This window comes from Euprymna scolopes, chromosome 19 (assembly GCF_053919585.1).
Source record: "Euprymna scolopes isolate OS-2025 chromosome 19, ASM5391958v1, whole genome shotgun sequence".
Lineage (NCBI taxonomy): Eukaryota > Metazoa > Mollusca > Cephalopoda > Sepiida > Sepiolidae > Euprymna > Euprymna scolopes.
This window is the reverse complement of record NC_136500.1, coordinates 20,129,976-20,418,333: the sequence shown is the minus strand read 5'-3', so window position 1 is coordinate 20,418,333 and position 288,358 is coordinate 20,129,976. Positions and strand designations below refer to the sequence as shown.

At 33.0% G+C, this 288,358-nt stretch overlaps 4 protein-coding genes and 1 pseudogene across 9 annotated transcripts in view; 2 read left to right on the top strand and 3 right to left on the bottom strand.

The window, feature by feature from the left end:
- Positions 1-5,819, bottom strand: part of LOC145303478 (uncharacterized) — a 96,252-nt gene extending 90,433 nt beyond the window's left edge. The window contains exon 1 of the mRNA XM_080144833.1: positions 5,727-5,819. Coding sequence (XP_080000959.1) covers positions 5,727-5,758 — 32 coding nt within the window. The 5' untranslated portion in view covers positions 5,759-5,819. The remainder of the gene's footprint in view (positions 1-5,726) is intronic.
- Positions 5,820-5,889: 70 nt separating this feature from the next.
- Positions 5,890-25,836, top strand: LOC145303476 (uncharacterized). Of its 4 annotated transcripts, none has more exons than XM_080144832.1 (4): positions 5,929-6,018; positions 9,475-9,504; positions 23,389-24,121; positions 25,733-25,836. In XM_080144832.1, exons 3-4 carry the CDS (start codon positions 23,390-23,392, stop codon positions 25,754-25,756), a joined length of 756 nt encoding a protein of 251 aa, XP_080000958.1. In that variant the 5' UTR covers positions 5,929-6,018; positions 9,475-9,504; position 23,389; the 3' UTR covers positions 25,757-25,836. The 4 variants fall into 4 exon arrangements, with proteins under 4 accessions (XP_080000957.1, XP_080000958.1, XP_080000955.1 ...); XM_080144829.1 differs by lacking the exon at positions 9,475-9,504 and adding an exon at positions 18,978-19,042 and having other exon boundaries at positions 5,939-6,018; XM_080144830.1 differs by lacking the exon at positions 9,475-9,504 and adding an exon at positions 18,959-19,042 and having other exon boundaries at positions 5,960-6,018.
- Positions 25,837-63,491: 37,655 nt separating this feature from the next.
- On the top strand, positions 63,492-244,001 carry LOC145303475 (cerebellar degeneration-related protein 2-like). Its single transcript, XM_080144828.1, has 6 exons — positions 63,492-64,731; positions 179,647-179,759; positions 200,218-200,366; positions 215,668-215,980; positions 237,461-237,685; positions 243,248-244,001. The coding sequence occupies exons 1-6, from the start codon at positions 64,668-64,670 to the stop codon at positions 243,776-243,778; spliced, it is 1,395 nt and encodes a 464-aa protein (XP_080000954.1). The 5' UTR covers positions 63,492-64,667; the 3' UTR covers positions 243,779-244,001.
- Positions 235,316-235,453, bottom strand: LOC145240479 (U2 spliceosomal RNA; annotated as a pseudogene).
- Positions 244,002-276,183: 32,182 nt separating the features above from the next.
- The window catches only part of LOC145303474 (uncharacterized), a 266,228-nt gene continuing 254,053 nt past the window's right edge, over positions 276,184-288,358 (bottom strand). For all 3 annotated transcript variants that reach the window (XM_080144825.1, XM_080144826.1, XM_080144827.1), the window contains 2 exons: positions 280,975-281,071; positions 276,184-277,030 (listed from right to left, as the gene is read on the bottom strand). In XM_080144825.1, the coding sequence (XP_080000951.1) occupies positions 276,282-277,030; positions 280,975-281,071 (846 nt within the window). In that variant the 3' untranslated portion in view covers positions 276,184-276,281. The remainder of the gene's footprint in view (positions 277,031-280,974; positions 281,072-288,358) is intronic.

The following is a 288,358-nucleotide window of genomic DNA, read 5'->3' as shown; positions in this document are numbered from 1 at the left end:
TCAGGTAACAAGGATCGTCGCACACGCTAAGCCACATTTCTGCTATAACCACCCCACACCCAACCAAACTCAAAGAAACTTTGATTGTTGACGAGTTTATCTCAACGCTTGGCCAGCCATCCTAATGATGACGCCTTTAATCTCTGATTTGGTGAGAAATAAAATAAATATATATTTAACCTTACTCGGTCATCTGTATTTTTCTTGCAACCATACGCATGTTTATTTCAATCATTTCATCTTTATTTCAAGATTTCCTCTGGATGAATGAAATTAATAAAACAAGACACCAGTACAAATATTTCTGTCTATCTAGCTAATTTTTTTTTAGTGTTTATTTACTTTGAAACACAAGTAATGCTAAATCTTAAGTTAGGACAAGAAAAATAAAATAACTGACATTAGACGGCCATCTGGGATGCCTCGATAATCGCTCCAAAATCAAAAATTAAACAAGCTATTGGTAGAAACTCACCCAATAAATGTCACTGTTATGGAAATTATTTAGAGTGACGTGGGTTTCTGCAAAATTTCAGCATTATCTCCCAATAACTTATTTTTACTTAAATCATGTTTTAACTTTTAAAATAACATGAAAAATAGGGACCTCCAATTTTCTGCGTAAAATCAGATACATCACCATTTTGTGCATACATTAAATATTGACGGATGGTCAAAAGTGTTGAATATGAATAATGCAATGTAGTTTGTATTATTCCGTCGGTTATTGACACAGCTGAGCTGGAGCTCCACTGCACCCAGGCTGTCCACTTCTTACAAAGGTTCAGTCCACTAGACTATTGAGGTTGGGACTAGGGTAGCCTGGTGTTGGTGGCTGGTTGGGTATCTTTTTCAGCCAGATGTTCAGTTGTTTTTTTTAAAATGTCGGGGGACACTCTCCTTATATTTCTTATTGTGGCTGAAATACAGTTGAATGTTCTTGTACCACTGTAGGTGAAGCTGTGGTAGATGAGGGAATTCATCCTGTTGTAATAGAGAGAGGAGAGGTGCGAATGTACTGGAAATCCGGGCCATCAAAAATGGAACCTGGAATTGGATGACCTGGTCCTATGACGCAAGTCGGTTTATTGGTCAGACCGTTGAATGGAGCAAAGTTTGGTTGAACTTAAACCCTGACCAACAAAAATGAAACCCGGGAATAAGATGACGTAATTCGGCCGCAAGTAAGACCAAAAGCAAACATCGACAGAGTCAGAATGTGGGTTGATGACGTAAATCGGTTAACGGATTAGGAGGTCGAAAATTCATAAAAAGAAATGATAAAGTCAGTCAGAGTGTGACAGCAGAAAGGGGAGGACAGACAACGCTTAACTGTCTGTCACGGTCGCAACCACACCCTCTCCACCTACACAATCTCCACCACCACCTCCACCGCCGTATTATGTGTATATGAATGTTTATTAAATAAACCGGGTTGTTTTATAACAACGTGTCTCGTTATTCATTGATAAATGAACAGCGATCATTCCATTCACTAGATGACTTACAACAAACATATATGCATAAATGTCAAACGAACTATCTCTATATCTATTGAGATATTCAAAAATCTCGGATAGTTAAAATACAGGCTTTGTGCTAATAAAATAGACGTCACCGCCATACCACCAGTATATAACACTGTGTGTAGTCCAAGGTGTGGTCTTTATATAGCAGAGCATTCCTCGTCGCTGGTGGGTTCTTTCTACTATTGTTGTATTTGGGACCCTTTCTTCCAAGAGTTAGATGATAAAATATTGTTCTCTTCAGCATTGTAGTGAATACAGTTGCAGCTCCTTCAGCCTCTCCATTTGGTCTACTCCACATATTTTGCTGGTAAATGTTATATGGGCTGCTTCTATTTGGCAGATTTCTTTTACTTTTTGTGGCGACCACAGCTGACAGCAGTATTCCAGCCTTGGAAGAACAAGGGATTTCCATAGTGTGAGCATGCACTTTCTGTTCCTACTCCTGAAGGAAGTAAATGTCTTTTTACTCTTGTTTTGTTATTTTTTATATTTACACAAATATTATATTTATTAAAAACTTGTAGTTGCTCGAGCCCTATGTACTGCTCATAACTTGCTCTACGTGTGAATACACTTTATGTAAGATTTCAAATGTTCAGACCAAAATTTGTCTGAGTAATTTTGTAGAGACTGCAGAGATCAATTCATTTTAACTTTGACCCCAGTTTTGACCCTTAACATTTATTATTTAGGTCTCAAATCAAAATACAAAGTTTTACCCATGTCCAAGTTACCTACATCTAAAATTTAAAATCTTTAGACCGAAAATTGGCGGAGGAATTTGGTAGAATCTGCAAAGGTCAATTCTTTCAACTTTGACCTTTCGACAGCCAAATTTTCTCCCTAAAACTGATTAAATGCTTGCCACATGTCTGAATACCTGTTATGCATAAATTTCAAATGCTTAGCCTCAAAATTGGCTGAGCAGTTGTCTAGATACTGCAAAGGTCAAATCTTTTGAACGTTGACCTCTTGCCAGCTCAAATTTTTGATCCAAATCGAATAAAAGGCTTGCCCTATTTCTGAATACCCTTTATGTAAAATTTCAAATGTTTAAACCAGAAATTAGCTGAGTAATTTGGTAGAGATCGCAGAGGTCAATTTTTTTAAAACTTTGACGCCAATTTTGACACTATAACATTTATATTTTGGGGCTCAAATCAAATTATAAAGTTTGATCCATGTCCAAGTAATCTACATTTAAAATTTCAAGTGTTTAGACCCCAAATTGGTGGAGAAGTTTGGTAGAGTTTTCAAAGGTCAAATCGTTGAACTTTGACCTCTTGACAGCCAAATTTCTGGCTGAAAACCGATTAAAAAGATTTTCCCACATCACAATACTCCTTATGTCAAATCTTGAGTTTCTAGAATAAAAATTGAGTTATTTGGTAGGGAAATGCACACACACACACACACACACACACACACACACACACACACATTTTCACTTTTATGAATATATAGATTATGAATATATTATTTTAAAATATTTATGTATTTATTTGTCTAACGAACTAATATTTGTCCATTACAATAAATATATGAATTTAAACAGGTAATGTATTAATAAGTTATACGTTTGTAACAAAGCGGTATGCTTGTATGGTAATATAGTGCATATGGGTGCCTTTGAGAAAATCAGTAGCAGGTTTAGAATAGCTAATTAGCGAAAATATTAGCAGCAGCCGTCTTAGCACATATGCAAATTAAGCAAGTGTGCGTGCGTTGATGTCATGGGAAGAAGAAGGAGAGAAAAAGAAAAAGAAAAACGGACAGCAAGTGATCGAAAAAGAGAAGCAAATTGCATACCAGGGAAGATGGCTAAGGCCAGCATCAGGTGGCGAGGAGAGAGACTTTTAAAAAGCACATGGTATATGGCAGAGCATTGTGAAACGTGTGTGTAAAAGGACTTTTGAAAGATTATAAAATGTGTTATTGTTGAAAGAATCATAAATAAATGCATTTCAGTTGCGCTCCTTTGAAATTCTTCGGGACAAATTTCAATCTAGTAGTACGCTTTGGATAAGTCAATTGTACTAAATATACGATATTGGGCTATTTGGTTCACGAGATGTTCAATCAAAGGCAAAGGGTATGCATCAAGTAAAGTGAAACGGTTAATAGTTTGGGAGAAATCAACTACTAATCGTTTCTTTTTATCAGGCAACGAAGTCACAACAATCTGAGCACGCCATGGGGAATAACTTGTTTCAATTTCATCATCCTCAAGCAGTTATAGAATTTCATTTTCAATGAATCGAGCATCCTCCGCACGGTAATTTCAAGATTTAGTAGCAATAGGTTTGCAATCGGGTCAAGTTTCGAAACAATTTCACAGGAGCACTGCTGATCTTGGTTAGGGTGCAGATTTTTAGAATATCCTGAGGTCCACCAAAAGAAATAGTGATACCCTGATGTAGTTTTAAAAAGGCACTCCGAGTATAATATCCATACAGGAATCAGGAAGCTCTGTAAAGTCAATTTCTTTATACTCGCAATCATTGAAGAAAATGTTCTCCGTGCAATATTCGGATAGTTTGAGGAAAATGGCGGATGATGCCATGGAAATTACGGAATTATGTTTTGAAGTAGACAGCTTCATGGTTTTAACAATACAAGTAATGATAAAGTTATCAGAACTGCTGGTGTCTATGAGGGCAGTTAATTTTTTTCCTTTTAATTCAACAATTTTAGTAATGGGATGGCACCTATCACCACCTTTAGCATGGGCTACCATAATAGCAGAAGTAGAACATGAAGGTGTCGGCATAGTAGAACGGCAAACTTTGGAGAAATGACCGAATTTACCACAGTTTCGAGATACCTTATCATGGGCAGGACAATGACAGCGATCATCCTTAAAGTGATGTCTCCCTCCACAGTTGTAACAATTGCCATGAGCAGGAAGGGCAGCAGAAAATTGTACAAAGTCACACTGCATACGAGAACCAATAGAATCAGAAATTCTAGTAATAGTAGTGGCCTCCTTGGCAGGATCAGTAGACACATTGTTAGTTTTAGTAGTAGTAGCAGCAGCTGTTCCAATCGGGGAAGCGTATGATTCAGCACGAAAGTGAGCTTATTCTAAAGCTCTAGCACATTGAGTAGCCTCTTTGCGAGTTAGTGTATCAGTTTCAAGTAGTCTTGCACGTATTACTAAGGACCAGAGACCACGTATAAATGCATCACGGACAGATTCATCCCGGTACGTAGTAGCAGTAACGTCTTTAAAGTAACAGTCAGCGGCAAGTCGATTCAAGACCTGAAGATATTGGTCGACAGATTCGTTTTCTTGTTGCAGACGCGTGGAAAGCAGATGTCTAGCATGAATAACGCTTGGAGACTTGTCGTAAACACCTTTCAGTAATTCGACAGCATGTTCAAATCCTGAACAACCCTCGATAACGTCAGTAACGGTGGGACCGATGTTTTAATAAAGAACTTCGAGTTTATCTGTGTTTAATGAAGCAATAGTTGATAAATAGTAATTAAAGTTACAATACCACAATCTCCAAAGCTTGCTAGCCTGAGGGTCTGCTGAGGATACATCAAATTTGTCCAGATGAATGATCTTCTCCATGAGGGAAATAAAATTTTGTTCGATAAATTGTAGAGTTGTAAATAAATGAAGACGTAAAACAAAACTTTTTTCCAAGACTTTATTGAACAAAATTCACAACTACTAAAGCGAGAGAGAAAGAACTCAGTCTTTTAAAGAAAAAGGAACGTGTGCAAAATCATGTGGCAAGAAACTGAATTTGCATGTCTATTTTTTTAAACAGTAAGAACAAAACAATTTGCATTAGCGTTTCCTTTAAATGAAAATGTAACACCTTCCTTGTTGGACAAACTGTGTCTCGCTCTGCCATATTTAAAATTCATCCCTGCTTACCTCTTCCTTAACAACTTCTCCAGAAATAGAGATCAAAACAAGCCTTTTAATGGTTACAATTTGCTATTAAAAAAAAAATACTTTTAAAATAATTTTCTATATATATAAAACAAAAATTATATGACTTTTGCAATATGACATTTTCATTCGTACATCATAAAGATTTTCCTATATTTTTGTATTTTTAATTAGGTTGAATTCTAGACTGTCACTCCTGTTTTTTACATGGAACCACTGAACCAGTTGCGGGAGGAAGGGGAAGTCAGAGAAAGAGAGAGGGGGAGTAACAGAAAGATGGTACACACTGTTTCTTGAGTCTTCTACTTTGTACCGACATCTTTTGGCAACGCTGGGTAGCTTTGTTACTGCTTTATAGTGTTCCGACTTCGATTATTGTTATAAAAACGATCATTAAATTTGCAAGAGTTATCTTTCCTTCAATGAAACTCTTTGACATCAGAAGAGAGAAAAGGTCGATTTTGGTTGCTATGAAACGATATTTACATTAAAAAGCGGTCTGCTATTTATACGGAAAATCGCTTGACCATGAATTAAGCAATACATTTGAGAATGTTTTCAGAATTTCACGAAAGAAAAGTAAGTCAATGAAAAAAAAAAAAAAAAGATTTCATTTAATAATGTCTTTATTTTTACAATCTTAATAATAAGTATGGTTTTGATTAAAAAAAATGATAATAACGACTTTTTATACATATGATGATTGATGATGAGTGTATCCGGCTTATTTTTCATTTCGGCATTTTACACTCTTACAATGAAAATTGCTTACAAGCTATACTTTTTAACATTTTCTTCTATTTGTTTATTTATTTGTTTACTCATAGTGTAGTAAAATGGATCGTTTTGAAAAAAATATGCTAAGGCCTATTTCACTTTAAATAATTGTTCTTTTTTTTTTTTACATAGGCATCATCACTTATCAAGGTCAAGAGGCCACTCGAGGATAAGGTTAAAGAGTATACAGTAGAAATTGGAAAATATAGTAATCGTTAGTAAAGGAAATTCGGTAAATTTGTTAACTTATATGGAACGGCTCATCAAAAACTTGCTTACGTTAGACTTGAACACAACCATATTGTAGCCAGCTGAAAAGCAGGAAAACGGAAGACAATTCCACAGGCGCGCAATTCTAAGAAAGAAGCTTTGCTCATGGAATCTATGTTTAGGTTTAGGCACAGATAAAGCGTGGGGAAATTAGTGATAGTGTTTTCTGCTAGACGGGTGTTTCTTGTGAAAGTTTGGCGAGGGGGGACCAGAGATTGGAGCTCAGCCGAGCACTTGCCATGAAAATAACGATAAAACAGAGACAAACTCGCAACATCTCTTCTGTGAGAAAGAGGTTGCAGGGAAGAGAAAAGGACATCCCCTATGAAGCTACGAAGTCTATTTTGAACCCTATCAAGGCAGGATAAGCGCTTTCTAGCAGCTCCTGCCCATATGTGGCAACAGTACTCCATCCTTGGACGTACCTGGCTCTTATATAGATAGAGAATTGCATCAGCAGTGAGATATCTACTGGATTGATAGAAGGATCCCACCATTTTTCCAGCAGCCTTGGCAACAGATTTAATGTATGTGTTCCATTTAAGATCAGGAGTAAAGGGCAAGCCCAGAAGCTTGTCAAAACATGAGGCCTCCCCCAGACGAGAGCCATTCATTTCAATTGATGCCAGATGGGGAACAGAGCGTTGATGATGTACAGATAAAAGCTTTGTTTTAGATGCATTAAAAGTAACCAGCCACCTCTTTCCCCATTGAACCACTTGCTCAAGATCAAAGGAGAGAGAATCAGAGAGAACTTGGTCGTTTACGGTCTTTGGGTGACTGAAATAGGAATTACTGACACATATATCCATTTCATATAGATTTGTGTGTGTGTGTGTGTGTGTGTGTGTGTGTGTGTGTGTTTAATTTGAACTAATTTTATTTAAGTTAATTTTATCTTATCGTCATAAATTAATTTTAAAATTTAAACCATTTTATTTTAATTCTGTGGTAGATTTGAAATTAATGTACAAGACAAACGGGCATAGGAACGTTATCAGTTTTTTTTTTTTTCTTTGTTCATCTACCTTACTCTTCCTTCTTTCCTTGTTACTTCTTCCGTGGCAGTTTGGTGTTGGATTTTTACATTGAGATGCAATTCGGTCACATGCTAAAAAGAAAAGGATTAAAATAACTACCCATTTTCTTTCTCCGCTTCACTGGAATTCGTTCTCCTCGTCACTTCCAAAAAAATGAAGTTAGTTTTCACAGGAACATGTTAACACAAAATATTTTCAACCATTAAAAGCCGGTTTTAAATCGAAAAGTAACAATTCTGTGTCAAATTAACCAAGCAAATTTTCTTTCTTTCTTTTCTTTCGGATTCAACCACCTCAGCAGGAATAACCTTCTTAGTGACACACAATATGGTTTCCGCTCTGCAAGATCTACCGCAGATGTGCTGACGGTTATATCCCACAGGATTAGTGAATCTCTTGACAAAGGCTTCCTTTCTAGGGCAATTGCTCTTGGCATATCAAAGGCCTTCGACAAGGTATGGCATAAGGGTCTACTTCACAAGATTTCCAGCTACGGTATAACTGGAAATGTTTTCTCAATCATTAAATCATTTCTATCCGATAGGCTCATAAGAGTAGTGGTTGATGGACAAAAATCGGAGGCCTGCAATATAAATGCTGGAGTCCCTCAGGGGTCAATCCTGGGCCCAACTCTCTTCCTGATCTACATCAATGACCTCCCTAAACACATACTTAAATCATTCGTTGACATCTATGCTGATGACACGACCATCTACGGCAACACATCAAAGGCTGTAAATGACAAAGTTCTCTCTGATTCTCTCTCCTCTGATCTCGAGCGCGTGGTTCAGTGGGGGAAGATGTGGCTGGTTACCTTTAATGCATCCAAAACCAAACTCCTATCCTTACATCATCAACGCTCTGATCCCCATCTGGCATCAATTGTGATGGACGGCTCTCGTCTGGGTGAGGCCCCGTGTTTTGACAAGCTTCTGGGTTTGACCTTTACTCCTGATCTGAAATGGAACACGTACATCAAGTCTGTTGCCAAGGTCGCTGGAAAGATGGTGGGATCCTCTACCGCTCCAGAAAATATCTCACTACTGATGCAATTCTCTATCTATATAAAAGCCAAGTACGTCCAAGGATGGAATACTGTTGCCATATCTGGGCAGGAGCTGCTAAAAACAGCCTATCCTGCCTTGACAGAGTACAAAATAGACTCCGTGGCTTAGTGGGGGATGCCCTTTTCTCTTCCCTGCAACCTCTCTCCCACAGAAGAGACATTGCGAGCCTATCCTTGTTTTATCGTTATTTCCATGGCAAATGCTCGTCTGAACTCCAATCTCTGGTCCCCCCTCGTCAATCTTTCACGAAAAACACCCGTCTAGCTGAATCCACTGTGAAAAATTTCCCCCACTCTATACCTGTGCCTAAATCAAAACGCGGATTCCATGAACAAAGCTTCTTTCTTAGAACTGCACGCCTGTGGAACTCTGTTCCGTCTGCCTGCTTCCCTCCGGACTACAACTTGGATGTCTTCAAGTCCAATGTTAACAAATTCCTAATGAACCGCCCCCTTAAGTAAACACTTCCTCAAATCTCCACACTAAGGTAATGTACTTGCAATAACCCTTATCCCTGAGTGGCTTCCGGGCCTTGATAAGTGGTGATCACTGTGTAAAAAAAAAAAAAAAAAAAATTCGCTCTCCTTGACACTTTCAAAAGCAATTTAGTTATCACAGGAACGTGTTAACTCAAAATATTTTCAAAAGATGAAAATCGTTTTAAACTCAAAATGTAACACTCCTCTGTTAAATTTACCAAGCAAATTTTCTTTCGCTTTGTTGGTATTCACTCTCCTCGCCACATCCAAAAACAAATTAGTTTTCACATGAACGTGTTAACTCAAAATATTTTCAAAAGATGAAAATCGTTTTAAACTCAAAATGTAACAATCCTCTATCAAATTAACCAAGTAAATTTTCTTTTTTTTCTTTTCTTTCAGATTCGCTCTCCTTGCCACTTTCAAAAGCAAGTTAGTTTTCACAAGAACGTGTTAACTTAAAATATTTTCAAAAGATGAAAATCGTTTTAAACTGAAAATGTAACGCTCCTCTGTCAAATTAACCAAGCAAATTTTCTTTCTTTTTTTCGCTTTGTTGGCATTCACTCTCCTTGCCACTTTCAAAAGCAAGTTAGTTTTCACAGGAACATGTTAACTCAAAGTATTTTCAAAAACATGAAAATCGTTTTAAACCCCCAAAAGTAACAATCTTGTGTAAAACTAAGCAGCCCTATAAAACAATGACTTGCTAAACCGAAACCAGAGTTCTGTGGTGAAATTTGTGATGTGCATCGACTCGTAGCATCAACAGCACCCATCGTAGAAACTTTGAGTGACTCATTCATAACATTCATGCTTTTATCTATCTTTATCATTTATATTGATTGTTAGCGCTACTCTTGGCACCTTTTAAAGATGTTAGTGTCGTGAATATGCAATATCTGAAGCCAAGAGTGACACTACAAGGCTTTGTCTGTTGGTTATCTGTTATGCTTCATTTTAAAATAACTCCAGACGTAACCGTGACTCATATGGCCGCAACCATTATCATTATTTTTATTCCCCTTTGATTTCATTCTTTAAAAAAATTCATAAACTATGACACAGCATGATTAAAAATAATACATACGTTTCTTTACTTCTTTACTATCAACTCTCTACAAATTTTCACACGCGTCATGATAAGTGATTGTGTCATTCTGGCATATTTCTGGAGGCATTTCATAGTTGCATTACTTCCCCTGTTTTCTAGATGGTGATAGCTGATTTGGTGTCCCCGATAAAACATTTCCCTACGGATATTTTAACTGAAAAAATTTATCACATTTTTAAACGAATCATTAATATTATTATGCTTATTATTATGAAACACATTTTCATTGAATGAATTTATAGTGGACTGGTGGATATATTATATATATCCCCCAGTCGTACAAAATATGAAAAATTAATTGCTTTGAGGAAGAAACGAACAACGCATTTATTTGAAGTAAACGAACTAGAATTTATTTCATTAAGAAACACATGAAAGAAAAGGGTACAGCACACGTTTAGTTTGGCGTGCGTCTCTCGCTGTTTACTAGTGAGAAGGAAAGTTTATTGTCATAGAGAGAGAAAGAGAGAAAGTCAATCCAGTTTGGTGTGCATCTCTCGCGATTAGCTGGTTAAAATTCGGTATGAAGTTGACAGCTCCGTGTTTATTTTTCTGCCGAGTCTGACGAGGGGTTTCGTCATTGTAGTTCGTTGAGGTTCTTGTCGGTAGTAGGTCACTTGTTTTTCTTTGTTGAAATGTTCGGTTTTTTTTTTGTTAATCAAACAAAATGCGCGTCTCGCTCAAAACAATCAATTTCAAAAAGGTAGGGTCACCATGCGTGTTCGTTTCACGTCAGTCGGTCGGCAGTTTGTTGCGGGACTTGTGGATTAGAAGGAAATGTATGTTCGTCTAACGTTCGGATGTCACCAATTTGTTGTGGTCTACTGGTATAGAAGGAAATGCGTGTTCCTCTCGCGTTCGGGTCACCAATTTATAGTGGACTGGTGGATATATTATATATATATCCCCCAGTCGTACAAAATATGAAAAATTAACTGCTTTGAGGAAGAAACGAACAACGCATTTATTTGAAGTAAACGAACTAGAATTTATTTTCTGAAGAAACACATGAAAGAAAAGGGTACAGCACGCATTTAGTTTGGCATGTGTCTATCATTGTTTACTGGTGAAGAGGAAAGTCTATTGTCGTAGAGAGAGAAAGAGAGAAAGTTAATCCAGTTTGGTGTGCGTCTCTCACGGTTAGCTGGTGAGAAGGAAAGTCTATTGTAGTATAGAGAGAGAGAGAAAATGAGAAAAAGTCAATCCGAGCCATGGAGATAGAAAACGTGTAAAGTGTACATACTGTCTGTTAGCTCGTGCCCTATACATAGTAGCAGGGGATGTGATGCGCGCGGGCGCTCCAAAAGGGGGGGGGTAAATGGTCCAAAGACTGCTCAGCTCGAGAGCTAAGTCGAAAAGAGGAGGAAGCAGCTTATTGTTCTTGCTTTTATTGTTGTTTCGTGGTCTTTTGCACATGTGTGGATTTCCTACAAAGGGGAAGTGACGTTGCCCATGTGTGTGTACGTGTGCACACATGTGTGTACGTTAGCGCGTATGTGTATGCACATGAATGTGAGTGTATGTACGTGAAAGTGAATATGTGTACATGTGTGTACGTACACGTATGTTTGTGTGCGTGTATGTATATGACAAGAAAAGTGGCTTCAAATGTGAACGCGTGTTTTTGTGTGAGATTAGGAAAGGCTCCCACAAATTTATGCTTAGTACTGTTAAAAATTCTTCGGCATTATGATGTACTGGAGATTATTACTTATGATGTGTATAATAATATATAATATGTAATATTATGATGTATATAATAATATATAATATGTAATATTATGATGTATATAATAATATATAATATGTAATATTATGATGTATATAATAATATATAATATGTAATATTATGATGCATATAATAATATATAATATGTAATATTATGATGTATATAATAATATATAATATGTAATATTATGATGTATATAATAATATATAATATGTAATATTATGATGTATATAATAATATATAATATGTAATATTATGATGTATATAATAATATATAATATGTAATATTATGATGCATATAATAATATATAATATGTAATATTATGATGCATATAATAATATATAATATGTAATATTATGATGTATATAATAATATATAATATGTAATATTATGATGTATATAATAATATATAATATGTAATATTATGATGTATATAATAATATATAATATGTAATATTATGATGTATATAATAATATATAATATGTAATATTATGATGTATATAATAATATATAATATGTAATGTTATGATGTATATAATAATATATAATATGTAATATTATGATGCATATAATAATATATAATATGTAATATTATGATGCATATAATAATATATAATATGTAATATTATGATGCATATAATAATATATAATATGTAATGTTATGATGCATATAATAATATATAATATGTAATATTATGATGTATATAATAATATATAATATGTAATATTATGATGTATATAATAATATATAATATGTAATATTATGATGTATATAATAATATATAATATGTAATATTATGATGTATATAATAATATATAATATGTAATATTATGATGTATATAATAATATATAATATGTAATATTATGATGTATATAATAATATATAATATGTAATATTATGATGTATATAATAATATATAATATGTAATATTATGATGTATATAATAATATATAATATGTAATATTATGATGTATATAATAATATATAATATGTAATATTATGATGTATATAATAATATATAATATGTAATATTATGATGTATATAATAATATATAATATGTAATATTATGATGTATATAATAATATATAATATGTAATATTATGATGTATATAATAATATATAATATGTAATGTTATGATGCATATAATAATATATAATATGTAATATTATGATGCATATAATAATATATAATATGTAATATTATGATGTATATAATAATATATAATATGTAATATTATGATGTATATAATAATATATAATATGTAATATTATGATGTATATAATAATATATAATATGTAATATTATGATGTATATAATAATATATAATATGTAATATTATGATGTATATAATAATATATAATATGTAATATTATGATGTATATAATAATATATAATATGTAATATTATGATGTATATAATAATATATAATATGTAATATTATGATGTATATAATAATATATAATATGTAATATTATGATGTATATAATAATATATAATATGTAATATTATGATGTATATAATAATATATAATATGTAATATTATGATGTATATAATAATATATAATATGTAATATTATGATGTATATAATAATATATAATATGTAATGTTATGATGCATATAATAATATATAATATGTAATATTATGATGTATATAATAATATATAATATGTAATATTATGATGTATATAATAATATATAATATGTAATATTATGATGTATATAATAATATATAATATGTAATATTATGATGTATATAATAATATATAATATGTAATATTATGATGTATATAATAATATATAATATGTAATATTATGATGTATATAATAATATATAATATGTAATATTATGATGTATATAATAATATATAATATGTAATATTATGATGTATATAATAATATATAATATGTAATATTATGATGTATATAATAATATATAATATGTAATATTATGATGTATATAATAATATATAATATGTAATATTATGATGTATATAATAATATATAATATGTAATATTATGATGTATATAATAATATATAATATGTAATATTATGATGTATATAATAATATATAATATGTAATATTATGATGTATATAATAATATATAATATGTAATATTATGATGTATATAATAATATATAATATGTAATGTTATGATGCATATAATAATATATAATATGTAATATTATGATGCATATAATAATATATAATATGTAATGTTATGATGTATATAATAATATATAATATTATGATGTATATAATAATATATAATATGTAATATTATGATGCATATAATAATATATAATATGTAATATTATGATGTATATAATAATATATAATATGTAATGTTATGATGTATATAATAATATATAATATGTAATGTTATGATGTATATAATAATATATAATATGTAATGTTATGATGTATATAATAATATATAATATGTAATATTATGATGTATATAATAATATATAATATGTAATGTTATGATGTATATAATAATATATAATATGTAATATTATGATGTATATAATAATATATAATATGTAATGTTATGATGCATATAATAATATATAATATGTAATATTATGATGCATATAATAATATATAATATGTAATGTTATGATGTATATAATGATATATAATATTATGATGTATATAATAATATATAATATGTAATATTATGATGCATATAATAATATATAATATGTAATATTATGATGTATATAATAATATATAATATGTAATGTTATGATGTATATAATAATATATAATATGTAATGTTATGATGTATATAATAATATATAATATGTAATGTTATGATGTATATAATAATATATAATATGTAATATTATGATGTATATAATAATATATAATATGTAATGTTATGATGTATATAATAATATATAATATGTAATATTATGATGTATATAATAATATATAATATGTAATGTTATGATGCATATAATAATATATAATATGTAATATTATGATGTATATAATAATATATAATATGTAATATTATGATGTATATAATAATATATAATATGTAATGTTATGATGTATATAATAATATATAATATGTAATGTTATGATGTATATAATAATATATAATATGTAATGTTATGATGCATATAATAATATATAATATGTAATATTATGATGTATATAATAATATATAATATGTAATGTTATGATGTATATAATAATATATAATATGTAATATTATGATGTATATAATAATATATAATATGTAATATTATGATGTATATAATAATATATAATATGTAATATTATGATGTATATAATAATATATAATATGTAATGTTATGATGTATATAATAATATATAATATGTAATGTTATGATGTATATAATAATATATAATATGTAATGTTATGATGTATATAATAATATATAATATGTAATATTATGATGTATATAATAATATATAATATGTAATGTTATGATGTATATAATAATATATAATATGTTATATTATAATATTATTGTTTTATTATTTATTATTGACATTTTATATGAAAATAAGTGGAACAATGTGAACAATTCTTACTTTTATTTAATAAATGTGTAATATTTTTTTTTGTAACTGTTAACTTTCTTTTTTTAATGTGAAATATTCTTAAAAGTAAATGAACATTTTCTTTTACAGGAAAGTGTCCTTTTTACGATAAACTACTTATAATATTACAAATACTACTACTACTACTAATAATAATAATAATAATAATAATAATAATAATAAACACAATAATAATCAACAGCAGCATAATAATAATAATAAATATTAATAATAATAATAATAATGATGATGATGATGATTCGTCTAAGAAAATGATAAATTCCTTCAGTTAAAATATCTGTTGGAACATGTTTTGTCAAGAACATCAAATAAGCCATCACCAAATAAGCCATCACCATCTAGCAAACAGCGGAAGTAATGCAACAATGAAATGCCTCGAGAAATATGCCGGAATGCTGGGATAGCCCACTGACAATAACTCATGTGTTCCCTGGAGTCCGTATGACAACAAATCTCCCTATATTTCCAGTACTCTCTACCACTTTTGAAACCTACCCCCCAAATTTATGTTTTGCTGGTGTTTGCCCGAATATTCATGTTCATATTTATATGAAATAATATCTAAAGTTAAAAAAAAAGAAAGAAAAGAAAAGAGAAATTAAAAATTGGAAAGTTTTATAAAAACAAAAAAATATATAAATCGGTGTAGAAAACAGAAAGGAAAATGGAAATAGATCTTAAATACTTAAAATTGATTCTTTTATCAGGTTTTTATTCACTAACTTCAGGCCAAGATCACAGTGTAGTATCTGTTCTGATGCTACACTTCATCTTTTCTTTCCTCAGTCAGTGGAATAATAATCCTTCATGACTGAGACAATTTTTATGTTTGTTCCTATCCAGAGTGCCCCTTTTTGCAGAGATAGATTTTCCCCACATTAAAAACCATCAACATTGTGTCTAATTTTGCCCTCATGGGGAGGAAAATAAATAGGAACTTTTGTATGACACACATACACACATATATATATATATATATATGTGAGTATGTATTATGTGTGTAAGTGTATAAGAAGGCTGTTAGCAATGTAGAATGCTGGAGTGTCGAAGTGAACAAAAATAAACGAACAAAGATTATCAATCTTCACATGTCTATTTATTTTTGAAAATCATTCCCGTAAATAAATCAGTAAATATGGACTCACTGTTTAATATGACCAGGATGGAAAATTGTAACCCAATGGGAGTGCTTGTACACACAGGTAAGAAGTTTTGGTGCTAGACCCCTAAAAAATGTAACCAGACACTCACTGGTCACTGGAATTTACCACTTTAATGCCCTAAGTCTGTGTCACAACCTCTTTAACATGCTAGCTGGTCTGTGATGGGTCTCTTGGCTGGCCGTTTGACATCAGACGTTGTGGTTGAACTCTTCCTTCATAAATGCTCCGGTGTTGGTTGATATGCTGCTTCTCTCTGCTCCAGCCTGTACATTGAATATCAAACAGGTCTGAAAGCAACTGATAAAAAGGCAATCAATGACGAAACATCGGAGATCATGCTCTTATAAAAACAAAATGATTATTTGCATAAAATAACTCAATATACAATTTGTACAAAAAAAGGTTTAGATCAGTTGGGGCTTCACTGAATTAAAGCAAAACAAAATTGCTTTCTGGATGCAGAAGTTTTAACAATCAAATACTTTCAAATAGATTTCTTCCTCTTAGCAAGTTTGAAGCTAGATTCCTTTTTTTATTTTAATAGCTTACAGGGTGGAGACCTGTATCCTTCAGTCGGACAGAGAGAAAAAGACCTTGATCTGGCTGGTGTTTTTTATGAAGTCGGCTATTTGTCTTTCTATTTCTCTGAGAGCACCATTTTCTCCTCTCTTCCATTTTCTTTTTCCCCCTCTTACTTTTGAAATTTCTTTCTCTTTGAATTCTCTCTGTTCCATCTACTAGACCTTCCCCCTTTTTTTCTTTGTTTTCTTTTTCCCTCTACCCCTCCCCCATCAAAAAAAAAAAAATAGTTATCGGCTATCTTGTATTTCTACAGTCCTTTTCTAGCATCATTTAAATTAATTCTTGTTGTCATGTCAACTCTCTGGGAGGTCTCCTAATAATATGTGGCTACAATTTCTTTATCATTTGAGATATTCATTTTTCTAATAACTTCAAAAAGAAAATATCTCATCATTCATTAGGGCATTTGGGATTTTTGACAAAGTGTCAACTCATATTTAACTCCCTGAGCTTGCTTAGCAAGGCAATCTAACGTCTCTCAGTGGTAAAAATAGTGTTACAAAATGTCTTTGATTATTTCGAGAATATACTTCTCTTTTTTAAAGAAAAAGCAAACTAAAAGAATGCAGTAGAAAGAAATCTTGTAAAAATGGATCAGGAATACAAAATCAGGTTTTTCTGCCAAATAGAAAAAGCAGGAGGGCAGTAAATTTATAAGTGTTGTAATATCTATCATTAATATTATTTTTATTTTATTTTATACTAGCAGGGTTATCCGGCGTTGCCCAGGCCCATAAAAGTAAACAAAAAAACGTGTATATTTGTAAATGAAGTAAGTGGATAATATGGTAAATATTTAAGAAACACTTCCACCTCTTTCTCATAATACTAAGGAAAAGTAATTATAGATTATATTTAGACGTCCCCGCTGCACCAAGAAGCTGTGCTCCACAAATGATAATTATTGGTCAATTATTTTTGGTGTGAATTTTATTCAAACAAATATAAAACATTTAATGCTGAAATTTACCATGGCTTAATTTAAGATCCCATTCAATTGCATGCTGACGAATCAAGCTGCAATAATTACATTATTATTTGAGAGGGAGGCTTTGTTAACTATTTTGTACTTACATATGTTATGGGGACTTATGCAGAAGATGGACCATTACAGATTATGCAGGGTATAGGTCACAGTCGGGGATATTACGTATAATTTAAAAATAGACTAATGGCTAGCATCCAAACAACATAATTTACTAAAAGAATAAAAATTATATCTTAAAAACCCCGACAATAAAATTGTGTAAGAAAGAATAAAAGAAGAAAACAAAACAGAAATTAATTGATAATTAAAAAACAGAAAGTTAAAAATAATAAGAAGAAAAAATGTTATCGCATTGTCAGGGGCATGATCAACCAAACACAGGCATACAAACACATTCATGCACAAACTATAATAAGAACCATTAGCGAAGGAAAATACATGCAGTGAGAAAGAGAGAGAAAGTCAGACAGAGAAAGAGAGGGGAAAGTAACCTCCTTACACACAGGCTGTGGACGCCATAGAAAAATAGAGAACAGCAGTCTGACAGTTACAAAGCCACTAATAGAGTGATTTGTATTGTATGCACACACACACACACACACACACACACACGCACATGACTGTAATGACCTATGCATTAAATGAAATTGAAGCTGAGTGAAATAATATGTCTCCTAATGACGCCATATTTTAATTTTAGTAACTATTTGTTTATAAAGCAAAGAACTGGATTCCAGACTATGAGAATTTTCAGAGCTCAACCAATCAGAATGGATGGACTTAGGTGAGGAGCCTTTATTATTTCTGAATCGAAAATTGGAAAGATTATATTAGATCTATGTATGTATGAGCCAGTTATTGTCGGTGTAATCACAGAATAAGTAGAATGTGTAGAATTTGTCCTGATGACAATTGGTAGCAATGGCAGGACTAAATATTTAGAGAGAAAAATAAGGACTCCTTCCTCTAAAGATGTTGCGATTGTGATGGTGTTGCTCGTAGGATGCAATGTAGTATTTTATTATCACAACTGAATGTGTATAAAATGGGGTTCAAAAGCTACATAAGATAGTGGCTAATAGCCTAGGTGTATTGATTTGTATGTGACATCTGTTGTTGCAAACCTATGATACTTTGGTCCAGAGGGGAATTTCCGTGGCTACTTTATTAATATAGAGATATAAGGCCCCCAGCACCATTTTCTCCTCTCTAAGTACTAAGTGTCACTTTTGAAAAATGTTAGAAAATGAGTTGAAAATGTTGCGACTTTGTAACACGCATATCTCAGAAACTGATAAAGATATTCATTTGAGATTTATTTTAAAATGAACTGTAACACTTAGGCTATCATATCGTGTCCCTGTCATTTCAATAATGATCATAGTTGTAATTTAATGATGATTATTGTGAGAACAGTGACAATAATATGTGTTATTATTGTCTGTAAACATAGTCATAAAGTTTACTGCAGTTAAAGAAACAAGACAAAGTTTTACTGCACTTAGAGTTGTTCTTAGTCATTCTACACTAATGTTGGTGTAAAAATAACCCACAAATGCATTGATCAAATGCGGATCATCAGCGTCATCAGATTCCTCACTGATAGCTGCAGTTTCCTGTGAGGTCGGGTTTTCTTCTATGTCTTGATGAAGAATATTTTGCTTATCTAGAACACAATATAGATGAGAGGCATGTCCTGATGATGCAAAGGTGAGCAGAGCAGTGGGATGTAGAGACGAAAGTCGCCTTCATAACCATTGAATTTTGACAGGTGCATTTTGTACCTTTTTGTACCTCCAACCTGCTCTCCATGTAAAGGAGGGTTTTCAGGAACACACTGATATGCATAACTTGTTTTCCCTATATATATATATATATATATATATCAGTACTGTATGATTCTGGGGACCTCAACTATATCAATTTAGTTCTCTCTCGCTGAAAGAACTGTGTCGGAAAGTGGGATTGAGAAGTCATCACCCCCCCCCCCACACACACACACACACACACACGAGAAGGAACTCTGACCTGTAAAAAGTGCCTGGGTAGCTCCGTGTGTATTACCCGGTGAGGGCGCCTCAGGCGATTAACGGTAAACTAACTCCTTCTCAAAGAGAAAAAGCAAAGCCTGGGAGAGTGGACTTCCTAGAACTGCACAGAACTTTGCACCCACTGTAAAATCAACAGGGATCAGGTCATTACAGGTATAGTCTAATCTCTGCTGATTTCAGGGACCGACTGGCCGTATATATTGCTCTTTATTACAGAGTGGATGATAGAAGTAAAGGGACTTATTATTTTGCCATCTAATTTACATATGTGTTCGTCATGTGTACAGATACTCGTATATAAATAAGATAAAAAGTCACTCTTTCTCTAAATCCTCACAGAGATATTAATAAATATTCAACGTATTGAATCAAAATAGGAGATGGAGGTGAGATAAATATCTAAGAGAGAGAGAGACAGACAGACAGACAGACAGACAGACAGAGTTCGAGTTCAGTAAATTGTAAATTACAGATAATTAGAAGAATTATTGTATCATTCAGAAAACTAACATCTACGATGATGATACCCCCTTCATTCTGGTGTTGCTTCGTGCCCACTTCCATTGGATCAGAGAATTTTGAATCGCTGTGTCTGAAGAAGTGAGCTGATAAAAATTGAACTTGTTTTTGTGGGTCAAGGTGAACCGATGTGGGCGTCGGGGACAGCTGCAATTTTTTGTGATGATTAAGCCAACTGGATGTTGTCAATGCCAAAATAATTGAAGCTCCTTATAAGAAGAATAATGAGAAAGCATGTAATGATGACTACGGATTAAGAGAAGCTCATTATAAAAAGGATAAACGGATGCAACACGGCATAATTACATTGATATACCAGTTCTCGTTAGATCACCAAAGTTAAACAACATTGAGCTTGGTGAGTATCAGATGGGTGACCATTTAGGAATACCCAGGCACTGTATGTAGGAGGACATCAACACCTGCCTGCAAGAGTTGCAAAAACCTAACTTTGTCATCTCCTCTAATGGGGATATACATGCGACTGGTGACCGCTTGTGAATTTCGTACTCACATGAAAAAAGGCATACAGAGTCAGTTCTAAGCATGAATTGAATAAATCATTAGGTTGAGGAGTTAAAGGGTCGTTTCTGGAGTCCATCATGAAAAGTAAAGAGTGACAGACAATAGTAGAGATATCTAATATATAAAAGTAGATGACTGATCAAAAAGAATGTTAAATGGAGATTCCTGTTTTTGTCCAGGTTTTTATCTATAGAGTGGAATGTTGATGTGGAAAATATCTCCCTTGAAGGTATTTTAATGGAAATTAAAGCGAGATGTGTTAGATAGTGAACAGGATGCCTGGATGGAAGGGTTAGATTGGTGCCCTAAGACAAGGTTGGGAGACCCACAAGCTGAAGTTGAGAAAAACCAGGTGACTTTCGTCAGAAAGGGTCTCATTCTCTTTTTTTTTTTCTGCTGACAAGTGGACAAGTAAGTGGACACAAAACGTTGCTGCTCCTACAAGGGCGTTTGTATGTAATTAACAGTAATGAGGCAGGCAATTTGCCTGTCACCTTCTCTCCCTGTCTTTCATGTACAAAGGGTTCAGTTTTGTTTTAGATAAAATATTCAAATCCAAACTACATGGTTTTTATCAAGGGCCTGGCTTACAACGATGACAATCGTAGCAACAACCACATCTGTGATAGGGAGGTAACAGTGACTTAATGGGTTAATGACATGGACTGACAACTGTGGTGTGTCAAGTTCGAATCCAGTCTGTTCCATAGAATCACTTTCGCTTAGAGATGTTGGTAAACTTCATGTGGTCCCTCCTGTAAGTATCCAATGTCTTCTAGAAAGAATTCTAACTAGAAAGATATTGAGGAAACGAATGCCAACATAATCATCTGATTCATATTGCTACATACTCTTGCATAATAATTATAATTTCCATTAAATTTATTGATTTTCGTTTAGATTACAGCATATTAACTCTTTATTTTTCATGCATTCATGTAGTCACTTAAACACACATGCATTTTCAGTAACGCAGTTCAAAGACAGTACATTTAACTTTTGGCTTGTGATCGTTTTTCTTTTATACATGCATATAGATGTCGACGGGTAATGTCACATCAACCCTTGTTGACCCCTTAAGCATTTAACACAACAGTTCATCTAGCCATTTAGTACAAACTTTTGTCTCTCTTTGTTCCTCACTGGCCAACTGTCTGTTGGAATTGACTTGACGTCTGCCTGCTGTTCTTTCTCCTGATTTTTCTCTGCAAGGGAATCTTGTTTTTCATAATGCACAAGAATGGAAGTAGAAATTCGTTTCTGTTTCTTTGATACAGTATAGTTCATCGGACTTCAACACAGGTTTGGAAATGCGTCATCAAATTTTTTCCCTATCCCTTCATCTTAGGGATGGAAAGTCTTGCAATGCAATGACTACATCTAAAATCACGTATGTGTTCTCTTGCTCTTAAGAACAAAAACTCTAAACTATTTTTCAAATCTCACCTTAAAACTTAACTCTCATTACCACGAATTGGGGCCCAGCACTGCAGGTGTCAGCACTCATTAACATTTTAATGTGACCTCATAACCTGGGCCTGTCAGCACTGGCTATCTGTTCTTAGCGACCTGTTAGTTAAAGCTTATTAGAAAATATATTGGAATATCTATGTATATACTAGCTAATTTTTGCTCGCTTGCTATTGTAGGGCTCCATTATATAATAGTACAAAATGAATGGTTGACGCTCAATAACAAAGGAACAACAGTGGGAGGATCAGCCCACGTGCGTTTGTCAACAATCTGTGTTATAACAAAATGGACTCAGGAGTTTAACAGTTTATATACCCAATGATAAGGTATACTGTTATATTGTGATATACAGCCTCTGCACATACATTTCAGGTGAATGAACTGATACTGAAAATAAGTAAGATATATAAAATAAAAATAAATAAAAAGTTGAAAATTGTCTGTATATATAAATTACGCACAATGCTTTAAGCAAACTACATCATCATTTATGTTTGTGTTTTTGCCAATTTTTCCTAATACGTTTTTTTGTTGTTGTTTTTTTATATCTTTCCATTTTAAGAATGAATCTTCAGGAAGCTGAGAATTATGTAAGACAAGTCATGAAAATTAACGATCCTGTCCTCAATCTGAGCCATCGTTCACTGGTCATCATACCCAGGAATATAGAAGGCATAAAAGGAATCCGTACGCTAATGTTGAATAACAATTGCTTGATCCTCCCTCCCGACGAAATCAACACCTTAACAGAACTCGAAGAACTGAATTTGGGCTACAACAAACTCACTCTCTTGCCTTCTGGGCTTCAAAACTTGCAGAGACTCAAACGACTGATCTGTTCTAATAACCCACTGGGGACACTCCTGCCTGAAATCGGTTCTTTAATTCAACTGCAAGAACTCTGGCTCGACCATTGTCAACTCAGTTGTTTGCCCACCGGAATCTGTAACTTGAAGAATCTTTGCAGGTTTAGCATCAAAGGGAATCGATTGTCTTCCTTACCCGAGACGATAGGTCAGTTGAAGACTCTATGCTGGTTGAATGTGTCGAATAATAAACTGAGTGACCTTCCTCAAAGCTTTGAATGTCTGCATTTGCTAACTCATCTTGATCTCGGTTTCAACCAGTTTGATTCCATTCCCAACTGCTTACTTTGTCTTCCACAACTGATAACATTGAACCTGAGAAATAATCAAGTGTTTGCAGTTTCTGAGGAAGTAATCGTTTGTCTAAAGAATTTGCAACATTTGGATTTGCAAAATAATATGATGGATAAGATACCCAAACATTGGAAAGTAAGTTTATTTTTCATTTTATATTTAATTTTTACGTTATACATGTGCCTATTATAAACGGGCAAAAGTTTGAGCCCATTGGCTTAAAATGTGTGCTTTATGCCAAATTGATGGTTGAATCTGTGCTCATTGTTGCATTAAATACTAATCTCTATTAATCACTAACTGTTCATCGAGCGGATACCATATTATTTAGTTCACTGCATCTTGTTATAATATAGTATCATACAAAATTTCAATCAGATCGGCCCAGTAGTTTCTGAGAAAACTTCTAGAGTAAATGTGGTATTGTGGTGATTAATCCCTAACTGTGCATAGAACGGCCACCGTAATATTTGGAATTGCTTTTGAATTTAAATAATATCATATAAGAAAGCTTGCTTCATTGTTTTTTCTTCTTTTTTATTATATACTAGCAGTTCAGCCCAGCTTTGCTCGGGCCCTATGTATTGTTCATAACTTGTCCTACGTGTGAATACACTTTCTGTAAGATTTCAAATGTTTAGACCAAAAATTGTCTGAGTAATTTGGTAGAGGTCAATTTATTTTAATTTGACCCCAATTTTACCCCCTTAACATTTATTATTTTGGTCTCAAATCAAGATACAAAGTTTTACCCATGTCCAAGTTACCTACATCTAAAATTTCAAGTTCTCAGACAAAAAATTGGCGGAGGAATTTGGTAGAATCTGCAAAGGTCAGCTGTTTCAATTTTGACCTTTTGGCAGCCAAATTTTCTCCCCCAAAACTGATGAAAATGCTTGCCGCATGTCTGAATATCTGTTATGTATAAATTTCAAATGTTTAGACCCAAAATTGGCTAAGTAGTTTGCTAGACACTGCAAAGGTCAAATTTTTTTAACTTTGACCCTTTGACAGCCCAAATTTTCGACCTAAACAGATTAAAAGCTTGCCCTCTCTCTGAAGACTCTTTATGTAAAATTTCAAATGTTTAGACGAGAAATTCGCTGAGTAATTTGGTAGAGACCGCAGAGGTCAATTTTTTTTTATTTTGACTCCTTAACATTTTTGGGGGCTTTGAGATTTGACATAAGGAGTATTGAGATTTGGGAAAATCTTTTCAATCGGTTTTCGGCCAGAAATTTGGCTGTCAAGGAGTCAACATTCAATGATTTGACCTTTGAGAACTCTACCAAACTCCTCCACCAATTTTGGGTCTAAACATTTGAAATTTTAAATGTAGGTTACTTAGACATGGATCTAACTTTATAATTTGATTTGAGCCCCAAAAAATAAATATTAAGGGGGCAAAATTGGGGTCAAAGTTAAAAAAAAATTACCTCTGCGATCTCTACCAATTTACTCAGCCAATTTCTCGTCTAAACCTTTGAAATTTTACATAAAAGGTATTCAGAGATAGGGCAAGCTTTTAATCGGTTTAGGTCGAAAATTTGAGTTACCAAGGGGTCAAAGTTCAAAAGATTTTACCTTTGCAGTGTCTAGCAAACTACTCAACCAATTTGGGGTCTAAACATTTGAAATTTATACATAACAGGTATTCAAACTGAATTTTTAGACATAGTCAAATGTTATTGTCAGTTAACATTTTTCAGTTTAAAAATGATTTTTTTTTTTTTTACTTTTTTACAGGATTTGAATTACGTTGTTACCTGATGATAAAAAACAGACGATTTTCAGGATTAAAAGTCGACATCAGATGTGACTTAGTGCAATAAACAAGCTATATAAACAAATCATGTGAATTCAATGTGTTTTTATTTAATAACTAGCAAGGGACACCCAGCCTTGCCCGTTCATTAAATATGTTTATATATATTTTAATTCATGCAAATTTTGTATTTATTATTACAGAGCCAATTCTCTATTGAATATTATATTGTACCCAATATATTGTACTAGTTTCAAAAGTTAAAAAAAATGACTTGGGTGCTATTAGTTGGAATTAAAAACCAAACATTTAGCACTCCAACTGCATTAAGATTTAAAATAAAACCTCTTCAAGTTGTGAATGAATTTGAAAATGCACGAAAGTAATAGAAATATGTCTGCAAGTTGAAATGAATATTTTGCATTTCAACTTGCCAATATATGTTTGTACACGTTATTCATTCATCCAAACAAAGATTTTACTCGTTATAAACCATTCTTGGTGTATGATTACTATTTCCTGTTAATTTCAGTGTTATGTGACGAGTAGTTTAAGAGTTTATCGGTTAAATATTTACATATGCACACACACACACATACATTTACTGTTTTATATATATCTACTATTATATCTTTGTGTGTGCGCATGTGTGTGTTCCTCATAGGTTTTGAAACGGCTAAGCCTTTCTTTTGCAAATTTCCCACAAAGCTGATTTAGATGTCTGGGAGTGTTCTTAGATATGCTTTGTACAAAAATTCATCCGATGATGATAGTCTTAAAAAGAATTTTTAGAGAGGAATCTTTTACATTACACCATCCAAGGGAGATAATAAAATCTTAGCAAATCGTTTCTTCTTAGTAAAACAGAATTATTGACATCTGGAAATATAGCTTATATGTTTGAATACAGATTGAATGATTTCCTGTTCAGGCCCGGGTGTACCTTACCATTTTATTTTCATTTTTTTTCTTATTAATGAGTTCAATTTGTGATAAAAAAAATTATAAATTGTTAAAATCGCCGCAAATCATTTCTCTGTTTGCATATTTAAAAACTAGACATTAATCATTTTTCTAGGGCATTCATCGTTAAGCCTAAGTATCAGCTGACATGATATTGTAAACAAACACAGATGGAATTTGCGTGAATTACGTCCAGATAAATTATCATTTTCATTACTTTTCATTCAGTTTGTATTTGACTACATTTACACCGATTTTGTGTTTTCTTACTTTCTTTGTATGTCAAATAATTTACACTGCTAAAGTACAAATTTCCCCTTTATTGCATTGCCTACGGATACACTTATTTGTTATATATTGGTTTTTGTTTTTTTTTTTGTTTTTAATATAGTTGCTTTTTGTTTAGTTCTCTTTTCAGGAATCATTTTCTACACTGCTCAGACATTAACTTTTTTTAGGTACTTTTTTACCTTAGCACTAACTACACAATTTCTTTTAAACTGACGACTTCTATAGGTTTTAGATTCTGTTGAACAAGACAATCTATTTTAACTTTGGTGGAGACAAGTAGTTATCAAGATATAATGACATAAAAAAGTGTACTTCTTTCCACACGACGCTGCCACCCACCTCCACTTTCTGGGGGGTTTATAGTCTTTGCAGGTGGGTATGCTGACAACATGTATAAAGGTTGAACTTGAGGCAAATACTTTGACAGTCCCCCCCCCACTCATAAAATTGGGTGTCTATTCCAAAGCCGTTCTTACCATTGTGAATTTGGTCGTGTCTATTCCATACAATGTTCTTAATATGAGGAGGTTAGGGGTGTCTATTCCGAAACCCATTCTTAATATTGGGACATTGGGGATTGGCCATCAACACCAACCATAGTTTATTTTTTTTACAAGAAGGTGGCATGCTTCCACTGGGCAACGCTGGTTAATGGGTTCTGTTAGTATATAATAATCAATACAGGATTGATTCTATAATAATACATATGCAATCTGCATAAATTAAAATATCATGTTTAAACGTATTGTATGACCAGACAATGCCGCACGTCCAACTAGTATATAAATAAAGTATTTTGATCTATTGTTCTCACCATTCAGAAATATTGTTACCTTCATGATACTATCGGAGCACAGGGAGGAGTAGGTGCTAGCATGATTACAAGAGTTAGGAGTGGATGGTAGAAACCGAGAGGACTTCTGCCATTACTAACCAGCAAAGCATTGCGACTGTCAACTAAGGGAAGAGCCAATCAGGCATGTGTACACAGTATGATGATAAATGGAAGTGAAACTTGGCCAGTGAGAGTTGAAGATAAGCGTTGCATAAGAAGAAATGATATGAGAATGGTACGATGGATATGTAATGCAAGTCTTGGGGAGAGACGTAAATCTACTGAGTTTAGAGAAAGATTAAATCTGGACAGTATAGGAAGATGTGTGTAGAACAGGAGACTTTGTTGGTTTAGTGATGTTCCTTCCAACGGGGTAGGATAAGGTGTAAAACCTGAGAGAAGGTGACAAAGATGGTTGGTTGGTTGTTTTTGTTTTACAGCATATCCACCCTTTTCAGGTTATTTAATACCAAATCCAGTTATTTTGAAGAAAATTTTTTTAATAGAATATCTTTTTTTTTCCAAGTCGGTTTCTATTTAACCTATAGTTTGAACCCTCCGGGTCAGAGTGGACCTGGAAGCAATGGCAATTAAAGGGTGGCTCCATACTCCCCAAAACCCACAAGCTGGGGCCTCACCATCGGATATAGTTTAAGGTCATATCCAGGACCAGACAAGGATGGATTTGAGAGAAAGGATTTTTTTTTGGGGGGGGGGGGCACCACTTATCAAGGCTCAGAAGCCACTCGAGGATAATGGTTAATGGTTACTTATTGTGATTTTAGCGTAGTAAACATTAGTGGCAATTTTATAACTTGAATTACTTAAAGGGACGGTTCAGTAAGAACGTGTTCACATTGGACTTGAAGACAATCAGATTGTAATCAGCTGGAAAAGGGGCAAACAGAATAGAGTTCCACAGGCGAGCAGTTCTAAGAAAGAAGCCCTGTTCATGGAATCTACGTTTAGATGTAGGCACAGATAAAGAGTGTGGGAAATTGTTGATAGTGGTTCTGGCTAGACAAGTGTTTTTCGTGAAAGTTTGGCAAGGGAGGGGCATAGATTGAAGTTCAGATGAGCACTTGCCATGAAAATAACAGACTCACTACATCTCTTCTGTGGGAAAGAGGTTGCAGGGAAGAGAAAAGGGCATCTTCCACAAGGTTACAAAGTCTATTTTGAACTCTGTCAAGACAGGATAAGTTGCTTTTAGCAGGATTTTAGCGGATTCTAGGATTTGACTAAAGATAGGTTAGTTTAGCAGTCAGTTCCTAAAAGTCGTCCAATGTATGCCAACATACTACTACTGATAGTTTTCTTCTTCGTCTTTGCAGAAACCACTCTAACGCAATGGTATAATATACTAAAATAAATGTGTGATACTACTATTTAAAAAAAAACTTTTTAATTCCATTTTCACCCCAAACAAGGCACAGTGCCACTTTGATGTAGGGGACTACTATCACGGACATATGTTGCAGGGATACTATGTAGGGAGTTAAGCAGCAAGATATCTGTTCACATTACCTTTGAACTTCTGCATGTCAGTACAGTTGGGAAAGCAGGAACCCGGAAGAGAGTTCCAAAGTCTAGCAGTTCTGGGAGATGAAATTATTAGAGTAGAAGACTTTCTTACATCTAGGGATCTCTACCGTGTAGGGGGAGATTTTACTGCTTGTCGGGTTTGTCGGAGGTATTTATGTCGAGTGGGTACACAGGCTTGTAGTTCATTGGAGCATCCATCATAAAAATACTTGTAGAACAGGCAGGGGGATGCAACATTTTGTCGATGGGACAGAGGTTGAAGCTTAGACAGTTCAGGACCTATCAGATTAGTGACTCTTTTTTTAACCCTGTCCAGGAGCGAGAGACTAGTAGCAGATGTACCAGCCCAAATGTGACAACAATACTCCATACATGGGCGAATGGTGGCTTTGTAGAGGTACAGGATACTTTCAGGCATAAGTAACTTTCTAACATGGTAGAGAGAGCCCATCTTCCTAGCAGCAGCCCTGGCAATGCTCTCAATGTATGTTTTCCAATGTTAAGCCAAGGAGTTTGAACGATGTACTTTTAGGTAATGTATCATTAGCCATAACTATTAGTGGTTGAGAATGTTTCTTGTAATTATTGAAGGAAACACGTTTAGTCTTTGCGGCATTGAATATGACCTTCCATTTTTGTCCCCATACTACTACAGATTGGAGGTTTTCCTCTAGTGTTTTTGCTATTTCCTTAGATATGTGTTCATTTGTTTTCCACTGTTACTACTGATGGGCTTTTTTGCAGAAACCCACTCTAACTCAATGGTACAATATACTAAAATAAATGTGCAGTGCATTATTAATTAACTATATATATACTAGCATGGGTGCCCAGCAATGCCCGGGTATTTGGAGATGTATGTTGAGCAAAAAAAACAACAAAAAAGTGGTCAATTTTTTTAACTTTTACCCCTATTATGACCCCTTAACCTTTATTGTTTTGGGCTCAAATCAAGTTATTAAGTTAGATCCATGTCCAATGAACCGATATACCTATATCTAAAATTTCAAGTGTTTAGACCGAAAATTGTCCGAAGAGTTTGGTAGAGTTCTCAAAGATCAAATCGTTGAACTTTGACCCCTTAATCGCTAAATTTCTGGCCGAACACCGATCACATTGATTTTCCCAAATCTCAGTACCCTGTATATCAAATTTCGAGTCTGTAGACTTAAAATTGACAGAGTTATTGCGTAGTGACATGTACACACACAGACAAATATCGAGTCTGTAGACTAAAATTGACAGAGTTATTTTGTATGGAAATGTACACACACACAGACACACACACACACACAGACACACACACACACACACACAGACACGTTTATAGACAAATATATATATATATATATATATATATATGAAATAAAATGTTCCTTATGTAAATTAGATGTCATATATACATATATATATATACATTTTATGAGAGAAAAAATTAAATTAGAGTAAACTAATGTAGTGGATTACGTCTAAAAGTTAAAATATCATAGAGATTTAAAAAAAAATTGCGTTTGGAAATATAGCGGTGATAGATTAAGTAAATAAAATGACACGAGATTATGAAAGAATTTTTTTTTTTTTAATTAGAAATAATTGAATTGGAATAAAATAGCGTAGTAACTTAAAAGATGGTGTCTAAAAATAAGAATAGAAGGTGATAAAATGGAGTCTAAAAATAGATAATGATAAAATAAAATACAGTAAATAAGTAAAATAAAAATAATAAAATTAAGTGAAATTACGAATTTTGTTTTTTTTATATCGCGTTTAACTGGCGTCTAAGTTGTTCTCTTTAATAATTATTTTCGACAGAAAGGGAGCAACGTGGAAAAAACCTTTTCTTTGCTTAATTATATTGCTGGAATGGGAGATTATAGCCGACTCAATTAAACGTCGTGTGGATCTGTTATGTATGTGTTTAAGGAAAGTTGCTTTGTTAAAATCAAAATGGTGGTCGTTCTCCATGATGTGACAAAATATGGCATTGAGTGTATTGTTGTTTTTTACATCTCTTTTGTGTTCATATATTCTTTTATTTAAATTACGTTGAGTTTCTCCTACGTATATTCTTCCACAATCAAGGCAGGGTATGGAATATATTCCGGCTTTGGTGTTAATGTTGGTATTAGTCATAATTTTACGTGTTAGATCCCTAATTGTTAAAGAGTTTAGTTTTGTTATTTGAATGCCTGTCTTATTTAGGTTCTTATAGATTGTGTTGTTGTTTTTATTAGTTGGTAATGTTGATTGTCTGTTGTGTGTCTGGCTATTTAGGGAATGGTCTCGGTTTCGGTTATGGTAAATTTTTAGTGCTTTTCTTTTTGTATTTGCCAAAAAATGTTGAGGGTATTGCAAGTTCATAAATGTACGTTCGATATACTCAAATTCTTCCACGATGTATTCTTCACTGCATATTCTCAGGGCCCCAAGAAAAAATCCTATTAGAATACCTCTTTTTACTTTATCATCGTGATGAGAGTAAAAGTGTATGTGATCATTTTTATTTGTGACTTTCCGATGGACTTTAAAACTTAGATGATCATTGTTATTTATGATATTGATGTCCAGAAAAGGTATGGAGTTGTTATTTTCTCTTTCATACGCATAGTTAATAGTGGGTTCGATCTTGTTTAATTTATCAGTGATATTCTCTATTTTGGAAGATATAGGGAGAAAAATTAAAATATCATCAATATATCTATAGTAGGAAGTGCCCTTGGGCAATTTATATTTCATGGGTCCGGTTTCTATGAATTCTAAAAATAGACATGCCAAAACCCCACTTATAGGGTTACCCATGGGCAGTCCAAATTTTTGTTTGTAGCACAGTCCATAAAAAAAAAAAAAATTCGTAATTTCACTTAATTTTATTATTTTTATTTTACTTATTTACTGTATTTTATTTTATCATTATCTATTTTTAGACTCCATTTTATCACCTCCTATTCTTATTTTTAGACACCATCTTTTAAGTTACTACGCTATTTTATCCCAATTTCTAATTTAAAAAAAAAAAAAAAAAAATTCTTTCGTAATCTCATGTCATTTTATTTACTTAATCTATCACCGCTATATTTCCAAACACAATTTTTTTTTTTAATCTCTACGATATTTTATCTTTTAGACGTAATCCACTACACTAGTTTACTCTAATTTATTTTTTTCTCTCATAAAATGTATATACATGTATATATGACATCTAATTTACATAAGGAAAACATGCTGCTCTCCCCCATCATTATATATAGCCCCAATCCTCCGACTCTCTCATCAATGACCATCCCTCTTGAAGAAGCCTGCATAAATCGGGCGAAACGTTGAGTATCCAGGTCCTTCCACCTGCATTTTATTTCATATCATCGGATTTAATCCAGCTCAACAATCATATATATATATATATATATATATATATACTAGCAAAAGTAAAAGTACCCGTCGTTGACTGGGTTCAAAAACAGCCTACAGAAAATGGATTTATGAAAGTATGATAGGTTATGAAAAGAAAGGGTTGTAAAGAGATAGCTTCGAATTTGGGGGTATCAAAACCAAAGCAAAATAAGATGAAAGTAAAAATAAAATAGATAAACCTCATAATTTATTATACCATACCTGTTCACACTGAAACACTTATCACAATATTCTGTAGATCTATATTAAAAAACCGTGTTAAACTTTGTGACATATTTCCATTCTATGGAGGTCAGGTGCGAACGAACACCCCATAATTTTATTATACCATATTTCTTCAAACTGAAACATACTTATCAAAGTATACTTACACAGATAGATATGAAAAGTCTTTATTAAAGTTTGTGCCTATTTCCATCCCATGGAGGCCAGGCGCAAATGCAGACCCCACAATTTTATTATACCATCCCTATTTAAGTTAAAACATACTTATCGAAGTATTCTTATGTACATCTATATCAAAAACACTTGTAAACGTTTTTTTAATTTTGAAATTTTTTATTTCCATACTTTGTGGACCAGGCGCATACACAGACCCCACAATTTTAATGAACCACCGTTCTGCCAGATCAAACATACCCATTCCTGTGTCTCGATACATCTTTTATCATTATATGCAATCAGTTTTTTTAAAATAGTCAACCATATAGGAGCCTATTCGTGACCAGACACACACACACACACACATTCAGCTTTATATATATATATATATATATATATATATATATATATATAAAATAAAATAAAAATTACAATTATCATTGGATACTTTACCTTTCACCAGACTATCCATTCACGTGAAATCACCTTTTTCTTTACCATATTCCCTCTGCTTCACTTTTTGTTATCAAGTAAGATCTTTGACTTACTTGCAGTTTCATCAAATACTTTTGTACGCAAGATCCGATCCCGCATTTTGCTAATTCCTACCCTCTGATGAGAAGAAAAGTATTTCTTTGAAACTCCGCGGATTAAGAACTATCCACTTATTAAGGGTTTCCTTTTCAGATTAAATATGTTTTTAACTCTTTTTCAAATTTTTCAAAGTGTTTTTTAACATGATTTATTAACTCTTTGCTCTTATATATATATATATATATATATATATATATAGAGAGAGAGAGAGAGAGAGAGAGAGAGAGAGAGAGAAAGAGAGAAGACGTAACTACTGAGGCTGTCAAGGAGTTTTGTTAACTTGGTGATACCATTGGAGCACAGGGTGGAGTAGGTGCTGTTGTCATTGCAAAAATTAGGAGAGTATGGAGTAAGTCTAGGGAATTTCTATCATTACTAACCAGCAGTGCATTACAACTGTCGACTAAGGCAAGAGTCTATCAGACATGTGTACACTGTGTGATGATGTATGTAAGTAAGAGTTGAAGATAAGCGTTGCATGAAAAGAAGTTATATGAGAATGATATGGTGGATATATAATGCGAGTCTTGTGGAGAGATGTAGATTTACTAAGCTCAGAGAAAGGTTAAATCTGGACAGTATAGAAAGATGTGTACAGGAGACTTTGTTGGTTTGGTCATGTTGAAAGAATGGATGAGAGTTCTAAGACTAGTAGATGTAGAAAAATTTAGATAGTAGGGTAACTTTGCAGCGAGAGGAGGGGGAGTAAAATTAGTAAAAGTGGTTGTGCCGTATAACAATATATTATTTGAAACGATTTCTAAAATAAATTTGCTATAGGTTTGCATTTTCTGTAAAAACACAGAAGAGTCAATGCATTACTTTTACCATTGCTAACCAGCAGAGCATTACCGCTGTCGACCAAGGGAAGAGTCTATCAGGCATGTGTACACCGTGTGATGATGTATGGAAGTGAGAGTTGAAGATATTCGTTGCATGATAAGAAGTGATATGAGAATGATGGATATTTAAAGCGAGTCTTGGAGAGAAACATAGATCTACCAAGCCCAGAGGAAGGTTAAATCTGGGCAGTATATGAAGATGTGTATGGAACAGGAGACTTTGTTAGTTTGGTCATGTTGAAAGAATTGATGAGAGAGTATAAACTGAGGGAATCTCTGCCATTATTAACCAGCAGAGCATTACCATTGTCGATTAAGGGAAGAGTCTATCAAGCATGTGTACACTGTGTGATGACGTATGGAAGTGAAATATGGTCAATGAGGGTTGAGGATATGGACTGAACGTTAGATTCGAAAAAAAATACATTAATTCAGCATAGGCAATGATGAAAGGTGTTTTGTGTATGAAGCAACATTGAATACAAATATTCATTTTGGTCATCAGTCGTCACCTTGTGTGTTTACCTGTGCATAAATGTAATAGCTGTGGGGACGTATGTGTATATCAGCATGTCTGCTTTTGTTAGTGAGAAAATGTATATATATATACGGTGTACATGCCTTCATGGAACAGTGTGTATATGTTGTTGCTGTGTTTTGTAGTTTGTACATTCTCCAGTTGCGCCTATGTGGCAACCAAAAGTAGTGAAGTTAGGCAAAGATTGAGAGTAGAAAGGATCCGAGTGAAAGAAATTCTTTCATCTGTAAGGAGAAATTTAGTACACATGTTCATTTCGGCTATCGCCATGTGCGTTTATGTGTATATAGTGTATAAATCGGATAGACATGAAGGTATGTGCATGTATATCTTAGCATGGCTTTGTTTCATTCAGGAGAGAATATATATAGACTTATTTATACATTTATTTGGTGATGTGGTGCATTGCTGGGGGTATAGTAGTCTATGAATATCTTTCATTATATGTGTGCTATTTGGCAAGAACCTTGTGGCCCAAAAAGATTATAGCTTATGACATATGCATGTATATTGTCCCTAGAGAAAAAACACTGTGTTTGGCCTTTTAAACTGTGCGCACCATTTGGAAATGGATATCTTTTGCATTTTGATTTGTTGAAAAATCTGTGGATTTAAGTTTTTTTTGTTCAGTTAAAAGTCATTATGTAACAATAACATTCACTGCCACTGCTACTTCTAACATTCATACTGTACCACAGCATGAAAAAAAAATTGAAAACTTTACACATTTATAAAATTATGCATATATTCGACTTTTAGCATCGTAAGAACACTTTAAGCTTGTTGTAGGGGCCAATTACGGGGGGGGGAGTTTTATCCAACATTTGTGCACCACCAGTACAATACTTGCGCAATGCTACTGGCAAGATCATTCTTACAACTATAAAAGCAGACACAGGCAAAACAAAAAAATACAGCAAATAACAAAGAAGGAAGGACGAACATAGATGAACATCATAAAATGAGGTTGTATTTACTGTGTCATAGATACAAGAGAAAAATAAGAGAAGAATTGAAAAACTATGGTTTGATCCTCAGTGGCAGGAAAGTTTGAAGGACAGGAATGGGATCTCTGGAATCCAGGTAGCAGAAACGCAGGATCGACAAGAAGAACAATTCCAGAACATAAACAACAGGAAAGAGGTGGCTGTAAAAGAATGGAAAGACTAGAATCTGGACAACGTGGGATGACATCACACGGTGATTGAAGATGCCGTCCCCTGTAACAGTAGCATAATATAAAGCTTGTAGAATACAATTTATGGATTTCTTTTTGAATAATTTTTTATGGTGTCAGGAATGAAAAAGTTCACGTTCAATGTTGATTAATGTTAACTTATATAGTTTACAAGCTGTACCCAGCCTGTGTTGCCTGGGATTCATCAGTTGCATATTTATGAATTAATTCAGATTAAAAGTAAAAAGTTTAAAAAGAAAACTAGGCAAGGCACAAAATAAAATGTAAAAAAAAAAATAATAATAATATGTAAGTCACATATAGACGAGAAATACATACACAGAAATGGTATAGAGAAGAGATAAGAAGTAATTTTAACAAAATTATTTAATAACTAGGGCTATGACAACAGAATATTCTTTTCATTGTTTTGACTCTCGAGTGTATATCCGACACAATTAGACACTGTTAATCAATCACAAACCACATCACTCTATGTAAAAGCATATAAGATATTAACTGATATATACTTGAGAGTCAAAATAATGAAAAGAATGTTCTCTTGGCACAGCCCTATTAATAACTCAAATAATGTAAGGGAGATAAGTCATATTGTAAACTGCAAAGACTTGTCTCCCTTGCATTATTTGATTCATTAAGCTTGTTACTTTTGTAATAAACCTCCTACTCAAAATAATGTTCTGTTTTTTCACATAAAGTAAAGCCAAAGACATTCTGATAGTTAAAAAAAAAAAAAAAAACATGCTTGAAAAATTAAAAAAGACATGTTTAAGCCAAATTAGATATCAATGTGCCAGATGTGGTGGGTCTAAATTTTAAAATCTGACAAGATGACTTCACATGTTAAATGCCTTATCTAATTGTGATTCTTTGTTCAGTCTTAATTCATAAATACAGTTTGAATAATTTAGTAGTTTAAAGATATTAAAATTATTTAGAGATATTTTTTAAACTAACAGGTGGTAGTTATCTCCCTTGTCTGCAGTACTTTAGTGAATATTTTTATCGGCTATATTGTTGTTGTTTTTTTTTTTTTTTTTTTTTTTCCAAAATGGCTAGAATTTAATTAGCATTTTTAGTTAAAAATGAAGACTACGAAAAGAAGTCTCATTTTTTTTGTCATCTTCATTAGTAGCGTGTACAAGAAAGAAACGGGTTAGTAGCTGGAAGTGTTCTTATATAAAGATAGATTTAATATATTGCCAGCTTGTTGAGGAGAAAACAGCTCAGTCCACATATGCATGCAACCAGCAGTCGTCAGGATGAAGGAGGCCGATTAAAGTAGAAAGAAAGAGCAAAGTTTTCAGTATTTACGTGTTGTTGTGGGTGTGGGGGGGGTATCAACAAGAGCAGTTCTGTAGCATGATAAAGAATGTTCATGTGGGTACCGCACATGGAAATAAGTGGGAGTTCGAAGAGAGCCATGTTGACTTGTTGTACTCATGTTCGGCTTGGGGCCAAAGGCCCAAGTGAAGTCTGCTACCCAGCAGGGCCAGGAGGAAAGAGAAGGAGTGTTGCTGGTTTAATATACTCGGTCACGTGATTGAAAGCTGGCTTGTGATTGGACAAGGCAGGGAGAAAATGGATTTTAAATCTCGAGCCATGAGAATTAGCTCCTGCCTGTGATTGCAGAAAGTTTCAGCTGCTACACATTTCTTATACATGATTCAACTTGCTATAACTAATTTATCTAATGTTTTTCTTTTATTATTATTAAGGCATGATTTTAAGTTAGAAAAATATAACTGAGAGTAATGGCGAAATCCATTTCACTGTAAATTGATTATGTTTTTAAACTAGTAATTTACCTAATTGCTAATAATATTTAAAGATAAAATAAGAGATGACAATGGCATAATATAAAACTTATAAATTATAACTGTTTCTGTATCCTGAAGTTTTTATTCTCTTTTGATATTTTGCCATGTTTCCAATTTCCTGACAACCTAGGTTTGGAGGATGGTTATTTAAGACACAGCAACAGGCATTTGCAACATCAATTTTGATGGCGTAGGCTAACATCAAGCCACCCTCCACATCTTTTTCAACACTTTCGGACTGCAATAGACAACCAAGATTGTATTGCCGGTTTACACCTCCTCCATCTGTGCCAGTCAGGATCTATATAGATATATATCCAAATCTATTCTCAACTACCTGATCCACTTGAAGAAGGGATTCATCATTCTGGAGCAGACGGAAAGACTGAAGAGCTAGGGCACAATCAGGATGAAGACCAGACTTGAATGTTTAAAATAATCCTGTCACCAACATGATCTGGCTTGTGGCCATTGAGAATTTAGTCAATGACATATGTGTCAGATTCGCTAGTGACCTGCACACAGGTTTGAGAATCAATTGGTTCATGCATATGGTTTCCATACTGAATGGCTGTTGATCAGCTGTCCAATTTAAGTGAATAGAACTCATGTATAGAAACAATGAAGACTTGTTGCGATTTCAAAGGTTTTATTGGGGAGAAAGGTTTTTACACAAGGAGAGAGACCAAAACGAGGTTAAAAGTAATTTCTCCTTCTTACTTAATTTTCTCACTTAGCCTTGTTCAACAAATTGACAGTCTCGAGAAAATGTTCACTTTGATTTCTACATTGTTGGGCATGTTTGTCTGTCTGCTTTCCCAACTTGAACTGTTAGAAACTCTGTCCTATGCCCCAAGCATCTCAGGCAATTTCTATCTAATAACTTGCCACTTGACTTCTAGTATGACTTGTCTAGGAAGCTAACCCTTGACATGCCTTGCCTCACTCATGCTAGGTGAACTGTGTCTACAGGGTGGAATGATAAATTTGTCGCCATAAAGAAAATTTATTTTAAAACTTTCATTAAAAAAATCAATTCAGACAACTTGATTATGTAGTAAAATTGACATCTAATCAATGTAGCCACCTCAGCCCCAATCAGCGCCTCGATACATGTCCGGAATTGGGAGCATGCCTTTTCCACAAGTGCCGGCAGGTGCTTGGCGAATACTCAACAGATGGCAGCGATCAGGCTGGCTTTGGTGTTGTAGGAGGTCATGTTGGTGATGTTTTCGACATATGATCAAACGAAGTAGTTCAGCAGGAGGAGGGGGTGCCAGAAAGGGAAAGGTACAAATTCATAGTACTCCTTCTAAAGCGAAGCCTGGGTCTCTTTGGACTTGTGGGCCAGAGCAGAATCCTGCTGTCACACCCAGGTTCTGCCAGTGGTCATCTGATTGCACCAGGGGATCAACATACTCTTCAGCACATCCAGGTATACTTTAATGTTAACTTTCAAGCCGACTTTGTAGATTGAGGTGGCATGATGTAGCCCTCACTTCAAACCACACCAAAGACCATAACAGTAGCCAGAAACTTCATTGAGCTGTGACCTCAAGTGTTGAACCATCCAGATTTGCATTGTGAGAGTGCTGGCAATTGTCATAATTTAGATCAGTAGAGAGCATCAGTTGTATAGTGGTGCATCTCCGATCTTGCTTGTTGAACATTGTGTCACTTTCAGACATGATAAACAGCTCCTATCACTCTTGAGATTTGTAAACAACTGCCCAACTAGTAAATTGTTTGCAACAAAAAAAGAAAACCGCTTTTCATCAAACAGAAATGGAATCATGTCGTCTTTTCTAGGGAGACAGCTTAGGGGAGAATGTTTTGTAACTATTCTCTACTTTCACCTAACAATTTAATAAAAAAGATATTGTGAAACTTCAATTTACTTTGAAAATACTATGTTTTAAAAAAGTAACACGGTAAAATAAGTGCATAAGTACTGTTCTTTTTTTGATTAAAAAAAAACATATAAAAATATATCTCATTGTTGACCATCGAGTGTTGTCTGTTTTTGTGTTGTGTTTTAACAAACACGGTTTGAAGTTTTTCATATTTATTGTACAGGGTGTTTCAAAAGTCTTGGGAACATTACAAGTTATTAAAAATCGTTATGTTCCCAAGACTTTTGAAACACCCTGTATTTTAAGGCATAATTATATTTTTCAAAACTTCTTTTGATTTTTTAAGAAAAATAATATGAAAATATAATCTTGTGTTGACGACTGAGTGCTTGTTTTTTCTTGTGTTTTGAATAACATGGTTATTTTAAAGTTCTTTTTTTTTTTTATCAAATTCAATCAGATTGGCCAAGTCGAAACGTACCAAACCTGGTTTAATGCTGTAAGGACCCGAGTTAAGGGACTAGAGTTATCTCCCTTTGAGAAGAAATTATTTGTCGCATCAGTGTTTTATGTCTCTTGTGTCTGGTATTTCTTGGTGACAAAAGAATAATTTTCAAATCTCATTGACAGAACAAAATTTTGTAATAGCTCTCAAATGACTACGTGATTGAGAATTAAGACCAGAATTCTATCTTTCTTAGATGTGCCATGGTGACATATTATGATCAAAGTAGATAGCACAAGGAAATGTAAGTGCATGCCTTTTTTGCTTAGCATATACATTTTATTTTCACAGGAATAACCTTGTACATTCCAAACGCAAGTTAAGTGCTCTTTAGTCTTGGTGGACAATCACTTAGAAATAGCATCTTGTTAAAAACACTGGTCTCCATTACCTCACTTGGTTGACATCAGGAAGGGCATCCAACCTGTAAAAATCTTGCTTTAATCAAGGAAATGACATCCAAACAAACATTGCCAGCAGATTTGAAGTACATTTCTAAAAACCGTCCAACACATGCCAGCATTTTTCTGAATTTTTTAGATGACGATTGATAATTTGTATTTGCACTGCTATTTTCATGGAAGGACCTGTGACGTAATAGATAAAGTATTTTGAAAAAGTTCAGTTGTAAGTGACATTCTTTCTGAAGGTTGAAGGTTTAATCTTGTAGTGGGGGTCAGAAATTTAAGTGAGATTAAATTTCTTCGCCCCAAACAAATAATAAAAAAAAAAGAATGAAACAAACGGCACCTCCTTCTGATTCAAATGCACAGCATTTATTTTTTAAACAACAATAAAACAAAAAAAAAAGCAAAAACAAAAAACAACAATAAGGTGATCACAAAAGGTCCAACGGGTGAGAGTCCTTTCGACGTCATAGTAATTAGAAATGTTAGGTGAAAGTCCTGCGTGAAAGTAATAAAAGAAAAAGGAATTCAAAGTTTGTGTATCTGGCGAAGTTTGCTTTGCTTAAAAAAAGTCCCATAAGGAAAGAAATTCAAGAAGTGAGTGATTTTGTTGTTATTAGCTTTAGTAAATGTCCGGGATGAATGCGTGTGTGCACAAGTAGATTTTGTGTCCGTATGGCGTATGCGTGTGATGTTTATGACGTTGATGGCGGCGAAGTCATGAACAAGAGAAACATTCCCTCGTGGTGTCCTGAAGTGAGCTGAGATGGAGAGAAAGCTGAAATGTCTCCGTCGATGGCTATTTTATACCTTTTTGGCCGGCTCCAGGAAGGGACCATTCCTGCTGCTATCTCCGCTTTTCGAAATTTGTAAAAAAGATTATATTCTTGATATTTTTCATTGGCTAGTTGTCTCACGTGACCTGCTTTCAACTACGTCCGCCAAACATATGCTATTTTTACTTTTGTTGTTTTGAAAAAAGTGTGTGGGCGTATTTAAATATGAACCATTGCTGAACGAACATATTTTTTTTTAAAAACACTCGGAGAAAATCAAAATGAATAATGGTTTGTTATTTGCACGTGAGTGTGTGTGTGCGACTGTACAATCTTTAATGTTGGTAATACTCAGAATAAAATTGTGAATTTGTAGCATCAGTGCCTCCCCTGACTGTGCGATATGGCACATACTGACCAATCAGAGACATAGCGCAGGGATCTTCCTTACCCCCTTAAGGAACTATAACTGCTTCTGTCCCGGATGAGAAAAACTCTTCCTTTCCCAGCGAGTCGTTAAAGAGAGCAGACCTGTTTCCTCACTCTCTCTGCCTACACCAGTATCAACGGTTCCCACTTGGGAATAACTACCGGGCAAAGGCAGACGAGTTCTATCCTAGCTATATCTTGTTGGCATCTTGCCCTTGCTTCAATAAACCTTTTCCTTGTACGTTTTACGAAGTCATTTGTTCGTTTATTCAGTAGCTTGTGTTGAAATATTTATTTTATTAGGGAGTGCCCAAAAAACATTAACTCAACTCCCTAAAAATTACTTAGGACTTCTACTTGGTCATGATTGACAAAATGAGGGCATGTTACTCTTGTGGATTAGAAAAGGGTTCTGGTTGAAATTCTGTACAAATTCCCACATTCGAAAGAAAGATTTTCAAGTATGACAAGATACACCTGAAGAAAAGCGGAAGTTACATTCGCCTAAACATTGTAAAAATAATACTTAAGATGAAAATAGTAGTCTGAATAATCCAAATAATATGAATATGTCAGTATGTAAAAAGGAAGTTAAGCTGAATATGTTAATGTGTCCATTTGTTAATTGTAAGTTTAATCTATGCATTTATTGTTATTAAAGCTTGTTGTAGGCAAACTGTTAATAAATGAAACGTCTTTTTTCACTACAGTTTTTTACCATCTTTTATTTTCCAACACATTCATCGCTATCAAAGTAATGCCTGGCTATTCTTTTTTTTTTTTTTACATGGGGGTCACCACTTATCAAGGCCCGAAGGCCACTCAGGGATAAGGGTTATTGCATGTACAGTAATAAATGGGATAGTATTGTAGTAATCATTAGTATTGGGGTTTTTGATAGAGTGTCTTACTTAAGGAGGCGGTTTGTTAGGAGTTTGTTTATGTTGGACTTGATGTGCTAATCTTGATGAATTAGAATATCAAATATTTTTATTTTGCAATGCCGTATTCAGGAAAGAAATTTGCATTTTCTAAAGTTTGAAATGACACCTTTAGATGTGTTTATACCTACCTCTGTCCATATCTATTTGCCTTCATCATGAGGGTAGAGTTAAACATAAAGTCGATTTTGAATGTGGAGAAAATCTACCCCTTCCAATAAAAGGAGACACTCTTTAGTTTAGAAATATCTCTTTCGCTGACCGAGGACGGAAGAAATGAAGTGTAGTATCAGAGGAGATATTACACTTTGCCCCATTTATTTACAAAAAAAATGTTAGATACCAAAGGAGAGGCCTGGAAGGAAGACACCCTACAAGGAGAAGGAGCCTAACAGTGGAAGTCAAGAATTACATCATTTATATCAGAGAGCAGTTTTGCCTTTTTCGGTCTGTTAACACAGACAAGAACAGACACAGGGCACAGCAGTCTCAGCTAGCCCAGCAGTACAGGAGTGAGAAGAGTGGGCACAAGTGGTCAAACATCGCCTTCTTAGTATGTGTAACTGGTTTATCTTTCTCCAATTCATTCCTCCTCTCTGTCTCTGTCTTTGTCTCTCTCTCTCTCTCTCTCTTGCTCTCTCTCTCTCACACACACACACACACACACACACACACACACACACACACACACACACACACACACACACACACAAACACACACATGCATTTGATTTCTGTCTCTCTTGTTCTATTAAATAAATTATTTAAAAACCAAACTGGCATCTGTGTTGTTCTCGATCAACAAGTGGGGGACAGAAAGCAACAGCACAAATTGCAACAAAGATGTATGATGTTGTTCATTTACTCCCTTCCAAGAAGGTCAGATGCAAGGGGAAGGCCTGAAAAGAAGCGAGTGTGATGATAAAAGTGTTTCTGTGGAACGAGCTGGATTCAAACTTGGCACACCCAGGTTGTCAGTTCGTGTCATTAACCACTTAGCCACTTTCATGCTCCTGCAATGTTTAGAGTATACAACAAATATAAAATATACATTTTCGACAAATTAGGCATAAGACCATCAAAAATGGAGGTCGTTAGCCATCCTTTGTCTATCCTACTTACTTTAAGGTATACAAAGTTGTTTACTAAGCTATACAAAAGAAGATTAGGATTGTTAATCAAGGTGTGGCTGCAACATAGTACACACATGACTCACACATGACTCACACATTGTAATAGTCTATGACGCAAGAAAGACCAATACAAAGAAAAACTCCAACTCACATTTTTTGTTGTACCACATCATTTATTTCCTCATTCTCTCATTACTTGTGACTTCTCGTTATGTGACTCGTGACTGTGATGTCTCTCACATGATCGACTTCCTTCTCTCCTTTTTATAGTCTTTTTCCTTACAGTGACGTCATTTGCATACGTGTATCTGTGCTCTGTTACATGGTAAACAAAGGACCAAATATTGGTCAATATAATTTAGAGTTGGTTTGAAAAGTAGCGATCAGTTTTGTGACAGTTTACAAACAGTCTTGAGTTTGCAACAGTTGAGGACAGTTGTGAATTAAAGGTAGATTGTGGCTTGAACCAGATCAATAGAGCTTAAGTAGATCAAGATGAGCTGACATCAAATGACAAACACAGCCACGACAGAAGCTAGATGTGGATCTTAGTACGTAAAGAGTCCATGGTGTCATACACACGCAGAATTCAACGGATATTTGCAGAATATGTTGACGTCTATGGGTTTTTTTTTTTCATACTTGTTAACTCGTGCATGCTTCCTCAGCAGCTGCCAATATGAAAGGCAGCAACACAGCCAGGAAAGAAGATAAAAGAGAAGACCACAGAAACGACATTAGGGTTGATGTTTGTTATTGAGTGGATGAGCATATCGTTTTATAATAATTGTTCTCCCAACACTCATCTCAAGAATATTTATTTGTATTCGTTTTATAAAAAACTTTTCAGGATATGAATTTTATTTGTTGCAATATAATCACACAATTATGAAATAGGTCTTAAATTACATATGCAACTATTAAATTACACTTTTAATTAATACAAACATTAGTTTTAATTAATACAAACATTAGTTTTATTTAATACAAACATTAGTTTTATTTAATACAAACATTAGTTTTAATTGATACAAACATTAGTTTTAATTAATACAAACATCAGTTTTAATTAATACAAACATCAGTTTTAATTAATACAAACATTAGTTTTATTTAATACAAACATTAGTTTTATTTAATACAAACATTAGTTTTAATTAATACAAACATTAGTTTTAATTAATACAAACATTAGTTTTAATTAATACAAACATTAGTTTTAATTGATACAAACATTAGTTTTAATTAATACAAACATTAGTTTTAATTAATATAAACATTAGTTTTATTTAATACAAACAGTTTTAATTAATACAAACATTAGTTTTAATTAATACAAACATTAGTTTTAATTGATACAAACATTAGTTTTAATTGATACAAACATTAGTTTTAATTAATACAAACATTAGTTTTAATTGATACAAACATTAGTTTTAATTGATACAAACATTAGTTTTAATTGATACAAACATTAGTTTTAATTAATACAAACATTAGTTTTAATTGATACAAACATTAGTTTTAATTAATACAAACATTAGTTTTAATTGATACAAACATTAGTTTTAATTAATACAAACATTAGTTTTAATTAATACAAACATTAGTTTTAATTGATACAAACATTAGTTTTAATTAATACAAACATTAGTTTTAATTAATACAAACATTAGTTTTAATTAATACAAACAAATGTGGCAAAACCAAGAAAAGGGTACCATAAAGATAGACTACAACATAATTAAAGAGAATTATACTAATTTAACATTTTAAGTGATTGAACACTATGTATTCCATATAGAAATCAAATGGTAGCTCCAAGGAAGTAATTCTGAAAACTTACACTGTTGTTCATTGTGTCATTAATTCAACTTTTTTTTTTTACTGCTTTTTTCACCCGAAACAAGACACAGTGCCACTTGGATGTAAGAGGCTTCTATTTAGGACAAAATTTGTAGTGATACTATGTAGGGAGTTGAGCAGTAAGATATCAGTACAGTCACAGAAGCAGGGGCTTGGGAGGGAATTCCAAAGTCTAGCAGTTCGAGGGAAGAAACTATTAGAGTAGAAAACTGTTCAGCATCTAGGGATCTCTACTGCATAGGGGTGGGATTTTGCTGCTTATCGAGTTAGTCAGGGGTATTTACGGAGTATAAGGGCTTGGAGTTCGTCAGAGCAACTTCCATTAAAATGCTTGTAGAATAGGCACAGGGATGCAACATTTCATCAATGGAAGAAACAGGTTGACAGTGACAGACCTATTAGGTCAGTGACTCTTTTTTGAACCCTGGCTAGGAGTGAGAATGTGGCAACAATACTCTATGCATGAGCGAATGCTGGCCTTGTAAAGCTACAGGATACTCTCAAGCATAAGTATTTGAGAATCTTAATTGAACACTTGAATACATATGCATCCCATATGATATTTGCCCACTATTGTGAAGATGGCGGTGATCCTGTAGTTGTTTTGTGGGTGTGGAGATAGCTAATTAGCTTGATCCAAGCTCTGAAGTATCTCTTGTATGTAACAAAGATGCTGGCTGCTATATCTTTGATAATAGTATGTTTCCTCTCGTATTCCTCAATATGTACAGATCCAGTAATCATGGCCCATTTGAGACTTGCAGTAAGCCAGGAACATTTGTTTTGGGGCTAAGCTTTCTCATGAATCGAAATACAAATCAGATTGTTTTAGGGACATCTTCAAGCTGTCCTTGAACCATTTCCACTGTTCTTCTACATTTTTTTTTTCTTTTTTTTTTTTTTGTTGCCTTTCACGAGCTCACTGTAAAGAGGCTGTTTTGGAAATCTTGAATATCACATGCAGCATATACGATGAATCTGACCTTGTTGTAGAATGGTGTATGCTGATGGGACTCTTGATTGTCATCAAGAGACAGGGCACATGGAAATGGTATAGTTTCTTGATCTGTCTGGCATATTTGGTTCAAGACTTGCAGACATACATACCGATGGTAACAATCACAGCTCTGTATAACTGGAGTTTGGTCTGCAGCCAAATTTCTCTCCACTCCTGCATAGCTTTGCTTTCCTGCAGTTGATTTCATCACCTATGTGTACTGCTGCTGACAGTGTACTGTCCAAGTGAACCTGTCCATAGGTTTTATGGTTGATTCCACACACACACACACACACACACACACACACACACACACACACACACACACACATATATCATACAGAAATCAAGTGTTAGGGCGCACTGATTTCTGAGATTTCTGAAGTAGAATGTAATTGTAAATTGCACTTTTAATTCATTTTAGTTTAATACAAATCATTATCCTACAAATCGCTTTTTGTTACATGGCCTTATGCCATTGTCAGTGTTTGTTGCCACCAAGTTTTGATCTATATACCTACAAGTTTTTTTTTTTCGCTATGACATTAATATTAAAAGATTTATTCTATTTAAAAATTATTACATACTTTGTTATGGATATGTGAGCGACTTCATGAAGGTTAACTAATTTGTATATTCCTTTGAAAAACAAGGCTTATTTAATTACTTATTTTTTATGGTTTCTTATTAGATGATTGGTTTCATTTCATTATTATGCTGAATCCTATTTATGCATAGTTTCTACATTCTGCATAATTGTGTAGAATTTAAGATGAAAACGTTCTAGTACATGGAAATAGTTTATATATATATATATATATATATATATATATAAACTCCTCTCTGAATATGAGGTTTACAGAGTTGAAATTTGGACCTGTAGTACACTTTCGATTTGGTTTTTAGCCAGTAAAATTTGTTGTTAAGAGGTCAAAATTGAACGCAAAATAGTTGACCTTGGCAGGGTAAGTCGAATAAAACATCACTCCTGCTGTTACTTTTGCGCATGCACAAAATAAACATTCATAGTTCAAAGTCGCTTAATTTGTAACCTTTCATATTCATCTGTCAGCAGCTCAATAACTACAAATAATGGAGAAATAAATAATGACTAAGTGGTTAACATTCTGGTTTCGATTCTAGGGGATGACACCAAAGTCATATTTTTTAAATAACTTTTGAAATTATTATTATACTAGCTGTACACGCCAAATCACGCATTGCTGTGGCGTAGTTTGGTTGACGCAACACACACACACACACACACACACACACACACATACAAACACGCAAACATACACAAACATGCAAAGACACACATGCATGTAAACACATGCAAAGACACACATGCAAACACACACACACACATGCAAACACACGCACACAAACTTGCAAACACACAAACAAACACGCACACATATATGCACCCCTACATACACAAACATTGCAAATAGTCAGGAATAGACAGTTTATAGGTTTCCAAATCACACATAAGGAGATTTTTAAGTATATAAACTGTAAATTGCTGGTTATATATATATATATATTTATTTATATATATATATATATATTTATTTATATATATTTATTTATTTAGAGAGAGAGAGAGAGAGAAATCAAGAGAGAGATGAACGAATGGAGAATGTAAACGTTTACTAAAATAAGTTTATTTTTATTTTTGTATCAGCCATAAAAGAAATGTAAATAAATTATGTAGCTGATTCATATGTATGTTTTTAGAGAGAGAGAGAGAGAGAGAGAGAGAGAGAGAGAGAGAGAGAGAGATGTAGAACGCAGCAATGTAATCGGAACAGTGTAAAGGATATTATTGAGACGCCATGTTTAAAAGGTAGTTTATCAATTGATGAGAACTACATATTCCGGTTTGTAAGGATGGTAAGAGTTCAACCAATCAGAATAGTTGGAGTCAGTGTAGGGAGACGTTATTATTTTCGTATTTAAAAAATGTAAAGATCATAGTCTGTTTATGTATCTACTAACAAGTTAATAAAACCAGAATATGAGTGGAAAATGGTGAATTGTACCCGGTGTCAACTGGTAGCAGTGGTAGTAGTAAATATATAGTGGGAAAAATCGTAACTACTTCCTCAGATGTTGTGATTTTGTGATGGTGGTGCTCCTAGGATTTAATGCAGCAGTTTAATATCACGAATGGACGTGTATGTACTGGTGGTCGATAGTTGCCTAAGATAGTGACTAAAAGGCTGAATTTGTGTTTAGCATCTGTGGTGGCAATCTTAAGATACTTTAGTCCAGAATGGAATTTCTGCAGTCAAAATATTATATAGGAGATATTGAATAATAATCAATAGAGAATTGGCTTTACATTAATAAATACGAAATCTGTATGAATTAAAATATAATAATTATGCATATTTTACGACCGGACATCAGTGGGCAGCCTGCTAGTTTGATTATTAAAGTGAAGTTGGTTGTGATCCTATCCATTTTTTTATTTTTAAGGATTTAGCTTTTTTTTTTTTATAAAAAGCTGAACACAACCTTTGATCTCTAAAGATACCAGCATCTTTTTTTCTGTTGGCTGAGGTATGGTCCGTATGGTTTTGTGCAGTTGTATGCGGTCCATTCTCTAAGGTTTTGCCTTCTCCCTTTAAGAAAGGGATTAGTTTATTGCTAATTGCTTTAAGCGCCCCTACATTTGTTTTTTTTTTGTTTTTTTTTTTTGTAAGCAAGCGTGCTTTTCTGCTAAGATACTGGCTTTTCAAATCCCACTTTCCCAACACTTGTGTGATATCTTTCTGCTGTGAGAAGGAAATGAACACTCTCAGGACAATCTTTGAATTTTTGACCAGGAGCAAAGCGTAGTATCTGTTCTGATACTGCACTCAATTTTCCTATCTTCAGTCGGTGAAATAACAGTCCATTTAGATGAGGACATTTTTCTTTTTCTTTCAGGAAGCTGGATTTTCCGTACAGTAAAAACTGACCTTGTGTCGTACATTACTTTCACAGGAGGAGACAAATAAATAGGAATGAAGCCCTTTATAAAAATTGGTAAAAATGAATACCGTCCAGTTGATTGTTTGGTATGATTACATTGAACTCTGATCTAATTAGCACAAAACTAAAAACGTGCTTATGGCTTGGTTATTCATAATGCATAGCAGTTGAATATATTTCAGAATATAAATTTTATTTCTTGCAATAAAATCCGGTTTTTAATTACGTATAAATAATTTTTATGTAAGTATTAAATTCCATTTTTACCTCATATTAGTTTAATGCAAACGTTTGTTTTAATTATTTAATACCTTTATGAGCTTTCTATGATATTGTGTCACTTAGAAATTGCATTCTGTTTTAAAATAGAATGCGGTTTTCAGTCTTAGAAATCGTCAAGGAATTAACTTTTACTTTTCTTTAATATGATATGGTGAAATAAGTTGTCTTTATTTTATCTTGTGTTAAATATCTAGGTTGTGTGTACCAAGAAATCGTTTTGACAAAAGCATGCATTTGACAACAAATGCTAAAACAATAAAAAATAAAATAATTATCAAAGGTACCAAAAGGTCATCTGAATAAAAATTATGGGCCTGATATCAGGCACCTGCATGGGAAGAAACAGCAAATTTGATCAGTTAGCTAAAAGAAAAGATAAGTTATATGTATGATATATAAAAGGTCATTTTCAGCAAAAGGTTACACAGGTGTAATCAAGTTCCACCAAAGTCAGGTCAATTCAGTGAAACAACAATGACCAAATAAAATGCAGTTGAGGTGTAGCTACCATGACAGTGTAATTTCAGATGGACACAAATGTTTATATAACAGCAACTGAAAAGGATATCATGGTTAGTTGATGATTTGGGCCCAATAAGAACGAACCTCTTGAATTCCTGTGTGTGCATCTCCTTCCTAACAACCAACCATCCATAACTATAACTGACAATAAATGTATATTTTCATCGCCTTTTAAATACTGTTAGGAATTCACCCAATATATGTTATCGTGCCATATATTGGGTTTCTAACAGAATTTTGTATAATTTTTTTTGTTTACTTATTTCCAAACTTCATATATTTAGGGGTCAGCTCGTCGGCATTTTCCTTGTTCACACCTATCGCTAAACACTATATATTTTTCGAACTGAGTAAACGTTTTAAAATGAGTAAAATCACTAACATCTTTTCCAGATAGGTAGGAGAGAAACTTATCTTATTTGTCATATTTCTGAATTTTTCATATCTCTGTGGATTGTAAAACAAACCTGGTTTTTCTATATAATAAATAAGAATATTTGTAAACTGATTTTTTTTTAATAAATGTTTGTATGTTTGTGTTTATTTTCATGAATATTTTTACAGAAATAATGAATATTGAATGTAACATATTATGAATAATTCAATTCACGTATAGATTTGTTACATTAACGTTTATATGTGGATGACAATGGATAAAAGACAACAGAACACGTTCAGAGTGTCTGATCGCATGGTTTCTTTATTTAGCGGACAAATACAGCAACACTACTAAATGCGGTGTAAAACCTAATTTAGTCCCTTATGAAACAAGATTAAGTAGTAACTTTGATCTATAGAGTTGAATGGCTGTAGATGGGTCATGTGACTCGTGTTTATGTAAAACTCGAACTAACAAACTAACTGAAACGAAATAAATACATGTGGATCAGAAAGAAAGATGCGACTACTTTTTTCTTTTTAATAAATAAAAGGAAGTTGATACATCAACATTAAAGCAAAATGCAGGAAATATTAAAACGTTTTTTTTTTTTACAAAGGAGGCACCACTTATCAAAGCCCAGAGGCCACTCGAGGATAAGGGTTAATAAGTGTACAGTGGTCAATGGGATAGTGACGTAGTAATTGTTTGTAGTGAAAATTTGGTAAATTGGATTACTTAAGGGGAATGGCTCATCAAGAACTTGTTTACGTTGGACTTGAAGATGACTATATTATAGTCAGCCGGAAAGCAGGCAAATGGAAGAGAGTTTCACAGGCGAGCAGTTCTAAGAAAAACTTTGTTCATGGAATCTCTGTTTGTGTTTAGGCATGGATAAAGAGTGGGGGAAATTATTGATACTTTTTTTAGTTAGACGAGTGTTTCTTGTGAAAGTTTGGCGAGGGGGGGGGCCATAGATTGGAGCTCAAACGAGCACTTGCCATGAAAATAACAATAAAGTAGAGGCAGGCTCACGATGTCTCTTCTGTGAAAAAGGTTGCAGGGAAGAGAAAATGGCATCCCCCCACTAAGCTACAAAGTTTATTTTGACCTCTGTCAAGGCAGGATAAGAACTTTCCAACAGCTCCTGGCCAGATGTGGCAACAGTACTCTAGGGAGATATCTACTGTAGTGGTAGAACGATTCTATCATTTTCCCAGCAGACCTGGCAACGGATTTGATATTCGTGTTCCATCTCAGATCAGGAGTAAAGGTCAGACCTACAAGTTTGTCAAAACATGGAGCCTCTTATTGATCTTCCCTTGTTAACTGGAGATACGACTCTAAGGCGTCACCTTCCAAGAACAAGGACATAAAGCTTGCAATGTCATGAATCTTTTGCCGTTTTGCCAGCAGTTTCACTTTTTCCAACCAGGCCATTAGATCTCTTTTTCCACTGAAAGTTTTCAGAATGTCACTACTTACTTTCAACATGTACTTTATTACTGTCGTCTGCAAACCAGTCGTTGGCCAAAATAGCTTGTGATACAAATCAAGAGGTGACAATGCCTCACTTTCAACACTCAATGTTCTGCTATCAAGAACCTCCCAACTGCAAAACACAATGCACTGCTAACACAACTAATCAAGTCCAGAATCCAACTGCAAAATAGACATTGAAACAAGACGCAAAAAGTGGTACTTCTTCGTTATTGCAGCAAAAATGGACAGCTGAAAAATTGTGTTTTCATTAAAAGAAACAATGATAACTACCGATAGTTTTTTTTCTGCTTTTTTTTTCAATTTCAACAATAAGCAATGTCATCTACCTAATAATTGTCATGTCATGATCAGTTAAATATTTCTGGAATATTACGCAAAACACATATTTTCATTATTAAAAAAAATTATTTTAGCCATGTTTTTTTTTTGTCCCACGTGACATGTTGTAGTGAACTACTACTATGATGCTGCTATGGTATGCTTCCCTTATTTCTCTCTTTCTCCCTACTCTTCAACTTTTCCCTTCCTTTCTTCTCTCAACATCACCAGAGGTTTCAGCCAATCGGAATAGAGGACTGTCCTGGAGGGAGATACAAAGGAGAAATCTGTCTCAGATATGTGGAAACGATAGAAGTATCAACACGCGATGGACCAGTTTCCCTGGGTAAAGACTTTTATCAAAGAAATGTACCATCCTCTTTGTACCCTATATCTTGGAAACTTTTATAAAACATCATCAATCCTAAAGTCTCGTTGCACTTAATTATAATCTGATGTTTTCTTTTCCACAACCGTTCTTTTTTGTTCTCTCTCTAATTTCGGAGGTGACCCTTTTTCAAACGTCATTAAAATCTATGGTAACCGCCATAATTTGGTGAACGCCCGACATGTGTATATATACGCAATCTTCAATGAACAACGAAAAAAAAAACGAAAACGATGAGAACGTGACAGAGTAAAATAAAAAGAAAAAGAAGAAAAGGCTTTTCTAAAACGACAGTAGAACCTTACAAAAAAGTATATATAAATCCGCTTTCCAAGAAATGCCGATAATATATATATTTTTGCTATTTTTGTAAAACAGTTTACGCTAAATAAGGCAAAAACAAACAAACAAGAAAAATAAGCAGAAAAAAAAAAGAAAAACTTTTTTTTTACATGATTCTCACCAGATAAATGACTAAAATAAAATCTGGTCTAAAAAATATTCTGTAACAACAAAAAACGTGACTTTAAGAATCAATACAGAATCCCAAATTTCATTCTGAAACACACACACACCCGCACACAGAAAAAGGAACCTTCCAGACGCACGCATGTGAAGCCAATTTTGGAACATGTGTGTGCATTGACAAACTGTTTTTTTTTCCTTTAAGAACATTGACTATATATTCACACACACACACACACACACACACACACACACATATTTATATATATATATATATATATATATATATATTTATATATATAAAAAAAAAAATTTTAACTGACGCTATTTCTCCAAGCACCTGCTGAAATTAACCTCTGGTGAGTACTCGCTTTTCTCTCTTCTTGCTTATCACACCCCAGCCATTTCCTTTAGTCACAGCTAAAAATAAAAAAAAAATAATAATAATAGTAACTAATGATAATTAGTAATAATAATAATGGACGCACAACAGGTGAATGTAAAACCCCCACAATTTATGGAGATGAGTGTCGAGGGATGGTTTTCGATAATAGAAGCTCAATTCCATCTCAGACATATTACGAGCGATGATACTAAATTCTATACGGTTATCAGCGCATTGCCGCCTGACGTGGTAACAAATATACCTCCAGCAATTCTGCAGTCGCTAAACTATGCGAAGTTAAAGGAGTCTGTGTTGTCTGCATATGAAAAAACCAGACCTGAACTCCTGGAGAAATTTATGAGGACCACTACGTTAGCTGGTCGTCCATCATTATACCTCCAGGAGGTGGTAACATAGAATAGGGGCAAGCGATGATAGTGAGCCATAAATTCATACATACACTTCCGAAGCAAATTGCCCCAGCAATAGTAGCCCACACTGAAATGCCGTTAACGGAGTTGGGTCGACTATCCGACAACTTGACGCCGTTAATAAAAATATGTCAGTATTTCAGGCGGTTGAGAGTCGAGCTCGAAAAAACGACTATATTACCACCAGACAGTCTAGTGAAACCATTCCAGCCAGCCTATGTCCATATAGAAGGAAACAGCGGCCGGAGATATGTAGAGCCCATATATATTTCGCGGAGGAGGCTCGTACATGTAAGCCATGGTGTAAGTGGCCAAAGAAAAAGAGTAGCTTACAAACTCTGCTTAACTCGCGCCCTTCCTCTCCCGCCCCTAGTGATTCGGAAAACTAGAAAGCCAGACTGCGTTTGCTCCAGTAGTGTCACCATTATTAGAAGTTTCTACTAAAATAGGAGCGTCTCAAGTCAATTTTATCATAGATACAGGAGCCAGTGTTTCCATTTTACCACATTCCATAGTAAATGGAATTACTCTGGAGCCAACTCCTGTTCATATCTCTACTGCTAACAGTGAAAGCATAAAATGCTATGGTCAGACAAACCTCGAAGTTAAGATACCCCATTTGAGAAGATCTTTTCAATGGAGTTTCGTGATCGCAGATGACACTAACCCTTTGTTAGGATTTGACTTCTTAAACAAATTTAACATTATAGTGGATTGTAAAAATAGATCCATCCGTGATAACGTAACAGAGCGTGAAATTTTTGAATCTATGTGATACAAACCTCAGAATTTTTTTATTACATGATTTTTATTAAATACAGAAACATGTCCAAATAAACATAATAGAAATGATATTGTTCTCAGATACATATTAATATGTAGCAGTTAACAAACTATTTACTATAAGCGGATCAATGCCCGGTGCCAATGTGATTCGGCCACACTGACCAATCGGTTAGCAGAGCACATTGATTTGAGCTGTCCCCTTAAGGACTATTTTTAGCCCTTTGGGATCTGAGCTGCGATCGCCAGAGAGACGCCAGCAAGCGACCTATACAGAGCTCTCTCACTCACACCTCCCACTGCTACTTGTTGACGACTGCAGTCTGATGGCAGTTTGAGATACAATTTTGCCTTTTTTAAATACTCCGGATGCAAAGCCACAGTGAAGCTGATTACAGCTAGATTTTTCTGGCCTAATATGAGCCGTGACATCACTGCCTGGACACGTTCCTGTATTTCCTGTCAGAAGTCAAAGGTGCACAACCATATCCGTGCACCCCTGGAAACATTCAGCACCCCAGATGTTCGGTTCAGCCATGTTCACATCGATCTGGTTGGACCATGGCCAGTCAACCAGAGATTTACTTATCTCCTGACCTGCATAGACCGTTTCACACGGTGGCCTGAAGCTATTCCCCTAAAGGACATTTCAGCTGAATCTGTAGCGCGAGCTCTTATATCGGGCTGGATATCGTGCTATGGAGACCCCACAACAATTACCACAGACTGTGGAGCACAGTTTGAATCCCACCTGTTCCAGGAACTTTCCAGGATTTTAGGGATCAAACGTATTCGAACAACAAGCTATCACCCAGCTTCGAACAGGATGATAGAATGCTTCCATCGACAATTGAAAGCTGCCTTACGTGCTTACCCTGACCAACAGCGATGGAGCGAATACATACCTGTTGTCCTTCTTGGCTGTCGTGCAGCTATCAAAGAGGACCTGGGATACTCTCCAGCCGAGCTTGTCTATGGAGTACCTCTATTGCTGCCAGGTCAGATGCTGATCCCGATAGAACTAGGATTGTCAGATCCAGCTCTGTTTATAAACAGACTGCAAGCTTACTTTAGTAAGCTCCCATCCATGAAACCTAGGGAACAGACCATAAAATCTTCGGTCCCCAAAGACATTTCTTCATGGACACACATGTTTCTTAGAAAAGACTGTGTGAAAGCCCCTCTAACACCACCTTATACTGGTCCTTATCATGCGTTATCACGCACTTCTAAACTTTTCACCCTGGATATTAGGGGCAAAAAAGAAACAGTATCTGTTGACAGAGTGAAAAGAACTTTTCTTGACTCAGAAACACAAGACACACATATCCCACCTACATTCACACAGCAAACACCTGAAGTGAATACTGAAAATGACAACTATGTCACTACTACATATAGTGGCCGCCGTGTACATTGGCCTAAAAAATTATGCAAAACTTTGTATATTTAAACTCCTGTAAATTCGGTTTATTTAAAGAAAAAAAAAAAAAAGAAATTTTAGCTGGAACTTTCTATTCTCATTACCCCTTTATATATTTTTTCTTTGACAACATAAACTTCCAGACATTACGTTGCCTCATGTTCTGTATTTTTCTAAAGACTGCTACCTTTTTATTTTTCTTCATCAGCTTTTCGCCTAAGCAGGGGGTGATGTAGCAGTTAACAAACTATTTATTATAAGTGGATAAATGCCCGGTGCCAAAGTGATTCGGCCACACTGACCAATCGGTTAGCAGGGCACATTGATTTGAGCTGTCCCCTTAAGGACTATTTTTAGCCTTTTGGGATCTGAGCTGCGATCGCCAGAGAGATGCCAACAAGCGACCTATACAGACCTCTCTTACTCACACCTCCCACTGCTACTTGTTGACGACTGCAGTCTGATGGCAGACGACACCTTCAAACAGACATTTACACTTTCTTTCTTTCTCTCCAGTTTGAGATACAATCTTGCCTTTTTTAAATAAACCATTTATTATTGTTTTGTTAAAAGCAATGTCGTTTGGCCTTGTGTTTATTTAAGTAAATATTAGGAGAGAAATTCACATTTCCCTCCTATAAATACAGGGTGACCAAAAAAAAACGGGCCCCAACTCTAATTAGACACCGTTTCTTAGTGTTTTGTCCTAATGAAATGAAAGTTTGGTCATAACTAGTATATTACATTCCAAAAATCACATCAAAACACAAGGGCCTTTGGCATTTTTTTCTCTGTTCTATATCATATGTTCTAGATGTGTCCATTTAGCTTTTGTTTTTTTGGAGTCACCCTGTATACGAGGAAATAACGTACTCGATTTTTTCCCAACTACAGAAAAATATTTGTAAACCAAAACATTTATTATATTAAAATGTATCAATATATAATCGTAAAAACATTTATTTAAAATTATAACAAAAAAATTTTGTAAGGAAAACAAATTTAAATTTTTATTAGTAAAATTGTTGTTTTTATTTTTATTTATTCATTTATTTTTTTCGAACAAATAAACACTTTAAATGAAACATTTTTCCAATTAAAGGAACTTTGGATTTTTTTTCCGAAACTTTTTTGGAATTGAAGTAAAATTGTAAAAGAAATGTCTACGTTAGTTCTTTGACCGAGAAGCGCCACTTTTACAATATTTATCATTTCTAATAATTATTAAGTAATTGATAATTAAACAATGATTAAATTCTTTAACAATAATTCAATTTAAAATTAAAAATTTGGTGCTTTTGCAGATTTTGTAGTCGATAAATGGAGTTTTCCGATAAAAAACAACCCAATGATTTCTCTTGCGAGTTGCGTTTCAATGAAAAGAGAAAAGGAACTGGAACGAAGATTTGAAGGAGGACATGAACACATGTGTGACGGGTATAAAGAGAAGTATAGTTTTTTATTTTGGGGACAGGAAGAGGAAGTGGGGAGTAAAAAGGGATTATGGGATTACAATGTAAAAGGGAGGTAATCATAAAAGGGTCCATGATAAGAGTTATCGTACTTACTTTCAACACCCTCTCTTGCTCTCAGCATATTATTTATTTTTATTTATTTATTTTTTAACCAAAGATATGTGAGAGGAGATTAGTGTCAGTTTAGGGTCCAAATAGAAACTTCTTAAACTCGTCCAGTTTCGTCCGGGTTGGAGGTTTTATCATGATGTTGGCGTTCATGTCTGCTGTTAGGCATTAAATTAATTGTATTAAAAAATTTTTTTTTTATTCAGAGCTTCTCTGATAAAATGGTACTTAATGCCGATGAATGGAGTCCTTAGAAAGCGCTATAGCGCTTTGACTGTCTCCGAATATTTGGATGGGGACATGTTCTCGGTGTGGATCCATTTCCTTTGTTTGAGTATACCCTTTTGCGACGAACCTGGCCTTGTATTTACGGGACCCGTCAGCGTTTCCCTGGATTTTATACACCCATCTATCGCTTACTGTCATTCTACCTTTGGGTAAAGGTGTTAAATGGTATATATTGTTTTCCTTTAGGGAGTCAATTTCTTCCCTCATCGCTTGGATCCAGTGGTGTGTCACTGGGGAAGTCACAGCTTCTCTGTAAGTGCGGGGTATGCCGTGTGCAGCCTTGTAACAGTAGTCAGTGTCGACTAACGCGTGGCCGCTCCCATCCTGGACTACCGTCACACAGTCTTCTAGATAGCTAAGCATTTTGTGCTCACGCATCGGGTATCTTTGTGTACAGCTAGTTTCTACTGTAGACTCCGTTTGTTTGTCGGTATTGGACTGTTCAGGGGTTTTCTGTGACTTTAAATTTTTTATTAAATTTCTTGGGGGATAATTTGCATCATCGTCACTTGATGAGTGGGCTTGTGTTTGAGTATCTTGGTTGTTGATGTTGTTAGTGAATTTTACCAGTCTGTGTTGACACACTTTTCCTGTTTTCTGGGTGGTAGATAAGATGTGCCGAGCTGTTTCTGTCGTATCCGATGAAGATTTCCCTCTGGCACCTTGGGTATAGCTTTCTTTTTATGTTGGAGTAGGCATAACAAGGTGAACCGAAAATGTGCATCCTTTCTCCCGGTCATCTTGTAGTAGGGCATCTGTTTTAGACAGTTATTGAAGCATCTTTTCCGTATAGCTGCAGATGCCATAACTGCATAGCTCCACAGTGCTTTCTATAAGGCATCTTGCCATTTCAAATAGAGTTCGCCAGTTTCTTTCAGCCGTTCCATTTTGATGAGGCGAGTATGGTGCTGAAGTCTTGTGCTTTATGTTGTTAAGTCGTTTGAATTGAACTTCGAACCATTATCCGACTTCAGTATTTTTATTTTGCCGTATGGGGAAATATCTGCAAGGAATTTTTTGATGGCAAGTGTGGCGTCACTTTTATTTTTAATAAAATATACAAATACAGCGCCAGAAAAGTCGGCAGTAAATGAGATGGCATATTTGTTACCGTTTAAATCCGCTGGTTCTATGAGGCCAGCTAGGTCTGAATGTACTAAATGCAGAATATTTGTTGCTCTTTTATCGGGAGATTTATTTCTTTTTTGGGAAAATTTTCCTTGAATGCAGACGTTGCAGTTTTTGTTGTTTGCAGTCTTATTTTTTATTTTCATCCCTTCGACCACATTGGATAGTTTTGTTATGTCATCGTAATTGCAATGGCTGAATATTTTATGGCACATGTGGATATCGTGGCGTTGATGGCAACTGTCTTCTGCATTTCCTTCCTCCACAGTTTTTAGGAAGTATCGTCTGTTACGCAAGTGTATTTTGAATTTCATTCTGTTTATATGTTTTAGTATATTCCTGTCTTCGAAAATAACTGTCGCTCAGTTTTGGGTTAGAGTTTACATAGAAAATATATCCTGTGGATATGAAGGTATGAGTAGTGCCCCTATTAGGGCAGTTGTAATGGAGTCTCCGTTAATGTCTAAAAGGCAGACCAGCATCTCCTCTTCTTAAGGCTAAGCCACTGGTTTTAGTTCCGTCTGCCAACTCCATGTAGTGGTTCTCAGAACGGAATGTTGGGTCGAAATTCTTAAATTTTTTTGCGTCTGTTATAATGTGCGAAGTGGCCCCTGTGTCGATTAGTAGGTTCATATGCGGTATTAAGTTCCGGGTATAGTAGTAGTAGTCCTCTGTTTTGAATGTGAAGGAGTTTTCATTGGTGTCAGCTGCCTTTTTCATTGAATCTTTTCGCTTATAACGGCAGAACTTCCTTTTATGGGTGTTACTTTTACAGTAACTACACCACTGTTTTAACTGTTTGTGTTTGTTGTTGGGACATTCTTTTGATAAATGTCTTTTTCCACCATATGTGAAGCACAATATTTCACATTCGTCATGGTGGTGACGGCTCTCCATCATATTCTCTGAAAAAGACGATGTCAATTTCATCACTCTGTCACTGTTTGACTGGATTTTATGTTTCAATGTTTCGTCGAAATCATGGAGTTCTGTTTTAAATTTCAGGAATGTTATTTCTTTGTTGCTGTGTATCACATAAATCGAAAAAGGGTCGTGGCAGCTTGGTAGTCCTTTTAATATCATGGCGATAATTAGGGCATCGTCAACTGTTTGCCCAGCATTTCTCAGAGTTGTTAAAATTGTCTCAGTTCTTATCACGTATTCTGTGACGCTTTCGTCTCCTTTCTTTTTGAGAGACGTGAGTTGGGTTTACAAGGAGATTACCCTTGGTTTTCGCGTAATATTTTGAGAGCTTTTCTCCCATTATCTGTAGCTTCTCATTATTAAGGATAAACTTTTGTCGTCCAAAAACTGTGCAAGTTTGGCGTAAGCTTCTTCATTTCTCTCAGTGTCACTTCCGTCTCTATTAGGGTGTGTACCTAAAATGGTGCCTTTTAGGCCAAGCGTGCATAAATGACATAAAAATTTTGTCTCCCAAATTTCGTACTTGGTTTCATCTCCATCAAATAAAAGTCTGTTCCATCGGCTTCCCTTATCTCTCCTGGCCACATAACCTGTTGCGAGTTGCATTTCAATGAAAAGAGAAAAGGAACTGGAACGAAGATTTGAAGGAGGATACGAACACATGCGTGACGGGTATAAAGAGAAGTATATTTTATTTGAGACAGAAAGAGGAAGCAGGGAGTGAAATAAAAAGGGATTATGGGATTACAACATAAAAGGGAGGTAATCGTAAAAGGGTCCATGATAAGAGTTATCGTACTTACTTTCAACAATTTTATCTGATGTTTTTTGTCAATTCTAATTAATTACAATGGTAGCTTCCAAATTATGCAGTCGAAATTACCTGAATATTATTGAATTATTAAACAAAACAACTTTAATCATGTTAGCAGGTGAAAAATTGTCGCCATCTTGTTTTAATCAACGCCGAAAAACACCTCCCTTTTGAACTTTCCTGTATCTTACGATCGTTTTCATCAAATTCTATTTTTTATTTTCTTTAATAAATAATTTTCTATCTCATCGATTTTTTTTTTACACAGGCATCTCCACATTATCAAGGCCAAGAGGCCACTCAAGGATAAGGGTTAAAGAGAGTACAGTAGAAATTGGTCAATATAGTAATCATTAGTAAAGAAAATTCGGTAAATTTGATAACTTATATGGAACGGCTCATCAAGAACTTATTTACATTAGACTTGAACACAACCATATTGTAGTCAGCCGGAAAGCAGGCAAACGGAAGACAATTCCACAGGCGTGCAGTTCTAAGAAAGAAGCTTTGTTCAAAGAATCTATGTTTAGGTTTAGGCACAGATAAACAGTGGGGGGGGGATTATTGATAGTGTTTTCAGCTAGACGAGTGTCTCTTGTGAAAGTTTGGCGAGGGGGGACCATAGACTGAAGCTCAGTCAAACACTGAAAATAACGATGCATCAGAGACAAACTCGCAACATCTCTTCTGTGAGATAGAGGTTGCAGGGAAGAGAAAAGGGCATCTCCTACGATTTTCGTAATTTTGGGATATAGTCATCTTTAAAATACGAGGAATACGTAGATGCCATTGTTTTCATGTGGAATTCAGTATTACGATTTCCGAAATAGTGCAAAAGCGCCAAAAATTCTTTTACAATAATTACATCATTTTCAATAGCCAATCAAATGACATTATTACAAGCGGTGTGCCGTGAACTATGTCCCTGTATATTTTCTACATATTTTGGTTTATCTCAACTGTAAGAGGGCCACCATCGCAACACACCACCACGGACCCTGCGTTGTGAAACCGAAAGTAAAATAGAATGGCAAATGTGTATTTCAATGGCGTAAATTATCTGACCGACAAAAATTTATAAAAATTATTTATTTTTATATAAAACCCATTATTAGACCCTAAGACTGAAATAAAACCTGAAAAAAAATTTAATTTTTATTATTTTTTTCAACATTTTTTTTTTTTTTTTTAACTAAATATACAACAACGGAGGCCGTCCACGTTTTAAAAATTTGACCTTTGTAAGGATTGCCAGATTGGCTTTTTTGAGACCAAATTTGACCTTTTTTACGCTCTTGCATGAACTATGGTTCCACGCAAAAGCGTAATAAAGGCCAAATTTGGCATCAGAAAGGCCAAACTGGCAAGCCTTAGAAAAGCCAAAATTTCCAAACAAGATGGCGGCCTCCGTTATTGTACATTCAGTCTAATAAAAAATGTTGAAAAAACAATAAAAATTAAATTTTTTCGGTTTTTATTTCAGCCCTAGGGGCTAATAATGTGTTTTATATAAAAAATAAATAATTTTTATAAATTTTTGTCTGTCAAATAATTTACGCCGCTGAAATACACATTTGCCAATAAAATAAAATAAGGCGAAGATATACACGTTTACGATTTATTTATTTATTTATTTTATTAACTATTTTTATTTATTAACTATTTTTTTTTATATTTTAAATAATTTTTTTTATTTATTAAAAACAAAAATTCTGGGTTGACTTATTTCCCGCTGAATTTTCAGCTGTTTTGTGGCCAGCTTTAAACACGGACCAATGAAAATGCAGCATTTGCTATCATGTGACACCTCCTCCCTCCTTGAATGAAACCGACTAGATTTCTCTTCACATGTCGCAACGTTTTCTTCTTCTTCCTCCACGCGTTAAAAACCAACACGACTTTTTAAGAGATGGAGATGTTTCCTTCGGTGCGCTACTACTATTACAGCTTCTATCGCCAGTGCTTGTTGAACAACAAGCAACACGTTAATATTTATCATCCGCTCTGTTAGCAAAACGAAACGTTTTTAACAATTACAACTGATTCCCAAGAATTTGTATATTTGCATTAACTAAAAAAAAAAAAAAAAAAAAAAAAAATTTTAAACAAAATTTTCCAGAGATCGTCTCTCAAATCAAAATTTTTTAAAAAGTACAAAAAAAAAAACAACAACAAACAAACTAAAAACGACCTTCAACAAGAAAATAATAAAAACATGTTTTTTTAACAACACAAATTAATATCATTTGTTTATTTTTAGATTGATAAATATTATTACTAGGAAATAAACAAGCAAAAGTATTTATCTCACTTAACAAATTTTATCTACATTTTTTTTTTTTTAAGCGTTTGTTGTCTGTGTGCGTAAAGTTGCAGCCTCAATTGTTTGATAAAATAATTGTTGTTTGATATTTACGTTCTTCGTTTTTAAAAGTTAAAGATTTTATTTTTAATCCAACCCAATCCAGGGGATTAATTGCAAACAGTAATTGAATTATTTTACACGTTATAAATAAATGAATAAATAAAATTTACGAACAAACTGGATTTAAATCAGTTCATCTGACCAGCTTACAGCAATTAATTCGCACAGCATATCGCCATATTTCTCTCACACCTGTTGTTTATAATACCGGCAATTTATTACTTTGATTTCATATAAAAAGAAAGCAAAGAATAAAATATCGTGTGATTTATCCGCAAGACGTACTACTACGATTGCTACCACTAATAATGCATTATATACCAAAGAAAATTATGATGAAAATATATTAAACGCAAACGGAATGATCTCTCCTTCCCTTGTCTAAATGAAATGAACGAACGCACATTTGTTTATAAATTAAAACTTCTGAATGATGGACATTTTGTTCCATTTTTAAAAAAATTACAATTTCAACAGAACTTATTTTGTAGATATATAAAATTTTACATATAAATATTTCCAGATTTTTTAATTTTTACCATCTTGTTACGGATTTCTTTACTTTAAAAATATGGAATTTTTATCCCGAGGAAAGTCCGAAGAATTGGAAGGCGATGAGCATTCTTATGAAGATGGTGAGTAAATTATCGATATTTATGCAGAGAATACAGATCGTGCTATTTTTTAAAAACAGGATTTTCAGATTAAATTCATTTATTTATTATTATTATTATTATTTATTTATTTTTTATTTTTTTACGGTATTTTTGTTAAAAGAAACACAAAACGCCTCCCCTCCCGATGACAAGAATGGGTTTCCAAAATTATTCCGTTATAATTATTTCAGCACTGTCCGCATTTTGGATAAGTGCGGAATTATCAATCATTTGATTTAGAAATCAAGCATTTAATTTTTAATCGATACATATTTCATAATTCAAGTACAAGAATTATCTTTGTAAAATTCGCATCGCACGTATTTTAATTTCAGCTGGCGGTTATCTTTGCGATTACTGCTTCCACTTCAATTCCGGTTGCCCTCCCATGTTAAGAATGGTTTTATTCTAATAACGTTATTATTTAGATTATTTAGAAAATCCCTTAACATAAGGGGGGGGGGCTTCCTTTACCTCTTCTGTACTCTCCACTAACAATTTAACAAGCCAGAGCGTAAAATATTAATTTAAAAAAAACGGTGTTAATGCAGAGTGATCCGGATCCGCGCTATTTTTAAAATCGAATTTCCACGTTTAATTAAAGTTTTATGATTTTTTTTTATTCAATTGTAAGGTTAAAGTACAGAATAGGTACAAAACACCCTCCCCATGTTAAGAATGGCTTTTTAAATAACGTTATTTCAGAACGGGTCACTCTCTGCATGAGTACCAAAACAAACAAAAAAAAGGAGCAACCAGAAGTGAAATGGAAACCGTATTCGTAAAGATAAGTCAACTGACATTAAGTACGCCTTTTAAATGAAACCATTTTTATTGTTCAGTTTTATATCTTACAGCATCCATAATTTCAACTATAGAGAAAATATTTAACGTAATGATTATTGATTCAAAATCAATTTTACTCTAGATAATTTACGTAACATAAAATATGAATGAAAATATCTATTTTTTTAGTAGGGGGAGGTCAATCTACACTACACTAAGTATTGTATCGATTGTGGTGCTTATTCAGATTGGTGCTTATGGCAACAATGAACAACAGACAACAGAACACCGACCACTCTAATTTGTTTTTCTAGGTAATTGAGGTCGCTGACAACGAATCTGATAGTCAAACTTGGGGCAAGTTTACGGTTTGCATGGTATTAACCCCTGAACCCACGAACTACTTTCCACCATTTTGCAGCTTCGGTTTACGCTACGCACGCGCGCTGCAGCATAAACGACGGCTTGCTTCACCTAGCAAACTGCCTTCTCACATCAAAAAATTACGGACTGACATTTTTTAATGACTTACAATTAAAGAAAAGTACAACAAATTTGGGGGCCTCTTTTTTTGTCTCACGTAGTTTTAATGCGGTTTACAAAAACAGCACCAAACATTTTTGTTTTTCGTTCCTTTTTTTTTTGTGGGAGGGATGTGGCTTAATAGGTGCTTCTGTAGTTTAGTTAACCGTTTTTTCCGTAAGTAACGCACCGACATTTACCAATTAGAACACCATTTAACATTTTTCGAAGATTTTACTGTTTACATTGGGGGCGCGAGCGGGGAGGGGGGTGTTGGGACAATACAGAAAATACGTACTCGTTACAGAACGAGGATGTCATATTCTAAAAATTACGTAAACTGGTTTTACCCCACATTAAAAACGGCCTTGTGCCTAATTTGCTTCGGTGGGGAAGCAAATAAATACAGTAAACCGCTCAAGTACTTTTTTTTATTCAAGAAAATAAAATTTTACGACAAAGCGTCAGGCATGGTGAAATCCAATGAAATAAATAAAGGGAAACAACTCGAAGTGTCGAGGTCAAAAATCAACCTTATGTTCAATACAGTTAGTAAAATCGTACATTTTGATTTTCTTTGTTTAACTATAGTACTTGTCTATTTTTTCAGCAGAAAAAAAAAACACTTTAAAAAATTTCATTAACCTAGGTCTGAAGTGACAAACTGAAAGAAATTTCTTTCTTACACGCAATTTCCTCCCTGCAGAAGCAAATGAATTGCACAAACAAAAGCCATACCTTTAAACTCAAAATTTATTCACAAATAACAGCAATGAAAGTTCTTCGGTTCTGGTATAGTCCCTTTGCAAAATGGTGGCCCGATTTGCTCCCCATACGCATGGAGCCTTTAGTTTGAATTCCTATTGTTGGAATGTTAGTTGTTCCTTTGGAAGGATCCATGATGATCATGGAGAACATGATGACGTCTAGCTCCTTGGGACTCAAGAGGAAATGAGATAAGATCCAATATTTGGATAATAACATGCCGAACAGTTTTAGAATGTCCTCCTTGATTTGAATAGGTTCAGCAATATAAATTGTCTCTGCTTGTAGAGAAGTGTCCTTCGTTCACCGACTGTTTGGTGTCCATACAGGAATTGTCCTGGCTCCCTAGAGAGAGAACCGCTGTAGTTTGTGTCTATCTCGTTCCCGTGTTTTTCTTGGACTGAAAAATAAACGCATGAATACAAAAAAGGCGCCAAGTCAAATCACCTGACACATTCAAATTTAAACCAATCACAGACCGGCTACTAGAGCTGTATGGCCGGCCTAAAAAAGGCGGTTGTATATGGAATTTCTCACAAAACATGTTTGGGTTTGTATTACTATACAGATTCGAAAAAGTTGTAAACAAGAAAAAATATGTAACAAATGTTATCAAGGGCAAGATAAGTTACTTTTCTACCTAAGTGGCTAATTTTTTAGTGTTTTTATTTAATGTAAAATGCTTATTCGGCTCGAAAAACAGTGTTCACCAATGTATTTGAAAAATACAAATGGCGGCAGACTGTGTTGAACACGTTAAGTTAGAGAAAATGAGTTAAAAATAAAAACAAAACAAAATACTATTAAAAACCCTACGAATTTATGTCCGACTATGTCACACTAACATATATTGAGTGAGTTCCTAACGGTGTTTTGTATAGTTTTTTATTTTTAACTCATTTTCCCAAACTTAACGTGTTCAACACAGTCTGCCGCCATTTGTATTTTGCAAATACATCAGTGAACACTGTTTTTTTAGCCGAATAAACATTTTACATTAAATAAAAACACTAAAAAGATTAGCAAGTATCAATGCTGACGTTCCTCAGGGTTTGATTTTCAACGATCTCCCAAATCACATTCTTAGATCATTTGTAGACATTTATGTAGATGGTGCTACCATCTATGGCAACACTTCAAAGGCCGGAAATGGCCAAGATCTCACTGATTCTCTCTCCTTTGATCTTAGGCATGTGGTGCAATCGGGGGGAAAAGTGACTGGTTAATTTTAATGCATCTTAAACCAAGATCCTCTCTTTGCATCATCAATGCTCTGACCTACATCTGGCCCCTATTGTAAGGAACAGCTCTCACCTTGAGGGCATTTCATGTTTAAACAAGTTTCTTGGTATGACCTTCACTCCTGATCTGAAATAGAACACGTACATCAAATCTGTTGCCAAGGCTGCTGGAAAAATGGTTGGATCATTCTACTGCTCCAGTAGATATCTCATTGCTGATGCAATTCTCTACCTGTATAAGAACCAAGTACGTTCTAGGATGGAGTATTGTTGCCATATCTGGGCAAGAGCTTCTCTGAGTGTCCTATCCTGCCTTGACAGAGTTCAAAACTGACTTCGTAATCTAATAAGTTTTCTCTTTCCTGCAACTTTTTCCTACAGAAGAGATGTTACCTGAGGTAATCTCATCAGCATTAAACAAAGCCAAACTCTTAGCCAAGAACTTTGCAGTAAATTCTATCCTATGCGATCAGGGCTGCCAGTGTCTATCATTATTTTCATGGCAACTGTTCGACTGAGCGTTAATCTATGATCTCCCCTCGCTAATCTTGCACAAAAAACACGTTTCTAGCTAAAATCACTGTCAATAAATTACCCCACTCTCTATCTAGGCCTAAACCTAAACATGGATTCCATAAACAAAGCTTCTTTACTAGAACTGCCTGCCTGTGAAACTCTGCTCCGCTGGTCTGCTTTCCAGCTGACTACAATATTGTCGTCTTTAAATCAAATGTAAACAGGTTCTTATTGAACCGTCCTCATAAATAATCTAATTATACGAAATTTCCACGATTACTACGCTTCGGCCTCGATGATTACACTACACACATTAACATTTATTCTTGAGTGGATTCCGGGTCTTTATAAATAAAAAAAAAAATAAAAAAATAGAAGCTTGTTTCATAACTTCCTTCCTAAGCATGTTTTCAAAGTGCGAATACATTTCTTACCTTTTCTTTTATTTATACGATGTTTTAGCAAGAAAATAAAAATACTATTAAAAACAATAACTACAAGAGATAGAAAAAATATAGTCGAGAACCGATAAAGAGTCTAGCTAAGGGTGTTTATTTGCTCCCCCACCGAGCAAATTAGGCACAAGGCCGATTTTTTAAGTGAGGAGTGAAGGGGAAATGGGGACCAACTCCCCGGGGAGTAGGGGAGCTGGATAGTGATAATTGGTATGAAGGGTTGCCCCTACATTGACCAAGGTCTGTGCTGGTTTTTGCTTGACACTTGTTGCCCCGGCCCCAAAGGACCGAAGGCTAGCTAAGGATGAACGATAACCCATGTTTATAATTTTGTAGGTATTAAAGGACGGGGCTATAAACTTGAGTCAATAGTCATTATCGTTTTTCCTTAGCCGTTTTCTCGACTTTGTTTATAAAGATGAATAAATGTTGACCTATTCCTTACCATGTGTGTGATTTCGGCCCAAGGAAATAGTTTGTCTCGAATTCAAATTAAGACAGCAAAAAATCGAACAGGAAATGAAAATATGAAACGATGTAAACAGAAAAAGGTGCTTCTGCAGTTTAATTAAACGTTTTTTCGTAAGTAACGCGCCGACATTTACCGATTAGAACACCATTTAACATTTTTAGGTTTTACCGTTTACATTGGGGGGAAATAGTCACTGGGTTCAGGGGTTAATACCATGCAAACGGTAAATTTGCGACGGGTTTGATTCTCAGATTCGTTGTTAGCGACCTCAATTACGCCTAAAAAAAACAAAAAAACAAATTAGAGTGGTCGGTGTTCTGTTGCAGCCGTATCCCTATATTTACCGGGGTTTTTTTTTTTTTTTTTTTTTTTTTTGTGTTTTTTATTGTAATTGAAATGAAACGAAACAGCTTTTTTTTAAAATTTTTATTTGTTTTGGGTTTTCTTTTTATTTGTGTTTATTTGTTTTTATTTTTTATTTGTTTTTGTTTTATTTCTTTTTCCTTTTTTGTTTTTTATTTGTTTTTGTTATCTTTTTATTTGTTTTTATTTTTCATTTGTTTTTGTTTTTTTAGTTGTTTGTTTTTTCACCTCAAAAAAACGCTTTAAAATTACTGCGGTAGGTTTTCGAGGGTGCTGAAAACGAAAATAACGTTTAAAATTCCAGAAAACAAATAGTTTCTGAGATATGAAGAAATTGTATTACGTGAATTCATTCCAAATTGTGAAATAAAGCAAAATAGTATTTTTAAGTAATTACACATGAATTCATAGTTATTTTTTATTTTTTATTTTTTTTATATAAAACGGGAATTTTTAAAATAATTACATAACACTTTAAAAGCGTGCATTGCGCAAACTAACATGGCGACCAGTGAAAACAGTAAGGATTACATTAGATAATAAAGGCCTTAATATCAAGAAAATTATTTTTCTTTTCCTGTTCTAAACGTGTTTTCATCAGACTAGAAAACCTCCAAAACTGGTCATTTTAAAAGCTAGTGTTGAGTTGAAATTAAAGTGCAAATTGATCTTAATTTTAAATGATTGTTAATTTATTAAAAATTGAAGAATAAGAAATATTTGTATTCAAATTTCAGACTCCATAACAAGTGCTTGTATGATGCGTTATTTTTTCTCATTTGACACCATAATCACATGATTAAAATTTTCTAAGACAAAACCAAGGTTAGAAACACGGAGGCAAACGGACCATGAGAACCCATTTTTAAATATAGACAACAAAACAAAAAAGTGAAAGCAGATCTTTACTTTACATGTGACTGCTACATCACCCCTGCTTAAGCAGAAAAAAAAAAAAAAAAACAGCAGTAGTAAAAAAAAAAAAACTCCAAAAAAAACAAATACCAAATGAAAATGTCAATTCAGTTTATAATGCTTTTTTTTTTTTTTTTTTTTTTTTTTTTTTTTTTACATATCAAAAAATATTCTTACTTTTCAGTGAAAAATTTTGTTCCTTACTGATGAAGAAGAAATGTTTTTCAGTGAAAAATATAGAGGAAAATGTTTATATTTTGGGGGTAATATGTATCTCCTCTGAATTTCTTTTTTGGAAAAAAAAAAAACAAGCAGAACTTGTACAAAAGAGTACCAAGACTCAGAAAAGTTCATTTTATATATATATATATATATATATATATATATATATATATAGTCTTACATAGTTTTTTGGCCAATGTACTCATCGACCACGATGTGTGGTGGTAATTGTTTTTTGGTGGTGTATTCACTTCTGATGTATGAGTATTTTGATGCTGCCTATGTAGGGGAATGTATGTTTCTTGTGTTTTTAGAGTCAAGAGTGTTTCTCTTCATCCTGTCAATAGAAAATCTATTTCTTGTCACTAATGTATAAGGTGAAAAATTTGTCAATTCATGAAAGCACCATAAGGTGAAGTTAACAATGTCCTTTCTCAGAAAAACGTGTGCACATGTGGAAATGTCTTTTGGGTGGTTTGATGGTCTGTTCCTTAGGCTGCATGGGTGGGAGTTTACTAAAATAAGCATTCAGTCTGTCTGTATACAAAGCTGTATCAGTTGCCGTTAAATCTATCGGGGTCAACATCTGATCTGGCAACGTTAGAGGTACTCCATAGACAAGTTCGACTGGAGAGTATCCTAGGTCCTCTTTGATAGCTGCACAAGAGCCAAGGAGGACAACAGGCATATATTCACTCCATCGCTGTTAGTCAAGATAATCAAGTAATGCGGCTTTTAATTAGCTATGGAAACATTCTACCATTCTGTTGAAAGCTGGGTGATAGCTCATTGTGTAAATACATTCGATCCCTAAAATCATGGATGGTTCCTGGGATTCAAAATATCTGCCATGATCAGTGGTAATGTGCGAATTCCGTTATGTGATACCCAACCTGATATAAGTGCTCGTGCTACAGATTCAGCCGAAATATCATTTAGGCCACGGTGTGAAACAGTCTATGCAGGTCAGGAGATAAGTAAATCCCTGACTAATTGGCCCTGGTGCAACGAAATGAATATGGATGAACCATGTTTCAAGAGGTGCATGGATATACTTGTACACTTTTGACTTTTGGCAAGAAACACAAGAACGTGTCCAGGCAGTGATAATGATGTCACACCATATACTTGTCCAGAATCACTTTTCTCATTATACACTGAAAAAACTATGAAGCCAACTATGGATTAACTAGTAGGGCAGACTGGGGAAATAATATTGGATAAACTTATAAAAATAAAATAAAGGACATGTTGTTGTTATTGTTGTTGAGTATCATTCATTAATTTTGTATGAATCAGATAATTGTTGTTGGCATTTATTTCCTTGATATCTTTCCAATTAGAATTCTTACGATAGGGACCACATGAAAATTGTGAACATCCCTCAGTGAAAGTGTGTCTGTGGGACAAACTGGATTCGAATTTGGCACTTCCAGCTTGTCAGTCCATGCCGTTAACCACTTAATCACTGACATCTTCCTGGAACAGTCAATGGAAGACTTCTAACTCCACATTGTCTTTCAATTGAAAATATCACTATGCTGTATATAATGTTGGTCAATATTGATCATATAGAATTTCCTGTTATTTTTGATTCACAACATATTTGTATTCCTTGTTGCACAGATCTTTTTAATGGGTATAGCACCCAGTTCATTGCCTATAGATGTCGCATGTTGAAGCTGTGTACACATGCACGCACACACACACACACACATGACAGTCGATAGCCAAACCGCACTAAATGATTTGGGGTGAAGCTGTCAAAACTGATGTCACTGGCAGTGAAAAGTCAAGTACTTGACCCTCACAGCTGCCAGTGTTAGAACACCTGTCAGAGAAATGGTCGCACACATATATATATATATATATATATATATATATATATATATATATATCCCAGAAGGGAAACTGAGAGACAGAAAGCAGACAGTCAGCAGGAGAAAGCAACATTAGACGAGCTCACTATTCCCCCCCCCACTTCTGCCCACCCTCTCCGTTTCTAGTTTGTCACACGTTCATGAGAAAAATAATAAAGTAATATTTTTATAAAAAAACAAACTTTGCGCTACAAGTTTTTTCTGGCTGATGAAAAATCAACCAGCATGCCTGCGACTACACCACAGAGAGGGGGATTAATTTGCACCATGATCCTCTCTGCCTCGATGGTGCGTGTGAATCAGTGGGCTGCTGAGGACATAAACAACATCCATCATTGGTTAAGCTCTCTGGTCCACAACTAGTCAGTCTCTAACGGTGGAATATCTTTCACAAACTTGCATATGGGTGCCGTGCATGAGTTGCCATTGATCGAGATGTTGTGCAGGTCAGAGAAGTCCTCTCAACCTAATTCAAGTGAACACTGTTGCAAAAACGATATTTGTCTCCCTCAGATTTCAAGAGATTACCACAGACAATGCACACAAATAAATAAGTCTATTTCTTAAATAAAAACACAAAAATATTAGCTGCATGTAAGTTTTCTTATTCTAATTATTGATTAGAAATATTGTTTTTCTTTCTAAGAATAAAACTAAAACATATCTGCATTTTTTTTTAGTATTATTTTCACATTTAGTGAAATTTGTTTACCTTTTCCTCATGTGGGAGTATATTTCTTCTTGCTCATAACTTGACTACCATCTAACATAATTTGTATTTTCTTTCGAGCTCAAAATATTTTTCTTCTGCAGTTATTAAACTAACAACTCTTTTTAGACTTTACTAAACTCTGCATCTCTGCTATGTCTTCATTTTGTAAAATAAAAAGAAGTCTTATCCATTTATTTAACATGTCTATATCCTCAACTAGCTCACCACGCACAAATGATGTCTCTTCGATAAATAAAAATGAAATATTAGCTGTACACAAGTTTTATTTTATTTTTTTGTATCAGTGCAGTAATTTATTGTTTTTATCTATTTTCTGTACATTTTATTGGATGTTTGTTGGGTCATTAATGGTTAACTAATAAAGCTAAAATGTTATAAAGATGGTGTTCAGTTATAAGTATAGATGTAGTTTGGTATAAATTTACATGATATCCTCGAGTGTCTAAGATATGTGTACACGGGTTTGCCAAGACAACCTGACAGCAGAATGTTTTCCCTTAAAGTGAACTCCGACTAAATAGTCACAATAACATCGCATTCGCAGCCCAAATAAGATCTCCTTGGTATGGATAACCTACACTGGCTTTTCCAAGTGATTTTACCTCAAGTAACAACACTAAACTGGATACTTCACCAGATTAGACCATAAAAAAGATATGCTATAACATATTTTAATGGTCAATTGAGTAGAGGAAAATTATGCTGTCAACTTTTTACTAAATCAGTGATTATGAGGTAAAGGAGAACGTTAATTGAAATATTCGAATATCTATGTATCTCATATAGAGATGAAGTGTTAGCTTCAGGAAAGGGTGTCCCACCCCTTGATTTCTGAGAACTTTGATTGAGGTAAAGTGAAACAGAGCCAGCTCTGATCTTTCTCTGACAAACTTTATAATAACAACAAGCAATGACATTAACATGACTGGACAAAACTGATATGACGGAAAATTGTAACATAATTTTATCATGCATTTAATATAAGCATTAAGTACGTCACCATTTAATTTGGAATATGAAGCCAAGGAAGTATTATATAAGATTCTGTTATATGGAAGAATAATGAAGAGTCGGGCAGGAAAGAAACGTGAGCCTCGTCCAATGAAACCAGCACCCCATTATGTGAAGTATTATAAATAACCCCTATCTCAAAGTAATGTTACCTCAAGTAGCAACACAAAGCTGGATACTCCACCAGACTAGATCATTTTTTTGTCCTAGAATCCACTAAGACCAAGAGACCACAAAAAAGATATGCTATAACATATTTTGATGGTCAGTTGAGTAGAGGAAATTATGTTCTCAACATTTTACTAAATCAGTGATTATGAGGTAAAGGAGAACGTTAATTGAAATATTTGAATATCTATGTATCTCATATAGAGATGAAGTGTTAGCTCCAGGAAAGGTGCCCCCCCCCCTTAATTTCTGAGAACTTCGATTGAGGTAAAGTGAAACATACATGTTACAGCTGAGGAAGCTGGACTTAGAATAAAAGTCACAGCTGAAACATGTATGCATATATGTAAGCAAAAAAAATGTTTGTATAAATAAAAATTTGATCTATGTAAGCTAATAGCGAATATATTATTTAATATCGATACATCTATATCCATCCCAACACAGGAAAGTATACTAATATCAATTTAATGTTAGCTGCGGCTTGAAGAAGTAGGACTGTACGTGTGTGTGTGTGTGTGTGTGTTTATAAATTTTTTACTCATGCAAACATTCAAAGTCCAGCTTCTTCAGGCCACAGCTCACATTATATTGATATTAGGCAACTTTCCTGTGCTGGGATGGATATATATTATATTGATATTAAATAATATATTTGATATTAGCTTGTATAGATTAAATTTGTGCTTATATATATAATAAATTCCACAGCCAAGCAACATCGCAGCCCGCAAGGGCCATGAGAGTCAACGAACCGGAAGTCCAAGATTCTAGTTTCGCTCTCATTTGGGCTCATCAGTTAGACACATCCGAACTCAGGATTCAAAATCCGAGCCTCTTGCACGCGAGGCAAGCACTCTACCAACTGAGCAAATGCCCCGCACACAAGAATTTCTATTAACCAATGCAGATCAAGCAAACCGCACCAAAATCAGACTGTGAAATGAACCTACTCCGTCTCGACAAGGGACGCGGTCATCTAACCAGCTAATAACCCCAAGCCGATGTCTCACAAGTAGGAGTTTTAACTCAAAAGGACGATGCCATCCAGCAATGCTAACCAAACGAGTAACTTATGATAGGATTTTCAGACTGTGAGAGATTATATATAATGAATTCCACAGGCAAACAACGGTGCGGTTTGCTTGATCTGTGTTGGTTAATAGAAATTCTTGTGTGCGGAGCGTTTGCTCAGTTGGTAGAGTGCTTGCCTCGCATGCAAGAGCTCGGGTTTCGAATTCTGAGTTCGGATGTGTCTAACTGATGAGCCCAAATGAGGGCGAAACTCGAGTCTTGTACTACTTCCAGTTCGTTGACTCTCATGGCTCTTGTGGGCTGCGATGTTGTTTGGCTGTGGAATTTATTATATATAATCTCTCACATTCTGAAAATCATATATATATATATATATATATATATATATATATATATATATAGGGTGTTTTTTGGGGTTTTTTTGTCTTTTGAAAATGGTGAACTTTTAAATGAATCACAGAAACATTATTATTCATTACACAATTGTCCGGTTTATTGCCAAGATTAACTTTTGGCATTTATAATTTAAATACAATTTCGGGCATACGGCCTCATGGTTTTCACATATATGGCGTAATCTAGAGGTCAAATTTTCACAAACTTTCCGCATTAAATTCAGATTTTGGTAATGACATGTCGAATGTTGTCTCCAATTAGTCTAGTGTGTCTGGTTTATCTGGTAAACATGGGACTTTATATACCCCCCCCCAAAAAAAAAAATAATCTAATGGGGTTAAATCGCATGAATGAGGTGGTCACTTGATAGGTCTATTTCATGAAATTATTTGTTCATCAAAAGTTTCTCTCAGTAAATTGATTGTATCACTTGCAATTTGCAAACTCTGTGTGTCGATCTCTTCGTGATGAATTGACAAATCTACAATTAAAGAAAACAGTTGTCAATTTAAAGGTCACCACTTCTAAAAAGGACCCCATATCTGTGTATGCATTGTACACACAAACAAGTGTATTTTGATTGGAGGCTTCGAACATCACATGAGAATCTTGAACAATAAGGCAATGCCCTTTACAAGGTGTCTGCATACTTGTCATATTTGTGCGAGTGAATATAAGTCAAGACTGAAAAGCAAGACTTAAGACGCATTAACTCTTCACATGGTTAATAAATATTATCAGGTGATAACGGTTCTCTAGCAGGAGTTTTAGTCATCATGTATCTGCTATAATTATTGCATCAGCTTGCAGCTGGAAGTGCATCAACACTTCACTTCCCTTGCCCAACATGTAGGCGTGTTTGTGGCTCGTGTACTGGAATCCATTATAGAGCTAGCATCGTCGTTGAACACGTCTGACAGTTGAGAAAGAACAGCACAAATAATTATGTAGTTTTTACTTTATTGCAATTGTTATTTTTTTCTTCAAACTCTTGAATGTTTTGGTATTAAGATGGCTTAGAAAATGAACCCATTTTCAATGAGAGAACATTTAGCAACCTCTCTTCTTAAATGCACACACACACACACACATGCACACACGCAAAAAAAAAAAAAAAGAAAGAAAATCAGCAAGTTTTATAAGAATCTCCAGGGACTGATTGTGATCAGAAAAAAAAACAACTGATTTTAAAGTCTGGTTTAAAATAAATTAAAAAAAAAAAAAAAAAAAGCAAACCTGTTCTTGCCAAAAATGTCAGACTCTCGATTTTGACTAAACCAAAATTTTTGTTAGTAGTGAGCATCCTTGCTTTTATGCGTCTGAATCGATTGCTGCCGTGGTTGTGTTTTTTACAGCAATGCATCAAACGATCACTTGCCAAAACGATTGCAATGACGTTTAAAGATTTTTTTTCCTCTAGTTTTTGGATTGTTCACAAAAATAATGAATCTATTTGGATGACCAATGAACAGTTTTTTTTTTTGTTTTTTTTTTTTACAAGGGAGTTACCACTTATCAAGGCTCGAAGGCCACTTGAGGATAAAGGTTAATGAATGTAAGGTGGTAGTTTAGTGATCGTTAATGGTGTAGATTGGATAGAATTTCGATTATTTAAAGCGACGGCTCCACAAGAACTTGTTTGCATTGGACTTGAAGGCTGCCATATTTTAATCAGCTGGGAAACAGGCCAACGGAACAGTGTTCAACATGCAGGCAGTTTTAGGAAAGAAGCTTTGTTCATGGAATCTGTGTTTAGATTTAGGCACAGATAGAGAGTGGCGGGATTCTTAATAGTGGTTTTAGCTAGACGAGTATTTTTTTTTGTGAAAGTTTAGCAAGGGGTGACCATAGATTGGAGCTCAGACGAGCACTTGCCATGAGAATAACGATAGAGCAAAGAAAGACACGCAACGTCCATTCTATGGGAACGAAGAAACGTTGCAATCATGTCACATTTAATTGGTTTAATAAATAATTTATTCCTAAACAAACTAATTTGGATATTGTCAAGAATTTGTCATCAACAGAACCTAATAATTTGATAATGTCTTGCCACTCACCAAATATTGGCCAACATCACACTGATAATTTAAAAATAATCTCTTGGCAGTCTTGAGGGTTGATTCTGTTCAAATTCCACTAAGACCTTTGTTGATGGTTTGTATTCAAAGCATAAATACAAACCATCTTTTTTTTTTTTTTTTTTTTTAAGGTGGTGAACTTTTTGGGGTCATCCAACCTTCCTTTGATCTTTCACTCTTTACGTTTTCTTCTCCAAGAATTAATTTTCTCGACATTACCAAATCAACATAGCCAACTGATCGTCATAAGTTCATAGTATCTTCAACACCATTTAACTCAAGAATGACACTTCTTTTCCCTTTCTAAAACAAGCAAAAGAAGAAAAAAAAGAAACTTTTATGATTGTTATTTCAAGGAAAGATTACATTTGTAATGAAGGTAGCTATCCTCCGACTATTTATCTTTTTTCGGACCACTAAAAAATAAAAGGTTATTCTGTGATTCTGTACTTAATTTTGATTTGAAGCATAAATTATTATGGTACTTCTGCAATTATCAACCTACACTCTCCACAAAGTTACTCGGGTGTGTCTGGTGGATGATGGGAAGAACCGGAAACGGTCGACAAGTAGTTTTCTGGATATTAAAATATTATTTTCCAATGGTCATCGCCATTCTTAACATGAGGATAGGAGTGTAACTATTTGTTTTTTGTAATAAGGCTCGCCTGGCCGTTTCCAGTTCTTCCCATCATCTGCCTGATACACCCGAGTAACTTCGTGGAAATCGCAGGTTCTTAAATGGAAAAGTACCATTATTATTTCTATTTTCTTTGAAATGTGATGCCTACTTATTTTGGCCTCAATCTCACCAAATACCTAACATCAGAAACATAATATTTTTACTGCACAATTCTAAACACACACACAATAACAAAAGGGCTGTACAAACATATACTTATTTTACAGTAGTTATACCTGCTCTGGATGCGGTCCTGATGCTACCAGATCAGGCTGTCTGAAGATATTGGGTTTCTGATTTAAATGCACCAAACATTGATATCATTGTTTTTTTTTCTTTTCCCTCTCCAAACTCAATCATGTTTTCACAAAGCCAAAAAACAAAAAGTTTTTTTCTCTATAAAACAACCAAACTAAATGCCATGAATAAATATTTGAGCATAAAAACATTTACCAAAATAGTTGAAGCTGAAAATGGTTAATACGCTGTAAAACATGGCAACCAAACCGGGTTGTAGGGAAGTATTTTAGATTTTTAAATTTAATTGATATTGTCATAAGTATCAATTTACCATCTCTTTTTAATTTAATCAATTTAGTATCTTTTTTTTTTTTTACATAGAAAAAGCAATAAAATGTTAGTTGTAAAGTAGAAACTATTATATTTTTCATTTTATGAGTTAGCCTCTTTACTCTTTTTCTTAATTTTCAGATGATTATTTAAAAACGTATTATTAATTGTCCAAGCCAGACTAAGTGGTTTTAAAAATGTAGTGAATTACATTATAATATTAATAACATGGTACAACAATAACAAATGAAAATTTGCTGGTCAGAAGGAAAGTTTGATTTGTCAGCTTAAATGCTATTTAGGCTCAATTTTAAAAATTCGGTTGACTTTACTTTATATATCAGATAGAATATAAACAAACTTTTTCGAAGCATTTGAACTAATCTTGTATGAGCAATTTTTGCATTTACTTAAGATGTGAACAGTCAGATATTTTTAATTTGCTTATTTTGAACCTTTCCCAATTAAACCAAGGGCCCTAACTACTACTGGAATTATTGGATTTTCACATGTCACATTTTATGAAATTTCTACTTCAAGATCTTATGTTTTTATATTTTTCTTTGTCGATCTTGGAAGCTGCATTAGTCTTCAGAAACTGCCCTGTCTATAAGAACGCATTTTCTGTTTCAGTATGCCATTCATTAGTTTTTATTAATTTGACTGTGCGTAAAGTTAGGTAAAAAAAAAATGGTTACTTGTTCTGTGTGTAACAAGATTCATACTAACTGTAGATTTGTTGGCATTAATTCATCCATACAGTCCAACCATGGTAACAAATCAAAGTTGGTGACGTGGTCAATGTGACTAGAAGATACAGATATAAAGTCACTAATGTGATATGACCATGCTGAAAGAATGGGTAAGAGTTCTTGAGTTAGATGTAGAACAGTTGAGGTAGCAGGTTCAGTTCACAGGGGAAGAGCAAGGAAAAGTGATAAAAATGAACTTGAAGGATAAAGACCTGGCCAGAGGTAGCTTAGTTTGTTAGCAAATTTCTTAAAGCCATCCAACTGTTTTACAGCTACTAACCCAAAAACTATCATCCATTCTTTCAACATAACTATACAATCGAAGTCTATTTTTCTGCACACATCTCCCAATATTATCCAGATTTAATCTTCCTCTGAGGTCATCAGATCTAAACCTGTCTTTAAGACTAGCATTACATATTTATCGTATTATTTCTCTTCATGCAACACATGTCCTCAACTCTCACTGATCAGGTTTCATTCCATACATCATCACACTGCATACACGTGCCTGATGGTTCCTTTAGTTGACAATGATAAAAATAATTGTACATTTATAGAGAGCAGTTAAATTTTGTTTATATCTAAGTTTCAACAAAAAGAATCCAAATAAATATAAACAATTACTTTTTTTTTTTTTTTTACCCGATAAACTAGGCTGGTTTTTTGATACTATATGAAACTGATGTGACATACAAATTTTGTAGAACTGCTATTCTTTTTTTTTTTTTTAAAAGAATACTAGAACTACTATTCTCTTTCCTTTTTTTTGAGTAAATTTGTTTAATGAAAGGAGAAACAAAAAATAACCAATAAAGCAGAAATGCTGGTGCTTGTTCAGAATTCTCCCTATATTAAAAACAAAAAATAAAGAAAACTGTATGGTGTATATACCCGTAATAGAAAGAAAATATTGTTCCGAAAATCACATAAATTGATCAAATAGTTTTCTGTTTAAATAAGAAAATCAAATCTATTCGACGAGTGACCATTTTACTATGCCATTTTGAAAGCAGTCTCAAACAAAGGAGATAATTCAAATAATTTAAACTTACAAGATTTTTGTTGTAATGCCTATGAATTCCCATTGTTTCCAAATTATTTTTATCTATAAAAATAAAACTACTTGATCAATAGACATAATCTATTGAAGACAATATTTTCTCGTCATTAAAAGTACGTACATCATACAGATTTTTTTTTTTATTATTGATTTTCATATGGAGGAAATACTGTACAAGCACGGAAATAGTAAATGTAGTTGAAATATTTACCAAAAACTTGAAAATTAGTTGAAGCGAAAAATTTCAAATGATCACCCCCTCAAGAAAACAAAGCAAAAAAATAGAAAAAAGAAATTGAGTGTTTATCACATAATTCTGAACACTATAATAATCCTTTTCTTCAATAAGACCTATGGTATTCATTAAAAATTCCCATAATGCAGCTGTCAGTTTATCTTAAATGAATTATGAATTCATCAAATAACTCCCATAAAGTCATTCCACTACAACTAAAACACCTCCAATAACATCTGGATAAAGAGGGATTTTATTTATTCATTTATTGCGAACTATTACCCTCATCTTTTAGTTGTTGCTTCACAACGTTTCGGCCAGCTATTCCTCTGGTAACCACAATGGGATAGGAATTCCTAATCTCCTAACTGCATCCTCAGCAATTACTGCCTTCCATAGTTGTCATTTCACCACGTTTTGACCAACTAAACCTCTGATCGGCTTAAGGTAGGATTGAAACCGCTATCTTCAGACAATGCTTACCTGGAATCATAGAGATGCAACGTCTCTATCCACTGCACCACCTGATGAAGGCCAGAGGAATAGTTAGCCGAAACGTTGTGGAACAACCAAAAGATGAGGATAATAGTCCACAATGAACAAATAATACAAATTACTCATCTCAAAAATGAATTCCAATTGATTAAATAAAGAGGGATTTATTTTATTTTTTTAAATGTGTAAACTATTAACATTTCTGTATCAAAACCTAGGCCACAGATGAAACCAAATTACAGACGTATCACCTGCAAAAGCTTAAATAGATGATTAATACAAGATTTAATCTGGTTCATTTAAAAAAATAAATTTAAGAAAACTAATAAAATATTAATGTGGATTTAAAAAAAAAAAAAAAAAGATGAAGTCTAACAGATAAGACTGGAAATATAAGAGAAGTTAACCATCATATGGAACAAATTTACACTAAGATAATACAGTCTATTTATTACATAAAGAATGGCAGGCTGACGATAGTCAGAGGCTCTGATTGGTTGTGCTAGATCACGTCATAGGAGAGATGGGATATTTGTAGAAGTTAAGGTTAAATAATTGGTGTTTCGCAACGGGTGCCTCTGTCCTCATAACCAACTTGGAAGAGAGATGTTAATGGAGGCTTCCTTAGGAGTCTATTTTACGTTTATTAAAGAATTTTTTTTTTCTATTATGCACGGTCATTTTTTTTTTTTTTTTGTCATATAATCGCCTCTCAATGTAACCTATTAAGACTATTAACCACACAAAAAATTGCACATACATAAAAAGAAAGTTCATTTTTGTTAGATAACCCCCCCCCCCGGTCACACATACACAGAAAAAAAAAATGAGATCACCAGTTGAAATTAACGACTATATTTACTAGTGTTCATGTTTGTAACCCCTTTATTTAAGTTTTTATATATGCGTATGAACTTGGTTTAAGTAGTAAGAAATAATGCCAGTTATGTTTTGATTTCGATTCTAACTGATGGCACCTAGGTCATATTTTTATTTATTTTTTCAACTTTTTAAATCACTACTATATACTGGATACACTATAATCTCTAATATTATAGAAAAAGAACTTTGAGTTTGTTCCCTATGAACTCGAAAACGGCTGAGTCAACTAGAGCAAGCAATCGATTGAAAAATGGACGATTTCACCGATTTCAATGACAATAAAAATATGGGAGTGTGAAACATTTGTCGATCATCATTCAATCTCTGGAAATCCATCTTGGCTCAGTAGATGGCTCAGTAGATGGTTTAATATTCTTGTTTTTTGCATCGTGCTTTTGTATGTGTCAACCAAAAATTTTTTTTGCACATGCAAAATCATGGCAAAAAACAAAACAAAAATAACTCCAAGAATACGAAACCATCTACGAAGCCAGTAACTTTTCTCCTTTCTTTTCCAAGATGGCGACCAGCATGCCTGACGAAGGTCGGAGACTAAACTGACTGAAACGTTGCACAAATAATGCTCTGTTAATTACTTGATATGTTATCGATCAAAATACATCAATAGAAATAATTGCGACACTGTTTAAATAAGTGGATAATATCGAATTGATTTCAATTCTCAAAAAACAAAAATGCATGCAATTTTAGAAAGATTAGAAAGTGGTGCGTGTGGTTAATTTTCGGTGCCCTCGTAACTTATGTTTTCCCCTTCTTTGTTCTTTAGACTTCATATTTCATAAGTGATATTTCTAAAAAAACTGGAAGAATTACTGTTTTTTATCCTCAGCTATTGTTTTGAGTTTGAAGTGGTAAGGTGGAAGTTTTGAAAACTTTCATAGTATTCATTATCATCCAATTATTAAATGATAAATAACACCTGAGAGTTCATCCTTCAAAAATTATAAAACTTCTGTCAACTAAGAAAAGTATGCAATAAACGTTTATTTAAAGTATTAAAAATATAATACACAATTTTTAAGAAGGTGAATTTTTATTTTTAATTACTAAAATAAAATTCTCCTTTAGTCTTCCTCTCGGCCTCTACTTGTCTGTCTTTCAATTATTCTTACCTGTCATTACTACTACCACTGATTACTAAATTTTAGCAGCAGATGGTTTTCTTTTTTTTTTTTTTTGACATTTATTAACGATGTGTCCAATTGTTTTTACTTTAGAAAAAAAAAAAAAATTTTTTTTTATTATTTGATTTTTAATTCTATTCATCAAATATTAAAAATTTCTAAAATCTAGTATAGTACAAGTTTAAAAAAATTTGTGCAAATAAACAGTGATTTAACAGTAATCATACCTATGAAAGAAATAATCTGGTGTATGTAAGTGGGAGGAGTTAATTGTAAGAGTGAAATTGTTTTCTGCCTTTGTGGGAGTATATATTTGAGAAAAGCAGTTTAGTGGGAATAAATCTAATTTGTAAATGGTGGATAAAATGTAAGCATATTTTTTTTTGTGAAACGCTTTGGAAAGTATTGTAAGTGGTGAGCTTTAAAGATTTACAAGGGAAGTGTTTGGTTATTTTTCTTTTTTTCTTTTTCCTTTTTTTACTGAAAGTGGATGAGGGAGTCATCACTTAAAATCCAGGTGCCACTCAAGAATAAGGGTTAATGAGTGTCAGGTGATTGGTGAGACAACACCACAATGTTCGGTAATTATGGAACTTTGGTAGAATTTGATTATTTAAGAGGAGTGCTTAACATTATCTTGTTTCCATTAGATGTGAAAACGACCATGTAATAGTCATCTGGGAAGCAGCCTCATGATATTATGTTCCACAGACGAGTAGTTCTAGTAAAGAAACTTTGCTCATGAAATTTTCGTTTAGTTTAAAGCAGGGATAGAGAGTAAGGAAAATTGTTGATAGTGGTTGTAGCTAGACGAGTTTTTGTTATGAATGTTTTATAGGAGGAGACAGTGGCCATAGAGAAAAACTCAGTCGATCACCAATGAAAATATCAATTGAGCAGATATAAACTTGCAATGTCTCTTCTATGAGAACTGTAGTTTCAGGGAAAAATCGAGATTACTTGATCATATTAATATAGATGTGCCCAAAAATTACTTTTGTGTGTTCTACTTAATCAAAAAAAGAAATCTTTTTATTGTTTGAGGTTTAATTTTATTTTGTTACAGAATTATTGGTAAGATCTCCTTCTGATTTATTAATCTCATTAAAAGATTAGATCTGATTTCTAATTCTATTATCAAAACACAAACAATAAGGATTATCAAATTATAACTATTGCTACTACTTGTATCCAAACAATCTTATAACAAGATTTCTTTGTCATTCAACAGATTCTTACTGTTTTATCTGAAAATAATTGATTTAATATAGTAATCGGTTTTTTTTTCTTTTTTTTTTTTTTTTTTCAAAGGAGTCACCACTTATCAAGCCCCGGAGGCCACTCTAGGATAAGGATTAATGAGTGTACAGTAGTCAATGGGAAAATTTTGTAGTAATTGTTAGTAATAGAAGTTGGGTAAATTTGATTACTTAAGGGTAGGCTCATCAAGAACTTGTTGATGTTGGTTGGACTTGAAGACAACCTTATTGTAGTCGGTTGAAAAACAGGAAAATGGAACAGTTCCACAGGCGTGCAGATCTAAGAAAGAAGCTTCGTTTATAGAATCTACCTTTAGGTTAAGGCATAGATAAAGAGTGGGGGAAATTATTGATAGTGGTTTCAAATAGACGAATGTTTTTTGTCAGTCCAGTTGGGGAGAGGGGGAACCATAGATTGGAACTCAGATGAGCACTTGCCATGAAAATAACAATAAAGCAGAGACAGGCTCGCAACGTCTCTTCTGTGAGACATAGGTTGCAGGGAAGAGAAAAGAGCATCTCTCACTAGGTTACAAAATCTATTTTGTACTCTGTCAAGGCAGGATAAGCTGCTTCTAGGAGCTCTTGCCCATATGTGGCAACAGTACTCCATCCTTGAACATACTTGGCTCTTATACAGGTAGAGAATTGCATCAGCAGTGAGATATCTACTGCGGTAGAACGATCCCACCATTTTATTCAGCAGCTTCAACAATGGATTTGATGTATATGTTCCATCTCAGATCAGGAGTAAAGGTCAGACCTAGAAGCTTGTCAGAACATGGAGCCTCCCCAAGGTGAAAGCCATTCATTTCAATTAATGACAGGGGAATCAGAGCGTTGATGATGGAAAGATAGAAGCTTGGTTTTAGATGCATTAAAATTAACCAACCACCTCTTTCCCCATTGCATCACATGTTCAAGATCAGAGGAGAGAGAATCAAAGAGCTTGGTCATTTATAGCCTTTAAAGTGTTGCCATAGATGGTAGTGTCGTCAGCATAAATGTCTAGGAATGATCTTAGGATGTGATTTGGGAGATCATTGATGTAGATCAGGAAGAGAGTTGGGCCTAAGATGAACCCTTGAGAGACTCCAGTATTAATACTGAGCTTTTGATTTTTGCCCATCAACTACTACTCTTATGAACCTATCAGGGAGAAATGATATAATAATTGAAAAGATATTTCCAGCTATACTGTAGCTGGAGATTTTGTGGAGTAGACCTTTATGCTATACCTTATCAAAGGCCTTTGATATGTCAAGGGTAATTGCCCTAGAAGGTAAGCCTCTATTGAGATATTCGCTAATCCTATGAGATATAATTGTTAGATCATCCTATGTTTGCCTATTTCTTTCTTGTTACTATATGCTTATTAGTAATATAACAAATAGGAAGTGTTTGGTTATTTTCCTGTTGTGACTGTAGTTGCAGGGGAAATTATCGAGATTACTTTATTATATAAACTAGTCTGGGTGCCCGGCGTTGCTCGGGTGTTTGGAGGTGTGTGTTGAGCCAAAAAAAAAAAAAAAAACAGTTGTAGTAGCAGGCAGGCTCAAACAGCAAAAGACGAAAAGAATGTGAAAAAAAAATGTGACGTATTTGCTGTTGCATCCATCGCCAAACCAGGGGTGACGTAGGTTTAAATTAAGGCTAGACAATCGAAAAGAGGGGATGACTTTTGAAAATATTGGCGAAAAAAGAAACCCCTCCCTGTAGAAAAGTGCGCTGTTGAGGGTGAAGGAATTAATGTTTTTGGCCAATTATTCGATATTGGTTGTCTGAAAGGTTGAGCTTCAAAACAATACCAATCCCGTGAAAATCCGTTGCCTTTGTCGAAAGTTTTAGGCAAACATACATGCATATATTTAAACAGTCAGGTGAGATTTATATTATAGATGTATCCAAAAATATTTGTGTTTTCTGCTTTAGAAAAAAAAACAGTTTAATTCTATTCACCAAAGACTAAAATTAAGTAAAATCCTAATAATCTCTACTATTTTTATAATATAGAAGGAGCTTTGTGTGTTCCCTATGAATTCTAAAATGCCTGGGCTAATTTTTATGAAATTTCTCACGAAGGTACTTTATGTGCCAGGGAGTGTTCTTAGATAGATTTTGTATAATAATGTCTTAAGTATCGATAATCCAAAGAATCTATTGACAGAAGGAACAGGCGATTTTAACCAAAGTTAACACCTTACACAACCTAACATCAAGTGTATTTGAGAAGTTTTATTGTCACATAAGTCGAAAGGCTCAACATCTAAAATCAACAGGGGCGTATTACAAATGAATGTTTCTGTTTTAAAGCACAATTGCACCATGAAACTTGACTTTTTCATTTTAAACTTTAATTCGAGCCATTATATATATATATATATATATATATATATATATATATATATATATAAAATAATTTTATAAAATCAACAGTAGGTTCTCTACATTGCAATGTAGACTATACTGTATTGTGGATTGTCACTGCAGGGAGGCTTGTGAAGCTTTCTCCCAGTGCACCACAATGGGTCCCTAAATAGAATCAATTTGATTGAAAAATAGTTGTTTTTACAGATTTCAATTCTGCACAATGCCGAGTCTCTTTGCTAGTGTATATATATATATATATATATATATATATATATATATATATATATATATATATATATAACGGTTAGTTTGAATTGCTTTAGAAGAACAGTTGGAATGTTAGTTTTGACTGTTTATTGTTTGTATTTTGATCCAGCCTTGCAAGACTGGGAATCCTTGATTGTCAGCATTTCTGCTGATTCTATTGTGAAATCTAATCGCCTGGCATTCAAGAGTATCTTGCATTCTTTCTTTAATGTTACTTTGTTGATTAAAGGTGAGAAATTGAACAAATAAAACTAGTTCCATGGGGGGAAAAGACAATCTGAAACGAGAATTAAAATTTATTTATTTATTTATTTATTTTAGTTTTTATCCTCATAAATAACAGTTCGTGACATTTCTGAATTTTTGAGATGAGGATTTGTAATTCGCATTATTTTGATTATTCGGACTACTGTTCTCCTCTCGAATGCTATTTTTACAACGTTTCAGCTGATGTAACCTCCGACCTTCATGTGTATCTTGTCAAATTCAAGAATTTTTCTCTCAAACTCTGGGATCCTCACAAAATTTCCAACAAAATTGTTTAATCCACGGAGGTAGCATGCTTTTGTTCCATCAGTTATGACTGGATAGAAGTCTTAAGTAACTCGCAATTGTATTCTTAGTATCGCCTGCACTGAGGATTAAACCTTAAATCTCCAGAAGAGTGTCACTTACAACTGAATTTCATGTGACATAACATATGTTATGCCACATGATCTTGCAGACAATTCTTGCATGAATTTTGTGAACCTTAAAGAAGGTCAGAGGTTGCAGTGGCCAGAACATTGTAAAAATAAGAATCAAGATGAGAACAGTAGTCCAAACAATCCAAATATCATAATAAAACTTAACGTATAAGGCAGTGGTTCTCAACCTTTTTTTTAACTCATGGACCCCTTTTCCCTTCTTTTTATCTTGGTGGACTCCTTCATAACTATTGGTCATAAGACAACCTTCTATTTTTCATTCATATAAATTTTGAGGTTTTAATAATCTAAGAAATATTAAATAATTAAGCTTTATTTTTAAATGAAAACTAATTTAATGCAAATAAAGTATTCTACATCAACTATAATAATTATGATAATTATGATAAGTTTTGTTATGTTTTGCCTGGGGACCCCCAGAAATATTCTATGGACCCTTAGGGTCCATGTGAACCCCGGTTGAGAACCCCTGGTATAAGGGCTTTACATTGTAAGTAAAATAGAATTTTATTCACTTAAGGCAGTGTTCTATCTTTAGTTAGGTACATGTATATGTTTATATATCCCTATGTACCGGATTCGCTCCTAAAATAATTAACTGGAACACAGATGCAAGCCATAAGGGGTTATAATGTGGACTTTTAGTTTAATTTAGTTTCATATAAAGAGGGGATGCAAACAGAAATAAGTATGTGATAGCTTAGCCAAATAAAACTTTGTAACGACCTACCCATACCTTAAAATTCTACCCAGTAATTCATATCTACTCAATTTTGCGTTTTTTTTTTTTTTTTTTCTTTTTTTTTGCGAATTAGTCCATGGGGCAAATTATACGTCGTAATATATAACCAATAGGGGATTGATTATATAATACATATGCTATCTGGATGAATTAAAATATCTTTAAGCCTATTGTACAACCGGGCAATACCGAGCATCCAGCTGGTGTGTATATATATAATATATATATATTTACTAGCAGTTCAGCCCAGCTTTGCTTGGGCCCTATGTACTGTTAATAACTTTATGTGCATATGTATATTAGCATTATAAGTTGATTTTTTTTTTCTTTTTAGATAATTGTTATTTTATCAACTTGCATGAAAATAGCTATGTAAAAGATGCTTAAAACCGTTTCAAGAAATTTGGTAATTTCGCCAGCATTTATTTATTTTTCAAGCTATTCTCATGAAATTTGGCACTCTTATGTAAAATTGTGTGCTCTTTCTGATTATGCAGTCAAATCTCATGTATCTCTTTACCATAAGCCATGAATTATAAATTAAGATGTACAAATTTCAATTTTTTTTAAACTGGCGCATGGTATCATACAGGGGGTGTCTATTCATGAACAAAACTAAGTATTATAGTGGTATTTAAATATAGCTTTATTGAGAGCAGATATTTTTCTGCCTCCTCACCAAAGGAGAGCTTAATCTTGGGTATAACCATTGAATGCCTAAAGAGCATTCATGGCCGGTATTTACTACTTTCCTCAAAAAAAAAAAAAAAAAAAAAAAAAGAAACATTGAGTAGATATGAATTAATCTCAGAAATAAATCGAAGAATTTTTCATATAGATTTTGGATTTCTGTAAAAGATGAAAATTCCCATAGTCAACCAGAACTTATGCATTTTGGGACCAGTTCAATTTTCAATTTTTTAAATCCTCTCTATCTGGCCCAAAATATACCCCTATTTTCTGAGATGCAACCATAAATCGTTCTCTACATGAATCCTTGATGTAGCTTTCACGGTATCAGGATAACAGGAATCCTGATAAGCAACAACTATATATTCACCAGTTGATGGTAGTTTTTGTCATTTCTATTCTGTTTTACTGAAAATTCAACTATGTAAACAAAGAAATAAAACGGTAATTTTTTACCTTGTTTCCACCTTGCAAGCGTGCAAATGTAACCCCAAGGAACTATGCACAAACGCACGTACCAAAATGGCCACCAGCAATAACATAAGAAATGAAATTGCTTAATATCCGGAAAGCTACTTATTTGCAGAAAATTTAAATGCGATATTCGTTTTCAGCATACCCGAAAACCTTAAAAGGTAGTCATTTTAAAGAAAAATATGAAGGTGGAAACAAGGTAAAAATTTACAAAATGCATCACAATGAAACTCTTTATCGAACCACCTAATTATTATTATTTAGATATCCTCAGTTAAAAAAAAACGGGTTTGTTTTACAGATTCGAAAAAATGGTCTTGACAATGAGTTAAAAATATATTCAAGTTTCAGGATATATTTTATTTAATTGTTAAGTGAAAGTACAGAATAGTTAACAAAACACCCTTCCTTCCTCATGTTAAGAATGGGTTTCTAAATAATAACGTTATTATTTGAGCATGGTAGCATAAGTGCACTAGTACCTTTTCTTTGCTATATATTTGTTTGTTTTTTTTACCCCTAAAAAACACAATTCAACCATAAGTACAAGTAAGAAGTTATAAATACAATGATAACAGTTTAGTACATGTGTAGTAAAACCGTTAAAAACAACAAAATAGTATTGTTTGGAATCAAATTTGAAAAACTTGAAAATAATTTTTTTTTAAATTGACAAACTCATAAAAAATGAAACTGATTTTTCTGTTTTCGTTTTGAAAGCAGAAAAAAGTTTTTTTTATTTTTAAGAGAATTATAAACGAAACTCGTTAATGCGCTGACTTTAGTCAGCAGAGTATATAGCGAGCCGTTTTTCCTCGTTAAGCGAATTTGAATTTCTATAAAAGATAACATTTTAAAGAAATTTCCACAAAGTAATTATCAAATATTTACATATTATGCATGAAAATAATTCTGAAACTATTATCTATATGAAAATGGATGATATATACCGATTTATCTTATCAATTTTGAAATATTCTTCAACTTTGTTCAGTAGTAACTTTACTTCCTGTGATAGTAAAAATATATATACTTGTAATGCTATGTATATATATATATATATATATATATATATATATATATATATATATTTATTTAAAAGTTTGACTCATGTCCAGGTAACCTACATCTAAAATTGGCAGAGGAGTTTGTTAGAATCTGCAAAGGTGAAGTCTTTCAACTTTGACCTCTTGGCAACCAAATTTTTGCCCGAGAACTGATTAAAAAGCTTGCTGCATGTCTGAATATCCTTTATGTAAAATTTCAAATGTTTAGACCCAAAATTAGCTGAATAGTTTGCTAGAGACAGCAAAGGTCAAATCTTTTGACCTTTGACCCCTTGGCAACCAAATTTTCGGCCAAAAAACAGATTAAAAATCTTACTCTGTCTGAATACACTTTATGTAAAATTTCAAATGTTTAGACCAAAAATTGGCTGATTAATTTGGTAGAGACTGCAGAAGTTAATGTTTTTAAACTTTCACCCCAGTTTTGACTCCTTAACATTTATTGTTTTGGGCTCAAATCAAATTAAAAAGTTTGATCCATGTCCAAGTAATCCCCATCTAAAATTTCAAGTGTTTAGACTCAAAATTGGCGGAGGAGTTTGGTAGAGTTTTCAAAGGTTAAATCGTTGAACTTTGACCCCTTGACAGCCAATTTTCTGGCCAAAATCTGGTTAAAAAGATTTTCCCGAATCTCAATGCCCCTTATGTCAAATCTCGAGTCTGTAGACTGAAAATTGACAGAGTAGTTTGGTAGGGAAATGTACACACACACACACACACAATTTCACTTATATATATATATATATGTATATATATATATATATAACTAGCATGGGTGCCTGGCGTTGTCCAGGTGTTCGTAGGTGTGTGTATAGGAAAAAAAATGTTTTGGTAGGCATTTGCTCTGTGTTCAGTTTTGCTTTTTTATACGGAAAAGCCAAACAAACATGCAGAGACCAGGAAATACCGCGAAAATAGCGTGTTAAAGACACTCAAATAAAAGATATACATAACCGCCTTCCGTAAATCATAGATATTATAATCTAGCAAGTATATAAAAAGTTCTAAGAAACATTAACGCCCCGGGCGCCCCCCCCTCCAAAAGCCTTTGCCAGACATACAAAAAATGTGCACACACTAACACATTTTGCCTTTTATATATATAGATGTCCATTACACTTTTTCTTGGAAACTACTGAGTCGATCTGTCTGAAATTTTGTATGGACTTTTTTTATAAGGTGCAGCAAACAGTATTATAGTATCTGCAGTTGAGGGTCACATTTAATGCAAAACTGAGAACAAATTTAACAATATTCATCTGTCAATTTGGCATGATGCACTCTGTCTAAATCAACGGTATTTAACTTTTGTTCGTTATTAACAAGCTAAAAATATATAAATAAATGAATATTGTATTTAAGTCAATGAAGCATAAGATAGTTTATGTGTGACATGGTAAGAGGATGTTATATGGAGTTCAATGATGGAACAAAAAAGCCTTCTAATACAAACTGTAAAAGAAAATAAGTACACACTGTGACACGCATAAGTATTATCTACATGTTATTTTCTGTCATGGCTCAAGTTTATGTTCGCCATTTTGCCTGATATTTGGTTAATAATATTTCGTAATTTTGCTTTTTCCCAAAACTACATGCCTTTCTTTTCGTAAATTTTGACAAACTTTAATCGGTTTTTGACATGTTTGCTTTTTAGCAAAGGCACTTTTCCTGATGATCTTGAATGAAAGTCTCGTCGGTATAGGGCTCCATTAGTCGTATCCTTACTTACAGCACTCTCAAGATTAATTTTAATTTTCATAACGAGTAATAAAGGTTCAATTTATTTATTTATTTTTATTTTGTTTTATTTTTCCCACATTTTTGCTGATTTACCTTGAAATACTAATTTATTTTTCTCAGCCATTCATTTCTTAGAAGGTTTGCTGTACCATCACCATACTTCTTATACTTTCTGACATTTCATTAATACTAGATTTATTTCTGTGCTGATTTTTCGATAACCTTGTCCTTTTTTTTGTGACGTTTAATGATTCTATCTCACATATCTCTGTATAATTTAGGGTTTTTTTTTTTCCATTTTTAATCCTTGAATTGCAGAATGCACATGAAAGAATCAGATGCTTAGTAACACTATCTTATAAACAATTGTTTGCTTCTCTGATTGGTCAGAGATAACGTTCCAATACTATCGAAAATTTGATTATTTAAAGTCTTTTAAAATACAAAGTTTCAATCGAATATTTAAAAAAAAAAAAGTGATATGTATTCAATATTTTTGAATAGGATAATTTTGAAGTTTGATAAAAAAAATGGATTAAACCAGGAGTTTTTAATTTTCCTTTCACATACAACTCAAACAACTTTACAAGATATTACTTACCAAATATCAGGCTAAATTGCAAACATAAACTAGAGAAAATAATATGTATGAGCTCCAATATTTACGCATGTCACTGTATGTGATGAACTTTATATCTTAATATGGGCTAAATCGCTTGCTCTAATCTATAATATAAATCTCGCCTGTCTGTTAGTGTGTGTGTGTGAATGTATGTTTGTATGTCTCACTAAAATGTTTGGCAGCTACATCGAATCGGGTCAAAAGCGATCCCTCAGATGCGTAATATCTGAAAATTAGAAAAAAAAAAAAGATTAATTCTGTAGTGGTATTATGAACAACATTATCATTATTTTTTTGCAAGGAGGAATCACTTTTTGGGCCGAGATTTTTGCAAGTCACGTATGCATAGCAAATTGGATGTATTTTTAAAAAACGTAATTTTGAAGTCATGACATCATAAGTGGCATTGACAGCTAGCACATTAGCTTTTTTCCTTTGCCGGAATATCTGCTCCTTCCATTTTTTTCTGGGGGTTGCTCAATATCCTTGGTATAGCAGCTCTGTCCAAACCGAATTTCATGTTCAACCAGGTAACGCTGGGTACCCATGCTAATGAATAATAAAGGATGATTTCATAATGAGTTTTGTTCCAAATATTCAAAGGAGTTAACATAATAAAAAAAGAGTATATATTTATTACTTGTATGGTTGTTACCTAGCTGTTAATCCAATGAAACTCTGGAGTTTATAAGATGGTGCCCAATAACAAAAAGCTGTATTATAGTATATATATATATTTTTTTTTTTTTGTGTGCATAGGAGAGTGGACTCCTAGAACGGTGCAGAACAATGCCTCAGCCCGGGAGATGCAAGGTCATCACCTAATCAAAAATGACCCAGCCTATGGTATGGCTATGTTGAAAAAAAAAATGGATGAGATTTTTGTAGAACACATTGCTTTCTTGTTGACTGCAACATGGTCATCTGCAAATTTAATGATGTTAACAAATACTTATCATGAACCGTTCTTTAAAGTAATTAAATTTTATTCAACTCATTCATCGTTTTCACGATTCAACCGTCATTAATCCTCGTCTTCAAGTTTAACCTTTAACCTTTAAGTAGTGACTCTTAAGAAAAAAAAAATGACTTATTCCTTCCACGTCATGAATTCTGTACAGATTTTTCCTCTGCAATTTTTTCTTATTTCCTGAGGACAATGCCACAACCACTTCAAAGAATCGTGTGTTGTTACTTTAGTGGTAAATGAGTTTCCTTTTGTAGCAGATTTAGAATTCTCTTTTGGCAGAATTGTCCTCCTAATAAAAAAATGATGCAACAATTGACACTGGCAAAATGCTTATTTGACATTCTATTCTGTTATGACAATCTGTCATTTTCAGCCATTGCCGTCTGTCATTAGTTCTGCTGCCTTTACAAGCCTTTCACAATTTCTTAGTCATTTTTACTTGACATTTTTACATCCACATTTCTAATTCAATAATAAAAACAAACAAAAAAATAATGGTTGGTAATCGCTACTATTATATAAGTCAATTTGTGTGTGTGAGTTTCCTCCTCATAGGCTCAGCCGTTTCCGAACCTATCTGTTGCAAATTTCACACAAAGCTAATTCATATGTCTGGCAGTGTTCTTAGATATGTTCTGTACAGAAATTCATCCAATAAGTATCGAAAAAATCTGATCCTAAAATTAGTCTTTCTTTTTTATAAATAAAAAAGAATTTTACAGGGGAATATTTTGTTTCATTGGCCAAGGGAGATAGTAAAATCTCAGCAAATCATTTCTTCTTAACACCCCCCCCCCAGATTTTTTGTCATCTGAAGATATAGATGAGTGGTAGAGCATTTGATTACAGATCGAATGATCCCTTGTTCCTCACCATTTTATTTTAATTTTTTTTTTATTAACGAATTCAATTTACCATAAAAGGAGAGGTACCATTTAAAACCGGTGCAAATCATTTCTTTATTTGCATATTTTAAAACTTAACATTAATCAGAAGTGACTTTTCCAGGGCATTTATTTTCAAGCCCAAATATCAGCCGACATGATATTATAAACAATCACAGACGGAATTTGATGAACAACATTATCATTATTTTTTTTGTAAATTAGTCCACGTAATTTTTTAGATTAGGATTGATTATTCGTATTATTTGGATTAATCGGACTACTGTTCTCACCTTGAGGGTTATTTTCACTTTTAATAATTAAAAACCTATATATATATATATATATATATATATAGTAATAATTATTAGGCTGGTGCAAAAATGTTGTTTCTGATGCTCAACTTCATGTCAAAAAACGACTTTATTTTTGCACCAACCTAATAGTATTAAATAATGATATTTACAACTAGAAATAAAACACTCCTAAAATTCGTACCTGAATTGTCTGCAAGGATCCGTGGTGCAATGTTTAGAGTATTTGGAAAAATCAATTGTAATAAATGACCTTCTCCTGAAGGTTGAAGGTTCAATTGCGAATTACTTAGGACTTACCCCCATGAAGTAAATAAAGAGTTCTGCTCGAAATTCTGTCCAAATTCCCGAGTTCAACAGAAACATTCGCGAGTTTGACAAGATACACCTGAAGAAGGTCAGAGGTTACATGGACCGAAACGTGAAGAAAAGAACAGTACTCCAGTTAATCCAAATAATACAAATACTCCTCTATAATCTATATATATATATATATAAGCAAAAATGTATGTATGTATATTTGTGTGTCTGCTAAAAACTTTTGACCGACGGAACAAAAATTCACAAACTTGGTCTCGTATGAAAGCCCCTCCCTCTGGACGACAAATATCGAAAAATTGGCCCAAAAGTACCATCAGAAGTGCGTCAACTGATCTATTTTCTGTAGGGGGGGGGGCAAAAAAGTGATATTTTAATGTTGAACATTACATATTTTTAAATCGATTTATAACTGCCCCCAAAAATACGGGCACCAACTCTTCTACGTAAAGTATACACGGGGCTGTTTATTTTGGGTCAACTTGTATTTAAAACCCGCTGAGTCATGTCACGTGATCTTGACGTCAGCAAGCTCTAATGGCAGTCTGAATTTAAAAAACATTGTTATCGGTAAAAAAATATTTAACCCTCACACAAGCTAAACTATGAACTTCTACGCTATGACAACGTTATCAAAGTTATTAGCACATTAAAAATAGTTAGATACGATAGTTAAACGAAAAATAACAAGCCAAAAATGTGAAGTAAAAAAAAAAAAATACTCTTACAAAAAATATTAACGATCGAAGTTTTTACAAAAAAACAAACCCAGACGCCATTTTCTTTTTTAGTAACACTCTTTGGGGGGGCAATAAAACCGGCCCTCTTCACCGCTTCTACGCATGCGTCAGATGACGTCATGACCTGATTTACTTTAAATAGTTGAAAAACTGAACAAATTTCATGTACGTCGCGTTAGCTCAGTTGATTAGCGCGTTGTTTCATTATCTAAATGTTTTGGGTTCGAATCGTGGTGTGAGATGTTTTCTTTTTTTTTTTTTCTTTTTTTTTTTTAATTTTTTTTTAAATTTAAATATTGAACCAGTGTTATTTAAGCGATTTTTCACGTAACGTTCGTTTTTCTGGTTTTATTTTTACTTCGCTTATCCACCCCCGACCACACACCCAAAAACACCCGGGTACCTACCGATTTTTTTAATTTTAATATCGAAACAGGCTTATTTAAGCCATTTTTCACGTGTTCGTTTTCTGTTTTCATTGTTCATTTGCCTTACGTTAGTTTTTTTTTTTTCCCCCCCGCTTAAGTGTTAACGTTGTTTTCTTTTTTACTTCGTTTATAAAAAACAAACCTGGTCATTGACGTCGTAGTCGTAACGCTCGACGACTTCCGGGCGCGCACCTGTCCATTTGGTTCTTTTTTTTTTCTGCCTTCACCTCAAGATTTCGGGTTCGAGCCTACCTGCCTATCAAAACTTTTTTCCTACACACACCTACAAACACCCAGGCAATGCCGGGCACCCAAGCTAGTCTAATATATAAAAGGCAAAATGAGCAGAGTGTTTGTGTATGTCCACGAAAGGCTTTTTGTGTCGGGGTTCTCGCATCTGTTAGATTCCGTGAGAAGTATTTGCACATTTTCCAGATCGTAATATCTCAGATTTGCAAACAGATATTGTCTGTCTTTTTTTTTTTGATTGAGTTTTAAAAAAATTCATGCTGTCCCGTTGTGTTGGCTGTTTGTTTGTCTTTTTTGTATAAATAAAGCAAAACTATTTGAACGCAAATGCCTGGCCCTTGAGCTGAGCTGGGTAGCCTGTTCTGGAATTGGTTCTTGGTCAATGTAGGGGAAATTCTTCGTACTGAGACAATTACTATTTATTTGGATACTGCCAAAGTTCCCCCTTTTTTTTGCGGGGGGGGGGCAGCTTCCCCCCCCCCGCACACACACACATTAAAAACGACCTTCGTTGGAAGTTTAAAAGCAACACCATTTCTGCAAGTCATCTTTTTGATTGACATTAAATTGGAATGCTTTACACTTCCGGTCACGTCATGGAGTAGGGTAAGGCGTCAGATTTTCTTTCACTTTCTTTGCGTAATAGGTTTCAGCCTGTTTGCCTACTACCACTTTTTTTTTTACACCTTCAAACACTCAGGCAACGCCGGGCACCGAGGCTACTATTTAATAGAGGATTGATTCTGTAACCTGCATAAATTAAAATATCATGTTTAAGTGTATTATATGACCAGGCAATGCCGAGCATCCAGCTAGTATTGAATAAATATAACATTCTGCACAATAAATACTAAATTTTGTATGATAATTAGCATGAGCAACTGACGTTGCCCGGGATTGAATGAGTATCACTACTATATACTTTTCCACTATATTCAAAGCATCATATCGCTTTGTTTTTACTGTCCTCCCCCACTTTTTGGTCCATAGTTGAAAGAAGTTAAAATATTTGAAAATTGTCTGAATCAATACCTCATACATATGATTTAAAATTTCATTAAATCAAATATGCGTATTTGCTGCTCAGCACTCGTTTTTGGTTTGACAAAGTAAAAAAAAAATCGCCTTCACAATCTAGTGGGAGATGATCTATTGTAAATAGTCTTTTTCCAAGAAGAGACGTTAGTCTTTCTCTACTCTATCCTTATTTCTCTTAAAGATGCTTCACTGGACTCTAATCTCTACTTCCTTCATGTAAAACTTTTTTTGCTCCCACTAGTTGTCTTATTACCACCACTTTTTTTTCCATCGCTTCGGAACACTATCCCAGTTTAATAAATCCCTGATTTATGAAAATAAGACTTTTGTAGTTATATTGTATGTCTCAAATAACCTATATTTTTTCTCCATCTCTCCTAAACAGTAAGCCAATCTAATAATGGTAAACCAATAGTGACAATGGGGATATAGACATAGAATATAAAATATAAGTGACTCAAAGATGACCACCCATAAATTCATTAGTCGAAGAAAGAACAACCAGAAAAGGATAGGTTAAAAATTGCTTGCATAGGACATTGAGAGTACTTATATTTTTCTCTATCTCTCTTAAACACTAGCTTAGTCTAATAAAATTAAGTCGGCTGTAACAAGGGTATTGGTGTAAGATATTAAATATAGATTTAAATGTGACACAAAGGCAAACGTTTGTAAATGCGTTGGAAAGCAAACACACCCGATGAGTGTTGGAAAGAAATTAGCAAGAAATGGAATGAGGAAAAATTAGTAAAAGGAGAAAAGTTGAAATAAAAAAAAAAGAAAAAAATTCCTTGGCTAATATTTAGGAGAGTTGGAGAAGCATATAAGAATAAAAACGATTACAGCTTGTCATGAAAAGAAAAAAAAATAAATACATAGTCTGTGTTCGAGAGTAATTAGCTTTTTATTTATTAATTGAATTCGTTAGATTTGTTTTTAACTGAATTCGTTAGATTTGTTTTTAACTGAATTCGTTAGATTTGTTTTTACTTTAGATTTTTCTATCTCTGATTATGAATAACTTTAAATCCTAAAAACACACAAAAATTATATTGATTCTAAAAAAACATATTCCTCAAATCCTAATCGTATCATTAACTTCACAAAATAAAACCTCTATGTTCATAACTTCAGTTGTTTGATCTTTATATTCACAGATTTAAAAAAAATATTTGGAAGTCTGACCTCTTGAACTTAACTTATTAAAAGGGTCTTATTATGGGCATGATCCGGGACATATATTTCAGCTAGTCTTCTATTATAAAAAGGGCAGTTGTCTCTTTGTGTGTATCAACCTTAGTCAAAAACTACAAAAGACACTCGCAAATTTATTATTTTTCATCATTGCTTCGAATAGGATAAGGTCACATTCTTTTTGTAATATTCATTCCTTATTGATCACCAGGAACAAAATTAGTTGGGAGGGGTCGACATTTAGAGCAATGCCCCATTGCCCCACCACCTCTATCCACCTTTTACCTTTTAATGGGAAATGCATACGAAACTAACTCTCTTGGCTTTTGGGCTACAGTAGTGTGAAAGAGTTACCTCCTCCTGGTAATAAAAATTCCCCAACAGCCCACTCCTCGCTTTCAGTGTTTTATACTCGGCCTCATTAAAACAGGTTGTATTTAATTCTGTAGTAAGACATCAGATTTGGAAATACTATACACATAAACTTCTGCTACCAATAGTCAGTTTTCAACTTAATTTGCATAGTTACTAAATAAACATCTAATAAATTAATTGCATTTATCGTGGAAGGGCACCATCCATTCTCTAAGTTCCACCTTTTCTCCCACTTTAGATTCCACTCTCATTTAGAGATTGATCTGCTTGTTTTCGGTTCTGAACAAACTGGAAAAACAGCAGGTGATCTATTTTGAAAAAGTTTGGAGGATCATGCTATCCAATTTTTTTCCCACCACTCTGTATTATTCCAATGAAATCTTCAAACAAAAAATGTCTTTTTTTTTTTTTTTTTTTTTTTTTTTTTTAACAACTTAGAAATATATGTTCTTTCTGGTTGTATATTTTTTGCTAGCTAAGAATGATGGCATCATGGTGAATTAGCGACATATGCTACACTGATCTACAATTGAGGGAGTAATGACTTAGAGCCTGGCATTATGACCCCCCCCCAAAAAAAAATGTCGAGAGGGTGATATGATGACAGAACAGATAGTACAGTAAACCCTTTTGCCCTCCACTAAGACAGCTGGAGAAGATTATCATCGGATAATGGTATCATGAGGAACAAACATATACTATACTGCCCCTCCCAAGGAGACTGTAATACCTAGGAAGATTTTCCCATAAAAGGAAAAGGGAATTCTCATGAGCACAGTATAATGACAGCAAAACTGATACTGCATTACTTCTGTAAGGATGTATAGCAATAAATTAAAAGGTGGATATATGAAATAAATATGCAAAATAAAAATGTAAAACTGGTTATTAATACCGGAAGTGTGTTGTATTTCAAAATCTAATGTCTTATCATAGAATTAAATGAACACCACCTGTTTGGATGTTAATATAGTTAAATGAGGGAAAGAAAAAACTTTATTTATTTAGATAAAAACAAATTTTCCAACAAATTTTAGGCCATTTCAAATAGGATGGCCCCTTAGTGTAGTGTAAATGTGGTATTGTGGTGACAGATGATTCTAGCTAAGAATAGGATAGACATTATTAACACCATAAACACAAGATGACCGACAACACCCAATTTCCCAATACCTTTGATGGCTTTGTGCGTAATGTATTTTAAGATTTAATTTTTTAATGTTTTCTGGAAATAATTAATGCAAAGTCTAATATCTGTTCCATCTTTGGTTGAAAGAGCAGAAATCCTTCTTGACTGAGAAAGGTGGAGAGAGATAGAAAAAGATATTACACATACTAACATTTTTTTTTTTCTTGTCATGCCCCCCTCCCCATCCCTTAGCAACCATGCTTGTTCATAAATAATTCATATTTTGGAATAAATAGTGTGACATTTTCTAACAATGGCATTAATGTGTGTGTCCTTCTGGTTAATACCAGTTCTCCCCCCCCCTCTCTAACTCTCTCTCCATCTCTCTGTAATGTTACTTAAAAAAAAAAAAAGCTTGGTTCCTGTAATTATGTATACCTTGTGATACATAACATTTATGTGTTATCAGAAATTATTACTTCATAGTTGTACTTACCCGGCATTGCTCGGGAGGAGGAGGGGGGGGGCTAAATTATTTTTTAATTGGGTTTTTATTGAAAGGTTAAATTTTATTATTTTTTTAAATGAAAATCGCTCCAGACATAGCATGAAGCCACTTGATGCAAGGAGCTAAAAATACTATTTCAAGGTTAAAAAAGAAAAAAATACTATTTCAAGGTTAAAAAAATACTATTTCAACGTTTAAAAGAAAAAAAAATACTATTTCAAGGTTAAAAAAAATACTATTTCAAGGTTTTTTTTTTTTTTTAAATTACTATTTCAACGTTTAAAAGAAAATAACTTCTATTTAAAATTTAAAAAAAAAAAAAACTTACTATTTCAAGGTTAAAAATTACTATTTCAACGTTTAAAAAAAATTACTATTTCAACGTTTAAAAAAATTACTATTTCAAGGTTAAAAATTACTATTTCAACGTTTAAAAAAATTACTATTTCAACGTTTAAAAGAATTACTATTTCAACATTTAAAAAAATTACTATTTCAACGTTTAAAAAAATTACTATTTCAACGTTTAAAAGAATTACTATTCCAACGCTTAAAAGAATTACTATTCCAACGCTTAAAAGAATTACTATTTCAACGTTTAAAAGAATTACTATTTCAACGTTTAAAAGAATTACTATTTCAACGTTTAAAAGAATTACTATTTCAACGTTTAAAAGAATTACTATTTCAACGTTTAAAAAAATTACTATTTCAACGTTTAAAAAAAATTACTATTTCAACGTTTAAAAAGAATTACTATTTCAACGTTTAAAAAAAATTACTATTTCAACGTTTAAAAAAAATTACTATTTCAATGTTTAAAAAAAATTACTATTTCAATGTTTAAAAAAAATTACTATTTCAATGTTTAAAAAAAATTACTATTTCAACGTTTAAAAAAAATTACTATTTCAACGTTTAAAAAAAATTACTATTTCAACGTTTAAAAAAAATTACTATTTCAACGTTTAAAAAAAATTACTATTTCAACGTTTAAAAAAAATTACTATTTCAACGTTTAAAAAAAATTACTATTTCAACGTTTAAAAGAAATTACTATTTCAATATTTAAAAGAAAATAACTACTATTTCAAGGTTTAAAAGAAAATAACTACTATTTCAAGGTTTAAAAAAAAAAAAAAATTATCAAATCTAAAAGGTCCCGCATTATGAACCAATCTCCAATACCTGCAATGTCATCCCAATGTTTATTCTACAAGTGTTTTAATGGAATGTGCTCTGAACTCGTATCACTGGTGAACCTTCAACATAAATACCCCTAACTAACCTGACTGGCAGCAAAATCTCCTCTTCCTTGTAGATACTTCTAGATGCTGGAAAGTCTTCTACTCTAATAGTTTCTTCTCTCAAACTGCTAGACTTAGAAATTACCTCCCGATTTCCTGTTTCTCTGACTGTATTACCATGTTTAAATTGCAAATATTCTCAGCTCCCCATACAGTGACTCTGTAGTCATGGTCTCAAGTAGTCGCCCCTTACGTCCAAGTGGCAATGTGGCTTATTTGGGGGTGAATAAGAGTTAAAAAAAAAAAAAAAAAAGTATTCTATGGATAGATGCCGACCTAGAAAACAGCAATTCTTTCCCCTTTGTCAGAAACATTTATTCATGAAATGTAAGGACAAACTAAGGGAAGTGAGTTACGAAAGTAAACCTAAGATCCACTTTTTGCTCGCCTTAAAATTAACATTAAAAAAAAAAGAGAAAAATCTTTGGAATTTCTGCATTTGTCGTCTCAACGTATGAAATGGTATCAGTTAAACATGTTCGATGCCATGACAAGTAGGTCATTAGTAACACATGCTTTTTCAGTTTATAGTATAATTACTGCTGCGTTTGCCAATTGCAAGAAAAAATATATTTATAGCAAGTTAGCAGCACAGAAACGTTCGGATTTCATTCCCAAAGTGAATATCAGATAATTAGACTGATGATTTCTCTCAGGAATGAAACGCAAATGTTTCTGCCTAGCCTACTTGCCATAAATATATTTTTATACTCCTAAGCTCTGCTAATGTATTGAGCACTGTTGAAGTAAATCTGAAAAAAGAATACATGCATAATGTCATTTTATCGTCCAACACATGGCAGCGTGTAAAACAAATGTCGAACCGAACATAAGAATGAGAAATAGTAATATGTGCATAGAGTGAGAAAGCAAAACTTTATTTTCAGGATTGAAAAATGTGTTTGACCAATTATGAGGGTCATTTCAAAATCAAAACCTTCTTTTTTATTTATTTATTTATTTATTTTTTTAAAGTCGAACAGCTACAAAGACGTGAGTGGTACCATTAAAACGAGTGACCGTTTGTGCTCCAGAGTTCATTTTCCTACATAGCTACAACCATTCTCAATGCACTTTTGCTTGGAATTCAATGACGCATCTCTGCTTCTGATGCACGTCCATGACAAGCGTTTCTTTTTTAGTCTCACACCATCAATATCGGCAACAGAGAGAGGAAACTTTCAGGTCATGCATAAGTTCAGTCATCATAACAATGCAATTTTCAATCTTCTCTGATCCATTCGGACGAAATTAAAAATATGAGGCATTACTTTTGGAACGCCTCTCGTATGTTATTGAAATTCACAAGAAAATTTAGATAATAGAAAATGTGTCCTCTGTTTTTTTGTTTTTTTTTGTTTTTTTTTTTGTTTTTTTTTTAACATCAGACAACTAGCCTGATGCTTTCTCTTGGGAATAACTGCTTTCACACACTTTCCGAAACTTATGCAGATGTTTCTCAAATATTTGGGAGAGAATTTTTCCCACTCTTCTTTAATAGTATCTTAAAAAGTGTCAACATTGTGTGATGTTCTATTGATAGTATGTTCCAGCAGGTTTAGATCTCGAATAGAAGGCTTCCATAAACATGATTCCCTCAAATTTCTAAAGTTGGATTTGGAGAAATCTTGCTTTTTTTTTTTTTTCTAACTGTGTGAGCTTGATCACCATTCAGTGTCCATGTATAATTACTAGGGCTATAACGGGAGAATATTCTTTTATTTTCACTCTCGCGTATGTATAGGTTAATATATTACGTTTTTAAATAGTGATGTGGTTCTCGATTGATTAACTGTGTCTGACCGTGTCGTAGATATACTCGAGAGTCAAAACAATGAAAAGAATGTTTTCTTGTCATAACCCTAATAATTACTAGGGCTAGGACAACAGCATATTCTTTTCATTGTTTTAACTCTCGAGTTTGTATATGCTTTTATATAGTGATGTGGTTCTTGGTTGATTAACTGTGTCTTACTGTATCGGATATATACTCGAAAGTACAAAACTATGAAAAGAATATTCTGTTGTCATGGCCCTAATAATTACCATCTGAGTAGTTTGATTTGAGCCATGATATTGTATCTCAGTCTTATAGCAAATATTAACATTCACATCTTTTCATCAGCGTTATAGAATGTTATAGATATTTTCTTTTCATCAAAACCACTACACTAAAAGCCTTAACTTGAGCAGGACGTTTTGTTCTGAATGCCATCTTAACCTAAGTTGTTAATTTTGCGATAGATCTTTAATTTCTGCAGATCAAAATTACATCGATAGTATATTTTCACCTAAAAAGATCTTGAAAATAGAAGACGTTTTCATAAACTATTATGTTTTTCTAATCTCATTTCCTTCATAGCTGTTGTCAACAAGTGTTTTACTGTTCTTGGGCAAAATTTTAACTTCAAATCATATTTGCTGCATTTCTAACGATGCCCCATGTTCAATTCCTATTTTTCGTATTGAGTTGATTGGATTCTTTAGGATTTTTGATTTGAAGGCTTTATTTAATAAAAGCTTTTGGACAGTTTTTGTTGATTCTTCTACTTCCAGACATCCTGATAATAGTTTTAATTAATTCCCGATTCCAATACAATTACAGACTATTCCTTACATTACATATAGTTTTTATGGACACTTCAACTACTCTTGAAATCTCTTTTTGCATGATGCATGCATTCAGGAAATCATTTTAGCAACACCAAATTTTGCTTATTCTAGCAATGCAAAATGTTATTTATTTATTTTTTATTAGCCCCCCCCCCCACGCACACTCTATCACTCAGGCGAATTGATTTCTTTTTAATTTTCATTTCTTTAGTCTTGTTTAAAAGATAATGTTATATCAAACTTACCCAAATGTTAATACATATGTATTTATGATAAATGTAAAAGATTTAGTCTTGTATTTACAAGGAATTTATGGATGAAATGTTTATTTAAAATTAACTTTGCCAATTGATAATGAGACCCGTCGTTGACTGGGTTCAAAAACAGCCTACAGAAAATGGACTTTGAATTTACTTGATTCCTCCAGCCTTGACAGACGTGTTTTAAATATTCTCTCGAGTGCTTTTTCTTTTAATGATTTGGAATTCATTCCATTTGCGATTTTTTTCCAAGGAACTCTGTCTTTTGGATCATTTTGGACCATTTGGAATTTACCCATTGGATTGGAAATTTTTAATTCGACCGTTTTGGATTTTACCATTCTTGGATTTTTTACCCTTCACCGGACTATCCATTCATGTGAAATCTTTTTATCATTTTTCTTTTACCTCCTATTCCCCTTACCTCACCCTTTTTTTTTTTTTTTTTTTTTTTTTTAACCAAGTAAGATCTGTGACTTACTTGTAGTTTCATTAAATACTTTTATATGCAAAATCCGATCCCGCATTTTGCTAATTCCTTCCCTCTGATGAGAAGGAGAGTATTTCTTCGAAACTCCGTGGATTAAGGACTATCCACTTATCTTGTGCTTCCTTTTTTAAACTTAAATATGTTTTTAACTCTTTTTCAAGATGTCTTTTAACATGTTTTATTAATCATTTGTTCATATTATAAGCTCTATTTCCTTTTCGGTTTTATTGAGCTTTTACATCTGGTTGAGATTACTTGTAAATATTAACTCTTTAATATTTATAATATATTTTAAGTTTACCATTTAGATTACCTTGGTAAACTTATTTTTATTTTTATATATATATATATATATATATATATATATATATATATATATATATATATATATATATATATATATATATGAGAGAGAAAGAGATAGCATTTTAACTACTGTTTTAGCATTAAATTATAATAATGTTCAGGAAAGCTTGAAAAAGATACAATATTATGGTATTAGAGCCTTCCATATCTAAAAACAAATTAATCGTCATAGATAAATACCTCTACTGTGTTTCTGGAGCACGTCTGTTGAGTTTGTATTTGGTGTGAACGCATCTGAAATTATCATAAAACCACTTCATACAAATGGCGCCATTAAATTCCTTGTGAATGATAAAAGGTTATGATGAAGCTATTTTTAACTTAAGTGATTACTGTCTTAGAGAAGATAAATATTCATTTTAACTTGTGTGTGTGTGTATATATATATATATTGAAATAGCTATGTTTAGGCAGCATTTTTTCATTCAACTAGACATTATTAAATACAAACGAGATACTTTGATTTATGATTCTTTTTTTTTATCCGATTTTCCGTATAATCATTTTATATGAAAATCAAAATTATTAATGAAAGTTCCATGGTTATCACAAGCGCTTTAGATTCAACTGTGAATCATCTTCAGGTGTTGATGAGGTGAAAGTGCATGGGAGTGAAAAAAATGGAAATTAAAAAAAAAATAAAAGGAAAAAGTGAAATATACAATATATTATATCGAGTGATGGAACGTTAAAAGTATATCAAAATTTAACAGTAATCAGTTTGTATATACTCATTATAATGGATTAAAAAAGCTTTTTTTTTTTTAAATATAGAAAATTTTCTTATATAAAATTAGAAAAAGTCCAAGCTCGATGAATATCTTTTCTTGATTCCAGAGCATATGTAGTGTAGCATAATAGTTCTGAGAGTTGCTAAGATCAACTTTTCTCAGTTGGTAATTTATTTCTTTTCAAAAGGTAACCATTACAATATTGTTTCTCTTGCGACTAATAAATCAGCAAAATTATGTCTTTACGCTTTAATTACTTACTCATGTCTTACACAAAATAACATAATTAACCTAAACATAATAATTAATAAATATAATATATAATAAAAATATTTATTAATATAATTAAATATTATAATAAAATAATAATACTTTAAATATTATATAATAAAATGAAATATGAAATATAATACAAAAATAAATATTAATAATATATAAATTAAAATAATATATAAGATAACATAAATAATATTACTTTAATATTAGAAAGTGAAAATATCCTTTTAAGCGTTTCTAGAGACTTTTAAAATATAACTGAAAAAAGTATTCCTTTTTCGTTTGTTCCAGAAGGTTCCAAAAAACTAAGTGTTCTATATTATTGATACTGGAACATTCTCCAGTGATTACTATCAATAGACGTATATGCGTTTGTAAAACCAGTTATTGATTTGTACACCAAATGAAAGGGATGCAAACTTGGGGCGATCTTCTTGCTAAGATCATTTAACTCAAGCCACTAACGAGAACTGAAAGAAAGCTTGGTCGTCAATAACCATATTGAATGTCAAGCTGAAAAAAACATTTTTCAAACAAACCACAATGGACAACATATTAGAAAGTATAGATTTTCCTGAATTTTGATATTGACCAAAAAATTGTATCTGTGAATGTTATTTAAGTAATTTTTAGTTGGGTAATTGCTAGAACCAAAGCGTTTATTATCTCCCTTAGATCGTTTTGTTTACTGTAAAATAGTTTTCGTTACTTTTATTTACAATAAATATATTTTCTTTTTAACTCCATTCTGTTTTTGTTTTGTTTTTTTCACTTTTCTTTTTATTAATGTGTTGCTGTGAATACCTCTTGACACACAAAAACGTAACACTCATTAGATGTTCACCTTAAAAGCCTAGAAAAAACATTATTTGAACAACTTAGATGGTTCATACAACCGACAAACTCTGCCATTTTTTCTCATTAGTAAGATTATGATCATACTGTATTTATCTTTACTAATTTCTATTATTTTCATATATTTGTGAATTATTATTGTTAGAATTATTTTTATTTTAAAGTTTTTTGATATTTCTATATCATTTTATTGGATTTTACCATTTTTAAGTTATATTACTATATTTATAATTTACTAGCGGGACCTGTGGAAATTCCACTAGGAACTCATTCATATGTAATATATTGATGTTGGCATTCTGTAGATATTCAGTGTAAATGCAGACACTCTGATATTATTGTAGCTTTTTGTTAAGACTGCAAAAGTATTTTTTAACTAAACTAGCATGAACGCCCGGCAAAGCCCGGTCATAAAGTATGCTTAAATATGATATTTTAATTCTTGCAGATTTTGTATATATTATTATAGAGTTAATGTTCTATCGAGTGTTATCTATATATATAAAAGGCAAAATGTGTGTGAGCATTTCGTGTATGTCTCGCAAAGGCTTCTTTCGCACATACTCCCAGGGTCGTTACGATCGCTTACAACTGTTTATATAGGTCCTATATAATAATATCTAGGATTTAGGAAAGCACGTAGCGTATAGATTTATTTACATCGACTTTTACAAAATTATTGCTATTTTGGCTTCTCGCGTGTTGATTGGGCTTTTTCATATAAAAAGCAAAACTAGTTCAAACTTAACCACGAACAACGTTCTTGGCATCGCGCCGGGAAACGTCCAGAAGCAATCAGCTTTGATCAGTCCTCTTATATCAGACAGTTGCTAATCAGTCTGGAAAATGGGGAGCTGGTTTCCCCCTCCTCAACATATGTTGGGGAAAAAACCAGTCAAACCCAAGTTAACTGTTCTATTTGACCTCAATAATTAGGTCAAATAGAAGCAGCAGAGTTAACTTTTATTGCTGCCACCTGTCAATTGTTAAATAAATAAATTCAAACATGCTCCTTTGTATGTCGCTGTAGCCCAGTGGTTAGCGTTGCACTTTTTTTTTTTAACACTTTAATTTCCAACTTTGCTTCAAGGGTTCAATCCTCATACTCATCTACCAAAACTTTTTTTTTATTTTAACCCCCCCCCCCCGGGAGTTTGGATTTACCCCAAACCATACACACCTCAAAACACTCGGGCATCGCCGGGTACCCCCCACTAGTACATTATAAAGTTCCGATTTAAAAAAAAAAAAAAAAAAAAAAAAAATGTATATATCCGTACGACTTGGATGCATTAGCTTGAATTGAAACCGAAATAAAAACTTTTGAAAAAAATATATGTGTGTAATATATATATATATATATATATATATATATATATATATATATATATATATTACACACATATAGCTTGAATTGAAACCGAAATAAAAACTTTTGAAAAAAATATATGTGTGTAATATATATATAAACTTCAGTTCCTTCAGCCATAATCGAAACCAAAACTTATGAAGAAATCTTGATAAAATTATTACTCCTCCTAAATTTATGTATATATCCTCATATTAATAGAAGTCAAATTATTGAAGTTAAGCATTCAAATCCTTCAAATATTCTATGATAGTTATTAGTTAATTTTTTGGGTTTGTTGTACTGTACACATAGATTCGAAAAAGTTGTCAAAAAATTAAAATATATAACAAATAAATGTTATCAAAGGCAAGATAAGTTACTCTTCTACCTATCTGAAAAAGATCTTAGTGGTTTTACTCATGTTAAAATGTGTAATCGGTTCGAAAATCATACAGCGTTTATCGATATATTTGAAAAAGACAAATGGTGGCGAGCTCTTAGTTGAATACGTTAAGTTTGAGAAAATGAGTTCAAACAAAAAGATTATACACAATACTGTTAAAAACTTACCGAATATATCAGCCTATGTCACGGTAACATATACGGAGTGAATTTCTAAAAGTAGTTTGTATAATTTTTTAGTTTGAATTCATTTTCCCAAACTTAATGCATTTAAAAGAAAGCTTGCTGCCATTTTTCTTTTTAAAATATATCGATAAACATTGTATGATTTTCGAACCGATTACACGTTTTAAAGTGAGTAAAAGCACTAAAAACTTTTCCAAATAGGTAGAAGAGTAACTTATCTTGCCTTTGATAACATTTATTTGGTATATATTTGTTTTTTGACAACTTTTTCGAATCTATGCGTATAGTAAAACAAACTCGATTTTTTTCTTCTTCCACACCAGAAATATTTTCTATTTACTTTCTGTTATCTTATAAATTCCTATTTACTAACATCTATATATATAAAAGCGAAAATGTATGTATGTATGCTTTTCCTCGCTAGTCTATATATATATAAAAGCGAAAATGTATGTATGTATGTGTGTTCGCATTTTCTGTATGTCTACAAAAGGCTTTTTTCAGAGAAGCGGTTGGTCGGTTCACAACTTTTTAAAACTTTTTATATCACATATAAATCGTAATATCTCACAGTTAACAACGAAGCTTGCCTGTCTATTTAATTTTTTTCACACTTTAATTTACAACTTTGCCTCAACGGTTCGGGTTCGATCCTCATACTTACTTTTTTTTTTTTGTTTGCTCAACACACGCCTCCAAACATCCGGGCAATGCCGGGCACCCAAGCTGGTTTTAAATAAACCTGTTGACACTAACTGTTGGTATGATTAATTGTAACGTTTTGTTCTTAGTCGATAAGTATTTATTCTTGTTACATTTAATTTTTGTGGTTATAATTTCTGGCTGAAATTATATTCACAGTAGTATCTTTCGAAAATGCATCAGATATGTGTACTCGAAATATTTAATACATATTTATCAAGTTAACATATGCTTAAGTGTGTTCTCCTAAATTTTAGTTATCTCATGATGACTCAATTTACAATTAAAAACTAAAAATGTTCAGTTTATGTTGAATTTTATCAATTTTTATTAATTATCCGTATCAACTCCTAATTACTATTTCACGGTTGAAAATGTACATCTTAAACCACAGTTCCATTATATCGATTTTATCTACTTATTCATGATTTTCCGATTAAGATGTTCAGCTTAACGTACAGTTACACTGGATCAAGTTAACCTATTTTTATATAGTACCTTTAATGTATCAGCATCTTTCAATTTATAGAGTCATCTATCCCTTGTAAATTATGGTTTTTGGGATCGTACATGTTTGTAATAATTTTTAATGATCTTGATGTTATTAATATTATATTTCTTCAATCTTATTCCGCTGTTCCACAAACATCATATCTTTAGAGTATTTTGTACTTAACATTATATGTCTAAGTTAAGGATTTAAATACTAGGTTGCCATAATTTACTTATATTTTAGTTATGAATTGAGTTTAAGTTATAATTCAACACCGATTAATCTCCCCACCATCACTAATTAACTCAAGTTCTTGTACTTAATCCGGTTTAAGGCAATACATCGTGTGTGTGTGTGTGTATATATATATATATATATATATATAAAATGAAAATTACAATTGAATTTACCAAAATGATCAAAGATGGTAAAATAGTTCTCATACAGACATTGTCCCACCATTTGTTGAACACTATGAACAAAATTCAAACTATTTAACTAATACAAACGAGCAAATTAATATTAATACCAGACCTCGAGCTTTTAATAAAGTACATACATATATCGGCGCTACTTCAACATTAATTAAGAAAAGAATATCAAACCACATTTCTTCTTTTAACAACCATAATTCTAATAATAACCAAGGAACTTCTCTAACCACTTTAATTAAAAAACTTAACTCTAACAATACTCCCTTCTCAATCAAATGGACTATTATAAAAAAAAAAGTTGTCTTATACTCCAGGCTCTAAGTCATATCGCCTCTGTACAACCGAAGCTATAACTATAATTACTTCCCCTCAAAGTAACAATATAATAAATTCTAAAAATGAACTGATCTCTTTCTGTAAACATAAGTTCAAATTTAATTATGGCAATTTTGAAATTACATAGTTATTACTTTTACCTTTTATATAGATATAAAATATTTTTCTTTAACTTTTTCGTTTTTCGACATACTTCTTAATACTTCATAATTTAATAATCCTTCATTTTAATTCTTTATCTCTTCTTTGCATGGCCGGTTTGTTATCTGCATTTTCTGTTTTATTCTTTAAACTTTCCTATCTATCTAATATATCAATTTACCCACACTTTCATATCTTGTATGTATATTTACTTAAATTTTACTTTATGAATTTACTTACTTTTTTTTTTCCTGAAATTGCAGATGCCGGCCTTCTTCTCCCCTTAAATAATTTTTATTTTTTATCTTTATTCTTTTCTTATTCTTATTTTATTTTGTTGTTTTATTTTATATTATATATTATATTTTATATTTTATTTTCATTATATTTTATTTTTTTATTTTTTATTTATTCTTTATTTTCTATTTATTTATCTTATTTTCCTTTTTTATTTTTTATTTTCCTTTTTTATTTTTTATTTTCCTTTTAGTGTCGTTTAATAACTCTTGCTGACATTTTTTTTAAGTGATAACCTGTACATTTCAGTTGACCTATATTATTTTGCCCTATATATATTTTTGCGCCTTTAACATTTCCTGTCTGGGTCGTTTTGACTTTTGTTTCCCTTTATTTTATATATAACTTTATCATTTTTTTTCTCTCTCTCTCTTTTTTTTTTGTCTCTCTCTCTCTCTCTCTCTCTCCTTTTTCTTCCTAGATCTTTTTTATTTATAGTTATGTCTCGGAAGTAGAGTGAAAAGCACATCCTATTTTTCTTTTATTAATATTATTTTTTTTCCTTGTACACATGTTTGTGAATTATTCCATGGATTTCTGCCTTTGGATTATTATGGACCATCTTCTTCCAATTACAGGATTTCTTTGGATTTTACTTGTACAAATGGAAATTCTTTTAACTTTCTTGAAGTTTTACATTTGGATTTTACCGTCACTGGATTTTTTATCTTCCACCAGACTATCCATTCATGTGTAATCACCTTTTTCTTTACCATATTCCCTCTGCTTAACTTATTTTGTTTTCAAGTAAGATCTTTGACTTATTTGTTTCATCAAATACTTCTGCATGCAAAATCCGATCCCGCATTTTGCTAATTCCTACCCTCTGATGAGAAGGAGAGTATTTCTTCGAAACTCTGTGGATTAAGGACTATCCATTTATCTAGTGTTTCCTTTCCAGATTAAATATGTTTTTAACTCATTTCAAAGTGTTTTTTTAACATATTTTATTAACTATTTGCTCATATATATATATGCATGTGTGTTTATAATATTTAAAGAAAAGTTTAAAACACCAAAACAATTGCAGTATCAGGTCCATTCATCTAGACTCTTTTTTTTTTTTAAGTGATTGCAAATGTACCCACTGGAAGCTATCTAAAACTTTTTGAACTTTGAAATCTTTGAATTTGGGAGCCTAAACAGAATTTCAAGCCGTTTCATTAGCTATGAGCAGTAACTTTAGTTATTATAGATAGCCTGTAGCGGAAATTGAACCTTCAATCTCAAGAAGACTGTCACTTAGAACTAATAAGATTAGAGTAGATGCGTAAAATAATGTTAAAAATGGAAAGTGGTATTTTGGATTAGAAAACTTAGAATGTCAAGATATCGAGTTGTAGACATGAAATTGTCATTGACATTTAATGTAAAAGCTGGAAGCAATTGCACTTTAGAACAGCTGAGATGAATTGAGGATATTATACATGTACTAGACATTTTAGCCTGTTAAAAATGGGGGAAAAGTTATAGTCTGTTGTCTTGGAATGAGTGCTTTATGCCAAATTGTTAAATTTGTGCTTATCTTTGCATTAAATACTAATCCCTATTAACCCTCATTAATCCCTAACTTTGTATCGAACGAATACCATGACAGTTTGCTATATTTTATAACAAAGACCCATATAAATTTTCAGACAGATCAGCCAAGAAGTTTTCGAGAAAAAGCGGAACAGACAAAAAGCAAACATGACGGTGGAGATCAATTATTTTTGGATTTGGATGCACTCTAAAGTTCACATGTGGTTGGCCTTTAATGATGGATTTGTGATTGGTTTATCATCGTATACGACCTTGCTCAGGACTGGGTTGCAATGATTCAGGATGCAGGCCAGAGAAAAAGCCAACTCAAACTGTACAGGGTGCAACAACGTACTGGAAAAGAAAAATAAGACCCTTAAAAGCATTATTAAATTTTAAATTAAAATAACTTTTACAACCACTATTATGAAGGAGTTGACCTCAACAAGAAGAAAGGAGAGAAGGAACAAACATCATTTCATTGCGCAACAATTTGACATATCCACAAAGCAAGACTTCAGCTGTAGACAAGATATTAGCCAGACATATTTTGGTACAGTTTGGAATTAAAGAATTTGTTCACCATAGTGCTACATTTGAGCATTACTTATTTTAATCAATAACCTGGGAGTTGGCAGTGTTGAAGTGGATACTGACACCTACTGATAACTTGTGTTTGAGTCCTTTGATTGTGATGTGATGAATGAGTACATCCGGGTTCTTCCTCCTCAAAAGAATATGATTGGCTGGTTAAGTTATAAATACTGACTGGTGGGACTGCCTAGGCGGGATGCTGAAAAGGTATGCCACAAGTTTCATGCAAAAGAATACTATCTCCAACGATGAGCACTCGTTCAGTAAGTTGATTACTCAAAACTGTAGCAGGGCCCACTCAGCTACTTCAAATGATATATATCTCTTTTATAGGACATATATGTATATTAATAGATTAATTATGTTCAAGTATATTGTTAAAATGTACTAAAAACGAATTTTTTTTTTTTTTTTTTTTTAGAAGTACTCAGTTCATGCTTAGAACTTATAAAGTCATTTTCTGACTGTGAGATTCATTCTTTTTTTACTTGGGCATCACCACTTCTCAAGGCCTGAAGGTCACTCGAGGATAAGGGTTAATGAATGTAAGCTGGTAATGTAGTAATCTTTAATGGTGTAAATTGGGTAGAATTTGTTTATTTATGGGGACAGCGCAACAAGAACTTGTTTACATTGGACTTGAAGGCTACCATGTTGTATTCAACCGGGAAGCAGATTTAGTAAGCAACTTGCCAGATTATTAATTCAAACGAATACATCCTTATTTGACAGGACAGATCATGTTGCTTATGAACCGAGTTTTTGAACCAGAACAAAACTACTCCATAAGTGGAAAACAAGATATAATCTTTTTGTACTTCACCCCCCACCCCGCTTCCATTTAGGTCGCACGATTGGATAAACAACTTTAATCTATTTGCACGTTTTTTTTTTCTTGTTTTTTTTTTTATTGTAAATAAGCAATTTAAATTAAGCTGAATATGTATTTATCTATTTTCAAATTGTGTGAAGAGTACTGTTGATATGACCTAATTCGTTACGACAAAGGTGAATTTTGTATTGATGAAACTCACAATGATGAGCATTGAACTATTAAATATCAATTTTACAGTGCAATCTGTGATTTATAAACATCTGGTTATATACGTTTGTATTGTTTTGATTTTAATATTTTACATTAATATATATATATAGAGAGAGAGAGAGAAAATAAAAAGGAACAAACCGTATTATGTATTCATCAACGTTTCGTCTTTATTTCGAGACTTCCTCTGGATGAATGAGATTAAGAAACCAAAAAATATACCAGTACAAAATATTTGAAAATGTTTCACGTGCACAGTGTGACGCAGTTCTATTTCAAAGAAACGGAAAATTGATGTTGGAAATTCAAAAAGGAGGGGCGGGGGGCTGGCGCTGTTAAAGAGAAGGAAATTTTAGTGACGTCATATAGTCTTGGTTTTAAATTAAATTAACGTGTAGGGGGTAATCTATAAATTTTAATTTTACTAAATGTTTAAATTAATAAATATTGATTATTTTATTATTAGTATCAGCAGTTGAATATTTTTTAAACAAAATTAAGTAAAAAGAAAATAATTAAAGGAATCGGTTTCGGCATCGGAAAATAGGCACAAATTTTTCCGATACCAATACCCCGAAAAGTTCTGATTTTTCCGATTTCGATTAACTATCCCAACACTAATATATGCATATATATATTTACTAATATACAGCATAATCACGTTGACACTCCAGTTTTCATCAGATCACCGAAGTTAAGCAATGATGAGCCTGGTCAGTTCCAGATGGGTGACCATTTGGGAATAGCAGGCGCTGTATGTGCTGTCATCTTATCTCAGCATTGTTTCCAGTCATTTCCAGAAATTTCTACTTGCCACTGGTATTAAACAGTGCCGACGAAGGAGCGATATGTGTGGTGATTTCTCAACTCTTGCCGCAAAAATTTCACACAAGTCATAGCATCATCAGTGATGTTTTGTAGTGCTCATCAAAATCAATTTAACAGGCCACCTGGTATTACCCGGTCATAAAATATACTTAAATATAATATTTAAATTTATACAGATCTCGTTTTTATTATTATAGAGCCGAATCTTTATTAATTTTTATATTGTATTGGATATATAGTAATAATTTCAAAAGTTTAAAAAAAAAAATGACTTGAGTGCCATCAGCTAGAGTTGAAACCAAAGCATTTATCGCTCCAGCCTTATTTGTTACCGTCTGAGCTAACTGATGGATATGAAGCCATGAAAACTTAAAAAATTAACCGACTTTAACGTATGAATGTATATTTGTGCCTGCGTAGAAATAACATGTTTAGTCCACTTACACTTGCCAAGTTCCATTTTATTTTTTCAATTTTGACCCCTTAGCAGTTATTTTTACCAGCTAAAACGTAATTGAATTTGTTTCATAGGTCCAACTCCCCTATAAATTAATTTTCAAGTCTGTAAACCAAAAATTGACAGAGTAGTTTAGTAGAGACGATTGTGCACACGCAGACAAGCTCACTTGTATATATTTATTTATTTATAAACATTTTGTGTAATATAAGTAGTATACTAGAAAGAGTTATGAATGAATGGTGTTAAGTTCAGGGAACTTTTGTTATTACTAATCAGCAGAGTATTACCATTGTCAACCAAAAGAAAATTCTATAAGACATATGTATGCTATCGGATGATGTATAGAAATAAAAGCTGGCCTGTGTGGGTTGAGTATATGTGTTGCATGGAAAGAAATCATAGGAGAATATGATGGATGTGTTATGCAAGTCTTTAAAGATAGGCTTAGATCTGATGACCTCGGAGGAAAACTAAATCTGGACAGTATAAGGAGATGTGTGCAGAATAGAACCTTTAATTGTTTTGGTTACATTGAAAGAACAGATTAGAGTGCTTAGATTAGGAGATATAGAAAAGTGGAAGTAGCAGGATTAGTTGGGAGGGGAAAGTTAAGATATAAGAGGAATAAAGACCTGTTAAGAGATGGGTTGGTTTGAAAGTCAGTTTCTAAAAGCCGTCCAACACATGCCAACATGTAAAACTACTGATAATATTATTTTTTACTTTTTTCCCCCAGTATTTGACTCATTTGGAAATATTTAAAGAATCTCCATCCTACTGTTTGCCATTTTGTTTATTTAAAGAGAAAAAAAAAATGTTTTCTGTGGTAGTAAAATTTCTTGGCACCGAAATGATTTAAGTATTTGAAAATAGATCCATTCGTACGCTGCATTATTTCAATATTCACAGAAAAATGTAAACAAACTTAAACATCACAGACAAACGAATAGCCGGCACCAATCCGAGCTTGAAATAATCTCTGCTCCAAAACCAAAGGAGTACGAGCCATTTTTGAAATAGCATTTTCCTGTTGACTGAGGAACAGCTGATGCCCTGTGCAGTTCTAGGAGGTCCACCATCCCAGGCTGTTGTCACCCATCTTTCCAGTGGAATAATTTATTACTTACTGCTTGAAGCACTCCTACCAAGGAATGCCAATAGGACTGCCCAGGCGATTTTTATTAGTCCAGAGTGCGCCTCCTTCCAACCTTGTGTCACATCTTCCTGCAGTGGGAAGGAAGCAGATAATGTTATGAAGAAACATGGATGTATCTAAACAAAATTTAGACATTTATTGTTATCGAAGTGGCACTCATCCTAGATGAATTGCACAGGTTTCCTCGAAAGGAAAGTTTCATGGGAATATCAAATATGTAAGTGGTCCCCAGCCGTACGGGGAGCTGACAATATTAGTTTCTATTGCAGGACAGTGTCGACGTCCTCCAACACACAACGCCTGGTATTCTGAAATTGGTCACCCATCTGCTGCTGACAAAGCTCAACATAGTTTAACGTTGATGATCTAGTGAGAATGCCACTAACAATATGCTTAAGATATGCATAAGCCTATTTTACGACCACTTTTTTTTTTTTTTTTACATAGACGTCACCACCTATCAAGGCCCCAGAGGCCACTCGAGGATAAGGATTAATAAGTATACAGTAGTCAATGGGACAATATCATAGTAATCGTTAGTAGTGGAAATTTGGTAAATTGGATTACGTAAGGGGACTACTATATATTGGGTACAATATAATAATCAATAGACAATTGGCTCTATAATAATAAATACAAACTCTTCATAAATTGTATCATATTTAAGCATATTTTACACCTGGGCAATGCCTGGTGGCCTGCTAATATAAATATAATAATATGAAAAAAAAAAACAAAAGAAAAACAAATTAAAGACAGGAATAAATTATCAAAAAACGAGTTTTATTAGTTTCAATCAGATCAATTTTTTTCTTTTTCTCAAAACATTTGTTGATAAATGAAACCGGCAAAGCTCTCATTTTTGATAATTTATTTGTCTTTAATTAATTTTCTTCTTTTTTTTTTTTTTTTTTTAACTTTTGTCTGTTTTTACGCATTCTGTCTCCACAGCATTTCATTTTGATATATCATGTTGTAGTCAGCTGGGAAGTAGTCCTATTGCATTGTGTTTTATAAACTGTTAGTTCTTGAAAGAGAAACTTTATTAATGAAAGTTCTGTTCTTTTGTGTAGTGTGTGTCCTAAATGGATTCTGAAAGTAAATAGATATTTTAACAGCGCACTTTTCTTAATAAGTCACCACTTATGAAGTTTAAAAGGCTCTCAAGGATAAAGGTTAATGAATGGATTGTCAGTTGAATGATGAAAAATACTATGGGATCATTGACAATGATGATTGTAATAAACAAAGTTTGAGTACTTATGAGGACAGCTTATGACAATCGTTTGATGATCATGTTGTAGCCTGCAAAGAGACAGTCTTGTGGTAGTGTGTTCGACAAATGGGAAGTTCTTGGAAAGAAACTCTGTTCATGGAAATTCTGTTCAGATGAAGAAAGGAAAGATCTTTGTAGTTGTTGTTACACCAAAGGTCACTATTTAGCTGGAAGCACTCATCACTGGAAAGGTTTGGTTTGAAAATGTCTACGAAAAAACTGAATCACTTCAAAACAAACAACAAAGAAGAAATGACTAACAAGTAACTGATAATCGTTTTCTTATAAAAAAAAAAAAAAAAACATAATTATTCGATTAAATATTCCAGTAGTGTGTGTATGTATATATATATATATATATATACTTCATATTCTATGACATATTCTTAAAGTTATACCATGGAAGCATTGATTACTTAAAAACTATTTATTTGATCAGATGGAAATTTTGCATGGTGACCCCTGTTATCAAAGAGCATCACATCCATACATCGAATTTACAAAAACCGGAAGTTGAAATTGCGTCCAAATTTCGACTGTGACTGAATTTTCAAGATCAAGATTTCATTGGTTACGCTATGGATCAAGTCGTGAGTTTCTATAATGAACAGAATGAAAGTTATCACCAAATGTATATGATGTTCACTTTTTCTATGACCTTGACTTTGACTTGGATAATTAAAAATTAAGTCAGTTCAAAGTAAGACCATAATTGATATTTTGACCAAGTTTGGTAACGATTGGTCAAGTGATGTGGTTGATAATCTGTATACAGACTCCACAAAAGACATAACCTCTGTCTTGGTGGAGTTAATAAATAATGATAGTGATTATGACCCAACAAGTTATGAGTACATCTAGTTTGCAAATAACATCAGCCAGTGTCATCAAAGTGTTTGAAAAGTTCATTTTATACAATATAAATGAGTTTAACCGAGTTTTTTCTGATTGTAAATCTCTTAAGTAAACTCTGTTGTGCTTTTTTAGGCAATACAGAAAGGACAATGGTTTGTAAACACTATCTAACCGGTCTGACTTGTTTGAAAGATGAGACAAACTGAGTCTGCAAATATAATACAGTAATATCACATTTATTGTTTCAACTTAAAGTACTACTGAAACCACATTAAAGATGCCTCTAGACCACTATTAAAACCGCTCTTTTCAAATTCCTCCCTAGTCCAAAGATTAGTTGAAGAAATGTTAAATAATTTTGAAAGAAAATGCCGGGTCATTTCCGGAAAGAATATATTGAAATTAGTGTTTTTCAAATTATTGGCTTACTCAAGCCCCTCAAAAATCTGCTCCATCGCCTCCTTAGATGTGCACTCAGAGATTCGGAAATACTTTATCTCCCCCTCGTTAATTTAAATTTTAGATTTTATATCTCCCCCTCGTTAATTTTAATTTTAGATTTTATATCTCCCCCTCGTTAATTTTAATTTTAGATTTTATATCTCCCCCTCGTTAATTTTACATTTTAGATTTTATATCTCCCCCTCGTTAATTTTACATTTTAGATTTTATATCTCCCCCTCGTTAATTTTAATTTTAGATTTTATATCTCCCCTTCGTTAATTTTAATTTTAGATGTTATATCTCCCCCTCGTTAATTTTAATTTTAGATTTTATATCTCCCCCTCGTTAATTTTAATTTTAGATTTTATATCTCCCCCTCGTTAATTTTAATTTTAGATTTTATATCTCCCCTTCGTTAATTTTAATTTTAGATTTTATATCTCCCCCTCGTTAATTTTCGATTTTATATCTCCCCCTCATTAATTTTAATTTTAGATTTTATATCTCCCCCTCGTTAATTTTAATTTTAGATTTTATATCTCCCCCTCGTTAATTTTAATTTTAGATTTTATATCTCCCCCTCGTTAATTTTAATTTTAGATTTTATATCTCCCCCTCGTTAATTTTAATTTTAGATTTTATATCTCCCCCTCGTTAATTTTAATTTTAGATTTTATATCTCCACCTCATTAATTTTAATTTTAGATTTTATATCTCCCCTTCGTTAATTTTAATTTTAGATTTTATATCTCCCCTTCGTTAATTTTAATTTTAGATTTTATATCTCCCCCTCGTTAATTTTAATTTTAGATTTTATATCTCCACCTCGTTAATTTTAATTTTAGATTTTATATCTCCCCCTCGTTAATTTTAATTTTAGATTTTATATCTCCCCCTCGTTAATTTTAATTTTAGATTTTATATCTCCCCCTCGTTAATTTTAATTTTAGATTTTATATCTCCCCCTCGTTAATTTTAATTTTAGATTTTATATCTCCCCCTCGTTAATTTTAATTTTAGATTTTATATCTCCCCCTCGTTAATTTTAATTTTAGATTTTATATCTCCCCCTCGTTAATTTTAATTTTAGATTTTATATCTCCCCCTCGTTAATTTTAATTTTAGATTTTATATCTCCCCCTCGTTAATTTTAATTTTAGATTTTATATCTCCCCCTCGTTAATTTTAATTTTAGATTTTATATCTCCCCCTCGTTAATTTTAATTTTAGATTTTATATCTCCCCCTCGTTAATTTTAATTTTAGATTTTATATCTCCCCCTCGTTAATTTTAATTTTAGATTTTATATCTCCCCCTCGTTAATTTTAATTTTAGATTTTATATCTCCCCCTCGTTAATTTTAATTTTAGATTGTATATCTCCCCCTCGTTAATTTTAATTTTAGATTTTATATCTCCCCCTCGTTAATTTTAATTTTAGATTTTATATCTCCCCCTCGTTAATTTTAATTTAAGATTTTATATCTCCCCCTCGTTAATTTTTATTTAAGATTTTATATCTCCCCCTCGTTAATTTTAATTTTAGATTTTATATCTCCCCCTCGTTAATTTTCGATTTTATATCTCCCCCTCGTTAATTTTCGATTTTATATCTCCCCCTCGTTAATTTTAATTTTAGATTTTATATCTCCCCCTCGTTAATTTTAATTTTAGATTTTATATCTCCCCCTCGTTAATTTTAATTTTAGATTTTATATCTCCCCCTCGTTAATTTTAATTTAAGATTTTATATCTCCCCCTCGTTAATTTTAATTTTAGATTTTATATCTCCCCCTCATTAATTTTAATTTTAGATTTTATATCTCCCCCTCGTTAATTTTCGATTTTATATCTCCCCCTCATTAATTTTAATTTTAGATTTTATATCTCCCCCTCGTTAATTTTAATTTTAGATTTTATATCTCCCCCTCGTTAATTTTAATTTTAGATTTTATATCTCCCCCTCGTTAATTTTAATTTTAGATTTTATATCTCCCCCTCGTTAATTTTAATTTTAGATTTTATATCTCCCCCTCGTTAATTTTAATTTTAGATTTTATATCTCCCCCTCGTTAATTTTAATTTTAGATTTTATATCTCCCCCTCGTTAATTTTAATTTTAGATTTTATATCTCCCCCTCGTTAATTTTCGATTTTATATCTCCACCTCATTAATTTTAATTTTAGATTTTATATCTCCCCCTCGTTAATTTTAATTTTAGATTTTATATCTCCCCTTCGTTAATTTTAATTTTAGATTTTATATCTCCCCTTCGTTAATTTTAATTTTAGATTTTATATCTCCCCCTCGTTAATTTTAATTTTAGATTTTATATCTCCACCTCGTTAATTTTAATTTTAGATTTTAGATCTCCACCTCGTTAATTTTACATTTTAGATTTTATATCTCCCCCTCGTTAATTTTAATTTTAGATTTTATATCTCCCCCTCGTTAATTTTAATTTTAGATTTTATATCTCCCCCTCGTTAATTTTAATTTTAGATTTTATATCTCCCCCTCGTTAATTTTAATTTTAGATTTTATATCTCCCCCTCGTTAATTTTAATTTTAGATTTTATATCTCCCCCTCGTTAATTTTAATTTTAGATTTTATATCTCCCCCTCGTTAATTTTAATTTTAGATTTTATATCTCCCCCTCGTTAATTTTAATTTTAGATTTTATATCTCCCCCTCGTTAATTTTAATTTTAGATTTTATATCTCCCCCTCGTTAATTTTAATTTTAGATTTTATATCTCCCCCTCGTTAATTTTAATTTTAGATTTTATATCTCCCCCTCGTTAATTTTAATTTTAGATTTTATATCTCCCCCTCGTTAATTTTAATTTTAGATTTTATATCTCCCCCTCGTTAATTTTAATTTTAGATTTTATATCTCCCCCTCGTTAATTTTAATTTTAGATTTTATATCTCCCCCTCGTTAATTTTAATTTAAGATTTTATATCTCCCCCTCGTTAATTTTAATTTTAGATTTTATATCTCCCCCTCGTTAATTTTAATTTTAGATTTTATATCTCCCCCTCATTAATTTTAATTTTAGATTTTATATCTCCCCCTCGTTAATTTTCGATTTTATATCTCCCCCTCGTTAATTTTAATTTTAGATTTTATATCTCCCCCTCGTTAATTTTCGATTTTATATCTCCCCCTCGTTAATTTTAATTTTAGATTTTATATCTCCCCCTCGTTAATTTTCGATTTTATATCTCCCCCTCGTTAATTTTAATTTTAGATTTTATATCTCCCCCTCGTTAATTTTCGATTTTATATCTCCCCCTCGTTAATTTTAATTTTAGATTTTATATCTCCCCCTCGTTAATTTTAATTTTAGATTTTATATCTCCCCCTCGTTAATTTTAATTTTAGATTTTATATCTCCCCCTCGCTAATTTTCGATTTTATATCTCCCCTTCGTTAATTTTAATTTTAGATTTTATATCTCCCCCTCGTTAATTTTAAGTTTAGATTTTATATCTCCCCCTCATTAATTTTACATGTAAGGTTTTATACCTCCCCCTCGTAAATTTTACATTTTAAATTTTATATCTCCCCCTCGTAAACTTTAGATTTTATATCTCCCCCTCGTTAATTTTACATGTTAGATTTTATATCTCCCCCTCATTAATTTTAATTTTAGATTTTATATCTCCCCCTGGTTAATTTTACATGTTAGATGTTATATCTCCCCCTCATTAATTTTACATGTTAGATGTTATATCTCCCCCTCATTAATTTTACATTTTAGATTTTATATCTCCCCCTCATTAATTTTAATTTTAAATTTTATATCTCCCCCTCGTTTATGTTACATTTTAGATTTTATATCTCCCCCTCGTTAATGTTACATTTTAGATTTTATATCTCCCCCTCGTTAATTTTAATTTTAAATTTTATATCTCCCCCTCGTTTATGTTACATTTTAGATTTTATATCTCCCCCTCGTTAATGTTACATTTTAGATTTTATATCTCCCCCTCATTAATTTTAATTTTAAATTTTATATCTCCCCCTCGTTTATGTTACATTTTAGATTTTATATCTCCCCCTCGTTAATGTTACATTTTAGATTTTATATCTCCCCCTCGTTAATTTTAATTTTAGATTTCATATCTCCCCCTCATTAATTTTAATTTTAGATTTTATATCTCCCCCTCGTAAATTTTACATGTTAGATTTTATATCTCCCCCTCATTAATTTTAATTTTAGATTTTATATCTCCCCCTCGTTAATGTTACATTTTAGATTTTATATCTCCCCCTCGTTAATTTTACATGTTAGATTTTATATCTCCCCCTGATTAATTTTAATTTTAGATTTTATACCTCCCCCTCGTAAATTTTACATTTTAGATTGTATTTCTCCCCCTCATTAATTTTACATGTTAGATTTTATATCTCCCCTCGTTAATTTTACATTTTAGATTTTATATCTCCCCTTCATTAATTTTAATTTTAGATTTTATATCTCCCCCTCATTAATTTTAATTTTAGATTTTATATCTCCCCCTCGTTAATTTTAATTTTAGATTTTATACCTCCCCCTCGTAAATTTTTCATTTTAAATTTTATATCTCCCCCTCGTAAACTTTAGATTTTATATCTCCTCCTCGTAAATTTTAATTTTAGATTTTATATCTCCCCCTCGTTAATTTTAATTTTAGATTTTATATCTCCCCCTCGTTAATTTTACATTTTAGATTTTATATCTCCCCCTAATTAATTTTACATTTTAGATTTTATATCTCCCCCTCATTAATTTTAATTTTAGATTTTATACCTCCCCCTCGTAAATTTTACATGTTAGATTTTATATCTCCCTCTCATTAATTTTACATTTTAGATGTTATATCTCCCCCACATTAATTTTACATTTTAGATTTTATATCTCCCCCTCATTAATTTTAATTTTAGATTTTATACCTCCCCCTCGTAAATTTTACATTTTAGATTTTATATCTCCCCCTCATTAATTTTACATGTTAGATGTTATATCTCCCCCTCATTAATTTTACATTTTAGATTTTATATCTCCCCCTCATTAATTTTAATTTTAGATTTTATACCTCCCCCTCGTAAATTTTACATTTTAGATTTTATATCTCCCCCTCATTAATTTTACATGTTAGATGTTATATCTCCCCCTCATTAATTTTACATTTTAGATTTTATATCTCCCCCTCGTAAATTTTACATTTTAGATTTTATATCTCCCCCTCATTTTATATCTCCCCCTCATTAATTTTACATTTTAGATTTTATATCTCCCCCTCGTTAATTTTACATTTTAGATTTTATATCTCCCCCTCATTTTATATCTCCCCCTCATTAATTTTACATTTTAGATTTTATATCTCCCCCTCGTTAATTTTACATGTTAGATTTTATATCTCCCCCTCATTAATTTTACATTTTAGATTTTATATCTCCCCCTCGTAAATTTTACATGTTAGATGTTATATCTCCCCCTCATTTTATACCTCCCCCTCATTAATTTTACATTTTAGATTTTATATCTCCCCCTCATTAATTTTACATGTTAGATGTTATATCTCCCCCTCATTAATTTTACATTTTAGATTTTATATCTCCCCCTCGTAAATTTTACATTTTAGATTTTATATCTCCCCCTCATTTTATACCTCCCCCTCATTAATTTTACATTTTAGATTTTATATCTCCCCCTCATTAATTTTACATGTTAGATGTTATATCTCCCCCTCATTAATTTTACATTTTAGATTTTATATCTCCCCCCTCGTAAATTTTACATTTTAGATTTTATATCTCCCCCTCATTTTATATCTCCCCCTCATTAATTTTACATTTTAGATTTTATATCTCCCCCTCGTAAATTTTACATTTTAGATTTTATATCTCCCCCTCATTTTATATCTCCCCCTCATTAATTTTACATTTTAGATTTTATATCTCCCCCTCGTTAATTTTACATGTTAGATTTTATATCTCCCCCTCATTAATTTTAATTTTAGATTTTATATCTCCCCCTCGTAAATTTTACATTTTAGATTTTATATCTCCCCCTCATTAATTTTACATGTTAGATTTTATATCTCCCCCTCGTTAATTTTACATTTTAGATTTTATATCTCCCCTTCATTAATTTTAATTTTAGATTTTATATCTCCCCTTCATTAATTTTAATTTTAGATTTTATATCTCCCCCTCGTAAATTTTACATTTTAGATTTTATACCTCCACCTCGTTAATTTTAATTTTAGATTTTATACCTCCACCTCGTTAATTTTACATTTTAGATTTTATACCTCCACCTCGTTAATTTTAATTTTAGATTTTATATCTCCCCCTCATTAATTTTAATTTTAGATTTTATATCTCCCCCTCATTAATTTTAATTTTAGATTTTATATCTCCCCCTCATTAATTTTAATTTTAGATTTTATACCTCCACCTCGTTAATTTTAATTTTAGATTTTATACCTCCACCTCGTTAATTTTACATTTTAGATTTTATATCTCCCCTTCATTAATTTTAATTTTAGATTTTATATCTCCCCCTCATTAATTTTAATTTTAGATTTTATATCTCCCCCTCGTTAATTTTAATTTTAGATTTTATATCTCCCCCTCGTTAATTTTACATTTTAGATTTTATATCTCCCCCTCATTAATTTTACATGTTAGATTTTATATCTCCCCCTCATTAATTTTAATTTTAGATTTCATATCTCCCCCTCGTTAATTTTAATTTTAGATTTCATATCTCCCCCTCGTTAATTTTAATTTTAGATTTTATACCTCCACCTCGTTAATTTTAATTTTAGATTTTATATCTCCCCCTCGTTAATTTTAATTTTAGATTTTATATCTCCACCTCGTTAATTTTAATTTTAGATTTTATATCTCCCCCTCGTTTGTCCTGGATATGACCTTAAACTATATCCGATGGTGAGGCCCCAGCTTGCGGGCTCTGGGGAGTGTGGAGCCACCCTTTAATTGCCATTGCTCCCAGGTCCACTCTGACCCGGAGTGGTAGTACCTGTTAGGGTCCCAACTATGGGTTAAATAGAAACTGACTTGCAAAAAATAAATATATTCTATTTAAAAAATTTTCTTCCGAATCACCGGATTCGCCATTAAATAACCTGAAAAGGGTTGATATGCCGTAAAGCAAAGATAACCAACCAACCAACCCCCTCGTTAATTTTACATTTTAGATCTTATATCGATTCTCTAACTTATTTTTCTACAGGGCACACACTCACACACGTTGAGTTACATATAGTATCTGTGCGCATATACTAGTGATGGCACGAGTAGGCTAATGGATACAATTATACAGACGTTGGAATCAGTTGAACAGGGTTCAAATCCAATCTGATTATATAGCATTAATTTTTACTTCAAAAGAAAACGAGGTTAGAGAAAATTCATGAATTTGGTGCATAACCTAAAAAAATATTTGGAATTTGGTTTATCGTTATCTTCAGCTATTAACTTCCAGTTAACTTTCTTCCAACGAGTAAATTATCTTCTAACATTGAATAAGCAAAAAAATAAATAAATAAATAAAAATCTTGGAATACGAACAAATGATAAAACCCTAATGGTGCAATTTCTCGAAAGGATCAATCAGTGAAAAAAAATTCTGAACCAAACGAAAACGAGGTCACCATTTTCTTCAAAAGAAAACGAGGTTAGAGAAAATTCATGAATTTGGTGCATAACCTAAAAAAATATTTGGAATTTGGTTTATCGTTGTTTGCAGGAGAGTTTGAGTTAAGACGTAGATGAAAACGAGACTTACTTACCTTTGGTATTTTAAGCAGCAGACGAGAAAGATATATAAGATGTAAGAATTTGATATATATTTTTTTCTTTTATATGAGTTGAAACAATTATTTCATTTATATCTCACCTTAGTCTGCATTCACAGAAATAAATATTGCAACATATTTTTTCTCATTTTCTCTTTGCTTTTTCTTTCTCTTTTTCACTTTTTTTCTCGTCCTTCTCTTTTTCTTTCTCTTGGACTAGTTTTTGTGAATCTCTTAGCAGGAGGAACTAGTATTTGGAGCTCAGTCGAATATCTTCCATGGAAATAATACTAGAGCAAGGAAAGACTGCCAATGTATTTTCTTTGAGAAAGGGGGTTTAGAGAACATGTGATTATCCTTCCATTAAATTGTAAAGTTGTTTGTTTTTTTTTTTTGTTTTTTTCTTTTACTCAATAAAAAAAATAAAAAGAGTGCTTTAAGTGGCACCTAGAGATATGGCAGCAGTATTTCATCTTTAGATGGACGTATCTGACTCTTATAGTTAGAAGATTGCATCAGAAGTCAAGTACTTCACTGTGCTATATCTAAGTTAATTCGTGAGCTAACAAGTGGGAATAAATGTTTGCATGCAAAATGACGTTTTTGTCTTAAAAAAAATAAACTTTATCATATCTTAATCAACACAGTGGATCCATACCTTAAAAAAAAATAGAATAATCTTAAAACCTTAGGTTTTTTTTTTTTCATTCAGTTGCATTCAGCTCTTAGCTGGTACACCAACCACTAATCTCTTTCTCTTAGACAGTATCCAAAAAAGGAGCCTCTAATCTAATAGGTCCCATGCTGTTTACCATTTTTCAACCGCTGTTCCATCGTAGCAATATGGCATCCCTATGCTTGTTTTACAAATACTTCCATGGAATGTGCTTCATCAAACTGGCTGTGCGCCCTCAACGTAAATACATCCAACTATTTTGACAATCAGCAAAATCCCACCCTTCACAGCAGAGACCCCCCAAATGTCAGAAGTCTTTTTACTTTAATAGTTTGGATCCCCACCCCCTTGGTCCTTCCTGGCTATGCCCTTGGACTAATTCTTATTGTGAATCCATTAGGAGGAGGGAATGACTACCAATGTCTTTTCTTTGTGAAATGGGGCTTTAGAGAATCGGAGAGATCATCCTTCATTAGACTGCTAAACCAAGCACTTTCATCCATGCTTTCAATGTGACAAAACCAAATCTTTTTTTTTTCTGGACACATCTTATATTGTCCCGATTTAAGTTTTCTCTGAGGTCATCAGATTTCAGCTTTTTCTGAGATCATCAGATTTAAGCTGCTGTTGAAGATTTTATTGTATAATTTTCATATCATTTCTCTCCAAGCAACACATGATCCTCAGCCCTCACTTACCAAGTTTCACTACCATATCTTATCACACTTCGTACACGTGCGATAGACTCTTTCCTTAATTGACAACACTCTGCTAGTTAGTAATGGCAAAAGTTCTATGAACTTGCTCCATCCACTCCTAATTCTGGCTTTCATACTAGCTCCGCCTCCTCCCTGTGCTCCAATGGTATCGCTATGCATTATAGTGAGTGCTGATAGCACTAAAGAGAATATATGAAATTGAGGCACCCCAAAATGGATAACCACCAAAAGGACATATTTTGTTTTAAGACTAATCTTTTTCTTTCTTTTTTTTTTTTACTTCCGGTTTTATCGCTAATGATCAATTAAAAATGTTTACAGCGAGAAGTCTAACATTAAAGACAATTTTTTTTTTTAATACAATCCGATATATATTTTTTTTTAATACCTTTCTAGATTGCGTGACACCCTCTCTGTCTTTTTACTGAAATGTTTTTTTTTAATTTGTCTGTTTCGTTTATTGATGTATTTTGCTTGAATAAAAAAAAACATTGGAAATACAAGTACATGTTTTTTAATTCATATAAATCTCCAAAGTTTACAAACTGTATAAAAACTGGGGGGGGGGGATTTACCCGGTCGTAAAATACACTTAAATATGATATTTTAATTTGTCCAAATTTCGTATCTTTTATTATAGAGCCGTAATTTCAAAAGTAAAAAAAAAAAAATGTATTTGAGTACCATCAGCTAGAATTGAAACCAAAAGCAAAACTGTAGCATTCAAAGCTGGTGACGTTACCACTGTACCAACGTGGCACGCATATGAACTGATTACAAATTAAAAATAAACTAAGATGAATGTACAAAATGTATAACGATTTGTTAAAACTTTGACGCATTTTTGATGTCTTAAAAACTATTTAAATCGGCTAAAGATCTATAAAAGAACAATCCATAAAAAAATCCAATCATTTGAGGCCTTAGCGCCGCTCTGCGATTTTTAGTTTCGGAGGAGATAGTTTGAAAATATGGAGACAGACTAACATATAGCCTTTTATATATTAGATGTGCATATGAATCTATCTACCATCCATCTAACACTTATATTGTTAGCTGGTTTTTGACCTTGAAGTATTTTTTTAAGCTCAATACATCAAGTGGCTTCATGCTCTGTTTGAAGCGATTTCCATTAAAAATAAATAATTTTTTTCAGGTAATTAGTAAAATTTTTTGGAAAAAAAAAAAAAAAAAAAGTATGGCATCTTGTTTTGTTTATAATTCATCTGAAAGTAAAGAAAAAATAAATAAAATAAAAAGAGGGATGGTGTTATTGCAAAATGTGTCCTATTGATTTTTGAGGGGGCCTCCAATCTATTTGATTCCACTAAAATATACGATGGTCTTTCCAAAAGTAAGGCCTATTTTTTTAAACTCAGAAATTAAAACGTTAAAGAGCCACAAAGACTGGAGTGGTAACATTAAAACGAGCAACCTTTTGTGCTTCAGAATTTATTTTTCTACATATTCACCAGCATTCTTAATTCACGTTTGCCTTTTTGATGCCTCAATCATAAAAGTCTGCTTTGTCACTCATATCTCACCACGCTGAAATCGATGAACCCATCTAACATTCAACAGGAGCCGGTGAATGTTGATCGATCTAATTTTTTTCTGCATGGAGGAATTCAATGATGCATCTCTGCTTCTGACACATGTTTATGATTGGAGTTGCCTTAGAGTATCACACTGTCAATATCTGCAACAGAGATGAAACTTTCAGGTCATAATAATGATGCAATCCCTTCTGACCCATTCAGGCAGAATAAAAAGAAAAAAAAATAGGCATTATTTTTGGAACGTCACTGATAGGTTAATTGAAAGTATATTTTTTAAGTTATTAAATTCGATTTTTTATGCTTTTCCTCAAATAATTAGATGTATTTCAACTTATGTAGGTTATTCGGTCACTGAACTTTTTGGTCACTAATCAATTTTGACTTTTTTCACTTTACTTCATCTCTTGTTTTATTGAATTTCTTGCTACTTTATTAATATTTAAAACAATTTTGAATGATGGTGGTGGCTGCAAATGTACTTTCGCTGTTAACTGTTGTTGCTGCGGGAAGCTTCATGAAATCCTTACCTCCAGACACATTTCCTTCATGATCTCTTCAGTCTGTGTTCACTCTACCATCTTGTGTGGCAGTCAGACCTGGACCATAAAAGCTTCCGTCCTAACCTAAAATATACATTGATGTTATTGTTTTTTTTTTTTTTTTTTTTTTTTTTTGAGGGGGGGGGGGTCCCTTCCATTTACAAACTGCAAAGCCAAAAACACATTTCCTTTACAAAACCAAACCAAACAATGTGAATAAATATTTAGATATAAAGAATTTGAAGCATCAAAAACTATTTAAAAAAAAAAAAAAAAAAAAAAAAAAAGATTGGATTTAACATTCAATAATCTAAAAAGGGTTGATATGCCGTAAGACAAAACAACCAAACTAACCCGAACGCTTCTGATATGAAATGAATTTGGCGTAATTATCAAGTGAATGTATGGCTGCAAACTCTCTTCGATAGTGTTTCATCAGAAACTTTGCGTTGATTGGATTACATAATCCGCATATCATGTGAATAATCGGCTATTTACAGCACGCCACCTTTTACATAAGCTTCATAACATGCTTATATATCCCAGGCACTAGGAAGCATGTTAGACAGAGGATTTGGTTTGGTTTTACGGCATATCAAGCTTTTTTTTTTTTCTTTTTTATGTGGGTTGGCTATTTTGACTTATTCAGTAAATCAAGTCAGCCTTTTTAGATTATTAATTAATGTGGGATTTTTTTTTCTTTTGTCAGTCAAGTTGGATTGAATTAAAATTATATTTTCTTGTATAAGTTTACTTTTTTCAGAAACGTTAATATTTTGTTAGGATCTATTTTTTCAAGTAGTTCTTTTATCTTGTTAACGTTGTAAACATGTTGACGGATATATGTGAGATCGCTACAATCTAAAAGAAAGTTTTGTTGTAAAGGGTTCTTTGCGTGTCAAACAGTCTGGAGGGTCTTCTTTTTTAGAAAGGAGTCGGGTTATGTGTGTGGGTACCCTATGCGAATGCAGAACAAAACCACTTCCTCCCTGCGTGATTTTCAGGATTTTAGTAACCATTTTTTTTAGTTTGCGTTTGATTTTGAAGAGTTTGTTATTCTGAAAGGTGGTCCATTGTTCTTGTCATTTCTTCATAATGAAATTTTTAATTAGTTGTTTGTAGTCTGTCTGTGAAATTTTCATATTACTTGTATTAACTCCAATCTCTGGTCCCCCCCCTCGCCAATCTTTCACGAAAAACACCCGTCTAGTTGAATTCACTGTCAAAAATTTTCCCCACTCTTTATCTGTGACTAAATCAAAACGTAGATTCCATGAACAAAGCTTCTTTCTTAGAACTGCACACCTGTAGAACTCTGTTCTGTCTGCCTGCTTCCCACCTGACTACAACCTGGATGTCTTCAAGTCCAGCATAAACAAATTCCTAATGAACTGCCACCTCAAATAAACACTTCAATAAATCTCCACACTAACGTACTGTAATTGCAATAACCCTTATCCCTGAGTGGCTTCCGGGCCTTGATAAGTGGTGACCACCGTGTAAAAAAAAAAAAAAAAAAAAAAAAGTAATATAGACCGAAAAGAGAAACTTGAAATGCTACTTCAGTAAATAATATTCTTCAGTAATAATATAAGTTAGTAATATTTAACAAAAATCAACAACTTAAATAAACAATCTTTAATGTCCATACTATGTTCTTTTCTAATTTTGAACTTTAAACTTTATCCAGAATTCTGTTCAAATGTTTGCCTGAAGAACGAGCTGTACATTCCTAACTATTACCTCCTCCTTTTATGGTAGGTTCTGGTGGGTGTCCTATTTTTAGCAGGAAGGAGTTATTAATTAGTTGTTTGTAGTCTGTGAGTTGAATTTTCATAATACTTGTAATAAGTAATATAGATCGAGGAAGAGTTTGCTTGAGTGTAAGAAGTGATTTGACTGCATGTAACTTGACTTTGATCCTTTGAATCGAAACGTGTGGAGAACATGCCCACCCTGGAGTTCAGGACACTTACGACAATTCTAAAATTTTCTCATAAATAAAACCCAGTTTGTGTTGATCCGTTTGTAGAACATATTGTTACAGGACTTTTGTCTTTTGCAGGCTACAACATGTCGAATGTCAACAAATGTTTGTTCAGTTATCCTTTTAAACAATCAAATCCGTCAATCATTTTCAATCCTTTCATAGTATAGTTCAGTTCTATTAACCTTTATCCGCGAGTAACTTTTGGTCTTGATAATTGGTGATTTATTAGTGTGTGTGTGCATATATATATATTTGTAGTCATCGACATACAGTCCTGTTTTGTTGTATCACAACTCATCAGTGCCGCTAGACTAGCATCTCTCCCAAGTCAAGGATTGAACCTAGAACTGTCGTGTTGACGGTTGGCAGTTCTCCCACTCGACCATGGAATTGACGTCCGTAAATAACTCGTTGGAATGTCTATTTAAATAGACACCCGCCACCACTTTTATAGTGCTCAAATCACATGTTCATAAACAAACAAACGAGCTTCGCATTTTCAGCCAATTAAGTAGCGGGTGAGATTATTTACGACAGTGCTATATGTAAAATTGTTCAACATACCTGCAATTATTTTTATATAAAAATTAAAATTCAGCAAATATTGTTTAATTCATATCCAATGGGTATAGATCAATTTTAATGCAAATCTGAAATATTTGAATTTTCAAATGGAAGGTTGTTTCCATTTTATGCTCATTGTACTGCACAGAAGCTAAAATTTCGGGAATTAATTAAAATTTCACAAAACTTAGAGGGTTCTTAATTTTCATAAAGGACTAACCCACCCTCTTTTACCCTCTTCCCCTAAAGATAAAATCAATATAGGCCATCTTTTGGACCCCTTAAGATCCAAAGATGTGCTATATTGGCCTAGCAGCTGTATTGCAAAATTAATAATGGTCAATTAAATTAGTTAAGGAGTGAATCCTATACATAGAAATATATTTTTAAAAAATGCTTAATTTTACATAGATATACTACTAAAACTGTTCTTTAAATGAGTTTAGAATACTCTTTGCAATTCTATGTTTATTGATGAAAGCAATCTATTATATAAAGAGTAAATGCTTGTATGTCCAGCTAAAACTTATAAAAATACACAACAATAACCCGCAAAGTTGGTATTTGTTTTTAATCAGCATAACCCCATATTAACAAAAAAATAAATAAATAAAAAAAAATTCATTATTTGCAGGGAAGGGAGGTCAAGTGGTCATGCATATCATTCAGTGTTATCGATACATACAATACATCATTTAATGTTATTTAAATTCATATCATTCAATGTTATTAATACATACACAACTTTTAATGTTATGTCTGTTTTCCAGTTACGAATTAAAGGGAACTAACTCTGATTTTTTTTTTCTTTTTTCACAAAGTTAATTCCCTCATGCCGACTCCAGTTGTATGTGTGTTTATGTCCAGATAGAAGAATGGGTTGGTCAAAGAGAGGTTAGAGAAAGAGAGAAATTATATTATATTTTTGTTGTGGGTGATAGAAAAATCGTATCGTGCATCTAAAATCCAAATGGAAAAACGTATGGTTAGTTAAGCTAAATTGGAACGTATAATTATGTCGGACATGGATAATGAATAAAGTGTAGAAGTTGATTGATGTTTCTTTAGTACTTGTATCGGCTATCACCCTGTTTAGGTGGAGCCAGCTTCTTCCACAGTCAGTGATTGCTGATACTACTGAAACTCGGTGGATCTTGTTCACTATTTGATAATTTTTTGTGTGACGTAGTGTTGGAACGATTAATCAGAATCAGTATTGAAATCTGAAAACTTCCAATACCAAAAATGATTCTTTTAATTGCTTGTTTTTTTAACTTTATTTTCCATTGTAGGCACTAATGATAAAACCATAAATATTTATTGATTGGTTGTTTGTTTTATAGCATATCAACCATTTTCAGGTTATTTAATGCAAAATCCAGTTATTTTGAAGAAAATTTTTTAATAGAATATATATTTTTTTTCAAGTCGGTTTCTATTTAACTCATAGTTCGGACCCTAACAGGTACTACCACTCCGAGTCAAAGTGGGCCTGGGAGCAATGGCAATTAAAGGGTGGCTCCACACTCTTCAAAGCCCACAAGCTGGGGCCTCACCATTGAATATAGTTTAAGATCATATCCAGGACCTAAATATTTATTGATTTTTAGACTATCAGCAAATACTTTTATACACCCCACCCCACAAGTGTATTTTTTTTTACATTTGCGTTATGAGATTTTATGCTAATCTGAAAAAAAATTTTTTATAAAAATAAGTAGCAACTCTATAGCTAAATATTTAAACATTTTAAAAGAAGCAGAAGTGGTAATTGTATCAGGAATTTAAAACAGGGTCGACGATAGTATTGGAATTAGAGGGAGGGGAATATTGGAATCGTCCCATCATTAATGTAAAGTCTTAATGTTATATGAAACATCCAAAACATAATCAAACATGTCGATACCTATAATGTTATCAAGTTACATAAAATAAACAGATTATTTTTGTTCTATCAGCCATGACCAGGTACAAGTGTTGTTATTTTCCTGTAGTAAGTATTGAACCCTGTATAAAAAAAATCAACCGATATAAAATCTAAATCTACCTCTCATACTAAATCTAATAGACAAATCTGCTCTGTATTATTTAGATCATTCTTATCTTAGCCTTTATATTTATGTTTGGGAATCTGTTCAGAATTTTAAGTTGAATGCTTTATTTAATGTACAAAGTTAGATTATTCTCATTCTGTCAGCCATGATGATTTAAAAGTGTTTGTTACTTTTAATTATTATCGCCTGTAGTAAGGATTGAACCTTCGACCCCCAGAAGATTGTTACCTAGAACTTGTCATTCAGTCATTATTACAATGCAATTTACAATCCCCTCTGATCCATTCGGATAGAATAAATAAAAAAAAATAGGAGGCATTACTTTTGGAACACTCCTCGTTGAATAACTAATACCACTAGTAAATGGTTCATATTTTAAACTGAACAGAAAAGCGAAATAGAATAAGTAAATGAAAAGAGAGCGGGGAGGGGGGTCTATAAAGAGATTGAAATACACAACAAAATCCGACCAGGAAAAGATCAGAGGATTGGCTAGATAAATCAAAAGCGACAGATACAACACATGACTTCTGGAGTTAGAATTGGTTTCTCTAATTCTTTCTAGAATTTGGTTTATATAGTATGGACCATGTGAAGGTTACCAACAATCATGGTGAAAGTCGTGATGCCTAGGTTGTCAATTGGCATCAGTATCTATTTCATCATCGATATCGCCCTTCTAATTATTAAAAGCCAGAATTCTACATTTTTTATTTTATTTTAGTTAATAATTAGAGAGAGTTGCATTAAAAAAAAAAAATAGTATTGTACTTAAAAGTTTTTAGGAAACTGAAGATAGGTTCCCCTCCCATAGAAAATGAAAAATGACAAAATTGTATTTCGTTCAAAAGAGGGAGAGGCATAAAAAAAGAACTGAGTTTTACTTAGCATGTTTTGTTAAAAAAAAAGTTCCAGTAGTAATAGTAGTAGTTAAATCAAAAGGGAGATCACTTAGTGATACAAAGTTTTCTTTTTCTCTTTTCTCGAGTTCTGCCTTATTTGCAACCTAACCAATTTTCAAAACATGGTTTCTATCATCTCATTCAGTTCAGGCAGCTTACTAGATTCAGAAGGCAGCCAAAATATTAATCATGGTAGATTTGGAGCTAGTAAGGACCAACTAATCAAAATGACATGGTTTAAAGTCGTGTTTTAGTGGAGAAATTAAAATCAAAACAAGAGAAAACAAAAAGAAAAAAATCAAACAAATTCCAATGTAAACAAATTCTTGTTGAGCCGCTCTCTTAAAAACATCAAGTTCTGCCTAAGCACTTCCATCATTATCGATCATCAGCGTTTCACCATCCACTGGACACTCATTTAACCTTCATCTTAGACTGGTTTTTGAGCTTTGATGAGTGGTGAAAATATAGAATATCAAAATCAATATTGATTTCAGTGTTTATATTTTACATTTTTTTTGTTTTTGTTTTTTTAAAACATTTTTTTTTAGGTTAATTTTTGGTACTGCCTAATAAACTCATACAACAGTGCACTTGTACTGTAAATAGAACTGGGGTTGACTCCCCCCCCCCCCAGTTCACATTCCTACCAGCTTTGTGTTTTAACTTTCACAATTTTAGAATTTTGTTTCTCTTTCTCTTATTTCTTCCTGCCTGAAATAGGAGTCATTTTCTATGAATCCAAATTTCATTCCAAGAAAACTTCTCACAGAAACTTTCAAACCGTTATGTTATTTTATTTATTTTTTTAATCTACCCCTTTTGCTTCTCTTTCATGAAATCTGGTATAAGGAAGAGAAGTGGTGGTGGTGGGGGGGAGAGATAACTATTTATTTCACTATTTTTGTTTTTCTATTTCCTTTTCTGAATTACCAGTTGATAATATTTTCAATTATTATAAATATTAGACTGCTTCAAAATGCAACACATATATACATAATCATCGCAGCTCATCAGTGCTGCTAGACAGGCAACTACCTCAAGTTAGGATCGCAATCCGACCGCCCAAAAGGCAGTCTAGGCTTCTTACCATTACACTATATGGCTGTTGCTATGCAGGTAGTGAATTAACAATGTTTTGACATCATCCAAATGTCTAAGCTCGATTTGTTTACACAAAGTGCATCACTTAATATGCTTAATGGCAGTTTGTATATCACTTCCCAATATGCTCAACCCAAGATAAGGAGCATTATAGTCATCCACATACAGTACTCTTTCGCTGTATCACAGCGCATCAGTGCGGCTAGACAGGCATCTACTTCAAACCAGGATCGAAACTTGGCCGCTTAAACGAGTCGAGGCTTCTTACCATTATGCTATTCGGCTGCTGCTGTAAGGCACTTTGTGTGAGTTTGTGTGTCTATGAACTCCGAAATAGTTGACCTGATTTTTTCTTTTTTGAAAATTCACACAAATATAGTTTGTAGCTTGTATAAGAATGCCTCCAATAAGTATTGAAAATCAATAATCAAAAGCATCCAATTAAAGAAGGAGCAGTTCTATTTTGATCCAAGTTAACACTCTTATACAGCCTAAATCATAAGTGCATTTGAGAAGTTCTATCACTGCACAAGCAAAAGGGTCCGGCATATAAAATTAACAGTATGTTCTTTGATAAGACAGAGATGCATTCAAAATGAATATTTCTGTTTACAGCACAGTTGAAATATGATATTTGGCTTTTGCATTTTCAACTTTAATTCAAGCCATTATATAAAAATGATTTTATAAAATTAACAGTAAGTTCTCTACAGTGCAATGTAGACTACAATGTATTATGGACCAAGTTTATGCAGGAAGGCATGTGAAGCCACCTCCCAGTGCACTGCGATGGGTCCTTGACTAGAACAGGCAGTCAATCAATTAATTTGATCGAGAAATGGGTGATTTCACCAATTTCGATGACAACAAAAGTATTGGAATTGTGAAGCATTTGTTGAAACTCATTCAATTCCAGGCAACGTGGGATCTCCCTGCTAGTATATATATTATATTGCGTTGTAATATTTTTGGTATGCAAGAAGATTTTGGGATTTTATGCATTATAAGAACAAACTGATCTGATGCCAGAACCGCTTTATAAAATACACTTAATCTCTTTGAATTCTTCACTGATAACTTTCATATCTTAACATGAGAAAACCACTATGTTTCTGCTGATCGTGACTGGATAAATTCTTTGCCTGAAAAAGCTTCTCTAACTGGATTTATGCTATTTTAAAAAAATTTTTTGCTTAGGACAAATACTTTTTTCTATTACGAGTATGGCTCTATACCGAAGATATTGTAATATGGTTTTAGTTGTTGAGATGATTCCAATATTTTTACTGATTCCAATACAATTACTGATTTCGATTTTTTTTTTTTTTTTTATATAAATCTCTACATATTTAACTATAGAGTTGTTATTTTTTCCTGATTACCATAAAAACACCTGTAAAATGTGCAGATATTTTCTTAAACATACAAATAAACACTTGTGGAGGATGATTTATAGATTTTAGTTTTAGTGGTAATTTAAAATCAATAAATATTTATTATTTATCATTATCATCAGCAGTGAAAGATTTTGCTTTGAACAAGATGAGATAAGGAAATTTTTTTAAATTGCTTTTGGTATCGGAAAATAGGCACAAATTTTTCCAATTCCAATAACCCCCCCCCCCAACAAAGTTGTTTATGCATTGCTGCTATGATAACTGATAAGTGAACCCTACCATCTCCAAATGATCCTGATTTTATCCATATCATCCTTGTGGGATCTTCTGACTGATATCATATTCATTTCTATAACAGACAAACTTTCAGTTCCTCCCTTATTGTTGAAATTCTAAGCAATCACAGGTAATCCAGAATGCTATAACATTTTCGGATTTTCTAGAATAGCCGACAAAAACAAAAAGGAGGTAAAAAAAAATATACACCATATAAAAAGTTACCAAAGGCAAGCTAAGTTATTCTTCTATCTGGATAAGCTTTTTTGTATATTTATTTATTTATTATTTTTTTAATTGGAATTCATTGAGATGAGTATTATTTATTGATTTTATTTATTGATTTTATTTATTGCGGACTATTATCCTCATCTTTTATTAGTTGTTTCACAACGTTTCGGCCAACTATTCCTCTGGCATCCATCAAGTGGTAACTGCGACGGATAGGAACTCTGAATCTCCTGACTACATTCACTGCAATTACTGCCTTCCATAGTTGTTGTCGTCTCACTACATTTTTGGCCAAGTAAGCCTCTGATTTAACGTCTCTATTTAACTGCGCCTTTTTAAATAAATTAAAGCTTTTTTTGTTTTTAACTTATTTTAAAGTGCTTTTTTAATTAAAAATAAAGATAGTATAAAACCTGTCAATTTAGAATGAAAAACGATTGTCTCATCCAAGCCATAGTCGAACCCTGATAATTGCTCAAAAATCGAAAATTAGAAAAAATACTGGTATAACATTACATTTTTGCACAATTAGTGACCTTAATTGGATGTGTTTTCATGGTTTGGCACATTCAATTTTTTTTACTATGGACTATCTTGGTGTACTTCTGGCAGCTTTTTTGGACATGCAAACAAGCATAAACGTTTGCCCTTTATATAATAGATGTCTTGGTGTATTTCTGTGATAGATTTGTTCAGTGTTTGTCTCATTTAAAAGAATGTCTTGTTTAAAATGTTTGGCCAGTTTTATGATAGAGCTTGTTTAATTGGCTATTATTTCTTTTTGTTGATATACCATCATAAAGTTCGGGATTTAGGAGTTCATCAAATATTGACCAGTGTTCACAATAATGATTGGTTAATTTCTGAGAGACCCATATCTCCTGCTCCTCTGAACAAATACAGCCTTGGTAGACACTGATTTCTGTATAGTGTCAACATTTTTCTCATTTTAGTGTCAAGCATGTTAATGTCCTTTTGTGGCCAGTCAATACTGTCAAAGCTGTATATTATCGCTGGCATGACAAGCTGGTTAATGGGAATTACTTTGTTTTTTATTTTTTTGTTTTGCAATTTTTTTTTACATAAGCGTACATATTCTCTGCCAATTTTTCTTTCATCTTGGTGTGTTGAATTGAACCTTTTTTCTTCAGTGTCAAGGTATTTATAGTGTTCCTGCTCTTCTATGTCATTGATGTCAGTATCTCTTCATCAAGGTGTATATTTTCTACATTGATCTTTTTCCACTTTTGAGGGAGAACTTGGTACATTTGTCCAGATGAAACTTTATTCTTGGAGAAGGTATATATAACCTAAGAGTTGACAAGTCGATGTCTGATATACAGCTTCAAATCATCCATTTGATGACTGACATACAGCTGGTGGCACCTTTTTTTTTGAGGGGGGGGGTCTTAACGGCTCTGGCTTAGGTTCTAGACACTCTAGTATTTATTCAAAAGCTTACTTAGCGGATTTATCCATTACCGTCTGTAATATTTACCTGTTTTCTGTCTTCTTTATCCTATAGCAATCACCCGTCAGCAGACGGGCAGAGGTTGGGGCATAAAACTTGCAGCAAAAGAGCGGATGCATACACACGATGAGCAGAGTAATTCACATGTATTGAGATATATATTTATATTTATCTTTTATACTTCACATGTTTTTGTTATGTTTGGGGTTCAGCAGTAAGTGTAACAACCATCTGCTGTAAAACAAGAATGGGAAGGATGTATACGGACAGCAGAGGGAAGTTATTCCTACATGTCTGTGTATATCTATATTATATGACTCTTAGTCTGTCTCTCTGTTCCACTTTTTCTCATAAATTACTGGGCCAATCTGACTGAAATTTTATAAGGTGTAGCAAACTAAGTATTATGGCATCTGTTTGATGAACAGTTAATAGGCATTAGTCTCCACAATACCACTATGAAACTACTGGGCCAATCCGGCTGCACAATTAGGAATTAATAGGAGTAATAGAAATTGGTATTTAATGCAAAACTGAACACAAATTTAACCATATGCAACCATAAAACACTCATTCTAAGTAAATAGGCTATAACTTTTACCTTTTTTTAATGGCTAAAATATCTAGTATAATATGTGTAAGTTAAAATTAATGTTTTAAGAGTATTATTATATTTATTTATACTAGTGGGACTTGTGGAAATTCCACGGGGACTCATTCATATGTAATATGCTGATGTTGACGTTCTGTAGATGTTCAGCATAAATGGAAACACTGATAATATTAAAGCTATTTTGTTAAAACTGCAAAAGTATTTATCCAAGCTAGCAGGGACGCCCAGCATAGCCAGGTTGTAAAATATGCTTAAATATGATATTTTAATTCTTGCAGATTTCGTATATATTATTATAGTTAATGTTATATCGATTTTTATATATTAAAAAGTTGCAATTTCAAAAATAAAAAAATATATCTATATGAATTAAGTTCATCAGCTTGAATCGAAACCGAATCCCAAACTTATGAATATATATGTATGTATAGTTCCTTCAGCTATAATCGACACCAAAATCAAAACTTATGAGGAATTCTTAGTAAAATTATTTATTAAAGAAAAAAAATAGATGACTTAAGTGCCATCAGAAACCATCGAAACCAAAACTTATGAAGAATTCTTGGTAAAATTATTTATTACAAGAAATGGAAGTACATAAAAAACGATTCAGAAAATAACGCACACGCTGTCGTAATATATATATATATATATATATATATATATATATATATATATATATATATATACTTTTTATTTTATTTTTCTATTTATTTATTTATATACTAATGAAATAGTAATCGGATTGTAGTTGCATTTTATGATTTGGGAAGTGGTATTTTCTGCTGGAACAACATGAATGTAACAACTGTCAGTTTTAAATCTCTGGAACGGCTACATGGTAAACAGCTGATGATCCTTGTTTTATTTTTATCATTGATATGATCTACCTCTTTTTACATCATTTGTAGGTTCTCTTGTCTAGCTTTTCGCTTGCAAATGTGACAGCATAAGTTTTAGCTTTGGGAGAAATTTGCTAGTTTTTTTTTTTTTTTTCTTTTTGTTTCATGTTTCCATCATTTCTCCTTGCAGATAATTAATTGGCCCAGAAAAATTTCAAAAATAAATTAAAAATAAAAATAACAGTTTCCTTTGGAGATTTTGTTGTCATTTTTATTTATTTATTTATTTGTTTTCTTCGTTTTTTTTTTCTTTTTCTTTATTAGTTTTCCTTTTTTTATCATTTCCTTTTTACTCATTTTCTCAATTTCTCATGTCCTTTACTCTTTTTTTTTTTTTTTTTTCTCTCTTTGTATCTATCAACAATTACAGAATCATAAAATAATAAAAACCGACATTGGAGTGCACAAAATTCTGAATTTTAGCCAAGGAAAATAAAAGCACTGCTTAAGTTTAAATGAATTGGGTTGATGGCAAATTGTCAAAACTCTGAAAAAACTATCTGCTTTTATTGCATTCAGACTAATAATTCCAAAAATTCTTGAAAAGATTATGAACACGACTATAGTGATATAGTGACACTCCCCTCCCTTAAAAAGAAAATGAAATACTTTTCTTCGATTGAAGTATGGACATGTCAGGTGGATTGCTATTTGATTTTGGATTTGAAAATCCGGCAAGATAACTTTATATGTTGTTTATGAAAAAAAAGTAGAAAGAATTTTTGGTAACCTTTGCACAGAGGTCAAAGGAAATAACTCATTACATAAGTATTTCCATTAAAGAGAAGTGATCATTCATATTATTTGGATTCTTCAGACTACTTGAGTGTTATTTTCACAATGTTTCAGTCAATGTAATCGCTAACCTTTTTCAGCTGTATTCTGTTGAACTCTGGAATCTTTATTCACATTATGAACACAACTATGGTCATATAGTGACACTCCCCTCCCTTAAAAAGAAAATGAAATACTTCAATTGAAGTATGGATATGTCAGGTGAATTGCTATTTGATTTTGGATTTGAATCATTAGCCTGGGCGACACTCAAAATACAATCGTGAATTACTTAGGACTTCTACTCGTTCATGGCTGACAGGACAAGAGCATGCTACCTCCATGGAGTATATAAAGGGTTCTGTTTGAAGTTTGGTGCAGATTGCCAAGTTTGACAAGATTCACCTGAAGAAGGTCGGAGGTTACATCACACGAAACACTGTGAAAATAACACTAAAGGTGAGAACAGTAGTCCAAAGAGTACAAATAATCAATCCTCATCTCAAAAATTCAGAAACATGAGAGAAAGTGAATTAATTTTTAAGAATATTTTATGAGTAAAGTGTAAGCACTGGGTCGAAATACTTATTTTCAGACTCCCCCCCCCCTTCCCAATAACCCCCCCCCCCCAAAAAAAAAAAAACAAAACAAAAAAAAACTAAATAGTTCATTTCGAATGAAGTATAGATACATCAGGTGGATAGCTATTCGGATCTGAAAGAAAAAATCGGGTAAGGTAACTTTATATGTTACACTAGTTATGACTGCTAAATACTCTTGAACAACATGAGCATTTGACTTTTCCATAAACAAAACTTGTTCTGAAATTAAAGCAATAAAATGTCCCGAATTCACTTTGAACAATAAAAAAAATTATAGTAACAATGGAAACCATTTTTTATTGTTTTGTTTTTATGGAGACGAAACTGCTGCAATGGCGTCCACGTTTTTAACATTATCAAATTTCAATTCAAATTGAGCTATTTCAGTTTGTCTTTAAAATGAAGTGTTTATGAGATTTGTTTGGGACAGTGGACTTTCAAAAAATGTATTAGTTTTAAATGCATCCATAAAAGTAATCCGTCTGTGGTGCTCAAATTTGAAGTAGCATTTCCTTTGATCTCACACGCTCAAATTTAGTAAAAGAAAAAAAAAATTAGAAGTGTTCAAGCATTTTTATAAAGGGCTCCGTCAGTCTGACCATCAATCAGTCTTTTTAGCAAATCCCAGTTGATTTTGTTAAATTTATTTTAGGTTATTGTTATCCAATCACATTAGTTATAAAGAGCTTGATAAATATAGTTCAAAACTGTTTGAATTATTCAAATATCTCTAATGTTTCAAAACTTTATGAAGATTTCAAAGCTCTGAAATTCAAAGTTCAAAATACAAAAATTACTTTATGGCTCAATTCAAAACAAGAAATTCAATTATTTTTTGTTGTTGTTTTTTCTAATTTTGAAGCAATTTTTATAAAACTTGACATTCTTATGTAAAATTATACTTTCTTTCTGATTAGTTTCCAATAATTTACACTAGTCTTAATATTGCAGGGATAATCAGTTGCTGACCATGAAAAACTGTATCAAGGATGTAAAAACAAAACAGTATTTCATGTCATGGCTCCTCAGCAGTGTTGGTTAAACATCACCTCACTTTAAAAAAAAAAAACAACTAGAACTATAACGTGTTGAATATTTGTCTTTGCTACACCGTACTCCTTTACTTCCTTCTCCAACTTTAGCCATTCCTGAGTTCCAGGTGGTGACTTCGTACTTGCTCACAAAAAGGTTACCACTCTGATGAAGACCACAGATGCCAAAGGGTTTCATTTCACCAGATTACCACTCATCCTATGTTCTCAAGATTATAAGGGCAATCGTTTGGCATTGGTCATCAGAGTTGTACTGCTGGGGAGCAGAGGTCATTTTTAAGCAAGAAAAATAAATAACAATTGGACGGTTATCCTTTTTTGGTGCCCAAGGTTTCTAAGCTGATTTAGACTAATTTGGGAGTGTGATTTGGAAAATCATTAATTTTTTTTTTTCATCAGGTCAAGTTGTTGAAATATTTGCTATTTTATAGTTTTTTTTTACCTTAAAATTAGGTGTTCTGCCTCCCTGTTTTGAACCCATTATCTTCCTTTAGGTTACTCTTAACTAAAAAGTTACTTTCTTCCTAATTTCATCACCCGGTTGATCTTTACTTCCTTTTTGCAACAACTGGAGACACAGCACACCTTTTTCTTCTTTATCTGCTCCCATTCCCAGCATCAACGGTATGTTTTAATCATTTCTTTAGGACAGTGTGTTTGTTTACTTTGTCATGTGGAATTTCATGTTCCATTTCTTTATGAACTTATTCAGTCTTTTGGTTTCTTTAACTCCTTAATTTTCTTACCCTCGTTTGTTGTTATTGTTTTTACTTTCTTATATCATCATTTTTTTCTCTTTCATTTTTTACTTTTTCTCTTTAAATAAATATACCTGTAGATTATGTACTAGTCTTCAGAGTCGTTAATTTTTAGAATAGTTTTTCTGACTGAAGCAAAAGTGCATGCAACGACAGTACATTAGGCATGTTTCTATATCCATTCTAACTTCATAATTACAATTGTAGGTTGTTATTGTGATGTGTGTTAATTGATTATGATATCACAAACTTTAATGTAAAAATCAAATTTGCTATACAATGAGGTATGTAGTGGGTAAGAAGTGGACACTGAGTAGTAAATAGACTTATTGATTGTGGCATGTTTTTGTTGATTTCTGGGTCAAAGTAAGGTTTATTCTTTTAATGTTAGGAATTTATTTATAAGTCAGACAGGAAATAATTAAGCTGCATTATTTTACTTTCATTGCAGATTTTTGGAGCAAAAATTAAACATGCTATATTATTTTCCAGGCGATGTTGATTAAACAATCCAAATGTGTTTTGCTGTATTTGTGGGGAATATACATTGCAATTCAACAGGAAACGGATCAGTGAATTTGCGAAGTGTGTTTATCTTGATTACTTCAAAGTAATGCTGGGTGATCAAGATAAGGCATGGGTATCCCATATTGTATGCAAGTAAAGTGTTGAGCATCTTTGACAGTGGACAAAAAAGGATAGAAAGTCACTCCGCTTTGGTATTCCAATGCTTTGGCATGAACCGAACAACCATTCTTATGATTGCTATTTCAGTGCACAAAGGGAATCAACAGGAAGAACAGCAATTTGTTGGCTTATCCAAACCCCAAGTCTGCAATTAGGCCAATTCCATACTGCAATGAAATTCTTGTTCCAGAGGTTAAAGGCTTGCTCAACTTGCAATTGCCTAGTTTTGAAGAAGACCAAGCCTCCGTTTCGTCTACTGACAATAGTGAAGTCACTGTTTCAGATGTTGGTTTTCCTTCTCCTTCCCTACCTCAGCTTTTTTCTCAAGGATAACCGTATCATCTGACTAGAGATCTCGACCTTTCCAAAGAATCCTTTGAACTTTTAACTTCAAGACTCCAAGAAAAAATTCTATTTCAGCCTGGAACTCTCATAACCTTCTATAGAAAATGCCATATTGAATTATTGCCATATTTCACTGAAGAAAACAACATAGTATATTGCAATGACATTGCCAGCTTACTGCGGCAGCTGGGTTTCGAACAGTATTATTCTCAAGATTGGCGCCTTTTTATAGATAGTTGCAAAAGAAGTTAAAAATGTGTTCTTCTTCACAATAGCAACTTATAAGGATCAATTCCTCTTGGCCACTTAACGTTCCTCAAAGAAAAATATGATGAAATCAAATTTGTTCTAGAAAAGATTTCATACAGACAGTACCAATGGATCATATGTGTCGATTTGAAAATGGTTGGGTTTCTCCTCAGGCTATAAGTAGGCTATGTTCTGGCTTCTCCTTTGGTGGAGAGTTCCAAAATTATGTTTCCTCCTCTTCACATAAAACTTGGCATCATGACACAGTTTTTGAACGCTCTTGAGAAAGATGGAGACTGTTTCAAATATATTTGCATGAAATTTCCAAGCCTAACCATAGAGAAATTAAAAGCGGGAATTTTTTTCAAAATTTAATGAATGATGCAAATTTCTGAAATTTTATGAATCCTACAGAATTGAGTGCCTGGACAGCATTTACGAATTTAGTAAAATTCTTCTTGGGAAAAATAAAGACGCCCAACTACAAAGAGCTTGTTGAAACGTCAACTGGGTGCAAATATGAGCATCCAATTACATTTTCTACACAACCATCTTACCCATTTTCCAGAAAATCTAGGTGATGTGAGCAACGAGCAAGGGGAGCGGTCCCATCAAGACATCAGCAACATGGAAGTTCACTATCAAGGTTGTTGGGATGCCACCACACTTGGAGACTACTGTTAGTCTATCAAGCGCAATGATGCCAGAACCCCCCCATTCTAGAAAATCAGTAAAACGTCAATTTATGGATGATGTGTATGCTTAGCATTTTTTTACAGCTTAAGCTTTAATTGTGAATATTTTGATGTGATTTCATGAATATGTGTCTTAAAGTTATATAAAAATATTGTTTCTTTAATTAACCTGTTTTTATTGTAGCTTTTGGCTTTCCACAGAGGGAGTGTACATTAGCAGAAAAACTAAGCCTGATAGAAAAAAAAGTGACAGCATTTCTGGAATCGGCGCTCTCAAATTAAGTTAAAACAGTTGAAACATCTAAGGCATCATAACATTTTTGTTGTTGTTGTAGTGTAATTATTATGGGTAAAAGTTAAAATGCTGTGTTTGTGTAGAAAAAGAAAAACAAAAAAACTTCTAAATTCCTAATTAAAGTGTTTTTGGACTGGCCCAATTATCAAGTTCTTGGAGATTTATGTTTGGCAATATCAACCCTAAGTGAGGTATGTCTCTTAACAACGTGGATTCCAGTGGGAGGCAGAATGTCACAAAATGCAGCTGATTGTATTGTGTTAAGAGTTCAGCCCAGTTCTCTCCAAACACCCTCTCTGTGTTACCTTAGGAGTGGGATGAGTTCTCCTCTCTTACTGTATCGAATTATTACATATTTCCTACCTGTTATTTCAACTAGGGGTTGGTTTTCCTCTCTTTCCACTAACAGACCTATAGTCACATGAACAACACAGCTTTCAAAAATGGAATTTATTTCACTTTTCCCAAAGTCTGGACTGTGTCATCACTATCTATTGACCTTAGGTGGCCCGCACTGATTACAAAATCAACTAGCTTGCCTGTCAAATGAATTTAAGTACTTTTTGACGGGCCGTCTTTTTAAACATCTACTAAAAATCAGGTAATTATCCAATCAATACGAAATTTTCAGTGATTATTAAGAGAAGAATGAACTTTATAACAGTGTGCTTATTTTTCATAAACAATATTTTTATATATATATATATATTTTTTTTTTTGCTTACAACCCCCCCCCCCTTGTTTTGAGGGGGTTCCAAATATGCTTAAAATAATCATCTGAAACTGAACAAAACATATTGTGTTGTAAGGGACGGGATTATAGATTTAAACAAAAAAAAAAAAAACTTGTTTGCATACCTTATTTTGACGTCTGAATATCAGAACTTCGATTGTGTTTAATTATCCCGCTTTTGAGTTTTGAAGTGTGAAATTCGGTGAATATGTTAAGTAAAATAATTAAGTTAAGCAAAACAAAAAAAATTTTTTTTAATATCGATACGAAAAAAGCCATTTTAAAATCTTTGATAAATAAATTAACAATTTCCTTTTAGCGAGCCGAATAATGCATGACCATTATTAAACAGGGCATGCTTTGAAGAATCGATACAAAAAAAAAAATTCGATAAATATTGTGCCCTTTGTGTTAAAAATATCATTTTTCGATCCAGTTTGGAAGCGTTTGCCGCCTTTCGACTATGGTAGACCAAACGCACTGAAATAATTTTTTTTATTCTACTTTAAATTGCCCCCCTCCCCATTTTGGAGAGCCTGACCCCCACACACATACACATTAAAAACCAAACTCATACAAATGGTCACCCATCTGGTACTGGCCAGCCTCAGCGTTAATAATACGTTGAAATTTTCGTCACTGAAAAATAAGTCTTTTTTTTGGCTTTTTGGTCTTCCGTAGTTTGCTTTTTTTTATCAAGAACAAATGTAAACAAAGTAATCAAATCGACTCGAATTAACTGGTTGCCTATATGAATAAGTGGAATTATATGAAATCCAGGTACTTATATTATAATATTTTTGCATATTCTCATAGAAAATCACCCTAAATCTTAGTTAGACAAGAAATAAACAAATTAATTCTTTCAAAAACCTTTTTTTAAAACTATTTATATACGTTTTTTGTGCAAAACAAAAAACGCCAATTGTTAACTTTTGGGGAAAATTTAACATTTCAAATTTAATTAAAAATAGTAGAAAAAGTTTTACATTATTCTGCTTCCTATATGATAAAATTCAGGGTTTTATCTTTCTGGAAAAAAAAAGTTACTCAGAAATAATGGATTTTAATAAATGTAATTTCATTTTAAAAAACAACAACTTGATTTTTCGGCCATTTTTGGCGGTGCCTACTGTATGAGAAAATGATTTATTTTTCTCTATTTTGCATTAACTTGCAAGTTTTTTTTTTTTTTCCTTTTAAGAAAACCAAATTTCCATCTCAACTCTTTTTTCAATCCAATAATATCACATCAGACTAATTTTTTTTTTTTTACTAGCCTATTTATGTTGTTAAAAATATTCTCCTTAACTGGGTTGTTCGTCTTTATCTAAGAAAAATGTATTTATTTACAAAACTACTGTATTTATCGGATGAATCCATTATACTACTTATCACACCACCTTTCGTTATTTATATTTTTACTAGCGGGGGGTACCCGGCGTTGCCCGGGTGTTTAGAGGTATGTGTGCTCGGGCGAGGGTGTTAATCAAAACATAAGAATAAGCGAAGTAAATATTTTTAAATATTAAAATGTTAAAACTTAAAAAAATCGAAAAAAAACACCCAAAAAATCTAGCGTAAGGCAAACGAACGATGTTAAATGTAAAATTCAGAAAAACAAAAAAGGAAAATACGAATGTGATGGAAAAAGAAAACAGAAAAACGAACGTTAAAACTGCTTTAAAAAATCTGAAAAATAAAAACCAAAAAAAAAAAAAAAACATAGAACGTGAAAATGGCTTAAATAACCCTGTTTTAATATTAAAATTTAAAAAATCGAAAAAGACACCTCACACTACGATTCGAACCCAATGATCCCGCCCTCTAAGCAACTGAGCTAAGACGACGTCGATGAAATTGGATCGTTTTTTTTAAATATTTAAACTAAATCATGTTCTGACATCATTTGCGCATGCGTAGAAACGAATTGCTCATGAGAGGATGGTTTTTGCTGACCCCTCCCTATAGAAAACTGATGGTTTTAGGGTGAAGGAATTAATGTTTTTGGCCAATTTTTTTATATTTGTCGTGCGAAGGTTGGAACTTTAAAATGATACCAATCGCGTGAAAATCCGTGACCCGTGTCGAAAGTTTTTGCGAGACATACAAACACACATACATACAAACATTTTCGCTTTTATATATATAGAAGACTAGCGGGGGTACCCGGCATTGCCCAGGTGTTTGGTGGTGTGTGTTGGTGGGTGGGAGGGGGAGATCAAAACAACCCTGTTCAAAAGAAAAAATTGCTGGCCGGGTGTTTGGAGGTGTAAAAGAAAAAAAAAGTTTTAGTAGAAAAGTAGGCTTGAACCCTGAACCTTTGATGCGGAGGTGGAAAGGAAATGGAAAAAAACCCTGCGACCTAATCATCTCGACCACGGGAACAGATGAATTGATAAGTGTGTTAAGTTGACGTTTATAAAGTAAAATTAGCAGGTGCGAGAAAGTCACCCGATGTTTGACCTAGTTTTGCGCTGGAAACCAGTTTCTATTTTCCCCGCTACACGGCGATCAAAAAATATCTCGAAAATAACTTGTAAAAGTCGGGTAAATTAAAGATAGCTGCGACCCGAGTTCCTTAGTCGTAGATATTATTATTTAGACAGCATATAAAAGGTTTTAAGGAGCGAGCCAACCGAGAATGACGGCCAAAAAAGCCTTTTGTAGACATACAGAAAAAGCGAACACACATACATACATACATTTTCGCTTTTATATATATATAGATGTATTTATATTAACGTTTACATTATATATATATATATATATATATATATATATAAAATGGACTCGTTCATCGACTCTCGACGTATGAGGTTCTGGCAACTAAGTTGTCCGAAATCCACACATGATTTGTTTATAATGGCGAAGGCTTTGTGTAGGTCCATCCACAGGTTTTGGAATCACTGCTAACCTCAGTCAGTGCAAATGATTGCCACAGACAGAGCAGAATGTAGATCTAATGTTTTACATCAGTTTTCCTTTTCCTAGATGCATGTCTGAATGAAGACAGAGTGAATCTCTTCCAGTGGTTTTAAATGTGCCCCCCCCTCATATACTAACCTGAAAATTACTACCTCCTAAAGCAATACATACAGTGCCTAGTATTCCCAAATGGTCATCCACTTGATACTAGCCAGGCTCATCCTTGCTTAATTTTGGTGATCTAATAAGAACTGGTGTGTCAATGTGATTATCACACACACACACACACACACACACACACACACACACACACACACACACACACACACACACACACACACACACACACACACACACACACACACACACACACACACACACGCGCACGCACGCGCGCGCACACACACACACACACACTTTGTTTTTACATAAGCAGTAATATGTTGCTACACAGTCATGTTTTAGTCAGCTAGTTTCCAATAACTAGACATCCATTCGGACGATACAGCTTATTCAAAGGCAAAGTTCATTGGTTAGTTAACCTCTGGAAAACAATGACTTCAGATTATATATATATATATATATATGTTCCTTTATACACATGCTAGCAAGTAAAAAAGAAACTACTAGACTAATCCATTTCAAGTATTGAGAAGGAACTGAGAAAGCAAATAGCAAGTCAGACAATCCTCCACCTTCAATCCGTTTTCATGAGACATTTTCTTTTTATTTCCGGTTTTATACTGATTTATTTTTTTCTTTTTAAAAACTTTCCTGTTTGAGAATTTTTTATAAAATGTTATTGTATATGAAAATAGTGAAAACACTGGCGAAGTATTTTTCTTTTACTTTTTTTTTTTTTTTTTTTCACCCATCATTTTTGACTGAGGGTGTGTCCTACACATAATAAAATAATTCATCTGAATGGCCTGGCCACAAGATGAATACCAGTTCTTTAATTATTAAGCAAATTCAAGAATTTTCCACTTGTGACTAATTTTATTTCCCTCCCATTAGGCACCCATCCTGATTACTTTCCTCCTTTTTTACCAATAAAACAATGTCAAGTAAGTTTCACAACTTCCACCCTCCCTCATCTGCTGACTGGTCAGTTTTATTCTTCCCTACTCGCAACCTCCTCCCACTTGTTGCAACCATTAGTCTTTTCTTCCAGCTAGTTTCTATAGCAACTGTTCAGAGACGACGACTACTACTACTACTAGAAGAACCTAGTTGTAATAAGAATCCAAATAATCAGTTGCCATGTAGATAATAATACGAATATGCTCCACTGTGCACAAGACTTAAGACGTTCACTCATCATCGCCGTCGTCATTATGATGATTCTTTTTATAAACTGACAGATGGTAATTAATCTCCCATTGAGTGAAATTTTCATAGGCAGAGCTTCTATGCAAGGACTTCTTGCCCGTGGAAAACATTACCGCTGGACTGCTTTCCTGCAGACTGCAACTCGGATGTCTTCAAGTTAACAATGTTAACAGATACTTGTTACAAACTGTCACATAAATAGCACTATTTATACGATTGACCAGTGTTAGTACTCCCATAGTTTTCCTCATTTTCCAGCTCAAACATTTCGGTCTCATTAAACCTTATTGTTGAGTTGCTCCTGGCCTTGATAAGTAAGGAATCAAGAGTTCAAAATATATCAAGACTCCCAAAACAGTTCCTTTACAGTGAGCTGTCCAAAGTCACCAGTAATGATTCAGTCCAAGAATACTTCAATGTTGAACTGATTCAAGAAGTCCTGATGGACATTTCATTGGAAGTCTTTTTGGTCCTACATGAACCCACCTAGCATACCCTGTGTTGTATCCTGGGGATGACAACATTGTTTCCAGTGCACTGCCACCCACGTTCAATTCTACGCTCATTTCATCCACCATTGCCAATCAGCATGGATGAGTTAGTCGAGGTGCATTGTGTTTTCTGAGGTGATAGCTGTGCATGAGCTTCCAGAGAACACTTTGTCATTCAGATCTCTGTCGTCACTCTGAAATCGACAAACATATCTTCCAACTGTGCTGACATCAATTGCATCGGCTTCGTAAACGCAGTCGCTGGTGAACGTTGATCAATTCAATTTTTTCTGCATGGAGGAATCTCTAATGACCCATCTCTGCTTCTGATGCATGCTCATGATAGAGGTTGTTTTCTTAGTCTCACACCATCAATATCTGCAACAGAATGATGAAAGTTTCAGTTCATGAATGCATAAGTTCAGTCATCATAACTAGCAGGTCGCCAGGCGTTACCCGGTTTTAATATACACTTAAATATATTTTAATTTATGCACATTTCGTATTTATAATAGAGCCAATTCTCTGTTGATTATTATATTGTACCTAATATATAGTAGTGATTTCAAAAGTTTAAAAAAAAAATGACTTGGATACCATCGACTAGAATCAAAACCAAAACATTAGCATTATTTGTTACCGTCTGATCTATATCCATACACATGCAAAAACTTAAAAATAAAGATATAAATGTATATTTGTGCATGCAAAGAAATAACATGTTTAGTCGACTTAGGCTTGCAAAGTTCCAATTTTTTACAAATTTTGTCCCCATAGCAGCTATTTTTACCAGCAAAAACCAGATTTAATTTGTTCCACATCTTCTATATATGAAGTTTCAAATCTGTAGACCAAAAATTTACAGTTTGGTAGACCATTCCTTGCACAAACTGACAGATGCACATATATATATATATATATATATATGATTAGTTTTTTTTTGGAAAAAGAATTCCAGCAGAGTGCTCAATTAAAAGGAAAATCCAAATTTTAAGAGCGTACTTATATTTTGTGTACAGAAAGTTGTTAGTTGAGACAGGTCATTGGTACCGTCGGTTTCAAGCCCGATAATAAGGCCCGTTTAAGGTATCCTTATCAAGCTCTCTTCAGCCAATATTCGACGAATATTGGCTGAAGAGAGCTTGATAAGGATACCTTAAACGGGCCTTATTATCGGGCTTGAAACCGACGGTACCAATGACCTGTCTCAACCAACAACTTTCTGTACACAAAATATATATATATATATATATATATATATATATATATATATATTGTAGATTGAAATTTATAGTTCGACAGAATGCTCAAAAAAAGAAAAAAAGAAATCCTTAATCTGCGGAGTTTTAAAGAATGCTATTCTTCTCTTCAGAGGACAGAAACATATTAGCAAATTACTGATATAGCTGACCTAAGAATTTGTTGGTTATGACATTAGATGAAATAGCACTTTTATGATAGTTTCTCATTAAATGCAAAAATGCACGTGTGTGTGTGTGTGTGTGTAGAGAGAGAGAGAGAGATTTATCTTCTGTTGTGCAATGATGTTGTGCCAAATAAATGTGAAAAATACCGTTAAGATTTGGCTTAAAATCAAATATATGAGGCTGCACAAAAAAGAATCCGCTTCTAATAAGGTGCACCATGAAACTGCAGTTAAACTGTTAAGATTAGCAACTTTCAATTGTTTATGATAAATATTCTTAAGTCGTTTTGTGTGTGCAAGATTTATCTGGATTGATTCTGTTCTGATTTTGAGAAATTTAATTTTCGTTTTATATTAGTTATCACAAACCAGCCTAGAGTTTAGCAAAAACTGGTAAATCTAATAAAATTCCCTTTAATTTCAACTTGTGATGTTACGTTTATTTTGTGATTATTTTGATAAAATTCAGATGTAAACATTTGTGCTTTATAAATGTACAAGTCTTGTCATTAATATTTTTTTTTTTTTTTTTTCAAATTTATCTTCATATTAGGTAAACATTTTCGGTGATTTATGTTTTAATGTTAGTGCCTTTCAACTGGATGTGCACGATATTGTGTGTCTTTATGCATATAAAGATAGTCCCATAGGATTTTGAAAAATGGAGCGCATGATTCCGTGACGTCAGACTTGTGTTAGCTATACGAACTATGGAAAAGCAGAAACGACTTAATGATTTTGTAAAACCTTTGTTTATCTTACACTGCAATTAATAATTAATCTTTGTTATAATTTTGTTAGGTTTTAAGATTTACACAGTTTAACGATTAATAATATTATAAACATTTGTATATTAAATATGAAATACGGTTTTACTAAATATGTACAAGTGTTCATTTGGTTAATTACTTTTGTTTAGTAAAGAGACAAAATATGAGGGTAGTCTACAAAATGTTTAATATTTGTGCAATAATATTTTAAAATCTGTTTAAATCTGGCGATAAAATAGCTGATAAGAGCCATTTTTATATCAAAACTTTATATTTAAAAATAAATTAAACACAATTAAAAATCTATGTTGTAACGGGACATTTTGAAATAATGGAATTTTAATCATTGTAAAAATTAATTTTTAGAAAGTTTCTTTCTTTGGCAATTCAACTGATTATAGTATATATTAATTAGAAAAAACGCTATTTAAAAAAAAAAAAACTATTAAATTTATATAAATTTTTTAATTGCAACTTCAAGGTAAGTTTTTGTTCAATATGTGTATTTAAATTTTTTAAAAAATAAATACTTTTTACTTGTTTGAACTCTTATGTTTCATAATAAATAGAAATTTCGATTATATTATAGATAATTAAATATATTTTGTTTAAATTTTGAAAAAAAAATAAATAAATAGGGGGTGGGGGCACACATTAAAAAATATTTCCATTCATATATTTCACGGAAACTGCATTTTATGTTATTGTATTCTAAAATAGATAAGTATCGAAAAATAGACAGAAAATCTGACCATTAGTTGAGTTTTTGCTAGATTTATTAAAAACAGGTATGTTTTTACTTTCGGAATGCCTACGACATGGAAACGTTATTTTAAAGCGCCAATTATGTAAACATGATTTTCGTCTCGCAATTTCATTATTTTGTTATGATGATAAAATGTTAAAAAAAATTATTACTAGTTTATTTTGCCCTTCTTTTAAATGGTACAAAAGTTATATTGATAATATTAATTTATAATAAAGTTACATCGTGTTGCATATAAGGGGGTGGGCCGGGGTAATTCTGTCATGAATTTTGTAAGGTGCCTATCGTCCCATCTTATAGAAAAAAAAAAGTCCATGTGTCAATATGATGGAGTTAAAGCTGTGTTTCGTAAAAAAAAAAAAAAAAAAAAAAATGATAACATTACTATATGGAGTATTTCACTCATCCTAAGAGTTATTTTCACAACGTTTCAGCCGATGTAACTTCCGACTTTAAGGTTCAGTTGAAATGAGACCATTTTCACAGAAAACATGTACCCCTTTTGTGTGTGTGTGTGGCGGGGGGGGGGTCAGTATACTTTAATTCTGTTATATTATCATCCTAATCATTAACCTCGTGTTTGAGAGCTTTAGTTTTCAGTCGTTATATCATACTTTCAGTGATTACTTCGTCCTTTGATGTGTGTGTCGGGGGGGGGGGGGATAGTCGATGTTGTTCAGTTCACCATGATATCAACTTCCTAACCTAGCAAGAAGGGGCATATGTTATTTATAAAAGCAAAAAAAATATCTTCTTTCCACTAAGTAAACACAGCGAGTGTAGTGTTGTGCAAAGCTTAATCCTTTATTAGATACAATGAACTATTCTTTAATCCGGTTTTGCTGGAGACACTATTTCTTTTGTAATTCTATCCCAAGTTCTAAGAAGTAGCGACATTACTAAAAATATTCTTTTGCTGATAGTAACGCGCGCGCACGCACACACAATCGTTTTCATAAGTATCAAGTTAAAATATTGCATTTAGATAAAAATGGGAGTAAGTGTTGTATTATGTGGCATGTATTAGTAAAGGGTTAGCGATAACATGGGGAGAAGAGAGAGATGCACGTGTGAACGGGATAAAAGCTTTATTAAAACTAAAGAAGTAGTAGTTTTTGCTACTACGATATGCCAGGTGATTGTGTGGTAGGAGGTTGCAGGCAATGGTGATCGTGGGAGTAATCCCAGTCAAGGGGAGACAACTCGTGTTGCTTGATGTATATAACATCTTTGTTTTTTTGGGGTTTTTTTTACTAATAAAAAAGGTTTTGTATTTTTATTTTACTTGTATTTAATTAGTGTCTGTATCTGGCTGGAAGCCTAATTGTTCTTCCTCTCGTTGTTGTTCTCTTTTCCGTGTCCGTTTGTGATAGGGCTTGTCTTGAACTATTTTCTTGACTGAATATGTTTCCATAGTCGTATATAACTTTGCGCGTTGGATTTTCATTTGTTTTTAAGAAGTGACGCCTGTTACGTTTTAAATATTTTCCTTGTTCTGTTTTTGCTAAATACGAACGAGGCTCTTTTAGTTTTTTAACAATTTTACCTTTCAGGTTCCATTTTCCTTGGGAGCGAATACGAACAGTGTCGTCTTTGCTTAGTGTTGGTAGTTCTTTAGACTTTTTATCAACTTCATGCCTTTTCATTGATTTTTTATGCATGATGTTAGGAAGGTTTGTCCTAAGCATTCTTTTCATTAGTTGTTGGGCTGGCGACGATGATTTATCTTTTAACGGTGATGTCCATAGTGTTAACATTACTAGATATTGGTCTTGGTTGCTTTCAAGTGACTTTATTAGTGTCCTTTTTATAGTTTGTATATTTCTTTCTACTAGTCCATTGGATTGTGAATAGTTCGGACTTGTCGTGATGTGTTTGAAATCCCAATCTTTAGCAAAAAATTGTTTAAATTCTGATGATGCGAACTATGGTCCATTGTTGCTGATCACTATTTGTTAAAAACCAAATTTTGCGAAAGTGTTTTTTATTTTCTTGATTACTGTGCGTGATTTACAGTCATCAAGTTTGTAGATATCAAAGTATCTCGTTGTTTAGTATACATATGCTTTATTGTATACATAAAAAATGTCTGTCGCTACTTTCGTCCATGGTGCTACTAGTATTTCATGGTGCATTAGAGGTTATTCAGTGGGGTTTATTATTCCCATTTTTGTCATTTTCTCAAGTTCCTTTTTTAATTTTGGTTTCATGCCACATAGGATATTTCTTGGGATTTATAACAGGTTTTATATCTGGGTTTATCGCATATATTCTTTTTGTCAATCCCAGATTTTCTGCTGTGTTTGCACTAATTACTGCATTTGCATCTGCTACGATAAACTGGGTTTTTATTTTTATGTCTTTGTTTTCTAGCTGTATTATGCAGCTTCCTATTATCGGAATTTTTGTACTATTGTATACAGTTAGTGTTATCGTTGTTTTGTTAATTTAGGTTTTATTGTGTTGTAAATCTTAACTGGTATTACATTCACTTCAGCTCCTGTATCAATTTTAAAATTAATGTTTCATTACCTTGTAGTTTTATTTTCTACTTGTCAGTTTGGAGCACGTGTATATTTTTTTTCAATATGGCGTCCAAGTTAGACTGGTCTGACTCCATGTGGTCTGAGTTGTATGATCGTCCAACATTGTATAATTTTTTTCTTTTTTGTTTGACACATTCGTGCATAATGCCCTTTTTCTCCCCAGATGTACAGGGTTTGTTATATGCGGGACAGTTGTATTTCTGGTTCGACCCAGAGCAATAGGTACATTTTTCAATCCAGTACTGTGTTTTGGCGGGCTTTTTGTCTTCTTTAAAGGTTGCATGGGCAGACATCTTGTTTTTTGTTATTCTGTTTTTCTTCATGTCCCGAATTAGCGGTATATTTTCTGTGTCTGACGTGGCCATTATTTTAGAGTGTCTCTTCATTTCTTCGGCACTGAGCCCTGCTTAAATTGCTTTTTTTAAATCCAACGACGGTTCTCTCAGCGTTCTTTCTCAAAACATGTTATTGTTAATGCCACAGATGAGAATATCTTTTATTAGTCTCTCGGTAAGTTCTCCAATTTCGTATTTGCTTGCTTTTTGTCGTGGTTCGGTGACAAATTCATCAAATCTTTGCGTTTCTTTTTTGTTTGCAAGTCAAGAATTGGTATGTGAGAAAAGTTAGTTTTTTTCTTGGTTGGCAGTGCAAGTCGAATTTTTCTATCACATTTTCCAAGTTGTATTTTTGTTCTTCATTCTCGAAATTGAAGGTGTAGTAAATTTTTCTTCCTTCATTTTCTATTCAGGTCAATAGTATCGATGTTTTAACTTTCTCCGGCTTTTTATCTGACTCTATTGCTTGTAAAAATAACTTGAATTTGTTTTTCCATGTATCCCATTCTTGTCCGAGATTGTCTGATAAAAATTTGAGTTCTTTGGGGTGCGGCAGAAATTCCATAGTTAGTCTTAAGTGTTGAGCTTTCTCTATCTTGATAAGTTTATTATTTTTAAACCAAAATTTTTATATATTAGAATTTCGGTAATGTTCATATACCAATAAAATTAAAGTCAATATTAATTGACTCAATAAATTATGCTTCATGATTATCGGTTTTCATAATTGAACATGCATATAATATATTTTCAAAATCAAGACAACAAAATATAAAATGAGAACATCATATGGTGTATTTCCTTAATGTGTTATAATTGTTTCATAATTATTTGGAAAAATTTAAACAAATCACTTAAAATTTGAATTCAAAGGCAATCAAAAAATAAATAAACAAAAAATATAAAACGATGAGTAAGAGGTGAGTCCAGCTGCTTGATCCCTTAAAATAGAGTATGACTATATTCATATATGTATAATAAAGGTATTTTAGTGTTTGAAGAGTAGCTATTTTTGGAATATTTTTAAATGATATAATGTTTAAATTTGTCCAAATAGTTATGAAACAATTGTAATACATCAGGAAATACACTATATGATGTCCTCATTTCATATTTTGTTGTCTTGATTTTGCAAATATATATATATATATATATATATATATATATATATATAACAAGTAGTTAATAAAACATGTTAAAAAAAACACTGAAAAAGATATTTAATTTTAAAAAGGAAGCACAAAATAAGTGGATAGTCCTTAATCCGTGGAATTTCAAAGAAATACTTTCCTTCTTATCAGAGGGTAGGGATTAGCAAAATGCAGGATCGAATTTGGTAAAAAAAAATAGTGAAGCAGAGGGAATAGGGGGAAGAAAAAGGTGATTTTACGTGAATGGATGGTTTGGTGAAGGGTAAAATATCTAATAACAGTAAAATCCAAAAAAGTTGATTAAATTTCCATTTCCATAAGTAAAATCTAAAGGAATCACGTTAATGGAAGATGGTTCATATATATATATACTAGCCGGTTGCCCTGTCATAAGATATATTTAAATATGTTTACAAAATTCATATAAATATCATATTATTATTATTATTGAGAAAATTTACTATCGATTATTATATTGAACCTAATAAATTTTTTTTAAAAAGATAGAATCAATTGATCGTCGAAGACAAAATGCAAGCAAACAAGCAAAGTCCACAGTTTTATAATTATATAGATATATACTAATTTTATTCAAAACCTTTTAATAAACTCTTTGGACCATTGATCTTAACACTTACCGAATCTAATTTAATCCTAATGTCAGCTATCAATTATAACATTAATTATAGTCATCAAATTCATTAAACATGCTACGATTTGTGTTTTTACGGCAGTTAGGAGTAGAAAGAAACCTAGCGTCCTCCTTTTAAAAATTAACATTGAAAATTATAAAAAAATTTAATGCTCGGAATTTGGTCCCATTTAAAATAAGAGGAGGAGGAGTGCAGCCCCCCCCCCTCTAGTGTAAATATCTAGTCAAAAATATTTACATTAAAATATTGAGAGGGAGGGGGTCTTAAACTTGCCCTTCTCAGATGGTCATAATTTTCTGTGGTCAAATTGCCATTTTGCCCAATTTATCCACTTTTGTCATTTTTACCCTGCTATTTTTTTCCATTGACATTTTAACCGAGCACCAAAAATATTAGCGTGATTATTTAGATTAATGCACAAGTGAAATAGGGCAGTTCAAAATAAAATAACAGGACGTATTAGACAAAAGTATTTGTGTACACCAAAAATTACTGAAAAATATTAAGTAGAATTTTAGTAAAAAATAAAAAAATGTTTTTTTCTGATGTCCTAATCTACTTTGGAGCGACGCCATTTTGCATCTATTCTCTCTATAAAGTTTAGGTCTGTCTATATGCTTATTTGTTTTTATAGGATTTACTTCTAGACAAATTAGCTGCTCATTATGAATATCAGAACACAAATCCGAGGCAAAATGTAAATGAAACTTCTATGAGCAAAGTTTCTTTCTCAGAACTGCCCATTTGTGGAATGCAATACTGCTGGACTGATTGTCTGCTAATTAAGATAAGTCCAATCTAAACAAATTCTTCTGCTGTGCTCTTAAATAATGAAATTCTGCCCAATCACTACTATCATGACCAACCACTTCCACGCTGTCTCACCACCAACCTGACACTCTTTTAACACTTGTCCTCGAGTGGGCTTCCTTAGTGAAAGAAAATTTGACCTATACTCATTTGAGATCAGTTAAGCAAGATTCCCTGGATTTCATTTTCATAAAAAAAACCTTAAGCTTAGAATTTAATTTTAGACATTTTCTAGAAACAAAATGTAATGGATTTTAATGAAAAATGGAATAAGGATTCTAGGCATAAAGTCTAGTATCATATCTTGATTTTAATCTTAAGGACACATAAAAGTTATGCAAAACTGTTTGAGTGTGAGTTTCGATTCCATGGCATTCCACAGCAACACTTTCATTCATAAACGTGTTTTATTCATCTTTCTTTTTTATTAGGTGCTTATGCGCTTTTCCCCCTTTTATGAGGAGCTTCTTTAGTTGTCGTTGTTACTACTGCTACTACTACTACTACTTTTTTCCCCCCTTCTTCACATGGGCTAGAAACCCCAGCTTTGCGAGTTCCGATTCTAAGTCATGCTAAAGCAACAATTTCCTGAGCGATTGTGTGTGTGTGTGTGTGTGTGTGTGTGTGTGTGTGTGTGTGTGAGAATAAATAAGCATTCAACCTTTTTCTTTTCTATGAAGTTTTTTCTTTCTAGCCAGCGATGTTAATGTTAAATAACCTCCCCTGAAAGTTCACACATATTTTTAAGAAAGGTTTTTGTAATTTATCTTTTTCTTTCACTCAATCATTTTAAATAATTACTGTTAATATTGACAAAGCCATTGAATATATATACGAAAAGTAGGACAATAAAATCACAAATGAATAGCACCAAATATTTATTATATAAACTGCGTAAATCATAGTTATGCAAATTAAGCATTCTAATACCTATATTCAAGCTTTGCCTCTATATTATATATACGGTATTTAAAAAAAGTTATTTTAAATAATTGATTTAATTAATAGAAACCCATTTTATGGTAAAAATGAAAACGTTAGAGCAATAGTAGTAGTAATGAAAGCAATTTAAGATAAAGCAATGATAGTAGTAATGGAAGCAATTTAAGATAAAGCAATATTAATGGAAGCAATTTAAGATAAAGCAATATTAGTAGTAATGGAAGCAATTTTAGATAGAGCAATATTAGTAGTAATGAAAGCAATTTCAGATAAAGCAATATTAGTAGTAATGGAAGCAATTTAAGATAAAGCAATATTAGTAGTAATGGAAGCAATTTAAGATAAAGCAATATTAGTAGTAATGGAAGCAATTTAAGATAAAGCAATATTAGTAGTAATGGAAGCAATTTAAGATAAAGCAATATTAGTAGTAATGGAAGCAATTTAAGATAAAGCAATATTAGTAATGGAAGCAATTTAAGATAAAGCAATATTTAGTAGTAATGGAAGCAATTTAAGATAAAGCAATATTAGTAGTAATGGAAGCAATTTTTGATAGAGCAATAGTAGTAGTAATGGTACATTTTTTCGTAATAATAATGGTAGTCATTTCAAAGCAGAAATACAAATTGGTTCAAATTGTTTCTGAAGTTTAAAAGTATTCTTTTAGTTTCTCAAATGAATTTAGTTCTTTGCCTATTTAAAAAAAAAACAAAAAACTATTTTCTAAGCTAAATTTTCATTGGCATTTTCCTACCTCTCCCCACCAGTCATTGTCCTTCATTTGGTTCGTAAGCTTTTGAGGATATTTTAATCCATACACACTGCTGTAAATCACGTCCAAACAGCCATGTTGTTTTTTAAGCTCCCTGTAAGGCTCGGCCATGTTCAGTGTTCATTGAGATGAGCAGTGCTCAGAGCCATTCTTTGGAATGTGGTAGGCAAGCAGGTAAAGCCAAGTCATTTGCCTCTGGGTCACTGTCTATAAGAAGCTATTGTGTGTTGAACGACACCATTTATAATAACTGCACAAAAAGAATGTCATTGTTGCATTTTAGTCTAAAAATAAACCTATAGCTTTTACACAATTGCATGCACCTTGATACAAACATCAGTTCTTAAATTACTTGATTATTTGATCTGAAATGATACTTGAAATTATATTTGCTTTTAGTAATTCCTGCAATGTAGATGGTAATTGCAGAAGTGTTTGTCAAGTTTTGTATTCGAGTGCTCATAAAAGGAAATTATTCATCATATGCAAATGTAGTTTTAACAAATGGTACTTATGTAGTTTACAGACCGTGCTATTGTTTTTTTTTTGTTTTGTTTTGTTTGTTTGTTTTTAGATAGAATTTCTGTTAAATTAAATTTTTACTCTATCTTTTGTTTATTAAAATGTTAGGTTAAAGTACAATAGTTAAAAAGAAAAACAAAAATTGCTCCACCCTCTCCATGTTAAGAATGTGTTTCTAAATCACGTTAATATTTCAGCATGGTCCGTATTCTGCAAAAAATATATACAGGGTGTCCACAAAGTCTGGCTACATAATGTACCCAGACTTTGTGGACACCCTGTATATATATATATATATATACACACGTGTGTGTGTGTGTGTGTGTATACAGGGTGCCCACAAAGTCTGGCTACATAATGTAGCCAGACTTTGCGGACACCCTGTATATCTATTAGAATAAATAAATAAAAGCAATCTTCCAAATCTAGCACATTTTTAATTGTTTAGCACCATTAACAATATATATATATATATATATATATATTTAGTAATGTGATTGATAATTTAAAATTTAAAAATCAAATTATAATTAAATTAAAAATCCGTTTCATAAGAAGGAACAACAACAAAATCAATTATTTGTACGATCGTTTCGGAAAACAGTGTTTTTATTGTGGTAGACATCAAGTTACGGACAATAATTATTACATACAGTTTTTTAATAAACAAGGTTTCCTCATCAGCAAATTGTGAAGGGTTTTATTAAATTTAAATTTAAAAGACACCATAAATAAACCTAGCATTAAAAGTAAGGCAGATGTATCTGGAAAAAATTAAAATAAAGGTCTGGATTTAAAATTGATAAGAAAATTAATATGGGTTAGAAATAGAAAAGAAATAGAGTAAAATATAAATTTGGTTTAAGTCCAATATTATACAATTTTAAATCCAGACCTTTATTTAAAATTTAAAATTTAAATTTAATAAAACCCTTCATAATTTGCTGATGAGAAAACCTTGTTTATTAAAAAACTATATGTAATAATTATTGTCCGTAACTTGATGTCTACCACAATAAAAACACTGTTTTCCGAAACGATCGTACAAATAATTGATTTTGTTGTTGTTCCTTCTTATGAAACGGATTTTTAATTTAATTAAAATTTGATTTTTAAATTTTAAATTATCAATCACATTACTAAATATTAAATTAGCTCTAGGATATTTACCTATTGAGCTTATTATATATCTAAATTACAACGAGCACTTTTTCTTTCCTGTATTTTAATTACACTAGTAATTTCACTATTACATTAAATACACTCTGCTCTTTAGACTATTGTTCTAATCTCCTTTAAATTATATATATGTGTATATATATATATATATATATATATATATATATATATATATATATATATATATATATATATATATATATATTAGTGAATTGTACTTACCCGGCTTTGCCTGTGTGGTGTGTTTTTTCTTTTTATGCCCTTTTTTATGACTTTAAAAAATTTATTTTTACACTGTATTTTTTTTTATTATTAAATTATTGTTTTTTTTTTAACTAGCGTTATGAAAATAATATTTAATTTTTACAGTATAGTTTTCTCATTAATTTATTAACTGAACCCATCTATATGTAAAAAACTGGAACGTCTGGTTTATTCAAAATCGATAAACTAGAAATTACAATCCCGTTTTCTGTGAAATTTTATAACGGTGAATCTAATTCTCTCTCCTCTGATCTCGAGCGCGTGGTTCAGTGGGGGAAGACGTGGCTGGTTACCTTTAATGCATCCAAAACCAAACTCTTATCTTTACATCATTAACGCTCTGATCCCCATCTGGCATCAATTGAAATGGATGGCTCTCGCCTAGGAGAAGCCCCATGTTTTGATAATCTTCTAGGTTTGTCCTTTACTCCTGATCTGAAATGGAACGCGTACATCAAGTCTGTTGCCAAGGTCGCTGGAAAGATGGTGGGATCCTTCTACCGCTCCAGAAGATATCTCACTAATGATGCAATTCTCTATCTATATAAAAGCCAAGTACGTCCAAGGATGGAGTACTGCTGCCATATCTGGGCAGGAGCTGCTAAAAAAGCCTATCCTGCCTTGACAGAGTACAAAATAGACTTCGTGGCTTAGTGGGGGATGCCCTTTTCTCTACCCTGCAACCTTTCTTCCACAAAAGAGACGTTGCGAGCCTATCCTTGTTTTATCGGTATTTCCATGGCAGGTGCTCGTCTGAACTCCAATCTCTGGTCCCCCCTCGCCAATCTTTCATGAAAAACACCCGTCTAGCTGAATCCACTGTGAAAAATTTTCCCCACTCTTTATCTGTGACTAAATGCAAACGTAGATTCCATGAACAAAGCTTCTTTCTTAGAACTGCATGCCTGTGGAACTCTGTTCCGTCTGCCTGCTTCCCACCTGACTAGGACCTGGATGTCTTCAAGTCCAACATAAACAAATTCCTGATGAACTGCCCCCTTAAGTGAACACTTCATTAAATCTCCACACTAACGTACTGTACTTACAATAACCCTTATCCTTGAGTGGCTTCCAGGCCTTGATAAGTGGTGACCACCGTGTAAAAAAAAAAAAAATCTTTGTCATCTAACTGGGTTTTTAAATATTAAAAAGTAAATATACCTTATTAAAAAAAACAACTTTTATTCGTTGGGGAAAAGATGACGAAAAATAACGATTCTGACTATAACACACTTTCTTTTTTTTTTTTAAATCGTTAAACTAGTAACACAGAAATTAATATTAAATACGATTTTGACTTTAACACGCTGTGTTTTTTAATCATTAAAATAGTAACATAGAAATTAATATTAAATGAAATAAAAATATTTTTTGTAAAGCGGAACTTTTTCGCCATTTTATTTCCGGTAGAAATGAGCGGTCCACGAGTTGATGACTTCCGGATTACAATATTTCATTATATGTTTTATCGATAAGTATAAAAAAAACATTCCCAATTTTTTAAATTTAAATTCATTGTGGCGGTCCTTACGATAAAATTATACCATTTTGAAATGACGAAAACAACTTTTTTTTTAACAATCGTTAAAAGCGTAAAACACAAATTGATACATTTAAGAAATAAAGCATAAGTAAAAAAAATGTTTTTTTTTGTTTTTTTTTTCAATACAACTTATTTTAACAAACTTCAAAGTACACTTTTTCTCCCCGAGATGTTTTTATGAATGCTTTTCTTTTATTAAAACCGTGGTACACATTAGTGTTGTGCTTTAAACTAACAATTGTTGTTACATTTAAGAAATAAAGCATAAGTAAAAAATTGTTGTTTTTTTTTCTTTTTCTTTCGATAAAACTTATTTTGGGTTTGTTTTACTTTACACATAGATTCGAAAACGTTGTCAAAAAACAAATATATAACAAATAAATGTTATCAAAGGCAAGATAAGCTACTTTTGTACCCAACTGGATAATTTTTTAGTGTTTTTATTTAATGTAACATGTTTATTCAGTTCGACAACATACAATGTTTACCGATGTGTTGGAAAATTCAAAATGGCGCCGAACTCTCTGCTGAACACATTACATTTGGGAAAATGAGTTAAAAATAAAAAATATACAAAATATTGTTAGAAACTAGTGCAATATATATTACTGTGGCATACACTGACATATATTTGGTGGGTTTTTAACAGTATGTGGTATAGTTTTTTTTTTATTAAACTCATTTTCCCAAACTTACCGTGTTTAGCGGAGAGTTCGTCACAATTTGGAATTTTCCAACGCATCGGTAAACACTGAATGTTTTTCGAGCTGAATAAACATTTTACATTAAATAAAAACACAAAAAATTATCCAATTAGGTTGAAAATGACCTTATCTTGCCTTTGATAACATATATTTGTTTTTTGAAAACTTTTTCGAATCTATGTGTACAGTAATACAAACCCCTTATTTTAACAAACTAGAAAATACGCCCCCCCCCCTCCGAGTTGTTTTTATATAAGAAAATATGAATGCTTTTCCTTTATTAAAACCGTGGTAGCGTTGTGCTTCAAACTAACAATTTATTTTTAAAAAAAATAAAAAATAAATTTTTACCTTAGCTCCACCTCCACAATTTTTAATATGGGTGGGTAGGATAGGGGTATTTATTCCAAAAGCCGTTTTTTACATGGGGAGGTTAGGGGTGTTTATTCTGAAAGCCACTCTTAACATGGGAATATTGAGGGTGTTTATTACTAAAGCTGTTCTTAACATGGGGAGATTGTCGGTTTTCATTCCAAAAGCCATTAATATTGGGAGGTTGGGGTGTTTATTCATGGCCGCCAGTGAATTATATTGCATAGCACAGGTCTTTATATCTCGAAAACTACTTGCCTCTGCAAATTGTAAATATGCATTTCTTATTCAGCATCATCGAAAACCTGTAAGAGTAGTAATTTCAAAACAAATCGTGGAGGGGGACCTAATGTAACAAAATACAAAAAAAAAAAACAGACAACGTGAAATTTACGTTTGTTAAAAGCGTGAAACAGGAATTGTTATATTTAAGAAATAAAGCATAAGTAAAAAAATGTTTTTGTTTTTTTTTCGATAAAACTTGTTCTAACAAACTTGAAAGTACGCTTTTTTTTTTTTCTTTTTTTTTTTTTTCGGAGTTGTTTTTATATAAGAAAATATTAATGCTTTTCCTTTATTAAAACCGTTGTACACAATAGCGTTGTGCTTTAAACTAACAATTTATTTTAAAAAGAAAAAAGGTAAATTTTTACTTTAGGTCTACCTCCACAATTTTTAACATGGGTGGGTAGGCGTTATTTATTCTGAAAGCTGTTCTTATTGGGAGATTGGGGTGTTTATTCATAGCCGCCAGTGAATTATAGTGCATAGCACAGGTCTTTATATCTTGAAAACTACTTTCCTCTGCAAACTGTAAATAAGATTTTCTTATTCAGCATCGTCGATAACGTTTAAAAGTAGTAATTTTAAAACAAATTGTGTAGGTGGACCTCAAAGGTAGGATAGGTTACTTTTCTACCTAACTGGATATTTTTTGTGTGTATGTTTTTTTTTTGTTTGTTTTATATTACTGTAAACATAGATTCGAAAAAGTTGCAAAAAAACAAATGTATAACAAATATTATCAAAGGCAAAATAAGTTACTTTTCTACCAAACTGGCTTATCCAGTTAGGTAGAAAAGTAACTTATGTTGCCTTAGATAACATTTGTTATATATTTATTTTTCGACGACTTTTTTGGATCTGTGTTCAGTAATACAAACCCGTTTGATTTAATGTAACGTTTACTCGACTCGAAAACCAGTGTATTTGAAAAATACAAATGGTGGCGGACACTGTTGATTATGGTGTTTTGGAAAATGAGTTAAAACTAATAAACTATACAATATACTGTCAGAAATCCACCGCCTATGTCATGGTCACATATATTCGGTGGGTTTCTTACACTGTTATGTATAGGTTTTTTTTCAGTTTTTTTTTTGTACTTATTTTCCCAAACTTAACATGTTCAACAGAGTCCACGACCATTTGTCTTTTTCAAATACATTGATAAACACTGTGCTTTTCCGAGCTGATTAAACCTTTTACATTAAATAAAAACAAACTATCCAGTTATGTAGAAATGTAACTTACCTTACCTTTGCTTACATTTATTTGTTTTTGGACTTTTCGAATCTGTGTATAGTACCCACCACCACCACCAAAATATTAATTGAAAAGTAAGATTTTTGATTACAAAAAAAAAAAAAAAAAAAAAAAAAAAACACTCGATTAACCATTCCAACATTTTAGCAACGTTCGGCTTAATCCATTGACTGCTAGTCGAGCCCAAGCCATGATTGATGGAAACTCCTAAGGATTCTGGTCAGATTCTGCAAGAGTACCATTTTTTTTTTTTTTTTTTTTTTTTTTACACTTTTGGAGTGGATTGCTGTACTAAGAATATAAGAAACATGCGTTTTCTCTGTTTATTAGATTTTTCCATTACACCAAATTGAGCCACAGCAACGCGTGGCAGGGTACAGCTAGTTTGTTATAAAACTAATTCTATTAAGAGAATGTTTTTATCTCTATTTATAAAAGTATCGGAAGTAAATACTTCCAAAACTTTGAATAATTTTAATTGCGGATTTGCTAAGAAATTTAAAGCCAGAAATGATTTTCTATTCAATAGTTTAAATACATTAAAATTCGTTTTATTTGGATTCTCTTAATATTTATGTTCTCATTTTGACTGTAATTTTCACAACATTTCAATCGATATAACCTCCAACCTTCTTTAGGTGTATCTTGTTGAAGTATGGAGTCTTTGTGTCGAACTCGAGCAGCTGCACAGAATTTACCGTTAGAGTATTTTTTAGATTAGATCCACCTCCACAATTTTCTTTTAAATGACACCTTTTATAGGTTTTCGACTATGCTGAATACAAAAATCACATTGAAATTTTGCAGAAATAAGTAGCTATTGAGATATAAAAAGTTGTATTATGCATTGTATTTTTTAGCGGCCATCTTTTTTACATGCGTGCAGTGTCGGTCATAGATGAGTAGATTTGTTGGTACTCATGCACTTATTGATCCGTACTGAAATAATAATGTTATTTAAAAAGCCATTCTTAACATGGGGAGGGGAGGGTGCTTTTACCTATTCTGTACTTTAACCTTACAATTGAATAAAAAAAACATAAAACTTTAATTAAACTTGGAAATACGATTTAAAAAATAGTGCGGATCAGTAAGTGCATTAGCACCGATTTGTTTATGGCGCACACGCCTAAAAAAGATGGCCGCCAAAGAATACAATGCATTATACAACTTTTTATATCTCGATAGCTACTTATTTCTGCAAAATTTTAATGCAATTTTCGTATTCAGCATAGTCGAAAACCTCTAAAAGTCATCATTTAAAAGAAAATTGTGGAGGTGGACCTAATCTGAAAATTTACCGAATTTAGAACGGAACCATTTATTTAATCCACGGAGGTAGCATGTTCTCGTTCAATCAACCATGACTGGGTAGAAATCCTAAGCAATTTGTAATTTTATTTTGGGGTGTTACTCACCCTGAAGATTGAACCTTCAACCTCCAGAAGAGTGTAACTGTTACAACTGAATTTTACAAAGTACTTTATTTACTTACACCGCAGCTCCTTGCATCATAAAGTAATTCTTTTTTTTTTTTTTTTTTTTTTCTTCCAAACAAATTAAAGATTAAAATGGTGGATGTGTTCAGAAGAAGCCAAAATGCGTTCTGTTGTGGTATACACATCACTTGATTCAAACCTCTAGACACAAGTCACTACTGATCAGGAGAGAACTCTGTCTCGTCGACAAATATGGAGGTTCAAACTTGTCCATAATTATTTATATAAATAAAACGGATGTACGTGTGTGTATGTTTAACAATATACTCTTAACCCAACTGAAATTAGTAGGAAATACTAATCATACACTAAGGATAGTGAGTAAAACTTTTATTTGGCTGGATGAGTAACGCATAAAGAAATATGTTGGCATGTCGAAATGCAAAATGTTCATTTCAACTAGCCAACATATTTCTATTAGTTTTACCCATGTGCAAATTCAATCATATTATAGTTAGAAGTCATTTAATTAAAATTTTTTCTTATCTAATTGCCTGATTAGCCCAAACGGTAGGGAACACGGCTAGAGCGCAAAATGTTTTGTTTTCCATTCTCACTGATTACACTCAAGTCGTTTTCTTTCTTTTCTTTTTTTACTTCTGAAATCAGTACTAATATATATACAGTGATGATCATATTTATTGGCACGGTAAAATAAAAGTTAAATTTTGTCTAATAAATTCTAAAAAAGGGATTAAATTAAAGAAAATAACAAAGTATATTATGTATTTTTAACTGGCCTTTCCGATGCAGCAAGTGCAGGTAAGACTTTGTAGAATACAACCATAATGCAAAGGACTGCATGAAACTGCCGACACACAAAGAAATATACAATCCTGAATGACTGTGGTGTAAATGAAGATGAATGCAAAAAATACCAGACCCTTAAGAATGATTTAGATCCTGGATATGACCTTAAACTATATCTAATGGTGAGGTCCCAGCTTGCAGGCTTTGGGGAGTGTGGAGCCACCCTTTAATTGCCATTGCTCCCAGGTCCACCCTTACCCGAAGTGGTAGTACCTGTTAGGGTCTCAACTATGGATTAAATAGAAACCGACTTGAAAAAAACGTATTCTATTAAAAAAATTTTTTAAATCACTGGATTCGGCATTAAATAACCTGAAAAGGGTCGATATGCCGTAAAACAAAAATAACCAACAACTTAAGAATGATTTACAAACAACATTATCCCAAAAGAAATAAACATTATACTGATTGTGCTAGGTGGTAACTTTTAACTAAACAAAGTACTTGGCCTTTTGGCTAGTAGCACACCATCCAATCTCCATACTCTATCCCCCATTTTCTTTTCCTTTCTCCCACTTAGATTCCATTCCCATTTAGAGATTCACCTAAACCAGAAGATAGTGGATACTCTATTATTTAGAAAGAGTGAGGAGGGTTTTACTAGCCGGTTTTTGATTTTCTTTCTCTTCCATGCCATTATACTTCAATGAAATACTGTACATATAATCATATTTATGAAAAATAAAGATTTCAAACCAATTTAAGTTTGATGGTCCCCTAGAGTAAATGTGGTATTGTGGTGACTGAAGATAAACATTTCTTTTATCATCTTTGATCAAGGATGACTAACAACCCCCATGCACTCGACACTTTTGATGACTTTAGTCTTGTGCCTATTTTGTTTCTGTTAAGTTCTGAGACATTGTGTTGAACACGGATGGCGGCGCAGTTCAGATAGTAACCAAGCTGAGATATTATGTTGAACAAAGATGGTGGTGTAGTTCAGATCAGTAACCAAGATGGCGGCGAAGAATTAAATGCGGTCCGTGACGTATAAATGGCGAACTGATTGAATCCAAAATTCGACGATTTTTATAATAATTTTGTGACGTTTTGATTGGTTGTTTAGCACAGCCGTTGGTTATAAAAATGATTGGCGAATCCATTCATCTCATATCCCCATCAAAAACATTTTACAATTTCAAATATAATATTTTATATTTTATGCAAATAAATGTTTCAAAGTGTAGTACCTGTCCTGATATTATACTTCATCTTTCAGTCTTCGGTCACTGAATGAGAAATCCTTCTTGATTGAGGCAATTTTAATTTTTGTTACAATTTGGTGTCTTTTTGGAGAGCTAGCCCTCCCCCACATTAAAAACCGACCTTGTATCTCACTCTACCCTCATAGAGAGGCAAGTAAATAGGAACTGAATTAGTTAAACCAAATCTAAAACAGAAACACCACAAGAGAGACAATCCCTGGAAGACCAAGCTACCACATTTTCACTGGATGCCGCAAGAACTACTGCTACCCATTGAAAAAAAGAGGATAGTTTAACAAGGTTTACTCCTCTAGATGTGCAGTGTTGTCTATGCTCATATTAATAGGGTTAATACCTCTTGAAGGGTGTGAATTTTCAGATGATTATTCTTTATTGAGAGGCTGTTACAAATTGCAACTGCAAAATGTCTATATAGTGCTGTGTGCATAGAGGTTTATGGAGTCAAGGACTCCATAGACCATCTCAGGGAGGTACTATTCCTCTGTATGAACCCAGAAACTCTAAAAACCCTCCACACACATTCACTCTCTATCCTGTTTATTTTGTTTGTAATTAAGTATTAAAACATCAAAGTATCATTGTTAGCGTACCTAAGGGACCAATCTTGAGCTCAACTCTCTTCTTTGTCTTCATCACTGATCTCCCAAACCACCTAAGTTCATTCGTTGACATATATACAGACAACACTATCATCTCTGTCAACACCTCAACGATCAAGATCTCCTTGAGTCTCCTCTGACCTTGAGCACGTGGTGCAGTGGAGTAAAAGGTGGCTGGTTAATTTATCTTTCCACCACAAATGCAGTTGATATGTATGTCTATCGTCTCAAAGAAGCACCTTGCTTAGACAAGCTTCTTGGACTGATCTTCACCCCTGACCTGAAATAGAAGATTTACATCAAATCAGCTGCCGAGGTGGCTGGTAAAATGGTTGCATCATTCCATACTCCAGAAGGTATCTCACTCCTGACACAATCCTCTACCTGTTAAAGAGCCAAATATTCTTGGCACATCTGGGCAGGAGCCACTCAAACCATCCTATATTCTGCCCTGACAGAGTTCTAAATCAGCTTCAAAATCTGATAGGTGATACTACTTTTCTTCTCGCTGCAACCTCTTTTCCACAGAAGAGACGGTGCGGACTTGGCTCTGCTCTATCATTATTTTCATGGCAGATGCTTGTCAGAGCTTCAATCTATGCCCCCCCTCAATCCTAGACTTTCACAAAAAGCACTCGCCTAGCTACAACCACTATCAACAATTTCCCCCACTCTGTTTCGCTAGCCTGCTTTCCGAATGACTACATGGTCATTTTTAAGTCCAGTGTCAATAAATTCTTGCTAAACATTTCTTAAATATTCAATTTCTACCCAATTTTCATCACCCCACACACACACACACGCACGCACGCACGCACGCACACACGCACACATTAACCCTTATCCTCGAGTGGCCTTCAGGCCTTGATAAGTGGCGAATTTCCCTGAAAAAAAATAGGAGAAAAAAGTAGTCCCATTAATAAGGCCTTCCATTTCATGTAATAAATAATTTTATCAAGAATTCTTCGAGTTTTGGTTTTGATTATAGTTGAAGGAACTCAAGTTTTATATATATATATATATATATTTTTTTTTTTTCATAAGTTTTGGCTTCAGTTTCGATTCAAGCTGATGCACCCAAGTCATATGGATATATATTTTTTTATTTTTGAAATTGCAACTTTATAATATATAAAAATGGATAGAACATAGAAATAGAACATTAACTCTATAATAATATATATGAAATCTACAAGAATTAAAATATCATATTTAAGCATACTTTACGACCAGGCTACGCTGGGCGGCCATGCTAGCTTTGCAGTTTTAACAAGAGCTACAATATCAGTGTCTCCATTTAGGCTGAACATTTAAACAATGCCAACATCGATATATTACATATTAATGAGTCCCCTGTGGAATAGTGAAGCTTAATTAAGATATTTTTTTTTTTTGTGGAATTGAGATGTTCAGTTTTTTGGGGTTTTTTAAGAATTGGACTCAATTGTAATCAATTTCTGCAAGAGTTGAAATCAATTTCTGCAAGAGTTGAAATCAAAACTTTCATAGAGAACCAGCAGGAGCAATTGTTGTACCTTGTCTTAATTTGTCGGAACATAATTAGTAAAACTCAATGGTGGATTTTTTTTTTTTTTTTTCAGTTAACCCCTCACCTCACTATGCCTCCATTTTGGAGGAGTAGGAATTGATCAAAGTGGAAATGTAGCAGTCACAAAGATTAATATTTATTTTTTTTCATGCAGAGAACTGTCCCTGTTAGATGATTTGGTCAGATTCTGACCAATCAGTTTCCAGGGAGTATTAATTTCATTTATCCCTTGAAGGACTGCTTTAGCTCATTTAAGATTTGGAGAGTAGTCATCAGAGTTTCCTGAAAGACTCCCGCTTCCTCTCTGCTTGATTAATCCACTGGATTCACGAGTACAGGCTGTCTTCCATTGAAAATAAACTGCTCATAGATTTTTGGCAGCCAAGGTAGTCTCTTACTTTATTTCTAAACTTTGATGTTGTCCTAACTTTGCCAATCTACACCTAACTGTGCAGATGACTTAAATAAATTCCTGTTATTTTTTTTATTTATTTTTTTTTAAAGGCTTTTTTTTCCTTTCCATTATTATAGATAGAAGTTGGTCTTAACAGTCTATGCTTAGACCAGTTAGATTGTTGCTTAGTGACTCTTGCCTCTATCAAAGCTTTTAGTCATTTATCTGTAGAAAGATTTTTGAAAAAAAAGAAGAAAAAAAAGAAACATAACATTAAAAATAAACAATGATAAATAAAGTGGTTGACCATAGTGAGGGCTTTGTGGAACTGTATTAATCACAACTATAGATGTTCCACTAGAAGTTACATCGGTGATATGGGGTGTAGTTCTTGACCTTAATATCGCTATCATCCTTGAGGAATGTTTCTTGTAAGCAAACGACTCCAGGACCAACTCTGCAGAATTTGCTCTAATATCACTTTCATTTCAATACATGATTTTATTCAACTTGGTTTATTGATTTATTTGATCTAGCTCGTGTGAAGTTGTATTTTATACTTTCATCTTTTTCAAACTCTTATTTCATATTTCAAACTTTTATTTGTCATTTCAAACTTTTATTTGTCATTTCAATAGAGATAGATGGCTTCCTCTTAATCGTTTCTTTTTTAGTTTCTTTAATTTTAGCCTATCCATGTTTGTTTTTTTTTTTTTTTTTTTTTTTTTGGGGGGGGTCCTTAGTTTTTGCTATGGCATGACTGAGGATTGAACCATGGTCTTTTACCATTATGCAAAATGAGCCAGTTGAAGACTTGCCAAAGCTCCTATTCATGTTTATTTTGTCACATGCACTGCTCTTTTTAATAACAAATTGGGTGTTGTGGAATAGATGGATAACTTTCATTTTGTTGAAGAGAAGCTTGACGTTGACTTAAAATATTTTTTTAACGCATCATTTTGAAATCAAATCAACACGCAATGAAGAAAAAGATTAGTTTAACTGATGTATATTATAGCACTGCAATATATTAAATGTCAGTTTACATTATCGTGAGCTAAAAATTGTGATGTGTTATCTTTAATCAGCTAATCTTCATTGACCTGTCTGTTTTCAGATATATCCTGGAATCAGAAAAAAATATGACTTGTTCTGACGGTACTACTTATTTCTGTTTGACTGTCTGACTTTCTGCCTGTCCAGCTGTCAACTTGACTCTTTTGTCGACCAACATCTCTGGTTTCAGCACTCCATTCAAGAACAAACCTGCATTTTTAAGGGTGACTCACTTTCTACACTTTTATGAGGTTCAACCTGCCCTTTTCAGGGCAATTTTTCAACTTATACAGGGAGTCCATAAAGTCTGTGTGCACATTAAAATATTTATAACTTTGTGTTGGTAATAGAAATAAACTGTAAAATGGATTCGATTTTCGAACAATTCATTTTAAAATTGCACACGGACTTTATGGACACCCTGTATGTGTGAATCAACCTGCTTTGTTCAGAGCAACTCACCTTTTACAGTTTTGTGTGCCTGAACTTGTCTTTCACAAAATGACTTCTGCTACAGTTTGCCCAGCAGCTATCCAACATCATAGTGACATTTACACTCAGCCAACCTCATTCGATCAAACCTACCAAGCTGTGTCACCAAATTCTTTGATATTCATGTTCAACTTACATTGGAGAACCAACATTTCTCATCAACATTTCCTTTTGTTATTCAATAAACCTACTTCCTTTTCTTTTTATATCTTTTCTCCTCTTTTGTTTTTTTTCTTTTCTTTGGAGGTGGAAGTGGCTATAGTATCCTTTATTTTCTAATTTCTGTTTCTAATGCTTTTTCTCTCTCTGTTTTAGATCTCCAGTTGGCAGCAGAAATTGGCAAGGCCTTGTTAGAAAGAAATAAAGAACTAGAAAGGGACACCATTCAATTACAAGGAATTAATGGAGAACAAGCCTTAGAAATTGATGTAAGTTTTACTTTTTTTTTTTTCTTCTTCACTTGATTTTGGTATTAAAGGTGCTGCGAATGTCCCAGACTCCAGTCAAGCTTTCACACCTGCTCTTAATTCAATTCCGATCAAAGTGTTATCATCATCCAGGTTGCATGCAGTCATACCACTTCTTATGAATCTGAGATACTTTTTCCTTGTTTTTTTTACACTCCCTAGTGCTAAGGATATCCAGATGCATTATGGAGTTGATGCAAGAGGTTGTACACTGTACACGGCCGAACCATTTGAGATGTCGAGCATGCAGGACATTCATATTCTCAGCAAGTACCAAGTTTCCAATGAAACACGATCGATGTGATATTTTTTTCTTTTCAGCAGCACATGACCATTAAGTTAGAAGCCAGTCAGAAATGTTTGTAGCCCAAAGGCAGAGCAAACACGGATTGAAAAGAGTTTGCTTCTAAACATGAAGATGTGCCTAAATATAATGGTTGGCAGCAGCTTTTTGAACTTTCCCTATGCAAGACAACCGCCATTTGCAACCGCCACCAGCATTTAACATGTTACCCAAGTAGCAGAAGGATTATATATATATATTTTTTTTTTAATTACATTTTCACCCCAAACAAGGCACAGTGCTATTTTGATCTAGGTGGCTACTATTAAGGACATAAGTTGCAGGAATACTATCTAGGGAGTTGAACAGCAAGATATCAGTACAGTTGGGGAAGCAGGAACCCAGAAGGGAGTTCTAAAGTCTAGCAGTTCTGGGGAAGAAACTATTAGAGTAGAAGACTTTCTTACATCTAGGGATCTCTACTGTGAAGGGGTGGGACTTTGCTGCTTGCCGGGTTTGTCAGGGAGTATTTACATCAAGGGAGCACAAGCGCTTGTAGTTCATCGGATCATCCACCATTAAAATACTTGTAAAACAGGCAAAAGGATGCAACATTTTGTCAATGAGACAGAGATTGAAGTTTAGATGACAGTTCAGGACTTAACAGGTTGGCAACTCTCTTTTGAACCTTGTCTAGGAGTGAGAGACTAGTAGCAGTAGCAGATGCACCAGCCCAAATGTGACAACAATACTTGATACATGGGCGAATGGTGGCCTTGTAGAGGTGCAGGATACTTTCAAACGTAAGCTGCTTTTTAGCACGGTAGGTGGCCTCAGTATCAAGCAAGGTGCAGTCCACGCTGTCATGACTCAACTTGACCATTGAAACACAGTTGATGAGATGTTTTTCAGTAGTTTAGTCATACATTGACTGGATTATAGTATGATCATTATGTCAAAGATATTGCCGATCAGAGATGTTTGAAGCCCCAAGGCAGAGCAAACTCAGATTGAAAAGATTTTTGTCTCTAATCTTCAATGAAAATTGCATATTTTTTCTGTTTTTTCACCAAATAAGGCAGGATGCCACTTAGACGCAAGGTACCAAAACTACAGGGATACTGTGTAGGGATTTGAGCAGCAAAATGTCTGTTTACATTACACTTAAACTTCTGCATGCAAGGATCTTGATCCTTCCAACCCAACAGTGAGCAGTGATGTGGCATGTGCAACAATCACTGACATTCAACATGTCGTTCAAGTAGCAGAAGATGACTTCAGTATCAAATAGGGCACAATCAACATGTCTATTGATTCAGTGAGAAAAGTTTTTACATCTACTGCAGACATAGTCTGGGTCAACTATCAGCTGCAGTTTCTTAATCCTTCATATGATTAAAGTAGAAACATTTGAATAGTTTTTGATCCCTTTTTATAACTTCTATAAGTATATGTACAGTGTAATCACATTGACACACCAGTTCTCATCAGATCACCAAAGTTAAGCAACAGTGAGCCTGGCTAGTACCAGATGGATGACTATTTGTAAAATCTGGGCGCTGTATTTGCTCTCCGCTTATCTCAGCTTTGTTTCCAGTCATCATTGCCACTAGTGTGTAACAATGTCGACTCTGGAAAAGTGTTTAGAAATTGCTCAACTCTTGCCATAAAAACTTCATGCGCAGGCACCCTTACAGTGGGTATCCATAGTCTGTCAAGACTGGAGAAAGCCACCACCATATATAAAGTGACCTTGTCTGTGAGTGTGCATAATGGTCTCTATCAAACTTCACTGTCAATTATTGGTCAACAGACTTGAAACTTGATATATAGAGCATGCGGACATATGGAACAAATTCACTTTGAGTTTTAGCCAGTAAAAATAGCTGCTAAGGTCAAAAAATTTTTTTAAATTGTAACTTGGCAGGCATGTGCTCCTCTATGCATGTGCAAATATATATTTATATGTTAAAGTCAGTTAATTTTTAAAGTTTTGATATCCATTCATCGTTAGTACAGATTGTAACAAATAATGTTGGAGCACTAAATGTTTTGGTTTTGATTTCATCTGATGGCACCCAAATACATTTACTTTTGAAATCACTACTATATATTAGGTACAATATAATAATCAATAGAGAATCTGCTTTATAATGATAAATACGGAATCTGCATAAATTATATTTAAGCATGTTTTACAACTGGCAACATCGGACAAAATGCTAGTTTAATAATAAATATATTAAGTGTTTTTATTTGCTTTTAGTAAAATTTTAAAAATATATTTATTTTGTTTATTAATGCATGCCAAAATTTAAGCACACATTTTGTTTGTTTGCCAAATTATACATATTTTAACATTTATAATTGACCTTATTTGTATCATTATAATTTTAGGAAGGTAGTTGGGCAATATGATACTTAGTGTCATTTCGTATTCCCCAGCTTTTTCTTTTTTTTTTTTTTTCATTTGAAAATATTTTATGCTAACATGGTTTATTGTTTCCTATAAAAAAAAAAAAGGTAATCAAATACTTATATAATACTAGCCACATATGCCCGGCCTTGCCCAGTCAAAATATTTTCGGGCAGAAGGATTAATCACATACTATTTAAGATATACCGAATATCCGAACTAGTTACGAAAAATGACCACATATTGGATTTAGGGCAGCATAAAACGCATCCATTTTGCTTTATGAAAAAAAATTGGACTCTCTAAGGAGTTTTAGGAATTTAAGGATGCTTTGTTTTGGTGTTAACCTTCGTTTCTGATAAAAAGAAAAATTATTTGAAATCAACGCTTTGAACTCAAAATCAACAGAGATTAGGCCATTCCTGTAATGACCTGTTCCATGTTAATTGTGGTGTAATGCTTGTCTTGTGCAGTTCTAGGAGGTCAATCTTCCCAGACTTTGCCTTTTCTCTTTTATAAAGGATTAGTTTATTGCTGATCGCCTGAGGCGTCTCTGCTGGGGAATGCTGATAAGGCTGCACAGGCATTTTTCCAGGGTCAGAGTGCTCCTCGTATGTGGCGCTGACTTTTAAATCCCATTTTTTTCCAACCCTGGTGTCACATTTCTCGTGGTGGGAGAGAAATAAATACCATCGACACTTCAACAACAATAGGGAGGTGAAAGTGGCTAAGTGGTCAACAACATGGACTGCCAACTTGTTCAAATCCTATTCATTGCATAGGCGCACTTTCACTTAGTAACCTTTATATGGTCCCTCATGTAAGTACCTCATTGTATTGAAACAGAAATCAATAGGAACTTTATTTTAATTTTTTCAATGATTTGTGTGCAAGTCCCCCCCCTCCTTCATAATAAAAATTAAAAAGGTACTCCTGCAGATATTGATCGTAACTCAGCGTTCGCTCTGCTTTCCCTGGAACATGACGTCAACGGTTTGGGTTCTGCTGCTGTCTGACGTCACATAAATTTCTGTTCCAGTTTTAAAACAACTGTAAAGCAGAGCATTCTCTACAAGTTTTACCAGGGTTTTTTTTTTTTTTTTTTTTTTTTTTTTTTTTTTTACAGCTTTTGGAATAAGAACTTCAACCTCTCCATGTTAAGAACGGCTTTCATAATAAACACCCCCAACCTCCCTATGTTAAGAATGGCTTTCGAAATACCCCTAACCTTCTCATATTAAGAACAGCATTACTAATTCCTCAGTTGTGAAAAAAATGGCTGCCAGGATTACTCCATGTTCAATGAGAAACATTTTTTTTATTCTCATCCAAATTGTCGTCTGCTACTTGTATTTGAGTTGAAAATAATCGCGCGGCATTGTAATTGACTCAGCTTTGTTATGTCAGGTAGCAGCAGAACCCGAGCTGTTGACGTCATGTTCCGGAGAAAGCCGAGTGAACACTGAGTTATGTCTGGATCAATATCTGCATGAGTACCATTAAAAATATATAGTTGGGGGTCTATTGTTTAAGCTCATGGTTTGTTTGCATTTTCAGATGTTCAGTCATGCTTAAATTTGAAAAGCATTTAATAATTAATAAATGTGCAGGTGGAATAGACATGTTTATTATTATCATACTAAAGGGTGCTCCTTAAGATTGTATCATAACTCACTTTTATATGATATCTATGCTTTGGTTTCAAAAGAATGCGCTGTTAGAGAGTTTGAAAATCTAACCTTAATCCTAACACCTAAGATTCATATATTGACAAAATAAAAAATGAGAGGCATATAGGGTAGATGTTTTTCCTTGTAGCTATCAAGTCAAAGTAGCACCTACTAAAGTTGTGTTAATCAAAGTTCGTTTCCTTAAGGTTATATTAGGAAATGGAGTCGAAGATAACTTTGTAACTGAGTTTGAATCTCTCGACCAGTAAATTTTTTTTTTTTTTTTTACATGGAGATCACCACTTATTAAGGCCTGGAAGCCACTCGGGGATAAGGGTCATTGCGTATACAGTAATCAATGGGATAGTATCATAGTAATTATCACTTCTTGCACTGATGATTGCAAAAGCATGAAACACTAGTGTCTATAGGTAAAAAAGAAAGATGCTTAATATTTATAATTATAAGCTCCTTATAGATTATTAAAGTTGAATAAAGTAAAAGGCAGTCAACTAATGATATTCAACGTTCACAACTTCCAGTCATTAGAATACTCTGACTGCTTTACTGTTATGCCTGCATTTTGCATTTATAGGTGTTTATTTTCTCTTCATTCTCGGATTAATTGATGCTGGCCCAGGGATAGCGTCCTAGCAAATGGAGTCAAAGGTGGATTTGCAACTGGGTTCAAATCCCTTGACTAGGAGTAATTATCATTTTCTGCATTGATGATTAAAACATTAGTGTTTTTAAGTTATAAAAATGTAAAAATAATCTCTGTATATATACTAGCATTTCATCCCGGCATTGCCCGGGTATTTGGAGGTGTGTGTTGAGAAAAAAAAAAAAAAAGAGTGGTATTTGAAGTCCTGGTTTGCCGCAAGGTTAAGATTAAAACATGAGCCAATAGCCATTACATTGTGCATGCATATTCGTAATGCCATCGATTGGCCTTCACCAGGCCAATTCCATTTTAAAAACTTTCATGCTTTTGCACTGATTTTCCTCAGCTGAAACTCAATATAAAGTTTTGCATGGGTTCAAATACCCTATATATTAAGTTTCATGTCTGTAGATCAAAAACTGACACGAGTTTAGTAGGCAAATTTTTTAAAACAAATATATGCATACATAAATAAATATAGAAAGAGGTTTGTGTTTACTATAACCTTTTTACACAAATATTATGCAAGTATAAATCATGTAGAATGTCTGCATGAATATAATTACACATAATAGATGATCATTCCATGAGAAAATTGAAAAAACTAATAGGGAATTAATTAAAATGAATGTTTCAGAGAATATACAAATTAGCTAGATCTTTTACAGATGAATGCAATTCCATGACCCAGATATAACAAAGTTGTATTTTCTTTTTAAGTAAATAGAAAAAAAGGGTTTTTAATATCAATGCACAAAAAAAAATTAAAGAAGTATAGATATGTGATAAAAATATGCTTATTTAGTTATATTTCATCCTTTATTTATATCAATACTTTTATTTATATAGCTCGATGTGTGTTAAATATAAGTAGAGTATATACAAACAAATGACAAAAATATCTATATTCCAAATTTCAATATGTTGCTGAAAGAAATAACCGGTAAAATGTTCAGTTCTTGACAGCAGCTGTTTCCTAGCGCGGAAACATTCATAATAATTATGTCAGTTTTTTTTTCACCCTGACTCATCAGAAGAATAAGAACTCATTAACTTTAAAGGAAAATAAAAAGAATATGCACAAAAAAAATTAAAATAAAATAAAAAAGAGAAAATAAAAAGAATATTATAAAACACTTTTCAGATTTATGTAATCTTGCCCATATTCCTTTTATTTTCTTAAGTTTTTATTCTTCTGACGAGTCATTGCAGAAACCATTCAAAAATTGATATAATTTTATGAATGTTTCTGCGCTATGAAGCAGGTGCTGTCAAGAATTGAACATTTTAACATGCTGAAAGAAATAAACGGTAAGATGAACATCTTGAAATTTGGAATATAGATATTTTATCATTTGAGTGTGTGTGTGTATATATGTATGTGTGTATATATATATATATATATATATATATATATATATATATATATATATATATATATATAGTGAATAAATGACAAAACTATATTCCAAAATTCATGATGTTGACCATCTTATTATTTATTCCTTAAATTCAGTTGACATTTACAGCAAGCATCTGTTTTGTAGCGCAAAATAATCACTTAATTATTATATCAATCAGTGAATATGTTATTCATTCACTGATCGATATAATAATTAAGTGATTGATAATGTCAAGAATTGTAAATGGCAACTGAATCAAAGGAATAAACTGTAAGATGGTCAACATCATGAATTTTGGAAGATAGTTTTTTGTCATTTATTCAATATATTGCTCTGTAATTACATTAAGCTTCTTAAATAAGGATTAGTATATATTATAAGAAAATATATTTCTACAGAAATATATATATATATATATATATCACACGAAATACACGCTTTTAGGATTGAGTTATGTTTGAAAAAATTGTTTTCATCAGTTTTAAGTTGCAATTAACTAACCAAGTGACCGATCTCTTACTGTCTATCACTCTCTTCCTCTCTCACTGTATTTGTCTTACTATGCACACACACACACACACACACTTATTTTATATGGTCTCTATCATTCTCGCTTCCATATGTTTGTATATTAACAGTAAACAGAATCCTGAACAGAAGCGTGTGCTCTATCCCAACTATCATCAATGCACCTGAGGTAATCTCGTCAGCATTAGACAAAGCCAAACTCTTTGGCAAGAACTTTGCAACCAAGGCCACCAACACCCAATATTTCCTCTTGTATCAGAAAATACGCTATGTGATATACAAATATCTGTACGTGATATTGCCAAGCTAATCAAAAACCTTGATTCTAGTAAAGCAACTAGCCCTGATGGTATTCCAATTATTATAGTACTCAAAAAACTTCAACCATACTTACAAAACTGTTTAAACGTTGTCTTAAAGAGAATTGCTTCCTATCACCCTGGAAAATCTCATCAGTATGCCCTGTATTTAAGAATTCAGGTGATCGCTCATCTCCCTCTCAGTACAAGCCAATAAGTCTTGTGTGCGTCATGAGTAAGTAAGTTACTGGAATCTGTGTTAAATAGAGAAGTAATCAACCATCTCAGCAAAAATAACCTTCTTAGTGACACACAATATGGTTTCCATTCTGCTAGATCTACAGCAGATGTGCTTACAGTTATGTCATAGGATTAGCGAATCTCTCGACGGAGGCAACCTTTCTAGGGCAATTGCTCTTGACATATCGAAAGCCTTTGAGAGGATATGGCATAAAGATTTACTTGACAAGATCTCCAGCTATGGTATAGCTGGAAATGTCTTCTCAATTATTAAATCATTTCTCTTTGATAGGTTCATAAGAGTAGTAGTTGATGGGTAAAAATCAGAAGCTCGCAGTATTAATACTGGAGTCCATCATGGGTCCATCCTGGGCTCAACTCTCTTCCTGATCTACATTAATGATCTTCCAAATCACATCCTTACATCATTTGTAGACATTTATGCTGACGACACTACCATCTCTCTCCTCTGATCTTGAGCACGTGGTACAATGTGGAAAGAAGTGGCTGGTTACTTTTAATGCATCTAAAACCAAGCTATTGTCTTTACATCATCAATGCTCTGATCCCCATCTGGTATCAATTGAAATGAATGGCACTTGTCTTGGGGAGGCCTCGTGTTTTGACAGGCTTCTGGACTTGACCTTTACTCCTGATCTGAAATGCAACACATACATTAAATCTGTTGCTAAGGCTACTGGAAAAATGGTGGGATCCTTCTATCGATCCAGTAGATATCTGACTACTGATGCAATTCTCTATCTATATAAGAGCCAGGTATGTCCAAGGATGGAATACTGTTGCCACATCTGGGCTGGAGCTGCTAGAAAGGACTTGTCCTGCCTTGATAGAGTTCAAAATAGACTTTGTAGCTTCATAGAAGGTGTCCTTTTCTCTTCCCTGCAACCTCTATCTCACAAAAGAAATATTGCGAGTTTCTCTGCTTTATCATTATTTTCATGGCGAGTACTCGACTGAGCTTCAATCTATGGTCCCCCCCCCCCGCCAAACTTTCACAAGAAACACTTATCTAGCTGAAAACACTATCAATAATTCCCACCCCTCTTTATCTGTTCCTAAACCTAAACGTAGATTCCATGAACAAAGCTTCTTTCTTAGAAGTGCATGCCTGTGGAACTGTCTTCCATTTTTCTGCTTTCAAACTGACTACAATCTGATTGTCTTCAAGTCCAACGTAAACAAGTTCTTGATGAGCCGTTCCACTTAACAAATTTACCGAATTTCCATTATTAACGATTACTATATTGTCCAATTTCTACTGTACACTCTTAACCTTATCCTCGAAGGTCACTAGGCCTTGATAAGTAGTGATGCCTGTGTAAAAAAAAAAAATTTAAGAAAAAATAGAGTGAAATATTTCCTCATAAACAAAAGCAAATAACACCATATGTACTTATATTATTTAACCTGTAGCTGAGTGGAAGATATTGCAAGTAGAAATTTACTAATTTCAGATTTTTTCCTGTTATTTCTTATATTTAATTGGCTTTTTTTCTTTTCTTTTTTTTTTGTAATTCAAGTAATTTAACTAAAACCCAAATGAATGGGCATATTTTTTGGTAATTGAATCAAAGGTATTTAATTTTCTGAAACTATTTCCGAGAATTTTAGTTCATGTTTAGTTTTTTTTTTTTTTTTTTTTTTCTCTGAAAAGCATTGCTAGGCGTTTGGAAAAAATCTCAAAAATGTACATTTAAAAGGTAGGAGTGTTATGGTATACCTCAGTTCTTTTCAGTAAAATTTTTTCTAAAGAAAAAGTCTGATATGTAAAGTGTCTTTCGCATTGTAAAACAGGTTTTCATTAACAATTTTTTTAGTCACTTTTTATTTTAATTAAAAATCTCATCTTGAGTGAAAAGCAGTAAATGAAACAAAAACTATTGTGGGAAAATGAAGACTGAGCTTAGGATTGTGAGGAATCGATTAAGTACATTTTTGTGGACGTTTTCCTATTCTTTCTCTTGTCTGTCCCTCTTTCTTGACTTCTCTCTCCCTCATACATGTCTCTCACTCATACATGTTTATCTCTCTCTCTCTTGCATGTCTTTGTCTCTCCGTCTCCTGCCTGTCTCTCTCTCTCTCTCTCTTGCCTGCTGTCTCTCCCTCTCTCTCTCTTGCCTGCTGTCTCTCCCTCACTCTCTCTCTTGCCTGCTGTCTCTCCCTCTCTCTCTCTCTTGCCTGCTGTCTCTCCCTCTCTATCTCTTGCCTGCTGTCTCTCCCTCTCTATCTCTTGCCTGCTGTCTCTCCCTCTCTCTCTTGCCTGCTGTCTCTCCCTCTCTCTCTTGCCTGCTGTCTCTCCCTCTCTCTCTTGCCTGCGGTCTCTCTCTCTCTCTCTTGTCTGCGGTCTCTCTCTCTCTCTCTTGTCTGCGGTCTCTCTCTCTCTCTCTCTTGTCTGCGGTCTCTCTCTCTCTCTCTCTTGTCTGCGGTCTCTCTCTCTCTCTCTTGTCTGCGGTCTCTCTCTCTCTCTCTCTCTTGTCTGCGGTCTCTCTCTCTCTCTCTTGTCTGCGGTCTCTCTCTCTCTCTCTTGTCTGCGGTCTCTCTCTCTCTTGTCTGCGGTCTCTCTCTCTCTCTTGTCTGCGGTCTCTCTCTCTCTCTTGTCTGCGGTCTCTCTCTCTCTCTTGTCTGCGGTCTCTCTCTCTCTCTTGTCTGCGGTCTCTCTCTCTCTCTTGTCTGCGGTTTCTCTCTCTCTCTTGTCTGCGATCTCTCTCTCTCTCTCTTGTCTGCGGTCTCTCTCTCTCTCTTGTCTGCGGTCTCTCTCTCTCTCTTGTCTGCGGTCTCTCTCTCTCTCTTGTCTGCGGTCTCTCTCTCTCTCTTGTCTGCGGTCTCTCTCTCTCTCTTGTCTGCGGTCTCTCTCTCTCTCTTGTCTGCGGTCTCTCTCTCTCTCTTGTCTGCGGTCTCTCTCTCTCTCTTGTCTGCGGTCTCTCTCTCTCTCTTGTCTGCGGTCTCTCTCTCTCTCTCTTGTCTGTGGTCTCTCTCTCTCTCTCTTGTCTGTGGTCTCTCTCTCTCTCTCTCTTGTCTGTGGTCTCTCTCTCTCTCTCTCTTGTCTGTCTCTCTCTCTCTCTTGTCTGTCTCTCTCTCTCTCTTGTCTGTCTCTCTCTCTCTCTCTCTTGTCTGTCTCTCTCTCTCTCTCTCGTCTGTCTCTCTCTCTCTCTCGTCTGTCTGTCTCTCTCTCGTCTGTCTGTCTCTCTCTCGTCTGTCTGTCTCTCTTTCGTCTGTCTGTCTCTCTTTCGTCTGTCTGTCTCTCTCTCTCTCGTCTGTCTGTCTCTCTGTCTCTCTCTCGTCTGTCTGTCTCTCTCTCGTCTGTCTCTCTCTCTCGTCTGTTTGTCTGTCTCTCTCTCGTCTGTCTGTCTCTCTCTCTCGTCTGTCTGTCTCTCTCTCTCTCTCGTCTGTCTGTCTGTCTCTCTCTCTCTCTCGTCTGTCTGTCTGTCTCTCTCTCTCTCTCGTCTCTCTCTCTCTCTCTCGTCTGTCTGTCTCTCTCTCTCTCGTCTGTCTGTCTCTCTCTCTCGTCTGTCTGTCTCTCTCTCTCGTCTGTCTGTCTCTCTCTCTCGTCTGTCTGTCTGTCTCTCTCTCTCGTCTGTCTGTCTCTCTCTCTCTCGTCAGTCTGTCTCTCTTGCTTGTCTGTCTCTCTTGCTTGTTTAACTCTCTCTCTCTTTCGCTTGCCTGTCTGTCTGTCTCTTTCTTGTCTGTCTCTCTTTCGCTTGCTTGCCTGACTGTCTCTTTCTCTCTCTTGCCTGCCTGCTTCTCTCTCTCTCTCCCTCTCCCTCTAATATTTCACTTGCTCTTATAGATTTCTTAAAAATGTTTTCCTTAAACCTGTTCCTCCCCCCAAAGACATCCCCTTAATATTAGAACCTTAAAAAGGGTATACTAAAATTGTTATAAAAAAAAAAAAGGTTATGCTTTTTTCAGTTTTATAAAATTTATGTTCCTTCCTTTGATAACAAAAATCCAAAAGGGACATTTTGCAACCATGGATACTTTTTCATTTTCATTACGATGACTCATCAAAATCGATAGATTTCTGTTTATATGATTTTCTCTTATCTAAATATTGATTAGCACCAATTAGGAGGAAGGGAGCTTAATTTATAACGAGATTTTAGTCCTTTTATGTTTAGCCATCGCATCTCTTTCCACATTCATATTTTTTGCATCCATTACTTCTACACTCCACCCCTATTGTTTCTTACTTGCGTTTTTTTACACTTTCTCCTCCCCCTCTCTGATGTTTGCTACTTCCTCGTCCTCCTCCGATGTTTGCAACTTTCTCCTCGTCCTCCTCCGATGTTTGCAACTTTCTCCTCGTCCTCCTCCGATGTTTGCAACTTTCTCCTCGTTCTCCTCCAATGTTTGCGACTTTCTCCTCCGATGTTTGTGACTTCTTCCGCGTCCTCCTCCGATGTTTGCGACTTCCTCCGCGTCCTCCTCCGGTGTTTGCGACTTCCTCCTCGTCCTCCTCCGGTGTTTGCGACTTCCTCCTCGTCCTCCTCCGATGTTTGCGACTTCCTCCTCGTCCTGCTCCGATGTTTGCGACTTCCTCCTCGTCCTGCTCCGATGTTTGCGACTTCCTCCTCGTCCTGCTCCGATGTTTGCGACTTCCTCCTCGTCCTGCTCCGATGTTTGCGACTTCCTCCTCGTCCTGCTCCGATGTTTGCGACTTCCTCCTCGTCCTGCTCCGATGTTTGCGACTTCCTCCTCGTCCTGCTCCGATGTTTGCGACTTCCTCCTCGTCCTGCTCCGATGTTTGCAACTTCCTCCTCGTCCTGCTCCGATGTTTGCGACTTCCTCCTCGTCCTGCTCCGATGTTTGCGACTTCCTCCTCGTCCTCCTCCGATGTTTGCGACTTCCTCCTCGTCCTCCTCCGATGTTTGCGACTTCCTCCTCGTCCTCCTCCGATGTTTGCGACTTCCTCCGCGTCCTCCTGCGATGTTTGCGACTTCCTCCGCGTCCTCCTGCGATGTTAGCGACTTCCTCCGCGTCCTCCTCTGACTTTCACCTCTTCCCAGCTATGAAGTTGTTTTTGAAAGGAAAGCGTTTCCCAGATGATGCAGCCTTGATTTCTGAAGTCACGTCATAGTTGGAGGACCAACCTGGGGTGTTCTACAAAAACGGTCTCCAGAGCTGCATCAAACTATGGGAGAAATGCATAACTCTGGGTGGTTCCTATGTAGAGAAAGACTAATAACTGTGCCAAGTTTCGTTGCTCTACTGCTATGGGAAGTGGGTGAGGGGCATTACTTATTGCACGCCCCTCGTATATTTGTTTATTGACAATTTTTTCGAATCTATGTGTATAGTAAAACAAACCCTAATTGTTCTTGAGGTTGCAATCAGGCGAGTTGAGAGGAAGGCAGATATTGTGAAGTTGTGAAACTTCTAAGACAAACGCTTTTAGGTTTTCTTGATATTTGGACAGAGGAGTTTAGTTTTGGTCTCTGCTTGGTCAGAGAAACCAAGCGGTCTATTTGCATTCAATTGGAAGTAGACCAAGTATTTGGTTTGAAATAATGTTTATCCTGGTTGCAAACCTGTCATTTAGTAGAAAAACTATTATAACTTTTTTAAATAAAACATTTTAAACTGAAGTTGTTTTGTTTGGGACATCATTGACAATACGACCAGTGTCAAGGCACCGAATTTGAACAAAAACAAGAAGACGATCACAATTTGTGAATGTTTTTTTGAAATTTTAACTTTTTTTTTTAATTTAATTTTACCCAAGTATTTTTATTTTAAATAGCATTTGGAAAATTAAATCTAATCATCATAGTATCGTTTGGTTATCAAATTAAGTAAACCAAATTTACTATTTTAATGTAATATTATTTTTTATTGTTTATAAAATTATTGGCTTCTGAAACTTTGTTTTTAATGCATGAGGATTTTCCAAGAAAGCCAGTTTTAATGATTTTCTATTCGACAGTTTAAATGCTTCAAAATTCCTTTCAAATTTGGAAAGGAAAAAAGTATTATTGTATTAACTAATAACAAAAAAATCAATATTTTGACTTGTTTCTGAAAAAACAACTGCATTATGGTTTCATAAATTTAGCAATTATTTTTATAAGTTTTTTAATACTTTTAGTACTTTACATGATTGGATTTTTTATTGCAATACATAATTGAGTGATCTATATGAATAAAAATGTAATTGTTCATATGTTACGAATAGGTAATCTAAAAAAAAACGAATTTACTGATTGACTTGAAATTTTGCTATAGCATTTTAATCAGATACATGCGTGTTTTTATATATCGTATTCTAATTCTAATTTAATAAATTATTCAGTTTTCTTTGTAAGTGGCCATTTTATTATAAATTATTTAAAACTTCTTTATGGGTGGGCTTCAACGGTAAAATACTAAACTTTCACATAAATAACAAAAAAAAAATGGCTTGATTTGTTGTTTTAACATTTTTGGCGGGTTGAAATGCTCACTTTTTACAACATTAATTTTGTACACTAAAATCAACGCTACTTCATAGTTTATAACATTATTAGCAAAAAAGTAATTTGTTTTTACTACCAAATATAAACTTCACTATTAAAAATAATAAAAATAATAATGACAAAGCAAACAATGTGATGCAAATTGCTGAAGAATTGTAATTTTTATTAAACAAAACATGGGTTTCTTTTACTATTCACATAGATTCGAAAAAGTTGTCAAAAAAACAGCGACATAACAAATGTTACCAAAGGCAAGATAAGTTACTTTTCTACCTAACTGGATATGTTTTTAGTGTTTATATTTAATGTAACATGTTTATTCAGCTCGAAAAACATACAGTGTTTACCGATGTATTGGAAAATTTAAAATGGCGGCCGACTCTCTCTTTGAGGCGGTAAGTTTGGAAAAATGAGTTATAAATAAAAAACCAGACAAAATACTGTTAGAAACTCGCTCAATATGTTACCATGACATAGGCTGACATATATTCGGCGGGTTTATAACTTATAACTCATTTTATACTTAACTGGGTAAGTTTTTAGTCTTTTTATTTAATATAAAATGTTTATTCGATTCAAAAACCATACAGTGTTTATCGGTATATGTGAAAGAGACAAATGGCGGCGACTCGATGCTGAATACGTTAAGTTTGGGAAAATGAGTCCAGACTCAAAAAAATTATACAAAATACTGTTAGAAACCCACTCATTATATGTCAGCCTATGTCACGGTAACATATTGAGTAGGTTTCTAATAATATTTTGTTTAGTTTTTTTTTTAGTTTTAACTTATTTTCCCAAACTTAACAAGCACGCCACCATTTGTCTTTTTTTCACATATACCAATAAACACTGTATGTTTTTTAAACCGAATAAACATTTTACATAAAATAAGAAACACTAAAAACTTATCCAGTTAGGTAGAAAAGTAACTTATCTTGCCTTTGGTAACATTTATTTGCTATATTTTTGTTTTTTGACAACTTTTTCGTATCTATGTGTATAGTAAAACAAACCCAAAAACATTTGAGGAATTTAAAGAAGAGACTACTTTTTCTTTCACACAAAAGACTTCTGTTTGAACTATTTTATTTAATCTATCAAAGTTTGTAACATTAAAAGCAAAAATGTAGGTTTAAACATTACAAAGGAAAGCAGAACAAAAGCGTTGGTGATCAAAGATCGGTGTTGGATGAAAACCTAAAATTAATATAAAAGTATTCCGCTTACGAAACAGAGCTTCCTGTTTCAGTATAAATAAGGAATTTACCTACATTTAATACTTTACAGAAATTCATTATATTTTGCATTATAATATAGAAGCACCATAAAACATTACTTTGGCATTACTTGACAAAGCTTTACAACTGTGTGGTTTATATAAACACAACGATTGCCTCTCACATGAACAATTATATATTGTGTGTTGTAGAGTGAGCAAACGGTCAGATTTTTATAACTACACAGAAAATAGAACAACCAAAAATATTGGGCAATCTCTAACAATTACGCTCCCAAAACAAAGATGGCAGAAATGGATACAGTTGATGCAAATATGGAACGGAAGTCACCAAACATGAACCGAAATATGAATACATTATCTCAAAAAGACTTCATGTATAGAAATGTAAAAAACAAAACAAAAAAGAAAAAACATTTTTTTTTTTTTTTTTTTTTACATAGGCATCACCCCTTATCAAGGCCAAGAGACCACTCGAGGATAAGGGTTATGAGTGTGCAGTAGTCAATTGAACGATGTAGTAATTGTTAGTAATGGAAATTCGGTAAATTTGTTAAGTGGAATGGCTCATCAAGAACTTGTATGTATATATTGGACTTGAAAACAATCAGATTGTAGTCTGCTGGAAAGCAGGAAACAGAAGAGAGTTCCACAGGTGTGCACTTCTAAGAAAGAAGCTTTGTTCATGGAATCTACGTTTAGGTTTAGGAACAGATAAAGAGTGGGGGGGGATTATTGATAGTGTTTTCAGCTAGATAAGTGTTTCTTGTGAAAGTTTGGCGAGGAGGGACCATAGATTGAAGCTCAGTCGAGTACTCACCATGAAAATAACGATAAAGCAGAGACAAACTTGCAACATCTCTTCTGTGAGATAGAGGTTGCAGGGAAGAGAAAAGGACATCTCCTACGAGGCTATGAAGTCTATTTTGAACTCTATCAAGACAGGACAAGTCCTTTCTAGCAGCTCCTGCCCAGATGTGGCAACAGTACTCCATTCTTGGACATACCTGGCTCTTATATAGATAGAGAATTGCATCAGTAGTGAGATATCTACTGGATCGATAGAAGGATCCCACCATTTTTCCAGCAACCTTGGTAACAGATTTGATGTACGTGTTCCATTTCAGATCAGGAGTAAAGGTCAAGTCCAGAAGCTTGTCAAAACACTAGGCCTCCTCAAGGTGAGAGCCATCCATTTCAATTGATGCCAGGTGGGGATCAGAGCGTTGATGATGTAAAGATAAAATCTTGGTTTTAGATGCATTAAAAGTAACTAACCACTTCTTTTCCCATTGTACCATGTGGTCAAGATCATCGGAGAGAACTTGGTCATTTACGGTCTTAGATGTGCTACCATAGATGGTAGTGTCGTCAGCATAAATATCTACGAATGATGTAAGGAAGTGATTTGGAAGATCATTAATTTAGATCAGGAGGACTTATTACATTTCATGTTTTTCTTGTGTTATCATAAAGCAATAAAGAAATAATAAACTTTAATTTCTTTAAATAAAGTTTTTTTTAGTTTTAACAATAAAAAATAAACTTATTTTTTTACATTTCTGTAAGTGTTTTTGTTTTAACACTTGTCATCATGAAACAAAAAAAAATTTTAAATACTTTATTTTTTACTCTTCTATAAATGGCGTCTTTTTGAAATTATTAAATAAGTTAACACAAGAAGTGCTGAAACTGGGATAGCGTTTTTTTTTTTTTTTTTTTTTTTTAAATGGAGTTATTCTGCATAGTTTCATTTCATGCTTGGTGGCTTCCATTATGTACAGAATCGCCCTAGAAAAGACATGATTCCAATTATATTTGATGAAAACCGATTTTTCTTTTTTATTGTAGACCATCTACCAGTTGGCTGGTTGTGCAATAGGAATCTTCTATCATGTCTGAAAGTGACACCATGTTTAACGAGCAAGATCAGCGATCCAAGTTATGACAACAGGTCCATTGCCAGCACCCTCAAAATGCATCGCTGGATTGCCATGAATATCAGGGATGTGTGCAGTATGATGAAAATAAAGGTATGGTCTTTGATGTGGTTTCAAAGAGGCACATCAATCCACCTCACATCTTCAAAGTCGGCTTAAAAGTCAACACCAAAGTGTACCTGGATGTGCTGAAGAGTGTAGAGATCCCCTGGTGCAATCAGATGGCCACTGGCAGACCCTGAGTGTGGCAGCAGGACTCTGCGCTGGTCCACAAGTCCAAAGAGACCCAGGCTTGGCTTCAAGAGTGCTATTACTTTATACCCTTGTCTCACTGCTCCCCCCTCCTCCTGACCTGAACCCGCTGGACTATTTCGTTTGGTTATGCATTGAGAACATCACCAACATGACCTCCCATAACACCAAAGCAAACCTGATCACCAAGTATTTACCGAGCTCCTGGCGGAGCCTGTGAAAAAGGCATGTTCTCAGTTCCGGACGTATCGATGCTGTGATTGAGGCTGAAGGCGGCTACATTGAATAGATGTCAGCTCTACTACCTAATTAAGTTACCCGAATTGATTTTTTTTCAATAAAAGTTTTAAAATAAAGCTGTAGTGTTGTTTTCTTTATGACGACAAATTTATCGTTCCACTCTGTATCAATTAATAAACAAGAAAAATTTATGATGAAAATAAAACTTGAATAAATTACAATACTTATCAATCCATCAAATATTCAAACAAATCAAAATAAAGAATAGTCCTTAACCCATAAATTTTCAAAGTTAGGTTCTTTTCATCAGAAAATAAAAATTAGCAAAACACGTATTACTGGTTTTTATAAATTTGAAAATATATTAAAAACAAACATTTTTGTGAATTAAAAGTCATCTTCAATAGAAGTAAATGATCAAACAATCCATGAAGTTATACTCCGTGAAGTCCAAAAGGAAGAATCTGTAATCTGAAATGTGAAGACTCGGTTTATAATAAATTGAATCATCCAAAAATACATGGAACTTCCTGTATATTGGATACATTCATGATCTTTTTGTTGTCTTCAAAATCTAACAAAGATGGTTTGCATGTGACTGTAACTGCAGGAAATCTTTTTTAAGTCTGTATATTAATACTGTAGTACCTTTTTAACGCAAGTACGTGTGTCATGGTTTCCAGATTATAAATTATTCAATCGGGAGATTCTATTTTTTTTGAATAAGGAGGATAGAAGGCGATAAAATACTATGAACATTAAATTACTAGTATATAGTTACACTAATTTAATGTTCACCTTCTATCCTCCCTTTAAATAAGTAGGATCTCCTGATCACTGAAGACGCAATTTTAAAGAAAATATAATTAAAAAAAAAAGATGATGTCGCTTTTGGGCCGTGCGTGAAACTAAAATATACCTTTTTGGTCTTCTGACTAGGATCCAGGGGTAATATCCGTTGTGTCTAAAGGTAGTATACTTAGATAAATAATTTTATAGTTTTCACAAAAGGGCTATAATAATATGGCGGGGTCTCCATTCACGCTGAACGTCCAGAGAATGAGCAGCAGCAATATATTACATATGAAAAATGCTGCTGTGAAATTTCCACAGATCCTGCCAATTTGTATTATTTAAACTAGTTTTTTTTTTTCCTCATTGTTTCAACTGATATAACCTCCAAATGTAAACTTACTATTTTCAGTGACAAATGATTTGTTTTTTACATGAAAAAAATGTTGGTATTTTTCAAATTTTATGTACATGATATCACTATGCGTATAAAGATAGTTTAGCCTTAATGAAAAAGGGATCACTCATTAATATGGTGCACTTAATATTAAATTTTAAGGCGGTTTTTTTTCAGAAAAAAAAAAGAAAGTTGAAAACGATAGTGACTGCTTTATTTTTTCTTTTCAAAATTAGAGATTTCCTTATTGAATTATTGGCTACCTTCTGTCTCGAGACAATGGCATTCTGCACCTAGTTTGGTTTATTACAGCGTCTGTTGTGACTAAATAGTCCAATTTTAGATTTGCAGCTACTTTGGCAGATGCTGCAGTTATATTCAGTGGTAGGAATGGTGGAGGTAGCAGGGGTGGACTGTATCCTCTCTCGCCTGTAGATTCTTATCAAATTACTGTTAAAAACAAAATCAAACGTGATCTCTTATGTGCTGTGAATCATTATGAAAACTCAATGTGTTAGTTATTGAAATGAATATTAATATGAACAAAGTTGAGTTTCCATGTCATTTTTTTTTTTTTTTACACATTTTTTTTTTTTTAATGAGAATAATGAGAATCTAGCCAGGAGGTTTTCCCTTGGCACTAAAGTCAATAGTCTAGGTCATTGTTAAGATGGGTTTTTAATGTTGACTGAGGTATGTCTCTGATCCTAGAAAGTCTGCCCTCCCAAGATTTACCTTCTTTTGAGAAGGGATTAGTTTATTGTTAATCACCTCAGGCGTCCCTAACCGGACCTCTACTGGATGAGTGCAAAGAGTACTGAACGTTGAGGAGGCTTATTGCCAGCCAAATTACAGTGAAAACCAGTAGTTGTCAGCAAGAAGTCAATTGTAAGCAGCTGTTGCAATAATGCAGAATCCTACGTAAAGTTTATTGAAAGCGATGTAGAGTACAGGAAATCTGGAGAGACTTGTTGTAACCCAGATTTTAGGGAATACTACCAATTTTTGTCAGTGAATAATCTGTGACAATAGAACTACCAGTGAGTAATAAATAAGAATAACCAAGAGAGTTCCCTCTGCACAAAAGTAAGTATAGTCTGTTAACTGAAGTATGGCTTTGGTCCTGTGCAGTTTTAAGCGATCACTCTACCAGGCTTTGCCTTCTTCCTTTGAGAAGGGATTAGTTTATTGTTAATTGCCTTGAGGTAATTGGGGAAAACCAATGGGACTTTTTTGGCATTTTTAGCAGGCCACAATGTTCTTCCTCTCTCGAGCTGGCTCTCTAAATCCCATTTTCCAACCTTTGTGTCACATCATCCTGACATGGAAGGGAGATAAATATTGGATAGTGAGATTTTGCTCAAAACCTTTTGGGTATAATGAAAATAAAATGTTCTGTTTGGGATACCTATTTTAAACTTCAGTTCTAGATTTCCCAAAAGGTACATCCACCACTGCACGTAGCAATTTTTTCTCTCTCTTTTAAATATTTATCAAGCAAATTGTGTTTTTATTTATGGATGGTTTTTTTTATTTTTCTGTTGATTTTTTTTATTTTATTTAAATTTTTTTTTTTTTTCAGTATCTCACCAAACAGTTGGAAGCTTTACGACAGGTGAATGATTCTCGGATGCGTATTTATGAAGAATTGGATAAAAATGTTCAAGAACTGGAAAAGACCAACCAAAGATTGGTTACAGATGCCAGAGCAGGAAAACAACGGATAGAAACGTAAGTCAGTTTATTAAAACCTGAGACTACATGATTAATTTTAAAAATGTTGATTCATTTGTGTGTGAAGCATGATTATGGATAGGTTACACATGTAAAGCAAAGTAGTCTCTGGGCCTTGCGAAGTAGTAACCCTCAAGTAAAAAAAAAATCAAAAATATGTACACATCTTTTTTTCATATGGGCACTTTTATTGATAGTACACACATGAAATTCTAGTCCCCTTCAAAGTAATCTCCTCCGGCTGCAAAATGCACTTGTTGTACCATTCCAACAACTTCTGGAAGGCCTCATGGAAGTCCTCTTCTGTGAGCGTGTCAGTGACCCTCATAGCAGCCTCTTTGGTTTTTCTTGAGCTTAGGGAATAACCAAAAGTCACAGGTTTGGACTATAGTGTGGGTGAGGAACTGTTTTGATGCCCATCTTAGTCAAATAGTCTGTGACAAGGATGAAGTTGTGGACTGGTGTATTGTCCTGGTGAAAATTCTACTGATTCAATTTGAAGAGTGCTGGCCTCTTCTAATGGAATCTCTTCCTGAACTCCTTTGAAACCTCAACATAGTATTCCTTGTTAACTGTCTGTCCAGTGGGAACTCAATGCATGTAGATCATGCCTGTGCTGTCAAATAAAAGATCCTCATAAGTTTCTTGGTGGATTTGGTCTGTCTGGCCTTCTTGGGTCTGGGAGAGCCAGCATGTTTCCAGTGGGAACTCTGCCTCTTGGTCTCTGGGTCATAGCAGTAAATCCAGCTTTCATCACTGGTCACTAGTGCATAAACTGCAGGATTTGAACTGATCAGCTCGACTATCTCGCTGCTGTCATAACAACGATTTTCTGATCTTCTCTGAGCACCCTTGGGACAAAAATCGCACAAATCTTCTGCATCTTCAGTTCCTTGCGAATAATTGTGTGTACAGTTTCCACACTGACATCATACTGTACACTTATTGTCTTTATAGACGCACTACAGTCCTTATCCATGAAATTCTTTGTTTGGTCAATCAACTCTGGTGTTCTGACTTCCTTATTCTTCCCATATCCCTCGTCATACCTCACAGACACCTTGTCTTCCTTTTATGCCACTCAAAAACTATGCTCAATTCATGCAAGATGGTCTAAAATCAGTTTGAAGCATTCTATACATTATATACAGGATTTTATTGCATATCGTTCTTCTAAAGTGTCCTCGTGTCTAGATTGCATTTTTCAATCAAGCTTTAGTTGGGAGTATTCCAATTCCTGCTGTAGCTGTTTATTGGAACCTGAAATCATAGAAATTGGTCAGTCATATGTATAGCAATAACCTGCTGAATTTTCAAGTCTACAACGATTTTAAATACCTGTACAAAAAGTCTGGAAACTTATTGAAGGCATCTCGTATATGAAAAAAGCCTTAGAGACACAAGTGTTGATTAACTCTGGTTTCGTATAATAATGTGTCTAGTAATAAGAAAAGACATTGAAAATGTCTAAAGAAACAAATAATATATATAACAGATAGTACTCAAAATTTTCAATATACACAAATTGCTTTCGGTAGTTTAAAGGCTTTTTGCAAGTGAGGTAACAAACCTCTGTTAAATATCGGAGGGTTATTTTAAGGATGGAAGCACTTCAAGTATTGGCACTATCAGTAAGCTGAATTCCAAAAAGAAGAATTTGGCATTGGAATATGTAATCTCATTCTCTTGTGGTTGGGGAAAATAGGAAAGAATGATTGAAGTTTAAAGAATATGTAGGGTCTTTTAGTGTTTTGCTACTGTATGTCATATGTTTTTGTTTATAGTTTTCAGTTTGTAATGAATATACATTCATTACAAACCATTTGTCAACTGAGTTTTAACTCAGTTGAAAAAAGTTTGTAATGAATGCATCGTTTTTATTCTGATTTAAAGGAAATCCTTCTAAACTAAGGTAGTAGTGATTAAACTAAGCTATATTTAAAGTAGAGAAGTATACTCTAAATATTCTGAAATGTGGTTTCTTTTTGATACTATCGTTCTCTTCCCCCAACCAATTTTTGGGAAGTGGGGGAGAAAGAGAAAAATAAATATGACAAAAGGTAAGAGGAAGTGGGTTTATCAGGAAAACAAAGGTATAGGAAATGGGGTTGGTGGAAAGACAATTGATAGGAAGTTGGTCACCAAAGGATACAAAAGGAAGCTGAGGTGGGATTGTTGGTCCAGGCGTGGCAATGATTGGGACAAAGAAAGTCTATTTTAGAGTTGGTTTTGAGAGTGGGATGGGTTTTGCAATGGTTTTTACAACAACTCTGAATAGTTGGGGGACCGTCTTAGGTGTGACTGTTGACGACAGGCACAGTTGAGGAATGTTGTCAGTTGAAGGCAGATTGAAATGAGCGGACATTGACTTATGAACACCACCTTGACAATAGACATAAATGTGAACCTTAGCATTCAGAAGGTTGATGGTGTCATATAACCACACACACACACACCTAGAACGCAACTAATATTTGCATAAAAATATCAGTCTGTATTTTCTTTTGAGTTATTTAGTGCGAGCCACTGTGCACCCCTTGGCAGCTGTCAATGTGAAAGATAACACAGCCAGAAGAGAAGATGGAGAAGACCATAAGAAAAATCATTGGAGTCAGAGATGTGTATAGCATGGTAGCACACGTGGATTTCACATCTTTGTAGCAGATTTTTTTTTATGTGACTTGCGATCTATTTGTGTGAAGATGTTGTCTGTACTCTTCTTGGGCAGTAGAGGAATTCAGCGAGGTAATATTTTGTAATAAAAGCATTTGTAAAAGAATAAATGAGTGTTCAGACACAAGAAAATGAATTGTGTGTGAATAGGTCATGTAGATGGTGACATTTGCAAGCGACTATGAGTTCATTAATTAATAAAACAAATAAGAAACGGGCATTCCCAATGGTTGAATGTTTGAATTCTGATATTCCTTGTTAAGGAGTAAATATTATTTTGATTTATAAGCTTGTATGTTATGTATTAGATATTAAGAAGGTTGAAATTAGAGAATTGGTAAAATGATTTCCTTTGTATTAAGTAAGAACCCAATGTAGAAGACTTAAGAAAAGTATTATAGTGGGAAAATGTTTGCTACCTTATGGAAGACACATTTGTACGAAGAGAGATATCTTTGAATAATGTAAGAATATTTTCATGAAAAATGTATTAGGAAGTGCTGTCGATTGTTAGGGAATAGATTAGCATATAAAATTGTTGGTTATTTTCCTATAATTTCTAAAGTTTGCATGAAAAATCAATTTTATTTGATAATAAGGCAAGTATTCAAGCTATTCTATGTAGGAGTCACCACTTACCAAGGCCCGAAGGCCACTCGAGGATAAGGGTTTAATGGGTGTACAGTGAAGCTTTGTTCATGGAATCTACATTTAGGTTTAGGCACAGATAAAGATTGGGGGAAATTATTGATAGTGGTTTCAGCTAGACGGGTGTTTGCTTTGAAAGTTTGGCGGGGAACCATAGATTGGAGCTCAGATGAGCACTTGCCATGAAAATAACAATAAAACAAGATAAATAACGATAAAAGACAGGCTCGCAACATCTCTTCTGTGGGAAAGAGGTTGCAGGGAATAGAAAAGGGCATCCCCCACTAAGCTACAAAGTCTATTTTGAACTCTGTCAAGGCAGGATAAGTCTTTCTAGCAGTTCCAGCCCAGATGTGGCAACAGTACTCCATCCTTGGACATACCTGGCTCTTATATAGGTAGAGAATTGCATCAGTAGTAAGATATCTACTGAAGTGGTAGAAGGATCCCACCATTTTTTACACCTACCTTGGCAACAAATTTTACGTACATATTCCATTTCAGATCAGGAGTAAAGATCAAGCCCAGAAGCTTGTCAAAACATGTAGCCTCCCCAAGACGAGAGCTATTCATTTCAATTGATGCCAGATGGGGATCAGAGCGTTGATGATGTAAAGATAAAAGCTTGGTTTTAGATGCATTAAAATTAACCAGCCACCTCTTTCCCCATTGTAGCACATGCTCAAGATTAGAGGAGAGAGAATCAGGGAGAACTTGGTCATTTACAGCCTAAGAATGATCTTAGGATGTGATTTGGAAGATTATTGATGTAGATCAGGAAGACATTTGAGCCCAAGTTGGACCCCTGAGGGAATTCAGGATTAATACTGTGAGCTTCTCATTTCTGACCATCAGCCAATACTTTTATGAACCTATCAGAGAGAAATTATTTAATAATTGAGAAGACATTTCCAGCTATAACATAGCTGGAGATCTTGTGGAGTAGACTTTGATACCATACCCTATCAAAAGCATGTCAAGAGCAATTGCCCTAGAAAGGAAACCTCCATTGAGAGATTCACTAATCCTATAAGATATAATTGTTAGCACATCTGCTGTAGATCTAGCAGAACAAAAACCATATTGCATATCTGTAAGAAGGTCATTTTCGCTGAGGTGGTTGACTATTTATCACAGATTCCAGCAACTTACTCATGATCCATAGGAAACTTACTGCATTGAGAGGGAGATGATCGATCACCTGAATTCTTGAATACAGGGCATACTGATGAGGCTTTCCAGGGTGTTGGGAATAATTCTCCTTAAAACAATGCTTAAACAGCTTTCTAAGAACAACGCTTAAATAACTTTGTAAGTATGGAAGCTAGTTCTGGTTGAAGCTTTTTCAGCACTATAATTGAAATGCCGTCAGGACCAGTTTATTTACTGGAATCAAAGTTTTTGATTAACTTGGCAGCATCATGCACAAATATTTGTATTTCAGCAGGGTTTCAGATACAGGTGGATATACGGGAGGTTGGCAGCCTTGGTCACAAAGGGTAGAATTAGCTGCAAAGTTCTTGACAAAGAGTTTGGCTTTGTCTGATGCTGAGGAGATTACCTCGGGTTCATTGATGATGGTTGGGATGGAGCACCCACACACTTCTGTTCAGGACCCTATTTGCTATTTGCCAAAACTGGTGGGGACCAAGCCGCTGCTTAGCTACTTTGGACTTAACAGACTGAGCATACAACTCTCTCACATTCTTTATTGCTTTTTTACAATGGTTGCTGGCGGTCCTGAAAGTGGCTTTAGTTTCAGTAGATCTACTACGGTGGAAGCAATGGAAAAAGTGATTTCTATGCACAATGGCAGCAGCACATTCTGAAGAGAACCACGGTTGGCTGTTTGGTTTTGCTGGAATTTTTTGAAGAGTATGAAGCAGTCTATACCTACAATTAACCATTCCGTCAAGTCTGATACTATAGATGACACATTCTTTTTAAACATGGAATGCAGAGATAGATCTGATATAAATGTATGGAAACTATCCCAGTCAGCGATAGAGTATCGATATACTGTACGATGGAGAGGTGCATCTGAGGACTTATTACATTTTGTTTTTATCTTAATGATACAACTGAATGGTTGGAAAATCCCAGTGGAGACAGAACAGAAGATGAACATAGTTCAGGACAAGTTGTGAGAAAAAGGCCTAGGAGACTTGCATACTGACTGTCAGTGTCAGACACATGGGTGGGTTCGTGAACAATCTGAGGGCAGAACAGATAATACATCTTGTTTCTAGTCTGAAAGCTAACTAACACAAATCACTGTATATTAGATGGCACATGCATGTAAACTGAGCTTTTAGAGTTTCAGCTAATTTACATAGTTGACAAGACGAATCTATTTTTTTTTTTATTTTCTTTTTTATTTTTACATTCTCTCTTAGTTGAAGTTTTCAGAAATCAAGAGACTCTTCCAGTGGCTAGCATTTGATCTCTACATGAGATACATAGATGTTTGAATATTCTATTAAAGTTATCCTTTATCTCTCAAACGGCGAGTTGGTAAAGAAAGATCATTTTCTTCTCGACAATTGACCAGTTAACTGTTATATTTTTCTTGTGGTCTCTTGGTCTTTACAGATTCCGGAAGAAGAATTCACCATATAATAAACGATTTTTTAAACCAAATTTGATTCTAAAAGATTTTTTTTTTTTTTTTTTTTCAATAAATGAAAATAATTTCAGTTTCGGTTGACCTTGACCTTCTTCAGTGAGCTATAGACATTTTTTTTTTCTTCATTGCCATGCTATAACAACAAATACCAGTGATAACTGATTTCTCCTAGTGTGAAATGGAGACTGTTAATAATGTCTACATTTTATGTAAAGGGCATACTGGTGACATGTGTATAGATAACAAATCTAATATTTTTACATTGAAAAGGACCGTAAAATTGAAAATATAAGAAACCATTTTTTTTTTTTTTTTTAACTAAATTTGATTTTTGTTTTTAATTAAATGAAAACAATATAACTAAAATATTTTGGTCGACTCCCTCCTTCAGTGAGTTATAGACATTATTGTTATTTTATGCTTTTTGTTTTAATTGTTTATTTTATTCATTTTCAAATAAGTGTGAGTATGTGCTTTTGACACTCTATCTGCCCAACTTCTGTGATTGTAGTGAAATATTTTGGGTGTGAAACCTGACACGAAATCTAACTTAGACAATTGTACAGAATTGTTAGGTTTTTTTTTCTATTTTTTGCTTTTGCTTGCTGACTTCTAAGATTAAATCTTGACAATTTTAAACTCCACATAAACACCCGAAAAAGCATAATACATAAAACGGCATGAGTAGATGGTAATTCAGTTTGGAAGGTTGGAATGTTTCTTTCTCGTTTTTTTTCTCAAATGCACACACACACACATGCATCTGCATACTTACCTATTATCTAGTGGCTACGAAAACTAATTTTTCAAGTATTTTTCTGAATTACAAATGTAAAGGTTTCTTTTTCTTGTTTTTCATTAGAACTGCCACAAGTATAATCTATCAAATAAAATATTCCCATATATGAAAGCAGTTATTAACCAAAATGAAATGACATTGCCTTCTCTAAAACTTCTTGTTCAGTTTTTAAACAGAATTTTGCATTATTTATTAAACATCAAATGTTAACATTGCAAGAAGTATAATAATAAATATTACTTGTTCAGTTTTTAATAGGGGGTTCAGTTTTCTCTGTGATTTAATCTTAAAATCGTCCTCTTACTTTATTTTCTGATCAATGTATAACTAAACTAATCTTGTTTTAAAATATGAAGTTGCCGAACCCCTCTCTGATTTTAAGACAAATCCTAGTTAATAACACTAAAATAATACATTCCAAAACTAATTTTTAAAAGTTAAAAAATATCCTCGATCAAAACCCAACAAGCTACAATTAACAATATTGTCTATGAAACCAGTAATAATATTTTAAGAGGCTTAATGTAATACAATTTTATCCTGTCATGTTAATTTTGGCATCACGGAATTTATATTGTTAATGTCTTTCCTGGAACAGTGTGAAAACGTTCTTCCAATTTCTGAAAGGCTTTACATGCCCATTTCGCAGTTATGTTTTGAAATTTTCTTTTATTTGTTTTTTTTTGTTTTGTTTTTACAGCTTTTTTTTGTTCATTTACTTTTTTTACCTGATGATGATTCAACAAAGAATCAAAAACGTTTGTGATACACATGTAATTTTTATTAATTTTGTGATTTTACAAGAAAGATAAGAAAATAAAAAACACTAAAAAAATATTATTAAACAACTGTTTCTGTTAATTTTAAGAATACTTAAATATACATATTTTTTCACTTTTTTGTCATTGTAAAAATTAACTACATATAATATAGTCCATAGCATTTTAAGAAAACAGCAACAATATATATATACACACACACACACCTACATATACAGGGTGCCCCCCCCCCCCAAGAAAAAACAGGACATTCAATTGTTTTTCTGAGCATTTTACAGTCAATGGAGAAAAAAGACCAAAGACCCTAATGTTTTGATGTGATGTTTTAAATATAATAAACTAGTTATGACCAAAGTTTCATTTCATTCGGACAAAACACTAAGAAATGGGGCCTAATTAGAGTTGGGGCCCGTTTTGGGAGGGTAACCCTGTATATATAGGTTAGCCAAATTAATCTGGAGTAAGAAACTAGATCCGATATTCTGAACGTTTTTATTCTTGCTTTTTAAGGGAGGTTAGGGTTAGATCAACATTGCTGACGAACCGTGATTTAATATACTGTTCTGTTTTTAAATCTCCGAAACAGTGTTTCATGGTAAACAACTGATGATCCTTGAACAGGACGAATTTGAATTCCTGGAAGCAAACTAATACACTGGTTGCAAGAGATTCATTGACTTAGTAGCAAAATAGTTTTCCAACGAAGGACTTGGGATTAATTTTATATATAGTTTTAAATGTGGAAAAAACTTTCAGGCTACACACTTATATATATATATATATATATATATATATATATATATATATAACTCCAAAGCTCTACTGGAGCACTGTTTTATGATATAACATTTCAATTATTTTTTTTTATTGCTTGGTTTCGAAAGTGTTTTTAGGTTATAGATCTCTCAAAACTGTTTTGTTGAGTTGATAAATCTAAACTCACAGCTGTTGCTTACTAAAAAAAAGTTTATTGTTAACAAAATGGAACTGTTCTAATTCTATTATCGTGAAATATGAGCAAAACCACTCGTTTTCGGCTGTTGATGGTGGAAGAGCCTGTTGAGATCGCCATTTTGTTAAAGGGTTATGGCATTTGTATTCATTATACTGGCCTTCTTTGGAATGAAGAAATGGGTTATTAACTTTTCAGTTACTCTCGCATTTCTTATTTTAATCCTCGTATTCCATGAATGATGTTTCTAACAAAGAAAAAAGAATTGCTGTTCATCTATCCTAGCTAGTTTTGACTTTTAAATTTTTTTTTTTTTTTTTTTTTTTTTTTTTTACATCAGATAGCTTCATACCTTGTCATTTTCATAAAAATGAGGACAAACTTCTCTACAATTTAAATCAACTTTATTAAACAATTTTATCACCGCAAAAGATGGTCCAAAAATAGTTATAAACACAGGAATATAAGACAAACTTATTTGAAAATGAAAAGGGTGAACTATGGCACTACCCTAAGGTGGGTTCAACCAGCTTCATCCAAAGAAGGAAGTTTCATGAGAATATCAAATTCACAAGTGGTCTTCAGTTGCTAGTATATCACTATCAAGGGAGATGATGTTAGGTTTTTGTAGCTCATGCAAGAAAGTGTCAACATCCTCCTACATGCAACGCCTGGAATTCCCAAATTGATCACCCATCTGGTACTGACCAGGCTCAACATTGCTTAACTTCGGTGATCTAACAAGAACTGGTGTGTCAACAGTTAGTTTGATAGAGAGTGGGCTGTTTTGGTTTCTTCTGGTCCCACTCTGTTCGGCTGAAGTATGGTTCTTTCCAGTCTCATGAGGCCCAGGATTTATCTTTTCTTTTCTTTTTTTTACCTAAAACGATAGCCAATATTTAAAATTCTAGCAAACAGTTAATAATGGAGTACTATTGCCACATCTGGGTAGGAGCTGCTCGGCACGCCCTATCCTGCCTTGATAGTTCAAAACCAGCTTCGAAACCTTGTGAGTGATGCCCTTTTCTCTTCCCTACGACCTCTCTCCCGCAGAAGAGACATTGTGATCTTGTCTCTGCTTTATCGTTATTTTCATGGCAAGTGCTCAGCTAAACTCCAATCTATGGTACTCCTTGCTAAAAATACTTGACTTTGCTACAACTACTATCAACAATTTTCCCGACTCTCTATGTCTAAATCTAAACGCAGATTCCACAAACACAGCTTTTTTTCTAGAACTGCCCGCCTGTGGAACAGTTCCACTGGCCTGCTTCCTGGTCGACTACAGTATGATAGCCTTCAAGTCTAATGTAAACAAATTCTTGTTGAGCTATTTCCTTAAATAATCAAATTCTACCAAACTTACACCAACTTACGATTATTACACTACCACCTTACATTCATTGACCCTTCCTCGAGTGACCTTTGCATCTTGATGTAGTGAATTCCTTGTAAAAAAAAAAAAAAATTCAAGAAAAAATAACAATTATAATTAAAAATAGTCATTGTATAGTAATTTCAATGAAAAAAGGTACTTGTACAGTTTACAGATCATGTTGAAATAATGTTAGCTATTCTTAACGTGGATTTCTAAATAACTGTACTTTCATATAATTTAATAAACAAAAAATACTGAAAAAAAATAATGAAGATAATATTTGCCAATTGTTTTGGAACCTTATATAACCCGGTTCCTGTTCTGCATAAGTACCACAATTAACTTTTGCTACAGTTGCAATGTACTTTTTAAAAACGTTTATCTATCATGCATAGTTATTTTGTTGAATTTTTAGAACTGTACCCAAATAGTAATCCGTATGACATGTTGATATTTGATCCAAACTAGACTATTATGTTTTTGTCTGCTTCTTCCTTCCAAACTGATTATGTCTTATCTTTTTTATGGAAATCACTGCAGACAAGGCATGAAGCCACTCGGTGTAAGGAGTTTAAAAAAGGTCAAAAACTGGCCAACAATAAGCGTAATATGGATAGAACCTCCCCCTCCAAAAAACAGCAATTCTTCCCCCTTTGTTAGAAACATGCTTGCTCATGATGATACAAAATGACTTTATCCATGAAATTCTATCATTTATATTTGTTTCTGTGTGACATTGTTTGAGGTCATCATTGAAATAGTCATTCCAAATTTTCCTTGACCTGCCTTTTCATTGATTAACCTAAAATAAGATGCATCCACACACTCAAACGCACATATGTGAGACATCTGTATGTACGATTGTTCTCTAAAGATATTAGCTTCTTAACTTAAATGCACCCAACATTTTTTTTTTTACAAAGGAAGTTACCACTTATCAAGGTCAAGACAGAGGCCACTCGAGGATAAGAGCTAATAAGTGTACAGTGGTCAATGGGACAATGTCGTAGTAATTGTTAGTGGAAATTTGGTTGCTATTGTTTTTCCTCTTTGCAAAACTCAATCATGTTCTGCAAAGCAAAAAAAAACAAACTTTCCTCTACAAAACAACCAAACCAAACACTATCAATAAATATTTGTAGATATAAAGAACTTGTAGCATAAAAACGTTTTTTTTTTTTTTCAAAATGATTCAACTTGAAAAGGGTTGATATGCCGTAAAATAAAACAATCAAACCAAACACCATGAATTAGTATTTGAAGATATAAAGAACTTGAAGTATGAAAACTATTTTTTTATTTTTTATTTTTTTCAGAATTACTAGATTACGCATTAAATAACCCAAAAAGAGTTGATATGCCATAAAACAATATAACCAGACTAAACAGTTGGTCTGAAACACTTAAATTTGAAACAGCATTTTCATTTCCTATCTACTTTGTCACTGCGACAGGCAACATCTTCCTACGATTATGCATATCTCTGATGCGACCCATTCTGGAATATGGCATCCAACCTCCATTGCTTCATTTTGTTCAGAATATTAAGAATCTTATCACCTTGGTACAGCATCACTAGCTGTCCAGGAGCATGATAGTCACTTTCCTCTTCAATGAAGGGGTTATACCTGGTTGGTTTGATGGGTCTTTCGCATCATTACTAGTATGGGCTTGGAACCATCAGCTGAAATTGAAGGAATGAACATATTTATTGATTTAAGCTTACAAAAAACTTATAAAATGAAAATAAAACAACTGATACTTTTGTGGTGACAAAAACAATGTATATAAAGAGACAGATGGGGAGAGGTTTTTCTAAAGGAGAAAGAAAGACCTTACCAAAAGAAAACCCTTGAAAAGAAACTCTGTTCATGGAAAGACTACAGTAACTGATGTTCCTAATCGTGACACTTTAGTTTGAAATAGCATTTTTATCACTAAATGCTTGGATTTGACGAATGAATCTAGAGAATATGAATTCTCATTGTTTTCTTTTCTCCTGAAAGTTTTAAGTTTATCATCCATTTATGAAAGTGTTTTTGGCAAAGCAACAAATTAATATTTAGAATATTTAGAATAGAATAAAAAACAAAACAAAAACATTGTTTTCACAATTAAGTTCTAACACAACTGTGAGACTATCGACAACCCCTCCCCTCAATTGTTAGGAAGTTTTTAAAAAGAAAAGGAGATAAATTTGTCAACAGAACAAACATAAAAGAAGTTTTTCATCAAGGCACACAAACAGGAACTAAAATAGGATTGTTAATCAAGGTGTCTTAGTGATTTGGAACAATAGAGGTCAATATATTTAAAGTTAGGTTACAGGCAGTTTTAGGAGTAGCAATGAGTTTTGTGAGTTAGGGTGAGTTTACAGAGTGTCTCAAGTTTGTGACAATTGAGGACCGTCTCCAGTTTGGGACAGTTGGTGGCTCGAAAGTCTTTCGAGGAATTGGAGAGGTTGGTATCAAAGCCGGGTGAAAATAGATCAGACTAAGAAAAAAAATTGCTGGAAACTGATGCAATCAGATAACTAGCGATGGACTACGTTTGGGGTTCCTCTTTCTACGCGTCATGACAATAACATACACACATACTTTAATTGATTTACATCAAGTACTCGTCTTGCAGTGATTGAGACAAAAGGACAGGTCAGTAGAGGTTTGTATATTTAGAATTAGCTTACGAACAGTTTTAGGAGTGGCAATGAATTTTATGACAGTTAATGATGAGGTTTACGGACAGTCTTAGGTTTGCGAAAGTTAAGAATTTGACACAGTAGAACACAAGTTGTGGTTCAGAGCCAATTGAAATTAGTTGATGTCAAATGACAAACACAGCTATGATAAAAAAAATGTAGATGTGAACTTTAATGCTAAAAGATCGTTTTCTGCGATGGTTTCACACACACACACAGCCCAACTAATATCTTTGGAATGTGTCCGAGTTTGTTTCCTGCAAGTTTTTCTTTTCTATTTTTTATACTTGTGAGCCAGTGCACACTCTCAGGGTGGTTGCTAATGTTTTTCCTCAGGGCTCTATTCTAGGTTTAACACTGTTTCTTTTATCTATGTTTGCATATGCTAGCCAACCCTCGCATATTATATGGGAACCAGGCAAGATAGGATGACGAATGAGTGGTTTCAGTGTAGCCGCCAAACAGGTGCTTCAATAAGAAAGCACGTGTTATGGTCTATACATTATTTTTTCAGCTTTTCGTAAAATTGATTCTGCCTATTCTCTGTCCTTACAAATCTGCTTCCAGACCATGTATGAAGTACTGTTATATTTGGGCTGATGAATCTGTGTCCCATTTGAAGGTTCTTGATAAAAAGTAGAAACGTATCAGTAATTTGATTGGCCCCACATTTTCTTCTTCACTGCAATCTCCCCTCACAGACGTGATGTTGCTAGTCTCAGTCTTTTCTACAAATACTATTATGGCAGGTGTTCCTAAGAATTGTTTGATTTAGTCCCTGCTTCCTTTGTTCCAGCTTGTTTGATGCGGTGGTCTAAAGGTCTCCATCAATTCACTGTTTTAATACGTCATTGTAATACAGCTTCCTATTTTACTGGCTTCTTTGCAAGGTTGTGGAACTCTCTTCCTGCTCACTGTTTTCCTTCTTCTTGGTCTTTTCAAGAATGAAGTCAAGAGGCATCTCCTGTCTTTGCAATAATTAGCTTTCTTTCTTGTTAGCTCCTTACATAGTGGTTTCATGCCTTGTCTCGAGCGATTTCCATAAAGAAAAATGTGAGAGACTGACAACACGGTCAAAAGAAAAGATGAAAGTAGAAATACGTGGCAAACAGCATTTGGATTGGCAATTGTTGTCAAGCAGGAGTTGTACACAATCTCCAAATAACCTTTGACATAGCGTGAAAAATTTATTTTTGAAAAATACAAAAAAATTACAAGCTAGAATCTTCAATCATCATAATACTACACTCTAGGGGTCAGCCTACATAAGATTACCAAATTGATTTTTTTTTTTTTTAATAAATAAATAAATAAATATGAGCATAAATAAATCGGTTTTATTAAAATAATTTTATTGGCATGGGATGGGGGGGGGGATACAAACATGTTAGTAAGAACCTTCCACCCCTGTATAGATGGTAGACTATTCACTGTTTTCCAGCTTGATGGGAATTGAAAACAAGCAGGTCTATCTGAAAAATACTCTTAGAGTGAAATTATAAATGTTTCGGCTTTTTGTCATCCAAATTTGCAATTCAAGGAAATATGAGTTGATCGCATTTTCCATTCAAACACAGAATCCATTAATCATTTTTTTTTTTTTTTTTTTTTTCATAAGATCAATGGTTGGTGAAGTGCCAGACCTTTTGCTGAAATCAGCAGACATGATTCTATCTAAATCCCTCCATCAGCAAAGTTGTTTTGTTTTTTTTCTTCAACTATTTGTGATCTCCTTTTCAAATTGCTCCATCGTCTGCAGTTGCCTTCAGCAGGGCAATTTAATCAATTGGCAGATTTCATGCAATGAGAAGATCGATTTTTGGTTATTTTTCATTTTTTTGCGAATAAATTCTGGCTTGTAAATGTCCGAGAATAGATTTCATCAGAATTTATTTGAAACTAGATACAATTTTAACTATTAAGTCGGACGAAAATAACAATTGCCGCTTGTGGGAAGCTGAGTTCTGTGCTGTAGGGATGGGAGCATGAAATGTTACATTGAAGGTCATTGATGCCAATTATTTCTGTAATATAACAAAAAATGGACCGACCTAATCTAGATTGACCTGAAGGCTCCCTTATTGACTACCGCACTGAGATATAGGAGAGCACGCCACCTCATTTCTGGATTGTTCAACTTATTCTGCATGGTCACCTTTTAAAATTCTGGACAAATATATAATTGGTGCTTGTGGAAAGTTATGTGGTGTAAGGAAGAGGAATATTACATTGAAATTGTATTTTGAGAATTGCCTGCACAGAGGATTGAACCTTCTGCAAGGACCCATGGCATAACGGATAAATTCAGTTGTGACACTCATCTGGAGGTTAGATTCAATTCTTAGTGCGAGCGATACTCAGACCACAATTACAAATTAATTGGAATTTTTATCCAGACAGAACGAGAGCATGATTAATTAAAGGGTTTCATTTAAAATTTTATGTAGATTCCAGGGTTTGAAAGTAAGATTCCAGGGTTTGAAAGTAAGATTCCAGGGTTTGAAAGTAAGATTCCGGAGTTTGAGAGAAAGCTTCCGGAGTTTGAGAGAAAGATTCCGGAGTTTGAAAAAATACAGATACATATGGTCTGAAGTCACATCAGCCAAAACGTTGTGAAAATAACTCAAGATGAGAATAGTAGTCCATTAATGTATCCAAGTAAAAAATTTTTTAAAATACAGCTATTTTTTAATAAGTAATTGATTGCATGAATATTTTTTTCCTTTGTTTTTTTTTTCTTTTAAGGTTGTTGGATTCTTTAGCTGCGATGGAAGTAAAAAATGAAGAGCAGCAGAAGAAAATCGATGAATTGATATCGGCCGAACGTTTGCGGGAAAAGGCCGAACGTCGCAAGACAATGAGCGTTCCAAGTTTACACGAAATCAACTATGAAGACTTTTTTCCCACAAATTTTCCCAGTTGGACTAACAACCAATACAAGCAGGGCTTACACCTAAATCCATATGAGACAGAGATCCGAAAACTCCAAGATACGGTACGAAAACTACGCACTCAACAAGCTATAGAAAAACGAAAGAGGGAGGAGTTTGAAATTGAGGTAAGCACAATAATATCTATGTATATATATATATATAGTCCGTGTTTGTTTGTATGTTATAGGTATGTTAACAGAACATTTGTATAAGTTTTAATAAGGTTTAATTTTTCAATATATCTAAGGATATTCTCGAAATTTTCCTTTTGATGCCATCTGAGATGATTAGAGGCACTTATCAGTTAGGTTCATAAAATAACTGGAATATGTTAGAATGTAAAGAAACAATTCATTTTTTTTTTAATAGATTTTCTTTGTTTCATAAAGCAAGAATAAAATAGAACCAAAAGTATCTTAGTAAAGAATATATTTTAGAAGACCATCGTGCTGACAGTATTTTTTATGATTTGACCCCGTGTTGAAAGTGTTTAACTTTTTTAAGGCAAAAATTGTAAATATGACATTATGTAAAATTATTTTTCCAAAAAAATCTGCTGGCTAGCAGTATATTTCCACAAAGCAATACCGACTGAATACTTCTAGTTGGGGGAGGGGGGTATATTATTAACTTGTTTCAAGGCACCAAAACCAACAGTCTAGGTCATTATTTAAATAGTTTGTTCCTTGTTGATTGAGGTATGTCTGTGCAGTTCTAGGAGGTCTACCCTCACAAGATTCGTCTTCTCCCTTTGAGAAAGGGTTAGTTTATTGCTAATCACCTGAGGTATCCCTACAGGGGAATGACTATAGGGCTGGCCAGGCATTTTTTGGAGGCAAGAGTTCTCTTCAATTCGGGTATTGGCTTTTTTAATCCTACTTTCTGACCTTTGTGTCAAATCATCCTGCGATTAGAGGGAGACAAATAAATTCAGCAACTTTTTCCGATAATTATTCTCCCAGTAAGGAAATTCATATCTTTATTGGAGTAAATTTTCAAACTCTTAGGTAGCTTTGAAATATTGAGAAAAAAATATATATATATGAATTCACCAACATTTTTGTACAAAACCTTTTTTTTTTGTTGATAACAGATGAAAAATCAGTGATTGATTTGTGAAAGAAAGAAAATCAAGTGAAAGATGAAAGTTTATTGGAAAACCAAAAGAACGTAAAATATTTGGACATTTATTACTATAGACAACAACCCGAAAAAGTGGTTCAAAAAGCAAATATATAACAAATAAATGTTATCAAAGAAAAGATAAGTTACTCTTCTGCCTACCTGGATAAGTGGTTTTGTGTTTTAACTTATTTAAAAGCGTTTATTTAATTCAAAACACTAGTACCGAGTTGCTAAGTTAGAACAGTAATGAGATCACCTTTGAAGTCTGGAAAATTAAACAAAATAATGAAAGAAATCCATCCAATAAATATTATGGTAACATGGTTTTCTAGAGTAGTAAATGCACAATTTTTATTAAGATAATTTATCTTTTCAGTTAGAATTAGCATTTAGAAATTAGAAGCAGCTATTCGATTGACTCGTTCAAAAATGAAAATGCGATTTCAGACTGAAGCATAACAGGCCAATGAACATAACTTTGTGCACACACATTTAATCACGTTATTTCACGCTTTAGCTTGAAAGATCGACAAAAATGATATTTCAAACTTGAAAAGCATGACAGACCAACTGAATGCATAGAAATATTAGGACGCATCTATAATTCAATCAAAACATTTATTATTATACTATTTTCAAACTTAAGCATGATAGACAATGAACAGAAAGTGTTGCTACTCATGAAGATATTTGTTGGTTTTATAATGAGTTTGTAGATGTAGAACAGTTGAGGTAGCAGGGTCAGTTCACGGGGGAAGGCCAAGGAAAACATGGGAGAAAGTGTTAAGGATGGACTTGAAAGAATAAGGGATAAATAAAGGCTCGACCAGAGAGAGGTCAGATTTGAAGTCAGTTTCTAAAAGTCGTTTAACATATGCTAGTGTGTGCAACACATTAAAGCAAATATTATGATTTCATGTATCTGTGTGAATCTCACTATATAGATCGAATGAATGAACATATGTTAATGGTTCATTTTTAGAATTCATATTTTATAAGCACTATCATAGTTTTTTCTTTTTTGTTTTTTTAATCAATGTTTTTATTCATTTTGTCTTGGATCTAGTTTTTTTTTTGTTTTTTTACATGGAGGTCACCACTTATCAAGGCCCAAGGGCCACTCAGGGATAAGGGTTATTGTGTGTACAGTAATCAATGGGATAGTGTAGTAATAGTATTAGAGAATTGATAAAGTGTCATTACTTAAGTGGGCGGTTCATCAGGAATTTGTTTGTTTTGATCACATATTGTATATGTTTAATCTGAGTCTTAAAGACAGGATTAGATCTGATGACCCCAGAGGAAAATTAAATCTGGACAGTATAGGGAGATGTGTGTAGAACAGGAGACTTCATTGGTATGATCTTCTTAAAAGAATAGATGAAAGTTCTTTGGCTAGTAAATGCAGAACAGTTGAAGAAACAGGGTCAGTTGGCAGAGAAAGGCCAAAGAGAACATGGGAGTAGTAATAAGGATGGATTTGAGGAAAAGAGGGATAAAGACCTAGCAAGAGACCGGCTAGCTTTGAAATGATTTTCTAATAACCTTCCAACACATGGTAGCGTAAAAATCGGACATTAAACTATTGATGATGCTTTTAATTAATATCTAGATTTCATATCCGAATGACTAAGTGAATTGAGCTGCATCTTTTCTCCCATGTGCATAAGGGCAGCAATCACTGTAATTTTCAACAGAATATTTCTGGATTCAGTGTTTGCTCTACATATATTTGATAGTCCTGTTTGCTCTTATAGCTATAAAGACGATTGCTTTAAAATCTCAAGTTAATCCTAATCACCTTTCGACTTAAAAAGTTTTGGAGGTAATTTACATCTTTTTTAAATTGTATAAACAAAATGAATTTGTGTGCTTCTTTTTAAATCTTTTATGAACACTGTAAGAATTTCAAATGTATAACGTTATGCTAAATTTCACTTTTGTTATCTAATTATCTAAGAAGCCAAATATGCTGAGGATGGGAAGTCCAGCTAGTGTATCAATCGTTATTCAAGAAATTCTGTGCGGAAATCTTTATCTTTAGCTGTAGTGGATCCAATAGAAATAAATGTATTTTTATCTTTATTATTAATAAATTAATAACACATTCATAAAGTCCACCATTTTTCATTAAATTATCATTTAAAGGGTTATTATTTTTAACTTAAATACTCTGATGGTGAGGCCCCAGCTTGCAGGGTTTCGGGAGTGTAGAGCCACCCTTTAATTGCCATTGCTCCCAGGTTCACTCTGATCCGGAGGGGTAGTACCTGTTAGGGTCCCAACTATGGGTTAAATAGAAACCGACCTGAAAAAAAAAAAAAACAACAAATATATTCTATTAAAAATTTTTCTTCAAAATCTTTGGATTCGGTATTAAATGACTTGAAAAGGGTTGATATGCCGTAAAACAAAAACAACTAACCGACCAACCAATTTCTAATTGATTATTTATTTTCTTAATTAATGTATTAGGCATTTTTAATTTCGTGTTTGTTTATATCAATTTTTTAATAGAATATATTTGTTGTTTTCAAGTCGGTTTCTATTTAACCCATAGTTGGGACCCTAACAGGTACTACCACTCTGGGTCAGAGTGGACCTGGGAGCAATGGCAATTAAAGGGTGGCTCCACACTCCCCAAAGCTCGCAAGCTAAGGCCTCACCACTGAATATAGTTTAAGGTCATATCCAGGACCTATATCAATAGGAGAGAAATAGTTATATTTTTATTTTTTATTTTTTTATTTATTTTTTTATTTATTTATTTTTTTTTCAATGATCATATTATGAGATGATTAACTTTTCCCAGGTGTCATTACTATCCTCCTTAAATTTAATTTCATCCAGAATTTGTTGTTGTTGTAACTGGCATGCTAGACAACAGACAGATTATATGCTGATAATGTTTGCTTGCAGACAATCTCAAAATTTTATTTTAGATATTTGAAGTAATTGATTTAATAATGTATTTAAGGTTATAAAATTTAATTTAGCTTATGGAATAGTAAGTGTTGTCGAGATTTAATGTTATATCTAAAAAATATGATTCCATGATTAATATTGATTTTTAAAGCATATTATTTTTTTATTTTATATATATATTTTCCATATATATATACATAGAATACATTATAGAGGAAAGTATTATATATAATAAGTTATATAAAACAAAAATTTTGGAAGTCTATACTCCTTGTAATAATAGTCCAGATTGTTACAAATAATAGGATTAATGAAGATCTATTTCGACCTTCAGAGCATTATATATTCATCTATTTGTGGCAATTTGTAATGATGTTTGTCTCTGATGAGTTATGATAGCACAATGGGACCATATTTCCCATCACCACAAAGAAAAACATGTAAGGCATTTATGGAAAAATATAGGCACACTTATAAATAAAATAATTTAAGAATAAACATGAATCATGATTATGGATTGATTCTGTTTTTTAGTTGTTATATAATTTTAAAAAAATAGATAATTTTTCTTTCTTTCTTTTTTTTTTTTTTTTTTTTTTTTTTTTACATGGGGATCACCACTTATCAAGGCCCGGAAGCCACTCGGGGGTGAGGGTTATTTTGTGTACAATAATCAATGGGATAATATCGTAGTAATAGTTGGTATTGGAGATTTGATAAAGTGTCTTACTTAAGGGGGCGATTAATCAGGAATTTGTTTATGTTGGACTTGAAGACGTCAAAGTTGTAGCCAGTTGGGAAACAGGCAAACGGAAGAGAATTCCACAGGCGTGCACTTCTCAGAAAAAAGCCATGTTCAGGGAATCTACGTTTTGATTTAGGCACAGATAAAGAGTGGAGGAAATTACTGACAGTGGTTTTAGCTAGACGGGTGTTTATCATGAAGGATTGGCGAGGGAGGACCAGAGATTGGAGCTCACATGAGCACTTGCCATGGAAATAACGATAAAACAAAGATAGGCTCGCAACGTCTCTTCTGTGGGAGAGAGGTTGCAGGGAAGAGAAGAGAGCATCCCCCACTAAGCCACGAAGTCTATTTTGTACTCTGTCAAGGCAGGATAGGCTGTTTTTTGAAGCTCCAGCCCAGAGCAGCAGTATTCCATCTTTGGATGTACTTGGCTTTTATAGAGATAGAGAATTGCATCAGTAGTGAGATATCTTCTGGAGCGGTAGAAGGATCCCATCATTTTCCCAGCGGCCCGAGCAACAGACTTGAGATACGTGTTCCATTTCAGATCAGGAGTAAAGGTCAAACCCAGGAGCTTGTCAAAACATGAAGCCTCCCCAAGACGAGAGCCATCCATTTCAATTGATGCCAGATGAGGATCAGAGCGTTGATGATGTAACATTAGGAGCTTTGTTTTAGATGCATTAAAGGTAACCAGCCATCTCTTCCCCCACTGAACTATGCGCTCTAGATCAGAGGAGAGGGAATCAGAGAGAGCTTTGTCATTTACGGCCTTTGATGTGTTGCCGTAGATGGTCGTGTCATCAGCATAGATGTCAACGAATGATTTAAGTATGTGTTTTGGGAGATCATTGATGTAGATCAGGAAGAGAGTTGGGCCCAGTATGGACCCCTGTGGAACTCCAGCATTAATACTGTGGGCCTCTGATTGCTGCCCATCAACCACTACTCTTATGAACTTATCAGAGAGAAATGATTTAATTGAGAAAACATTTCCAGTTATACCATAGCTGGAAATCTTTTAATTTAATTTTGTTTTCAATTTACTTGCATCTTCTATACAAACTGTTTTGCATTTTTTTTTTTTTTTCAGAAAATAAATAAATTCACTCCTTGTAAAGAAACATTTTTAAAAATTTTATCTATTTCATAGGTGAACGTTTTTTGTGTCCCATATTGGCTGTCGACATTTTCGAAAGCTAACCATCGAGTTCATCATCAAAACTGCTGTGTATTCGGTCATAGATGATGTCCTTATTTTCTGTGTTTGTTGTCGATGTCACGTGAGCCATGAAAAATGAGTTTGAATATTATTTGATGATGCTGATGATGATAACCTCATCATTATTCATCATCATCATCATCATTCTATTCAAATATCATCAAATAAAACTGGATTTTTTTTTTATTCTTTATAAATTTGGTTCTTTTATTAATACCCCTTTTAACTTCAAAAATAGTTGGTGTGGTCAAGTTTCTAAATTGTGGTCAACCTTTCCTGTTTTTATCCTACCACCCTCATCCTTTCACTGCTTGATTATTAATTTTTTTTTTTATATAGCGGTTCTTTTACTTAATGTTTTGGTCATTCCTTCTCTATCTAACTTTTAGTTTAGTAATCCATTTTTGATTTTTATCTCTTTTTTTTCTTGTTATTCTTTCCGCATACTACTAATATAATATAGCTTGAGGGCGTTTGTCTCTTCCCCCCCCCCTTTCTCTTCTCCTTGAGGCCCATATGTCGGTTGGTCTTGAAAGTGGCCGTGCCTTCAGTGATAGTCGGCCTCCAGATTTGACTTTGGCCTGGGTCTCCCATTTGTGTGTATTAAAGCTACACCAGACATGGAAATAGAACTACCTGGATATGAAAAGGAAACTATCTGCCCTCATTATGAAAGGCAGTTCAAGGCCAGGATCAGCCTTGTTGACCACCTCTGCACACACCAAAACCCAAAACTAAGTGGATAATATAATTTGTGTGTGTGTGTGTGTGTGTGTGTGTGTTTTAGAAGCAACGAACTTTAAATTGAGAACTGTATTTTTAATTGTAGATTCAGCAATTATCAGTTATTTTGAGTTCATCTTGGTTTGGCAATTCATAATGAAGAGGCTGACACCCGAGCAGCGTTTGTATGTAAATTGTGCAAATTTATTTCAAAAATCATTTTGAAACATTTGATGAACAAATAATTTTACAAAATGAACTCGTAAATTTGCCACCTCATTTATGTGACTTAACCCCATTAAATTATATTTCTTGGGGATATGTAGAGTCTCATGTCTACACTGATAAACCAAACACAATAGACCACTTGGAAGACATTTGATTCATTATTGCCGAATCTAATTTAATGTGTAAAGTTTGGAAATTAGACCTAGTTTTTTTATATATACAATAAAGTTGTCATTCTAAAGAAAACAACACTACAGCTTTATTTTAAAACTTTTATTGAAAAAATCAATTCAGGTAACTTAATTAGGTAGTAGAGCTGACATCAATTCAATGTAGCTGCCTTCAGCCTCAATCACTGCCTCAATTTGAGTCTGGACTAGAAACATGCCTCTTCCACAAGTGCTAACAGGAACTCTGCAAATACTCAGTGGATGACAGCAATCAGCCTGGTGTTGTGCGAGGTTATGTTGATGATGTTCCCGACGTATGACCAAACAAAGTAGTCCAGCAGGTTCAGGTTGGAAGAGGAGGGGGTGGCAGTGGGAGCAGGGTACAAAGTCATAGCACACCTTCTGAAGCCAAACCTGGGTCTTTTTGGCCTCGCGGGTTGGCACCGAGAACTGCTGCCATACCCAGAGTTTGCCAGCAGCCACCTAATTGCACCAGGTACACTTTGGTGTTGACTTTCAAGCCGACTTTGAAGATGTAAGGTGGCATGATGTGGCCCTCACTTGAAACCACATTAAAGATCATAACTGTGGCCGGAAATTTTGTTGAGCTATGCCCTCAAGTTACAAGTAACTAGAGTCGTCTTCAGGCGATACTGTTTAAGCAAAAGTAGAGTTAATATTTTATATATATATAAAATAAAAATTACAATTAAATTTACCAAAATGATCCAAGATGGTAAAATTAAAGTATATTATAAATATTAAAGAATTAATATTTATAAAATTATCTCAGTCAGATGTAAAAGCTCGATAAAACCAAATAGGAAATAGAGCTTATAATATGAGCAAACAGTTAATAAAATATCTTAAAAAACACTTTGAAATGAGTTAAAAACATATTTAATCTGAAAAGGAAACACTAGATAAATGAATAGTCCTTAATCCGCGGAGTTTCGAAGAAATACTTTCCTTCTCATCAGAGGGTAGGAGTTAGCAAAAATCCAAATGTAAAACTTCAAGAAAGTTAAAAGAATTTCCATTTGTACAAGTAAAATCCAAGGAAATCCCGTAATTGGAAGAAGATGGTCCATAATAATCCATATTTATGTCTCGGAAGTAGAGTGAAAAGCATATCTTATTTTTCTTTTATTAATATTATTGGAATCTTTTCTTTTTTCCTTGTACACATTTTTGTGAATTATTCCATGGATTTCTGCCTTTGGATTATTATGGACCATCTTCTTCCAATTACGGGATTTCCTTGGATTTTACTTGTACAAATGGAAATTCTTTTAACTTTCTTGAAGTTTTACATTTGGATTTTACCGTCACTGGATTTTTTATCTTCCACCAGACTATCCATTCATGTGTAATCACCTTTTTCTTCACCATATTCCCTCTGCTTCACTTACTTTTTTTGTTTTCAAGTAAGATCTTTGACTTGTTGTTTCATCAAATACTTCTGCATGCAAAATCCGATCCCGTATTTTGCTTATTCCTACCCTCTGATGAGAAGGAAAGTATTTCTTCGAAACTCCACAGATTAAGGACTATCCATTTTTCTAGTGTTTCCTTTTCAGATTAAATATGTTTTTAACTCATTTCAAAGTGTTTTTTAACATATTTTATTAACTGTTTGCTCATATATATATATATATATATATATATATATATATATATTAAGTAATGTGATTTATAATTTAAAAAAAATTTTTTAAATTTAAAAATCAAATTTTAATTAAATTAAAAATCAGTTTCATAAGAAGGAACAACAACAAAGTCAATTATCTGTATATATCTAAATTACAACGAGCATTTCCTGTATTTTAATTAAACTAGTAACTTCACTATTACATTAAAATACACTTAGCTCTTTAGACTATTATTCTAATCTCCTTTAAATTATATATATATATATATATATATATATATATAAAAATATATATATATATATATATATATATATAAATAAAATAAAAATTACAATAAGTTTACCAAGGTAATCTAAATGGTAAACTTAAAATATATTATAAATATTAAAGAGTTAATATTTACAAGTAAAATAAACTCAGCCATATGTAAAAGCTCAATAAAACCGAAAAGGAAATGGAGCTTATAATATGAACAAATGATTAATAAAACATGTTAAAAGACATCTTGAAAAAGAGTTAAAAACATATTTAATTTTAAAAAGGAAGCACAAGATAAGTGGATAGTCCTTAATCCGCGGAGTTTCAAAGAAATACTCTCCTTCTCATCAGAAGGCAGGAATTAGCAAAATGCAGGATCGGATTTTGCATATAAAAGTATTTAATGAAACTACAAGTAAGTCACAGATCTTTTGATTCATCCAGCCTTGACAGACGTGTTTTAAATTTTATCTCCAGTGCTTTTCTTTTAATGATTTGGAATTCATTCCATTTGCGCTTTTTTCCAAGGAACTCTGCCTTTTGGATTATTTTGGACCATTTGGAATTTACCCATTGGATTGAAATTTTAAATTCGACCGTTTTGGATTTACCATTTTTGGATTTTTACCCTTCACCGGACTATCCATTCATATGAAATCTTTTTATCATTTTTCTTTTGCCTCCTGTTCCCCTTACCTCACCCTTTTTTTTAACCAAGTAAGATGTTAGTGGGATTTCTTTCGATAACTTTCACTCCTAAGGTCTTCCAAAGATGTTCTATTGAATTTAAGTCAGGACTTTGCGGTCGCCAATCCATAATTTCGAAATCTTGCTCACTAAGGTAACTCATTACCACCTTTGCCTTGTGACATGGGGCATTATCTTGCATTAAGATAGTCTTATCGAAACCTGAATTCTGTATGATTGGCACAACATGATCTTGAACAATGTTTTTATATATCTGCGCGTTCACACGAGTTTGTAACCGGACAAGAGGCGTACCTTGGCAAGAAAACATTCCAAATATCATGACGCTTCCACCCCCAAACTTGACAGTTTTCTTAGTACACTTTGCACCTAATCTTTCATTAATACTTCTCTTTATATTGTTTTTTCAATCATTTCCAAATAAATTAAACTTGCTTTCATCACTGAAAAATACTTTTGCCCAATTTTCATATGTCCAAATTAAATACCTGTTTGCAAACTCTAATCTCTTATTCTTCAAACTAACAAGTGGTTTCTTCCCTGGGGTTCGATTAAACAGCCCTATTTCTTGCAGTCATCTAGAAACGGTCTGTCTTGACACATTAACACATGAGGTATTATTCATAACCCTTTTAATTTCTGTGCAAAACTTAAAACGGTCCTTTAATGACATATGCTGCATTATTCAATCTTCTCTTGCAGAAGTTTTGCAGGGTCTGCTGGGTTTTAAAAGCACTAACTATTTTGCCAGTATCATTGTCTGCCTACAACACTCTTGGAACGTTTCACTTTCTCTGAAATCTCTCTAATGGTGTGCTTTTCTTTTTGTAGCTTCACAATAGCTTGTCTCACAGAGTAATCAGGTTTTTGGCATTTCGCCATGGTGCCGGCTGATGCAACGTTTACAAATGACTAAGTAGGACTTATTCTTTAGAGGAAATCAAAAAATTTGAATATAGCATTGTCTTTCTCAATTTTGTCCCTTACTTTTGGACGTTCCTATTTTGAAAATAAATAAATGTTATAATTCTTTTTCTATCCTTTGCAAATGATTCAAATTTTAGTATGTTATTTTGAATGATAACGACTACCAGATATCAATATTTCAGCTTTTCACAGTTATTATTTCTAACAAATATTGGGTTTTAAAATTTTGTCCCCTAGTTTTGGACGCTTGCCATAGAAATCTCTCTAAGTTAAATGTGGCGATATAATGTTTTGTTTATAATGGACTATTCCTGTATTTTTCTTTTGTCCTTTTTTTTTTATTACTATTTTGTTACTAAACTAGAAAGGAGACACACAGACAGACTGACAGAAACAGTATAAAACAAGAGTGAGATGGTGGGTCAAACAAGATAGTGAGAGAGGAAGAGTGATAGAACAGATACTTAATAAGAGAGGAATTACTAGGTGAATTAATTGCAATTTACAGCTAATCAAAACAATTAAAATTGATTATATTTCAAACATAACTCAATCCCAAAATTAAGGAACATTTTAGCATGTATTTTGTGATTAAACTATAAGAAAAAAAAACTATTAGCAGGGCTCTACAGTGCGAGTGAAACAGTCACATTTGCGAGTGATTTTTCAAAGTGGCGACTAGAAATAATGAAACGCTTATCTTTTGCCGATTGTATTTCTTTCACTAACAATCTTCCAGGGCTCACTGAGTGAAAAATATCTTTTCAACTTTGTTCTTTTTATCAAAAAAAAAAAGTTATTTTAACAATAACAGTTTAATAGAACAATGTACTCTTTTTGTTTTTCAACAAAGGCTGTTTAAAAAATATATGAAGAAATTAGAATGCTTATACCTTCAAGTATCAACATAAAATTTATATATTTAAAATTCCACTTATTAAAAAAAACACACACAGGAAAATTTTTATAATGTACATACTCGTCGCAGAATGAAAATGTCATATTCTAAAAGTCACGTGGGTTTGGCTAGTAATTTTTCTATTTGGCTAGTAAACAGAAATATTTAGTTGTCAAAGATAAATTTGTCCGTAGAGCCCTGATTAGTAAACTTTTTTTAATAAATTGAAGTGAAATAAATTTTATTATCATTAACATGGTGCAATAATAACAAATAAAAATTGGCTAGTCAGAATCAAAGTTTGATTTGTCAGAAATGTTATTTAGATTCAAATTTTGATATCTGACTGGCATAATTTTATTTAAAACTAATGGGATCTGTGATCCAGCGTTGCTTGGGAAAGTATATTTAATCAAGAAATTCCTGAGCATAACATAACTATGAAAGTGATTCTATAATCAAAGGAAATGGGCAGGTGGGGACAAACGTGGAAAATATGCTTAGAAAACGTAATTCAAGTATTGTTAATATTTATATATTCTGTAATATTTTTTAAGTTAAACAAACAAAAAAAACGGCAACATGTTTAAAACAAAGTAAAATATATGCCATTTTGACTTGCTTATCAGTTTCTGCAAGTTGTAGATAATTCACTAATCTAGAATGTGTGAAATTATTGTATAGTGTATTATTAGGAAGCGTTTATTATTTTGATTTAAAATCTAGTTTTGTATATAGACAAGAGTAAGAAAAAAGTGAAATAATTGTAGTGATTTCACCCTATTAGGAAAATTGCCCAGTGTTTGTGAGGGCAGTGTGATTAGATATCAGTCTGAGAATGGAAATGATGGCGACTCTCTCTGTATAAGATTTATTTGGGTGAAGCAGTTTACTCAAACAAAATGTAAGAATATTTTAAAGAAAACATAAACGCATATCTTTTGGAAACATGCATGAGGATTTGGCCTAAGTGGTTTACAGAACAGATTAGTATATAAAACTTTTGGTTCTAAAACTATAATAACAAATAAAATAGGGGAAAATTGATTTGATTTTATTATATAGATTTGAATGAATATTTCAGTTTTCAGTATGCTTTTCATCTGATGATGGTTTTATTTTAAGTGGAAAAATCATTGCAGTAAATCTATTTTTAGACTTCTATGACATTTTATTCCATTTTCTTTCTGCTAAGATAATTTTTGTGAAATGTATATTCAATAGCATGAGGGGATAAAAAAAACAAAAAAAACTCATTTTTCATCTTGGATTCTTTGGTCAAACTGATATGGAATATTTGTAAATATTATTTAAAAAAGTTTATAAATGAATTATCTTTTCGGGGCTAAAATATTGATTTTCTTTTTAATGGTGAATTATGATTTTTGTTTGGGTCTTCTTTTTTTTTCTTTTTTGCATGAGTTTTTCATTTTTTTATACAATTAATAAAATTCATTATTTATTTTTTTTGTTGCTAAATCGAAAAGTTTCCTTTTATTTCTTGAAACTTTATTAAGACTATTACAATTTAAATCAAAATTCAGTTCCTAAACCATGACATTCATTTTCAAAAAGGATAATTTCCTAAATTCTCGTAGTTAGTAGTTATATTTATTAATTATGGCACTCTTGAAAATAAACAGAAATGTATGCTGGCAACCTTCTGGCTCACGAGATAATGGCTTTCTGCATCTGATGTACTGCAGCATCTACTGTGGCTATACACTCAAAACTGGAGTTGCCTCTCCAGATGCAAGCCTGCGCAGGTGATAAGAAGACTTGAGTTTGCCCAGTTATCAGGGTCCCTTTCTTGATGTCGCAAAATCCGATGGAAATGCAAGCCAATACAGTTGGAGCCAGTACAGATGCAGGAATTGTTGGAAAGGTGTTGCAGTGCTTCACCATCTGCTTATCGGAACTCCACACCAAGTTTTTGTCAGGATTTACTCCCTTAGCCTTTCTCAAGACATCCACAAGGCAGTGGAGCTATTTGCCCATAGAAACGTATATTCCTAATTGAACCTACATATATAAATGCTCTAATGACGTGAGTTTTGTTATCTTTTTGTTGTTGTTTTTTTTTATTATTTCCTGATGTTCTGGACGAGTTTTTGGCCTTTCCTTCTGCTGAGATATACTCATAGAAAAAACAAACAAACATATATAACTCTGTTGTAATTTGATTGTATAAATGTTAACGAAGTGGATAAAGACATGGTTACTGGAATCTTACTATTATTTATATATATTCTGGAGTATAAAAAAAATTAACATCTATTGAGCTTAAATCCTATATACATCCTTGCTAGGAGATTAGACACAAGGTACGGTGTGGTTTTGAGAAGTCAACACACTCTGAGCAACTCTGTTAGCATTCTCTGGTGAGGGTGTCTTAGGCAATTAGCAATAAACTAACCCTCTTCTCAGAGAAAAGATAAAACCAGAGAAGGTTGACCTCCTATGACTGAACAGAGCAACACCTCAACCCAACAGTGACAGCACCACTGTTGAACTATGGTATGACAAGGTAAAATGTGACCAGTTGGGTCACCCACTGAGCTTGAGTTAAATTGTTCCAACCTAATTGAGGAGGGGAGTGGGAACAAAGCCCATTAAATATAAAAAATCAAGACAAAATCCCAAATTAGTCTCTTTCTCTCTCTCACACACACATTCTGTTTGTCTTTCTCTCAATATTGGTTAAATAGTATTATTGATGTGGTGTTATTCCCTGTTGTTTATAAAGGACAATTCAAAACTTTTTAATTCTTTCCTTTCTTTGTGTTTGACTGTTAATGAACAGAGGGAATTTGATTTGAGAGTGAAATTAAATTTCTCCATCAAAAAAGCTTTATAACACATTCCACCATAAAAATGTTGGTTCTTGTCCCAAATTCCTACTATATTAAAAAACAAAACCAAAGAAAAATCTGTATGGTATCTGTGACAAAACGAAAATATATTTAAAAAATCATCTACAGAGTAGAACAATAAAATTGTAACCCTAGAAAAGACGGCATGATTCCATTTCCATTTGATGAAAACTGGTTTTCTATGTTTTGTTGCAGACCATCTACTAATTGGCCAGTTGTGTACACATCCCAAAAGCGATAAGAGCCTTCTATCATGTCTAAAAGTGAAACAATGTTCAATAAGCTATATCAGAGATGTGCTGCTGTACAACTCTTGCTTTCTACCGATCCAAGTTATGACGGCATCAAAATGCAAATACAGACGGTTCAACATTTGAGGGCACACCTGAACAAACCGCCCACAGTCATGGTCTTTAGTGTGGTTTCAAGTGAGGGCCACATCATGCCACCTCACATTTTCAAAGTCAATTTGAAAGTCAACACAAAAGTGTACCTGGATGTGCTGAAAAGTGTTATGATTCCCTGGTGCAATTAGGTGGCCATTAGCAGACCCTGAATGTGGCAGCAGCTCCACGCTGGCCCACATCCAAAGAGATCCAGACTTGGCTTCAGAAGGAGTACTACGACTTTGTACCTTTCTCTCACTGGCTCCCCTCCTGAACCTGTTGAACTACTTTGTTTGGTCATACATCGGAACATCACCAACATGACCTCCTGAAACATCAAAGCCAATCTGATCACCGTCATCCGCCGAGTATTCGTCGAGCTCCCAGTTTCATGCCCATATTGTGGTCGTGATTGAAGCTGAAGACGGCCACATTGAATAGATATCAGCTCTACGACATAATCAAGTTAACTGAATTGATTTTTCTTTTTCAATAAAAGTTTTAAAATAAAGCTGTAGTGTTATTTTCTTTAGAGTGACATTTGTTATGCTTAAGTTTGAAATTGAATTTTCCTTAGTTAGTATGTCACGCTTAAGTTTGAAATTGCCTTTTTTTATTTGTTTGTCATGCTTACATTTGAAACAGGATTTTCATATTTGGATTATACATTTCATATTCATTGGATTATTTCATATTTGGGTTGTCTACAAAGATTTGTGGTGTAACGGATAAATCATTTGGTAAAATTCAGTTGTAAGTGACACTCTTCTAGAGATTGAAGGTTCAATCCTAAGTCAAGGACACATTCAGAATACAATTATGAATTACATCTATTCTGATGGAATGAGAGCATGTTAACTTCATGGGTTAAATAAAGGTTTCCGTTCAAATTATGTGCCGATTCTTGAGTTTGACAGAAAGATTTCAGAGTTCAATAAAATACACCTGAAGAAGTTTGGAAGTGTCATCAACCAAAACGTTGGGAGAGTAACATTCAAGATCAGAGCAGTAGCCCGAATAATCTAAAAAATCAATCTTCATCTCAAAAATTCAGAAACATAGGATTTCAATTGTTAAACGTACAGATCGAATGGACTTCAAAACATCCATTCTTATAAATTATTCAAAGTTTGACAGTTTCTGCGAGTGACAATTCAGACGTGGAGAAAGTATCTTGGGATTGTCTGAGATTGTTGAAAATTTCTGTTACACTGAAGCACAGTGAAGTGCTATTATGGTTGCAATAGTTAGGAAGGGAATGAAATAAGTTCAGTGAAATTCTGCCATTGCTGTTTATAAAGGGAAGAGTTTATCAGGCATGTGTATGCAGCGTGATGACGTATGGAAGTAAAGTCTGGCTATGGAGAGCTGAGGATATGCGTTGCATGGTGAGAAATGATATGAAAATGATGCAACGGATGTGTAATGTGATTTTTAAAGACAGGCTTAGTTCTGATGAACTCAGATAAAGATTAAATTTGGACACTATAAGGATATACATGCAAAAGAGCAGACTTTGATGGTATGGTCACGATGAATGAATAGAGGAGAGGAAGTGATAAACATGGTTCTGAAAGAAAGTGTTAAATAAAGATCTGGCAGAGATAAGTAACATTGGAAGTCAATTTCATAAAGCCATCCATGCTAACATATAAAACGGATGTTAAACTGAATATATCGTTGATGATCTAAAGAATTTTTGTGGATTCAGAAATGCTGTTGATACCAACATATTTAATACTTTTAATAGAGATTGCAATTAGATTCCTATAAGAATTGTCGAATATTTAAAAAATAAAAATGATTGCAAATGTAAAACTTGATTATTTCGTTTTATATATACAATACAGATAAAGATGTCAGGGTAAATTCAATTTTTTAAGATATATTTTAATGGATGCCTGATACGTATTATCAAAATTTCACTAACCTCAGTCATATCTGAATTTTCAAGGAGAACATCTATCCACTTTTTTTACATACATAAAATTGAATTAAACTAAATTTAAAAAAAAAAAAAAAAATTTAACAGAAAATTGTTTTACCTACTGATATGTTAGTGAAATAATTGCAGAAAATGAATTTTCTGTTAAAATTGTTATTCAAGCTGTTTTGCTGCAATAACGCAAGTGGTAGACGACACATTTGTAAACTTTCTTTATTTCAAAGCATAGCTCAAATGATATAAGGGAGATAACTTCTATTTAAACTTGAACGTTAAAATAGGAGTTACTTTCCTTACATTAAAATTTCCTCTTTTTAATTCTATAGTAATAGCATCATATATGACTTACATATTTTCATTAAAAAAACTAAAATTACATTATTAAATCCCGGTCAGTGGCGGTATATACAAGTTAGGTATGGTATAAATTTATATGTAAGGATTCATTTGTAAACTAATTAACTGATTGTTAAAGATTGAGACGAAGCCGATTGGCATAAATTTATCATAATGTGGGCTACATGATATCTTCATTTATATAAAGTTAGGTATGTTTGCATGTACAAGATTCACTCCTAAACTAATTAACCAATCATTATGAAGTTTAGAACACTGCTGCTAGGTGTAAGGGGGTCCAAATGTGATCTATATTTAATTTAATTTAGTTTTATGCAAAGGGACCAAAAAGGTGGTGGAAGTCTTTTGTAAAACTTAAGATAATTATGATTATTGTGAATTTTTAACAATAGGTATTAGACATCAGTTAATAAATTTGAAGTATTTTTAAAGGATTTTGAAGGGGGGGGGATAATAAGGACATAACACTTCATTTGAAGGTTCAAATATTTCAGGTTTGCATTGAATTTGATTCAAAGTCGTTAGGCCTCAATCTAACAAGATTTCCTGAATTTCAATTCCTCCTCAAGACTACTTAAGCCTAAGCTTTAAATTTGAAAGATTTTCTAGAATCAAAATCATGTCATGGATTTTGATCAAAATTAAATTAAAGATTCTAGACATATAGTTTTATATCATTTATCATTTTAATTCTTGTAAAGAGGACTAAAACTATTCTGCTCCGCAAATAAAATAACCTGGGCATTCACCTAGTTAGTTTATATTAATAATTCCATAATACGATTATTGATATCTCTCTCTCTCTCTCTCTCTCTCTCTCTCTCTCTCTCTCTCTCTCTCTCTCTCTCTCTCTCTCTCTCTCATAGACTTTGAACTTTTCATTAAAAAAATTTATAGCAAATTTTACAAGTGTTTTATCCTTCTAAACTCAGATTTTTTTTGTTTTTTTTTTGGTAAGAGGTATTAATTTCTTTGGGCTTTTTTAAAATTATCATGTCAGTATTTTAATTGTATATAAAAACTGAAAATTCTAGCTACACGTATGGAGAGAAAATATATGGGAAAGTGGATAATTGCCAACTACAGAAGTTAAATCAAACCACAATCATTTATCGTTGACTGCTATTTCATCCCTTTTAATTAGAGAACTGTATCAACTTTGATAAAGTTCTTCAAATCAAAAAGGGTGAAATATTAGGCATCCAAATTTGGTTTTGCTTTTGTCTTTTCATTCAAGCAAGGAAAATATTAAAATCTTGCATATAAAATATTTTTTGCTATTATAATTTTTTTGTGTGAAAATATTAAATAAACAATGCTTAATTCAACGATAAGATCGGTAGTTCAAGAAATTCATTTTTATTTGAGTTATATCGAATTCATTAATACAGGCTTTAAGGGCTTTTATCGTAATGTTCCTGTAAAAATTTAAATTTCTTTTAAATTGTATTTTATGATGCTATATTTTCATAAAAAAGCAAAAATAAATTCAATCATTTTTTTTTTTTTTTACTACTGAAAATCATAACTTTAGTAAAGGTGTTTTTTGTTTAAACAAAATAATACATTTTTACCATGATTTAAATAAAAATAATAAATTCATTATATTCAGTGATCATTATTTGATAAATACTGAAAATTCCATTAAAATTGGTTAATTTCCTGATTTTTGGTGAATTTTTAATTAAAGGGAGGGGGTCAAAATGTTTATTCATTTCGAACATCGGCATTGATTTTGCATGTACCTTATAATATACTGTTTTGTTTTTTAATCCCCCGAAACAGTGTTTCATCTTAAACAACTGATGATCCCTAAAATACTAGAACTAGTGTAGGTTCTTGAAAGCATACTAATACAATGATTATGAGAGATTAATTGACTTACTAGCAAAATAATTTTCCAGCAAAGGACTTTGGATTATGTGTGTGTGTATTGAAAGTGCACATTAAAAGAATCCTTCATTATTTTCTTTAATCTCCTTAAATATATATTAGTTTTCGAAGATTTTCAATATTTAAAACTTTATGATAAAACAAGGCTGATAGCCATTAGTCGTGTGCTCTCGTGTAATGAATGAATGAATGAATGTAGGATTGGCATGAAATTCTTAAAGATAAACTAAAATGACCGAAAAATGGGCTGAATTATTAAATAAATAAAAAGTAAATTACTTAGAATGACTTTAATGAACTTAAGGATGAATTGACTGACCTTAAGAATGACTTGAATGCTTAAAAAATAACTGGAATCCTTCAAAAACAACTTGAATGATTTGGAGAATGACTTGAATGGCTTTGAGACTGACTGGTTGTAAAGTGGGTGATCATTTTACATTAAATTAATACAGAAAAGTGATCCCCTCACTTAATATCACAAATTTACAAACATAAGTACAGCATGTAGTAAGAACAGATACTACACTTTGATCTTGGCCAAAAGGCCAAGAAAAGCTGTATTTATTTGCTCCCCCACCGAGCAAATTAGGCACAAGGCCGATTTTTAATGTGAGGAGTGAAGGGGAAATGGGGACCAACTCCCCAGGGAGTAGGGGAGCTGGATAGTGACAATTGGTATGAAGCGTTGCCCCTACATTGACCAAGGTCTTATATGTGGGGTTGCCCCCACATAGTGTCTTTGCTTGCAGTATCTGCCGGAACAGATACTGCACTTTTTGGCCAAGAAAAACTTAAAAAGCTAAGAACAGCATCTATTAACAACAGACCTTTGATCTTAACCAAAAAGGCCAAGCACAAAAGTGTTATGGACAGACCGACTGACCGACTTAGAGTCGCTTGCACGCGACTAAAAACTCATCAGGTCCTTCATTGGGAAACTCCTTTGCTTGTAACTCAATTAATCTCTTATATATTAGTTTACTACTAAAAATTTATGCTAGTCTTAATATTATTATAGAAATCCTCAGTTTTTTACGATGAAAGACTGTTTTGGGGATCTAAAAACAAAACAGTATTTTATCTCATGACTCCTCAGCAGTGTTGATCAAACACCACCTCCCTTATAAGACAAGAATAAAAACGTGTTGGATATTGGATTTAGTTTTTTGCTCCAAATTATTATTTTTTTTTACTAACCTATTTTTGCTATTAAAAATCTTCTCCTTACCTGTATTCATCTTTGGCCAATATATAAAGACTGTTTTACTGTGTCACAGCTCTTCAGTGTCGCTAGACCAACACCCATCTCAAGCCCAGAATTGAACAACCAAGTTGATAGTCGGTAGCTCTAACCAACAGGTTACTGGAGACAGGCAATGCTGGCTAACAATGCTTTATATAAACATTGTACTTTAACTCTCACAGTGCTCCATTTGTTTATTTACAAAGGCGTTTACATTATACTAAAGTAGCAGTTGGCAATATCACTACCAAGAATGCTCAACCCAAGAGTGAGAGGGGGGGGGCTTGTGTGCACACACACACAAATTGATGCATGTAAGTACATATATATTTATATTTTAAAATTAGGTCCTATGATTGTATAGTCTAATCTTAAGTGCAATGTATGTGCTAGCAATATATATTTTTTATATTAGATTCTCTTGCAGATGGTATGCCGTGTATTTCTTTAAGATTATTTTTTTTTTCGCCATTGTTATTCTTAGCAACATTTCTATCCTATTATTCTTGAAACATTTCTTTTTCTTAAGTTTGTTCATTATTTTGGCGCTAGTGCATTGTAAAAACCGGAAGTTGTTAATTGTGCATTTCTCATAAATGTCCGCACTGGCTTGACCAGCACCTAACATCGCTGCTGAAATATGCAGAGCACCTTTAAAAACGCTTGAAAACTCTTTCAAACTAATGTTTTTGGTTTTTTGTTGTTAATCATATTTTCAAGTTAAATTCAATCTTCATGATATTTGTGTTCATTAAATTGTTAGGTGAAAGTACAAAATAGTTACAAAACATCCTTCCATCTTCATGTTAAGAATGGCTTTCTAAATAATGACCTTATTTCAGTGTGAAAACAGACATACAAGTACCAAGAAATCAGATTCATAATATGCAACTATAACAACATCCAGTTTGTACAGTGCATTAGTACTATTATTATTTCATTGTTTTTTTTTTTTTTTCAAAATGTCAGTATAGCTAGAACTAAGGTTTTGTGTTTTATTTTCCAGTTTAAATTTAATTGTAGGGGGTCAGAGGTTACATCACTCAAAACATTCTGCAAATAACACTCAACATGAGAACAGTAGTCTGAACTAATCAAAATTATATAAATTCAACGTTATTTTTTTTACTGTTAAACGCATTTCCTTCATTTTTTTGTAGATAATTTTTTTCTGATTTAGACACATATTCTCAGCTGAATTTTCTAGAATCAAATTCTCTCCGTTTTATTCTCTTCTCCAAGTTTGAATTTCTTTTCTGAAATTCCTTGATAAAAAATTGTCTCCCCCATTTTTTTTCTTTTTGTTGTCTTTTGTGCACAGGTGGCTGTGATGATCGAAGACAATCAAAATCTTGAGAGCAAAGTGGAAGAATTAGAAACGCGTTTGATTGAGACAAACAAATTGGAGGCGGAGTTGAAACAGTTACAGCTACGATCCGAGAAGGTGTGCCGGCGGTGTGGTAATGAGATCAAACCCTGTCTACCTGCAGGTGTCCTTGGTAAAGAGGTTGAACATGATGAACCATACATGACCAGTGAAGGAAAGGTGAGTTAGGGTTAGCATGTCACAGAATTCAAAATTCTTATATGTAAGCCCTTTCTGTTAAAACGAATGGAAAAATGTTAGCTTTTTTTTCTTCTTTTTTTAACAAATCGATCAAGCATTGAAAAAAAAAAAGCAACACTTTTGCATTAGAATAAAATTTTTTGATGTTTGACCAGAATTCAACCTAATTAAAAATGCAGAAAGATCATTAATGTACATACTTGTCACAGAACAAATGTCATTCTTAAAATCATGTAAATTGAACAAGTTATTTTTATTAACTTATAAAATCAAATTTTATGAGGAAGCAAGATGGATCCACCATGTTTTAGAAATCTAGAGAGACAACTCAATTCAACTACCGAGATATTATTATTTGTTTGTTTAATCAGTCTTCTAATGGCTGCAAAGTATTATTAATCACTAAAAACCATAAAATTTGATCTTTTAGTTAAACAAAAAAACTACCTGATCAATTTATATGATTTTTGGAATATGATTGTTCCATGACAGGTACGTACATCATAAAAAGTTTTCTGGATTGTTTTTTTTTTTTTTTTTTTTTTTTTTTTGTTTTTTTTTTTAATTAGATTGAATTTTGGATAAAAACCATTTATTTATATTCAAACAATGAACTCTTTGCATCAACTGTTTATTCTTAGATATTGTTCATTAGAATTTAGTTTTGTGTATTGAAAATATATTTTTTAATAATAATGTGCAAGTCGTACGTATATGATGCTATTATAGAGATAAGAGAAAATTTTAATGTAAGGTAATTCCTATTTTAACCTTCAGTTTAAAACAAGAGTTATCGCCCTTACATTATTTGAGCTATGCTTTGAAATAAAGGCACAGTTAACTAATGTGTCCACCGCTTGCATTATTTCAGCAAAATAACAGTTTAACAATTTTAACAGAAATTTTTTTTTCACACATGTTAGTAAAATAATTGTAAAAAGTGAATAGGTTATTAGTCAATAAAAAAAACATGCAATTGTTTAACTGATAGCTAAAATAGATAAAACAAAAAAAAAAGTCAAAATTTTTTTCAATGTTCTGTCTTCCACTCCCGGAATGTTTAATCTTTCAATTCTAACCCGGAATGAGTTTTTCTTTGAAACAAACTTATAATATTCTTCATCATTCAACTGACAATCCATCCATCATTTTGACCCTTATCACCGAGTGGCTTTTGTTCTTGATAAGTGATTGGTAAGAACAAAGTGTATACTTAAAAAAAAATTACAAATTTTTAAGCTAAAACTGAAAAAAAAAATGCTTGCATTTTACCAATTTTTGCAAACCAGAATAATTTTGGAACCAAATCTATCTAGTATATTTGTTATTTTTCATATTATCCATTTATCTTTTTATTGGAATCCTTTGAGATGATTAATTTGTGTATTTATTTTATTTATTTGCGAACTGTTATCCTCATTTTCATAGTTGTTGTTGTGGAGTGGATAAAGGCATTGAGTCTATGGTTTCAGGTGAGCATTGTCTGAAAATAGCGGTTTCAATCTTACCGAAAGCAAGCTAGAGGATTAGTTTGCCAAAATATGGTGGGACAACAACTATGGAAGGCAGTAATTACTGGGGATAAAGTTAGAAGACTCAGCATTCTTATCCCATTGCAGGAGGATGAGTTGGTTGAAATATGGTGAGACAACAACTACAAAGATGAGGATAACAGTCTGCAAATAAAAAATAAATAAATTAGATGCACAAACATATCTAATATATTAATGGTTTTGCCCGTGATAGGTGATGACTCAACAACAACAAAAATACATATTCTTTAAAAAGACTTTTATGTTTAAATTGAACAAAAAAATTGTCTGTATTTTTACCAATCTTCTGGGTCAAAATAAATATTTTTTGAATGAAATATAATATTCATCTATTTCGTTAACGCATATCCCTGAGTAGCTTCTGATATTAATAAGTGGAAACCCATTTTTTAAAAAAAAAGAAAAAAACAACATCAAAGAGTAACAAAGTCTCATAATTTAAAGTTGGAAATTTATTCAATTTACAAAGTTTCATGCTCATCTGGAATTTGTTTTGTAAAGCTACAAATCTCTTTCTCACAAACAAAGGAATAATTCGGTGCTTATTTAGAATCACACTGATTTAAAAAAAAAAAAAAAAAAATGCAGAACAACGTTTGATATATATACTCATCATGGAACAAAGATGTCATATTCCAAAAATTATGTAAATTGATTAAGTATCTTTTTTAAACCTAGAAAATCAAAATTTACAATTTTTAGCGTTTTCAATACTAAACTGTATTCAGTGTAAGGCTGATTTTGAGATACTTCGAATTTAGTTACCACCCCTTTATTTATTTCATCATGGTCAATGTAAACACTATGACTTGCTTAGTCGTAAAATTTGATTTTCTTAGTTAAAAAAAAAAAAACTACTTGATCAATTTATATGATTTTTGGAATATAACATTTTCATTCCGTGATGATTAAATCATCATAAAGATTTTTCTGTATTTATAAGTCTGGGTTTTTTTTTGTTGTTGTTTTTTTTTAAATAAGCACTGATAATTCTAAACAATTTATATATTACAGGGTGGAATGATAAATTTGTCGCCCTAAAGAAAACAAAACTACAGATTTATTTTAAAACTTTTATTAAAATAATCAATTCAGGTTACTTGATTATATAGTAGAGTTGACATCTATTCAATGTAGTCGCCTCCATTCACCACCTCGATACGGGTCTGAAACTGGGAGCATGCCTTTCCACAAGTGCCGACGGATGGCAGTGATCAGGCTGTCTTTTGTGTCATGAGAGACCATGTTGGTGATGTTCTCGACGTATGACCAAACGAAGTAGTTCAGCGACTTCAGATCAGTGGAGGAGGGAGGGGCAGTGAGAGAAAGGTACAAAGTTGTAGCATTTCTTCTGAAGCCAAGCCTGGTCTCTTTGGACTTGTGGGCTAGCGCCAAGTCCTGCTGCCATACCCATGATCTGCCAGCAACCACCTGATTGGGATCACTACACATTTCAGCACATCCAAATAAACTTTGGTGTTGACTTTCAAGCCAACTTCAAACATGTCAAGTGGCATGATGTGGCCCTCACTTGAAACCACACCAAAGACCATAAACATGTCCGGAAACTTTGTTGAGCTTTGCTTTCAAGCATTGAACCATCCTGATTTGCATTTTGAAGGTGCTGGCAATAATCCTGTTGTCATAACTTGGATTGGTAGAGAGCATGAGCTGTACAGTGGCGCATCTCCGATCTCGCTCGTTGAACATTGTGTCACTTTCAGACATGATAGAAGGCTCATATCACTCTTGGGATTTGTATCTAGCTGGTCAACTAGTAGATGGTCTGCAACAAAAAGAAAAAAAAAAGAAAACCGGTTTTCATCAAACGGAAATGGAATCATGTTGTCTTTTCTAGGGTGACAATTTTATCGTTCCATCCTGTATTTAAAAAGTTATAGTGTTTTCAGAGTTTTTCTGTTCTTATGCAAACAGAAAAATGTGATTGGTTGACAAAAATGAGAATAGGCAGAGTATACATCATGAAGGATGTAGGTTTTACTTTAGTTTTTTACAAGTCGACAAAACACTGAAAATTAAATGTTTTGGCACTTTTACACTATTGGGACGAAATTTCGGAAATCGTAATACTGAATTTCAAGTGAAAACAATGGTATCTACATATTCGTTATATTTTTGAGATGATTATGAAAATTGATAAGGTAGAAAATTGTTAAAGAAAATAAAAAATAGAATTCGATGAAAACGATCATAAGATAGAAGAGTTCAAAAGGGAGGTAATTTTCTGTTTTGATTTAAACAAGATGGCCAAAAATTTCCACCTGCTAACATGATTAAAATTGTTTTGTTTAATAATTCGGTAATATTCAGGTAATTTTGACTGCATTACTTGGAAGCTACCATTGTAACTTATTAGAATTGACAAAAAAAATCAGTAGAAACCATTGGTGTTTATCTGAAAACTCTATTTATCGACTTCAAAATTTCGTCCCAATAGTGTAGAATCGCTAATGTTTTTCCTTTTCTGGTAACAATAAAATAATGCACAATTTAAAAAAAAATTACTTTAAACATTTGCAAATGTTAAGGAACTCTGAGGTAATGGATAATGTAAAAAAGAAAAAAAAGAAAGTAAATAAATTTAGAAGGGAGAGGGAGAGGGGGGAGATGAATTTTGTTCAATGTGAATATCCTTTATTTGAATCGATCTGAATCTTATCTTCTATAGCTGTTAGCTAATATGCTTGATTTAGGGGAGGGGGGGGTACACTTGCCATACCTCAGTTAAATTCTCTTCATAATACAAGGAAGTCGAGATTTTATTGTTTGTTAAACCTAAGTGTTGAATGTAAAAGAAACGATCATATTTGCTTTCTCATTTCTTTTCAGAGCCAAGTTGGTTCCCTTATTATTATAAAAGGAGTAGGGTTTTTTTGTTTTTTTTTGTTTTTTTTTTGTTTTTTTTTATAAAAGTGCTTTATTTCCTAGTTAAATTAATTTACAAAAGAACAGATTGGATTCTAACCTGTGCAGTTTGGTCACAATTCTTTTTTCTTCTCCACGAATTGGTCATTCTTTCTCTCTCTCTCTCTCTCTCTCTCTCTCTCTCTCTCTCTCTCTCTCTCTCTCTCTCTCTCCATAAACAATAAATTTGTTAAATAACCTTTGTTTACGTCATCAACCTGTTTGTGACCCAATTCCCAATCGTCACATTCTTTTTGCTGATCATACTTTGCAACCCAATTTACATGTTTGGTTCTTGTGTAGATTGGTAATCTTTTAAACCAACGCATTTCAGGTGAAAACATTACATACTAACATGTCATGTTGAAATTAGTATAAGTCGCGAAAAATGATCCTGTAGAAAAATAATTATAGGTAAAAATAGAATTTATCGATTGATCGTGTTTTGTCATGTTTTAATGGGCAAAAGTTGTGCAGGTAATTCAGCAGACAAGGAAGATAACCTGTGACTTGACTTAAATTAAGGGTCCGCCATTTTTAAACAAAAAATTTTTTCAGAACATAATTGTGGATTTTTTTGTTAAAAATATATTTAACACATCTACTGGATTATTTTTTTGTAATTTTTTGAATTTGTACTGATATTGCAATGACATTGTAAGTACCTGAAATGCATTGAATATTTTTTTTTTTTTGCATAGAAGTCACCACTTATACAGGTCTGTAAGCCACTCAAGATAAAGGTTATTGAGTGTACAGTAGTCAATGGGATAATATCATAGTAATCATTAGTATTGGAAATTTGGTAAATTGGATTGCTCATCAAGAACTTGTTTACGTTAGACTTGAAGACTACCAAACCGTAGTCAGCTGGAAAGCAGGCAAACAGAAGAGTTCCACAGGCGTGCAGTTTGTTCATGGAATTAAAAGATTAATCTAAACAAATGTTTTTGTTCCGTTCATTTCTTTCCAAAATAATTTTTTCTTTTTCATATTTTTTGTTCTCAAATCCGTGTGTTCTGCTTAATAATGTTTCATCTTAAAATGTTTTTTTTTTCCCCAGATTGCAAGGTTGGAGGATGGAGGCAGCGTGTATGGTAGTAATGAGTCCATCCACAAAGTCCTTATGGAGACACGAGAACAGCTGTCTGGAAATGGGGTCCAGTCAAGCGTTTCAATCCTGAGTGAACTTGAGTCGCAGTATTATGCTTTGTGTCAAAAATATGAGGCTTTGCTGCAGCACAAGATTCGCCGGAGTCGGGTTGGAGTTGACGCTGAAGACGACGAGGCTGACCGTAATTTCCGTGTGTCACACAAGGAAGTGCAAACTCTCCTCGTTAATTTACACCGTTGTGTCGAAGTGAACTCTGACACGGGCGACTCTGTGACAAGCCCACCAGCTTACCGCTCTCTGTTCAAGGACATCTTTGCCACATTGCGGAAGTCACGGATTGAAGAATCCCCCGAGCAGCAAGGTTCAGGGGCGACAGCGGCTACTGGTGGAAAGGAGCCCCAAACAAGGTCGGCAACAAACACACCTGTGACCTCCCCACTAAAAGAAGATAATCCCATGATACGGAGTTCAAACACATGAGGCAAATTAGTTTTTAGCATCAGTTTAACTGAGGGTGCCGCTCCCTTGCAGAGGATCAGGATGGTGGTATATTGTTTTTTTTATCTTCATCTTAAACCAATTCAAACGTTTCTTGCCTTTAGCTGAAAAGTTATTTTCAGAAAAATTTGCAAAAAAGACAAAATTTATAAAACTTTTTTTTTTAAACCCCTGATTTTTTTTTTTTATGCCGACAAGAATAAAAGAAGACCAGATAATTTTAAGATGTATTCAATCTGCAGGTTTACTGACATTGTTTCAAATTTAAGCGTGACAGACTGACAAACGGATCGATTGACAGTGCAACATATAGAAATTTTTTACTGCAGCAAAAAGTAGACGCTTGACAGTTCTGCTGATTTGATGATAAAAATGCTATTTCAAACTTATGCATAACAAACTAACTCTAAAAGAAATGCAAGTTCTTATTTAGAATTTGACTTAATTAAAATATATATATACAGAAAAATCTTTATGATGTATCGCCACGGAACAAAGATGTCATATTCTAAAAATCATGTAATTATAGTCTTTTTTTTTTTTTTTATTGAGAAAATCAAAATTTACGATTTTTAATGATTAAGTTTTTCATATTTTTTTTAATACAAATAAAATTTCAGTAACTGAATTGAGTTGTCACCTTTTGAATTTAAACATATTCTAAAACAGGGCGGCTCCTGTCTCACTCATCTAAAAATTTGTTTAAAAAAAAACAAAAAAACTCTTTGATCAATTTTGTAATATTGTGGAATATGACATATTCATACCGTGAAGGGTATGTACATCATAAAGATTTTTATATATTTTTGTTTTTAATTAAACTGAATTCTAAATAAGAACTGAAATGCCTGACCGACTAACAATCATCAATTTGATTAACAGATTGACCATATTTTTTAGAAATTAGACGCATTTAATAAAACGGTATTTGAACCTTAAGAGTGACAGACGTTTACTATAGAAATGGGTGAGCAAATCGAAAACAAAAAAAAAATATTTGAGTAATTCTAAAAAGAAAATAAAAAAGAAGCCCAACATTTCATATTTGTAAAGATTTTTAGGTGCTTGTCCAGAATTCTCTCACATTAAAATAACAAGAATAAAGAAAAATCTGTATGACATGATGACATGTACATACCCATAATGGAAAGAAAATATTGTATTCCAAAAATCGTGTAAATTGATCAAGTAGTTTTAATTTTAAATAAGGAAATCAAATTTTATGGCAAACTGAGAGCAAACTATCTTGCATTGCCATTTCAAAAACAGGCTGAAGGAACAAGGGAAATAATTCAAATCTGCAAGCGATTCTTAACATCAGGAAGATGGGGGAGGACGCATTATTAAAACTCAAATTTGCTTAAAAATGATTTTTTTTTTTTTTAACTACTTAACCAATTTACGTGAATTTTGGAAGACAAAATTTTCTTTGTTACGGGTACCTACATCATACAGACTTTTCTTTATTTTTGTTTAATAATATAGCAGAAATTTTGGACAAGCACTAATTTTTATTTTTAATCTTTGGAAAGAAATTATATGCAGAATGGTATAGAAAGACAAAAAATAAAGATTCTATGTTTTGAAATATTGTGAGAGTTCAAAATCCCTGCTTTTTTTTTTTTTTTTTTTTTTTTTTTCTGAATCTCATTTTTACCTTCGATTTTTTACATCCCACCTCCATAGACAATTATCATAAGAAAAACAATGAATTAAAAATAAAATTAAATTTTTAAAGGAAAAGATAACTCTGTCTGAAAATGTGCCACATGGGCTTTCAGCAGGATCATCCCCATAAGGAGTAAGTGGTTATAGTCAGCTAAAGTCCCCCAAAGTTTTGTGCGAGCCTGTTACCGGAAGCGGTGAGGATTCAGAATCATCCCTGCTGTTTTTTTGTTGTTTTTTTTTTTTTCATTTATTAGAAAAGTTTTCCATTATGTAGTAATGTTAACACTATTTTTTTTGTGAAGCACCTTATTGAAATAAAAAATTAAAAAATTAGCCCTTATTTGTATATAATTTATAATTAAAATATGTTTACGATATGACGTCTTTTTAAATATATAAAACTTAAAAAGATAAAAATCTTTATTTGAACATAAAAAATAACTTTACTATATAATAAAAATATGTTTATGAAACAAGTTTTATTTTTTTAATTTTTTATCCAAGATGGAATATTTTCAAAATAGTTGCCTTTGATTTACTGCCGCAACTGGAAACTTCTGCCAACTTCAGTTGACTATAACCTTTTTAAATTTTATTTTTTGAGAACAAAACTTCATATCATAAACCTATTTTAATTATAAATTATATACAAATAAAGACTAATTTTGTTATTTTTATTTTTATAATTTGCATTTTTTTTTAATTTCAATAAATCGCTTCACAATAAAAATAGTGTGTACATTATTATGTGTTGGAAAACCTTTCTAATAATTAAAAAAAAATAATAATAATAAAAAAACATAACAGATGCTTTTGAATCCTTACCACTCCCGGTAACAGGCTCGCACAAAACTTTGGCATATTTTAGCTGATTATAACCGCATTAGTATGCAAACAGTATATAAATGAGTTACAATAAAACATTCTAAGTTCTAATATAAAAATTTAAGTTTGCATCTTAAAAAACCATGATGATGCAATCTAAGGTTAGCAGTAAATTTTGGTGTACAACCTTCTTTTTAATATGTCGTGTCATGGAACATAATAGATTTTTGTGTAATTGTAATTTTTAATACAAGAGTAAAACTGGATGAACACCCATTTCAAACATAAGGCATACTGATATATGAACCAATTGATTGATCCACTTACATAGGTGTGGCACACACTCTAAAATTACTTTTTCAAGCATAAGGGGACAGATTAATGAAAATATTTCAAAATTAGCCATGACAGACCAACAAAGAGGATCAACTAAGAAAATGCAATTTCGAATTTCAGCATAACGGACATACTGACCGACAGATGGATGGATAAAACCTTTTTATATTCTTGGATGAATCATTAAAAAAAAAAAAAAAAAATGTTGAAGACGTCCTCTCTCTCACTGAAAAATTTTGACTTCATCTTTTTCGATTTTGATGCAAGAACCATCAGCTAAGTATGAACCAAAGCAATGGGCATCAATATTTTTGTTTTTAAAAGTTCATTATTTTTATTGCTGTTTTTTATTTCAAGTTGTTCATTTCGTTTTTGCTCCAATTTCTGTTCACACCAACTCGTGATTTTATTTATTTTTGAACATTTTTGAGCAAATCTCAAAAAGTTGGAATCTGAGAGATTGAATTGAATTACAATCGATGTCAAATGAATGAGGTCACATAAACCACCGATGTTATTTGTAAATATCTTAGTTAAATATTGAATGTACATTGTTTTTATGCTCAAAATTGAATTTTCTGTAAAAAAAGTTTAATTTTTTCAAATTTTATACAAATTCTTTCAGATATGATTATGATTTGTTTAGTTTTCTTTTTTAAGTTGTATTTTCTTTTTATATCAAACCATAAAAACTGAAACAGATGACATTGAAAAGAAATGGCATAACTTTCAAATGCTGTTTTTGTGTGTGTGTTTATAAAAGATATTTTACAGTAAATAATTCCAATTTAAAATAAAAAAGTAATTTTGCTGTATATCTACAATTTTAGTTTTTAAAAATATTAAGTATGGGAAAATAAACACATTTCTTGGTATTTTAAGGGCTGGCAAATTTGACTTATATATAAATATATATGCACACACACACACACACACACACACACACACACACAAATCTTCAATAATAGATTGGTATCTGGGATAATTAAGCTAATTTTCTTTTAAAGAAAAAGATGATGCATCTTTTTCTTTAAAATTATGCCACTTTCATCATAATAAATATATATATATATATATATATATATATATAGTAGTAAGTTATAAAAATATATATGGCAATTAAGCTACACAGAATATTCCATGTTTCATCCACGCTAGGATTTATCAGGCTGAGTGAAGTAGTCATATATATATATATATTGTTTCTAGTATTTCAATCTTGGGGATTTTGCTTAAATAATTACAAGTTGTTGCAATCGATAGAACAATAAAAGTATCCCGCTGATTTTGTCAGACAATCTTTTTTTTTTTTTTTTTTTTTTTTTTTTACAAAGGCATCACCACATTATCAAGGCCCAGAGGCCACTCAAGGATAAGGGTTAAAGAGTGTACAGTAGAAATTGGTCAATATAGTAATCATTAGTAATGAAAATTTGGTAAATTTAATAACTTATATGGAACGGCTCATCAAGAACTTATTTACTTTAGACTTGAACACAACCATATTGTAGTCAGCCGGAAAGCAGGAAAACGGAAGACAATTCCACAGGCGTGCAGTTCTAAGAAAGAAGCTTTGTTCATGGAATCTACGTTTAGGTTTAGCCACAGATAAAGAGTGGGGGAAATTATTGATAGTGTTTACAGCTAGACGAGTGTTTCTTGTGAAAGTTTGGCGAGGGGGGACCAAAGATTGAAGCTCAGTTGAACACTTTCCATGAAAATAACGATACATCAGAGACAAACTCGCAACATCTCTTCTGTGAGATAGAGGTTGCAAGGAGGAGAAAAGGACATCTCCTACGAGGCTACGAAGTCTATTTTGAACTCTATCAAGGCAGGACAAGTCCTTTCTAGCAGCTCCTGCCCAGATGTGGCAACAGTATTCCATCCTTGGACGTACCTGGCTCTTATATAGGTAGAGAATAGCATCAGCAGTGAGATATCTACTGGATCGATAGAAAGATCCCACCATTTTTCCAGCGGCCTTGGCAACAGATTTGATATACGTGTTCCATTTAAGATCAGGAGTAATGGTCAAGCCCAGAAGCTTGTCAAAACTTGAGGCCTCCTGAAGACGAGAGCCATTCATTTCAATTGATGACAAATGTGGATTAGAATGTTGATGATGTAAAGAGAGAAGCTTGGTTTTAGATGCATTAAAAGTAACCAGCCACTCCTTTCCCCATTGTACTACGTGCTCAAGATCAGAGGAGAGAGAATTGGAGAGAACTTGCTCGTTTACTGTCTTAGATGTGGTACCATAAATGGTAGTGTCGTCAGCATAAATGTCTACAAATGATGTAAGGATATGATTTGGAAGATCATTAATGTAGATCAGGAAAAGAGTTGGGCCCAGGATGGATCCCTGAGGGACACCGGCATTAATACTGTGAGCTTCTGATTTTTGCCCCTCAACTACTACTCTTATGAACCTATCAAAAAGAAATGATTTAATAATTGAGAAGACTTTTCCAGCTATACCATAGCTAGCGATCTTATGAAGTAAACCTTTATGCCATACCCTATCAAAGGCTTTAGATATGTCAAGAGCAATTGCTCTAGAAAGATTGCCACCGTCGAGAGATTTGCTAATCCTATGCGATATAACTGTAATGACATCTGCTGTAGATCTAGCAGAACGGAAACCATATTGAGTGTCACTAAGAAGGTTATTTTTGTTGAGATGTTTGATTACTTCTGTATTTAACACAGATTCTAGCAACTTACTCATGACGCACAGGAGACTTATTGGCCTGTACTGAGAGGGGGATGAGCGATCACCTGAATTCTTAAATACAGGGCATACTGATGAGGTTTTCCAGGGAGATGGGAAACTATTCTCCTTAAGACAACGTTTAAACAGTTTTGTAAGTATGGGCGCTAATTCAGGTTGAAGTTTTTTGAGTACTATAATTGGAATACCATCAGGGCCAGTTGCTTTACTCGAATCAAGGTTTTTGATTAGCTTCGCAACATCACGTACAGTTATACGTATATCACATAGCGTGTTTTCTGATACAGGAGGAAATATTGGGGGTTGGCGGTCTTGGTCGCAAAGGGTAGAATTTGCTGCAAAGTTCTTGACAAAGAGTTTGGCTTTGTCTGATGCTGACGATATAAGCATAAAACTTAGCTTAGATTGTCTGACGAGATCGACAGGATAATTTTATTATCCTGCTGATTGAAAAACAACTCGTAATGATTTAAGCAAAATCCCCGAGGTTGAAATAATAGCAACATATTTAGCTCTACTAATGTATTGAGCACTTTTTTTCCTTATTTTTTACCAAATATACCTCCTAATATGTATATATATGTGTGTTTGTGTATGTATAACATTTCAATTGGCAAAACTGGACTTTAAAATAAACAATTTTAACAAAATATAGATTAGACATTCAACAAAATAAAATGCCAATCCTTATATATATATATATATATATATATATATATATATATATATATATATATATATATATATATACACACACACACAGATATAGAGACTTGTAAAAGATTGCTTATGGTCAAAATAATTATGTGAGTAGAGCTAGGTAGAAAGTTATGAAAATATATTTATGGTATTGAGTAACACATAGGCGTCCACATTTCATCCCCATAAAGAATCAGCTATATATATATACTAGCAAAAGTACCCATCGTTGACTGGATTCAAAAACAGTCTACAGAAAATGGACTGTGATTTATGAAAGTATGATAGGTTATAAAAAGGAAGGGTTGTAAAGAGATAGCTTCGAATTTGGGGGTATCAAAACCAAAGCAAAATATGATGAAAGTAAAAATAAAATAGATAAACCCAATAATTTATTATACCATACCTGTTCACACTGATACACTTATCACAATATTCTGTGGATCTATATTAAAAAACCTTGTTAAACTTTGTGACATATTTCCATTCTATGGAGGTCAGGCGCGAACAAACACCCCATAATTTTATTATACCATATTTCTTCAAACTGAAACATAATTATCAAAGTATACTTATGCAGATAGATATAAAAAGTCTTTATTAAAGTTTGTGCCTATTTCCATTCTATAGAGGCCAGGCACAAATGCAGACAATTTTATTATACCATCCCTATTTAAGTTAAAACATACTTATCAAAGTATTATGTACATCTATATAAAAACACTTGTAAACGTTTTTTTTTTTTTTTTTTTTTTCCATACTTTGTGGACCAGGCACGTATGCATACCCCACAATTTTAATGAATCATCATTATGCCAGATCAAACATACCCATTCCTGTGTCTCGATACATCTTCTATCATTATATATGATCAGTTTTCTATAATAGTCAACCATATAGGAGCCTATTCCTGACCAGACACACACACAGACGTTCAGCTTTATATTATATATATATGTGTGTGTGTTGAATATATCTGGAAAAACAAGTCTTTAAAATGTGAATGACTATATTAGATATGCTTCTGTGTAAAGTTTTGGAAAAGTTCACATGGGCTGTGACAGGGGTCCTCCATGTTTTGACACTTATAGATATGTATATACTTGAAGTAATATAAAATATTCCAATGTCATATAACCTACGTTCCCATCCTCTGAACACTGTTAACTTTGATAAACTAAATTTATGAATACAAAAAAGTTTTTTTTGGTGGGGATAGTTCTATTCGTGTGGGGATGTGTAATGAAGTAAATCTAATTAATCAAAACATAGGTGATATAAGTCATTAAAGAAATCAAATTTAAAACCGAAATATTTTGTTTTTAATACCACATATATAAATAAACTAATAAAAGTTCTTGGATTAAATAGATTTGAGACACCTCCAGAATGAACAGTAAAAAAAAAAAAAAAATTAAAAAGTTAAAAAAAAAAAAAAAAAAAAAAAAAAAAATTACTATGACTTTACTAATTAGTTGCTCATACCATTGGTTTGCGTTTAGAAATAGTGTTCAAAAAAGCAACTTCCTAAACTCGAATGTGAAAACATTTTTTTTTCTATTTTGTCAGTAACCTGTTCATATTATTTATTTGAAGAAACAGTGAACATGAATTCATCAAAAGACTTAGCATCAAAATATGTTGATAAATGCGGTTATTTTTTCAGATCATCTCTAAAACACAAGAAAGATGTACAAATAGACAAAATTAATAACAAAAGATTTTGCTATCAAACAAAATAACATATGAAGTAATTTGCTACCTTATAGATTTATGTTGTTGTGTAAGTGTTTGGAATGCATCAACGTTGATGGCTCTTCGCAAAAGACTGTCCTGTTTACTAAGATCTCTGTCACCTTTTCTATATTACTTCCAGTTGAATTATGAACAAATATCATCAAAGATTTTTTTGAATGAGTTTTATTTACAAAAAGTTTTACTAATAACAATGTGTAACAAATTTCAGATTTAAAAAAAAAACGTACAATCTTTTTCTGCTTAAAAGTATCCAATACTAAATCTGACCTTTATTTCTCTAGATTAGGTTTCGTTTCCAACTACTATAAATCATATTTTATTATTATTGGTTATGAATAAAAAAAAAACAACAAAAAAAGCAGAATTGTCAGTTTAAACAATATTTGTCCTCTTAACGCTCTTGTGTTGAGTGCCATCCTCCCTTTTTATATTCCACCTGCCAACATGCCGAAGTTCTATTTTCTTTTTTAAAAGTTTCTCCATCACTGAAATATTTTGATGGATTCTTCAGCCATGTTCATTACTAAGATTCTCCGCAAAAATTTTGAAAGTGGCAGTTTTGAAAAAAAAACAAAAAAAAACTGTACCTAATTCGATAAAAAGATGGCTAGAATGGATTTTCCATGTCATTGTGCGTATAAAAAATGAGCACAGATGTCCTGTACTTCAAGTGTTGCATACCTAGTTTGATTTACGAGCATGCTTTGCCATATGCACATTTTTAAGTAAAAAAAAAAAAAATAGTCTTAACATTTTGTTTTATAACCATTGAAGATTTATAAAAAAACAAAATTAAAAGGATGCATAATTTTATTTACAAAATTTTATTGAAACAAAATGTCTACACAAATGAAATTAAAAAAAAAAAAAAATGTAAATAAAAAACGTTCTGCAGAGATATTTTACAAAAACTTTTGGATTTTTCACTATAGTAATCTTTAATCTGTTACATAAAAAGCAATTGTATTTTGTATATTTAGCTAAAAGTTCAAAACAACCGAGCAAAGATATACAAAAAAATTATATTTTCTTGATCGGTGTTACCCTAAAATTTAAAAAAAATATATTATGAGGGTAAACTGGTTAGGGTTAGGTTCAGAGGGGTCTACTAATATGGAAAGAAATTGTTGGCTCATTTTTCAATGCAAGAACATTTTTAAATTTTAGTAGATACTTACTCTGGATTTTATTCATCGGCATTGCTTGATGAGTCTATAATGAAGTAAATGTTGCCTAATCCTGAATTGCAACCTCCTTTTTTTGAATTGGCACTGCTTGATGAATTTATAGTGAGACAAGGGTTAGTTACTTCTGAACTGCACCTTCTATTTATTTATTTTATGGCCTTTGGCAACACTAAGTAACTCTGCTAGTCTATTATATAAAGGGCAGTTTTATGTTTGTATGTCCGACTAAAACTTAAAAAATGCAAAACAGACCCCCACAAAATTGGTATTTTCTTAATAAGCATTTGAATAATATCTAAAAGTTAGAAAAACATTTGTTCTGTGATCCTAAACTGGTACATATTTTGTCAGGTGGGGTCCGTTTTCTAGCCATTTAATGTACTAATTTTTTGTTAACCAGGAAATCGATTCCCTCACGCTGATTGATTCCTCAAAGAATCTATGAAAACAAATTGCGTGTGTCCAAAGAGAGGAATGGACTGAGCGCGGAAGAAAGGGGGGAAAAAAATGGACTGAGTACAGAAGAAAGGCAGGGAAAGAGGGAAACACAGAAGTTCTAGTAGAAATATGTTAGACTTTTGCACTGGGCAAGTATGGGTATCCCAGCTAGTTTATCATAAGCAATAAAAACAGGAACTAATTTTTTTTTTTTTTTAATCATTAAGGCAAAATGTGTTCTTCCAGTTGTTCATGTTGGGGCGCTTCAAATTATTTTGATCCAAACTTTTTAATAAAATTATATTTCATTCAATATATATTTATGCATAAGTGGGGGGGGCCGGGAGGCAGACCAAAAATCCAATTAAATTAACAAATGATTTTATATTCATAAAATTGCACCATATTAATTGTTTTGAATATTTTTCATGTATCTTTTTTTTCTATTTCTTTTGATTAGATTTTATCTAAGCTTATTCATAAATAAAATGATATAAAAACATTTTTAATATAAAAATATTTCTAAGGTAAATAATTTCAATTTGAAACAAATTATTTTATTTGATTTTATATCTGAAAACTTTCAATCTGATGTTTGTAAAAAAAAAAAAATTATAAGGATGAAAAAAAAAATTATAAGTGAGGATAAATTGTTTTTGTAGTTGGTTTAAACTAACATGAGTGGTCTCCCTTACAGCACATCTTTACGAATTGGATATTTTGTTCAAACCAAACTCTTCTAAAATTGTCGTTGAGCCAATATTTGGCGCGTGGTTCGTCTTGTCCTTAATTGTTTAATGCATTTTAATTATCTTTTGGTTTCTTTTTTTTTTGGTGAACGCAAAAGATGGAACCGAAAAAGTGTGACATGTTCAATTGTGAATGAGAAAGGGATTATGTCAAACAGTTTTGTAGTTTGTTTTGTTTTGTTTTTTGTTTTCCGACAAGTTAATAAAACCAAAAACCAAATGATACACCATTTTCTTGTTTGTGTGCGTTTTTTTTCCATTTTCAAAAAAAGGCACATTTAAATGCCCCTATCTATCCAGACTATATTATACAGCTAAGTAATAATCTGTGATGTATTTTTTTTTTTTTTTTTACATTCAAGATTCAATCCTTACTGCAATAATATCTAAGAATTAATGTCTACAGTTCATTTAGAAATTCTGGATAGATTCCTCGGTTTAACAAAGATTTGCAAATTCTAAAAGATGCTCCTGGGCAAGGTCTTTGGATACATCGTCTGAAACATGAAATAACAACAAAGATTAGAATAGCAGTCGAAATAATCCTAATTATTAATCCCCATCTCCAAAGTCTTCAACATGTTTTCTCTCACAAATTGTGTCATTTAACTTAAAATCCTTTCAATGTCACATGTTTTAAACTAACCAATCAGATTTGTTTGAGGCCACTGCCGACCTTATCTATCATTAGATTACCAAAATCAAACAATGTTGAGGCGTAGATGGATGACTGTTTGGAAACACTGTTTGGGTGCTTGCATATCAGCCTTATTGGGGATAAAAATGTGACAGATAAGTCTCTTGTTACAGGGGTGGCTTAAGCCACCCATTCCACTTAATGGCATAAAACCAGTCCTATGAGCATTCGGGTTGAGAAACGAAAACTGTACTTTAAGCATATCAACATTTAAGTTGAATCTATATTACTGCATCGTATCATTATATATTGTTACTATCTGTATATAACTGTCATTGCTAGGTTGAAATATATTGGCAGATGGGCAGGAGGGTTAGTCACATACTTTTTAAGATACATATCCATTTTCATCTATGAAAATTAAATGGGGAAATAACTCATGGCTTAAACCTACTTCCATGTATAAAGGCAACTGGCTTTGGCTAAGAATAATTAAAAATAAATTAAAAATATATTGACTTTAAATAATAATTCTAAATAGAACAAAACAATTCTATTTCAACATACAAAACATTGAGATAATTATTAAAATAAATTTTCTTTTGCAAATGAAGTTCTTGGATGTAGATTTCCTTTGAATAAATAGTATGTATAGAAATCACAGTGGGTAAACACGTCCATTTTTAGTATGAAAAATTAATTTGTGAAACTCTGCTTTTTGTACATATTAATCAAATTGCAAACAGACGGGAATACAACTTTATTATAACGGATATAATATCTGTATGACTGCCTGGGATCATGGTCAACAAAATAGAAGCGTTCAAATATGCGTGTGAAACATCTTGGAACTGTTCTCTCCTACTATCTGTATGACTGTTCCTGCCACTCTTTAGCTTGAGATTAAAACCCAAAGTAGATAGGAATGTTCCCCTCCCCTTTCCAAAAAAAAAAAAAAAATTCCACAAAGAAAATAAAGTGTCTGAAGCAATGCTGAGAAAGAATACATCAGCTTTGTGGGTATGTCTTGTGTAGTTTCTGACTTTTAGCTGGACACAGAAAAAAAATTTCTTTTTATTGTTGGAAAGAAGTGCATTCAAACTAGCAATGGAGTGTTAGTAACAAATGAACTGGGCATGATGTTCGGAAATGCCACGGTGAGAAATTGTTGAGTACTGAGTTTTCATGGAACCATTAAAATGTTGAAGAAGTACTATCCTGTCCAGCTGTAAGAATTGAAAAAGCTGTAAGGTGAAAACGACAAAGATTAAAGTGAACTGTTGTTAAAAGGCTGCAAGTGAAACAGATCTTGATATGATCAGACTTGACAAATCAGATAAAAAAGAAAAAGACTGATTTTAGTGCAATTGTGAACATTCCAAGTATAAAGGGAGAGCACTTGATGGGGGGGGGCTTGAAGTTGATTGATCAGGTCCTGAAAAGTGATTGAGAAAATAATTGAGCAGCAAATAAGATAATCATACATGAAATTCAGTTTGGTTCAGAGATAAATTTAAGAGAAGTACCATAAGATTAAGCTGTATTTAGCTTTCATGAATCTAAAACTTTTCACAGAGTCAAGAGATTTTTTTTATTTATTTATTTATTTTTTTTTTTTTTACATAGGCATCACTACTTATCAAGGCCAAGAGGCCACTCGAGGATAAGGGTTAAAGAGTGTACAGTAGAAATTGGACAATATAGTAACCGTTAGTAATGGAGATTCAGTAAATTTGTTAACTTATATGGAATGGCTCATCAAAAACTTGTTTACGTTAGACTTGAAGACAACCATATTGTAGTCAGCTGGAAAGTAGAAAAAAGGAAAACAATTCCATAAGCGTGCAGTTCTAAGAAATCTTTGCTCATGGAATCTACGTTTAAGTTTAGGCACAGATAAAGAGTGGGGGAAATTAGTGATAGTGTTTTCTGCTAGACGGGTGTTTCTTGTGAAAGTTTGGCGAGGGGGGATCATAGAATGGAGCTTAGCCGAACACTTTCCATGAAAATAACGATAAAGCAGAGACAAACTCGCAACATCTCTTCTGTGAGAAAGAGGTTGCAGGAAAGAGAAAAGGACATCCCCCACAAGGCTACGAAGTCTATTTTGAACTCTATCAAGGTAGGATAAGTCCTTTCTAGCAGCTCCTGTCCAGATGTGGCAACAGTACTCCATCCTTGAACGTACCTGGCTTTTATCTAGATAGAGAATTGCATCAGTAGTGAGATAAAGGTCAAACTCAGAAACTTGTCCAAACATGAGGCCTCCCCAAGACGAGAGCCATTCATTTCAATTAATGCCAGATGGGGATCAGAGCGTTGATGATGTAAAGATAAAATCTTGGTTTTAGATGCATTAAAAGTAACAAGCCACCTCTTTCCCCATTGTACCACTTGCTCAAGATCAAAGGAGAGAGAACTTGGTCGTTTACGGTCTTAGATGTGCTACCATAGATAGTAGTGTTATCAGCATAGATGTTTACGAATGATGTAAGGATGTGATTTGGAAGATCATTAATATAGATCAGGAAGAGACTTGGGCCCAGGATGGACCCTTGAGGGACTCCACCATTAATACTAAGAGCTTCTGATTTCTGCCCATCAACCACTACTCTTATGTACCTATCAGAGAGAAATGATTTAATAATTGAGAAGACATTTCCAGCTATACCGTAGCTGGAGATCTTGTGAAGTAAACCTTTATGCCATAGAGCAATTGCCCTAGAAAGGTAGCCTCCGTCAAGAGATTCGCTAATCCTATGCGATATAACTGTAAGCACATCTGCTGTAGATCTAGCAGAACAGAGACCATATTGCATGTCACTAAGGTTATTTTTGCTGAGATGGTTGATTACTTCTCTATTTAACAGATTCCAGCAACTTACTCATGACGCACAGGAGACTTATTGGCCTGTACTGTGAGGGAGATGAGCGATCACCTGAATTCTTAAATACAGGTCATACTGATGAGATTTTCCAGGATGATGGGAAGCAATTCTCCTTAAGACAACGTTTAAACAGTTTTGTAAGGATGGGTGCAAGTTCTGGTTGAAGTTTTTTTGAGTACTATAATTGGAATACCGTCAGGGCCGGTTGCTTTACTGGAATCAAGGTTTTTGATTAGCTTGGCAACATCACGTACAGATATTTGTATATCACATAGCATGTTTTCTGATACAGGAGGAAATATTGGGTGTTGGCAGCCTTGGTCGCAAAGGTTAGAATTAGCTGCAGAGTTTGGCTTTGTCTGATGCCAAGATGACCTCAGGTCCATTTATAAGAGTTGGGATAGAGCACACACTTCTGTTCAGGATTCTGTTTGCAATTTGCCAAAACTGGTGGGAACCAAGCCGCTGCTCAGCTACTTTGGACTTGACGGACTGAGTATACAACTGTTTTGCGTTCTTTATTACTTTTTACAGTGGTTGCTGGCAGTTCTGAAAGTGGCTTTAGTCTCAGTACATCTATTATGTTGGAAGCAATGGAAAAAGTGATTTCTATGCGCAATGGTAGCAGCACATTCTGGAGAGAACCATAGCTGGCTGTTAGGTTTTTGCTGGAATTTTTTTGAGGGTATGAAACGGTCTATACCTACAATTAACCATTCTGTCAGGTCTGATACTATAGAGGAAACATCCTTTTTAAACATGGAATGCAGAGGTATAAATGTGCGGAAGCTATCCCAGTCAGCTATAGAGTATCGATATACTGTACGATGGAGAGGTACATCTGGGGATTTATTACATTTCATTTTTATCTTAACTGATACAACTGAGTGGTTTGAAGATCCAAGTGGAGACAGAACAGAAGCTGAGCACAGTTCAGGGTAAGTTGTGAAAAAGAGGTCTAGGAGACTTGCATACTGACCGTCAGTATCGAGAACACGGGTGGGTTCATGAACAATCTGAGTGAGGTCATGAGCAATGGAGAAATCATGGCAGAACCTCCCCCCATCATCGGTCTTGTTTGAGTGAGTTTACCATTCCACATTGTGAACATTGAAGTCTCCACAGACATGAATATTAGCTGAAGGATAAGCAGATAGGACGTGGTCAATTTTCTCAGATATGCTTTTAAAGATAGTAACTCCGCTGTTGTGGGGGCGATAGAGAGCAAATATAAATGCAGTAGTTTTAGTAGAAATTTTGTCTGGTGGACATTGCATAAAGGGTACACAAATGATTGCTCAGGCAGTGTACAGAAATGTTCAAAGTCTTGTTAGAATAAATAGCACATTGAGTGACAACTTTAATTGTTAAAGTTTAAATACATCAGGGTTTTGTACCAAGTTCGTTGCTTTTCATTTGTGACTTAAAAGTATTGTACAAGAAGTTTCGTATGGGTTGCTGATGATTTAATACTTGTATGTGAAAGAATGGAAAGTTACTTAAATAAAAAAAATATTTAAAAAAACTTGCTGACTACTATAAAAAGTAAAGTTCTTCAAAAGTGAAGTGTTGGAAATTCCCTAGAAAGAGTAAAGTTCATACACTCAGTTAGTGCTAAGAGAGTTAGGTGCAACTTAATTTTCTGTGATGCAAGAAATGGAGTGGAATTACTGTTAGTCTGAGAGAGAATAACCAGTTTATACACAAAAAGTTTAAGAAGATGAGAATGAATAAAAACTCAGATGTGGATGAAATATATTTAGATGGAAAATAAATTTTGTTGAAGTTAAAATGCAAAATGTTAATTTCAACTTGCCTAAATGTTTTGGTTTCAATTCTAACTGATGGCATCCAAATCATTTTTTTTTTTTTTTAACTTTTGAAATCAGCACTTATATGAGAATCCCAGTTTTCTGTTTAAAAAATTTTAGTTCAGGCTTTCTTTTTCTTTTTTTTTTTCCTACTATAGTTTAATTCCCTTTTATAATTGTAGACTGTTGAGAAGTCCGCTAATGCAAGTGATTAGTTACGTTTATTTTTCATAGTTGTATAGTTGAATTCTATTGTGTAATTGTAAACTTTTTAAACGTCAGATTATGTAGGTGCTAAGTCTGCGATAGATTAAATTCATTTTTTTTCCAGGAATTTCAACTGGATTCTTTATTTTTACATTTTTTTTTAACTTAAAGCTTCCTTATATATATATATATATATATAGATATATATATATAAAGAGAAAGAAAATTAAAACTATAAGTGTGATACTTACGTCACCCGCGCGTCGTCCAGTGGTGGAATGACCCCGGTTGTCGGTTCTGGTGTTCCCTCGGCGATGATGTCAATGGCCGGTTTCCTGAAACAGACTTGTCATGCAAAACAAGTGAAAGGACCAAGTCAATAAGCGTTTCTTTTTGTTTAAACTTCTTTGTATTCAATCAGGGTACAATCGCAGTTAGCTGTTTAGTTAGGGACTGGCCACTTGTTAACTGCGTGGTTTTCTCTTCTCTCTCCGACAGAAAACTCAATTATCTACGTGACAGGGTCAATCGATGGGGGAATCTTCGTTCGTCGGACCCAAGGAAGCAAAGCTCTCTCTCTTACTCTAACTGTCAATCTCCCAAGGCTCGCTGCTTATATTGTGGGGGCGTGGACGGGGTCTCTTCCCGTTTCGGGTCGTTGGCCAATCAGAATTAAGGGATCACTGTCCGTCAAATCTTAGCCAGGCGGCCTATACCCAAAAAAGGAGCTGTCTTTCTTCCTCTGTTGGCATTCGGGTGTTCTCGATTTCGACCGATGCGGCCTAATGAAACTTGACAGGTCGTAAAAACAGAGATGTCTTACTTAATTATTTTTGAGAGGACATAAAAACAGCTGAATCCGATTCTACAAAGGCCACGTGTCTTTTCAATAGGGTCACTTATCGCCCCGCTGTTCATCGACTGTTTGCTTTGTACATCGGAATTTCATTGGTATCCTCGCCACCCACAGGCTGTCATGGCCAATTTAACGTCATCACGTTCTCCCACCATAAGCTATGATCTTATCTTTTTTCTCTGTCTTTCTTTCTCTTCCTTTCGTCGTTTACAGCTGCCTTTTTTCCCAGGTTCACCGCTACTCTTGACCTTTTGGTCAGGATCAAAGTGTAGCATCTGTTCTTCGGATGCCGCACTTCCATTTCTTGTTCTCTTTCGGTGGAGGAGAAATCCTTCACGACTGGGACAATTCTTATTTTTGTACCCTTGAGCGTCTCTCATAAGTTGAAATTTACAATCAAAATTTATTGTTTGACTGAATACTTCAAAAAACAATTTACAAAGTCTTTGTTCCACGGAGTTTCAAACGAAGAAGGCTATTCTTGCTATTCTTATCAGAGGACAGAAAGAAATCAGCAAATTATATTTGTAACAATGCTAGAATTTGCTGGTTATGGCATTAAGTGAAACCACAATTTATTATAGTCATAAATTGCCAAGAAAAACGAGTGAAAAAATGTTAGCTATGTAAAAACTATGCATAATATTTCAGCTTGCATGAAGATTCTCTCAAGGCAATCCGAAAGGCGAAAATAGATCTTTAGAGAGAATAAAGTCCAAAATTAAATCCAGTGTGATGCATATAGTCTGGTTGGAAAGTTTTCAAAGCAGCTGAAATAATGGAAATTGTTTTTTCGGATAGTGCAGTAGTCCAAAGAAAAGTTGATCTTCAGTCAAATGGGATCAAGAAATAAAAGGACAGAAAAACAGCATGTCATCTGTCATCGCTGGCTTAATTAGAAAAAGTGATTTTAGACTATTTTTAAAAAAATTAAGATCAGACAAAAAAAAAAAATGTAATAGAAATAAACATAATAGTAGCAATAATAATAGTGGAAGGAATGATGTTGTTAATAACATACCGATAATGATAAAAAGTGGTAAGTATATATATATATATATATATATAAACGCATGCACACAAACATACATACATAGACACATACAAAACATACACATATATATCTATATATACACCCATATACATAGACACACATAAGGACAAATATATATACATATATATAAATTATAATAATAAAGAATACCAAGTGAAAGATTTAGTAAACCTTTTAGTAAAGCGCTTAAAGAAAATTAAATATTGAAAAAATATATATTATTACTATAATTATTTTTTAACTATATTATTTTTTTTTAATTTAGATTTAAATTCTGTAAAAATGTAAAATCTACAATGAATTTATTTTTCGACAAGGAATGCAAAAATTTAAAAAATTTTCTTTATTCCATGGAGCTTCAATGAACAGCTCATCTCCTCAGAGGAAACAGCAAAATGATATTCATAGACAGTTTATACATTTTTCTGGTTCGCACATAAATTGAAAACTAAAATTTTGAAAAAAAAAAAATTTTTGTTTGAAGGTTAATAACCTGACAAAAGATTAAAAAATAAAATGTTCAAAGTATTGGTATAATCCAAAGACAGATTAAATAAGTTGGGGTTTCTCTGAACTTCCTGTTAAAACAAATTGTTTTCTGGATGCAGGATTTTAACTAAATCAAATTCTTTCAAATAGTTTTCTTCCATTTCGATTTCAAAGCTAGTTCTCAAGATTCTTTTCTTCTGCTTACATGGCACAAAAGGTTGCTTGTTTTAATGGTATCACTCCCATCTTCATAGCTCTTTAACATTTTAGTTTTTAAGTTAAAAAAAAAAAAAAAAAAAAAGAAGCTTTACTTTTGGAACAATCCTCGTACTATCGGCACCTCCCCCTCCCCCCACACACAAGTGTTTGGATGTGAAGGAGGAAAAGAAAAAGATGTATCGAAAAACACAAGGAAATTCATCTGCAAAGCTTATCGAAAGAGGTGGAGAGTACTGGAAATCTGGGGAGACTTGTTGTCACTCAGAATCCAAAGAACACCATGATGATGATGATTGCCTGTGTCACTAATCCTAGTAAGTAAATAATAATAATAATAATACCACCACCACTTTGTTCTTTTTTAGCTGGCTTCTCGGTGACCACACACTTTGTTTGTTAAAAGCAAAAAAAAAAAAAATGATTGGATTCTTTTTCTTACACTAATTCAACATTATCAATTAACAGGTTCTTAAAGAAGAAGTAGTGATTTATTCAGCCATGTTTGTCTTTGGGCTGCAAAGTAAAAAAAGAAGCAAAGAGAGAGAAAGAAAGAGGAATGCTTCTATGATAAGTGCAGGAGTTAATTTTACTCAACTTGGGATGATTATTCTTCTAGTGTGAGTATATATATATATATATATATAACGCTTACGCTTTTATACATCCATAAATCTTCTAACCACTCCAACTCAATTATAAAATCTATAGTACCATCCGTCTCTAGAAGAATTTCTGCTCTTTCTGCTGATAAAAAAAACTTTTAATCAAAATGCTACTTTCTTCAATAATGCCTTAAGGAATTCAGGACACCAGAAAAAGATTAAATACAACCATTATGCTCCTCCTGCAGGCCACCTTCTGTAATCACACACAATATGATTCGTAAGAAACTAGTTCAAATAACAATGAACCAGTCTACATATAATCCAAACCAAAATACTAATCATAATTTCTCTAACCCACCCAGTCGCATCAAGAGAAAGAAAAATATTTGGTTTAATCCTCCATTTAGCGTAAATGTCAAAACTAATATACCTAAGGAATTCTTCAACATTGTACAAAACTCTTTCAAATACCCACACAGATATAATTCTATTTTCAATAAAAACTCAATCAGGATTTCTTATTCAACAATTCCTAATTTAGCACAAAGAATCTTAACATCTAATAACAAAAAAATTAAATCAGCCCAAAAAATCCCTTTCCCAATTAAACCCAAAACTAACTGTAATTGTAATAACAAACATCTTTGCCCACTAAATAATGATTGCATCCATAAAGATGTTATATATTCATGCACAATTACTGAGTTCCCACACAATCCTCCCATAGCAGACACTAATATTTCGTCTTCAAGTTATCCTTCTTCCCATCCTCCATCTGATATAGTTACTAATCCAATATACCACTTGAGCAGCCCCTCCATCTACAATCATACAACTAGCAATAATAATAATAATAATGAGAATAATAATATTTCTCCTAACAGCCATCCTAACACACTCATTATCCCCTCCAAAATAGTCCTCATACAAACATTGTCCCACCATTTGTTGAACATTATGAACAAAATTCAAACCATTTAACTAATACAAATCAGCAAATTAATATTAATACCAGACCTCGAGCTTTTAATAAAGTACATACATATATCGGCGCTACTTCAACATTAATTAAGAAAAGAATATCAAACCACATTTCGTCTTTTAACAACTATAATTCTAATAATAACCAATGAACTTCTCTAACCACTTCAATTAAAAAACTTTACTCTAACAATACCCCCTTCTCAATCAAATGGACTCTCATAAAAAAGTTAAGTCTTATATTCCAGGCTCTATGCCGCCTCTGCACAACCGAAGCTATAACTATAATTACTTCCCCTCAAAGTAACAATATAATAAATTCTAAAAACGAACTGATCTCTTTCTGTAAACATAAGTCCAAATTTAATTATAGTAATTTTGAAATTACATAGTTATTACTTCAACCTTTCAGATAGATATATAATTTTTCTTTAACATTATCGTTTTTTCTACATACTTTCTTAATACTTTATAACTTAATCCTTTATTTTAATTATTTATTTCTTCTTTGCTTGGCCGGTTTTTTATCTGCAATTTCTGTTTTAATCTTTAAATATTCCTATCTATCAAATATATCAATCTACCCACACATTCATATCCTGTATCTATATTTACTTATATTTTACTATATGCATTTACTTACATACTTGCTTTATCCGGAATTTGCAGATACCGGCCATCCTATCCCCTGAAAAAATTTTATTTTATTTTTATTCATTTTTTATTTATTATTTATTTTATATTTATTAATTTATTTTTTCCATTTAGTGTCTTTTAATAACTCTTGCTAACATTTTCTTAAGTAATAACCTGTACATGCATATCTTATTTTTCTTTTATTAATATTATTGGAATTTTCCCCTTTTCCTTGTACATATTTGTGAATTATTCCATGGATTTCAGCCTTTTGGATTATTTTGGACCATCTTCCAATTACGTGATTTCCTGAGATTTTACTTGTGCAAATGGAAATTCAATTAACTTTCTTGGATTTATATTTTTGGATTTTACCGTCATTGGATAATTTACCTTTCACCAGACTATCCATTCACGTGTAATCACCTTTTTCTTCACCATATTCCCTCTGCTTCACTTTTTTGTTATCAAGTAAGATCTTTGACTTACTTGCAGTTTCATCAAATACTTTTGTATGCAAAATCCGATCCTGTATTTTGCTAATTCCTACCCTCTGATGAGAAGGAAAGTATTTCTTTGAAACTCCACGGATTAAGGACTATCCACTTATCAAGTGTTTCCTTTTCAGATTAAATGTTTTTAACTCTTTTTCAAAGTGTTTTTTAACATGTTTTATTAACTGTTTGTTCTTATATATATGTATATATATATACTAGCTGGATACCCAGTCTTGCAATACGCTTAAATATAATATTTTAATTTATGCAGATTGCATATGTATTATTATAGAATCAATCCTCTATTGATGATTATGTATTATGAGGAATAATTTGCTTGGTGGATTTATTCGCAAAAAAAATAAAAATAAAAATAAATAATAATAAATAACTAATAATGATAATGTCGTTTATCAAATTCCATCTGTGTTTGTTTACAATATCACATCAGCTGATATTTGGGCTTGATGATGAATGCCCTGAAAAAGTCACTTCTGATTAATGTTAGTTTTAAAATATACAAACGAAAAAATGATTTGTGGCAATTTTAAATCGTATCCCTTCTTTTATCGTAAATTGAACTCCTTAATAATAAAAATTAAAATAAAATAGTGAGGTACACCCGGGCATGAATATGAAATCATTCGATCTGTAGTCGAATGCTCTATCACTGAACTATATTTCCAGATGTCAATAATTCATTTTTTTTTCTTAAGAAGAAATCATTTGCTAAGATTTTATTATCTCCCTTGCTAGTGTAACATAAAAATTCCCCTGTAAAAATTCTTCTTTTTTAACTATAAGAAAAAAAACTATTTTTAGGATCAGATTTTTTCGATTTTGAATAATTATTCGATTAATTTCTGTACAAAACATATCTAAGAACACTGTCAGACATATAAATTACCTTTGTGTAAAATTTGCAAAAGATAAACTCAATCGTTTGGAAACCGATAAGGAAGGAACATAAACACACAAAGTGATTTTTATGTAATAGATTATACAGGATGACCCCCCCAAAAAAAACAACAACAAAAAAAAAAACAGAGGGCATTCAATTGTTTTTCTGAGCAGTTTTACAGTCAACGGAGAAAAAAGGCGAAAGACCCTAGTGTTTTGATGTGATGTTTTGAATATAATAAACTAGTTATGACCAAAGTTTCATTTCATTCGGACAAAGCACTAAGAAGTATGGGGCCTGCAACCTGTTTCTCACAGAAGAGACGTTGCGAGCCTGTCTCTGTTTTATCGTTATTTTCATGGCAAGTGCTCGTCTGAGCTCCAATCTATGGTCCCCCCCTTGCCAAACATTCACGAGAAACACTTGTTTGGCTGTAAACACTATAATTTCCCCCACTCTTTATCTATGCCTAAACCTAAACATAGATTCCATGAACAAAGTTTCTTTCTAAGAACTGCACACCTGTGGAACTCTCTTCCGTTTTTCTGCTTTCCAGCTGACTACAATATGGCCGTCTTCAAGTCCAATGTAAACAAATTCTTGATGAGCCGTTCCCCTTAAGTAATCCAATTTACCAAATTTACACTTCTAACGATTACTGTGATATTGCCCTTTTGACCACTCTACACTCTTTAACTCTTATCCTTGAGTGGCCTCTGGGCCTTGATAAGTGCTGATTCCTTTGTAAAAAAAAAGACATAATATTTGAGATTATTATTATAATCTATGAACTGGTATAGAGAAGCACTTGAACTAATGACGGATAATCCTATCGTCTGGATCCCAACTTGCATCTCAATTAATTTTGCATAATTAGCCTATCTGCAATTATTGCATGGCTAATTAAGCCACAAAGTTCAATAATGATGTATGTTTAATATATGCAACTCTTAATCTGTTAACTATTGAAGTATTAAGCTGTGCGATTTTCTGTAACCTCCCTTGGTCATGGTGCCGACAAGGGCAAATATAACCTGCCAGAGATGATCATTCTCCAGAATTGTGAAATTTGCATTCAAGTTTTGCTTTTTTTTTTATATGTAATAATGATTAATCGCTTATCAAAATCCGACAACCACTTAAGGATAAAGGTTAAAGGAATAACAAGTTGACGGTGAAACAGCACAGTGAGGAGTGGTAACCATGGTTGAGACCGGACAGGATTTGATTATTTAATAGGATAGCTCAACAAGAACTTGTTAATGTTGAACTTGAAAACGATCATGTTTTAGTCAGTTGGGAAGTAGCCCCGTGGTATTGTTTCACAGACATGTAATTCTTTGGAAAGAAACTTTGTTCATGGAATTTCTGCTTAGTTTTGGGTATAGAATGAAAACGGCACTAAATTGGTCACCCATCTGGGACTGACGAGGCTCAACATTGCTCAACTTTGATCTAACGAGAACCAGTGTGTCAATGTGCCTTCAAAACCCAAGAGGAAGGCGTTTTATTTAATGGTAAACGTCGATCGGAAAATTTAATTACATTTTTACTGTGAGTTTAAATTGCAGATTTTCCGGCCATTTTTAATAAAATACCTGTTAAAAAAAAAAAAAAGAAATCTATCAAAATTTAAATTACACAACTATTTTTGGTGTTTATGCATTTAGGTTACTGTGATATTTTTTAAATAGTATTTTCAAATTAAAGTTTTCAATATCTTTTTTTTTTTTTATTAAATTGTTAGATGAAAGTACAGAATAATTAAAAAACGCATTCTCTACCCCCATTATGTTAAGAATGGGTTTCTAAATAATAACATTATTATTTCAGCATGGTAACATATGTAATGTGTAAAAATGACATTTAAAAAAAAAAAATCTTCAGAACATTTGATAAAATTTGAAATCACAAGGGAAAATTTGTGATTGTAAGATGAAATCGCAGTATGGAAGGGCGTAAGTAAAATTCTATACACTACGTAACAAAAATTAGTAACAAAATACACTACAGTATATAATACACATGTATATAATCAAATGATATTATAACACTGTAAGGCAGGGCAAATACCGTAACCAGGGGCTGGAAAAATATTGTATTCCACATCGTAATCTGAAAAAAAAAAAAAAAAAAAAAAAAAACACTGCGGGATTCTACTGTACATGAATTTAAAAGTGATGTGTACTTTAATTTTGAGATTAGTCCGTAAACAAGCTTTTTAATGAATAAACGTTAACTGTTATACAGAACACTGCCTTAGAGCTTTTATTATAAAAATATAAAGAAATTAGAATAATTATTTAAGTTTTATGTTGAATAGTTAAGTCTATTTTAATAACAATTCAAGATATATTTGTGATAATTAAAATCGTAAACATAGGATGAACACGATCATTTAGCTTGTTTTTTTTTATTGAATAAAACCTAACTTAAAAATATAACCAATCAGTTTAATTATTTTAGTTGTATTTTTTTATAAGTACAGCAGATGTTTAGGAAATTGCCCCCCCCCTTTAAATTTCACAATTTACACATTTTTCTTTTTGCACGTTAATCTTATTGATTACAAACTTAACTTTCAGATTAAAAAAAAAAAAAAAAAAAAAAAAAAAAATTATGACTTTTATCATCAGGAATTACTTTCCAATTATAACGTTCTACTAAATTGAACACCCACTTTGTGGTCATCTCTCACATGACCGGTGAATATTCCCGTTTAAAAAAAAGGGGTTAGGCTAAATTTCTACATTCTTTCCAACTCGATGACGACTTTTACAGGTTCTCGAGTATGCTGAAAATGAATATCATAATAATGTCCTATACCCAAAAATATTCAATTCAAACAAGAAACTGAATACAAAGTTTAATTGTATAAAAAAAACATTTTTTGGGTAATGAGTAAAAAAAATCTGATAATTCAACGTTTCTAACTTTTAGCATTTGATACAAATAATATTTGTTTAGTTTAAATTATATTCAGGGCAGACGTTAATGATGAGATTAACATGAAAAAAAGAAAACAAAAAGTGTAAATTGTGGAATTTAGAGGTGGGGGCAATTTCCTAAATGTCCGCCGTCTATTCTAATGAAAAATTCAACAGATATTCATGATAATTAAAAAGTATACAATAAACACAGAATGGAAACGCTCGTTAAAGGGGGAGTTTTCAACTGGTGAATATCATAAGAAATATTCAATAAATAAATCGATGTGTGCAAATAGTTATTTATATATAAAATGAAATATCAGAGATTTTATTTAATTTCATATATAAATATATAGATTTTATTCCTTTTTATTTTTTTAAATTTTTATTTAATTTCTGAGGAAACGGAATAATAAACTTAAAAGTATTTATTATTAAGTTTATTGTATTTTTTTATTTTGGTACTTGTACAGTTTAATCAAGACATTAAAAAATAAAAATATCGAAAAAGATTATATTGTACATATTCATTTTGAACTGAAGATCTCCGAAAAAAATTTCACTTAATTTGATTGAGTAATTTTTTTTTTTTTACAGCGGAAAAACACTTTTTCTGAGTGTGTTGAAGGGAGACATCTTGGATATAAAAAAATTTTTGTTTTGAGTTTGGAAACGCCACGGGGAGATAACTCAATTTAAAGCACTGACACTCCCTCCCCATCTTTAATACTAGCTTTTCTTCCTAAAAATCGAACCTTTTGCTCGGTATAACAAATTGTTTTTTCGCTGTAAAACGAAAACTACTTGATGAAATTAAGTGAATTTTTTTTCGGAAAACTTCATTCCATAACAGATACGTACAATTTAAACTTTTTTTTTTTTTTTTTTTCGATATTTTCATTTTTTAATGTCTTGACTAAACTGTACAAGTACCTTTATTTTTGTTAAAACCGGATTTTATTCGAGCAACATGCGTTGCCGGTGACATGTATACCACGATAAAAGTTGTGACTTATTTAATCTTTACATTGGATTTCTCAAATAAATACAAAGTTTTGAAGAAAAATGTTTTTGTGGTAGCTTTTGACATTCCTTTAAATGCGATTATTTACTTTCAAAATGATTAGTAAGGCTAGGACAACAGCATATTTTTTTTATTGTTTTAACCCTCGAGTGTGTATCTGTTGATATCTTAATATATAGAGTGATGTCGTTCTTGGTTAATTAACTGTGTCGGATATATACTCGAGTCAAAAGGATGAAAAGAATATGCTGTTGTCACAGCCTTAATGATCAGTAATGGTGGAACTTGGCTAGGGCTAGTTTATTTAAGAGGACGGCTCAACAGGAACTTATTCACATTAGATTTGAAAATAGCCATGCTATAGTCAGCCGAAAAGCAGCCCTATGGTATTGTTTTCCACAGGCAGGCAGTTCTAAGAAAGAAACTCAGCTCATGGAATTTTCATTTAGTTTCAGGTACAGATAGAGATTAAAGGAAGTTATTGACGGTTGTTGTAGTTAGAGTATTTGCTATGGGCATTTCAGAGGGAGGAACCATAGATTGAAGCTCAGTCGAGCACCTACCGTAAAAGTAACAATAGAGCAGAAACAGACTTTCAATGTCTCTTCTGTGAAAAAAGAGGAAATAGGGGGTGAAAGAGTACTTATTTATTCCACCTCCAGGTGCAGCACAATATTAGGCTGGAAAAGAAGAGCAAACTGGTTCTGACATTTTAGTTTAAGCACACGATGAATCTTAGATTCATCGTGTGCTTATAGTCACAAACACAAATTTGCACGGACATATGCATGATTAAAGCCATGTTCGTTGCCTGTATCATACTCCCCTCTCTCCCTAGATGCCCAAGAGTTGATGACGGAGCTTGCTTACCTTGCACAAATAAGAATGTAATCTATTCGGTTGGTTGTGCAGCTAGATCACGATATGATTATGAGTCTGCATGCCCAGACCATGCCGATCACCCGCAACTAACAGACAGTAATTGGACAGGATGTGATCTACAGCTGCTTGGAGGTTATAGTTGAATTGATCTTTGTTCTCTTCTGCTGAGCATTGGTGTATGTACAGTGATGACCGCTTCTTTGAACTGGATTCTCTTCAATCGATAGAAAATTGGCACCCACACCAAAAGAGCTGCTTGTGTTCAGAACTAAGTGTACTGGACACTGTGTAGTCTATTGCTATTAGTTACAGCATTGTGATAAAGGTGGCAGGCACAATCTGTACTCTGATCGTGCAATGCATAGCATCAGGAAGGATTACTTCTGACAGACATGTCATAAAGTCTTGCTAGTTAAAATTAAAATAAAGACAACAAGTGTATTATTATTCATCGGACTACTGTTTTCATCTTGAGTGTGATTTTCACAACGTTTCGGTCGATATAACCTCCAACCTTTTTCAGATGGTTCTTGTCGAACTCAGGAATGTTTCTGTCGAACTCGGGAATTTGGACGAAATTTCGAGTGGAACCCTTTATCTACTTCATGGGGGTAGTGTGCTCTTGTTCCATGAGCCATGACTGGATAGAGGTCCTAAGTAATTCGCAAATGTATATTTCGGTCGCCCACACTGAGGATTGAACCTTCAGGAGAATATCACTTTTACAATTGATTTTTTTCAGTACTCTAACCACTGCGCCACGGGTCCTTGCAGAAAAAAAAAAAAAATTCAGAAACGTAAAGACAACAAAACTGATAATAATTAAATTCATCTTTATTTAACATTATGCACATGTTTGTACAAATAACTAGAATATAAAAATTTACGTTATCTTTTTTTATATTTGGGACTGGAAATGAGATGGAAAAAATGGCAACAATAAATAAAGAAACAGAGAAAATAAAAAAGGAAAATGAGAAAGATGAAGAGAATGGAAAAAGGAGGGAAAAAGTGAAAGAAAAAAAGGAGAGAACAGAGAAAAGAGGAAAGCAAAATAAGAAAAAGGAAAAAAAAAGAAAGTTTTTCTGTTTTTGTAACTTTTTTTTTTTTTTTTTTTTTTACATCCATGATAATACAATGACTAATGAGACTCAATCAACTAAGAGAAAAAAAACAAAATTCATTCACACAAAATAACAACTGCATATTTTGCATAATCGTACGAGGACTCATATACAAGTATAAAATGGGAGAAGGGGAACCCATCATTTATTATTTCCAATCTAAAACTAGAAAAAATTTTTTCAAAATATTTAAATCTTTGGTGAAATGATGCAACTGAATGATTAAAAACCGGTTGCTGAAACGAATGCAGAGAATAATAGTTTCTTAATCTTGTCTTCCAAGGCGATGCATTTCCGAAAAAAATAAAAAATTAAATAAAAACGTTTAATTTTGAATTAGATATTTCCTTAAGATAAAAACTGAGTAGAAACTGAAAAAAAAAAAAAAATAACCAAAAACTGTCACCCTTCACTACCAGAGCTATAAAACTCGTGAGGCAGCTCACATTGTGTCAGAATGGCATATAAAACTAAGAAAAGTATGAGATATATATATCACATTAGCAGTTCGTTTTTGTAAGTATTTTCTTGAGATATCTCTCTTGCGTTTACCTAAACAAATAGGCAAGGATAGGTTTAAATGACTGTAACAGAGATCAAATAAAAGTTGGATTTACATTGTACAGTTGGAAGTGTTTTACAAACGTACATTTAACAACAGTTTAGTTGGCAACGATCCAGTTTATGATAGTAAGAGTTAAGTTAGATGCTCATGGCAGTTCAGGGCTGGAGACCGTTGAAGACGAATCGTGGCTTAGACCAGATAGAGAACCCTTGAATAGACTAAGATGAATTGATCAACCAACTAACGAACAGCCTCAACAGCACGTACATGTGGACTTTAACATATAGAGTTAATAGGGGACACACACAGAGTCCAGCCAATATATGTGTGAAGCATCGGAGTTAATATTTTTCTTGTTTCCCCGTATTTTATTTTTATACTTGTGAACCCATGCGTTCCCCATCGACTGTTGACTGAACAAAACGATGGCATGGCTAGAACTAGAATGATGAAAGAAAAAACATAAGACAAAGGAGAAATTCACGGCACACAATGTTGAGGCAGCAAGCTGTCGGTAGGGCCACAGGTGGTATCACAGAACAAGCAATTCTTTATTCCATTAGCAGTGGCGTACAGAGGTCTAATGATGCTTGGGGTCAATTCCTTGATTATATGCCTCAAAAACTCAAGTATAAGTTCTAGTACTTAGAAATATTGTGAGAAAGGGAGATATTTGAATATGAATTTGAATGCTGGGACCACGAGCAATTGGACTTTCCTTTCCACAGGCTACTGTCCACTAGTTCTGGTGTGGTTTGGCCACAATTGGTTCACAATCTGATTTCATAACAAGAGGTTGAAGAAGTAGGAGCCCATTTTCTATTTGGCCATTTAACAATGTATCCAAGACAATTAGAAATGTTAAGAATGTCTAAATATTTATTAATTGTTAAAAAAAAATGGTTCTTCTCTGAAATTCAACTTAATTAAAAAATAAAAAATACAGGAAAATATTCAGTAGTTATTAATCTTGCTCTGAGTATTATTTTATGATATATGCATCTGTCACGTAATAGAAATGTCATATTCCAAAAATTACATGAATTGAACAAGTAGTTTTTTTATAAAGAAAATCATTTTTTTTAAGCGATCTATGTGAAATTGTTAGCATTACAAAGCTGATCTTGAAAGTTTGAATTATTGTGAACTTATCTGCCCTTGTTTTTTTTTTTTCAAGATAATGTTTTGAGAAACTTCCTTTTTGCTTACTCATAAAAGTTAATTTTCTTAGTTAAAAATACAACTATTTGATCAAGTTACCTAATTATCAATGAGATAATATCGTAGTAGTCATTAGTAATGGAAATTTGGTAGATTGGATCACTTAAAGGGGCGGTTCATCAAAAATTTGTTTATGATGGACTTGAAGACAACCCAGTTGTAGTCAGCTGGAAAACAGGCAAACGGAAAAGAGTTCCACAGGTGCACAGTTAGTGCATTCTGCTATTTTGGGTCAAATAGATTTGAATTTAAATTCAAAAAATGAAGTTTTGAGATTGATCTAAGATTCAAAATTGATCCAAAACAACTTTCATAAATTACATTTTTAAGAAATTTGTCAAGAACTTTTCTAAATGTTGCGGATATTTTTGACCCTTAACTAATTTTAGAATCAAAAGAAAGGAAAAAAAATATTTTGTTATTGATTATGAATAATTTTCGATTTTACTCCATGCATCGCTATTAACAAACTGTAAAATAGCGAGATGTCTATCCTTAAAAAGAGTTGGACAAGCCTAACCTGCTTTTCATTTGATTGAATTTGTTTTGTTTAAAGGTATTTTTGTTGCTCCATTCCTCATCATTTTTTCATCCAATTGTAAATATTTACAATAAACAAAATTCAAACTCTGGAAAATATTTGAAGTAGGTGAAGTTCATAAAAAAATCTGACATTGTGGTGCTTGTTTCTAGATAAGAGTAGAACATAGGCAAGCAAGAGCATCAACTTTATCCAATGTCTTACAACCTTAATTCATTAAAATTTAAACACGTAAATCTGAAATGAGAAGATGAAAGGCAAGAAGATGGAACAAGAAACAAAAAAAGACAAGACAAGAAAAAAAAAAAATAACAAGCTAAAAAACAAGACAAGAAACAAAAAACAAGACATGAAACAAAAAACAAGACATGAAACAAAAAACAAGACATGAAACAAAAAACAAGACATGAAACAAAAAAAAGACATGAAACAAAAAAAAAGACATGAAACAAAAAAAAAGACATGAAACAAAAAAAAAAAGACAAGAAACAAAAAATCAAGACAAGAAACAAAAAATCAAGACAAGAAACAAAACAAACAAGACAAGAAACAAAACAAACAAGACAAACAAGAAACAAAACAAACAAGACAAGAAACAAAACAAACAAGACAAAAGACAGGAGGAAAGATAAAAAAGAAATCAAAAGATGAGATGAATACATAAAAAACATGAATGTACACAAATAATCAACTTCATCCCTACAAAAAAACATGACTGAAACTGAACAAATATTCTTGAAGAAAGCTGGAAGAAACATTGATGGAAATAAAATATAAATGTTGCTCAGATTGGAGAATACAAATAAGGATTTTTCATTCACTTACAGAATGAGAAACAAAATCAGAAATTTTATTATGAAATTTTTTTACATACAGTTTGGCCTTGTGCTAAACTTGGACAAGACAAGAGACTAGACGATCATTATCGGAAATGACTACCACCAAAAGTCAGGTCAAAAGTTAAATGTGTGATAAGTTAAATAATAAAGGTTTGTTTTTTTTCATTTTCAAATATGTGTAAATGTAGATTTTTATAAGGGAGTTAGCTATCACAGATAAAGACAGAGAGATGAAAGTGACAATTTGCAACATAACAATAGAATTGTCACAAGATTTCATCACAAAAAGGTGAAGGGGAGGCTGCCAATTGGGTTAGATAGCACACACGCACACAATGGAGTCTGATTTAATATTCCATACAAAAAAAAATTATATTTTTGTACAACTGTCTTTATATGAAATAATGGAAAAGCAATATCCGGCCATAATGAGCATTCCATAAGAATCTAATGTCAAACTGACAGAATCATCATCATCATCACACAATAAACAAACAAGTACAAAAAAAAATTTTTTAAATGACAAGTTATGCTCGAGTTTGTTAACAAATCTAATCCATGAATAGAAATTGGAATGTATAACAGAAAAGAGTTTCTGGACATTTAAATTAAAGCTTCAAACGAGATTTATAATAATATTCCCTGGATGGTTTTTGACAATCTGTGATAAAATCCCAAGAAGTTATTTTTTTTATTTATTTTTTTTTTTTGCTGCAAAAGACACCAAAATAGTTTTTTCCTTTCTTCTTTAAAATTTATGAAAATTTATTTTTTGACATTTTTATTATTAAAGTTAGTTTTGCAAAATACTTTGAATCTTTAAAATAGATTAAAGTTGATTTCCTAAAATCGTAATGAGAAACAAAGTTGAAGATGAAATAAGGAACGGACACATAATGAGGTGTGTGTGTGTGGGGGGGGGACGAAGAGCAGAGAATAGATGTAAATTTTAATAAGGCTTTGCACTAAAGATGATAAAACTTTTAAGAAAATCAAAATTCACATCCTTCCATTTCCAGATTTTCAAACAGAATACAATTTATGAAGAATCAGATTTACTAAAAAAAAAAAAAAAAAAAAAAAAAGTAAAATGTGTCGACTTTATTTTTTGAAGAACGTGTGGTGGACATTTGGCCAAAATATCTGTGGTCAAAACGAAAAAAAAAAAATGAAGAAAGAGTTTGCTAAAGTGGCACCTGTTGTTGTTTTTGTTGTTGTAGTCGTTCATTGCGTTTGTTGTAAATATTTTTGAATGTTTCAACAGTTTTTAGAAGAAGGGAGTCAAAAATTTTGTTGCTCAACTGCACTTTTAGGTCATAGACATCATCATCGTAGTCCACCCAATGGGGCTCTTCCTCCTTCAATTCCTCAATCAAAACCCTATCAACATGATCCTTTTTCGAAGAGTTCCATTTGTCAAATTCCTGCCGTTTTCTTGTGTTGTCATTATTAGTATCCAAATTTTCCAGGTGCAAAATGCTTCCCACAGCATCTTGGACAACTTTCTGCAATTCCTCTGGCGTGCTTGGCGGAGACCGACTCTGACGATAATACTTGTTGATAACGGGCTGGCATTTACGGTGGACAAGTTTGTCCACTGGATATCGAGAATGCTCTTTGATCGGGTTATTGTTGTTGTTTCCGTCGTCATCCTGGCTGCCTTCGTAAACTGCCTCAATGATTTCTCTCGTTAAATCAAAAAGCATCTTTTTATATGACCTGCAACTCTGCTGGTCCATCTCAGACACCAGGTCATCTGTCACAGCAAGGAAACAATCAGGCATTGTGGCGTCACTCAATAAACGATTACTCGCTTTGATCTGCCACAAGGTGTCCACTGCACTTGATACAAGTTGATCAATTTCCGTTCGCTTTTGGGGAACAGCATATAACTCTTCGGAAAGTTTATGCAATTCTAAACATGCATCACCATCTGAAATGAAAATAACATTTTAAATTATATTCGTGTGTATATATAAACAGGATTAGAACAACAGTCTAAAGAGCAGAGTACATTTTAATGTTTTAGTAAATTCATTAATACAATTAAAATAAACGAAAATAGTGCTCGTTGTAATGTAGATTTATAATAAGCTCGATAGGGATGTATGTACTAGAGCTATTTTAATATTGAGTAAGATGATTGATAATTTATATGTAAAATTAAAAATCAGTTTCACAAGGAAGAACAAACAAAATCAATAAATTGTACGATCGTTTCGGAAACGATGTTTTTATTGAGATAGACAATAAGTCTTGGACAATAATTTTATCATTTAGTTTTTTGAAACAAAGTCTCCTCATAAGCAAAAATATTGGGTGTTTTTTTTTAAAGTCACCAAAAGTAAAACTGGCATTTTTTCAAGTAAGGAAAATGTATCTTTTAATGGTTCGCCTTCTAAAAGTCAGTATCATCGTCAATGCATTCATTGGGATGGTAAACTATATGATAAAATTATTGTCCAAAACTTATTGTCTATCTCAACAAAAACATTGTTTCCGAAACGATCGTACAATTTATTGATTTTGTTTGTTCTTCCTTATGAAATCGATTTTTAATTTTAAATTTTAATTATAAATTATCAATCATCTTACTCAATATATATATATATATATATATATATATATATATATGCATATCTATGTATAACTATAATACTTTTAAAATAAATATTAAGAATTAGTTTTATATCTACAGACACTAATACTTCATACTTACGCAATCATCAGTGTAGGAAGTGATAATTACTGCTGGTTGAGAGAATAAATCCAGTCATAAAGTCATACTTGACTCTGTAAGCTTGCATTCTGCTGTCAAGGTCATCACCCACCAATTAACACAAGAACTGAGGAAAATTAAGTGGCTATAAATGTCATGTCAACAGCCATACATGGTAAATAGTCAAAGAGTATTCAATGATCAGCAGTCAGAACGTGGCATTTGCATTGAGGTTGATCGTTTTTCTTAATAGGGTTCAACTTTAATTTCTTAAAAATGGACTGTATAACTATAATATTTTAAAAATAAATATTAACAATTATTTTTATACCTACAAGCTAAACCACAGGGTTTCATATGCAAGAAAAAAGAAAAAAAGGGCTTGTATTACTGTACACATAGATTTGAAAAAGTTGTCAAAAAACAAATATATAACAAATAAATGTTATTAAAGGCAAGATAAGTTACTTTTCTACCTAACTGGATAATTTTTTTAGTGTTTTTATTTAATGTAACAGGTTTATTCAGCTCGAAAAACAGTGTTTACCGATGTATTGGAAAATTCAAAATGGCGCCCTAATCTCTCTTTGACACTGTAAGTTTGGGAAAAAGAGTTATAAATAAAAAACTAGACAAAATAATGTTAGAAACTCACCGAATAGATGTCAGCCTATGTTACCGTAACATATATTGAGCAAGTTTCTAACAGTATTTTGTCTAGTTTTTATTTTTAACTCCTTTTCCCAAACTTACCATCTGAAAGAGAGAGTCGGGCGCCATTTTTAACTTTTCAATACATCGGTAAACACTGTATGTTTTTCGAGCTAAATAAACATGTTACATTAAATAAAAACACTAAAAACATATCCAGTTAGGTAGAAAAGTAACTTATCTTGCCTTTGGTAACATTTATTTGTTAGATTTTTTGTTTTTTTTACCACTTTTTCAAATCTATGTGTACAGTAATACAACCCTGAAAAAAAAAAAAATCTATTATTCAGTAGTTATTATTCTCGCTCTATTATTTTTGAATGTATGACTTGCATCACAAAAGATTAATATTAGAAATAAGCCATTTTAAAGACTAATGGTTTTCATTTAAATTATTTATTTATTAATTCATTTATAATTGAAAATTAATTTATGTAAAAACATTTTCGGCAATATTTTATAATTAAATAACTTTAATCAGTCTTTAATTAACTAATCAAACATATATAAGTGACGATCTCTACCAAACTACTCTGTCAATTTTTGGTCTACAGACTTGAAACTGGATATACGGGCAGATATGTGGAAAAAAACAGAATTGGTTTTTAGCCTGAAAGAGAGCTGCTAAAGAGTCAGAATTGAATAACTGGAACTTAGCAGGCATAGTTTGACATAATATGTATGTTCTATGCATGCACAAATACACATTTATCAAGTCTTGATACACATATGTCATTAGGTCATATAATAGCGAATACCACTAGAGAACTAGATGTTTTGGTTTCGATTCAAGCTGATGGCATACAAGTCACATCTATTATATCTATAAAAGTGAACGTATCTGTGTGTGTGTGTGTCTGTCTGTCTGTCTGTCTGTGTACATTTCTCTAAATCCGTCAATTTTAAGTCTACAGACTCGAAATTTGATATAGGGTACTGAGATTTGGGAAAATCTTTGTAATCCGTTTTCGGCCATAAATTTGGCTGTTAAGGCGTCAAAGTTCAACGATTTGACTTTTGAGAACTCTACCAAACTCCTCTGCCAATTTTGGGTCTGAACACTTGAAATTTTAGACATAGGTTCCTTGGACATGGATCTAACTTAATAACTTGATTTGAGCCCCAACCTATAAATGTTAAAGGATCATAATAGGGGTCAAAGTTAAAAAAAAATTGACCTTTTTTTTTTTTGCTCAACATACACCTCCAAACACCCGGGCAAGCCGGGCTGAAATGCTAGTATTAAACTTTTGAAATTACTACTATATATCGTGTTCAGTATAATAATTAATAGAAAATTGGTCCTATAATAATTATATAGGAAAAAAAGTCTTATGAAAACAAATGTTGATTAACTCATATTTTGTATAATAGATTAGAAAACTTTCTGGGCGTGTGAATATGAATTCAAATAAGTTTACAAATGTAACAGCTGATGGTGTGAATAAACTTTGGTTTGTTGATTTGAATTTGGTGAGAAAAACGTTAATTTTGTTAGAACAAGATAACAAACGGAGATGAAAAAAGATTTGTTTAGAAAAATTGGAATTTATCAAAGAAACAAACAACAGAGAATGAGTGTTTCAAAAAACAGAATAATTAGAGATGTTTTTTTCTTTTTATTAGTGTGGGGAGCAGACAGAGAGAGAGAGGGGGGACAGAGAGAGAGAAAGGACATGGAGCGCATGAGAGAGAGAAAGGATATGGAGCTAGAGATAGAAGGGACATGGAGAGAGAGAGAGAAAGAGAGAGAAAGAGAAAAGACATGGAACTAGAGAGAGAGAGAGAGAGAGAGAGAGAGAGAGAGAGAGAGAGAGAGAGAAAAGACATGGAGCTAGAGAGAGAGAGAAAAAAAAGACATGGAACTAGAGAGAGAGAGAGAGAGAGAGAGAGAGAGAGAGAGAGAGAGAGAGAGAGAGAAAAGACATGGAACTAGAGAGAGAGAGAGAGAAAAGACATGGAACTAAAGAGAAAGAGAGAGAGAGAGAAAGACATGGAGCTAGAAAGAAAGAGAGAGAGTGAGAGAAAAGACATGGAACTAGAGAGAAAGAGAGAGAGAGAAAAACATGGTGCTAGAGAGAGAGAGAGAGAGAGAGAGAATGTCAAGAAGATAAAAACCTTTCCTCATATTTATTTACAGATTCAAGGTTTCATGGATTATTTGCAGATCAAAACAAAAATATACTTCGAATGTTTAACTGATGTAACCAATGCAAAGAATGTAGAAAATGAGAAATTGTAAACAATCTATAAATAAAACGAGGTGGATTGGGGGGGGGCTTTGGCAACAATTTATTGATTAAAAAAAAAAAAAGTCTTATCAAGTAGAAACAAAAAAACAACAAAAAATGAAAAGATGCAAAACAAATATTCTAAGGAAAGGAAAGATGCTGAAATGTAAAATCGTGTTTTTGTTGTCATCGCTCAGCAGAAAGTGACTAACTTACCATTAACTCGTCCCGGATAAGGTGGCGGTGGTGTCTGGTGTGGCACCACGTCTGGCCAAATATTCTTATCTGCAATGTCATCTGACGGTGATGATAGCTGTGTAGAAATGGGAGAAAAATAAGTGTTGGATGTCACGAGCGGACAACAAGAGACACACAAAACATGATCGATGGGAGAGAGGAGGAAGAAAGAGATGAAGGAATGATAGAGAGAAGAGGAAAGACAAGAAAAGAAAGGATCGGATGTGTGAGAGTAGAGAGGGAGGAATCAATGATGCAGTAAAGAATTAAATTGTAGCCGAGGCAGTGAAAGCAAAGCTTCATCAATAAAAGCAGCAGCAGCAAGCTTTATGACAAAAGAGAGAGGGAGTATTTCAGAGATACGGATGAATGGATGAGCAAAAAGAGAACTGGAGAGAGGGAGTGTGTGTGTATGTGTATGTGTATGTGGAGGAATGAGAGACTGTGTATGTGTGGGGAAAAATATATGAGAAAAGGTGTGTGTGTGTGTGTGTGTGTGTGTGTGTGTGTGTGTGTGCAAAAGATTGAGAGCATGTTGAAAAATTTATGTGTGTGTTAAAAATTGAGAGAGAGAGAGAGAGAGAGAGAGATAGTGTGTGTGTGCGCAAAGGAGTGAGAGTATGCTGAAAAATTCATGAGAGTGTGTTAAAAATTGTGGGAGAGAGATATAGTGTGTGTGTATTAAATAATGGGAGCATGTGTGTGCTAGAGAGAGTGTGTTTGAAGAAGAGGGAGTGTATTAAAGAACAAGGGAGAGAAACTTTAGCAAAGATCGAGAGAGAGAGAGAGAAAGAGAAAACTTTGGCAAAGGACGAGAGGGAGAGAAACTTTGGCAAAGAACGAGAGAGAGAAACCTTAGTAAAGGTTGAGAAAGAAGAAGAGTAATAGTGGCAAAGATTGAGAGAGACAGAAACCTTGGTAAAAATAGGGAGAGAAATGATAATAACACGCTATGTAACATACAAATATCTGTGCTTGAGGTCGCCAAGCTAATCAAGAACCTTGACTCCAGTAAAGCAACTGGTCCTAACAGTATTCCAATTATAGTGTTAAAAAAATTACAACCAGAACTTGCCCCCATACTTACCAAACTGTTTAAGCATTGCCTTAAGGAGAAGTACTTCCCAACACCCTGGAAAACAAACCTCATCAGTATGCCCTATATTTAAGAATTCAGGTGATAAGTCATCCCCCTCTCAGTACAGACTAATAAGTCTCCTTTGTGTTATGAGTAAGTTGCTGGAATCCACAATAAATAGAGAAATAGTCAACCACCTCAGCGACACGCAATATGGTTTCCGTTCTGCTGTAGCAGATGTGCTAACGGTTATATCTCGTAGGATTAGCGAATCTCTCGACAAAGGCTTCCTTTCTAGGGCAATTGCTCTCGACATATCAAAGGCCTTCGATAAGGTTTGGCATAAAGGCTTACTACACAAGATTTCCAGCTACGGTATAACTGGAAATGTTTTCTCAATCATTAAATCATTTCTCTCTGATAGGCTCATAAGAGTAGTGGTTGATAGGCAGAAATCAGAGGCCCACAGTATTAATGCTGGAGTCCCTCAGGGGTCCATACTGGGCCCAACTCTCTTCTTGATCTACATCAATGATCTCCCAAAACACATACTAAAATCTTTCCTTGACATCTATGCTGATGACACGACCATCTATGGCAACACATCAAAGGCCGTAAATGATGATGTTCTCTCTGATTCTCCCTCCTCTGATCTTGAGTGCATGGTACAGTGGGGAAAGAGGTGGCTGGTTACCTTTAATGCATCTAAGACCAAGCTCCTATCTCTACATCATAAACGTTCTGATCCCCATCTGGCATCAATTGAAATGGATGACTCTCGTCTAGGGAAGGCCCCATGTTTTGATAAGCTTCTTGGTTTGACCGGGCCACAAGTAATATTTGTTACTATAAAAATCTGAAAAAAATCTTTATAATGTACGTACTTGTCACTGCATGAAAATGTTATATTCCAAAAATTACGTAAATCGATCAAGTAGTTTTTTTTTTATTCAAGAAAATCAAATATTATCGGACGTATTATCGAAGTTTCGCCATTCCACCATCTTGTTTACTCCTGATCTTAAATGAAACACATGCATCAAGTCTGTGGCTAAGATCGCTGGGAAAATGGTAGGATCCTTCTACCGCTCCAGAAGATATCTCACTAATGATGCAATTCTCTATCTATATAAGAGCCAAGTACGTCCAAAGATGGAATACTGCTGCCACATCTGGGCGGGAGCTGCTAAAAACAACCTATCCTGCCTTGATAGAGTACAAAATAGACTTTGTGGCTTGGTGGGGATGCCTCTTTCTCTTTCCTGCAACCTCTTTCTCACAGAAGAGACGTAGCGAGCCTGTCTTTGTTCTATCGTTATTTCCATGGCAAGTGCTCGTCTGAGCTTCATTCTCCCCCCCCCCCGCCAATCTTTTTCAAAAAACACCCGACTAGCTGAAACCACCGTCAATAATTTTCCCCACTCCTTATCTGTGCCTAAATCAAAACGTAGATTCCATGAACAAAGCTTCTTTCTTAGAACTGCACGCCTGTGGAACTCTGTTCCGCTTTCCTGTTTCCCTCCCGACTTCAACCTGGATGTCTTCAAGTCCAACACAAACAAATTCCTGATGAACCGCCCCCCCCCTAAGTAATGACACCCTATCAATTCTCCAATACTATTGCTACACTATCCCATTGATTACTGTACACACAATAACCCTTATCCCCGAGTAGTCATTGGGCCTTGATAAGTGGTGAACTCCATGTAAAAAAAAGATAACACCACTAATAGTAAGAGTGCTAGGGACAATCCCGAAAAACTTTGAAAAAAGAAAGGTTGAGATTGGAATCAGAGGGATGGCTGAAAAGATACAATAGATAATAATAATGAAAATTGCAGAAATATTAAGAAAACCAATTGAATGCGGAGATTAAACACATATGAACTACACGCACAAACTGGACATAAGAAACGGTTACAGATGCAAACACAAAGGAGCATCACATGGAATCATGAAAACTGAAGTTAACCCCTCTGCACCCCTACCTTTCCACCAATTTATTTTCTTCTACTTTTTTTGTGTGTCACCAAAAACTAACGCTTCACCAAATAAATGAGGTGAGTCAAGGAGGATGGAAAGACTGAGGTGTGAAAGCAGTAGCCAGACCATCACTGGATGAGAGCAAAGAGGACTGGGACATTGCAGAGGCTTATTGTTACCCGAATTCCAGTGAAGACCAATGATCGCCGCCAACAAGAAATCAATGGTAAGCAGCTGTTACAATAATGCAAATTCATCTGCAATGGTTATTGAAAAAGGTGGAGAGTACTGGAAATCTGGAGAGACTTGTTGTCACTCAGACTCCAGAGAATGTCACAAGTTGTTTTCAAAGAGAAATCTTTGATGATGGATTGTGTGACTACTCCTAGTGAGTAAATAATGATGATGATGATAATCAATAAAGATATAAAACTGAAAATAGAAAAATAAAGACTTAATTATTAATGAAAAACAATCAGGTTAAAACTAAGGAAAAAGTCTTGGAGACACCATATAAATGCTTCTTTTTAAAGAATTTATAATGCATAGTAACCAAAATATTACATGCTACAATGTTTGATCTTTTATATATTAAGTAAATAAATATAATTAAAATTACAAAGGAATACAAAAATTTATATTGGAATGTTGAAGTGAAAACTCGAATCTGTTTTAATCATTAATAAAAAAAAAAATTTAAGTAGATTAGGGAAATAAGTTGATTCGATTGAGTTAAACTAGGGAAAAGATACATAGTCATCATAATAGTTATGTATTTGATATTGTTTGAAATTTAAATTGTTATTTTAAAAATATATATAATTAAAATGAACGTCAAGCATTTTGATTTAAAGATAAGATTTAGTTACATATTTGAAAGGTGATAGTCAATTAGGAATGAAAGGGAGGTAATTCTATCGTTTTAGAAAATTTTTTTTAAAACTGAGTTGAAAGTTCGTTTTTTTTATATAATCTATATATATATATATATATATATATATATATATATATATATAAGGCAAAACGGCCACACGCGTTTTTGTATGTCCAGTAAAGGCTTTGTTCTCGGAGGGGGGGGGTCTATTTTTTAGAACTTTTTATATACTCCCTAGATTGTAATATCTACAATTTGCGAATGGAGATCATCTCTATCTTTTATTGAAGCGACTTTTACAAAATTCACACTATTCTGTCCTGTTGTGTGTTTGTTCAGCTTTTTTGTAGCAAAGCGAAACTAATCGAAAGTGAAGGCAGCTTCCCGGCTTTCATGCCAGGGACGCCCAGGTCTAGAAAGCAATTAGCTTTGATCACTGTGGAAGAAACCCCTCATATCAGACAATTGCTATTCATTTGTACATCCCCCTTTTGTGAGGAGCTGGGTTTCCCCATCATCGTTGGGAAACAAATACGGCGGACAGAAAGCTGAAAACTTAACTGGCCTACAGCCAAACTTAAGTGTGTGATTTCATTTCTGCTTTCTGTATCTCAACGTTTTGATTAACATCACTAAATTTCAATGATTTTCACTTCCTCATGGCACAGCGGTAAAGTCTCACATTTTCTTTCACTTTTTTTTTCTCCTTCACCTCAAGGCTTCGGGTTTGAGCCAGGCTGCCTAGTAACACTTTTTTTTCTTTCTTTTTTACATTCTTTTCCTCCTTTGCTGTTTGGGTTCGAGCCTGCCTGCCTGCCTTACTACCACCACCCCCTTCCACACACACCTACAAACACCTGGGCAATGACGAGCACCCATGCTAGTTGGATAGAAAGAAAGATGTGACTTAATTTTAAAAATTAGATTGATCTGCGATAATGTTTACTAGTAAATTTTCTTTATTCGAAAATTATTATAAAATCACAAGGCGAGTTTGCATATAACTAAGCAATTAACTTAAATAAGATGTAATTATTATACAAGTTAAAAGGTTTGGTTGAGTTAAACTGAATAATATTGTAATATAATAAAATTATAGTCTTAAGACAATAAATCAATATTTAGATGTGAAAAAGGGTATCATAAAAAGAAAAGATATTTTTCTAATATTTACTTGTAATAATTGGTTTAGGTAGAAAAGAATTTCAAAACGGGGACATGGTTCAAAAAGATAATTGAGAAATGTAATATTGGGGAGGATGTTAAATACAGAAGTAAATAGATGGGGCTTTAATGATAAGTAAAAGAAGAACAGTATATACAAACATTATGGTTTATTATTATTATATTATTATCTTTATATTATTATCCGTATTCGCTTTGGACGTTATCATGCTGTGCGCCCCTAAAAAAAGGAATATTCCAAATAAACTTTGTCACCCCTTAAAAGGAAAGTGGACTATTCTAAATAAATATTCTAATAAAACAACAAAAAATTGGTGTCGCTTTTAAGGCAAAGCTAATAAAAATGATTTTTTGTTCTTGGCATTCAGGTCAAGATCAAAGTGTAGTATCTGTCTTTAGATGCTACATTTCAATTTCTTGTTCTCTTTCAGTGGAGGAAAAATCCTTCATAACTGAGAGAAAGTTTTTTGTTTCTTTTCTCCACGTTAAAAAATGCCCCTAGTGTCTAAATCTGTCCTATGGGGAGGCATTGTAAATAGGTACTATATTTAATGTAACAAAGTTTTAATATTACAAAAGTAACTGGGAAAAGTAATTTCTGATTTAATTACAAAATGCTCTGGAAATGTTTCCTTTGATAAATTATAAAATGCCCTGGAAAATGTCTCTTCTGAGTATTATTTTTATTTTGTTTACTTGCCTCCCCACGAGGGCAGAGTTAGACATGAGGTCGATTTTGGGGGAAAAAAGGGCCAATCTGGTCAGTAACAAAAATAAAAAAATGTATCAGTCATGAAGGATTTCTCCTCCATTAACCGAGGCCAAAAAAGTGTAGTGCAGCATCTGAAGAACAGATACTTCACTTTGATCTTTGTCCAAAGGTCAAGAACAACAGAAAAAAAGATTATTTACAAAATGCTCTGGAAATGTCCCTTCTAATTAATTATAAAATGCTCTGGAAATGTCTCTTCTAGTTATTATTATTATTATCTTCTTTTTATATTATATATATATATATATATATATATATATATATATATATATAAAAGGAACTCATTTTTTCCTGTGTGAGTGTAACTTTAATAGGATTTAAAATCAAGACATTACATGCAAATGTAATGTGCACAAACTGCAGCACAGAATCTGAGGTGTGCTATAGGCCTATTAGCATTACACTTCCTTGATAACCATACATTCCTACCTTTTTCCCCCGGTGAGAGTTCACTGCCAAAACCGGTTAGAATCAATGGAAGTTGTAAAATCTTTACTCTCTATTAAATTCCTACTACTCCTGCTACCACTTAACACCACCAAGAACACATCCACAAGGAACAGTAGGATTAAACACCGGTTTGGAATCGTAAAAGGTTATTAAATCCATTACTTTCCTTTTTTTTTTCGCTTTTCTCCCATAAAAAAAAACAAGAATTACGGTCTGATTAACGTTATCTTTTTGCCTTTTTGCTTTTTTCCCCCCTTTAACGTAGAACGCAATCTGCGTGACTACTCGAATTTTACTTCCGGTTTTGACAACTCTAACCGCGGAATCTGACAATGAGCTTTATTTATTACTACTTCACACTAAAAACTTATTAAATAAACTAACAATTTCTTAGTTACCATTTATTATTCGAACGCAACGATACCATGATATTACTTGCATTTACTTAAAAAACAAAAACAAAAAAATAAATAAATGCGCTAAACGTCCAATTAAGATTACATTGTTTTGTTTTGCATTTCTTCCTTCCGTTAGATGCACACTGCGAGACTACTAAGTTTATACTTCCGGTTTTGACGACTCCAACCGAGGAATCTAGCTATGAATTTCAATTGTTACTGACTTCAACTACACAATTTTTTAAAAACTCAAACCATTACATACTGCAAGAGTACAACTTCTTACATTTTCATATTTAAAAAAATTTTTTTTTTTTGTGTGAGTCGATTGCTGTACTAAGAATATAAGAAACATGCATTTCCTCTTTTTATTAGAATTTTCCATTACACCAAATTGAGCCACAGCAACGCGTGGCAGGGTAAAGCTAGTAATAAATATAATATTCTGCTTGTTCCTTTCTTAGTCCGTCGGGTTACGCTTTGAAAAAGGCCAAATACAATTTTTTTTTAAACTAAACTCTTTTATATATTGAAAAAAAAACAAAAAAACAGGCTTAAATTAATGAAATTTGACTTTTAAAAAAGCCAATCTGTTAATCCTGGACAAAAATGTGATATAGCAT

Bases quoted from the DNA above. Each gene is read 5' to 3' on its own strand.
- LOC145303476 (XM_080144829.1), top strand. From the start codon at position 5,992: ATGTTTTCAGAATTTCACGAAAGAAAA. The intron at 6,019-18,977 runs GTAAGTCAATGA...TTGTTTATAAAG, and splicing joins CAGAATTTCACGAAAGAAAA to CAAAGAACTGGATTCCAGAC. The intron at 19,043-23,388 runs GTGAGGAGCCTT...TTCCATTTTAAG, and splicing joins ATCAGAATGGATGGACTTAG to AATGAATCTTCAGGAAGCTG.
- LOC145303475 (XM_080144828.1), top strand. From the start codon at position 64,668: ATGGAATTTTTATCCCGAGGAAAGTCCGAAGAATTGGAAGGCGATGAG. The intron at 200,367-215,667 runs GTAAGTCAGTTT...TTTTCTTTTAAG, and splicing joins GGAAAACAACGGATAGAAAC to GTTGTTGGATTCTTTAGCTG. The intron at 237,686-243,247 runs GTGAGTTAGGGT...TTTTTTCCCCAG, and splicing joins ACATGACCAGTGAAGGAAAG to ATTGCAAGGTTGGAGGATGG.